The following is a 288,358-nucleotide window of genomic DNA, read 5'->3' as shown; positions in this document are numbered from 1 at the left end:
TCTGAAAACATACTAGGACTAACGATTGTCCGCGAACTAGTCAGCGCAGAAAAAGAAAGTAGGCATATGCCCGCTTGAATCATCTACCTTCCCGTTAAAATCAGATCGGCCATTTCAGAAATTACCCGGAAAAAACGGGGCCTCGGGGATTAACAGACATAAACAAAGAAAAATTTTTTTTCGTTATCAGCAACTCATACATCATGTATTAGACATTTTTTTTCTCGATATTCACACTCCAATTTTATTAATATGTATATTATACAGATATCATGTTTAGTGTAGTAGTAGATAGCCAATGACGGAGAATGTCTTTGCAACCTACGTTACGTTGATAAAAGTTTTAAAATGTTTACCGATCCCTCTGTGTCATACAATTCACTGTACTCAGACTCCAGATGTATGATAACCCACAGCGTGGTTGATATGATGATCTGAGGTATCGACGGCCCGCACCACAGCGTCCATAGCATGAACGAGAACGCACTCCTGAAATATTACAAGGAGCGTAAAAATCGCGGTAAACTGAACAATATATCTGTACATTTCGTATAAGTATGGGCTTATAGCCAACATTCGCACGGGTCCTTTTTTACACCATGTTCAAATACAACAAACGTTTTTCCATGTATCTGTTCATACGGAAACGGTTTTAAACGCGACGATTTTTTTGTGTTACAGCGTTTTTAGCACTGTGCGAAGGAAACAAGAGCGGTTTTAAAGCTTTCATCGCTTGAGAGCCGCCAATGACTAGTTTTAACGCGGCGTGTGAATGTGGGCTTAGATTTGATTAATTCAGTTAGTTACAACGTGTCATTTTGAAAAGGGAAAATGTAATACATGAAAGTCAGAACTTGAATTTTACCTTAAGCGGGAATTAAATTCAAGATTTTATACCATTAAGATTAATTTACTATAAGACAACTCTACAAGAACTTGCCTTACTTGCTTATTGGCCTTTATAAACTTCCTGTAAGCGTACGCCCAGTACCAGTATCGTATGGACATGTCCCAGCCTCGCATCGTGTCCTTCATCTTGGGTCCCAGGATCAACTTCTCGATCTCAAATGAATTCAACATTTGTACGTTGTACTCTTGTTCTGACGCAGCGTCTGGTGTTTTAGTGCTAAAACGTTTTCATTGTTATTTTCCTCTAATCATCTTATCGTCTTAACATAATTGTTTAAATTAAGAAAGTAATAAATTAGAAATGCAAAATTATATTACACATATCTTTTAAATCTTCTTTTGTTTTTGAGAAGGAAAGATAAAGTGTGGCTAAATGAGTACTTTTCACTAAAAAAACTTATTATTATTCATACAAGCCTATTTTAAATAACGGAATTTAAATTATTTAGTAATGCAACTAACATTAAATTGATAACACTATAATGTGTGGAAGGTCCGCTGCCAGGGAGAGGCGCGCACTTGACAGGGTACAGGCCGAAGCCGGACTCCGTGCAGACTGCTGTACCGAGCAGTGCTATCATCTCAGTGTTCAAGTAAAACATCAGCAGCAATGGTATGTTAAAGAGGTAGCGGTAGTCGGTTCCAAAGTGTGTGTAGAAACGATTCTCTTCGTACATCTAAACATATTTATAAATAAAAGGCTAATAAACTAACACACACAAACTCGTAAGCCAAGTGCGTGTTAAGACGTAGGTTTTACTCATCATTCAAGGCAAATTTTGATCTGTAAAAGTCTTAGACCAAATCTAGAAAATTCAATCCAATATAGGGGGAACGCATTCCTCAGAGGGTTCAGAAATAAAGAGTAAAGCTAGAAGGTTACAACAATGGCACGTGTTATCAATTACGTGAGTGTTAAATCTGGAGCGAAGCATCATGTATCCGACGGCGCACAGGATCGCTTTCTTAATTTTCTCCTCGGTGACTATTCTGCAATCGCCAACTGAACTGAAAGGTGCATTTAGGTGATCTTGAAATATTCTCCATCTATAATAAGTACCTAAAACAGATAAAAAAGTAGTTTCTAGTTAATTGTTCGCTGACAATACGCGAGAAATCTAATTACCGCGACCATCACGTTATTGTGCACACGTTGTAATGACCTTGTGTATTTTACTGTCTGGTACGGCCTTAAAATTCCTTAAGATCCATGTTATTTCAGAGATATTCCATGTTTTTTTAGAGAAGAACGCACTATTTAAGCTTCAAGAAGTGAAATGTTTTAATGTTTTGCGTCTATTGGCTGTTTTTTTTAGTGAAACTTGTCAATTAATGTGAATGATTCAAATATTTCCTTGTATAAGTTACGTACCTTTATGTATTCCAATGAAGTAATAAGCATAAGCTAGAATATCGACTGCCTCAGGTACCGGCATCACTTCAGCCTCGTTGGGGGTCGTTTCGCGGTAGTTTGATCTCGGCTTCTCAGGTATACTTAACTCACAAGCGAGTCCCACCAGTCTTAGCGCGATAATTTGAAATATCCCAATCATGTACGAATGAGACGGTACATTGTGATGTATGTACAAAAGATATGTCCATGAATATGCCAAACTTATTTGATGGACGTAACTGGAAAAATAATATTCTTAATTAGGTTATTTTTTTGTACCGATCTATTTACAATAGGTTTTGGTTTTATAAAACAACCTTAATAAATCTTGGTTTAAAGACATAATAGTCATTTGTTTGTACATGCTAGAGTAATGTAAAGGATGTTTCGCGACAATAAGCAATTAATGAAAGTACTTTTTGTACCAGTTAAAATGCTATGAAATGCATAACAAACAGCCCCCCCTGGAATTCTACACCAGAGCTATATTATTATAAAATAAAACTTACCGACGGTCACAGGACTTTAGTATCAAGACATTACCACAAACCATTATGAAAGTATGTAATATGTAGTGACCACAAATTAGAAATGCAACGAGCAATCCCAGACCAGCCCCATAGTTCCGTTTCATGTCAGTTTTGGCGATTTCTTTGTAATGAGAACCGAGAGATAGACATATTAAGAGAGATGAAAAATAAATTACGTCGTTAACATTCATGATTCTTTGATTTACAAATTAAATTATCCAAAAGTTTGTTTTTAATTACTTGATTCCTTGTTGTCAAGTTGTCATTTTAAAGTCATGTTTGTTTTTTATTCTGAATATGTATTTTTTCATTCACAGACAACAAATATTAAAAAATATAAATAACAGGAAAATCGTGTTCCCTAGCAGAATTTAATGCTGTGATATATGATATGGATAGGATCCCAAAAAAATGCACAGCCGTAAACTATGCCCTAACTAACATAGCGGATTAAAAATAAAACAACCAAATGATTAAATAAACAATTTACTACACATAATGTAGGTTGACAATAAAATATAACTAACAGATATATTAACATATAATTTGACATCTGATGCAGATTCAGTTGTATGCGTTAACTTAAAACATAAAGAGTAGCGAAATAGAAAACTTAAAGTTATTTTGTTTGCAGTGCGAGAATATTTTGTGTGAATAAAAAATATAATACCTTAAATGCATTACAATTACACGTCCAAACTATAAATAGCTAATGGTACATCGGAATGTTAAGAACAAATACGATTTCAGGTTAAATATTTGATGCAAATGATAAAAGCAAAGATGTTAGAAAATCGTATGAATTAATATTGATAAACTTTAATAAAATCATAGCTGAAATATTAAAGAATATCTTTAGTTGTAACGATTTTGGATGAGATTATTGTTTGATTTTCTTCGATTGCAAATCTGTTTTTAAAACTTCGCTCCTGTTGTTATGTGCGTAATAAAAATATTAATATTTAAACTATATCATTATTACTCAGACACGTTCCTGATAGAAAATTATAACATCAAGCAACTAAGCAACTTTTGTAAGAAAACTAGGTAAGCCTCGAACTTGTTACTACAAAGTGATTATCACAATACATATAGATTCAAACGTTATGGAAACTCGAAAGCTACGAGCGTACATCTGCAACAACTTAATAAACAGAGGTACGTCACTATACATGATGCCATATTGATATTTGTTTTTTTAGTTATAAGATAAAGTAAATATATTTGATAAAATAAGAGTAGCTAATTTAGGAGTAACATTTAGTTATGTGAGAAAAACTGTTTGAAATTTACGTATTTTAGCTTATTTGTAGTTGTCTATGGTTTATATTGAAATCCGTGTGGTTTGTACCTTTTTCTATTCTTTTTTTTTTTTTTTTTTTTTTGTGACTGAGTAGTCACTGTTTGCCTTGAGGAGGCATTTACAGTTTCACCGGGCTTGAGGTGGCCGGGCGCAGATGGCGCTTAGCCTAAACCTCGTTTAAGAGTAACTAGACTCGAGGGCTCCCTCAGGAGCCTCGGCTCGGGCTGTTACTTCGTTATTATTACCGGATTGGGTTTTTCTATTCATCTCGTAGATAGCTTATATAGAGTTCTATGTAGCTCGTGCGATATTCCGAGCCGCCATAAAGTTTGAATCGCACTGTACAATGATCTCATCAAACTAACCTATAATACTGCTGAAACTGTTAATTTAAAAGTTATATATTATTTTACATTTATCTTTTTTTTCTTAAATTCAACTTATCATTGTCCAGTGTTGTAAATTCAATTGACTAGCATCTAAATTAATATCCTAACAGATAAATATTATCAATCACACAATATCCAAATACCTAGCAAATGATAGGAATAATTACAACATCTAATACAGTTGATCGAATTTTCAACACTATCGATTTTGTAAAACTATCAACTAATTATCGATATTTTTAAATCGATTTCGGTTTAAAATTTGGCAGTATACAAACTAGCATCTTATGGGATTTATGTTACATTAATAGATAACTACATTGTTACATTAAAATCGATTAAAAAGTACATAAAAATACATACCTAATTAATATGTGAATTAGAAACATTGATAATGCTGCCATTGACAGTTCACACATACATATTTACATTAACTAAATTAACTTTTACATATAATTTATTTTGTCAACGAAAAACTTATGGAAATACGATTTAAGGCAATTAGTTAAGATTTGTATTTGTTAAGATGAGTTTTAATATTTAATATTTTAACAAAAAGCCGGTAAAACTGTTAAAGTAAGAAATTAGTGTTAACAAGTTATGTGAAGGAATGTTTAACACTTGACTTAAGAGAAATATTGTCATAAATATATCAGATAAAATATTATAAAATCGTAAAAATATACTAACTATATAGAACATTGAATATGTATATACATAGTATTGTACTTTTCAAATATCTTGTCGGCTCAAGGTAACCCTTCGCTGCATCCTAACACACCTAAAATTGTGTTCTGAGCAGAGACTCGAGTAAAGTTAACAGCCACCAAGATATATTAAAACTACAGTAGTTATTGCGATTTATTCCTTTACAACATACGAGGGGAGGTCCAAAAGTTCGCGGAATGGAGGGGATGGAGTGGGGATAGGGTAGCTCGCTTAGTGTCATACTAATTGGGCACTCATAATTAGTATATATATAACATTTCAACCCTATAGTGCCATTCGTTTACGAGTACTCGCCTGCTGAACAAGTCAATCCGGAAGCAAACTGCAACTATGGAGAAAATTGAACATCGCGCTGTGATAAAATTCCTTACCAAGCAAGGAAAAAACGTTCAAACCATTTTAAATGAAATGGAAGCCGTTTATGGAGATCAGTGCCCTGGTAAAACAATGGTTTATAAGTGGCATGGTCTTTTTAAACATGGTCGAGATTCAATTGAAGACGACTCTCGCTCTGGGCGGCCAGCTGACGCCACCACATCAGACATCGTCGAAAAAGTCGAAAAACTTGTACTCGAAGACACACGTTTGAAGAAGAAACAATTATCTGCATTTGTTGGAGTATCAGATACAACTATTTTGCGTATCCTACACGACCACCTGGGCATGACAAAAGTCAGTGCAAGATGGGTGCCGAGAATGCTCACGCCGCTTCAAAAACAGCAGCGCGTCGACGCGTCTAAGCACTTTTTGGAGTTGTGTGGAGACGAGCCCGTGCAGATTTTGGAGCGGATTGTTACTGGAGATGAAACATGGGTTCATCACTTTGAACCTGAGTCCAAACAGGAGTCCATGCAATGGCATAAAAAGGGTACACCACCTCCCAAAAAATTCAAGGTGTCAGAATCGGCGGGAAAGTTGATGGCCACTGTTTTTTGGGATTGTAAGGGAATATTACTCATTGATTATAAAGAAAAAGGTACCACTATAACCGGAGAATACTACGCACTCATATTAGAAAAGTTAAAGGAGTCAATTAAAGAAAAACGTCGAGGAAAATTGGCCAAGGGTGTGTTGCTTTTGCAAGACAACGCGCCGGTTCACAAGAGCCGAGTTGCCATGGCTGCTCTGCACACACATGGGTTCGAACCACTTGTTCACCCACCCTACAGTCCAGACCTGGCTCCTAGCGATTTTTATTTATTTCCAAATTTAAAAAAAGAGCTAAGGGGAAGGAAATTTTCCGACGATAATGAAGTGAAGGAGGCAATTTCGGCCCATTTTGAGGCCAAAGACAAAAAATATTTTTTCGATGGTTTAGAAAAATTAATTCATAGATCGAATAAATGTATTAGACTTAAGGGTGATTATATTGAAAAGGAAAAATAAATTTATTGTTATATTTCATTGACAACCCTTTCATTCCGCGAACTTTTGGACCTCCCCTCGTATATATTCGACTTCCTGATACACGTTTTTTTTAGTTCTATTAAAAAATCCAAGCATAGTACACTAGTAAACGTTAAGAACAAAGGTATACTCTGTTCCAATGGTTTAGGAGTGGGGAATACCCTCTTTCAGTACTCTCCTCTGTCGATTAAAGGTAGGCAACGTATCTGCAAATGCAAATATCTATGGAAAACGGTCACTTCGCTATTTCGGCGAATTTAAGTGACCAAATGCTCGTTTGCCAACTTTTGCTGTAAAAATCTAAGATCTAAAATTTGTAAACAAATGCCACACTTCACTTTTTGCTCTTCAATTCATAATATTTAAAAAAAACAAATTTAAATTAAAAAAAAAATATTTGTTTCTTCAAAATTACGATTTTTCAGATAAAAATTTAATAGTTTACGGCCTTGTACCAGTGACATTTTTTTTACAAACTAAATATTCCCTTCAACAGATTATATATAAAATACAATATTATTATTCTATGGCGATCTCTTAAAAGTATATTCAAAAGAACTGAATCTGCATCAGACAAAGACATTCATAAATAAAATTGCATTGTTACAAAAAAAAAAACATTCAAAAATTTCAGACATAGACACAGTATACTTTTTATGGAATATTTATTAAATTATAAAACCACGAGTAAAATGTACATTACATTAGAATAACATTAATTTTTTTTACTAAATATTGCATTTTTTACTATTGTTATCGATCTTCACATCTAAATGTTGTTTAAAAAATGTATTGCCTCTATTTAATGAAAAAGGAGTTTTTATTCATTAAATCTAATTATATTGTATCTATTTAAATAAATAACAAACTTAAACGAACGGCTGATATTAAATTCAACTCAACAAAGTTATATGAAAACAATTTAAGTACAGTACAATAAATATTAAGATCGACTCACTAAGAAATACGATTAAAGTCGCGGAGAGAGCCCAATGAAGTTACGTACCAATTACATAATGTGCAATAGTCGGGGTAGGGATGTTCCTTGCTTATCGATGTTACGTGCCAAAATATCGATATATCGATTGTAACATCGAGCATCACTATTTGGAGATACGACAGAAGTGCTATAACTTCTAATTAAGTTACATATCGATTAAGTCGAAGCATCTATAATTAAGTGTTAATATTAATCCAATTCGCATTAAAATTTTCAAAGATTTTTTTTCTAATATTTCATTTAATTTTAAATTAAATTATTTTTTTAACGCTTTTAGTAATTTTCGCGTGATCTATTGCACAAAACACATACTCTAGAATAATCTACTAGATTTATATATACTTTTTAATTGTTTACAATACTTACTACATAGTTAAATACAACATCCAGAACAATATGTTAATAATTAAAAAATCCAACCGTGCAAATAAACTAAGAGAAAATTATTTTACATTACATTAAACATTTGATCGATCCTATCACAATATATTTATAGGATAAAATGTCAAATATGTTCATTCCGGCTTTGATATTGATGCCTGTGCTCATATCATTTTTTATTTACAGAATTACCAACTCATAGTTCTCACTATCAATCTATTAAATGACAAAAATGTATCAAAAAGTAAAACCACATTCAAAAAAATAAATCAACAAAAAAAAATTTGATCGTTAACCAACATGACAAGAGATGTAATTACTTTACTTCATAGTAATATTAATGGATTTGTTCCTCTAACATTCTTAATTAGATTTAATCAGATTATTATTTTTTTTATATTAATTACATGAGCATAACTAAAGTAAAATTTGATATTGCTAACATTACACTACAATTACAAATGTGGCACTGTCATAAATATTTAAAAAAAAAAGTTTGATCTTAGATCCTTAACCTTTGAAATGTAGCAAACTTATCTTACCATTGTTTTTCTTTTCTCATTTACTCAGATTGCAAGGAAACTTCACTTTCACATTAGTATATCAATTGTCCAAACCACTATTAACCATATTTGCACAACTCTATGTATAGAACGACCACTATAACTTGACCTTCACTACCAACAGCAGAGCGCCGCGTAGCACTAATTTAAAGGAACTAAATATCCAGGGTTCACATTTACTTGACCTACGCACTCTACCGCTAACTCCTAACTCTACGGGACTCGATTACCGACATTCGAATAAACTGGCACTACGAAATACAAACGATTCTTCTCTCTATTGTAAGGCGTATGTACAAGTCGATAAACCGTGTCCCGTAAATATCAATGCTTGTAATACGCGTAGTATTATCATACAAACACGACGCGGAGTTAACCACACTACGTAGTAAACTACCAGTAGGTCTACGACTAGGCGGCGGTAGGGCGGGGCGAGTTAGGGATGGGGCGTGGCTACGCGGCGGGCGGGGCGTGGCGGGGCGTGGCGGGGCGTGGCGCTCTACTTGATGAGCTGTGCGGCGCTCTTGGAGCGTCGGAACATCTTGGCCCGCGGGGGCGCGGGCGGCTCGTGCTAGTTGCCGCCGTTGTGCGCGCGCGCAAGTCCGGCCGCCTCCTTGGCGTCGGTGCCGTAGATCTTGCCGGCCTTGCGCGCCATCGAGGCCAGCAGCTCTTGGGAGCACTTGTGCGCGGACCGCAGCGAGAGCGCCCACTCTTTCAGACCGATCTCATCCTATAAATTATAACATACATATCACCTTTACTTTTCCTGTTTCCCATATGTGAGTTCTATAAACACACTAGGACAGAATCAGTTGGCTTACAGTGTTAGTGAGTACTATCTTGGTGTCGTTGCGCGTGCGCAGCACGATGCACTGTTCGCCCTTGACGGACACGAGGTCTGCGGAGACGTCTTCCACGGTGTCGAGGAGGATCATCTCCGGCTTGGCGCTGTTCTCCAGGTGCAGCTCCAGCCGGTTGGGGTACAGTTTGGCGTACCGCGTCTGCCACGCGCTCGCGAATGGACCCCCTAATTTCTTTATATAGCCGTGCAGAATGCAATCAGATTCTGCAATTTAACAAAAAAAAGTTTTTATGTATTTCATTTCACCCTTCCCCTAACCTTCATAAATCTTGACTGGAAAAGATAGAGAAAATTCTGATCCCATAATTTATTACGCTCCCAAAATTACTGGAAATAAAACGAGGCCCAGAAATATAATTACTATGATGAACATGTTCTATACCACTACGATTTTTTTTAGTATGAAAACGAATTCGCCGGACGAGTCAATGGCACTGAACTTCAAAGCAGTAAAAATGATATATTAAACCTTTTTCATCAGCATCAAACTTCTGCTTCTGCTTGGACTTTTTCTTGTGCTCGTTCTTATCGGCCTCCTGATTGATGGTCTCGAACACCGTCTCCGCCACCTCCGCCTGCCAGCGCTCAGAGATCACCAGCGGGAAATCCTTGTACTGCATCTGGTCAGTTTCCGTCAACTGCAACACAAAACATGTCATTGAATTTTTATGAATTGCTCTAATCGATGTAGTTTTTTTATATGCAGACTGATATTTATTTCTCGTTATTGACGATAATTCCAAACAGTTACTGATCATTTTCTATTTGATACAACATTTTGACTTGAATATGTTCGCATTAAAATATTTCACATCACCTTAATACCCTTGGTGTCCTCCTCATCAAAGCTGCCGATATCGAAGGCGTCTGCCGCATTGACCTCGCCGCGAGGTGGGATCAGCGGCGGCGTGTACTTCTGGTGGTACACCTGCTGCCAGTCTATGCCCGCGAAGAACACGTGCTCCTTCAACTCGTCCGCGCTGCAACAACAACTAATAAGTTACACGTGCACGCACACACGTACGCACACTCGCACGCACGTACGCACACACGTACGTACGCACGCACGCACGCTTGTGCGTGCGTGCGTGCGTGCGTACGTGTGCTCTTTAACGTGCATGGTAACACAACGATGATAAATTAACAGCCATGCATGGTTATATAAGTAAATCATTTAGAACAATACTAATGAAGCACCCTGCTTCGCCCGGATCGCAATGAATATACGTCTTATATCTTTTCTGCATTCCAGTTATAATTTTTGACAAGTTTATCCTTCAATTTGCCATCTTTTAGTAAAAAATTAAAAACGAGCGGGCTCGGCCCGTGTTAATGTGTCATACTGGCTAACTTGTATTTATTTATTTAAATAACTTTATTTAAATAATATGGCTAACTTATAATTAGCCTTTAGTTATTAAATATTGTATATTGTCATCTAATTTAGTTGTTAGTTGTCCACATGAAAATAAGAAGATATTGTCCTCACCCCCTGCCCTTGCAGCCGAGACGCTTGCCGACGTCGCGCTGCAGCAGGCCCTCCAGCAGACTGCGCAGACTGGGGCTGAACGACTCCGGCAGCTCCACGTTCTGAAACATATTGTAATTCTATTGCAGAAATTATTCAATCCTCACAAATCACATTCTATTTTATACTAATTAATACATCTGATTGCAAATTGTCGTTAAACAAATTGGACGAGTACAGTCTTTAGACGCAAACTAGAAAATAATACAATCGCCCATGATTCAAATGTTATCAATATAGCCATAATAAGCTTATGTTAATTAGCATTATTAAAGCATTTAAATTATAGTTAAATCTACATTTTTGCTAATTCCAACTAAGTTTTCTAGCAATAAGGTCACAATCTTTCAGATGAAGTTTTATGTTACTTATAACATCTATGAATAGCGGATTAATCGTGGGTTTCTAAGACCAAAATACCCGTTTAAAAACATATTGTTATGGCTGTTTTGACAAAGATAATGAAAGGGATGACATGTTTTAATAGAGATTTTGGTCTCAGAAACGAACGGTAAAAGGTTCAACTATAATTCCTATATTAGTTGTATTGTGTATAATGTTTAATAATAAAAGCAAGTGTAAACTAAATAGTGTAGTCCATGCGCTAGTGTAAAGTGTATAGAAAGCAAGGATCTAGATATTTACCATTGTTAGGGTCATCCTGTCGATCTCGTGTTTGTCTTTATTCTTGTGCTGACGGAATGGAGAGTGGCCTTTGAGCAGCTTGTACAGCATGCAGCCGAAACTGAACCAGTCCGCTGAAGAGTCGTAACCAGTGCCCTTTGAGAGGACCTCCGGCGCCATGTAACCGTGCGTGCCTCTGAAATAGATATAGTACGTACTTAGGGTCCGTTCCTACAGACCGGTGCGAAAAGCAGAACAGATTTTTTTCGCAAATAAAATTTAGCTTTATACAATTGAAACAAAATCTAATTTTACTTACTTTTTTACACTTGCTCTTGATAACAAAATTTTTATTTGCGCTAATTTTAATTGCTCTACTCTCCGCCCCGTTCTATTTGGACGGACCCTTATGTGTACTTTGCTACCGTGAAACCATGGTATACCAAAAAATATAAGAAATATATTGCTAGTCCTCTGTGTCAAAAAATTTGCACATCAATAACCACGATCTATCTAAATAGTTATAAAAAAAAGGACAGATAACTAGAAAAAAAATTGGTTAATTTTTTTTTCATTCCGGAGGGGACATTCAGATTTAAAATATATTTTGATATATTTTTCGAATTTATATAACATACGTATTACGTATTGTTTTGTTTTAAAAGTTAACTTACACACTGGCGTGTGGCTTCTTCTTGGAGAAGTCGCAGGCGAGGCCCAGATCTGATATTCGCACGTGGCCGTGTTCGTCCAACAATATGTTGGCCGGTTTCAAATCCCTGTATACTATATGTCGTTTGTGCATATGTTCTAAACCTGTGAAGAGAAGGTAAACATTTTTTATTTGATAGTATACAATATATTTTTTTATTTCCTTTTATTTTACAAAAATGCAATAACGAAGTGTAGACTGCAAATCTATAAAGCCAAATGTAATCATTGAGAAGAAATATTTATAGGCGACAGAGTTACGACTATCCATTATTTTTCGATACTGTTCCAGATCGTAATAACATGCCGAAGTGAAATTGCAAATTGGAAATGGATATTGAATCTAGTAAAGCAATAGCCTTGACAAAGCTTTATGCTCCAATTTGTAAACTAATCAAGTTGCTGTGACGTCATTATTGTATTGAATAAACAATTCTAGTCCTAGGTCTTCATATTCAATATAAAGAAAGAAGAAATAATTCCTGCCATTTTCGTTCACTTTGTTAGTGACGAATTTCTTAAGATTATCTTAAATGAAGACTATTAGTTAGATTAGCATATGATTGAAAGACAAAAGGAGATTAGATTATTTATAAAATAATTATTGTAAGAATAATAAACTAGAAAATGGGTTTTGGTAATAAGGGGGCGTTCATAAAATACGTGAGACGTTTAAGGGGGGGGAGGGGGTCGAGTTAAATTTCACCTTATCTTACGTTGGCGAGAAGGGGGTCTCGGCAAATATCACGTAATTTTTTTTCTGAATGAAGCAAATAAAACATACTATTTTGGTCCATTTAAACCAGATTTTACATGCTTAAGATTTAATCTTAAGCGTACTCGTAATACGATTAAGATCATTCCTTAATTCGTTCTAAAAAAAATCTGAAATTTCAAAAAAACACCTCACGTAATTTATGAACGCCCCCTAATCGAAGTGTGGAAACGTCGGAAACAATATTGCATTTCAGATGATCATAACAATTATCAATGTAAACACGACTAAATCCAAACGAAAACATTCTGATCGTTTAAAGATATTGCATATAGATGCAGAATTAGATTTAGAATTAAAAAAACATAGAACAAGGGAAACCCCTTATAAATCAGATTAAAGCTGTGCAGCAAGTCTAAATGTTATTGATCGTACCACTTTGAAAAAAAAAAACTGTTTTGTTGGATGAATCACATTGAAAATAGACACAGAAGTAAGTCAGAAATATACGTCACAGCTGTACACGTGTTTAATCGCCTAATATCAAAGCAAAGCGAACAGATTTTACGAACCTCGAAGCGATAAAAGGTGTGGCAATAGTAAAAAATAGCCTAAATTTTGAAGTCTTCACTTTGGATCGGTTTAGATTTTTTTATTATTTTATGTAACATAATAGTCATTTAAATTTGGTATAGTTTAAGTTAGAACTTATTTTTCCGGAAACAATTTTCTTCCTGTTAATCTAATCAAAGAGCGACTGCAAAGACAATCTTCTCTCGAACTCGAGACTAATAAGGACTAAAAACCCAATGTAAAATGTAGTAACTAAAAACCCAGTGTAAAATCTTCTCCAAATAAAAGTATTGCTAATCTCATCAACTTTTTATTTAGTTTGGCAGTGGACCTAAATGATGCTATATTTTTTGCTCGGCACCCAATTCAGGGTAAATAATGCTCACCTAAAATGACTTCAGCGGCGTAAAACTTCATCTCAGCTTCATTGAAGACACCGTGCTGGGAGAGGTGATAATGTAGATCGCCTCCGTTCATCAGGTCGAGGATGAAGCACAGCTTGTCTGGTGTATGGAACGCGTACGTCATGCACACGATGAACGGACAGTCCACCTGGACAAAGATAATTTTTATAGTTTATGGCGGCTAACAACCAAACCAGCTGAATTCGCTAAAATAGCAAAGTCACCGGTGTTCATAGACATCCGCAATTGCAGATATGTACGTGCCTACTTTTGACCGTTTACTCATTATGGCTAGTGACGTCAATACTTAGGAATAAAAAGTACCATAATATCGAGTAATGACTTTAATTGATATCGATCTATTGATGAGTAATAATATGGATTGTTAGGTAACTATTTCAATTAGAACAAAAGAAGTCATGAAAAGTTTTCAAGTACATGACCTTATTATTGACCTTGATATTGCGAATATTTCTCTTAAATTTTAATAACTAATTAAATTAACTATATATGAAAACGTCACTGATTTCCACTACTGTATTTTTAAGTGTTTGCAGTGTCATACTGACTCACATACAAGTGTGTCAGTTAAAGACTTATTTTTAAGGTGCGGTGGGCCTAGCACGAATTGATATGGCACGAATGACAATTACTTTCGTATCATCACCGTCAATTATATCAAAATTAGTATGATATTTTTGGTGTATTTTACGCCCGATAGGGCTGCACAAATTTAAATACAAATTTTGTCGATGACAATGCGATGGCGATTGCCACAAATATTCGTGCTGGGTCCACGGTACGATTGTATGATACTGGTATCTAACTACGTAAGTAGTTATATACGTTACTAACGTCACTGACACCTATTTAATACCAAGATTGATTTTACAACACGCAAAACATATCCAACTTGTACTTTGGGAAATCCACAGAATCACTTCCCACCAACATGGGCCTTTACGAAGTAAAAAATAACGTGACGTAGGTACCTACAACACACATTATTTGAGTTTATAAAACTTTCTCAATTATCTTATTCCTAAACTATCTAAATTAACTATCGTATTTTACACACTTTTGGATCACACTCCAATTGTCGCGATTTAATATTGTTTTGTCCACTCACTGCTGCTTTTCAAAATATAGCTTAAAATGGTCGTTTTACGACTATTGCGCGTGTGTACATTCATAAAGTAAACAAAACACGAGCGAGCCCAACTTCCAACGGCACCGCATCGCGTGCCACGTTAATTTGGAAATCAATCCAGCAAAGTGACGCAAATTGAAATGAAACGGGAATGCAAAGCTACGAATATAGTCCCGAGCGAACGTCCGTCCAGTAACGAATTGCAAAATAGCATTTAATATTGCTTTAAACCGACGGTAATGGGCGGCGCGGCACGGCCACCGGAAATATTAACCGTGCGTGTGATGAACCAATCCTTTGTTTACGACCCCTTTCACTGATGGTCTTACCACCAGTCAAGACACAAGTCCGAGAAGACGACAAATTCGCTGTACAAAGAATCCTAAACGGTTCAGCAGTCGAATTCGAGAGTTGGATAGGATTATACTTAATGTCACATTTGGCGAGGGTATATCACCAATTCATAACAAACTCCTCTAGCCGGAGATGAAAAAGGAACAACAAAATTTAAAAAAAAAATTCTTCTTTAATAACTATACCAATCCTTTATGATCCTTATGGGTTTTGAAAGTTTTGCAAATAATAAGCTGTCAAAAATTACCAAATCATTATTAATTGATCTTTGCGAAGGGAAGTGATTCAAAAGGCAAAAGAAGGGACAGTCACCGTGTCGCACGGGAAGCATGACGTCACATGAGAGTGCGTCTGCAGCCTTTATATATTATATCAAGCAGCTTTACACGGCTTGCGTTACAATTGACTTAGTCACAATGTGACAGGCCATCGGTATATCGTATTACATATTGATCTGATCGTAATAGAGACCAACAAAATTGAATAAAACAGAATTACGATAGGTAGATAAAATAAGAGTTACGTCCATCATAAAATATTTAGAACACCATACATTATTCCAAGCTACATACAACTAAATTAGTCCATTCGGCGGAATCCTGTCTGGCTTGCCATTGTCACTCAATTAAATATTGAATATTGTACATAATATTCAACGCGCACTTTCCTTGCTAATGCCAAAATTTGGATGAATGGATGGATGATCGTTAGTTATCAGTAATTCCAGAACAGTTGAACGGATCAGAACGAAATTTGAAACAGAAATAGGTTACAACCTAGCAGTACAGTAATGATATAAATTTAGTTCCTGTGTAATATTTATAATACGAGTAAGAATACAGCATTGTTTAACACAGTTTAGAAAACGAAGCAACTGTATCATCTCCCGAATAAACGCGCTGCGTCAGTTATGAATCACGAATAAAAGTTATGACTCATAAAATTTCTCTCTAATGACATTACATTGTCTATACGACGCATCTGTCGTCACGCAAGAAAATAAAACTTTCACGATGGTAACCCTAACAAGAAAATCAGGGGTTACGAAACCTTAAACTGTTCAAATCTAACTATTACTATAGCGTAGTGTGATGAAATTTATGCATGCATTTACATGCGTATTAAAACGGTGTGTACTTTTAATAAATGCAAATAATTTTAGCATAATATTCAGCTTTTGTACTTGATTTTTTACAAGATTATACCGCACAAACACATTATTCATTAAAATTTATGCTTGTTATTATATGTGAATATTGACCGTGTATAAAAATATGTTTTTGTACACATGTTTTGGCAGTGAAAACTCAAGGTGAGGATTAACTGTATTTACTCTTCAAATAAAATTAGCTCAATATATAGAAAAACGCAAAAAAAACAACTAACACAAAATGTTTAATATTGCCAGAAAATACAGAAAAAATCTCTCTTAGAAAGTTGTAATTCGAAATAATCTTCTTCACATGTTACTAAGCCGTTCTACTTATCAAGTGAATAAGCAACAGTAAGTTAGTAGATAAAATAGTGAACAAATGAAACATGTGTGCTCCAAGCTGGGCTGAGCTCTGAGCGATATTGCGGTGACTTCGTACCCCGTCAGACTTGTCGGCGCCGCGTGGCCGCTCGTAAAACTGCCGTCCCACCAAACAGACAAATCTGTCTTATTTTTATGTAAGAAATCTCCGACCTAATAAATAATCGTCTTATATACGAATTTAAACATTGGTGAAAAAATGAATTGATATAAAGGTGCGAGATATGAAGGATTTGTTTCAACGAAGTGAATTTTGCAAAATTCCATGTTTCGTATTATTATTTTTTCTTTTTCAATAATTATACAAAAACAAACATTTCAGTTATAACAAGTAAATCCAGCAACATTTGAAATATATATTTTGAAACGAAAACTGATCCCTTCAAAATAAGAATTTGATAAAAGGAAATTGGTTTTATTTGTAAATTTAACTCTCACCAGATAAAATTAGAAATACCATAAACATAAGATGACACCAAATGTAAAAAAAATAATGTAAAGAAATGACCTATTCAAGCCATTTTCGTAAAGCGTCTTTGCGGTCAATGTATCTCATTCGTGTCAGGCTTAACATCCACATTCAAAGGTAAGTAAAAAAAGGTAAAAAAGGTAAAAAGAATGATATCAAAACGATGTGAGTAACTTGTGAAACCCTATTACTCATTCTTAGTCTTCAATCCGCTTACATGATTATCGGTTTTCCCTCAGATTTTGGTAATGGCGGACATTAAAAACATTGGCGTGGTACGAGAGCTGTTGGTACATGTAGAAACGTAATCGATGGCTCCTACGCGCTCTCATTCCGTTTAAAAATAGTTAACACGTTTATTAAATCGACAGGACGCCGCGCTATTCAATCGAAATGAGGTTTTAAATCAAACACCGCATTTATTTAAATGGAAAACAAACAGTGCAAGTTACAAAAAGTGAATATTTTTAAATGAATTTGCTTTTTCTTCTTACGTAACCTTTACTTAGTATTGAATCTTAAAAGACAAGAGCTTTGAAATATTCTAATAGTTACGAATGATAATGGTAAAGACGATATGAGATTTAGTGTAAGTTTCATCAAAGTAAAATCAAATTCAATCCTAATATTTGTATCATTTGGCTGACGATAAGTTACGGTGTCGTTATAATGGCATAAAGTATCGAAACGATCGACTTCCTAGCAACTAAACGTACGATGCAAAAATGAGGTCACGACAAAGGAAAATATTAATGTGAAAAGTCCACAATACATATTAAAGTGTGAGCGATAGTAGAGACAGTTTCGCGCAGTAAGAACTTCGGGGCGGTGGCCTTGTCGAACTTTAGGGAGACGTTTTATATCATCCAGAAATCGGGTTGTCAAATATTATTCTCGTGATAAATTCCCACGTCGCTCCGTGACACATTCTATATGGAAAAAACTTGCTTTTGTGCATTAAATTAGTGGATCGAGTTTACGGGGTAGATTGGACTAAATCTATGAATAAACATCTAAAGTTAGCTAGTCATTTGTTTTTTTATTATCGTTTGGCTTTAGTATTATATGTGAATGTGTTATCGTTTAAAACTGGCTTTGAACTTTTTGAGAAATCACGTCGGTTAAATGTATGTGCAAAGACAATACCATAGATGCATAGACACATAGGTTACCATCTATAGAAAAGCATAGAGTTTTAGATATGGATGAAGAAGACTTAGTTAAGAGAGATGTATGGATTGAATGAAAAATGCACGAACGGAATGAAGTCAAAGACATGGAAGAAGGTTAATAATGGGTGTCCATTCTAAAAACAAACAATCAACAATTAAAGTTATAATGTAATAAGAATATGAAAAATAAATGAGTAAAGGCAATCGTTCGATGGAAACAAAGTGCAGCGGAAGCTTGCTGAGCTACGACGACAAATTGAGGGCGAACCAATTCGTTTCACTCCAATTGGCCGGCTATCATTTATATGCCGATGCTGTATCGAGATGTATATGTACCTCTATATGTCGATGCCGCGTTACATTGTACCGAGAACCAATTAAAATTGTATTTTTTTTTGGTACTGGCATTTAAATTTTACTATTGGTATTTCCTCCATTACTTATTTTGAAAGCTTACATTTAATTGTAATTAAGTTGTTTTTAACCGGAATTTCCAACGTTTAGCCTCTATTAAGAATCAAGTGATTTAAAAATCATAATGTAAGATAAAATAGTTTTTATTGAACGTACAATCAATGTCAAAACTGACATTGTAAGTAGATTATATAATACGAAATGTCTGCAAGAAATTTGTAGCGACAATTGAATAGTAAAGGAACGAAATCCAATACAAGGTGATTACGAAAAGGGCCGCACAGTACAGACGCGTGATTCACTCTCAACCGTCGACTTGAGGGTAACAATAAACAGGCCGTTGATTGAGAACAAAGCTCATTTAATTGAAATAAACTATATCGGATAAGAATACACTTAGACGAATGCATGCCTTCATAATGCAGAAAACACAATAGATTTTTTACGTGTAAGGACATAAACTTAAAGGTGAAAGAATAATCAACTAAGGAAATAACCTTGATGTAAAGTTGATAGAAACTGAAATGTCGATAATAACACAAATATATAGGAAGACAAGGACAAATGAATCGTAAAAATCGACAGATGAAATTTCTTTTACGGCCTTCTTTTTGGAGATTTACTATTAATGAAAGTAATGAAAGAGTTATAGCAAATTTTGTGTACAATAAAATATATGATTTTCAGTATATGAACACTCCCTTCTATGTGAGACATTCTTAATAATATATAAATGATACTGTACATATACACAATCTTATTTATTTTTACAAAATGCTTCTATTAAAAAATATATATGTGATACATATACCTCAATTAAGAAATATACGCTTTGCTAACAACATCCTTTGTACATTAAATTCTATAATATTATTCATGTTATGTATTTTTATTCCGACACACTTCAACACATAACAAAAACGTGTGAATAAACATCAAAGCATGTAACGGTGTTTCATTCAAAATTTTCACGGAAACCTTCGTCGTCTGGAGCACGGTTCACCCCTGTATAAATTCCTTTACGTGCCGAGCACAAATAATGTTACGTCTCACAAAAGCGTGCCAAATATAAAGGAAAATACATTCAAGTAACTTATCAACAGCTATGGCCACCAATGACGTAACAAATACAAAACAGGGTAGTCAATCTCTCATTCAAAAGACTGTATTATGTTTATTAAAATAACCTACAATTTTCAGATGTTTATATTTTTATACTTGACCGGCGACATTTCAATTCGTACCAAAATGTTTGTATAAAACTTGTATTGCACGTCACATTATAATACTTTTAAAATTTATTTATGTATGACTTTCGAAATATAATCTTTGATATCTAAACATACATTTTTGGAGCATTTAATTATTACAGAAAAATGAGTAATACGTTTAGTGTGTGCTAATTATCCTTAGCATGTGAAATTATTAAATGCTAGTGGCAACCCTAAAATATTTGAGGCAAAGAGCACAACTGCGTAAGAGGCGACTTTTCTTCATTTAGTAGAGAAATGAAAGGAGCAACTCGTATCATCGGGAGCACAATTTCGTTTTGTATCGACTTCATAAACAAACGGTATATACGAGCACTTAGGTTGTATACGCGGTGAAAACATCCAATGTCGTTACTTATTCCTTCATTTCGTGGAAGAAATATATATTTTTTTACGGTATAATATGGAAAAGGAGCAAAGCCATATTAGCGAGGCGACCTTCGCCTTTAGATTTCCGCATTTGCAGATGCGTTGCCTACTTACAGTGGTAACTCCTTTCCATGCCCCTATGCCGTCAAAACCATGTCATCCTCCCATCCTTTCTTTAAAAGAAAAGGGTAGGAAGGGGAAGAGGACTCAAATACTAGACCACTGACAGAAGAAGTGCATAATAACCTCCTTCATGTTTAAAGTATTGCGAAACTAACCATTAATAAAACAATCAGATATCAACGAACGATAATCACATGGAGCAATCTGAACAAATAAATAACCGCTATCAGGCGGCCAACGCGGCCACTGATTACTGAACTAGTTAGTGAAGTTAACGAAAACAACAACAAAACAGACAGCGCCCGATCCAATATTTTCCTTTGCTGTAATAATAAAAGCAAAAATATCTGAAGGAAAACAAACTATATCAGAGTACCGATTGATTTACGAAAATGTGTTTTAACGGCATTTAGCCAGCGAATGGGAATTAGGAAGGCAAGGAAGGCGAATGATAGAAAGTTGGACACATCCAATAGCACCGCAGAAGTCATTGAAAAAGGCATATGTTCAATAGTGCAGTAGACCTATTGAATATAAAATTTAACCCCAAGAAATTAGAACAGACATTAAGATTAAATTGGTACCAATTTGGATAATATAGATCATGGTTTCTATATGGACATAGGAAAGATTAATTTATACCCTTGACATGTGTGTGCACTTGTGTAAGTGGATAGTGGCTCTGCTGGTGGGTGGATAATCCGCATGACGAGGTCATAGTCCCATCACCGGATATGGCAATACGATAAATGATTGTTTAATTTAATTACAATGATAAAATAAGCACATAATATGACGTACATCAAATGAAAAGTCATAAATGAATAGAAGAATTTATACATATCAATGTAGTATTATTTTTAACTATTCCAACTTAGCTTAGGTATAAGCTACGAGATATTTCGTAACAGTAGTCAATTACACATTAGTCACTATTTACTCGTTATATACATTAATAGACAATCAGGCATCCTAAAAGCCAATGCCCTCACTTCTAAAAAAACAGGTTGGTCATCATAAATCTCACTCACCCCAGTACTGACTAGCGACAGCATGATCCTCTCATTGAGAGCGAGCGTCTCGCCCTGCTTCATTTTAATGCGTTTCTTGTCGAGGCACTTCATCGCGTACATCTTGCCCGTGTCCGCCTTCCGGCAACCGTACACCTGTCACACGGTAACAAGAAATAATGACTCACCGGTCACTGTCCCTTTGGAATCTTTTACAATCTGTGTCAAGTGTGAATTGAGCCTTAGTTTTTTTGATGAGTAAAACTACAGTACCCGGTATGCCATATCAAATGCCGGAATAAACGGTTGCTTTTTACAAGTATTTAATCATTTTTTTCAAATTGGTCCTTTGGTAATATACATAAGGATTGTTACACACAGTAATTTGCCGTTTGTACTGACCTCACCGAAACCCCCTCGTCCGATGATCCTGTGTACACTGAAGTCGTTCATTGTGAGCTGAATGTTCAACTCCAAGTTCTTCCATTGGCAAAACCTCGTGTACTTATCGCTGTAACAATATTATTAATTTACATGAGAACTACGTATTACATAGACATCATTTGGTAATCTCAACAGATAACTAAAAGAGATTATAGAAAACAACTTTAATGTTGAAGGTTACCAAAAATATTATAAAAAAATTTACCTTTCCAAAAAGTTTTTAAACGGCTCTCCTCTTAAGTGTTGAAAAATTTCTTCGATATACGGCTGTAAAAGAAGATGACCTTAGTCTTCTAGAAAAAATAACACAGATAAATTAAAACTCACAAGCTCCTGGCAATACTCCAATTGTTTACTTTCTTCTTTTTAATGATAATAAGATCTGTAATTTTTCATCGAACGACTCGAAATAGTTACTTCAAAATTAGTTACATTACTTTTATACATCAAAGGGAAGGAAATATTCTATTCCAGAAGTTATAGCTTGTTTTAATCTTTTATCACTTTAACAAAACTTAAAGAATTCCGTTGCCTTTTGTGATAGAACACTGTTTCTTAAAAGGAAATCTGTCTTATCAAAGTCTAAAAAATTGACAGTAAGAAACTCTAGTAAAATTTCATACCTCAAATAAATTAGGTGGCACTTCGTGTTTCATTAAATATTTTTGTACGTGCGCTACACATTCTTTGGAATAATCCTGAAACAAACAAGACAATTAGTGTATTGCATCGTTAGTAAAATAATCGGCTACTTGATTAATACAGTAGTTAATAAATTAATGAATAAATAATGACAAAAGTATTACTACTAATCTATCACTTATTGACCGACGTCAATACTTAATGCTATTTCAAATTCAAAACCATTTGTTTATTTTAGATAAATGCTATAATAAACACCATCATTATCGTCGGCAACAAAAAATTAAACGCAAGATCGAAATAAATACGTCTTTTACTTGACATAATTCTTTTTTTTTTGCGTGTGCTTGCCTCGCTCTTTATTCTGTGAGAATTACCTGCAATATTTTAAAAGCTAAACTCAGAAAAACATAGATTGCGACCTATTTTGTGTTAACCTATATAAAAACCTATCTAACCTTTATAAAATTGTAATGAGATTTATTAAAAAAAAAACATTTAAAAACTGAATCGTTCCAAAATAAATCCATAGACAATAAATGGTGAGTCATATGTGTAAATAATTCGAATATACAGGTGATTTTTTGTTTGTTATGTTGTGTAGACATGCATTTAAAAAAAAAACGCGCTTGGAAAATATACAAACGAGATTTCATAATTTTAATATCATTAAATTACACACTTCATCTTATTTTTCCTTTGAAAATTAGTCTATATAAACATATGTAAATTAATGTGTCTTTGCGACAAGAAAATTTCTTAAACATACTTATTTACAAGTTTTTTCTTTAGTTAACTAATTATGTAGTTTACTGTGGATAAATACAACGTCATTTTTATATCTGTAAATAAGGAAAATAATTGCATTTTGTACTTTTATATTGTGTTCCATTGTAGCTTTAATCGTGGGTTTCCGAGTCCGAAATGTATTTATAAACATATCGTCATCCCTGTCATTATCTTTGACAAAATGGAGATAGCATTATGAAAGTCGAGAAGATTATTATGAAAAAAGGGGAAATATTATGTTTTTAACAGAGACTTAGTACCCAGAAATCCACGGTATTTTACATACCGAATTGATTTAAATAACACAAGGAATATTTTTTATTCCGCGATATAAAATTTATAATACGTTAATAAAACACAAAGAGAATGCATTTTAAATGATTATTAATTAGGCCACAGTACGGCGCTTATGTAGGTTATCTAACTAAAAACTTCTAGTTTAATATTTTATAACGAATACGTTGTTTGCACAAACTATGAGGGGAATTTGGTTACATAAATAATAAACTAAATTGAATTTCTTTTAAAAACAGATATTGTTGGGGCGGACAATAGCATGTTAATAAATTTATCGCTCATTAAAATTTAGAATGTAACCTTGAATTAAAAAAAGATAAACAGTAATTAATAAGGAAAGAGCATTATTCTATTTGTAGACATCGTCATTTTAATATGAATAAATTTGAAGATATATTTGGAAATGCGCACTGCAAAAAACAACGAATTAAAAACCGATAGTTACTTTTAAAATGATAATTCATATTATCTTTAAACAACCTGGAGTAGATAGATAATAAATGCAATCAACTTATCACCAATTAGTTAAAACCAAGTGTTTCATATCATCGTCTTCATTCATCATCAGACAAGGATTTATTGCATTTCATTTAAAAAAGGTTACATAACCTTAGTTTCACATATTTAATTTAGTATGGCTTATGAATCATTTCAACGTGTTCACGACACGTCACTCGTAACTTAATTCGTCGTTAGTGGATTAGATTGAAACAGACCTGATTTCTGCATCAATGAATAGTACAAATAAAAGAATATGGAGTAAAAAAAAATAAGTTTCACATCTAAACGTTTTATTAATAGGTTAGTAACTGCTAAAAGACTGATGCATATGCCATTAAGATTTGATTGTGAACAGTACGTCGAAGTCCGGTACTGCGGGCAACGTGCCAACTCAGTATCATTACACAGACGAATTTCATAAGAAACTCTCACGACAGACTGACATCTGTTTGATGACAGATCCACAGTTTAATTGCAACTTAAGTGCAGAAATATATCTGTTATCTTTTAATGCATCTGCGAAAGCCATTCATTTAGGGTGCATTGGCCGAAAGGTAAGATTTATGTTGAGAAGGGGAATGGCACTCGTTGCAATTTACCAACAAATTAAAAGCGCATACAAATTTGATGTTATCGCTCTTATTAATGTATGAAAACTGTTTAGATAATGAAACTATGTATATTGCCTCTTATTAATACGCTGTGATATACTTTGTTAAGTTTACCATTAACACAGGAAATATGTTAATCAGTGATCTAGCAGTTATCAGAATACAACTGATACACACTATTTTTAGGAAAAAAATATTTACATTATAGAGATGATGTCATCAAATTGCTAGAATAAAAAAATTAAAGAATCATCCGCATAATTATGAGTCAGATTCCGGGGATGAAGGAAATACTATGTTGCCATCAAAAGCATTCATTCGCGAAAGTTTATAGAAGAAAAATCTATTGTTACTCACGTGAGAATGCGCCAATAATTCCTTCATAATAAAATTGTCGTAAATGTCCCTCGCAATCCGCCGCCTCTCCTCCACGCATTCTTGTTTCTCGTACAACTTTATCTGTTAATAAAAGCACAATTTGTAATGTAAAAGTATATGTGTATTAGGACGTTTTCGGGAATAGATTATTTAGAATGAATATGTCTTTGCAGTACATTTATTTTAATGAATTGATACACTATGAGATTATGGAAAAAAGAATATAAAAATGAATATGACGATGTGTAATTTCATAAATATGTAAGATTTCTAATAGATTGCTTCTTACCTCTTCATAAAATTTTAATTGTGGCACCGGCTCCTCTGACGTTTGTTCGCAGAACTCCTTAAATAACAAATAACCTGAAACAATAAATGCCTCATTTGTTACAGATGCCCGTTATTATCTAGCTTAATTGTTATTTAAATTTATGAATAATCCAAAACAAAATTTATTTAAACACTCGGTTTCATTGCACAAATTTCACGTCTAATTCTAATCATGGAAACAATCAATAAGCTAACAAGTGTACTGTTAATGCTCGCTCTAAAGCGAAATCGACAGTTTTGACTACTGTTGAGGTTTAAAACGTCAAATATCCTCAGTTTTTTAGGTAAATCAAGGACTTTTAGTGTGAGAAGCCTAATCAAGCAATTTTCTCTGTTTATGTTTTTTTTATCAGGTGTAAACTTCACACCCGTAATAATATCAATTATAAGCGTGTAAAACTAGTACGTGCGCACGCAGATCCTTTATTTATGCCTTTTTTTGCTTCATTAAGTCGTAATTGGCCGACGCAAACATAATAAGTATATAATCAAATGACGATAAAAATGAAACAATTATACAGCTCGCATGAGCTAATTGCTTCTCGAAATAGTGTGTCAACAAATTTGTCACTCTTGTTCCAGTCGTCTTCATATCGATGTACAATTAATTACAAGCAATAAACCAATTTTGATAACGCCTGTATTTTTTTTAAATACGAATCGAACGTTGGAATAATAATACTAATTTTCTACATAATCATCTTGTCATTCATTGCATATTATTATGTTTATCACAGTAGATGTATTGCGATCCAAGTTAACAATGAGTGTTTTATTAAAACTACTGTATTTAAATCAATTGAAGTTGATAAGTTGTTGATTCTTAAGAAAAATATCATACTAATTTGAATCCTTAGTAATACCCGAAAATCGTGTATAAAAATATAACTTCAAAAGACTTTTACCGAGTAAAATTACAACGCAGACTTTCGACGAGATACCAAGACATTTCGTATTACAAACGTTTCCGAGTATTCTTAAGCCAAATAACGAACGGATGATTACAATAAAGTAAGTAGTAATTAGATATTTTATGCGGATATCTTGTGATTTAACTGAATAAATTAATTAACCAGACTTTACAAGACAATTTTTTTATAATTAAGAGGCATCCCGTGACAAAATGTACTTCTAAAAATTTCTCATACAAACATAGAATATGGCTAATATTATTTCTGAAACAAACTATTATTTTAATAATTATGAACTTAGCTGATATTTTTATTAAAAAAAGGACTGAATTCATTGTTATATACAAAGTTAATGAATACCAAAAATGAAGCGGCAAAAAGTATTGTGATTATTAACTTTTACGATAGAGTTGGTACAAAGTTGTAGCTACAAACGGATCGTAAAAAATAATTAAAAATAAGTTTTAATTAAGAGTACAGATTGCAATTTCAAAGCTCGCAGGCAGTGCTATCAGCTTACCGCACTGTATAAAGAGATTTAGTCGGAAAATCGCAGCCGCTACAACTTAATATATATTAATATGTACAAAACTAAATAAAATATAGCATCTAAACAAAAATTTTATAGTTGTTTTATTATAATATGACATATTGCAATTAGTTTAGGATCAGACCTACCGTCTATCTAGGCTGAATCATCTTTTAAATTTATTTTCATTTTTTTATTTTAAAGATTTTCAATATTATTTCGTTAACTATCATAAAAGATTCGTATCTATTCATAGTATTAACTGTAATTTAATGTTGCCAGCGTGGTCTATTGATATCATTAGTGTTGCCAAGGGCAACGAACAGGAACTTCGTAGAGCATTCACGGCTGTTTAGTGACGAGGCATAAAACTGTTTTCTTAGCAACTCAATCGACACTGTTTGTGTCTCATACGCTACCTTGAATGTTTGCGATCAAAGAGGAAAGAAAGTTGAATGTTACAAGCGACTACAGTAACTACACTAATACATAAATCTATTTTTATGTACATATACATCCTCAAATAGTAAAGTACTGCGTGTTATTTTGGTAAAACATGAAGTATTACATTATTATTTTGATAGATTAGATACAACAATATCAACACTATCAATCTCATGATCCAGAGGTTAGACAGAAATTACGTTACCATTTTTCACGGTCCTAGCAAACTTCCCTCACCTCTTCCACATTCTCCGCATTCTCGTCGGTTTCAGGTATCCTTAATCAGTTAGTACGTCACTAATTTGGTCGGTATAAGTCTTTTTAGAACTATTAATTACTTTCGAGACAAAAAATGCGATAAAAAGATACAAAACACCTTATACATTGCAGTTCTTTTAAAGAATTTGCACAGTAAATGGAGACATTTTAAATGAGTCATTTCACCGCAGTTAACAGAGTAGGTATTTCTACGCGACGTTAAGAGGTAAAGCGACGGGAATTATTCAGTGAGAGGGTACTCCGCCCCACCTACGTACAACGCTCAGCTTTTAGTCGTGCCCCGTCTAAAATTTGCAGGAAAAAACACGTCTCTAAAGAACAGCGTGTTTAAATTTTGTTCCTCCATTTATTTTAGTTAAACTAAGGAATGTTGTTGCGTATTACAAAAATAGTAAGTTTATTTTATGTGTAAGTGTATCAAGGATTTCTAAGACAAGTTGTTTGTTAAGTAAAGGTATTTCCATCATACTCTGACTCCTTTCGTAGGTATGCACTCCCGCCAGGTACTCGTCCGCGCGGAAAATAAAAAAAATATTAGTAGCCTATGTGTTCTCCCAGATTATGTTCTACATTCTACATCAATGCCAAACATCCATACATCCGTACATCTAAACTTTCGCATTTATAATATTAGTAAGATAGTAAGTAAGACAAACAAAACCATCCACATTGTAAATACACTAAATTTATTTTATCGTATAATCATATTAAATATCCTAATACATTTGTTTGCTAACAGCATTTTGATAGTGTAGTATAAAAGGCGTAATAACATAAATTTACTGATAATCAATATTATTACGCATATTGCAATAGCAATAAAATATTGATGTTATTAAATCTGACTTTAGTTTCGTTTAATCTTATAATCGTGTTACGGACAAATGATATGTTATATATATTAAAACCAAACTGTATATGTATATAATTCACTTACGTTTCATGGAAATTAAATGTTGTGTATTTACCAGAATTTTTATATAGAAGAAGGGGACAAACGAGCAGCGGACCGCCTGAAATTATTTGATCCGACGCCCATGGAGATCCGCAATGCCAGTGGAACCGCAGATGCGTTGCCGGCTTTTAAGAGAGGAGTACGCTCTTCGTCGTAACTGTTTGGAAATACCACTGAATACAGAGTATTTCACAACGAGGATGTGCGAGGTAAAAAGTTACGCGAAAACCTCGTCGTTGTGGAACGCCAGCCATCGAGATATAAAAATATAAAATCTAATCTAGATAACGTAAGTACAATAGTAGATCCAACTTAGTTATCAAGCCAAGCCATAATCTCCATTAATAATACAAACAATATTGATGTATTCAATACGATTAGCTCGTATTATATAAGCCATAGGATAATATGTTTCTTTCAAAGCAACTGAATACCTGATTAATATTTCTATTACAAGAAGACTATATAGTGTTCTTTAGAAAAGAGAATCTATTACGTTATTTATGACAAACCAATGCGACAAATCTATAATATTCAATTTATCAAATTCATAATTAATGGGATCAAGTTATAAAGAAAGTGATAGAAAAAATGCTTTGAACCTATCTTAGATCTTGTATAGTCTATTTGTGACAAAGTTATATTCCAATGGCCCAAGGAAATAGGGTTGTAAATTTTATTTTATTTCATTAAAATATTGAAATAACAGTAAACAGAGGAACGTAAAAACATGTGTTTATTCCGCTTTTACCCTTTTTCGGGTATTCTTTGAAAATTGCGAGATAATGTGAATTGATAGTGCAAAAGAAGTGAAGTTATTGTGTAATTGTGTGAGCAAATGTGTTTTACAGGTAATATTTAAGAGATAACTAGTTCTAAAACCAGAAGAACTTTAGTTACGTTTTTTTAAATATCGTATAAGGAGGCTACGCCGGAAGCCTTATTTTAGTCCTCTTTCCTACTCTTTTCTTATAAGGAAAGGATGAGAAGGGGGAGTGGAAGCACTAAAAGAGGATATTTCTCCTCTCCATGCATCCCCTTCTCCGTCAAATCCACATTCATGATGTCTGCAGAAGATTTCAAATCACAATAACAATGAGTACTATAGCCTGAAACAAGTTTAGTCGTACAAAATACATTGTACGTAAAAGTAGCAGCCCTCGAAGTGGGTTACAAACGCAATTTACGACGGTCCCACTTCAACTTGCAGTAAATAACTTTACGCCGGGAGTATTGGAGAACAAGCTTAACGCGTACTATAAGATACTAGATGTTTTCTATTGTGTTTATAGATTTACTTCGTACTATTTAAAGAAAATATTATTTCAAACATGGTGGTAAATTGTTCTTTCTACATTTTACTTCTACAACGAAAAGTTATATAATAAATTACTTCGCTAAATCAAGGTTATTCTGTAACGATATTGTGAAACAACTATTGCTGGAGCTGTACACAATGTAACAGTAACAATTTTTAACATTAATCTAGTACAAAAAATTGCAAAATAAAATGCAAATTAGAGTATTAATTATGAAGCTGTAGCTTGGATAAAGGCGTGGGAAAATTTGCACGCCAGCAAGTAGCTTTACACTGTACGAAAGCTCTTGACTTTTTATTTTCTATTCTGCAAAACTAAAATGTCTACTGTTAAAGTAAAGAATATTCTTTAAAATTTAATAAATCCTTAATTATTAAATATGTATATAAATACTATGCATGAATATAATCAGATCACACAGAACACAGGCGTGAAGTGGAAGCAATTCCGCGTTTCGTCTGATGAGTGTGGTACCGGAGGCCTAATTGTAGTCCTCTTTCCCTTCCCATCCTTTTCTTAATAGGATAGGATGGGAAGTGGATTTGGCGGAAGAGGGGACGCATAGGAAGGAGAAATATGCTATTTTTGTGCGTTCCCTTCTCCGTTAATTAAAGGTAGGCAACGCATCTGCATTCTCGGATGTCTATGGAAAACGGTCGCCTCGCTATTGCTGCGAATCCAAAGCAAAGCGCAGCGAAAAAGTTTGTATTATTTCCACCAATGCACTCTTTCCATAACTTTGACGATAAACGCATACATTGTGTCGGAGTTTGAATAGGTATGACCACTACGGTAACTTTACTTGATTGCAAACCTATACAATATAACTTTATCGATGCTGCTAGCGAACTTGTTACACATGATATCGAGAAACCGCAATGGTCAAGTTAAATGACCGTAAAGCGCTCATGCACGCAATTACTACTAAGATACCTATACTAAAGTTTGGTTGTTACATTTATAAACATCAACTGCCGCACTTAGTCTTTAAATGATTAATTTAGCAGTCTCTTAGTGTAGATATCTTGAACTAAATTAATACAAAGATAGGCTCTTATTATCATTTAGCGGCGGACTTTGACAGTAAGATAAAATAACTCTTACCAACAAGACTAACGCTTAGCATGTACTAACTGGTAGGTATAGATCTTTTCAGATATTTTGACGGCTGTTAATTTTGCGCGAGACGCTGCGCAGAACACAATTGTAGGTGTAACAGGGCGTAGCGGTATGCGAGGGGAGGTTTAAAAAGATTAATACTATGGTCAGCTGTCGTATCTAAGTAGGCAATCACGCCTTAGCCTAATAATCAACCGCCACATTTAACATGATGGTAAAAAAAGACAATATTTATTTTGCGAAATGATTTCCGTATCAAGTTTCTATTATTTTTGTCACCATCATTGTTCGTTAATGTCGGCTTCACTGAGCTTTAGTTTAATGCAAAAGTAAATTAAAAAGCTCTTTTATGACTAAACTGTTACGTTTCATATTACATTATCGTTTATAGAAAGGCAGATGAGAAAATAGACGAGTAAAGGAAATTATTGTTTCGCCAACATGATTAGAATTAATTGTCTACGGAGCGGTAATAATCTACGCCTTGCGTGAACACGGAGCGCTTCCGATGAGCTAAGGTACCCGCGCACTGATTAACTCAAACTACTAGACTGAATAATCAATTATTGAACGGTTTTTTTTTAAACCTTAAATCTAAAAACATAAAGTTTACAAAACAAAATTATGGTAAAAACTTTAGAAGTTCGCTGTATATCCTTATTAAACAAATAACAATTAGTTATACATTTCTATTACTACAAAATAATACGTTCACAAAACCTACGGCATTTTACCAGCTCATTAACAGTGTACATCTTTTTAATACTTAAATTTTTAATTTACAAGATTCATCCAGGTATTAAGAAAGTTAAGTAACCGTCGAAGAATAACACAATTGATCTTTTAGAATTTTTTTAAGTCAAAGACCTTTTCGAGTTTGCGTCTTGTGAAATAAAAAAGGCGACAGAATATATTAGATAAATAGTAGACATTAGACAATGTGATTACTTGTAACGTGCACCGTATACAAATCTTGTCACGTTGAAATAATCTGTGATATTCGTTTTTTTATAGTTGAAAGCATGCAACTTTATTCCTTTTATATAGGGGAGCGGGGGGCACGTTGTTACAGGGGTAAGAAGTTACACGCGTTTTTTACCGGGATTTTAAACTCTTTGATGGACATAATTGGACTCATTTGTTTTCTTATAATATCGTGCATTATATAAAAACAATCAGAGACCTGCTAAGCGCTGAGCTGCTAGGTTGTGTGCGTGTGTCCCGATTTCAACCAAGTAAGTAAAAAAATCCTTTACGAAATTTTTGATTCCTGATGACCACAGGTGGGCACAGTTAATCGAAAAGTTAACTTCGTTAATCGTTAATTCGTTAATTAAAAAATTAACTTCGTTAATCGTTAAAGCGTTAAATTCTCGAAAATTTAACGCAAGTTAAAGTTAATCGTTAACAGTTAACCATACCAAAACTATACATACTAATTTCACACTTATTGTGGCGACACTTGTTTAAAATAGTAATTTGACTATACATTCTATAACAAATTAGTATTGGAGACAAGTATGAATGCATTATAGTATATTTCATTACGAGTGCGGAAAGCCTGTCATTGCAAAGAGTTCCGACAAATGTCTACCCGAGCCGAGGCGCAGCCGAAGGTGAGGGTTGACAATTGGGACAAGTTGTAATGACAGTTCCGCACGTGTACTAAACAACTATTTTTAATATAGTTGCGAAAAAATGAAGCAATTTAATAGAATAATAAAAACACAATAAACACAATTAACTAAAATGTTTGAAAAATGGCGCCAACTATAAAACAAACAGAGATTGTTTTTGTTTTCTTCACCCATTCTGGGTAGGCAAAGGGAACTATGCCCAAACGGCCAAGTCTTCAGTAGATTATTTTTATTGATATGAAATGAAAATGAAATTTAATGAGATGAAATAAAATGAAACCTAACCTAATTCATTGAATCAAATCATTAAATCTGATATTGTAACAAATTAGGAACTTCTTTTTAGAAATATTTGCATGAATCATAAAACTTCAATGAATTTTTTTTTGTAAAAACTTCGTGGTTGGTTTTTTCTTTTTAATAGACATTATTTTGACAGTTGGGAAAGAGAACGCACGAGTTTGTAAAAGCTAAAGAAAAAGCACGAGTAAAAAATGGTTTTAATACAGTTGCTCAAAAAGGGATTGGAGGGTATTGCAGGGACGAAGAGCGTTCGGAATGTGGGCTATTACATACTCTTGTTTTATATACTCGTAATGAAATATACTATTTCGAACCTTCTTTTGATTTTGTCCTGTTGGTCACGTCTTTCCCGGACGCTCTGATGCATCACACTTGCCCGCGAACTTCACATATATCAATTATCAACTCGTTCGTTCACCATTCGAGTCGCTGACAGTCGCCCAACATAGTTGAACTTACGAGCGTGGCGTGGCACGTAATTTAAACAAAATGACAGCACGTCTCCAAGTTTATAATTTAACGATTAACGGACTTTTTTTAACGGAAGTTGAATTTAACGGAAGTTAACAAAAGCGTTAACACTTTTTGAAGTTAACTTAAAAGTTAATCCGTTAAGCAAAATGTTAACTTCGTTAATTAACGATTAACGGATTAACGAGTTAATGCCCAGCTCTGCTGATGACTATACTTTTCATTTTGTCAAAAATTTTAACCTTGAACGTTCATAATATATCTACCTTTAATTTACAATATTGTTTTATTCTACTATCGATATCCATTAATAATGACTTCAATTTATATTAAAAAACGTGCCATGGGGCAAGTAGTTACAATTGTTTGGGGTAAGTTGTTACTAACCGACACACCTGAAAAAGACTCATTAAAAAGAGAGTATGAAGAAAAACTGGCAAAGACCAAAAAAACGTGTGACAAAACTAAAGGAAAAGGCAAAGGTAAAGGAAAAGGAAAAGGCAAAGGTAAAGGAAAGTCCTCGAAAATGAGCGAAGAAGGAAAAGAAAAGGTGAAGAAAAAAATTTTGGTTTCCGATTCTGATACTGATGAATGGTTTTGTTTAGTGTGTAGCGAAAGTTATAGCACCTCGATAAAAGAAGATTGGGTAGAATGTTTAGAATGCAAAATGTGGGCCCATGTCAAATGTGTAACGGGAAATGTTTGCTCATTCATTTGCATTAATTGCAATTCTAATGAAGACTGATTTAATATTTGTGTGTGATATTGTTACCTACCTCTATAAAAATTACTATATATCTTTCTATAATATAAGTGCCTTAAAAATGTTAGAATCCAAAGTATTTTAGTATGCCAAAAGTTCATTAAAATAACTTATTAAGAAGTGGAAGTGAATAATTTAATTACTACAAGTTGTTATTTGCAGACTAAGTCTGTGTTTTTATATAAGATTTGAAAATGTTCCTGCCAAAGTGATTTTCTACCAAAAAAAACTTAAAAAATTACCATAATAGATATTATAATTACTCATAAATGTTAGAAGACTGTATAAAGTGATCTCTATTGTTTATATCGTTTTGAAATACTAATAAAAAAATATATATCACTGATGATTTTGTTCATTTATCTACCGTAACATCGTGCCCCGATGATGTAACAACTAGCCCCAATTCCGGGGTAAGATGTTACAATCTACTTGTTTAGTTAAATTCTCCATTGTGAAAAAATTACATAAATTTCAATAATTTTTCAGTCATATTTTCATAGCTAAATAGACATACTAACATTACAAGTTATCAAATGTATAATTTATTTGATAGCTTTTGTCATATTAACAATTATCTAAAAATTGTAACAACGTGCCCCCCGCTCCCCTACATCAACAGAAATAAAAAATATACCATACTTGTTACAAGACTATGTTAATCAAAATTAAACCTATATCAAAGGTTTACAAACAATTCAATAATATCTTGTGCCAACTGACAGCAGTATAAATGATGCTTATGCCACAATGCTATGATCGATCGATGTGAAGTCATAGCAACACAACGCTATACTAATACGTATGGTATCAAATATTCATAATTGTTTTCAGCTAAAATCCATGAGGGTTAGTGTGACATCGTATTCAGTATAATCTTGTTTGCGATACAAATCTCGACAAGAAAGTGACCCTCCTCCGAGAATCAGGCTTGTAATTATCTTAAGCCTGTAATCCAGACGCTTGCAACACAAGCTGCATTGCTTCTACTACATTTAAATTACATTAGTGTACCTACCCTTTGATAAAATAGATGGCATCATTAAGGGAATTGTTAATAATTACTACAAGTTTTTTTTAATATAAACGAGGCCATAAACATCCGCGTTGTCTACCTTTAATCGACGGAGGAGGAGACGCACAGTAAGAGATTATTACCCTAAAATTAGGCACGCACTCTCGTCAGTCGAAACGCGAATTACTTCCACTTCACACCTTTCTTCCGTGGGGTCATGTTATTACATCAGAGTAGTCGACCCATTTGTGCAACAGATGTTGCTGGCGTCTTAAAACTATTAATACTTTTCTTTTATTTTTACATCTCGATTGTTTTTAAACATTGATTAAATTTGCATTTTTTATATTTCATAAATTCATCAATTCAAATACAAACCAATAATGGAGGTTTATCATTCATATAATTCCTCTTTTAATTCATTTCAAACCTTTCATTCATTTGGGTGCTTTCATTCATTCGTCGTGTTCATTGACAAGAAATACGGAAATAGAGTGTTCAGGCATTTGATTACTTTTTCTTAACTTAGAAAACAAATATTTTTCAAGTTGAATTACTTAAAAATAGTTTGCTTTGTGCGTTTCCTCATTTTTAATGTTCGATGAATATTTGGATTATTGTTTGATTTTGATTTATTTCTTTACAGGGATCTTTTGATATCCAGTCTAAATAATGTATATCAACAAAATTAAAAAATTTCTTTTATGGTATTAATATTTCAAAGTAACAGATGCATAGACATATTAATTAATGTAAAAAGAACTATTTATTCCCTTTCAAATTAATGCCATCTGTCTGAACAGACAAATACATTAATCTCACAACTTGCAAAAGCCTTTTCTGTTACTTCATTCGAGTTTATTTCTTTCCTTCAATGGACTTTGGTGGTCATCACACAATTTTTCAATTTTAGACAATGGTAATTGATAACAAAGAAAAAGCATTAATGATTTAAGCTTTAATGTAAAAACAATTTCTAATCCCAAAAAAGACTAGAAATTCTTCGTAAATCTATGTAGAACTTACATTTTAAGCTCATTCATCTTGTCTTTTGCTTATAGTTTTAGATTTTATCAGCCCTTGGTACATATGTTTGTTGAAAGAGTGACTGACGATATTGATTTATTTGTAGTAATTTATAAAATTATTGCAATCTACGATAAATCCTCTGTCTTCAATGAAGTAGGTGTTCTTGCCGGAAAAAGTTCTTAAATAATTATTGTTGTTACAAAGCTCTTTTGTTCTGTAAAACTATTTTAGCCCATTCATATAATAAGGGAATCAAATAAAACCGACCACCCGCCCACACGCCAGTTGAAAGTTGCTAGCCACTCGGTCGAAATATTTTCCTACTCTAAACAATGTACTTTGAGTGGGACGCCTTGCACAATCCTTCACTTATAAAATGAGAGATTAGGATTAATTGTTTGACTAGTTGGCTAAAGAGGGTATTAAAACAGATTTTCACCACTCCGGGAAACCTTTTGAGTAGCACGATATTGTTTAACATTTATAATTTCTAAATTTAACTAGGTATTTTAGGTATTTCAGGATCGCTTTAAAATGATCATAACTGAAATCCTTAATACTATTTTCAGCAAGTTTTGAATAGGCATATATATTATTGTACAGATTTAAAACGCAGAAAATAATTTGAAATTTAACATTTGTTAATAAAGTGGTCATTCGTTATCATTTCCCAGGCCTTATCACACTTACGTGGGGTCGGCGCAAAAGGTTTTATAAACCTTAAAGTTTTCGCTTATTTTTTCACGGCCGGCCGCCTGCCTGTCGCCAACTCTACTTGGGAGGAATATACTAAAAATAAATATAATATAAACTAAATAATAATAGCTAAATAATTTAAAATGACTTCTAAAAATATACCAATAAACATGATTAATTAAACATTATTAAATAGAACAAAACTTTTGCACTATTTATTAGTTAGCTAGGCATTATATACTTTAGTGAAACCATTCTTTCTTACCACTATATTCTTTATCATCATCATATTAAAGTCTTCATTGGTACATAACATGAATAGAAGAAGCGCTTGTTAAATGTTATAAAAACATTAATATAGCATAACAGACATACATTTTATCATGTAACACTATCTACCAAACACGTGACGTTGATATTAGACTAACGATTAATAAAAACATATGACAGAGTACAGTACTAGGAAGTAACGTTATAATAGATCCATTAGTGTTTATGTGCTCTTATATGTAAACTGTACAATTTCCATTAAATCAGGTTTTGTCAGGTCGATTTTAACGTTTTGGATACGTTATAACGATATTATTACAGCACAGTTACGATTAGGGATGTCCAATTACAATAAACGAAGACCCTTAAAAACGACCAGTGACTTCTCAAGTACGTTTCGACAGTCGATGACTATAAAAACGACCAGCAATAACTTGTTTCACATCTTGTTTAACATCGATGTTTAACCCTTAACCGGAATAAGCATTATAATGATTTGGCAGCCCTAGTTAGGGTATGTTATATTAAACATCGTTAAAGTACATATTTGTAAGGAAGCAACGTGATGTTTATCGTCGATTTCGGCACCAACCAAAACATTTAAGTCACGTTACGATTAGCATACGTTAGGCGGTATAATATCTTGAGAAAATATTCATATATAAAAATAACATCATTTTCAAATTCTAGCGTATTGGTAATTTATAAAAAATACTACACGTCAATATTACCAAATGTAGAGATAAATAACATTTCTTTAAAACGAACACTCTTACCGTTGACTTCTGAGAACAAAATCTCTGTATAAAACATATCGATGTATGTCATTATTTTTGACAAAACACGAGATAGCAACATATTTTAAATCGGATTGGCTTCGAAAACTCACGGTTATTGATTTATAAATAACTTACCTAGGACTTGATTAAATATTTTGTCGAAATTTACTTCATTCTTTTTCTCCATGTATTTGTGCATGACGCTCCTTACACTGTAACAAAAATAATTGTGTTAACAATTTTTATAAAAGTAAAAACGAAAGTAAAATCCTTTTACAATGCCAGAATATATTCACAATCTATTACATGCTTAGTACGCAATGTAGAATTCGTTGATTCCAAGTAAATAAAAAAGCCAAGTTAAAATGTTTTATCGTTTTGTTTACTATGTGACAAACATCGAGACTTTTTATATCGAACATTCTGCGATATTTTTTACGATGTCTGAAAATTGAAAGCTAGTATGATACTTGTTTGTGATTTTTTTTCATAACTATTGTGATATTACTGACATTCTGACAAATGATTGCCAGTTTTATGAGAAAAAACCAAGTAAAGTGAAAGAGAAAAAGCAAAAAAATAGATCTAAATTTGTTATATCGAATCTTACTGGTACACTCAGTTAGCACATCGATAAATAGCTATATTGTAGTGTATAACAGTAGTGTACATTTCTCATAAAATTCATGGTAAATCTACACAAAGGGAACTTTAGTGATCAATTAATTAGTACTTGTCCTTATCCTTACTTATAAAAGCGAAAGTAACTCTGTCTCGCTCTCACGCCAAAATTACTGAACCGATTTAAATGAAATTTGGTACACAGATATTCTAGAGTTTAGAGCCTGAGAAGGGACATAGGCTACTTTTTATCGCAAAAAAGGGTCGTAAGGAGTTCAAAGTGGGGGTGGAAGGAAATTTCTATGGCAGTATCGTCATTGTTACGGTTAGAAGCTTGAAATTTATTTTTGAGGCTGGTAATTTGATAAAAATAAATATGACATTCAAAGTTCGTAAAAGTTTTACCATCAAGTGTGTAAAATAACATGTGGGAATAGGGGATGAAAGTTTGTATGGGAATACATAAGTAAGGTTTATGTGAATATTTTGTAAGTTTAATGTGTTTTGTTGTAATATTTTATAATTTAAAGTAAAATAATTAGCCTAAGTCATTAAAATGTTATAGAAGACAGTATTTAACGCGGATGAAGACGCGGGCACAGCTAGTTAGTGAAAAAGCTACTAAGCCTAAATGATAAAATACTTTAATATTTCTCCACATACGATATCTACAAAAATATTCACTTAAACATGGAAACAGACCAAAGTGTAGACTTTTATTTATATATTTACTTATAACGCCTCATTATTTGGAATGAAGCTTCCATAGGTATCCTGCAAGTATTTAATGGCTGTTTGTCTGACACTATTGACATTTACGGCAGAATGCTTTGAAATAGACGTTGATTAACAAAATGTTTTTCTAGATTTTCCATTTTTTTGTAATATTTTTTTTAATATATTAAGACCACGATCCTACCTAATGTTAAGTGATGATATGGTTGAAAGATGAACTCATTCAAATTAGACTTCTAAAAAAACTCGTACTTTTTTAAAATTAAATTCGATATTTTGGAAATCAGTTTGGGACAGTTTCTGATTTACATTAGTCTGTTAGATTCGTTGATGTACGATTTTATAATTTAAAAATCCTTACGCCCCAATGAGAAAATATATTTTTTAGTTCTAAAGGCACGTAAAAACATCTCAGGTTTGTTTTAAAGTAAACACACCATTATTTATAATACAAGGAAAGCAAAGAGTTAATTAATACTTTAGAAAAATTTCCTTTACGGAAAAATCTTTAGAAATTCCTGTATTAATTAAAACGTTCTTAAACCTCGCTATTTAAATATTAGAGTACCGTCAATAAAAGCTTTTATAACAATCTAAGAAACTGTATTTATGTTAAATTTTCGTCGTAATTTTTCATCGATTGATTTATAAAGAAAGGTCTTAAGATTAAATTCTTTCATATACTCCTAAAGCAAATTACCCTTACCAAAGTAAAATTTAAACGGTATAACAAGAAAGTTGAGTGGTATAAAAATCTTGAAGAGGTAGTTAAAAGTTTATTTTCATCAATGAGAACAAATTTTAAAAACATGAAAACGATTTTTTTTTAATAAAGCCAATTATTTTTACGTAAGCATTTTTTTTTTTTTTTTTATATTTAAAAAGTTAGCGCTTGACCACGATCTCACCCGATGAGGTGAAGATGTGGTCTAAAGATGGTACGCGCTAGCTTTGTAGATGCCTATTCACTCTACTCTTGAAGGCCCCCACATCGTACTTGGACGGAAAAACTGACGCCGGCAACTTATTCCAATCCTTAGCAGTACGCACAAGGAACGATGATTCAAACTTTTTCGTTCGAACGCGCGGCACGTCTACTGCATAAGGATGGATTCCAGCCGTATGTCTGAACGTCCGATGGTAGAAAGGTGCTGGTGGAATTATGTCGTGTAATTCCTGCGCACACTCCCCAAAATGCAGCCTGTAAAATACCGAGAGACTAGCCACTCTACGCCTGTGCTCAAGACTGATTAAATTTAGGTCTTGGTCACCGAACAACTTTTTGGCTCGCCTCTCCACTGAATCTAGTGCCGCGAGTTGGTACTTTGCTGCGCCTGCCCAGATATGACAGCAGTACTCCACACATGGCCGGATCTGTGCTTTGTACAGGGTCAAAAGCTGTCCCGGTGTAAAGTACCGCCGTACCTTTGAAAGGACTCCAAGTTTCCTTACAGCTACCTTCGCCTTAGACTCTATGAACTGTCCGAAGTTAAGATTCGACGAAATTTCGACGCCCAGTAACTGCAGACAGTTGGTGAATTCGAGGGACACATTCTGGAAAGTGGGAGCTAGGGTGAACTCGCTCTTTTTGGCGGTGAATACACACGCTTGTGTTTTGGCGGCGTTGAATCGCACAAGATTGGCCTGTCCCCAAGATGAGACTGCCTCGAGTGTGCGATTAGTACGCTCTACCATGGCCTCACGTTCAGACTGTACTTGATCTCGACTGGTCCGACCTACCGGTAGATATCTCTCTATAACTGTGCTGTCATCTGCATACCCAAAGATACCGGGAATGAGCAGGTCGTTAATATGCAGCAGAAAAAGAGTTGCAGAGAGAACGGAACCCTGAGGAACACCAGCATTAGTCGCCATAGTGTCAGACGAAGAACCGTCGACAACGACGCGAAGCGATCGCTCACTCAGGAAGTCCTTTATCCACTCTATCAGACCAGGGGATATACCGTAGGCTGGAAGCTTGCTTATAAGGGTGGCATGCCAAACCCTGTCAAAAGCCTTTGGGATGTCGAGAGAGACAGCAATGGCCTCCCCGTTCTTTTCTAGGGCCTCGCCAATTAGGTGAGTGGCATACACTAGAAGGTCTCCTGTCGACCGATTTCGGCGAAATCCGTATTGTCGGTCGCTGAGGAGATCATTCTGTTCTAGGTACGCGATGAGGCGGGAGTTCAATACACGTTCTATAATCTTACAGAGTATAGAAGTGATTGAGATGGGTCGATAATTTGCAGGGTCGGCACGACTGCCTTTTTTAGGCACGGGCTGCACATTAGCCAGCTTCCAGGATTTAGGCACTTTTCCAGCTTTGAACGAGAGGCGATACAAACGTGTCAGAATTGGAGACAACTCGGCATCGGACTATTCTGGAATAGCAAAAAAGCCAAGTCAAGTAAATAACATAAGCCACGCGGCCGCGGTAGCGACGAGGTAAAAGCGCCCAACAGAAACAAAGGCTTTAATTTAAATACAATGTCTATGAAACTCGGAAGCCAATTTAAATTCCATACGTTGTTTTATCTTATTTTTATTCACTTCCTGCAGTAAAGTTTTATAAGGGATTTTTCCCTAGCGTTATGCTAGCTCGGCTTTACAAATAATAATAATTATAACTCAACAATGATCAACAACACTCACGGACGTAACCAAAGGGGTAAGCAGAGTACGGACTTACATACTCGCGTTAAACGTCAGTTTATTTATCTACTAATAAGTAAAACATTTTCTATTTATCACAATTAAGTAATCACTTAATATAAGTTAGTTTATATTTTTAATTGAATATGTTCAAATATTTTTAATGTCCTTTAAAAACGAATGGTTTTAGTAAACAACATCTGTGCGGGATGAGCTTTGTGATGTCGCTAAATAAAATATTACAACACCCGTGTCACACTAACCACATGTAATATTCATAGCTTTTTGTATAATCAAGCAAAGTACAACAATGTAGGGCGCAACTTAGTCGAATGTGTATTACTCGTACATTTTTGAACTTGGTGTCTTACAATACTATTAAATCATAGATATACATTGTATTTTTATTTTGAAAAAAAAATGGTAATATTTTAATATCCACTATTGGACATAAGGTGTCGCACGCGACTCCGTCCGCGCGAAATTAAAGAAAAACTTAATAAATAGTAATTAGTAGCCTATGTGTTTTCCAGCCTATGTTCAATATCGGTGCCAAATTTCATCAAGATCCATTGAGTCGTTCCGGAGATACTTTCTAACAAACATCCATCGATCTAAACTTTCGCATTAATAATATTTAATAAAATTATTGGTCAATCGTCTGGATCTAACTCTTCAACTAGTCAAAAGAACTAACGTAAATATGGTCAAAATATCGTCGCCGCAAAGCTAAAAATAAATTACATACTTTGGTCAAAAATGAAACATTTTAAGCACTTCGCAATGCAAGTTTTCGAATACGAATACTTTACAAGTTCCACTATAAAGTCTAAGCAAAATTCGATGTTTGCGTCAAAATAAGTTTAAAATGGCGCACATCCACAAGAGTATTTGGTTCGGATTGAATATTCTTCGCATCGGGGACTTGAAATTCAAGAGACGTACAACTTCTACGGAATGTTATTTTATAAAGTCAGCTCCACACTGAATGTAAATGATATATTGATACCCGCCTTTGAGAAAGCATCTCGATATTCGATGAGGTTTCCAGTCACACAAGTTCCTAGTGCACGTCGCAAAACTTAATGGAAACAAAAATAGAATATGTAAAAGTTATCACAAACAGAGAAATTCAATAGTCTGGATCTACGAGTAGATCTTGGTATTTTGCTTTCGATTTTTGCTAACCTCAGATTGCAGATTGAACCTATTAGGTACACTATGACGACGTAACATTTTTAACTGTCATACCTACCTCTCTTTGTCTCTACATATCGTGGGTGCAAAATTGTTGATATAAAATTAGAAGCATAATTTATCATGTGTAAATAAATATTAAAAGAAATACGAAAGTCATACGGCTGTGGCGCCACGCCGACTGTATCATATCCTTCAACGAGTCGTGCATCAATAAATAAATTTTTGTTGCTATTACTAAAATACTACATACGCCCCATGATTTCAACCTCAATGGAATTTACAAGTACACAAACTATGATTAATATTGAATTAATAAATAACGTTACCCGTATTATTCTAATATACGAGGGGCTATAAGAATATTCGATAAATAGCATATTGTATACGCGGTGCTGAATCGAATGACAACACTTTCAGAATCTGACCAGTGTTTAGGCTACAAGAATTTACAATGGAACGTATATTACCTACGTACCCGTGAAAACATCACTCGTCGTCAAGCAATGTCGTATCAGTGTTAATGTGAGTGTAAGCATGCGGTTAGTTCTTACAAGAGATTAATCCCCAACAGTGGGGGACCGTGAGGAATCTATCCCCCGCTGCGATCACGATGCGATAGCGTTTGTCGGGACAGGATACTAAACATATAGTAAGTGTCACGTCTATTATATCTGTGCAATTCAACACACCAACACCGGTAGACAATTAGGTCGATTGTCGTGCGGATGTTTGTTTTTAATAACAGTCAAGGTACTGGCAGCAAGTTAAAAAAAAATAAGTGAATGGATTTACAGATTTAGAAGAATGTTTACAAAGTTACGAGAATTTTTCTTTATTTTTAGAATTCAATAACTTTCTCGTATAATAATGTATTTAACCAAAAAGCATACATGTATAGATATAATAAGCTATCGAAAGATTAGCTTATAAATGCTAAATTTTTGATTCATCATCCTCTTTCTCCCCTTTTAGCTTACTAATTTTCCATACATCTCTATCAGCAGTCATATCTGACTTTACTTTCTTTTTACACATGTCCTCAATCACACAATGCACCCATTTCTTTGTTCTTCCACTTCCCTTATGTCGACGCCCCCACCAAATAACACCGTAATAGAAAAAATCAAATTTTTCAGGAAAAGCAAAAAACCGTATTTCTTTAATAACTTCATCAATAATGATTGTATAAGAATCTTTTAGATACCAAAACAAAGCTAATTTTTATAGCTACATTGTTTTTAATTTTCATTTCATGTATTCCGGGTGTATTCTGTGCTATGAAGGAAAAATGATAGTACCAGAAATAAAAAAAAATCTGTTTCAATAATGACTTTTTATCTCTGTAATTAACATTAAGAAAAATATAAAAAAATCACAACATGTAATAGGACCTTTAGATGCTGAATTCGACAGAAAAGCAAGAACCGGGTAAGAGTGCATTACAGGATTATTTGATGGGGGCGTCAATGTCATCTTTATTAACCCTCATTACTAATTTAGTAGTTTCACTCTTAAAATATATTTCCTTATTTATTCATAATATTAAACATATTTAATTAATATACATAGTTATACCAGAAAACGGTTACATAATAGCTTTTATCCTTATATTCACAATTATTGAATAACATGAAGTTATAATTCTAAACTCACAGATTAAATTCCTATTTGATAGCATATTTTAAGGAACAAAGGCAGGAAGGCACAAGATGTGATATTAGGAATTTTTGACACAATTTATTCAAAGACTATCTTATGACATCACTTAAGTTCTTTTTGTCAGATAGGTCTATTTGGAAAGGCATGCGTTGGCACACACATTTTTCATTTTAAAATATTGTCATAAATGAAATACCAGAATGTTGTTTTAAACCACTTCATTTCCTTATTTATCTATTGTAAAGCAAAGCATCTTATCATTTTAGACAAAGTTTTTTAATGGAGTAATAACCATAAAAAACAATAGCTACATAATAAGACAGTGTTTCAAAATAGTGTGTGCTGCCAATTGTTCCTTATCAAAAGAGAAAGGAAACATCTTACCTAATTTATTACCTACCATAGGCAGTAAAACTATCTATTGATCACTAGTAGTGGGCAATCACATATTGTTGAATATTCCAACATAATAAAGATTTTTTTAATTTTAAATAAATATAACTTTATGCACTTCTTCACATGTCCATTCACACAATTTTCTTAAAATGAAGTACAAAGTTTTTGCTTCAGGTATTAATATAATTACAATATGCCTCTACAATCTTTTTAGTTGTATATTGTTTTAGTAATGGAATTAATTAATACTTAAAATATCTTATTGTTTATTTCTTTGTAATAAATGAAGAAATGTGCAAAGCAGTGCATCAGTTTATTTTATTTTAAATACATAGTTTGTAATTATGTGCATTTTTCATTAAAGAACAAATTAATTCAATATTAAAAAAATCTTTTGCTATAATCTCATTATTTGTTAACTATCTTTATTATCAGACATGCCAGTTGATTTTTCACTTTTACATTTTTAATTTTTTATATTTGTTTTCGTCACTTTCTACATTTAATGGGAAACGTTATAGAAGGGAACAAACTTCTAATAAGATCATCACTTGTAAACAAGTCTAGGTAGTGTTGAAGTGTAAACATTGACGTTATAATGAGGGGTCTCATACAGAAGGGCGGTATTACCTTGGATCTGGCAATATGATTTTTTTGCTTGCTCTTGCAGCAGGGGTGCATTTTGACTTCTCCATTGCCATCAAGTAGCTGACGTCGGCCAGCACTGCTTCGAGGTCCGCCATTTTGATACTAAATTATCTTCTTTACCAGAGAAATACGCGCCACTCGTTCACAACACAAACACGTTTTTAACACTGACTATACTTCTTCCAAATCAGTCATAACCTTCTTCACATGACGACTGCTCGCGGCTTTATTACACCATTTGTTGATGAAGATTGGGATAAATCCATTCTCATAATAATATAAATTGTACATAAGGGCACGCGGAGTAACTCTTAAGGAAAGTCATTTGAATTAATTACGAGATATAACTATTTCGCCTTTTTCATGAATATAAACACATTAGAAAAACACGATCATCAAAACGACCGACTAAATCCGCCATCACCCGACTACGATCCGTCCGTCACTTCACTTCATTGACTTTCATCACACAGAAAAACTCTTTGGGTAAATAATATTTTGAACACACAACACTAGAACTGGACTGGTACAGAATAAATCTTACAAATTATTTTTAAAAAGTCATAGCATATTAAACTTTTGTAAGGTATGAAATAGATAGTTAAAATGGAGAGAAAAATTGATCCTTACTTTCGTTTCTACAAATTCCTAAAAGAAATTGTAAATTATTTGTCTATTTCCACTTTGGTGTGGTCAAAGTTGGTCGACTTTGAATTGTTGATTGTGTAATTTGTAACACTTAATTTTATAATCATTTTTTTTTGTTTGTAATTTAAAAATAACCACGATCAGATCTAGATCAAAGTGGATATGTATACAAGATTTGACCACTAAAAAGTACATAAATTCATAACTCTGTGCACTAAAGACACTAAAGACAAGAAGTATGACAGTGACACTTGACAGCAGAATGACAGATTCTTGTTGATGTTAAAATGCTGTCATCTGTCAAGTGTGAATTAAACCGTGATTATGATATTTTGATAACATTATATCATTTTTAGTTATCAAACCTGTCGGTTGTGGTGCTACATGTTATAATAATACGTATAGTTTAATATATACTCTTTTGGCGCACGGCAACTGGTTTTATGTATGTATAAACGTAACAAACGTTTTCGGTTCCTTCCGTATGCAAAACGTGTTTAAAATCGTGACAAATTGAAATTCAAATGTCTCTTATAGTACAACATATTTTTTTGTAATGCAACGTGTAAATTGAAACAATGCAAATTGTGTAACAATTGTGTAGAATTGTGAAAATTCCAGGTTTGTCGGCGTAATGGAGTACTGTCCACCAAACGTGACCTTGTCTGAAATTTGGGTGGATCATGGCATATCACAATGTTTTATGGAAACGGTTTCAGCCGTTTTTATTGGAGGGTTTCTACTTGCATTTGGAACTTTCCAAATAGTTATGTATAAACGGTCAGTCTTGAAAATACTGTTTTAAAATTATAATCTGATTTACAAGCCATTGTTTTTTATCATGTGTAATGTGACTTTTCACCGTCAAAATACATGTAAAAAAAAACATTCTCATCACTTTCAATAGTTTTGAAAAAATACAATAGACTATATTTTTTTTGCACAAGTTCTCAATAGAACAATTCTGGTAAACTGATAACTATCAAAAGTATGTAAGGATGGTCTATACTAAACTTATGTTAAAAAATGGATCAGTTACATCAAAACAAAAATGACACTGACATGACCAAAAAATTTTTACACAGTACAAAATAAAGTGGGTTTTATTGCCTTTTCTCATAATAAGGGTATTTATTAATTTTCTTGATACTTCATATAATCAATGGCAGTTAATGGTTAATGATTCATTAAGGTTATGTTTTTTTTAAATAAGAGATCAATATAGATAAAGGCAATCCAAAAAATCAACATACACTTATTAGGTTAATATGTGCATTTTATTTTTCCTGTAACTTGACAAAAAACAAAAGTATATTTTTCTTTCAGATATGCCATGGAAGTGGTTGATATTAGACCATCAAAGTGGTTTGCTGTGCAGTTATTTTTCACTTTATTTATACCTGTTTTAGCTGTGATAAGATTCCTGTTACAGGCATTTGTTTTTAAAGGAGGACATATTTATGGTTATATGGTATGTAGTAGTAATTTTTTTTTATTCCCTTACAATATTTTAACCTTTCTTATTCCCCCCCCTTTATTTATTAAAATTATTTTGTCGGTTTCAGATTTTAGCATTAGTGGTGACCTTAGTTGTGTTTCCATTATCAGCTTATTTAGCAGTATTAGAACGAAGTTACCTGTTACCATCTCTACCTCCCAGGGCCCATGGATTTGTGCTTCTTATTTTTTGGGCTATGATATTTGTATCAGAAAACTTATCATTCTTGAATCTTAATAAGAAAGGATGGTGGTGGCATCTAAGAGAGTAAGTAATATTATATATATATAATTTTTGTAATATTTTTAAGTAGAAGATACATAATAAATCACTAATAAATAATTGATCCTTTTCTGGCCAGACCTCGACCCTAAGTGCTTATTTCCATTTACCTGCTAGCCATGCGACTATGGCTGCATGCTGTAGTCAGCAATGGCATTTGCGTCGATGGAAATACTACGTAATACACAAAAGTCAGTCACGCAGCTAACCGCTAAGTGGAAATGAGAACTAAGTGTTTTTATTTTTTTTTAGTCTACAAGATCGTCTTGAAATGTCTCTATTTGTGGGAAGATATGTTTCATGTATGATGATGTTTATTCTCGGAATGAAGGCTCCGGGCATTCAGCATCCATTTGAATATCTAGATAACGATAATGGTATTCAACGCAATATACCACCTAGGGTATGTACGGTATTTAAATAAAGATTATCAGAAAACGATTGCTCTTTGCATATAAAAATGGGAGGAAGCCTAACAGTGTTAAATATGGTTTATTGTGATATTTTTTAAATATTTTTTTTCGTATCCATTTTTGTTGTAAGAAAAAAATATCGCATCATCAGCGTTTTTACGTATGTCATATACGCTTTTACATTGTCCCTACAATGATTTATTTCGTAATTTTATAAATCATATGTTGAACAATATTCCTGATTAAGAACAGGCAATCAGTAGTAATGTGTCTGTTAAATAAATAAATTATGGAATGTTTGCATGCTTCAAACAAGATTGTATTTTTTACAATTTACATTATATGCACAAAAAAAGGGTACACTTAATTGAGACTTTACCATTTATTTTTTAAGTTAATTTACGCAGTTTAAAGTGTATTTTATTGTTCGTATTTCACGTTGTCGGTGTCATTTCCTTGCCATGTTTTGTTTAATTAAAGAAAAAAAATGAAAGCATTAAAATATAGGTCTTGAATAAATAATAAAAAAAAAAATATTTGCCTTTATTAAACAGGAATAAAAGTTACTCCTATTTTTTTAATTGAAATTCGTATTTAATTCTGTAATGATTCTATTATTATTACACTCTGTAATATCCATTTTTATAACAATAACATATTGAAACTTTTTGCTCAATAAAGACGAATCTTTAGAAGAAAAAAGAAACACAGATTATCTATCACAACTTATAGGTTAAGATGTCATGTCCTTATCAAAATTATATAATTGTAGCATCGGGTGAGAAAGATATTAAGAAGGTATTACTATGCTATCGAGATGTAGTGGATCGTACGATAAATGATTTACTATCCATACTCGCAGGACGACAACCGATCGACGTTCCGCAATGTATTCGGCAAACTGCGTACGCTTCTGCCGTTTCTGTGGCCGCGCAAATCTCTGCAGCTGCAGATCTACGTGATGATATGTATACTGGCGTTGGTTGCTGGACGAGCTATCAACCTTTATGTGCCCATTTATAACAAGAAAATAGGTATGTTACGCTTTTTTTTTGCTATAAGTTTATATTTGCTTATTACCTATTTAACGTTTTGTGCATTAATAATTGATCTGATTTTTAGTGTTGTAAATATATTCCCCGTTATCATACTTCTTTCTTGCACTAGATTCAGATAGTTACACATAATTGCTCGTCGAATTAAATAATCCGAGAACTACTGCCGAGCTGTCATTTAACGATCGCTTAGTTCCGTAGCGTAGGTTTAATTTGAGAAGCAGTAGTATAATCTTACTAATATTATAAATGCGAATGTTTAGATGGATGGATGGATGTTTGTTTAAAAGTTTCTCTGGAACTGCTCAACGATCTTGATGAAATTTAGCACAGATATAGAACATAGTCTGGAATAACTAAAGGCTACTTATTATTATTAAAAAACATAATAAGTAGCATAACATTTGTCCTATGTTTCTATAGAGATTATTTTTAATGATCAGTGCTAAGCATTTCATTGCCAGGAATATCTTGAACTTAATTATTTGGACTGTTGCGATAAAACACGGCACTTCGGATGAAAATATGTAATACGAATAACGAATTCTTTGTTATTACTTCTGATAATATTATCTGTTGCAATAAAATGGATAAGAAATTTAAAAAAATTACATACATACCGTAATACACAAGATAGTTATGCGAATAAAAGTGTAGGATAAATTGAGGCATTCAACCTGTAACCTACTTATCCTAGTTTCATCGCAATCTCGGAAAGAGAAATCTACTGTTTTAGAACTTCAACTAGGTCTATATGCATTGACCAGCGAGGTTATGAACATAGCCATGAGGCTAATATCGTAAAGTAATTAGTATGGATTAATTATGTGAAAGATGTGCGTAAGGCGGGGAGTAACTTCAAATTACAGCTATTGGAGATGTATAGAATTATATTCTGGGTCGACCCTCATAGACAGGAATAGAGCAAGAAGATTATTAATAACCTGGAAGTCTATTTTATATGTAAAAGTATCCCATTTTGTATTCCAGTGGATAGTTTGGCAGTGCCCCATTCGTACCGATGGGACCTGGTCGTGATATATGTTTTCTTCAAGTTCCTGCAAGGCGGAGGCACTGGAGGTATGGGATTCTTGAACAACCTCCGATCATTTCTATGGATCAAAGTGCAACAGTACACCACTAGAGAGCTGCAGGTAAGACTGATGTATCGTATTTTCTTATAGGATTAGTAGGAAGATGAGCAGCTAAGTTAAACTGCCTAGGTAGAGTCGCGCGACACTGTTGGGAATAGCAAAATAGTGAGGGAATAGAAAAGAACTTCGTTCCAAAAAAATCGAAGAATCCTAAGTGGGAAGCGCATTTAATTCTTTGACTGTTCCTACTAGAATGCATTGAATCCCGTACAGCAGCACGTCGAGTGACTGAGGTTGTACAGGAAATAAATGTTCACGACTGTATTTACCATTTTCACTGGCGCTATCACGTCTGATTTATTACGACAACGAACAAAAGAGTTCAATACATAATGGTCAACCACGATTTCGTTAGCGCGGAATTTAAAAAATATGAGCCTAAGGTATTCCCGAACACATAACATACCTTACTGTGAAAGTACCGTCAAAATCGGTACAATCCGTAACAGATAGACAAAAGCTTTAAAAATAGGTCTTTCGTTAAAAGTTATGCAAATATCGACGCTGGAAAGCATAAACGACCCCGAAAGTATGAGCTTTACAGGAGAGCCAAAAAATGATAACTCGTGAGCTGATACGCCTACAAGCATGCGGTATTTAGCAATGTTGTGTAGTTTGTGCTAACCTATAATAAAATCATTATCGTTTGATAGTGGTTGAAATTATTAACGTATGAAAAACATATTCGCGATTTCCAGGGTACAGCGTTTATGCTTTCCAGCGTCGATATATACATCATGTTCGCGATATATGAATATTTTTTTCTAAACTCCAATTTTATTCATTTTATAGATTATGTCACTTATTTGTAATTATCTTATCAGATTTTTTACATCTATTAAATCATGCAAATTTGCTAGTTCTGGCTTATCGTAATAGTACTTCTGTTTGTCATTACACCTAGTACATCGTTGTTACAAACATTGGCAGCCTTGACAAAGAGATGTTGTACAAATATTAACTATGTTTCCAATATATTCTATCTCTAAGTAGTTTGCGCGTTTTTTCATTTTCAAATTTCAAGAAAAAATAGGAATATAAAGCACTAAATTATTTATCGTTTTTCCGGCTTTTAAATCAACATTTGACTAACCTTTGACGCGATCACGCACATTTTTTTAATCTCCGTCATAATGCGCGTGATTGCAGTTACGTTTTGATAATAATTACAGACTGGACCGAATTAATATATCAAGATGTTCTTTCGATTAATATAACCAGCATGTTATTGTGTTTTGATATATTCAGTTTTAGCACATAGAACTATTAAAAATCTATAATCTTATACTTACTTATCTTACTTCTTATCCTACTAATTTTATAAATTTGAATGTTTAGATGGATGGATGGATGTTTATTTGAAAGTTTTTCCAGAATGGCTCAACGGATCTCGATGAAATTTGGCATACATGTAGATGATAGTCTGGAAGAACACATAGTCTACTTATTTCGTTTTTTTTTTTTAATTCAGGCAGTCAGTTCTTCATATTCTGGGAATAACCTAGTTTAAAAATGCAAAACCACTTTAGCTCAGTTATATTGTATAAAGGTTTATTTACTGGGTCACATGATATCTCATGTCGTATTTCCCTCCTTAAAACCACGAACATGTAATAAGAGATAAGTTCGTGTAATAAGAGATAAGTTACGTACTTAAGTAAAACTATGACAAAATAACTCTTATTAATTAAGGTTACATAATTCATTGAGTTTATTGATTAAATTGATACGTTGAATTATTGCATAAACATTTAAGATATAAAGTTGTTACAACGCCCACGGATATTACTGAACGTATTACTAAGCGTTATCAGAATATAAACAGTGGGTATGTTCTCTTATCGTTCCTGACATCGTCACGTAGTGGTCTCCTAAATTGGCAAAATTCCTTTGACCTACACGCGGTGATTGAAACAGTATTACGTACAGTATCACATGTTTATGGTTCATATAACTCTTTTCAAATATTTTGGCGGCCCAAGGTCATCGGCTATACCTGAAGTTGTGTTCTGCGCAACGAATCGCGTGAAGTTAAGAGCCGCCAAGGTATCTGAAAAACATTTATTGTCATCAGCTCACTATACGTCCCCACTGAGGGGCTCGGAGATTACCCCAAGTTAGGGGTGACTAGGCCATAGTCAACCACGCTGGCCAAGTGCGAGTTGGTTGACTTTACACATATCATAGAATTCCTTCTCAGATATATATGTTTTCCTTCACCGCAAGATCGTCGGATAAATGTACATATGTAAATCGAAAAACACATTGGTACATGTCGGGATTCGAATCCAGGGCCTGCAGATTGCAAGTCAAGTGCTTAACTCCTGAGCCACAGACGCTCTGAAAACATTATACCTAATAAAATTATTGACATCCATGACTGTTATCGAAAAGCAGAGATAACATATTGTCATTGGTACATTAATTACTACTTTAACACAACTTAGAATACAATATCCAGAACATACGCGAGGAGTTTAAACAATAACCGCGTTATTGTATTGTGCAAGGGAATTAATCAGCCATGTGCAATACGATTTATTGCGTTACATGAAGTTTACATTGATATGTTATTTATGAGAGAATAATTATATTAAAATAAAAGAGTTTTCGTAATTTTATCCTTATTATTAACTATTTATTAAAACTACTAAATACAAAAATTATCTTACATTAATTCAATTTGTTTAATTTATATAATTGAAATTTACTTAATGTAGTCTTAATGGAAATAATTTAATTTCAGCTAGAGCTTTTTAGACATCTTCACGATCTGCCACTGAAATGGCATTTATCTCGCAAGACTGGCGAAGTGCTGCGAGTGATGGACCGAGGCACGGATTCTATAGACAATCTCCTCTCCTACATACTGTTCTCTATAACACCAACGTTGGTCGATATTGTGGTCGCTGTTGTGTACTTCGTCACGCAGTTCAATGTCTGGTTCGGACTTATTGTATTCTCGACTATGGTACTTTATATTGGTACGTTATTTTTTTTTAACTTTAACATTTTGCTTAGAAATCATTATGGAACAAATTTTATAACACCAAGCAGGCAAATTTTAATTATTTGATAGTAGTTTTATTTGACTGAATGACTAATTTATATTGCTAATTTTTTTTCAGTTGCGACAATATTGGTGACGGAATGGCGTACGAAGTTCCAGCGACGGATGAACTTGGCAGATAATGAACAGAAAGCTCGCTCTGTTGACTCTCTACTGAATTACGAAACTGTCAAGTATTACGGTGCGGAAGGTTACGAGGTTGTGTCCTACAGAGAGGCCATTGTTAATTATCAAGTGAGTCATTTAATCTTGGGAATAGTTTTGATCCTAGTTTCATGATATTCGTTTTTGGCCCGGTTTGGTTAAAGTACCAAGATAGTTTGAAGTAAATAGAGTGTAGAAATAAAGAGTTAGTGTTTATATATAGGGTATCGTGTTAAGTATAACCAGATTTGTGTGTTTTTTTTCAGAGAGAAGAATTTAAATCCCTAATAACTTTAAACATGTTAAACACATTGCAAAACATTATAATTTGCGGAGGTTAGTTGTACATATTTTTAATTTTTAATTGATTAAATCGTGACTTTTTTTAGCATTTTTATTTCTGTTGGTATTAATTTAGTTCTAGGGTAACGAAAAGATATTTTCCAGGTCTATTGGCTGGATCGCTCTTGGCTGTGTATATGGTGGTCAAAACTTACGAATTGACGGTCGGTGACTACGTACTGTTCGCCTCTTATATTGTACAGTTATATGTACCTCTTAACTGGTTCGGCACTTATTATAGGTGAGTGAAAAAATTACGATCGTATAACTTACTAGAAGTCGCGACTTCTTCAGCTCAGAATTAAAAAAAGAAATAGCCTCAAATTTTCGACAATTTTCAGACGAAATTCCATCAAAATTCCGTCGTTTCAGTGATAACCTAGATCGAAACCTTGCGGACAGATAGCTACTCAAAAATACATCATGTATACGAAATATTATATTTTTTCTACATATTACATTAAATTAGAGTGTATGTATGTAATACCGAAAATAAATTCATATTTTGTGTGAAAAACCAATTTCTAGAATTTTTGTCTGTTTGTCTGTAAGCCCACGTTTGTTACTTGTGATCTCCGGAACGGCTGAATCGATTTTGACAGGACTTTATCAGGAAGTTAGCTGATGCACGTGAGCATGTTATTGGCTACCTTTTTTTCTGCGCTGACGAAGTCGTGGGCAACCGATTATCTTAAAGGTGAAACTTCGATATATATCTCTCTTCTTTTTAAGAAGAGGAAAAAATGACATTGAAGTGACAGTGATTGCAAATAATCGACTACATAAGAAGTAAAAAAAATACATACAAACATCTATATATATAAAAGAAAGTCTACACTATTTATAACCCAAGATCTGTCGAACTGATTTAGCTGAAAATTGATGGGGAGGTAGCTTAGAACTAGGAGACGGACATGGAACTTTTTTATCTTGTGTGCATTTTTTTTATTCCGCGCGGACGAAGTCGCGAGTAAAAGCTAGTACATAATATAATACATACGTGTGGTTTATCTCTGCCTCATTGTAGGAAATGAATTGATTTATTTTATTTAATTATGCTCACATATTGACACTATTAAATTGACAAATGACAATAATAACAATAACTTTAATTATGAACTAATTAGTTCTACAACTTTAATTGCTTTTTATCTTATTATTTTATATATTTAATGCAGATTAAATTACTTTTTTATTTCACCTTTTTTAATTAATCAAGGTTGTTAACTTGACATGATATTAAAGGTTTTATGATTAACACTTTTATAATTTTAATCGGTTAATGAATGAATCGATAGTGTTATGACCTCACAGTTGACATTTTAGTACTTCGTTGTAGTATTGTGAGTGTTGGCCGATAGCTGAACTCTATTACTTATCTAGATTTAGTTCTCTTTGTCATTCTATGCTTTTTTTGTATCTGGGATAGTATTTTGTACCTCTTTTTTTTGAGTATACGAGTTGTATTTACCATAAGCAGACTACACAATTTTCACTAAATTCCATAATATTACTGGATTTAATAAATATACCCTTATTTTATAAAATTTTCCAAAAATAGTGAAATGTGACGTTTCTCTGTTTACTTAATTTCGGCGTTGGATTTAAACGAGATATACGTCTCCTGATCGGTCTACTGATGTTGGTCCGTAGAGCTATACAAAAGAACTTCGTGGACATGGAGAACATGTTCGAGCTGATGCGCGTAGACTCTGACGTGTGCGACGCGCCGGGTGCGCCCGAGCTGGCCGTGCGGCGCGGCGGCGTCGAGTTCAAACACGTCAGCTTCGGCTACGGGCCCGAGCGTCTCGTGCTCAACAACGTCAGCTTCCGCGTCGCACCGGGATCTACTGTCGCACTGGTCTATTATGTTTTCACTATTGTTGCCATTTTTATTGTGTCTAACTTGCTTCTAATGCTTCCTCAACGATCCATCGACAATCAATCTTCTCATAACATACTCGAGTGTTCTCATGGTCAACAATTTTTACCATCGTAGCCATACTATTTTGCTTACTATTTTCTTGGGTTGCAAGGCTTGTTTTTTTTTTATATCGTTGGCTTGTGTTGCTCATTTATCATATTCTGATTAGTTCTCGTGTACCCAGCGCTAGTTATTTGTACTTTCGCTCATGTTTCCATCGTATACTCATCGTTGTTATTTTATTTTTACGTATTCCTTTTCATCTATATTAACAGTAATTTTGACGTCGCAGTCGCTTATTGCACCATTGATATAATATTGCACTGATCATTTATTATTTTTTTAATATTGTTGTCGTTATCTCAATTGCGCTTCTGCATCATCTTAGCTAGATATCTCGTCATAATAGTTTCATAGTTTCAGTTCCGTGATCAGGAAATAAAGTAACCATGCCGGAGGCTTAATTTTAATTCACGTTCCCTTCCCACCCTTTTTTTATAAGGAAAGGATGGGAAGGGGAAGTGGATTTGACGGAGGAGAGAACGCATAGGAAGAGAATATATCCTCTTTCTGTGCGTTCCCTCCTCTGACGAATAAAAGTAGACAAAGCATCTGCAATTGTGTTTGTCTATGGGCAGTGGTCGCTTTGCTATTTAGGCGGATTCAGGTGACCGCTTGCTCGTTTACCACCTTATGATATAAAAAACCCGTGAAATTTAATTGCTGCTGTATTAAATCATTGTATCTCAGTCTTTCAAATAGAACAGTGGAATACCACAATAAGAGCGTTTATGTCCTCAGGTAGGACCAAGTGGTGCTGGTAAATCGACAGTAATGCGGCTGCTGTTCCGCTTCTACGATGTGAACGAGGGCGCGGTGCTGGTGGACGGGCAGGATGTGCGCAGTGTGACGCAGGCCTCGCTGCGCAGGAACATCGGCGTCGTGCCCCAGGATACTGTGCTCTTTAACAACACTGTCAGGTAATATATGAAAATAATATCTAATATTAAATTTACATAATATAGCACTTTTAAATATGTTGTAAGGTGACGAGACCGCTGCCCATAGATATCCATTGCGGATGCTTTGCTTTTTTTTATTATTTTTTTTTTGCTTTTTAATCGTCTTTCATGTTTTTATCAATAGTAAATATTGTTCAGGTACAACATCCAGTACGGGCGACTAAACGCGCCGACCTCTGACGTGATAGCTGCCGCCAAGAATGCTGACATACACGACAGGATCCTGACGTTCCCGGACGCTTACGATACTCAGGTAATTCATTACTAGGTTGTTTTTTATTGACCCAGGAAGGTAAAAAAAGAAACAGATTTTTGAGCGTAAGTTTGTTTTTATGTATGTTTGTTTGTATGTATGAAAATTTTCACTTTCTGACTACCTGAGGTCTTAACGATGGAATCGATTTTAACGAGTGAGGTTTAATTTGATAATCTGCCCTTGAGTATGTCGGTTTTTTTGATTTTTTAAATTAAATACAAATACTTTTTTTTTGTATTCTTCTTTATACAAGTGTAACAATGAACAGGTTGGTGAGAGAGGGTTGCGGCTGAGCGGTGGCGAGAAGCAGAGGATAGCGATAGCGCGCACGCTGCTGAAGGACCCCGCCATAGTGTTGTTGGACGAGGCCACCTCTGCGCTCGACACCAACACAGAGAGGAACATACAGGTCGGTACAATATAAAGCTGTAATTATTTTTCGTTTAACATTATTTTTATGTATCATAAGGGAATTTGGCGTTATTAGACTTTTAAAGCGACAGGCGTTTTTTTCGTAAGCATTGAGTCTTTAGATGTGTCTACGAAGAAAAAGTTTTTTTCTTCTTTATTTCACCGTTAGAATTAACACTAACTTCTAAATAAATGATTTTTTTATTTGTTACCTAAAGAACTCAAAGCTACCATGGTACATTGGTTATTTTGTAAAAAGTGTCTTGTTGTAAGAAACAAGGCAATTTTTAGTGAGTAGTACACCGTGAACGCCCCTGACTGTACATGCATCTGTAACTTAGTTACGAAATTGCGATTATTGACGAGTGAAGTGTCTCGATTTGCATTTCTTTGTGGTGTCATAAAAGTACAGCCAGTCGGGGTTAATCGATTAAAATTAACTACTAGAATTTTGTGATATGGCAGGCTGCGCTGGCCCGCGTGTGCGCAAACCGGACGACACTGATCATAGCGCATCGCTTGTCCACCATCATACACGCTGACGAGATTCTCGTGCTAAGGGAGGGCGAGATCATCGAGAGGGGCAAGTGAGTACTTACATTTATATACGATATATAAGTTAGTGAAAATATGTCTCTTAAGTTGAAATTTTATTAATGATCCTTTGAAGTACCAGCGAATTTTTTTAACTTATATACCATAGATATAATTTTTTTAAAGTATGACTTTAAAAACATTCAAATTTCAACTGTATTCAAATTATAAATAATGTTCAATATTGCTAGCAGTAATTACCCATCACAGGGACATTACGAAAATATACAAATTGTTTTCAGTCACGAAGCGCTTTTAGCACAGAACGGTTTCTATGCCTCGATGTGGCAACAACAATTGGAAAATCGTAACTCTGAGGCAAACAATAACAATAACAATACCGAGGTCCCGCCAACACAGAATGCCTTGAGCATGTTCGGCCACGGACACGGCCATGGACACTAGATAGGCAATGTTTAGGGTTGTAATCCACTTGCACGTAGTTATCTTTATATCACAAGCTATTCGATGAATGAAAAATTAAAATCTTTTTTTAATGCACACTAAGTTTAAAAGAATCTTTCAGTAAATTAGTTTTCTAAGACTTTATATAGTTCTTGTAAATGTAGTTACAACATTGCATCTGTGATCAAAAATAATCGAAATAATAAATTTTGTAGACGGTAGTTCATTTTGGATTTTTTTTTTATATATTTGTAAATTAAGATTTGCATTAAATAGCATAATATATTAACGTATTTTTGAATATCTAAGCGCAACAAAAACAATAGTTACTGTAATAGATATAAAAATCCTGAGACATTTTAACATCTGAATCAAATGACATACATTTAATTAGTAAAAATAAAATAAAACTTGCCTTTTTGTACACTTAAAGTTCTTTATATTTTAAAAGTTCAATATTTTTCAATATTTTATTATTTGTATTTAAACAATGACAAACATTCTGACGAAATGTTTAAATGACAACGTTGAACATTTTGTGTATTTTTGCAAGTGGGTTACAACCCTAATAGTTTAAGGTGCAATTTTGTTAAGTAAATATTTCATAAAAGTAAATAAAAAAAACGTAGGAAATGTAATCGTTTCGAATATGTTTTCACAAAAGGAGCTCTTAGTATGTAAAAGGACATGACTGATTGGTTTTAAGCAGATATTTAGACACATAGATAGGTCGATACGAACAAATGTTGTGCCATAACAAAAAAAAAAAAAACAAAATTACGCGACTCAAAATGACACATTTCAGATACAACTCGAGCACAATAACGTGATATGTATACGCATCGTACTTTTATATGAATGATGTAAAACTTTTTTGTGCAGTATCTATGCCAGATTCCAATCCAAAGGCTTAACCAAAGACAAACTACAAATTACGCTGAAATTCGTAATTTTCAAAATATTTCTGTAAAACACTTTTTCTCACATAACTGTACACCATTAGCTATCCTCATTTTACAATATCGCTTCATTTTATTTCACAAAATGACAGTTAAATATCAATATGGCCGCCATGTATGGAAGTGGGAAGAAAAATGAAAGCTTTTTAAGTAGGTGGCACTAGCCAAGAGAGGGCTATCATCTGTTAGTTTTTATCATTCTAGCGATTTGAAATAAAATAAAAAAGTTTATTTAAATTGTATTCCTTTTTTTCATTTTTTGTTATAAGTAATTTATGAACTATCTAAAAGTTATTATGATTATAATCCACAGACTACTTTGTATTGTAGTATATAAAATAAATAGTTTTTTTGTATATCTGTGTTATTAATTAATTAAGAAACGGCTTAACTCACGTTTGATCGTCCGGTGACGGCACCGACTAGTTTCGAACCCATCGGGGGTCCATCTTCAGGGCGAGTGTTTAATCCGAAGAAACTAGTCGGTGCCGTCACCGGACGATCAAACGTGAGTTAAGCCGTTTCTTAATTAATTAATTATGATGTCTCACGAAAGTTTAAACAACTTAATATCTGTGTTATATTTAGTGATACTGTCACTCTTGATTATGCTGAAGTCTATAGTGAGAAAAAGGCAATGTTTCTCCCCATTGTAGTTTTTCTGTTTACTTAATTCATTCGAAACGGAGGATATGTTGACTCTATCTATGTGTTGAAATATTGTATAAAGGATTTTGGGCACATTTGATATAACATGTAAATACACTGCGAAACTCTAACAACCTATGCATAAGTTGACATTGTGATGATGTAACTATATTGTACCTATAGTAGTATTAATAATGTTGTGACGGAAAATTATATGTGTAATTCAGTGTTATTAAATAACGTTTATATTTATTTGTAGTTTTTTTTTTAAATCACCCATGTCTTAATATTATTTTATGTCATACGCCTTTGCATATGCAAAGTTTTCGAACCTACTCAGATCTGACTGATAAGAGCAATAAAAGAAAATAAAAATGTAATAACATTTATTAAAAAGGCAATACTAAAATTACAAAAATATAATTTTCAAAATTAAATGTTTTCGAATAAACGAGTTGAAAATTGATTTTATAAAACATCCTGAAATTAATAAGATAAAAAAAAATTATAAAAAATCTAACGCGCCTGGTAAATTCGCATGGATGTTGATGATTTTTTGCCTGGCAAGTGGCAAGACATGTCTCATACAAGACAAATATAAATCCTGGGATTTAGAGCTGAGCGCATATATATCTATGTCATATTGAAACTCAAACATTCTGAATGAAAAATTAAATATTTATACCAACCTTAGTTTCCTTCAAACTTTGTCGCATCATTTGATTTTTCTTCTGATACTGCGCCACAGATAACGAAGGTCTCTTTTTAGCGAATTCGATGCTACGGATAGAATTCTCCACAGTTTGTTCAATTTGACCCAAAGTTTTCACATAATCGGAGGAAACTTTTCGCACCATTTTCTTACCGTGCTGTATATTCATTACTCGGTCGAAAGATGCTGTTTCGATTTTATATGTTGGCTGAATGTATCTTTCTCTTTCATCTTCTTCCTTGTCCTCGAAATTGTTTGATAATGTCAGTAATATGTTCCCTTGTTTCGTCTCCGCCATTGGCCTAGAGTAAAACAGAAACTGTTGATTTTGACAATTTCGTGAAAAACGTAGCGAAAATCGGAGATAACATTATGTTTATGAAAGTGTGTTATGGCACGGGAAACTAAAGGTAATATACACAACTGGCTAGTTATTATTAAGACAATGTAATGATCCAAATATTCTCGAAGCTTTCTCGGAATTTTCGTGTTAGGCCCTCAGTTTTTAATCGGCTATTATTTTTTGCATGAGATTCAATATAGTTTATCCCCATTCCATTTTTAAGACGGTGTTACTAATTGCGACACTCGAGAGTCACTTTAACAAAGAGTCACTTAATGTAGATTAGTAATTCTAAATCTTTTCGAAGGGACTTCCTTAGTGACCATAAAATTAGACTATGGCAGGAAGTTTGAATTTTTGGATAAAAATTATACTTTTTACAAATATCTTAGCGACTTATGGTCATCTGCGGACTACACAGTGACTTCTCCCCGCATCCATGTAAGCGTTTACACCTAAAATTGTATTCGGCTGAACGACTCATATTATATTTCGAGCCGCCAATATATATGTGGGATCGTTATTGAAAAAATACATCAGTAAACTGCCAAGAAAACACTTTAATCTTTTTCAACTTATAACCGCTTTACAGAACATCTTTTCTCTTTAAATCAATCTGCCAAATGTCATCTGTCAGTCGTCATATAAAATAATTGAAATAAAACCTCCTTTTTCCACACGGCCATTCCTGCTCATTCATCTGCCTCAGATGAATCATCGTCTTCATGCCCAATCCAGGGCTTCATGAAGTCTGCAGAGCTTGTGGTGTTGATTGGTCCTTCTTCAATGCCAATCTTCTTCAAATTGTATCTCTCATTCCGGTTTTTCTTAGTAATTTCATAAGGTCCAAGAAATTTGGGGTACAGTTTGCTACCTTGGCTAAACTGAGTTTTCTTTATGGCTACTAAGTCACCAACATCGTATGACTGAGCTTCTCTTCTTTTCTTATTATAATTTCTGACATTTTCTTCTTGTATTTTCTTAATAGATTCTTTAGCTTTTTCTCTCAGGTCTTGTCTTTTCTCATTAAATTCTAAAATAGTTTCTTCTTCTATTAGTTTCGAAATTTCATCTTCATTATCTCTCATCTTCGTACCAAAAATTAGCTCAAATGGAGTAATTCCAATACTTCTTTGGTAAGTTTTATTCAAACAGCGTTGGACATGTTCATCTTCATTTTGTGCTTTCTTTAAGCGTGCGGTTGTCTCGGTAAGTATTAGACACACAGGATGGCGGCTGAGTGCATCGGCGTGCTTCATTCTCGTTGCCTGTCTGTGTTCAATCTCATAATCGTATTCTTCTAACAGCAACGCCCATCGTGCGACACGCGGAGGTAAGTCTTTTTTCTTTAAAGTCATAGAAAGCGCAGAGCAATCGGTAACTATCTTAAAGTGTATACCTTGTAAGTAGACACGAAACTTTTTAATAGCCTCTGCAATAGCCAGAATCTCCAGATAATAACTGTGATATTTCTTTTCCGCTGGTGTAGTCTTTTTGCTCATGTAATGAACAGGATGTAACAGATTGTCTTTAGGACTTCGTTGTAAGAGGACAGCTCCGTATCCGTCCGCGCTAGCGTCGGTGTGTACTTCTGTTTCTAGCTCGGGGTTGTAAATTTGTAAGACAGGTGAGCTGCAGAGTATGTCCTTGAGTCGCAAAAAAGCCTTTTCACATTCTTCATCAAAGTTAAATATTGCATCTTTTTTCAGTAAATCAGTCATTGGTTTGGCGATCAGGGAATAATTTCTTATAAATTTTCTGAAGTATCCGGTTAACCCTAAAAATGACTGTACGGCTTTGACATTTGCAGGTTTTCTGAATTTTGCTACTGCCTCAATCTTCACTTTAGATGGTCTCACTTCATTTTCTTTTATGATGTAACCTAAGTACTCTATTTCTTTTTTCATGAAGTGGCACTTCTTCCAGTTAAATTTTAAACCAAACTCTTCAGCTCTTCGTAAAACTTTTTCTATTTTGATGAGTCCTTCTTCTTCAGTAGTAGCTGGTAAAATAAAGTCGTCTAAATACGTTAGAACTGTGCCATCAGCAATCAGATCATGGAACACGTCGTTTATAAATCGTTGAAATACCGATGGTGCTGTACAGAGTCCGAAAGGCATTTTCATAAATTCGTACTGGCCTTGTGGTGTGACGAAAGAGGTATACTTTTGACTTTCTTTATGTACATCAACATGCAGAAATCCATTCTTCAAGTCAAGGGATGTAAAAACTTTAGCTTCTTTTAATTTGTCAATCTGGTCTTCGATCAGAGGTAGTGGAAATCTTTCTTTAATTATCTTCTTGTTAAGACCTCGGTAATCCATGCAGACTCTACTTGATCCGTCTTTCTTACCAGCCAACACAACAGCACATGCAAAATCAGATTTACTTGGTTTTATTATTTTATTCTGTAACCATTCCTTGATTTGTGTGTTAACAACTTCTGCTTCCAATGGTGATAAGCGTCGTGGGCTGTGGAATATTGGTGTTTCATCTGTTAATATTATTTTCAGTTTCACATTACTCTTCTTTACTTCATTCTTCGGGTTGTAGTCTTTAATCAACTTCTTAATTCGTTCTGCGTATCGTGAATCTTCAACGTCATAGTCTTCAATAGCACTTGAGGTCTCAATAGAAAGTGCAAAGAGTGGTATCTTCTTCATAAATACACCATCTGTGGTGAAATTGATTTCAAAATCTTTCAAAATCGGATTTCCTATTATTAGTTTTACCGGTATAGTATTTTCTTCAACTATGTGAAATTTGACATCAGCAAAACCTTCATCAATTTGTATTGTAGTCATAAAAGCTCCTTCTGTAAATATTTGTCTTCCAGCTATACCAGTTAAGCATATCGACGAATCGGCTTCACACTTCTGAACACCTTCTTTAATTTGTTCGAATTCATTTTTTGTGATAAGGTTTACATCGCTTCCAGTATCAATCAAAGACAACATTTCTACTCCGTTAATCTTCACTTTCTTATAAGGCATTTCATCTTCTTTTTGATCCTCCTGAATATTCAAAGTTTTCTTAGGCACTTTAGTGCATTCATTGCCTTTGTGACCAAATTCATTGCATCTGAAACATTTAATGCCCTTGGTACAAGTCGGGGCTTGATGGTCAAGGTCACCACAATTAAAACATCTTTTCACATTTGCGGTCTTCCGATATGGTATGTTCGTCTTGACTGGATTTGAGTTACTACTCGGCTTAGCATTATTTTTTTTTCTGAATTCGCTATAAATGTCTAGCTTCTTACGGAAATCTTTTATGTCGGATGCACCATATAAAATTACTTTATTTGTTTCGGTGTCCCGAATGCCGTCAATTACATATTCTATCAGAGCAGCGTCTTCAATTTTTCCATGTAATGCTATTTCTTTCATTGAGAGGAAGTATTGTTGAAAAGTTTCATCAGTCTTCATTTTACGAGCAGCAAGCGTCTTATGGATCATTGCACTATTTAATTTAGGGCCAAATTCTTCTTTTAGTAATTTCTTTAAGGTTGTATAGTCTTTAATTCTTCCCACAGATCTGAGAAATAATTTTGCAGTACCACCAAGTAGTCTCTTCGCATAGATTAATTTTTCGACTTTCGTCCATTTCATCAGATCAGCAGCGTCTTCAAATTCATCGAGAAATTCAGTTATCGGGTAAGTATCATCCCCAGTAAAAATTGTCATACACTTTTCCAAATCTTTGAAGGAAATATGCACTTCTAGTTCTTCATCCTCATCATTTTTAGTATAATCTTCGGTGTTATTTTTTTTAGGAGGCATCTTTTTAACTTTAGGTAAGGAAACCCGTCTTCGCTTTGTACAAAAAGATAATTTTCTTGGGCTCATAGAATAACGTAGTCGTCAAATTCGTAATCGTCGTTAGTCTTCAAATCTTTAAAATAACGAAAACATTATTTATTCGCGTCCCGAAGTCTTCAATGAATTATCTTGCCGCATCCCGAAGCATTCGCCTTATAAAAATATTTCATCAGCGGCCCGCAGCATTCGATACCGATTGAGCAAACAAAGGAATCGAGCGAGTGATTTGTATGTCGCGTGGTGCGTATGATTTCTTCTTCAAAACTCGACAATCCACTTCATATTTTAACAATGCGTTATCCCGGACGAGCCCCCAATTAAGTTGTGGGATCGTTATTGAAAAAATACATCAGTAAACTGCCAAGAAAACACTTTAATCTTTTTCAACTTATAACCGCTTTACAGAACATCTTTTCTCTTTAAATCAATCTGCCAAATGTCATCTGTCAGTCGTCATATAAAATAATTGAAATAAAACCTCCTTTTTCCACATATATGACAACCTCTATACCTATAATCTTTAAGAGTTGGTCCAATTTGATCCATAGTGGTGACGTCATTCATGAGTCGCGTGAGCACGGAGCGGCGTCGCACCTCGGAGTCAGAATCCGCGGCTTGCGCCGAGATGGCCGCCTCTTGGCGACTCGTCGACTTTACAGAGGACACCACCGTCGGAGCTATACGGACCTTCCTCAGGTCCAACGGTTGACCTGTTGGGCTGTTAGTGAAAACATTCTTTAAAGTCCAACAAAATAATGTATAGGCTTTTCTTAGCTAGTTTAAATGTGAATCACATTGCATTATTTGACTGTCTTCTTCTAATCTCACTAATGCTGCCTAGTTACCTGGTATTTTAACTCGGTCCAGTTGTAGTATAGCAAATGACCAGATACCTAATTCATTCCACCTTTTTTCCTCACTATTCAGCTGTTTATGTTATACATTAGCAAAAGCAATTTGCACCTAGCTGACTCCTCCTCTTCCTCTGGTAAAATTACACTATCTTTGCTTAAAATTGTTTTGTCGATGAGCTCCCTTCTGGGGTAGCCTGTGGGACGCCTTTGGATCCTCATTTGACCTTGAGGTAAATCGGGCACAATTATAGACACTTTTCTAAAAAAAAATACAAAAAAAATTAAAAAAACAAACAAGACGAATGGAATGATGCATTTTGGAATAACAGAAATGAAATACTTTTCCTGATTTTCCGATGGTCTATGATCCATCGCTGCTCTGAGAACAAAAGAAAATATTCATTTTTCAACTTTAGTCAATTTTGTTTTTTCTTTAAGTCTTAATTTTCGAAAATTTGTGATGTATTTTAATGTATGATAATTTTTAGATTTAAACAAGGTTGACTTACTTTGCTCTACCTTCTTTCAACCGACGTTCTATCGAACTTTCCCTGAAGTAAAAAAGTGTTAATTTATTTAGTTTAATTTTTAAACAAAAATTGTTTAAGATCCTGTATAAATCTATATATATAAAAGAAAGTCGTGTTAGTTACACTATTTATAACTCAAGAACGGCTGAATCGATTTGACTGAAAATTGGTGGGCAGGTAGCTTAGAACCAGGAAAAGGACATAGGATAATTTTTACCCCGTTTTCTATTTTTTATTCCGCGCGGACGGAGTCGCGGGCAAAAGCTAGTATTTATTTAAAACTAAAAAATAATAATAACATTTATAAGAAAAAATTACATTTTATGTAAATCAGAATTATTTAAATTTACTCAATTTGATTGACTTATTTGTAAAAATAAGACATTTATGGAAACACAATTTCAGTATTGGACAATTTACCTGAACCTTCTAAAATCGTCGTCAGAGATAATTTCAGATCTATAAAGTTGAAAAGAAAAATTATTGCAATAAGTATCTCATATTAAAATTAGTATCGTTAAAACCAAGTACAAACAATCTATGACCAGGACTACATTGTACCAATTATCACACACTGATTTAAAAATATTACTTTCTGGTGCCTTCGAATAGGTTTAATTTTCCGCCGCCTCTTGCGATTGCCCTTACTACATCACCGGCGAAACTCACACGGTCGACATTTAATCTAAAGAAATATAATAATTACTAAATTAATATTTTCAAATATTTTTGTTTATAAACATCAAAAGTAATTTAAATTTTACTTGATATATCTCCGGATTTCCTTTTCATCATCGGATTCCAGCGAGCTCACTATAAGGAAAAAGTATGAAATTGGTACTTGTTTGGATTTATAGTACAAGGCATTTGATTTGGCTCGTCGGGAACAAGTGTATACTTTTGCCCGATGTGCCAACTTAAGTAACGAAAGCAATAATCATCGTAAGGTATATTAATACGTGAAGCGAAAAATATATACACTCTCTGTACTTCTTCAGGCAGTAGCGCTCTAAATCAGCGCTGGCATACATCTGGTATAATATCACCACTATCTGGTGCCAGTGAGCTAGAACTGTTCATGCCACGCCAGCGCTACTATCCTACTGCACTGGCATAAGATAAACTAGGCTTTAAGGAAATTGCACGAAAATTTGACATAGTTAAAGTTAGAAGAAGTGCATATAGCTATTTTGGATCAAAAAAACTAATTATGAATTGTGTTTCTATCGGAGAACATTAGTACGCAAGTAAATACGAAAGCAAATTTTAATTATTATACTTGACATGTCTTCGGATTCACAAGGCTGGCCGAACTGAAAAATTTCCGAAGCATACGACACAACTTGCTGCTTGGCCGACTTCTTTGGTGTTTCTTTTAAAAGGTCCGATTCCAGACAATAATGGCCTTTAATAAATCTAGAATGATACATTATATTAATCGTACCATCTGTACGATTTGGGTACTGATAAACGTAAAAGAGGAAACCTTTTAGGCTGATTATGCAACCGTGACATTGGAAGAAAAAAAAGACGATTACAAACTAACTTCTTTACGTCGTGTGTAGAACCAATTTCTTCAGGATAAGGTACATCTGCTAACGGAAAGTAAAATAGTTGTTTCGGCCTTTCTATCGATGAGCTTGACTTTTGTGATTCCTCCTCCCCCACCTCTGTATTGTAGGGATTTGTCGACTCGTAGCCCTTCACAAAATAATCTTCCAATTCGTCGCTAAATGATTCAGTGTCAATATCTTTCGCTGACTGTCCTTTCTTTAGCTGTTTCTCTATGTCTTCTTTCCTACGTATGAATCTAAAAAATATTTAGTGTTCTACAATATATGCTTATTGTCTTTTTTCTTAATATTTTCACTTTGGCACTCGATTTGAATATTATGTTACCGATCTAACCTTTTCGTTTCTCGAACATTCGTACGATCTTCAGTTTCTCCTTCATCTTCTTTCAATTGTCGAGCAAGCGCTATGTCATCAAGTTCAATGTATAGCGTGTTGATTATAAACTGTAATAAATAGCAATATTTGAATAAAATTTAACATCTGTGAACTTGAGAAAATGAGAAAAACTTCCAGCGAACTCCCTTTTAATTATCATTAGAAGTCTAGACTTGGAACATGAATACCTAATTTCAATATGACTTATGAAGTTGTGGGTTTACTGTCACTGTGGTCTAGTAACATATAACTTACTTCGCGTAGAAAATCAGCGATTTCATAAGTATCTTCAATATGATTTTGGATATATTCATAAATGCCTTTACAAACAACCAGATCTTGACAATGTAGATTCAGAAGACCGGCTTGGCAAATAATAATTTTTAAGGTCGGACTCTCGTACCAAGTGGGCACGTTTTCAATCTTTTGTAATGTCTTTTCTCCGTCGATGAGTTGTCCGAACGCGACATATCTCTGATCCATCCACGGTGCAGGTTGTAGTAACACGAAGAATTGAGTTGAACAGTCTTTGTGCCTATAACAATTTTTTAAATACTGAATACTGTTTTTTTCAGCAACTATTCTCCTTCTTTTCAGCCACATAACGACCACTGCTGCGCATAGGCCTCTAGTTATCCAGGATACTCCCCCAACCTTGATGATCAGTCGCGCGGGAGGCCCGCCCCCGTTGCGTCGATCTGTCCATGGTCATCTATTACTTAGCCGTTATTGTGCTTGTTGTTATAAAACGTCATTAGGTAACCTCATCTAAGAGTTATTCATTTACCTGCCATCATTAGCCATACATAATACACCGCGTCTATCATGAGGTATTATAAAATTTTCGCAGTCTAAGTGGGTAGATTTCAAATTAAATCCACCGCACTGTATCCAACCATCCTTTACTATCCGATGTACAGGTGTACCGGAGTAACCTCCTCTCTTTGTTTTACACAAGCGCATGAAATTCTCGCATGTTCTTGGCACTATATCTGAATACAACTGTAATAAAATAAATCTGAGTCAAACTGAACGGCGCGTCCCTGCAGACTTTAGAATGAAGTTAGAAGAATTAGATTTTTTAATGATATTCATTTACATCAAAACGTGTAACACGTACGTTTACGGCAACTATTACGGTAAAGGTTATAGAAAATAATTACCATGAAAATCAAAGTGCCAGAGATGTCGTTATCCCCCTCGATGTAAAAGTGCATATAAACGAAAGGCCTCTGAAATATTACATTTAAACAACAACTGGTAGATATTAATGGGCGAAAGTATGATTTTGCATTTTACGGAAGACACCGAACTACCAATCAACGAATACCTAAAGTAAATAAGAGTTAAGTAAATGAGTATTTTGTACTTCCAGTAGCGGATTAAAGGTCCAGAGGGCCCTAGGCAATCCCTTTATCAGCGCCCCTGTACCGGCCATAAATGGCCATCATCTAATATATAAAATTCTCGTGTCACAGTTTTCGTTCCCGTACTCCTCCGAAACGGCTTGACCGATTCTCATGAAATTTTGTGAGCATATTCAGTAGGTCTGAGAATCGGCCAACATCTATTTTTCATTTTTTTTTTAACTGCGCGCGGACGGAGTCGCGGGCGACAGCTAGTGATACTATAAAATTTAACTTGTTGTTTTTGCAATTACGATGACGTTGTGAGCTCTCGCACCTCTTGTAACTACACGCCCCTAGGTACGTGCCTAGTTTGCTTTAAGGATAAATCCGCCTCTGTGTACTTCCACGATTAGTCTATGAGTCTTCCCTTTTCCTCAACTACAACACTCCAATGGGTAATGGTAACCTAATGTCACGCGAACCGTTAGGTCGCTTGTATGAATTTCTCTAAAAATTTAAAAGTAATTCTTGCTATTGTAACTTATTTTTGTAAAAGGTACTCTTATTAATATTCAAACCGCATACTCCAGTGTTGTCAACATATTTAGTAAATTCTGCAATTGCTTCTTTGTAGTAATCAGGGCGTATGTGGTAGCTGTACTTTGATTCGATCAATTCTTTTAACTCTTTTTCGCCCCCTATAAATTTTTTGTTTACAATAACTGCAACTTCGCTCGTTATGCAATAAGCCAGACCACCGTATTGTAACTTCAAATCGTTCCAAACTTGAGGCCATTCCACACTACTTACACCTGGCAATAAACAAATATACATAAGAAAAAAGTAAATTTTATGATCAGAATTATATATTCTGATGGGATATTATGACTGATGATGATCACAACAGTCTTTCATAGGGAACGGAACAAAAGATTCCGTTAGCTAATTGACCGGCGAATCTTTTAAATTAAGATAAACCGAGATAAAACGTATCTTAGTGCGGACTCCGTCATTAGAGATGGATGACTATCAAATTGAATTTAGTTATTTCTGTATACGAATTTCGATACCTCGTATTGCTGGAGCTTCGAAATCATTTTTTCTGTATTTGTAAAGTCCACTTACTAATTTTACACAGTAAATAAACTCTTTTGCAATCCTATTTCCGACTATCGTAAACTTTGTAGGAGCATTATATCGTTTCACTTCCGTCTTATCGTGTGGATTATATACCGAGTTATGACCATATTTGATGGAAGAAACAAACTGATCTTTGATTGTTGTTTGCCAAGGATGCTTAAAAAATCCTTTATGATTCTTCTGACTATCGAAGGTCATATTTAATTATTCGTTATTTGTCTCCCAATTATTTTCAATTTTTGATCGTAACTATGGAAACCAAAATATGTTGCATTATAAAAAACTAGCTGTCGCCCGAGACCGTCCGCGCCACTGATCTCTTTGTAGAGATCTTTGTAGAGGTCAGTGGTTCGCGCGGAATAAAAAAATATAAGGAGTCTATGTATTCTTTCAGATTGTTCTACATCTGTGCCAAATTTCATCAAGATCTGTTCCGGAGATACTTTCTAACAAACATACATCAATCCATTTAAACTTTCACGTTTACAATGTTAGTAAGATATTCACAATTTCTGTAAAAATATTGAATGAAAATATTGCAATTCATTGAAAAATATTTCCAATGCCTTAATAATTAAAAAAAAAATATTTGTTTGATTGAATATTACTTTTAGATTTTACTTATTTTTTGATAATCTTAGTTAAACCAGTCATGGATTTATTATGCCAAAACGTTCATAGAACCAATTTATGGATATACGGGAACCGGGTTTGCATCGTTTCCTGCACGTTTTTATTTATATTTTTCATACCCAAGCCGATTTATACTTATTTCACCACAGATTTATATTCTTAGTCTAAGCACCTATTCTTTAGCGTTTGTCAATGTCATTTGTCAGATTGTCACTTTCATCTGTCAATTGGTTTTGTCCACCCAATTATACCAAGTAAATAGTGCAATCAATATACTATGAATTGTAGTCGTCTCATTAGCAAGATACTTTTGGGATAAAGTAAACAATATTGGCATAAAATAAAATTCGATGATTTGTTTATTTACCGTGTGATATCACTAAATGTTGAACAGTGCTGCAAATATGGTAAATCCACCTCGGGCAATTAACGTGATCGTCCAACAGCTGCATTCTGCCCTTTCTTCAAAAAAACGAAGTGATGGTCAAGTTAATTCACTCATAGATGAATTCAACAACTTACCATTTACAAAAAATGAATGTGAATATTTTGCTATACATAGGGTGAGTAATTGTTTTATAGTTTTAGATTTAATTTTTTTGCAGATCATACATAAATTATTGATGTTGATAAAAAAAAATTACATGTGAATTTACTTTGTATAAAAATCATCTTTATGTTTGAACCCCATACTATATCTTACCAATTTAATTCATTTCAGAATATTGAGCCATTAACTAAACTGATTTGTGAAGAAATCATACCATGTAATGAAATCCTAACATCAAAAACTTCAAACTTACTACATAAGTTATTCAATAAGTCAAATCATGAGTTTTCTGAAGAACTATGGGAAACTGTAACAATGTGGCGTATTGAAAGCCTGCATTTGTGTTCAGGGAATATACTAACAGATGTTGTCTTCCATATGCATGACAGCTTACCAAAAAGGACATATCTTTTAGCAAAGGTATTATTAAAAGACTGATAACTATCTAATGTAATAAATGTTTTCCTTAAATATGTTCTAAAACCATTTTCTTTTTGTAGCATGCTGAATCCTTAATTGGTTCTGAGGGTTTGGTTATAAAAATTCTTAAAGACCATATAAGTAACCAAGAGAACTGTAATGTTGACAATGTCAAAACATCTGTACTACTAGTTAGGATAATATCATATCTAACAATGCATTTATTTCAAAATCCTAAGAAATATACAATAAATATAAATAAAGAAGTCATTGCTGGAACTCTTATGGAACTTCTCATGAATGGTGTGCCAAAGGAATGTGAATTTTTCTATAATATGGTAAGTTACTAATTGATACTATTCCTAATTGTTCAAAGTACAGTCAAAACCGTTTATGGCGACATCGTTTAGAACAACATACCGGTTAAATTGACCAAAATCAAAGGTCCTGGCTGAATGTTATATACATATCTTTCCTATTAATACCTGTCACCGGTTGTTACAACTATCGGTTTTTACGACTCAATATGAGTAGTCCCTTTGATGTCGTTATAACAGATTTTGACTGTATTTGTAAAAGTTTTCAGTCATCTTGTCTTGACAACTATTCTAAATAAAAAATATAGATGAAGCTTTTACTAAATTTAACAGAAATAGGCAAAGTAGGTATTAAATGAGTCCCTAGAGCAGGGATTCCCAAACTATTTTGGACAAGTGACCCCTTTTCTAAAATGAACTATTACCTCTGACCCCGATGGCTAAATTACGTACTTTTAAAATCAATTATTATTCATTCTGACATAGTTCTATAGAAGAAGACAGAGTGAGAATTAGCAACATATTAAGTTCGATATAGACCCCTTTGAGAATCCTTGCTCTAGACTAATTAATCTTCTCTTAATTTATGATGCTGATTTTCTGATAAATTCTACAATTGTGCTTCTAATCTTATAAATTATGATTTCAGGCACTGGAACCGGCTCTACAGACTTTATCTCATTTATTCTATCACAATCCAGATATAAATTTTTCACTATCAGATGCCATCAGCATAGCTCGTCATTTTATTCTTTATGGCTTGAGTATTAGAAGCACTAAACCTGAAAAATTAACACCAATAGAACATGCTGATGTTATAGAACCAGTGAAAATTTCCCCAAATGCAGGGAAGGTAAATAGACTTTTTACTTGATTACAAAGTATTAGCAATAACTGCATATATGTTTGCATATTTATGTAAACCTCGTAAGGAGAAAAAGTAAGGAGTTGAAGTAGTACATAACTTAAAAATATAAAATCAATGTATTGTGTTTTTTGTGTGTAAATATAATTATTTTTAATGTAAATTTCTAGAAACAAAAACTAAGAAAGCCAAGAAATAATGCTATAGAAAACTTGAAGAAAGAAACATCTGACCCCAATGTCATGAAGGATGTAGACCAATTTAGCAGCGACTCTGTTTATGAGCCAATAAATAAAAAATTCTTGGACCCACCGCAGTTTGTTGAATATACTGATACCTCTACCGACTTTAGTTTCGATTTGAAATACAGATCTGATGTGATTGATTTCAAAGCTATTATAAGACAATGTGCTGCAAAACTATTTTTGGTTATAATCAAGGTGAGCAATATCAATAATATTTATGAATTTATCACAGCTGTTGCCTGCAACTCCGTCTGTACGGAAAAAACTTAGTAGTCTATGTGTTCTTCCAGACTACATATACATCTATGCTAAATTTAATTGAGATTGGTTTAGTAATTTTGGATATACTTTCTTACAACATCCATTCATCCATACATCCATACATCCAAACATTCGCATTTATAATATTAGTAAGATATACAAAGTTATATATTCAATTTGTTAACCCCCCTCCTGTATAGACCTACTACATATAGGTATAACACAGTTGAAAAAATTTTGTTACACACATATGCAGTGGCTCTCGCTGTATAACTTTTTTACGAGAATATAAGGTTTTTGCTATTTTTTTTTTGTTGCTTTAATCAGGTTAAAGGTAAAAGAGAAATCTTTCCGTATTGGTATAAATTTATGCCCAATAATTCTGAACCACAACATTGGTTCAACACTGAAAATGGCAAGAAGTCATTAATCTTTTGCGCTCTTACTGATTCATCACCTAAAGGCAGGACCAGCGCTTTAGGGGTTGTATTGACATTGCTCTCCGGCTCAAGGCCATACTTAGCACAAGCTGAAACAAGGTAAGTTTTTTATTTATGCTTGGTATTTAAATACATTCAATGCCTTCAACTTGACTTGCGAGTTCACTTAAGTCAACATACTAAATTAGGAAAAAATGTAGTGACAACACCACGACCACACAGAAGACAGGCGTGAAGTGGAAGCAATTCTGCGTTTCGTCTGATGAGTGTGGTCCCGGAGGCCTAATTTTATTCCACGTTCCTTTCCCACCCTTTTCTTATAAGGAAAGGAAGAGAAGGGGAAGGGGATTAGACTTAGTGGGAGGAGACGCATAGGAAGAGATCCTCTTTCTATGCCTTCCCTTCTCTGTCGATTAAAGGTAGCATCTGCAATTGTGGTTGTCCATGGGCAGTGGTTGCTTTGCTACTTAGTCGTATTCAGGTGACCGCTTGCTCGTTTGCCACCTAATGATATAAGAAATAAATAGCAGGGTACATGGTACTTTGTCTATAAGGTATAAGCCTAGGCCATTATCAGTTTAGAAAATTATATATTTTATTAATATAGTTAAAAAATATTTCTTGCAGTACCAGAGTTAATGCATCAGTTGTCCCATTCCCTGTGACCTTGGGTTATATGTTAACATGTATACATATTGGGCTTATTAATATTTTGACAAGGGAGAAAAGCGAAAGCGTAGCTATAATGGCCTTAAAATGCACCGCCGCTTTGGCGCAGGCCACCCCTTACCATAAACTACAGCCGGGACTTATCGATGGCTTGATTAGATGCACAAAGAAGTTTATCAACCAAAAAGGTATGATTTAAAATTATATTCATGTTACACATAACACAAAACAGACTAAATTGGTAGACGCCAGTAACATCAGTTGAACAAATTAACCGGCTCTGAAATATCACGATTACATAAAAAATATGCGTAAATATTTTACTTCAGTATGAAAAGTAAAAATACAAATCTTATTTCATTGTAAATTTTTTTTATACGAATAGATGTCTAGATATTTCAAGACTTGTATTTGTATACAAATTTAGACTATTGTTGCCGGAATTGCAAAGAATACATCATACTTACTTTGGTCTTCCTCTATCCTTGTCGCCATCCACATTCAATCTCATTACTTTTTTGTTTATGTATTTTTTACTTATGTATCTAGTTAGTAGTCTAGTTCTAACTATAAAAATCTATCTCAAACTTTAATATTTTTCTAGATATAAATATTCAACTGGGTTCTTTAGTAGCAATTGGATCTATGATATCTGTGGATCCTAAAGTCGATGAGATACTGAGAGTTTTGAAAGATGATGAACCCGACGTTAAGCCGGAGAATCCAAAAAATATATGTGCCAATGAAGCTGAATGTGATGACTTTGAGGAATCATACCCAGATGAAGATGTAGTAGTAACCATAGAGAGACAAGCACATTTACTTAAAGAGAAGTACGAAAAATCTTTGCAAGTCACTAGTTGGGTTATTGTTGTATGTTTCAAAAATTTCGGCATCGTATTTCATAACAATCAAATAATGGTAAGATTTCTTTATTATATCACTATATAAATCTTACTAATATTATAAATGCGAATTTTTAGATGGATGAATGTTTGTTTAAAGGTATCTCAGGAACGGCTCAACGGATCTTGATGAAATTTGGCACGGTTGTAGAACATAGTCTAGATAGGCATAGACATAGGCTATTTATTAAGTTTTTTTTTTTCAATTCAACGCGGATGGTGACGCGGGTGACAGCTAGTAATAATATAGGTATACATTTTCAGTCATGTTTAACTAATTTTTTGTATGAAACTTTGGCACTGATTAAATTACTAAACTTTAAATTTACTTATTAAACTAGCTGTCGCCCGCAATTCCGTCTGTGCTGAATCAAAAATAAGTAGCTTATGTGTTCTTTTAGACTATGTTCTATATCTGTTCCAAATTTCATCAACATTCCTTGAGCTGTTCCGGAGATACCTTCAAACAAACATCCATCCATTTAAACATTCGCATTTATAATATTAGTAAGAAGTTAGATTCAGGAACCGAGTAGATTTATTATTCTGTCAAGCAAGTAAAGCTGAACTACGCAGCTAGTTTAATTACAAACTAATAAACATTTCCAGAATCGCTCACTGCCTCCAGTTCCAATAATACTGGAAACATTACAAGTACTATCAGCTATTGCTTTCCATTATTTAGGAGAGTTACTGAGACCTCATCTTGTCATGATGACTGAACTGTTGAGTGACATGTTGCGCATCAACCAGCCGGATTTGACACTACAGTGTGCCAAAACTATCAGTGTTATCGCTGATGGTATGCAAAAGTTAGGTTAGTAATTTCAAATTTTATTTTGAAAAAGAAAAATTACTTAATTCATGTTTCGTAGAGCGTTATTTCTTTCGTGCAAAGCACTCTCGTAAAGGAGTGAGTGTGAAGGTTAATAAAACTGAACTAATATTAACATTTTGTCGCTTTCTTAAAGTTGAAAAACATAATTTCTGCTGATTAGTAAAATTATAATTAAATTTTTGACCACAACTTTTTATATCAAAATGTGGCAAACGAGCAAACCTGAAGTCGCCTAAATAGCGAGGCAACCGTTGCCCATAGACATCTGCAAATTTAGATACATTGCTTACTTTTAATCGACAGAGAACGCACAAAAATAGAATATTTCCCTTCCTATGCTTCCCCTCTTATGCCAAATTCAATTTCCCTTCCTATCCTTTTCTAATAAGAAAAGGGTGGGAAGGGAGAGTGGGAAACCTTACTTAGGAAAATACTTTTTTAAATATGTATTTAATTTAAATGTAGAATAGTATTTATAAAGTCATATTGATTCAATATTATGATGTATTATTTATGTATGTATTAGAGCGCACTGAACACGCTCTATCAATAAAGGAGAGCCTGTGCGTGTGGGAGAAACTTCTCCATCCATTGTGCGGTGTGCTACAATCGCAGGAGAACCCCAACGCTAAGGCGGTCGTCTGCGACTGCATCGCTAACATCGGAGAGAAATGTTTCAAAGAGATGCTGGTAAATATATATTGTACAGTATATCTTACTAATATTATAAATGCGTATGTTTAGATGTATGGATGTATAGATGAATGTTTGTTTGAAGGTATCTCCAGAACGGTTTAACGGATGTCGATGAAATTTGGCACAGATGTAGAAAATACACATAGAACACAACTACTTATTAAGTTTTTTTTAAAATGCCGCGTGGACAGAGTCGTGGGTGACAGCTAGTTAATAATAAACTAAAGCAAAAATTGATTAAACAAACCTTCGATATGAAAAGTAGTAAACCAAGCAGTTCTTACGGGTGATAAAGGTATACCTCTTTTCAAATAAGTTTGAGCCTCAAATTGTGCAGTGCTCTTACCCCGCATCACTTTACACCCTACAACACCTAAAATTGTGTTCTGCTCAGCGACTCTTATGATCCGAGCCTGAGATATTAGAAAATCTCGATAAGAAAGGTGGAAAGTATGAAAAGAGTATTAAGCCGCATTCACATTTGCCTGACGTGTCGTGTCGTGATGCTTTCTGTCGTGATGGCTACTGTTCACATCTATGTGACGCGTTATGACGCATTTTTAATCAGTTCCGTTATAGCTCTCGGAGAGTTTACACATTCGCAATGTTTTTTCATGAATCATCCGATTCGGATTCAGATTATGAAGAAGATATGCAGTTATTGGCACTGGCAACACTTCTAATAAAACAAAAAAAGAGAAGAAGATATTGGATACATCCAGTAAATACAAAGAGATAGTTTAGTTTTAATAGATTGATCCTTATATTGTTTACATTTTGTATCATAAATCGCTTTATATTGTCGTACGTACTCGATCAGCTCGTCGTCCATACCTTCTGACGCGTCACAACACGACACGTGCGCGTGCACACTAGTCCGACCCGCTGTGTCGTGTCGCTGCGCCGTCCCCCGCACCTCACCCAACTGACGCGGACCGGGATCGCTACTGACGCGACACGACACAAGCCATCACGACACACTGCGTCAGAGAAGTGTGCACGCAACCATATTAATTGTATGAGACCGATACCTTTCTGACGCATCACGACACAACACGTCAGGCAAATGTGAACGCGGCTTTACGTACCTAATCATACGAAATAAAACATTAGTACCGTTGTTTTAGGCGACTTCAAAAAAAAGGAGGTTATCAATTCGACTGTATTTTTTTGTGTGTGTTACCGCGAAGCTCCGCCGCTGGTGCTCCGATTTTGATAAAAAATATTTTAATCGGAAGGTAGTGCTTGCAGATGGGTCCCATTTTATTGATTATTTTTTAAACTAGAAAACTAGTAGATTATGAGTTTAGCTTCAAAATGCGTTGCGAAAATTGAACTTTTTTGCTCTCATCACTTACGTAGGTTAAACTATAGGACCTACATAAAAATGATGTATGGAAGAATTGTAGCTCTTTAAACGTACTAACTAAAAGTCCACGATAGTATTTATCTATCTTTTATAGTTTTCTCACAATAACCATTTTTTTCTTTAGAAACATCAATTAATTTTATACCAGATAGCAAACTTGTCGAAAATCACCAGAAATCTGCAACAAGTTAAAATTGTGCCTACATTTAGTAAACTGTAAAATGGTCGTACAAAATAGGATATATTCCTTTCCATGGTCAAGCTTGTGATATTTCGTTTGTTCAGATTTTGTTATAAAGTGTACTGTTACAGCGGCCGCAACAGATGCTGTGCTGTGCGCTGCTGATGGGCTCGTGCTGTGACAGTCACCCCGCAGTACGCGCCGCCGCCGTGCGCGCACTCGCCATGGCCGTCATGTACCGCACGCTTAGAGAGGTGACAGTTATATACACTAGCAACATAAATTCATAATTTCATTTGACTTATATTTTGAAATTTTGAATATTAGCTACACATTTTCAGTTTTAACTGAACTGTCTTTTACAGCTTACTAGTCGTGTGGTCTTAGCTCGATTATTTTTGACAATCGTGTTAAAACTTATGTTTGTAGGCAACATTTTAGCTGTCTGTAATACTGTACTGTTCTCAGTTGAAACTGAATGTGTTTAAGCTTTAAGCGTCTCTTTCTGTTTGTAAATTGCAGGCATAAGTGAAAAAAGGGTACAAAAAGATCAATAGACTAAGAATCTATCCGAGGGCAGTATTTTAAAGTCGTTGTAATATTCCAGGATATATGTTTCGTGAGCGACTGCGCGGAGAATATCCTGCGTGCGCTGGAGGAGCCCACTCTGCAAGTGCGCACCAAGGCCGCCTGGGCCCTCGCCAATCTCAGCGACGCGCTCGTCCTCAACATGTGAGTGAACATGTTGCCACACGAAACATTCACATAACAACATAACTGAGAAAGAGAGAGAAGACGTGAAAGGGAGAGATCGAGAGAGAAAGAAGGAAAGAAACAAGTTTTTACTTCTTTCAGTGTCGTTAAGTCGTCACTATCTATATATATAAAAGAAAGTCGTGTTAGTTACACTATTTATAACTCAAGAACGGCTGAATCGATTTGACTGAAAATTGGTGGGCAGGTAGCTTAGAACCAGGAAAAGGACATAGGATAATTTTTACCCCGTTTTCTATTTTTTATTCCGCGCGGACGGAGTCGCGGGTAAAAGCTAGTTTGTTATAAATTAACTACTCCTAAAATAGCGGAATATGGTACATTAATCTTTTAATTTATATTTGAAGGGTGTTGTAAGAAATAAACTGAAATAATCTAGTACAAGTTATAAATATCCGATATGTTAGTGTCTAATAACAACCTAAGTAATAAATTTTTTAGTTCAATATTGTGCAACTTAATAAGCAATAGTAATCAAACATTGATAATAGTATCGTTAATACTTTGAGGAACTCGTTCAAATGTTGGTCGATTTTAATCGGCATTAGATGTGAAGTTATTGTGCGCGGGTAGTATATTAGACTATGCTACAGGGAGGTGCCGGAGCTGGACCGCATCAGTGACAACCTGCTGGTGCGTCTGATGGAGGCCAGTGTCGTCAGTGCCATAGATAATGATAAGGTCAGTGGACAAATTTCACGTTAATTGGTAAGAATGTGACAATATTTTCTTGACACGCTTAAGAAGTTGAAGGCATTTTAAATTTTACAGCAACAAATTATTGAACATGATACCCTAGGTAAATAATTAAATTTAAATTATTCTATGACAATTGTGAAATATAGTTCACTACAGTTATATTGTAAAACAAGACTAGCTAATATATTAGCTGTAGCCAGCGAAACCGTCCGCGCGGAATAATTAAATACATTAATAATTAATACATATAAATAATAAAATAATTAATACATAATAAGTAGCCTATGTGTTCTTCCAGACTATGTTTTACATCTGTGACAAATTTCATCAAGAGCCGTTCCGGAGATACCTTCAAACAAACATCCATCCATACATCTAAACATTCGCATTTAGTAAGATAGTTATGTGATAAAAATTGTTTAACAAGACATATTTTACAATATATGTCGTTATGACAAGTGTTCGACCGACATTCGACATTTCAGAAGAATGTTTCGAAGAAAAAAAAAGTCCTGTTATTATTTTAGGTGAAAATGAGTGCGATGCGAGCTATAGGCAATTTGTTGCGTATATTAACACGTGAAAACTTGGCGTACAATCCCACACTCAAGCCGTTGTTTGAGACCGGCATCAACCGGCTGCTGGGATGTGCCAACCACGTCGCCAGTATGAAAGTGCGCTGGAACGCTTGCTACGCACTTGGCAATGTATTGAAGAATGAATACCTCTTCATATGCTTTCAAGGATGGCAGGTGGGTAGTTTGAATGTCTATTGTCATCTGATTTCGCTAAAATGACAAATTAACGCTGACTATAAAATGCCAAGATAAAAAGTAGTATGTAAGAGGAACTTACATAGTTTTTGTTTAAATCAGGGAACTTTGGGAATCTTAACTTAAAGCATTGCTAATTATCACTCTGTCTTCTTCTATTGACCTAAGTCAGAGTTAATAATAATTGATCTTAAAAGTAGGTAATTTGGCTATGGGGGAAGAGGGTTCATTTTGGAAAAGGGGTCACTTGTCCAAAATAGTTTGGGGGTCCCTGGTTTAGATATTGGTGAGTTAAGTTACGTTTCGTAGAAACAACTTATTAAAGAATGCGTATCTATGATTAGTATTTAAAGTGAATTTTTTATGTAAACATAAAATATTTTATTGATTTTATTAACCAAGAATATAAGTAAAGTAATAGGTATTTATTTTTAAATATATCTAGACTAGGAAAATATAAGACCAAGATTTATGATAACTCAGGCGCAAGTACTCCCGGCGTTGTGTAATCTGGCGCAGACTTCGAAGAACATAAAGGTGCGTATAACTGCGGCGGTGGCGCTGCGGTCGTGTGCCCGGCGCTGGCAGGTGGGGGCGCTGCTGCCCCCTCTCTGGCGCAGTCTCTTAGAGGCACTCGACAGCGCCGCTCATCTCGACGACTTCTCTGAGTACAAGCACAAGGACAATCTCGCTGAACAGGTATACCTAATGGACAATAACGCTGAATTATATAAAAAAATAATTATTTGTCCTTATACAGACCGTGACCTTTCACAAAATGTCTGATCTTTTCCTTTTTGCGGAACACTGATTCTAAAATTTTTTTGACCCTTAGTTCGTTCTACGATTATTGTGTCACAGTGTCGGTTCCATCTGTTTAACTGTCAATCATGAAATTCCTTTCTGAAAGCACAAGAATTTACGGTTCACTCAAACCACAATCATCCTTTCTGGTCCTTCGAGCCGGATTTAATTTATAATTTAATTTTTTCCTTATTATTACAGTTATGTGTAACTATCGCACACATATGCTGCCTTCTGGAGCCATCCGATCTTGCCGACATTTTGGACCCACTCACTTATCACGGAGAGACAGCAAAGACGATGTTCGCTGAAGTCTACCACAAATTACTGCCTGAAGACATATCCTGTTTTAAATTACTGCAAGCCGCTAAATACGTGAACATGGATCTGGTGCCGCAAAATGAAATGCAAGCGCGGTCTTTGAATATATTGAAGAATATATTTTTATTAGAATTATAAATGACCATCGATAAAATGGGAAAAAATCTAGTTACCGTATGACTTTGATATTGTCTTACATTTCAACAATTTTTGTTACAGTTAGCCTATTCAAGATTAAATAGGCTCTATTCGATATTGTTGATAACAAAAGAAAGAGGTTGATATTTGCAGTCAAAGAACTAGACATTTGTATATATTTAACTTTCTAGCGAAGATTAATATACACAGTCCTTGTATTCAACTCGGACACGTAGATAACGGTCATTAAAGGCTATAAAATTAAGTAAAACACACAAATAACACTTCTTATGAGTTCATAATTTTCAAACTTTTTTTTTGTTCAATTTGTTTATTTCTAGGGATGTGTGAAATTTATAAGATTGTTATTTTGTTTACAATCCGTGCAAATTAACATGGGATGTGACGCTTATGACGTCACGCTTGCAATGGTATACTTTGTAATATATATTGTAGCCTGTTGTATCAAAGAGTATGAAATGTATGGCAATATGTAATACAAGTGTCATTGCAGTGAAAGTCTACGGTAAAAAAGTACATTGTGTAGTTATTAGATTGATATCGTAAATGTTGTTTAACCTTCAAATGTTCCGTCTTTAATAGATAATAGAAAGATATTTATTTTACTTTTTTTTTAATTGTGATGTTCATCAGTTATTTATTTTTTCCTTACAAAAATAAACTACGACTTATAAAATGTTTGCATTTTATTTGGTTTCTTTCAGGTTTTATTTCATTTGTTAACAAATTTCTTTCACTTTTTATTTTTATCCCTGGATATGGCTTGGAAACGGAAAGATTGAACTAATAAATATAGAAAAGTTGGAAATACTTAACAATTATTCCTATATTAATAGTAATGATAAACCAGTATTTTTTTGAGGGAGTAAGTAATCGAATGGAGTTCATATTACTAGAAAAGTATTATGACGTCACATAGCAAAATCTAAAATGGCGGATAGAATAAATACTCTATGAAGTGCTGCGATAAAAGTGAAAATTTTAAGTTATGTAAATAAAAAGGTCTTAGTTTTGTTTATATCTTAACGGACATGTTTGTTATAGATTTTTTGCTGTATGTTTTGTCAAATGTTGCTGACCCCGATGTTATCAAAATATATGCTAATAACAGGAAATAATTTGCAATTCGATGTTATTAAATTTTAAAATAAATTCATTCAAATTTTATTCATCAATTTAATCTCATATTATAATATTAATTAAAAGTAACATTTTACTGTAACTATTTATTATAGAGTATTAAAATAAATAAAGAAAAATGTTTGTTGTTTTAATTAATTTTTTTCCAACAGTGATGTACGACTGAACTTTGCCCCCGTTACAAAGTAGTGATACCATTCTTAAAATCATTAACAAAATAGTAACACTTTTATTTGGAGCATAACTAAATTTTCCTTTAAAAGATAAATTAGATCTGTTTACCATAATTGTTGAATTAGAACAACAAGAATTTGAACGTAACGTTTTTTAACCGCCTTATTTAATGAGAAAAAAAACACGAAATTATTTTTTAAGTGGCTTAAGTGGATCGAATTATTTAATGATAATTTTTTTCTACGTTCTATTTTATTTTATCACAGACAGGGGAAAGTTCAACGTTTTAATTGAAAGGAACTGGAAATAACCGGTTTAACTCAGTACGGAACGTGATGATGTTGTGGTTTCGTTCTTCGTATCTCACAATAAACTTAAACACGTATTACTTATTAATATAATAATAACATAATGAATGTACGATTGACCATGTTAAGTATGTGCTAAACTTTTACGCCTCAAGTATTATGCTATGTATTATGTATAAACCACGCCTGAGTTGCTTTAAACCTAAGCCAAAGTAAATTGATCTTTGATAAAATCATCACCGTACTGCTTTCGTTGCTAATAAAAAACAGACTTCTTTCTCATTCGCATTAAAAAAAAAAGACGACGAGATAACTCTTCGTAAAGGTTACCCCAAATTACCAAGATAGCTTGATTGCAAACTAGCCTAGCACGAATATTTGCGACAAGTGCCCTTGTATCGTCATCGTTTATTATGTCTAAATTGTATGAAATTTTTGGTGCACGCCCGCTAATTTGCTGCACAAATTTCCCTTACTAATATTTTAATATAAATTTTGTCGAGACACGATGGCGATGCTCACAAATATTCGAGCTAAGCTCACTTTTTATATCCTGATATGTTTAGGTATTTGTAATTCTAGTCAAAGAAAATTAACTTTAATTAGTTTTATCAAATTATTGAATCGTGACCAGATAGCGTCCAATTACTAGTGTTATAGAGGCCATTGACGTAAAGCCATAAAAGTTGACAAGTAATAAGGTCTCTGTGATTACTGCGAATGTTATGTCAACACAAGTGAATGTGTTGACATAACATTCGCAGCATATTTGACAATTTTAAATAATTTATATAACAATACGCCACTGGAACAAATAGTATTTACGAAAAGGAAACACTGCACTCCACAAATTAACAATAATTTTATGACTCGAAGATTTTTCGAGAAATATCCCAAATACATAACATGCACTAAATTTTACAGTATAACATTGGCTCGTAGACGGATTAAGTATCAAACCGGAGAATTTAGTTAGAGTATTTTTCTAAGAATTATTAAGTTATTAATCTGTGCTAATATACTCACACACTTCTTTATAACGCAGGAACTTCTTTATAACAGGAGCAATGACGGCATATTTTAAAATAATTATTTTTGTAACAAAGGCCTATACTTATTATACGCTTTAGGTTATAAATTTTCAAGTACTAAAACTTGTGCGAGAAAGGGACAAAAATTGCATGCCAATAGCAGTAAAGACGAATGATTGCCATGGTAACGGTAATTCTCAGCCAATGGCGAAGGCCTTCGTTGTCATTTTAACATTTGAATTTTGAACAAAATAAAGCTTTTCTGTGTAACAAAAAGGAATGGAATTTTATGCGAATTAAGCCGGACGGGAACAGCTTTAAATACTAGGAATTAGGTTAGGAACAGTTAAGAATACTAGGAATAAGGAATAACAAACAGTCATCACTTAAAAGCAGGTATTGTACCTATAGTTTAATTTTTGAGAAGTCTTCTTGATGGGAGCGACCGTGACACTGTTTACACCGCAAGTTGTAAACAAAGCTGTCACTAATTGTTTATGCGCTTTTGTTCTAGAAATTACTAGGATTGTTGCGATGTTACGTTTTAAGACGACCAATTATTTTTATGCGTATTATTAAGTAATTTTACTCGACCATGGACTGAATTAAATATACCACGTTTAGTATAAAAGTCTAACAAAAATTACTAACAATGGTTTAAAGACTTATAAATTCTTCATTGAAATAATAATTAATGTTTTTATTTTGCCAGTTAACTGATGTTTTTATCGATAGTATTTACCACTTTAATTTATTGTACAACTTAATTAGATAATTTTTTATTATCGGTGCACAGACCTATATTGTTTACATTAAATTTGCAGCATTGAGTTACTTTATTACATTAATGGCATGTTGCATAATTTAAGAACGATAAGGTAAACTGAATGCATCTCTGATACTGGCATCGAGTGGGGATTATGTTAAACAATCCTATAGGAACTTTTTTAGTTTTTTTCTACGTTATTTTAAATTTAACTATAAATAGAATGTAATAACAGTTTTTTATATTTGATAGTAAAGACTAGTAACTATTAGTTTAAAGATTGAAGGAGATTCCATTATAAAGCTAAGCAAAAAATGTAGATAATTTTAATTACGTTTGTAACAAGAACGTCTGCAAAGTAACTCGTTTGTTTACATTATATTTATAGTTAAAAACTGTGGAAACATAGATTTCTTATCAACAGTTGTTATTTTGAACTTTGATACTTATTTTTAATTTAACGGAATAAACTAACAGTAGAGTCACTTATATAATTACCACTAATTGCACTAAAAAACATATAAAAATCTGATTAAGTATGAATAAATGATGTATCATACAGAGTAAGGTTTTCTTGTCATTTATTGTAATATATTACTTTATCTTTTTACTTGTTAAATCTCGCGCTATAAATGATTTTCGTGCTTATTTTATCTCTTTATTGTATTTTCCTCCATCGCTAGGACTTTAAATGTTGGATACCTCTGACAAGAAGGTAACAAATTATTTATTTAATGACTTCCCCATTTGTACGAGAAAAAAATCGTAAAAAGCTTTAAACATTATTTATCAATGTATTCTTTTTATTGGATTTAAAGTTATAACATCTGAATTAATCGTTTGTCTCGCAGTTACTGTTACATAGTTTCATCAAAACATATAGATTTCATAGTTTTTTAACGCATATTTTTTTTTTTGCGAGAATTCAGTCAAAGGATTTAGCTTATAATAATGTCAAAGGTACCTTCTTATTACTTATGTATATACGATGTTAAGATTATGCAAGTTTATTGGTTGGTAGCAACTCTTATCTGTTTGATTATGGCGAACTATTATTACTATGAGTCAACATAAGTCAAGTGTAACTGCACGCGCCGACTGTACCACTGTTATTTAACTGAAGAATAAACATTGAACTTAACAGGAAATGTTTTATATTCCACGAGAAGTATTATCAAACATACTTGCAAACTTCTTTATGAACTGTCCCAGTTATTTAGTCTAGGAATATGAATAGCCAGTGTGGATTTTAATAAATAAATTTGTTTTATAAATTTATAGATAAGCCTTCATTCAATGACCAGTACATTTTTTTATATAAACTAAAACTACTATTTTATATAAAAAGAAACAAATAAAGAAGAAGAAAGAAAGAAAGAAAGTTTATTTATTAACACAAAAAAGATTAAATCAAAAAACATTAACCTCATACTAACATAAAATTACACATAATTAATCTGGATATTAAGTTACCATTTATGGTATTTAGGGTAATCTTGTGATGCCCACACTAGGCATAGCCTGTATCGTGGGCACCGATATTCATAAAATAAGCAATAATAAAGCAATAATAGTGTATACCTAAGTATATTTTCAGCTTCCAGTTGCATTTTCAGGTTGTTCTTTTATAAATACATAAGATTTAAATATGTAATCAAAGAGTTTTCCCTGTTGGTGCTGACAAAGAAAGTTAAAATTACTTATCGTCATTACTATCTATGTAAGAAACTACTTCTCTCCGACGAATTGTATTGTTGAGGCGTCACAGATTATTTGTAACTCTTCCTTTCCATATTCACTGAGTAACCAACAAAGTAGTCCCAGTACTAAAATGTAGACATCGGACATATTTTTGATACTTAGTAACAAAACGTAGTATGTACAACTTTGACTATATAATCTGGCGTCGCGTTTCTCCGTTTACCACAAGCGATGTGTAACCGTTTAGTTGTCATGCGCAATGTGGCGACTGTAGACTCCATTTCCTGTGTAAACAATAGCTTTGCTAACTCATTATTGAAAACCGATTCAACATAAAGTTTTGACACAGTATGCTTTGTTATGAATCTTATTAGAAGTAACATGCGGTATGTGCGTGATTGGAAACACAAAAAAATATCTAGAATTCGTCTATCGTAAATTAAACGTGACTATAAGAGAATTTTTAACTAAATATTATAGATTCGATTTGATGTCGTCGAATTGTGTTAATTAAATTACAGTGATATACCGACAGAATATTTGTAAAAAGATAAAATTACATATTCACATATGTTCTTGCTGAAAAGTACATTCATTCTACCTTCAAGAGAAACATCTCGCAATCTCAGGTAATCCTTAGCGTAGGTTTCCAAAGAACAAACATCCATACGAAGTTATAAAGTCAGTTTGAGATAGAAATTTATTTGTATACTATATGAACTAGCAGTCACCCGCGACTTTGTCTGCGTCGAATAAAATAATAGAAATAAAAAGTAGTCTATAATATACAACGGGTACATGCCAAAGTTCCATTAAAATCGGTGCAACCGTTCTTAAGATTACCCGGAACAAAAAGGGACTTGTCCGCAAAATACAGACAAAAATTAAAAAAATTGGATTAATTTCAGGAACGCAAACGCATCATGTACGATTGTGCATATGTTTTTTTTTTCGATATTGTAAGGAACAACTCCATTTTTATTTGAATATATAAGTTGATGATTTAGCCGCGGTAACCCATGCTTATGCTTAATGTGCCTGATGTTAAGAAAGAGGCCCTAAATAAATAATAAGTAATGTACAATTTTCTACTGTTTTGTTAAATTAAGCTGGTTTTTAATGCAATGATTTAAACGTAATATCTGATTTTCCAATATTAAATCTATAAGTGGTCCAATTCAATGCAATAGTGGTTTACATTTGTGTTATGTGGATATAATTTGTAAAACAAACATTTCTATATAAGTGCAAATGGAAAAATATACATCGAGGTGATTGATCTCTTTTTCCTTACGGATGTAAACAGCAATCAATATCTATCTATCCGCCTTGAAATAATGGATAAGTTAAACTTTTTGTTATATTGATTGTACATGGTATAAATAGATCAGTAAATTTTGTATGTTCGTGTTGTCTTAATACAGTACTTTTATATTTTTGTGTAGAATTGTTTTCATGTATTAATGTAAGTGCTGCGACACTAAATTCGTTAAGTTTAATCCGAGATGTGAATAATAATTTCAAGAACAAGTTTATGAAAAAACCGGGCAGTAAGAAATAAATACAGATAAATAATGGAATGACCAATTTATGGTCTTAAAAAGTATTCATTTCCATAATAATTCATCCAATTTCATCAGTTCAGCATTTTTAGTCCACGTTCGAAGGTGGATTTGACGGAGGAGGGGACGCATAGGAAGAGGATAAATCCTCTTTCTGTGAATCCCCTTCTCTGTCTATTAAAGGTAGATAACGCATCTGCAATTGCGGTTGTCTATGGGCAGCTGTCGCATTGCTTTATAGGCGGATTCAGTTGACCGCTTGCTCGTTTACCACATATGATATAAAAAAAAAGTTGCATGATTGGGTTTGTTCTAGAGATTTATATATGGTTTTATACAAGTTTTATTTGTTGCTAGATAAGTTCATTAACAGTGTAAATTATCACAGCTTAGGTAAAGTTGTTAGTTGCATTTAGTTTTTAAATCAAATATGATATTGTTATCATTTATTGAAACAATAAATTCTCAGACGTAGTCTGCTTTTTGCAGTTATGTTGATTAAACAACTTCCGAGAAACAGCAACTGTTGGTTCTATAAACTTGACATGCGATACCAAAGCAGTTAGTAATCGTACCTTTACATATGTGTGTGAAGCAAAATAATATACTGTATCAAATTATTTCTTGGAAACCTAACCGTATATTGGTTACTAATAATTTCCATGCAAACGTTACAGAAATTTCACTTTAGGGTATTATAGAAGAAAAATATAGTACAACAAATCAAAAAGATAAAATGACATCTGTTTGAAGCGAACGTTTTAGGTTTAAATATTTTAAGGCTTGTGGGTGTAATGTCGGCCTAATAAATACTATTCTGATCTTCGCATGAAGCCAGAATAGTATTTAAGTTAATTGATATTTGGTTTAGAAATAATTTAGATAATTAGATGTATATAATTTAGGAGAATTACGAAGAGCTACTGTAAAGGATGGCGGCGATGCAGCAAAATGAAACACAGGTTTTCAACATGGGTGCGCACAGTACGTTCGACGGACGACATTCGACTGCAAAGTGCCGTCCACCCTCCAAATACACTTTATTTTTTTAATTGAAAAACTACTAACAATTTTTACATCTACCTTGGTAATACTTAGTACGTTACAGATTACATTTAGTAGTTATGGAATTAATGTAAAATACAACAAAAAAAGAAATTAAACAAAATGAATCAGTAAGGTTAAATTACAAATAAAAACATTAAGACGGCTTTTAAATTCTATCGTCAACAGCTACGGTCGGACAAAGCTCATTTAATAAAATGTAAAAATAATGACCGATATAAACCTTTTTTAAATTAATTTTAGAAAATCTATTTTAACGACTCATTCTTATTATGTTTAAAATAATACTTTTAATTTCATTATTTGTCACTAAGTAAGTTAGTTATTGCAAAAACATACAAACCTTTTCAACACGTGCTACTAAAAGACACTGTTGAGATAAATTCGTTTAAATCTTTTGTACACTAACATTATCTTATCTACAATAGTTAGAAATCGGCACGCGCCGACTAATTATCATCTACGATATTACCAAGAACAATCTAATATAATGAATAATTAATTCTTAATTATATAGTTAATGTGTAATTAGATTAATGAAGGATTTAAGTAGTCATAATTTCCTGGACTTCAAATTTGTATGACGTCACATGTAATAATACTGTCACCTTCAAAATTACTTTTGAGATGGGATCTAAAGATTTAAACATAATTTATGATTTAATTTTAATAATTAAAAAATAAAGCCATAGCCTCTGTATTAGTTGACAATTTTCTTTTTTCATCAACAAGACAGTGATAATTATATGTATGCACCAAGCAAAATTTTTCCATATTTTCAACGTTATACGTACGGATCTTTAACAGAAGAACTGGATATTTTAAGTATTATTGGTCTTAACTAAATATTATGAGAGTTTCTCATAATTGTCTTTAATGCTAAGGGGCACCTAATCATTAATCGACTCGAGGTTTCGCCGCCTACTTACTTTATAATTACTTGTATTATTTAGATTTTTAGTTATAAATTAGATATTGGAATTATATTAAGTTGATATTTTCATAGTTTAAGATGCAGCGCCTTACCCCTGTATATTTAACCGTGCATCAAACGATCGGTATTCGGTATGTTGGTTGCGGAAAATCTTATTTTAACTCGCGGCGCTGAGACGCACATCGGCAGCGCTTGCATCACCGGTTTATTAATTTATTCCCGTTTCCAGAACTTTGCTCACGACTGTCTTGCAGCTTTCATTTTTCTTGCAAGATTCAATGATCAGGTTTTAAAAATTACTTTGAAAGAACTCCTCTACTTAAATGAATATAAAATCTAGAAATTAGGAAATGCTTTATCAAAAGAATTATTTAGGAAAAGCTTTTGGTACTATTTGCATGCCTGTATGTTCATCGAATACTTTAACTTAAAAATGACATTTTTGTAACAATACGAAATGGAGTCCGCATTTAATCGTTATCAGTAAAAAGGAACAACTGATAAAAGTTACCAAACACTGAAACTAGCGTTGACCTTATTCCGACGTAGGCTAGCGGAATTTTACTCATAATGTCCTCGCAAAGGCGCAAACTAAGTTACTTAGACTAAACGATGGCCGGTGGACACCCTCTGAACTTCGGTCTGAAACGAGGCCAGTGACGTCGGCCTCGAACCCCGACGTAGCCAACGTCTCGACGCATGCGTAACGTCGTTTCGATGTGTGGGTGCAGCACGCGGTCACTGCATGTCACTACTGACACCATGAATAGGTTGTAATATACAGGACTGATTTTTGTTGAAATTAAGAGTTTGATGAAGAGTGCCTCTGATATGATGGTTTAATTGCATACTATCATAAATGAAAAACTACTACATTATTTGGTTCAAATAGAAATTTCTGTAGTAGAAATTCATGTTTTCTTATTTTATCTGGTACAAATATTAACACAGTGTTGTGTAAAAATCAAATGGATTACAATCTTGAGAACTGTTTTCAAGTGTACAATTCTAAGCCGGATAATCTTTTACATAATCTTTTTTATATTTGAAATTTCATCCATTGCTCCAAAAACATTGTTGACAAACACGACACTTTGTGCTCATTTCGAAAGTTTGGCTTGTTATATTGAGAATATAAGTGAAGAGTCTCATAAAAAATAAATTATGGTCACTGTGTGCGCCCTACAACTATCTCGCTCAGTTTCCATATCGTCATCCCCTTCGTATGGCTGCCAGCAGACGGGGAGACCCGATTACTCAAGTTTAAAATACATTCAAAGTTGTGTGATCGTTCAGTTGTGTTCGAGTCGTCCTGCCGCACGTTACGTCTACGTTTGATTTCGTCTACGAAGCCGTCGCCGCATTTGTGACAACTTTTTGTATTGCAGAAATACCATCGACCATCACGACAATACCCGCTGACCAGCGAACAGTATCTTTTTATTATTACCAAGGTAAGCATATAAATGGTAAAAAAAAGTTTTCTACGAAATGCATGGTCAATCGACGCTATAGAATTAAGGAATTGATTACGATTATGTTCAAATTTGTTAATAATAAACTAGTTTCTATTGCAAAAGAATGTTCTGGCAAGTTACGAGTGAGCGCAGCAAATGGCCGACCGACATAAGTAAAACTGCAACCACGAGCGCTTTCTCTCTCGCCGTCGCATATTGCTCTAGAAGTCACGAACACTTTCGACTAATTTATCCTAACGGATGAATAAACGGGTTTATTGACGTTAAGAAATACTATGGATTTTGTAATTTAAGATAAAATTAACAAAATTTTCCTCCAAGCACTTTTATTCGTTGTCCTTATTCTTTACCGGGTTCTTTTTATGGAAATATCGAATAGGTACCTATAATTTACACGTTGATTTAATAATTTTATATTTTTTCTTCCTCGTCTGGGTTACACAAATCAACTACCTGTTTGAAGGGTGATCTTTTTTTGTTGGGATCTTCACTGGAATTATACCTGTTTTATTTTCAATACAGTACGGACGAGCCGTTGAAGAGACATATTCTGAATGTGGGATTGTGGAAGAATTTTTTGTTTATGTCAGTTTTAAAGTTATTGATACATTATCGTGTAGTAAGTTTTAACTATGCTTATATCTCTCACAAATCTAACAATACGTTTAATGAAAATCAGCTGTATAAACTTTAGTTCTGCTATGACGTGGCAATGTAAATGAATTTACGATTAAGCGCTAGCGGAATTTCTATTTCTGCCGTTATTTCCAGCGTTCGCAGTTCATTGAACAACCAATTGGTGAATAATTAACATTTGCTATTTTTTTCGTTTTAATTAAAGTTAATACAAGATCTATGTTTAATTTAATACCATGTATTTTATACGATGTATTAAAATAAACATATTTACTGAGTTATTTTGAATATAGACAAAATAAAAATGTTTACAAGTTTAATAATTTTTACCAATCCGAGTATTCGCATTCCTAAATTGGGGTCACCCTATTTCTTTAAAGTTCGGTTCATTTGCTATTCAGATGAGATACAACATTGAAATACACACATCAAAATAGTCTAAGCAACTCATACTATTTCAAGTTATTAATCAATGATTTTATCATTTTTTACCAAGTAGGTAATACTTATGTAAACTTTTTTGATCTATAGGACATACTGGCTGGTTGTGAAAAAAAATCGAGTATCATTTGTTTTTTTTTTTTCACAAATACAAAAGCGAATGCATTTATTCGAATTTTACAGCGTTTTCTTTGCTTATTAAAATTTAGTATTCGGTATCAATTTTAAGATTCAAACAATAATTAAAAAAAGTTTTGAACAAATTTGAATTTTGAGACATTATTTACGTTATGGAGCGACGTCATTTAAACGCAGATGAAATGCAGAGAGCTGTAGAGATGTTGCAAGCGGGAAGAACTCAATCTCAGGTATCTCGGTATTTTGGTATCAACAGAAGCGTTATTTGCCGTGTTCATCAGCGTTAAACTAACACGGGAGATCCTGCTGAGCAGCACCCAGGTCGAGGAAGGTGTACAACAACACGGCAAGATCGATACATACAACTGACTGAAAGACGCCAGCCGATGTTAACCGCCCGAGAGATAGGTTTGAGGCTACAAAATTCAAGTAGTGTTGTTGTTAGCTGCCAAACTGTGTGAAATCGATTGCATGAGTATGGCCTACGAGCACGACGGCCAATTAGGTGCCCACCGATACGTCACGGGAATCGCGCTCGTCGAAATGAATGGTTTAGGCAACACATTATATGGACCCGGAAACAATCTGATAAAATTTTATTTTGCGATGAGTCTCGATTTGGGTTCTAGCCTGATACTAGAAGGGTAAGAGTGTACCGTTGTCCTGGAAATACTGAAAGACTGAGGTGGCTTCAGGAAGTGCATCCATACAACGACTTAACAGTTATGGTATGGGCGGGTATTATGAAGAACATACGAACAGAGCTCGTTTTTGTAAATGGTAACATGAACGCTGTAAATTACGTTGAGGATGTTCTAAGACCTTATGTCCATCCATACGCACAAGCGCTTGGCTTCGATTTCACCTTGATGCATGACAATGCGCGTTCGCATACAGCTTTGCACACACGGGAGTACTTAGCAAGGGAAAACTTCCTGGTATTGCCTTGGCCTGCACTATCGCCAAACCTCAACCCCATCGAGCATGCACAGGACATGCTCCAGAGACGTGTTTTAAATGACTTGGATGGAGTGACAACAACCCAACAACTGATGGACTTACTAAAATTTCATTGGGAGCAATTACCGTAGGATCACATTAACAGTCTCATCGATTCTATGAATAATCGGTGCCAGCAAGTTCTCCATAACAGAGGAGACCACACTTTGTCTTAATTTATGCAATTTTTGTACAACCATTTAATTTTACTTTAAATTTAGTTGATTAGGCACCTTACTATGTACTACGTACAAACATTCCTTACTCGTAATTATTGGTTATTAAGATTGTTAAAAAGTAAATAAAAAAAAATTGTTGTTTAATATTAAAAAAGCATTAATAAATAATAAAAGTACGAAAATACTAAGGATTTAATGCGAAAACACATTGTAAAATTGAAATTTATATGTGTTGCTTAGACTTTTTTGATGTGTATATATTCACATGATACTGTCGACTTGAGACATATTTTATTTAGCTTGTCCTGTTTACTTTCTTTTTTTTTATTTCATTGCACAGAAGTTAGTTTGTATGAAATAATTGTTTATGCAATAAATTTTATAGATTAAACGGTTTTTTTGTAAATTTTACTACGCAACTGAAAGAAAGATTAATTTTAACGAAATATTTGATTCAAGTGAATTAACTTTCGTATTTATCAATGTGCCGCCTCATAGAGTTTGAATATTTTCTGTGCGTTTTATTACAAACCGTTATACAATGCATTTTGAAATTTATAGAAACGTAATGTACAATAAAAGTGATAACATTTTTAATAAATACAATACCAATTTTTATTGAACAAAATAGGTTTCCCTTATTATATTTATTTCAATTGTTTTAAACAAATTGATAAACTAATTAATACACAATAACATGAATGAATCCTATTGCGTCATATCAGGTTACTAAAGAGACTCAACAATCCTTGTTTTTTCGCAAACAATGACGCATGCGGGAAGGTTAAAATCGAGGTGATGAGATCTCGTATTGTAGCCGAGTCTTAAGTTATTGTGCACGCGTAGTTGATTAAACAGCAATCTTACTATCTTACAAATATTAAAAATGCGAATGATTAGATGGATGGATGAATTTGTTTGAAGGTATTCCAGGACGGCTCAACGTATCTTGATGAAATTTGGCACAAATGTAAAACATTGTCTGGAAGAACAAATAGGCGACTAAATACTTTATCAAGTTTTTTTTTAAATTCCGCGCGGATATAGCGTGAGACAACTAGTGGAATTTACATTAACAAATATCGATTATTGCTTATCATATTACCTAATAAGAATTTATTTTTTCTGAACAAACTTATAAGAACTACAGTACTAGCGAGTAACTAACCTTGGTTATGTGTGTTTTTGTGTAACTCTCGGCCGAATAAAAGCAACAGAATTTCTTCTTGCACAATATTTAAGTGACTAAAATGTGTTGATAGATAACAGACTGCCATTTTATGGGGTCATGGCTCACTTATCTCATCTTTCTTACATCAATGCACGACGGCTACGCGTGTTCTTCCCCTTATCGCACTATGTTTTCCCAAGGGCCGAGTGTTTTAAAAGATTTACAATCCACACAATACAAATCTGTATTTTGTCTTGCTTCAAAATTTAAATGAATAGAATTCGTATGGCAACATAATAAAATTACGTAGGCCGTATTCAAGTGTATGAGGCCTTACGTTACTATCCAATTTTTATCAATTTTTTGAGGGCTACAAATATCTCTACAAACTCTGCTGACCTTGTTCCAAATTTAAAGTAAAAAAAATCTTTTTCTTTTTAACAGGAAACTTGTATTAAATTATCAAGATGCTCGCAAACTCCGCAATGGAAATGCAAGTAGAGGAGACTCCGTTGGCTCTACGTCGCCTGTGGAATCTGACCCGCGCTCGTTTAGCCGGCACCACCACTACGATTGATGAACCAGAGTTAGTGGATAACCTACCTTATGCCCAGGTAAGTCCTATAAAAAAATTAATTATGGTATGACCTTATGTCTACATTCAGATAATTGTCCACTAATATCTAAAAACCTTTTTATTTAAGACCTAGATCAGAATGCCTTTAATGCTAACAGTGTCAGTGTTTTCGAAAATGAAAAATATTATCTAGAACTTAATTGACCAATTGACATATAAAATTCAATAACTTAAGTTAAGTTAAAAGTTGGTCTACTTTTACTTTTGCATTCCGAAAACATTTCCAAAATGTTATTTACTCGTTCAGATTAATTCATGACGTAATGTGAACAGAATTTATTAAATATAACCGAGGTCGTAATGGCCTCTGTGAATTTTGCCCTTCGAATATTTTCTGTACTGAATAAATGACAATAAAAATATTTTTTGCAACTGAAATATTTAAAGATTTTGTTTCTTGTCTGTGGTATTTATTTATTTCATTGCAAGTCAGTCAAGGTTTCATATTATTAAAACACATTTTTTGCTATAAACAACCGTCGAGTCGTAATAAGTTAGTGATAAGAAAAGCGTAAACTATGTTGTTACGATCAGGTTGTCACGTATTAATATTAAAAATTAGAATACTAAAAAAAATACTTTTGAAATGATTAAATACATTTTATCTAACTATGGGTTTCCACTGCCGAAACATTTGTATAAAAACAAATTTACATAGCTCTCATTCTTATTAACTAAAAAGAAACAGTAATTTCGACAGGGGTATTTCGTTTATCTTCAGAATATATAAAAAAAATGGAATCTTAGGATAATCAGTTCCATTTTACACAGGAGCCCGAGGAGAGACCGAAGGCTTTGTCAGCACCGAGTGACTACGAGAGTGATGGTGAAGAGGCTTTTTCGGAGTTAGAAATACCGGTAAGTGTTGTACAAAGCCATAACAATATTAAACATCAGGATATTAAAAAGTAAATACCATAATTAAGTTCATGTTTAAATTTGCTTTAAAAAAAATCTAGAACTTCTTTATACCATCGTAAAATGTAAATTATACCAAGGTACTATTGCTTCGATGGAATAATCAATAGAAAAAACAACGAACGGACTTTAATTAATGAAATTAAAATTGCTGGTTTATTTCTATTTCATTAATTTGTGAAGTCGTGTCACACCCCTAGTTGAACTCATTAAGTTATTGATAAACTTACGTCAGCCACTCGGCCCCCTGCGACCACAATAACATTATACATACAGATAAAACATAGTCGAGACGTTCTTATCAAACAATGTTTCATTGAATTTTGTTCGTTGTACAGCTTCAATGGAAGTAATTATTCAGTGGCCAATAACATCGTTTGGCTTCAGACTAATGACATGAAAATGTGATTGGGACATAAAAAAATATCTCGATACTAGTTTTACTTCGCACAATAGTAGTATTTAATTATGCTATTCCCAAGTGTACATATCTGAAAGTAAGTATATACTAAGATACTTTCCTTAATGACCATTAAAATATTGTCATTCAGTCAGCGTCAATAACTTTCCAAGGACAGACTACGCCTATTTCGTCTATTAACATATAATATTTACCACTAAATTTCAATAAAGAAACCTTGGTAAATTTATAAATTCATGTTCCCGATGTTTGTGTACGTGGGTGTGGTTATACTGTATTTCTGTTCATTGGGACCGTTTAACCGCTCTGCATGGAGCTATAAATAGTCGACGATCGATCTCCAGCACGGGCTTTGTACTTTCAGCGTCGCAGTCAAATCAATTTGTTTTGATTGTGAATTTGCGTCATTCTCGTTTCACTGATTTACACTGATTGAAATGATTCAATGTATATCTGTGCTTCTTTTTAATATCACATATCATTATTCTGTAGTATGTTCAAAAAATACTTGGTCTTATTAAAAGATTCGATTATTGATCATAGAGTAAATATAGATTATAATCTAACAATAGGTAAAAGAGCAATATTGTTTTTAGATGAGTAATACTACTACTAAAAGGAAATTGAAAGTAAATATGGTACAGCTGAATAGAAAGATGGCAAAAGACGAAACACAAAATTACATGTTGTGTCTCGCTTTTATCATATTGTGCTTTGTTTCTATAGAACTAAAATTATATAAACATAAGTATAGAGATATAGATTAGAATAACATTAAGACGATAATACATCTTTCTTGGCATGAAGTCTTAAAACAAAATGACACGGCTTGCAATGCCAAGGTGAGCTTACTGTATTCCATCCCGCAGCAGCCGCGAGTTCAGTTCATTGTTTATTGTTTGATTTATTTAAGTTTATAAAATGCTCGCGGCTATCTTTTATGAAGAAATTAAGTTATTTCCCTGTGATACAACAGAAGTAAGTTCAAGTATTAAGTCAGGCATAGCTTCTGCACACGAACCATAATAGTAAATTAAATATAATTGAATATTTAGCAAATGGTCTAATTGTGGTTTACGGTTATTTACGATGGATGCATCGAGTGATGTAAAGTGTCGTAACTATATTTTTCAAATATAAAAGTTTTTTTATATTGTAGGAAATCCCGGAGGTTCCATGCAAAGGTTACTGGACATCGAGTGTGTACGATAAAGAGGTTATATTGGACGCAAGCACCCTCGGCGATGTGCCCGCCGTGTACCGCGTGCCGCAACCCGCCCCCCACCAAATGCCTGTCATCGGAGTTTACATTGACCCTAGAGTCAGAACCGGATTCAGATATAAAATTAGACCAATGCAGGTGAGAAGAATATATGTTATTAATTAAATAAAAAAAAACTACACTGATCATTACGCATTTCAATTTGAAGAATTGTCGCATTTCTAAGTAACTAGAAGTGTTGATGATTGCAAATTGAATTTAACTCAGTATAGGCAATCTTCCACATTTCGTTGACTTTGTTTTGAAATTCTTGAATAATTGTTAGTTAAGATACCGACAATACGCGACAATTCTTCAGGAATGTTTAATTGTGGCTTTGTTCATCGATCAGTTGATATGCAATAAGTTCAAGCTTTTGTACCATGTTGTTACTCGTTCCGAGAAATGTAAGAAAAACTACGAAGATCCATATAGATCGGGGGCAAAATTTACCAAATGGACTGCGAAAGAAACGACTACGCTCACAATGATTTGTTAATTGATTTTGGACCTTAAGAATGTCAGCAATCTTTTAGCATACAATTCAGTCTCATTTTAATACAATTTTTGATACAATAAACTTTAGTTTCGTAACGGTGGTATTAAATTTTTGGTACAGAACATTTTCGTTTGATCCTTCTTTTCAGCTACCAAGAGGATGGTGAGTTTGTTTCCAAAATGATCATACAAAAATGTTCAAAATTTTGATTTTTCATAAGTTTTAATTTCATGCGTTAGTCTTAATATCAGTAGTACTTTTGCGGTAATTTTTTTGGCCACTGTTACTAATTTTCTTTAGTTTGCCTTTTTTTTCAAAATTTATTAACATTTGAAATTTTAAGTAAGGTTGTCATGGTAAATGTAATTTATTGAATCGTGAATGTGTTGTAAAATTACGTTACAATTTTACTGTTATGTTGATAGATGTAATATGTAAATAAGCTGTCGATATCCAGCTTTTGCAAATTCATGTTGTAAATTTAAATTTTATGTTGCAATACTACAAAAACAAAAAAAATGTAATGGCAACCTTACCAAAAAGTGCTAAAAGATGTTGAAATATCTTTCCATTTAATTTTTTTTAATTTCACTCAATTTTATGTGGTCCAAATTCAATTTGGCTACTTGGCTAGTCGGTTTCAGCAGGTCCCGGGCAATTCGGTCAATGTTAGGGAGTTAGTGAGTAGCAGTGTCCGTTGCTGACGTTTACAGAATGGGAAATATCATCAACGACCAACACTGTTGACTTGCGACTCTTTCGCCACTGGTTGTTTGCACTTGCCGTTGTAGGCGATGGTATGTGGATCGTCCAGTTTTTCAGAACCACGCCCCGTGCGGCGTTCACATACACAATGATTGTCCTTCGAGAAACCTCGCGGAGGCCCGACAGGTCGAAAGTGACATACTAGCCGCCAGCATGTTATGTCTATAATAGGTAAACCATAAGTATCATTCATAAGGGCACCAGCCATTTTTACATGTAAATTTTTTCATATAAAAATCCTCGAGTCTTTGAGTGGTTATTTTTTCATACATTTATCGTTCATACTTGTTAAAATAAAGTTCCACTGAAAAAAGCATAATTGTAAGCAACTCACTGGTGTCATAAATACCTTCTGCATTTGCACGTGAAAAATGGAAAAATAACTAACGTTTTTGACCTTTGCTTATTAATTATTTTAGTAAAATCTTTCTAAAATGGTGACCGAAAAATGAATTGTCTTTTTATAAAGTAAATTTTAAAATCTAACTTGTATGAGATGAGTATTTTTGTTTATTCTTCTGAATGGAACATGAATATTATTGTGTAAAATTTCAGGCTTTAGACGCTCCACCTCTATCAGTGAAGCCGAGGTACTTGTTTGACGGCAAGGCTCTGACGCTGCAATCGATTGGTCGCGGCTTTGCTCGCCGGCTGACATTCGAGCCGATCGATTCCACTCTTAATGACAACACCAACTACTTCTGGTCAGACTCGAGACCGGAGGGATTCCTGTTTGAGATCGAAGCCGTTTCCATTGGTGACAAATTTACTATTTACGACGCAAACCATGAACCACAAGGCATTCTGGAAGTTGTTCAACAACAGGTAATGTAGGAACAATTAGTTGGTAAAATACACATAAAAAATTGCTTTTGTTACAAGAATATAAATAATATTCTATTATTTAATTGCAGAAGAATCAAATAGAAATAAACCAGCTGATAGGTGCAGATGGCACGATTGAGAAGAAAGTGAAGATCAACACACTTTGTAAAGTTGAATGGTATGAAGATGATGGTGCTACTAAATTAGTACCGGTCACTGGAGTTGCTCTGCTCAAGAAAGGTCGTGGTAATGCCACAGTTGTAAGAGTCATCAATGTTGCCATTGGAATCAAACAATTGAAGAAAGGTTACGAACTGAAGCCCGGCATTCAATCTTCATCGAGAAGAGTTAAAGTCAATGGAGCTGAAATAAAAGATATTCCCTGCCAATACAGTATGGTGGGATTGGAAAGATACGAACTTCCAGTTATTGGTACGTTATTTAGAAATTAGATATTGTTATTTATTTATTTAGCAGAAAATTTATAGGCTATAGTATCTAAATTTTTACATTTGTTTTAGGTACCTATGTTGATCCCCGCATTATTCCTGGGTTCTCGTACCGCGTGCGTCCCGCCAACAGCCGTCGCCATCTCTTCGACGGCCGAAGCTTGATGCTGCAGTCTGTTGGTATGGGATATGGCAAGCGTATCACCTTTAAACCCGATACTCTTAACGCACCTGAGAATTACTTCTGGTCTGACTCTCACCCTGAGGGTATCGGCATGGAGCCCCGCGCGGTCCATCCTAACATGAAGTTCTCTATCACAGGAAATGGGGTAAGTGTGAATACTTTATATATAATTAGCAATTAATTTACATAATTTTCAACAAACAAAATTATCTTCACCACTACATACAGTTGGATGACTGCCAGTACTATAATAGAATTTTTAGCAGACTGGTGCATTGTCTAAATCTTTATTTGTTTACTAATGATGGATACAACGTCGTATTATAAATTAAGAATTTGGTACGAGGCCAAATGAATGTAAATGAATCGCATTTTCGCTAACCATACTTTTTAATTTTTTTTCTAGGGCCTTCTTGGCGAAGCGAGTGTGTTCCGGGCTGATCTACCACAAATCGAAAAGAAGACAGAATATGTGGACGTGCCGGGTAAGCGCGGGAAGGCGGTGGAGAAATATATCCAAGTGGACGTGACATGCCACGTGAAACTGGCCACCACTGGAGGAGGATCGGTAGACTCCGAGGTGCATCTGATGAAGGTGTCGGGAACGGCTCTCGTACGCAAAGACCCGGGGCAGCAGACAGCCAAGCTGATCAAGGTGTTCAACGTCGGCTTGGATTCACAACTGAACCTGCTGTTCGCACACTCACAGACGGAGCTCACCTTCCACCCCATCCCTTAAGCAGCCACGAGAACCGAATGGTATTGCAATACATGAGAAAGTGCAACTTGCGCTACTCAAACTGTATTGTGATATCAACAAAACCCACCTGGCGCGACTTAGGTTACGTCAATTCAAACTGGTTTGGTCACGAGTTTGCAACCGAAAAGAGGTCATTTATTGTCCCTTTTGCTGTTGGCAATTCGGTTGTAGATTCGTTGTTGCAGCGAAAGCGAAGCTATAGTATATGAGCTAAATAACATCAAGACGCTCTTGTCAAGTCCGGTATTAGGCTTTCGCTGGCAATGATTGCCGTTTAACATCTCTGGTTCTTAAAAAATATATCATTCTTTGTTTCTTTTATTGACAATTTTTTTAACATGTAACAGTACTCCAACAATCTTAAGAAAGATGAGAAAAATCTTTGTCATTTATTGTTTGTTTTAATAATAATTTTGTTATTACGGAGAGAGTAGAAAAGACTAGTGACTATGACCAATAGATACGTCAAAATTCAATCAACTACTCATTTTATACTAGCAAATAACTTACACTGGTGATAATTACTATCAAATATATTTTCTTTTCAATAAAATTAATTTAAATACATATCGTTTTTAGTTTTATTTCTGTGTTATAAATCCTTATAATAAAATGTGTAAAACAACAGTCTGTCTACCAATTTTTCTATAAGCTAAAACCTAGGAATATGTAATGATGTTTATTAATGCTGTTGTTACGCAAAAAAGAACTTTAACTGAATTGGTAATAAAAAAATTATCGATAATAAGAACGGAGTATAAACAACGAATATTCAATAAGACCCCTTGGACACCCTTTAAAAGACAAGCTAGACGCACAAAGCATAATAAGTGGTTAGGTTTTTTTACTAGAGTTTATGCTTTCATATATGTTAAAAATGATAGAAAGTTTAGTTGCCAATTTAGTAAACAGTTTACATACATATCTGTATGGCTTATGTCAAAAGCGATGAAATAGTTGACAAGCATCAAATAAAATCCTAAAAGTGTGCAAAAAGTAACTGAGAGTTTAAAATTAATATAATTGAAACAAAAAAGCTTGCTAGTCTAGATGTCTGTCTATGTACTAGAAAAGTTTAAAAATTATATTTTAAGATATTAATAGCAATAATTTGGGAAGACAGCCAGACACTTGAAGCTGCGTCATAGTGAAATGCGAGCGAAATCCATTTTCCACTTGCAATTTTTATTGCAGTATGTTTGAAATTTTTTTTAAAGATCTTCTTGTGTAATTGTTGGTAATTGTTCTTTGGAAAAAAATACTTCTTGAATTTAAAAAAGAATCACACAAATATAAAGACTGAATCCACCTATCGGGCTTTATTTAAAGCATTACAAATAATTCCTTTTGATTGAATGGCGAAATACACTGTTATTAATGTAGAGGGCACACTAAGCATTCAAAATATCGTAACTACGGAACAGAAAATCATTAATGCTATTTGAGTACAATGGTTCTCTACGATTTATTGTATTATTCTAGTATTTTTAAATCAGTGAATATGGGCATACAAAATGCTGCAATCTCAATTGTAAAAATACTGCAACTTAGGCGTGCGTATATCGCTTTCCATCACTAGATGGCGTTGAATTTCCTAGTATCGCATGTTTTATGAGTTCACTCGCCTCTACCGAGAGCGCGCGTTCGGATGTGCGTAGAGCAAACACGTTGTATCTGAATGTAGAGTCAACAGAAACGCGACGAAACTTTAGCGCCAATACTCAGCCGGCGAGCGGCAACCGCGCTGGGGGTCTCATCGCTTTGCGTTCCACATTATTTTATACTTTACGAAAATCGCGATGTACAAAAATATAACTGGTGGACAGTGAATTTATTTAACTACCCGATTTATAATACGAAAATTACGAACATTACGATGGCTTCGAAGGAATGTTGGTGTGTTTTATATTTGTGTATTTTACATAGTGCCTTCAGTTTCAACCTGGAGCCGAGGATTCCAGTGATAAAGTACGGCGAGAAAGGTTCTTATTTTGGATTTTCCGTCGCCGAGCATCTCACAATCAACAGCACGAGTGGCGATAAAACAAGCTGGTAAGTTATAAGTTTGTCTCCAAATATTTATTCTTAAAAACATAAGTCGCCTGACATCATTTGTGTGAAGGTCACCGGTACTGCCATGTGTTTGATATCGTGCGCTGATACGTTTCTTTGGATGTATAATGAAATATATTTATCGATAATTAAGTAGGCTATTATTATCGGAAGATATGAAGCTATCTATTGACTATTTTTTTATTACATAAATAACTAAACAACAAATTTAAATACAGTATTAGTTAAAATACATTGTAAGTTATTGTTCACCGGCGTATACTGAATGTCGGTATTGTTCACATTAACACATGACCTCTTGCAAGTGTTTACGCTGCGCCTGCGCCGGCAACTGCGCGTCTATTAGCTTAGTTTGAATGTAACTGTTTAGCTTGAGTTGAGGTTAGCAACATTTCGAGTTTCTTATCTGTCAAGAACTAGTGCGATTAATATAAGCCGTCTACCGGCTAGTTAGAGTTTAGCGTCTGAAACAGGATGTAGACAACGATCTTATCAGAATTTAGTATAATCATTCCTAAATTTTATCATTTTACACTTACAAAAATGTAATTGCCATACTCAGAGTCTAATGGTGCATTTGGTGTATATGTGGGTGTTATTCTAATGATTTTTATTTGGAAATCAGGTCAGTTTATGAAACCTTTTGAAATGTGCCAAGTGCATTGAGTGTATTTGGACTGCGTGCATTGCTCGCTGCCGCTGTGGTTACGACGTAGTTTTGACCTATATCGAATATCTTGTGCAACTAAATATAAATTTCTTACCATTTTTTTATTAATATGTAACGTATCGTCTATAAAACTACATGTCTATAATAAAAAATCCTGAAATAGTACAATTTAAGCCATCCTAAGATAAGCTCGACAGTAAATACAAGGGAGCCCTCAAGCAAAGTTACCCTTAAGAGGTTCAAGTTAAGCGCGCTTAACTCGCAGCTACCTTAAAAGTGGATACTTCAGTAATGCAAACAATTGCCGACTGCTACAAAAACAGAGTCGTTCTATGACCTCTTGTGAATACAATAGTAATAAAATAAAAAAAGGGTTCGTGCTAATTATTTTAGTTGCATTAATAAAAATCTGAGGTACAGGTGATAAAGGTTGCAAGAAACCAATGTTTGTAGATGATGATCATGGTAAAAGAGTATTGGTATAACTACTGTCCACGTCCAGAAGACAGTTTAAAGTAAAATAGGTGAAAAAAAACAACATTTTATTTAAAGAACCTGCTATATTTTTATTGCAACTGTACTTGAAACGTTATCAAACAGTCCTGAGCACTATTTCCAAGAGATTTATAGTGAGTCATACGTTATATTTACAACTGATATTTTGCAAAGGAAAATACAAGTAATAAAACTTGGATAATATCCAACGTATATTATTATATTCCATACTCTACAATGTATAAATATATACATATAAATAGAGACGAAAAATATCACTGAATGATTTATATTTGATAGTAATTTCTATGGTCTCATTTTTACCGTAAGACAATGAGCCTTACGTTCTTGTTTCATAACATCAACCATTTAAAAATTATTAAATATGTTTAGTTGTTTAAATTCCTACATCAATAGAGTCAAATCTTACAAAATATTTAATACTGTAAAACTGCGAGACTTTTCTTTCAACATTTCTTTAAAAATAATTCGCGAGTAGATATTACTACAGACAGGATCCAAGGAAATTCTAAATGGTGGTTTAAGTTGGTATGATAAGAAAATTCTAGATTTTTTTTATTTACATTCGATGTCCAAGTATACTGTTGCATTTTTTTAGAGTAAATAGTGTCAGATGTATCAAGTGTTCAATACCCAGGGCGTGGTATATCGTGATATGAAATTGATAACTTTGATAAATTAAATGGAATATGGATTTTTGATAACAGAGCGCGATTCTATCTTATAAATGAATATAATTATTTATCAGTGGTATTTTTATGGATGATTTTAATACGTTTGTGATGAAACTTGTTGACTGATTCTACCCTTCTTTTGAAATAAAATAGAAGACTCAATTCTTTTTTTAGTTCAGTTCCAATTTAATTTCATATAAAATGAAGGTAAATTTAAGGTCAAATAAAAGTTATTCAATATTATTTATTTGTATGTAGGAAGTGTATTTATAGAGTAAACGAAATACTCATCACCTTTTGTGTCGAAGTTAAACGCCATTTTAAAATTCACGTTATTGCATAATCTGTGTGTCCATATGAACGTGTGTTAACTTTTTTATTTCACACAATGTTTATCAACACGTACGTAAGTCACGTGGGCGTAGCGTTGCGGACATTTGCCCACAAATAAAGACATTTCTCATACTCTGACACGCACTCGTAAAAACTCTGTTTATACGTAACATTTTTATACCGTTTTAGATGTTAAAAAAAGTTATAGCTGTAAAAAATAGCACCCATATACAAGAAACACTTGCGACCATCGCCTGCGTATAATAAATTTTTAACACAAAATCTGACACCTTATTGTATGTGTTATTCGATTTGTTATTAAATTAATACCAATTCTTCGAATGTTACTCAATAAAAACTTTTTACGCATAAAATTTTTTATTTTTTTTAAAAAGGTATGACATGGAAGTTATTCAAATTGAAACTTTATATGCTTAAGGAAAAATTGCTTGAAATGTCCCTTGATAAGCTTCGTTACCGCAAAAAATTGTAACGCGTTTCGTCTTTGTTATTATTTCTGGTTTAATTGAACGCGTGCCATTAGCTCATATGAAGCGTAGTTATTTCCAATAATCCTATTTCGGTTTACGCTAGGGTTGGTCCCCTAGCGACCGATTCTCTCCAATTAAAATGTTCACACGTCATGCGCCGCGGGACTCTGGTGACTGGGGACTATTCTAGCGAATGACTTTAACACATCATTATGCGGGATAAGATTCAATGGACGTAAACAAGTCGGTTTAAACTATTTTCTTCAATGACTATAATTCTTTCGACGCTAGAACACGGTACTGAATTTTAAGAATGTTAAAATAATAAGGCATTGATTAATAATAAAAAAGGAAGTAAAAGCTATTATTTATAATTTCAGTTTACGATTGATTGATCAGTTAGCGTCATCTTTTAACTGAGGACCACTTTATTCAATAGACAATCATAACATTCTTACCGTAGAACTCCACTGCTGTGATACTTGTATTGCTACATATGGTTACAGTAATTTTCCTAGATAATAACCCTTTGTCACATTTTATATCTTCGTATTCCCAGTTAAAATTTTAAGTATAAAGTTTTATATAATAATATTTAACTAATATTTAACAATGACAAAATGACATATATGACATGTAATATGTAATAACTTCAAGTTGTTATGTTGCATAATATTATCCACGAGAAGTATTTCACGATATAATTCTATACCTAGTTATGTATATAATATAATTTATACATTATGAATCAACATACATAATTGCATATTAATTTATCGAACAAGCAATAACGTTCTTTAAATAATTGGTTACAATTTGCATTTGTTAGTACCTTAAGATCCCAGGCTATCCACCCACGTTGTCGTAGGTGCTTTGAACCCTGCTTGATACCCAGTAACCAGTCCTTAAATACAATACGACCAGATCAACTGGTAATTCAACACCAAAGCTATTTATTCAAATTAAACGCGGACAGTAGCAGGTCGCAATCACAGCCAATGATTACAAGTTAAACGCGTAAAGTTAATTTAGAAATTGTTTATCTCACTTAGGAATTTATATTGCCGACTAATTCTATTGTTGTATAATATCAAATAGATAATCGAATTATTGTATGATCTGAAACACTGAAATATGGAAGTAACAAAATTGTTCATATGGTTGAAATATTTACGTTTCTAAGTTCAAGGAAAAAAGGCATTCAAAGTTCAGCTGCATAGTTAATATATATAGCCTACATAGCAAATTCAATAACTTAATAAGAATTACTAATTCCATCCATCCATCCATTCAGCCTCGTAACGCCAGCAGTGGGCGGCCTAGGCCTTCCCCAAAGATCGCCACAATGATCGGTCCTGTGCAACCCACATCCAGTTACTAGAAAATTATTTTTAAAACAAGTATATTGGCACTGAAAGGTTAAGCTCAACTAGAAATAAATACGATTCCTCATATGTATTAACCTTTAAATTAAGTTTAAATTGGAAGTCAGCTCAGTGAAGAAGACAATGTACGCCTAACCGTAGGTTTTTGAGACCAAATCTCTGTATAAAACATTTCATTATCTCTCACAAGACAGATATGTTTTAAATAAAGATTTTGATCTTAGAGACCCACTATAAGCCGCTTAACTAGGCGGTTATTCAGCAAAGATCAGTGACGATTGCTATTATTAAGTACTGATAAAATACCGTTGTTTTTACGAGTACAATGAAACATAGTTCGAGTGTGGAATTCTGTGATCGTTAAAATTAATAATGTATGATGAGGCATCGCAGAGATCTCTCGCTTCACTGTTTTGTACAATTAAATATAATTGGCATAATCAAGCTCGCACGTTTCGGAAATTCCCTAGTGGAGATAGGAAATACATTCCGCTTACGTGGCCAATTACGTATCAAGCAAAAAAGCAAATAAAAACTGTACTCAAGAAGAAAAGCTATCGGAATTTTCTTCGCGCGTTAATGCACTAGAATGTTGGAATATTCGCACTTCAAATTAATTTTAGATAATTTTTCTATAACATTTATTACATAGATGCGTTTTAATTATATACTAATATGTTTAAATGTAAATTCTATGTATATGTTTCTGAATAAATTATCATATCTATGTAACCCAATTCGCACCACATCTGCCCCGTTTACACAACGATAGCGAATTGCCAGAGTTTAATCTTTTCATGTAATATTTTATTACGATATGATTATTTTATTGAAGTGGGGTTTGGCTGGACATACATAAAATAATCGACAGGCGTTCGATAAAGAAAAATATAACTTTTGGAATGTTTTGAGAACAATGAAATCTTTTTTATTAACATAGAGACAATTTTGGTACTGTCTTACTATATCTTGTATACGACTATCTCTATACATACAATTTTGATTTGTGTTTTATCACATAATTCCTATCCATCAAGTGCGGCTTCGTGTCTGAATTGTTCTCTTATTATTGCGATTTGCTTTTTTTTAATAAGAGAAGGGGGAAATTTTTAATTTTTTTTTACAACAATAAAAAGGATTCGATGTTAAAATTCCAGCAATCATGGAATCATTTAAGTAAACATATTCCCACAAGGTTCGACTAAGTTTGTATATAAATTAAAATTAAAACAAGAAATAAAATAAAAAATCGGCTCGTCGCACTCGCGTTCCGAACATCGTTCCTACTTTATTATGTTTTTTTGTGTGGTCTTTATGCTTTGGAGCGTTTCTTTTTGTTGTGGCCACGCCTTTTATGGAGCGCAGCCTTCGTTAGCAAGCACAAGGTCATCGTGGTTTTACTGACGACCAGTCTTTTATAGACGAGTCTGACAAAAAGATCACATGCTTGAAGAAATGACAACAGAAATCTTTTTATGTGTTGTAAGTTGCGGGTTTTATTAACGGAGAACCATTAAAGAACCCGTTATAAGATACTGTTATTTTTTTTTTTGCATTAAATGCCTAATGACGTGTTCGATTTCACATCGTAACCCTGTCTTATATGAACGAACTGATTGCGATAGTACTTCACATTTTCAAGCATAATTAAAACAATTTAAATAGGTATACATAATTCTTAAATTATTTTGTAGCTTATATACATGTAATTTAAGAATAGTATTATATAATTTAATGTGTTATATAATTTAATTCATTTATTAAACGATGGTAAAGCGTAGCAGTCTCGGCGCCCACGTTTAATACGGTCCGTTATCATGTCCAGATAAATAGTGATAATCCCGGTGATATCACATTTGACGCTCGCCCTCTGTTTGTTCACAGCTCGAGTGTGTCATGACGCACTTGCCTATCTCAGGTGACACTCAAAATGTGGGAGCACAACTTATTCTACATTCACAGTGATTCTTGGAACTAGTTTTGATCAAATAACGTAATTTAAAAAATCTGCTTTATGAAATTAAGGACTGTATTTTTTGGTATGATAATACAATGGTTTTATATTTGTTCACAAATATGGCATAGAAATTTAATACCAAACGATTTAAGTAGGTACGTAGTAGGGTAAAGGCGTAAACAATTTAAGTTCTGAAAAGTTTAAGATTCATGCTTTCGCTTTGTCTATTCGTGTAGACAACGTATATAACTACTTTATCATTTGAGGGCAGGGAATCCAGACACTTAGATAGTCGGAGATCGTATGATTGTAGCAATTTATGTAGGAGGTGCATTGTTACCGCTCGCTCACTTGTGTCATGAAACGTCTGTAGAGTTCCATTTAAAAGCGATTTAGCGAACCGATTCGGACGCGCTGTGATGTTTTCTCTTCAAATGAGTCGAGTTCCCAAGGCATTGTGGTTGCCGCCTTTTATGGCGGACCTTGATGTACAGGCGGATCACAAACATGATGGTTTATTTAATCGCCAAATGTTCTAAGTACGTGGTGATACTTACGGTTGAATTTATTAGGGTTGCATTCAAATTCATTCTTGGAAGCGGGATTCGTTTTTTAAATTTAGAATTTAATTTGCATTTTATATTTGACTTCAAATTTGGATATCTCTTAACGATTGCAATGTTTATAAGATGTGGAATAAAAATTCATGACATCATAAAACATAAAAAATAAAAAATAAATGCTATGTGTTGGATATCGATAGGTATAAGATTACAAATTTATTTTTATTTTTTAGGTTACTTACTGATTAATTCGACGAATTTTAATTTAATGGTGGTTTTGAAAAGGTAAACTATATTTCTTTTTCACCTCATTCCTTAAATGCGACTACAATCTATTGACTACAATGCTGTCACATCGTTTGGCGATAATAAATCGCTTTTATGGTTATAAAATGCAACTACCTGTGAAGATTGTCGTTCCCCGGGGCGCGCATTCCCTCTAATTGGACGTCTGCGCGCTCACCACATATGGCAGTGAACCACTGTCCACTCACCACTTTCGCTCCTCGATACGTTGCGAAAAAATATCGGAATGTATTTTGATTCATTACATTTATTTTGCCATAAAAGGCGATACGTACTTTCCATACGCTTTGTAATTAACGGCGATCTGTGCACTAATTAGGTATATGTTTTTTTATTGGATAATTTTATAGTTTACGTAATAAATATAATTTATCGAAATCGTTTATTTGTTTACTGTCTCAGTTTCATTGGTGACTTCACATATATCTTTAAGTTTTATCCTCAGATATGTGTGCAGGTTGCGTCATGATGTTTTCCTTTATCGCAAGAATGTCGGATAAATATATAAATCGAAACTCGAAAAACACGTTGATACATGATACATGATTCGAACCCAGGATCTGCAGATTGCAAGTGCTTAACCCCTGAGCTACCGACGCTCCTTAATTCCTTTCCTATTTATTTTTAATTATTGGCAAATTGGGCAAACTTAATTAAGCAATATTACTATATTATATTTACTTTAAGAGTATTTCTAGTACTTAATGCCGACGTAAATCGGTCGTCAATAAAGTTACAGATAAACAAGGGGCGGGCAACGTATATCAAGAAGTAATTGGGAATTCTCATATACTTTATGACGTACTTGTAAAAGACTATTAGTTAAGCAATGCCCTAATAGCAGTGCAATGGTCGCATTCGGTTACATCTTACTAATATTATAAATGTGAATGTTTAGATGGATGGATGAATGGATGTTTGAAGGCATCTCCAAAACGGCACAACGGATCATGATGAAATTTGGCATAGATGTAGAACTTTTGGCCTATAAGAACATATAGTTACACACACACACACTTACTTCGTTTTTTTTAATTCTGCGCGGACGGAGTCGCGGGGTACAACTAGTATACACATAAAAATAGTTTTTGTAGGGAACTCCGTTACTATTTTAAAGTGTTCGGTCACGTTGGTGCTCGTATTGATTGACCATTGTTCGAGAAACGAGCAAACGGTGGATTTGAAAAACTATGGGAAAGTCTTTTTATTGTGTTACTTGTGCGCTCGGCTTTACAAATTGACACATTGTGTTTCAACCTCAAGTTGGTACTTTCTAATGTTTTTTTTTTGCAGTTTTTGCAGTTGTGTAGCTGATTCACGTAAAACGAAGAACTTGTCTTTTTGAGAATAAATTCTTTAAACCTAAAGCTAAACCTTTATTTATTTTAAAAATCAAATTACTCTATATATTTTTATTTATTTACTGAAATGTAGGCGTAGGTAATCCAGGTTTTGAATATAAATTTCTTTTACGTAGGCAAAAGCATTACCATTCCTATTATTATGAACAATACATTTAATTTGGATCTTGTACTATCTGCATTGGAAATAAGGGTACAAAAGCGTCGCACTATCTGGAGAAGATCTAGTTGGTAAAGTGTAAAGGGCGTATCGTATGCATCAGGTAGTTAGAGCAAGTTATGTGCGTGCTATCGGCTCTCTATTGTGTTACCTCCCTTGTTATGGTAAATACCTGCCTTCGGGCAAACTGCTTAGCTTCAGTACAAGTGGTTAGCCGTGTCAAGTCTCGCTACTTAGTACTTTGTTATTTCATAGAAGTGTTAGTTAGACGAGTTGTTTAGTTGTTTTTTAAAAGAAATCACACAGGAACAAGTTAAAATTCTGAATTTAGTAATAATATGAATACTTAAATAAAGGGAATTCGAGTATTACTGTTTCAAAAATAATTTTCAAACCCGTTTCACCGATACGGTTATGAATGTTATTTTTTAAATTGTCGCAGTATTGTAAATATGTCATACCTAGTTTGTTTCATTGCATATTTTGGTCTATTCAGAATAGACGCATGTAAATGACAAAAGACCGGGATAAAACGCTGCAGCAGATATGTTTTCGACAATAACCGTGTTGAATGTTATTATATGGTAGTTTGAAGGAAGGTGTTTCTCGGAAATGTTAAGAGCAACAAAATGTCCGGAGGCACGTCATCAATACTTCCACTTGAGCAGGTAATTTCTTACCGCTCACCTTTTGATATTTAAGTTTAGATTTTTTAATCTTACTTTATTGTATTAAATATTTATTTTCACAATTGTATTGATAGTTCTAGAAAGCATTATTCAAGTCCTACAGATTATCTTGTTTTGATGTCTAATAGGAAGTAGAAGAATATTTAATTGCTGCGCACAACATTTCTGCGCAAATAATTTGTTGCGTATAAATTTACAGTAGATTAATTAAATTAATTAACAGATATGCCGTTACTTTTCTTTCGTATTATGTTGCCATGCAAATTAATTGCCTAACAAATAACCTTCCTATTTGTTATGAATTCAAAACAATCGAAGCGAAAAAGCTTTGGACGAAGCTTTTTCAGAGGGCGAGAAGGTCAAACGATAAACGTTGGTACAATCTTGACGTTGACAGCACAACCCTAAGGTCACTTACGGTCCGTCAAACTGGCGCGTCCAATTACACGTAATGACTTGTTGACGCTGATGGCGGTTGACTAACATGCTAAGTCATCCACTTCTAACAGTTGAATTACGAAAAGAATTTAAGTTATAAGTCTACACAGCTGGCTTAAATAAATATGTATTAGTTTTTATTGTATTGTAAGCCGGGCTTAACGGATCGGTTAACATAACACTTATATTTTTGAATAAGATATTATGTCGTTTTTAATATTTTTAGTTTATTCAACGTAGGAGGTAAAGTAAGAGTCAATGGATGTTTCACTACTATTTCTTTGGTCTATCAATAATTGCGAATTCATTGTAATTCTATATTAAAGAGATTATAAGTAAAAGGAGATTGACGCCTTCAGAATTATTACAGTTCGTTGCTGTTTAAACAATAAATTATTAGTCATTTCAGATTAAGTATTCATAGAATTATGATTCACCTCAAATCCTATGAGATGTAAATATTTTCCTTGGAATAATGTATGGAGCGGTATAAACGGAGTTCATTTAACGATTTTGATTGAATCATCAACATCAACGAGTTATTAATAATTTAGTAAATGTTATTAGGCTGTATTTAAAATGTATTGACGTTTTTATTGACAAAGTTTTGCTAACGTCTGTATTTTTTTAGTCATCATTATGGTGAAACATTAGCGTAACATTTTCAAAACATCATTCATCAATCTTGAGTTTTTGAGACCAAAATACAATATATGTTTTGTAATCTCTGTTATGTCAAAGATAATGACAAGGATGACGATTTGTTTTATACAGATATTTTAGTGTCGGAAACCGACGGTAATTCAATTAATTAATCTAATCAATTTATCACCGTCATTTTCTATCTTGCATCTTACTAAATGCGAATGTTTAGATGGATGGATGGAAGGATGTTAGTTTGAAGATATCTCCGAAACGGCTCAAGGGATCTTGATGAAATTTGGCACAGATATTGATCATAGTCTGGAAGAACACATTGGCTAAATATGAAGTATTTTTCTTAATTCCGCGCGTATGGAGTCGCGGAGGACAGCTCGTTTAAATATAACAATTCTTTCTTGATTTTTATTGCTTCTTGAATGCTGTACTGGTTTTAATCTAGTATCCTGCTCTTTTGTCTTATATAATAATAACGTGTGGGTTTTGTTGTTATGCATTTGTTTCGTAATTATTTGATTTAGTCACAATACGCACTTGTCTAGTGTAATTAATTCTCTTTACTCTATTTTATTCAGTCGAAGTAGTAGATGAATATTTAAAACTTTAGTACCATTCTCTTCACGTACGGTAAATGGGACCTTAAGCGCACGTCAGTCGTCACCGCTTGTCCTGTCTCTTCATTGAACATTCTTGATACTTGAAGTAAATGGCATTAGAGTTGTAAATTTATGTACCGTATTGGAAGGGCTTGATTGTCTGTCGTTTGTATGTATTGGTTTTCTATTTGAAACTCTCTGTACACGTAATACTATTGAGGCCAGCCATTATTTATAATTGTGGGACCTCTTTTCCATATTTCGGAAAGTCTCCAAATTTCAAGCAAGTTTTTGTGCAAAATTATTTATGTAAATTTCAAATATTATTGTACATGTGATAGTTATTTAAATATTGTTCATTTTGAAAATTTTTGATATTGGATTTTTAGTTGCACATAAGATGTATTTATTAAATTCATAGTTTATGGATATCCTGAGTTTTTCAAAGTAGTGTGGTCACCTTATTCCTGCGACCCGTGATCGTAATTGCAGATTGAAACGTCTGTATTATAGGTAACATTTGATACTGTTCGAGCACACAGAGGGCACACAGGGCCCGCTGACTCTGAGTGCTTTCATTGATGTTTGCTTACATTTAGACCGGGGATTACATTTCCGTAATCCGAGTAAACTTTCTAAAACGATACTGAGGTAATTTAAACGAACCGTGACTGTGTTTTGATCTTGAATAAATAAAATATTTTTAAATTTTACTTTGTGTATAACTTGGTCTGACATAAAACAGAAACTAGAAACAACTTGCAAGCAGTAATAAAGGCGAAGAAATCATACTATGTGAGATGGAAAATGATTGCATAAACAATAATCAAATATACATTAAAAATATTCTTTTTATTCAAAAAGTATGTATATTTAAAAACGTTTAAGTATTTAGAGTCTATTATAAAATGAACTGTTACATTATACTATATTATAGAAGTAGCAAGAAATGTCAAAACAGATTGATCTTGATAGACATTGAGGTTCCTTATTACGTACACTAGTAGTCATCTCGATAAGGAAAGTGGAAGGGCTCGATGTCTAATATAGCTCGACTGCTTTAAATTATTAGTCGTATTAAGGACAACCAGTGGTGCAGTAGTGGCATTGTAACTTGAGCGGATTATGTACAGTTAGGTGGCGCTAACGGTTGTCAATGCGAATCGCATGCGCTGCGGAATCATCTGTTTATGGTAAGATTAGTTGAAGCTTATTATAGAGGAAATGTTATTGGAGAGATGTCCTACAAATGTATAAGAAAAACAGTATTGAATTTAGTTATATTACGTATCCTGTTGCAAACATTCAACATTCGCATCTATATTTTGGAACAGCATGTCTTAAAGATTCTTAATTTTAATGAGATATATAAATCGTGTTAATTTATGACATGATGACCAACAATTTTGCTTTCATTCTATTTAAATTGTAAATACGTTTCCCTATTACTTAATGACCTACGTAAATATTAATATTAAAAAACTTCAAAAGTTAATATACTAATAGCAAAGATTTTACTTGCATGAAAATCTGTTCTTCGATCGTCAATATTAATATACAACATCTTAACTAAACTCGATACCTGTACAAGTTTTTCCAAGCCGCAGACTAGGTCTTAGGGCCCGTTACTCGGTCACTACATAGTCGAGCTTCCAATAGTTTTTTTCTTCGAAGAACGTTATACGTTTTACGTAACTGTGCTTCTAATGGCCGTCAGTTTTTCCGACGCCTGTATGTAGCACAGCTTCATAATTGATTGTAGTTAGCGGATAACATAAATACAGGTTGATGTCGTGTCGATAAATTGCACTTTTATAGGTTAACTGCAAGCTTTAGAATCTAGTCTATATTTATATACATACTATGTGGTTCTAAGTAAGTGAATTTCCATTCAATTGCGTGCATCTCAAGTAAATTGACTAGACAATATGGTTTTTACATTAAATTATTTATCATATTTATTTATATGATTCGTTTGATGGGGTGTTCAGAAATAGAAATAATTACAAGAGTAACAGATGAACATGAGATTCACTTCATCCTTGCTCAGACCAGATCTAAATATAAAGTTTCTACAACGTTAACTTTTTAATAAATCAATCCATAATATATTTTTTTTATTACTGTATAAGCATTGTTACGTCATCAAGCGCAGTTTTTTTATACACAGGTAGTATAATCTGCTTAAATCTCAGTTATTCAAGAGTTCAATTACGGAAATATTAACATTGCTTCGAGCTAAGTTGGGATCAAATACCAGCTGGATTACCGATTGGATTTAATTCAAGGTCAATAGAATATCGTGTTCGACCACCCAACTAGTTCAATACTAAACCAGTTAAAATAATTTTCACATTATAAAAAAATTTTACTCATAATATTAATATTATAAATGCGAAAGTTTAGATGGATGTTTGTTTGAAGTTATCTCCGGAACGGATCAACGCATCTTGACGAAATTGGGCATACATGTAGAACATAGTCTAGAAGAACACGTAGGCTACTTATTAAGTTTTCATTAATCCGCTCCGACGGAGTCGCGGGCGACAGTATAATATAATTTTGTTATAGATTTTATAATTAAGTCAAAATAAATATTATCTGTGCAGATTAAGGTTGCATTTAAATAGTTTTGCAAGGTCGTTTCAAATATAGAGTGCCGTCGGTTTCGAAACTAAATGACACGGCGTTTCATTAAATGAAATACGCAAAGTAAATGCAGTTTGTCACGAAACTCTATGTGTCTATTTATTTTTGCGAAATAGAAAATCTTTGGCTGCACGTAAATGGACCATGTTTTTTATATTTTTTAATTACCTTGTTACTATTATAACTTAACACAAAAATTGAACATTTTGAGGACAAGTTTGGAAATTAACCGTTGAAAAACTGTCGTTGTTAAAAACATCGTTGTCATATAACTTAAAATATAAGTTCCTAGCATATTTTTAAATCTAAAATAAAGTTTAAAAATGATTCAAGAAATTTAGGTATTTACATCCCAAAGACCTCCTTAAAATTATTATTACCGGGTCCTATATGTACTTGAAAAAACTCAATATACTTGTTATCTAATTATATATGTTCATATACTAGCTGTTGTCCGCGACTTCGTCTGCGCGGAATTAAAAAAAGAAACTTAGTAAATAGCCTATGTGTTCTTCCAGACTATGTTCTACATCTGTGTCAAATTTCATTAAGATTCGTTCAGTCGTTCCGAATATATCTTCTAACAAACATCCATCCATACAAACATTCGCATTTATAATATTAGTAAGATTGTTTGGAATAACACCAACGGTCATAATCAAATTAATAAAGTCTTAAACATTATGATTTCCTGTTTTTAGTGTTTGTTATTAGAAGTGATCTCACGCGAAACAAGTGGTTTCGTTTTAATCCGTTGAATCATACAGAGTTCAAAAATCTCATACGAGTCGTTATTAAACGGAATGTACCGCCAAAGGGTGACTGTTAGGGAACGAAGTGCATTTTTATTTGTCAAGGACTTCTAATTAAAAGAATTTTAAAATATAAGTTAGTTCCTTTATATAGCTTATGGTTGTGATAAGTTTTACGTTTTTTATTAATTATTATATTACTAATATTATAAATACAAAAGTTTAGATGGATGGATGTTCGTTAGAAGATATCTCCAAAACGGCGGCACGGATCCTAATGAAATTTGGCGTAGATGTAGAACATAGTCTGCGAGAACATATGAGTTATTCATTAAGTTTTTTATAATTCCACGCGGACCGAGTCGCGGGCGACAGCTAATTATTTATAAAAGAGGACATTTTCAATACGATTTATATTAAAAATACCAAAATTTGTTTAATACAAAAGTCTGAACTAATGTTGTAATGTTAATTTAAAAAAAAATGGAAAAATTTAAATTAATTTTCAACGAATCTAATTTTAATATCATTACTTTATATGCTTATTTATCTTGTGTTATTTGTAACAACTTTTTAATGTACAAATTATAGCGTGAATCATTCTAAAGTTCGTCGAACCGAATTCAATTACAGTAAAACGGAACTTGTTTGTATCAAAATCGTGCTTGTTTATACAAATGTGTGGTTTCGAACAAAATTATTGCTCATCTGTCGTCTTATCATTTATTTACTTCCTTATAATAATTGATGACGATTTTTCTATTTAAGATGTGTATTTATTTTTAAAAATATGTATCAGAGCTTTTAATGCTGTAATGCTTATGACTACGCATTAGTTGTTGTTAGCTTTATAAATGATGTGCCATTTTTTGCCGAAATACTTTATCAAGATGTCAGTTTCTTTATGTTCGGAAGAGTAATTATTCAATGTCGGAAAAGAAAACTAACTTTCCGTTTATATTTCATAATGTATGTGGAGATATTAGCATGTTCAGTCCAGGGTAGGACAGTGTCGTGTCGCAGATATTTAAATGCCGCCTTCCGCCAACTTGACAAGCAAGTTAATTGAAATGGAAGATGCAAATGGGCAAGTGTAGTAAGTTAATTTACATATATGCAGTCTTAGTCTATCCTGAGACTATGTCGAAGATTATTTGCATGTGAAAATAACTGCAGCCAAGCCGCTACCAATATGATTGTGACAGGTCATTTAACAGGTCGGCTCGCCCGGTGAAATACCACGACCACACAGATGATAGGCGTGAAATGAAAGTAATTTCGCGTTTAGTTTGATGTGTGTGCGTTCCTGACGCCTAATTGTACTCCTCTTTCCCTTCCCTTATTTTTCTTAAGAGAAGAGGATTGGAAGGGGAAGTGGATTTGGTGGAGGAGAGGTCGTATAGGAAGTGGGAATATTCTTTCTGTACGTTCCCTCATCCGTTGAGTAAAGGTAGGCAACGCATCTGCAACTGCATATGTCGTTGGCCACTTCTTCGATTGCCACCTTATAATGTAAAAAAATACTTCGATACTCTTACTTTTTTGTAAGAGTTAGTGTTCTTGTACTTGACACAGTTCGTCAACTCATATATGTCCCCATCAAGGGGCTCAAAGCTAAGACCCCCACGCTGGCCCAGTGCTAGTTGGTTGACTTGACACATATTTATCTTTCAATTTCGGATACCTTTGAAAATGTCGGAGTATGTGCAGTTGCATCAGATCTTCCTTTACCGTATATATTGACATTTTGAATAGTAAATGATAAATATTAAATGGAAACCGGTAGATATAAAACGGCTATGATTTAAATATTTTATTCGTAAATGGATCGTAGAATTTCCAGTCTAATACGAGCGTTAAAAATAACTATCTTGATAAATTGTTCTCATTCTTCATGTTTTATGAAGATATTTAATTTAATTTTATAGTTTATTATCTTTTTGTTGTGTATGTTTTTAACAACAGCTATGAGTAAGTGATGTCTGACTTTTGACCTAGTTAACTTTACTGTAAAACATTTTATTTTATAAGCAACATATGTCATAATCTTATACAACAATTGTTCCGTACACTTGAGGCCTATGATTCAACATTTAGTTTAGAATGTTGTTAAACAAACATATTTTCAACCGACTTAAAAAAAGTAGGTTGTTAGTTCGTCTGCATTTTTTAAATCGATACATCTATATCGGTGCACTCAAGCTGAGTCACTGTAACAATTTAAAAATAACATTTGTGACATCTAAAAGCTATCCTAAGTGCCCAATACTAGTCTAAATTTAACTCAGACGAAGTATCATATAACTTGTTTGCGACTAAAAACTTGTCCTGTAACTTGTAAACTAAAACTTATTGTTGACAACCCTAAATCAAATTGTTAAATTTTTGCCTTGTAATTTTTTTTGCGTAATTTCCAACTTTATCTATGTTGTTACTTGGATTACTCAAAAAGATATTCCTAGATAAATTAAACAGATTAGATGAAGCTAGATTAACTATAGATGCATATTTAAATGGAATGTTGGCGCCTTGCAGCGGCGCGGCGGAGTACTGTCGGTGGCAGGAATTTGCGTGGGTTAGGGCCCAGTTGTCAACGTGGCCTTTTTGTCTCCGAACTCGTTAGTTACAATGCGTTCCTTGTTTATCTACAAGATACATGGCTATTGCAATAAATGTACCACGGACTTTATTAATAATATTTTCATTTTATCTAATCTGGAAAAGATCTAATTTGTTAAGGAACAGTTAGATAAATGTAATATTAATAATTAAAATATTGTGTAATTTTGTGCAGAAATGTATGTTTGTCTTAGATGGAATAAAGTATTAAATATACAATTTACATATCGTAATAAACGTAAATTAACTAATTGCAAAACATTTGTTCATAAACGAAATTAATTATATTTTTTTACTAAATTTATTGTATGAATTAAGTCATATTTTCTCATACATATGAAGAAGATTTAGAATGTAAATGTTTCAGCTATCTTTTTGATTTATAAACAACTTTGCATCTCTAGTGTCGCGGTTAATATGCCCACGCATTGTTACGTCTGAGTCTCGCCACAATAACTGAGATGGGAAACCAGTTTTAACTGTATAATTATGTGCCATAAATCTACAATATCGATACTGCTCAAATGACACCGCTGTACATTACAAAACATCAATAATTTCTCTTGGTATGAGCGAATCGTGAAAATTTCTAAGATTTGTTGTGGTCTTGTTAAGTTGTCAGCAATCTTCTTAAGTTTTAAGCTTTCGTTCCAAAGATTGTCGGAATAGTTAAAAAAAATTACGGTGTCTTGAGACTACAAAAATACAGTTACTCATTATGAAAAATGCAAATTTTCCCTCACTTCTACGTTTCTTAAAAAGGCTAGCCGTCATTGTGCTTCAGTCTGCTCACCCCAGATGATTCAATATGATAACGCAATTACTTGATTTAACTTTAATATTATCGTCTTATATCGAATGATTAATAATACTCATACAGCGTTAATGAACGTTATATGCAAGTTATAACAGGTAAGTACGATATTGATGTAAAAGTTTAAATTGCGGATTGGAAAGTTGTTTTTGCCATAACAATATGATTGAGCGTAAGTGAAAGTAAACATTGGACATATATAGACGGTCATCTTCTTACTTTTATCGGTATGTGTTGATCCATCATGCTATCTGAACTTATGTTCGGATGTTCTGTGCTTATGTACATAGTTATGTATAAATGAACATCGGTACGCAGCAGTAGTAAAAATAAAAAAGCAGTTAATACTACAAATGTATAATACGTATATTTACTCGTTTATATCAGAATGTTCCGACAGTACTTTGGTAGGAATGTTTTCGCTATGAAACAAACGTTCGTACGTCGACATTCGACGTAACTTTATCGTCGACTTTACGATCGTTTCCTGAGATGATGCAAGCGTGGCCGTTAAATCTGCGCGCACCTTGCAGTTAATAACATAAATCTATTTTTCCTTATGAATGAAATGAGTACAACGCAAATAAAAATTAGAATTATTACCAGCAGTTTCTTTAGTACAGATTGCGCCAAGAGATTTTCATTTCTTTTTAATAATATCGCAATAACCTGCTATAAAATGTCTAAAGTAATTTTAATTATAATTTTTTTTTTCAGTGAATAATTACCAATACGAGAAAGAGCGGTTAAACATTTTATTATTTGTACCTTATTAGTAAAGCCACGTCGTCCAATTATGTATTAAACTTTGTAAAATGTTTGAATCTAACGAAGAAATCCTACAGCTTCTATAATCATTTTGATGAAGATAACGTCTAATGATACGGTTAAATTAAAATACCTAGTCGGTCGACGATTTCACATCACATCGAAAGAAACCTCAATCCTTTTATGGGGAACATAACGAGATGAATTCCCTCCCTGCAGAGAGATTGTGGCATTGTTTTTTTTCCCCAACAATCCGTGTTATTTTTGATGTGTAGCTAACACGACTCAGTTATTCATTCTATACGTGAACACCTCCCTAAATTACAACGTTCGACAAGGACCGGACTATTTCTGGTTTACAATGAACGCTCCGTTCATAAATACGTGCTTGTCGGAGATCTTTAATTAGTCTAAAAGCTTCGATAAAGCTATCTTAAAGTTCGTATAATGAAGTTGTGTTTAAATGTGGTTCAGATTGGACTTTAAGCTTGTAGCGTGAATGAGTATGGGTTTGTTTTCATTGTAGTTTCTACATTTTACCTTTATTACCTTCATTAGTTAAATAAAATATTTAACTTCCATGGCTGCTATCGATATTATTCGCTACCAGATCCTTGTTATGTTATCTAAACAATAAAAATAAGAACACTTTACGATCAAAACTTCAACAGTTCTTGACTGCAAGTTAAGTAATATCTTTAAAACTTTGTACGCATTGCAACAATAAAAATACCATTATGTTTAAGCGTAAAAGTTCCTACCCTCGAACACTTTCATTTCTAGTATACCCAATTCCAAAGTAGAAACTGCTGAACAAAGAGCTCATTAAGCCCGAATCTCCCCAATGTTTCCCCCAGTCGTGTTTGACTGGCGTAAAGTGGAACACAATGGCTTACAGTGGTCACCTAAAGTAAATTGTCTGGATAAGAACTGACTCAATACTTTTAATTACTTTCATTTCGAACCCTCAGCACCCTATATGCAATAAATTAAATAGAGTAGCGTTTGTCACTATTTGAATAGTTTTCGAATTGGTTTGAGTATCAAATTTATTGATTTTATTGCATTTCTTTGTTCCAGGTAAGAATCATTTGGACACATCAACAACAGATTCGAGTCCCTATAACCGTGGAAATAAATTTTCCAAAGCAATTACTAAGATTCGTTATGACTACTTGTAATATGACCCTACAGTCAATGTCACCTTTAACTGGAATTAGGAACCGAGAAGACATTAGTCTTTACTTTATTAGTACTAATTCTTCTGTAGCTGTAATTTTTACTAAGGAGACTATTTCATTAGGAAGTTCTCTCATTACACTTCAGGAAGAAGCTCACATTTAATATATATTTTTTAAATTCTTAATTCTAAATTTATTTTTGGCTTTATTAGAAATATACGAATGTTATTACGGCGTCAGTGTTTTAGTACGGGTGTATGTATGAATGTTATAGTCGTGCTTATGTATATTGAGTGGAACAAACTGAGCTTTGTTCCGCTTTGTTCAGTTCGTGAAACAGCCCGCTTTGTTGAAACCAACGCTCCACCTGGCTCCTTCAAATTAAAAGCATCAGTCGTTATTTGCGCGTTTACATTCTGATTTGTAAGATATACGTTTTTATTTATAGCCGAACTTTGGTTTGATTTATTAATGATAATTATTTTTTATAGTAATTTAAGTTCATTAATATTATAATTCCAATTTTGGCATTATACAAAATTAGTATCGGATACTGTTCTATTTTTTTTAATTACAGCGTAATTTAAATGTTAAGAAAAGTAGAACACATTAAATTTTGTGCAGCGTTTCTTGACTTACAAAGCCATTGTGCTTTTTATGTTTTCAATTATAATAGCTGGCATTTTACCGAAAAAGGATCCTTAAGAATAGTGAAGAATGGGAGTATAAATATCAACAATTGTGTTTTTATTACACCCATGTTTGAGTCGCCTTTTGTACTGCAGAACTGTTCACGTATGAAAATAGCTTTAATCAAGATAAAGGCTGCCTTTCGCCGACCTCCATAGCCGAATATCTAGTGTGTTTGGACGAGATGAAACATTTTCGCCGGCCCTCCCGCTTGTATTTACTCTCCTATCGAACCAGCGGATGTCATATTGCAAGATTGTCCACATGGTTCCCCATAACATAAGGATAAATAGAAACTGTAAGACGCAGTACCAACAGTACTTACAAATAGTAATCGGTTATAAACGATCTGCATAATATTGTCATTATTATTTATTTTCCAACTAAGAGAATGGTTCAATTTTCCGCGAGCAGATAATTGCGTGATTGATCAACGGATTTTGAATGGGTTATCTTCGATTCGAACTTTTTTCATTGTCATAGAGGTGCAATTTTTCGTTTAACACATAGTTGCTATGAATTGAAGCATTATGATATTCAGATATTAATTTTAATGCGATGTCTACAATAGCCAAACTGGAGCTATCGTATCATGAAGCATGGTCACCGTCGTATTGCTCTAGTTTCTGCAACACTGCGCATGTATTGAGAACACGCGGCGAGCACAGATTTATTTGGCCGCGTGCCGCGCGTCTAACGCCGGACACTGCGCTTAAATTGATACTCGAAAGCACACCATTAATACCAGGGCTGGCACTGAAATAGATTCGATTCATAATATATGTGCTGTTGTTTCGTTCACTACAGAAACTAAAATCTTTTCTAATTCTCCTTTAATTTGCATGCCTAATATGAACCTAGAAATATTGACCATTAATAAAGAAGCTTACGTTTTGAACAATTGAAACAGAGTGTGCTCATTGTTTGTCAAATAGGACTCGAACATTCAACTTTCCATCAATAAATTGGAAGGACAGTTGCATTGCTGGCATCGATTTAAAAGTTGTTGTTTCATTGGACGCACATTGATACTATAATTTAAGAAACAGGCTCCCCCAAGTTTATACAATACTCAACCAGTAGATAAATATCACCATTCGTATACAAAAACAATAAATAAATGGTTGCAATATAAACTAACGGATCTCGAAATACAATATATTCGGATTATATTTAAATAGCAAATTTTATTTTGAATGAAGAATTATTGAAATTAAAATATAATCTTTAGAACTGTATATTAGAATCCCAGACATAGAGATACGTTTTTAAGTCACGTTTTTATTTTTGTTTAACACGATATTCTACAGGTAGGGTTGCAGGTAACCAGTTTTGTTCTTTTTGTTTGTCTTTCCGAGTTCTCGGTAATCGATTAAGATTAAACCGATTTATCATGTTTCAAAGTGTTGAGTTCATTTTGTTAAGATTTTAAGATATTACAATAAACTTGTTACTTGAAACAATTCGACGAGTTACATTATGTTAAAGAAAATCTACTTTTTAAACTTATAAATGTAACCGCTTTTAGGATTAGAATTATTAACGTGAGTTCAGTAATTAATTATATTTAATGTTGCTAAAAATAAACTGAATAGGTCGATTGCAAATCTTACTGGTATAATACTATGTTCTGTGTCTATCATTACGTATGTTTAGTTTGTTTTCTTTTTCAAATGTGTTACATGGCTGTTATAATTTAACTTTAAAGTAGCGTCATTTCGTAATCCTTACCCACTGCCTCCGAATTCCTGTTTCACAAGACACCTTGTAATCGTGTAGTACGTTTCTTTCGTTCTCTTTATCTCATTCAATGTATTTGTTTACGAACATCGTGGCTACTACGTAAATTAACTGCGCGGATATATTGGTCTGCGCGGAGCAACACGCTTCGGAATGTTTATATTTGAATAGCAATTTGTTTTGTTTCCACAGCGGAATATAAAGTGTGTAAAGTGTAAAAGCGATTCTTTTATTACGAAATTCTTGAAAGATTATAAACATTGTAGATTTATTATTATTTATCTATCTGATGAACGGTTCAAATTTACACGTAGAGTTTTATATATTTTTTTAGTTTGATTATGTAATTTTATAATACCGTTATGCTCTTGAGGTTGTCGCTCGAAGACTAATTACTTTACAAATGACATATATTTTCGTAAGCACAATGTAATAGTATTGTAACTTAAAAAATGAATTCATTTAAATTTTGTACTGTGTATGTTCCTTCGCGATTACTGAATTATAATACTCATAAATCAGATTAAGACAATTCCCATGAACTAACTTATCCTAACTAATAATTCTGGTTAAAAAGTGGAACATTATTCGTGGTGTTTTTATCAAAAGGTTAATAAAGATGCGAGTGTTAATAACATTAGTCTGAAAGGTTAATCTATAACATAATGTAAACATTATACGGTAGCAGGTTTCAAACTCCACTGTGTGGTAAACCAGTTGTTGATAGATTCCGGACACTTATCGTTGGTTTCTGAAACTAAAATCCAAGTATAAAACATCATTCCTTTCATTATCTTTCATTTTAGCCTCAGAAACCAACGATTAGAACCATTTTGAAAATATAATTTACTAATGTTAATTAAAATCTCCTTCGTTATATTAAGACTGATTGAATCTTTAGATAATTAAGAGAATGGAATCAAAGTTAATATTAGTGACGTTTTGTATTGAATTCAATATTTATTCGAGAGTGTTCGTATTAACAAAATTTACCAATGAAATTCATATAAATTTGGATTTATAGACAATAGCCAATTGTTGATGTTATTTACAATTGTTCGTAAAACTGACATTCAAATATATTGTTCTTGTTTAGTTGCGAGGGTGGATTGATTACCCTCTTTGTTGTAATCGCGACAGTTGTGGAAAACAGGATTAATGAATCTACAGCGATATATCGCAATTTAATTTACAAAATTAAGAGATTATATACGCCTGTCATTTATATTTCACATACAATATTTTTATTAGTTTTCTTTTATAATATATTAAAAGGTTAGATTTGACATTGTTTCCTTGAAAACATAGTGTTTCCTTAGTTTTTCAGTTATCACTATGTTTTTTTATGAATATTTTGGCAGCTAAAATCTACCATTATAGCAGAGTAAATAAATCAACAAAGCCATCGGGCGTCGCTGTCTAGGGCTACCGGGCGATACGTTTCTGCGGCGTCATTGCGTCGTGTTTAATTTCACTTAGCGATCGTTTCTTGTCATTCTGTCCCAGATACAAAGGAAAGCGGGCCCTGGCCCATTATCTATTCCGTTACATTGTTATTCTTAGTCATGCATATTTGACAATTTTTTGATGGTTATAAAAATGTTAATCAATTCGATGGATGCGGGCGTGAACATACGCTTTTGAATGCAACATTATATTAATTTTTGCTATCTTTGATAGATTGATATTGATCGTTAGGCTTTGTAGTGAATTAATCCATATATTCTAGGTCTGAATAAAGACATTAAGGCAAAAAATTAGCACGTTATCATCAGTTTAGATTTTTTGCGTATAAAAATAAAACTATTTAAGTTAAATAAATTAAGAAAGTGGATATAGTGTTAATGCTTACATTAGCAAAATTCTATTTAGGCTTCTCTCATTGCCAGAACTCTTCCTGATTATTCTAGAACTAAGTCAAGCCGGTATGGCTTGTACGTTGTATTTGCACATGATGTACCAGGAGTGCACAAATATAAGGAAAATGACTTGTTATGATAGTACCTAACAAGTAGCTGCAGGTTCCAAATGCAATCACAATGTATTTGTAAGTGAACGTAAACATCTCGTATTCGTGCCTATAGACTGCTGAATGAACGCGCAGTGACAGATGTGGCAGACGCAAGTAGGCTATCTCGCCATTTCGCAGATACGGCGCGTCTCTCAAACTCGTGTAGCTTGAGTGGGATAAACGCAACAATGTTATATGTTAGTCATTTTATAAAACAGTTATGAGACATCAATTAAAGCTTAATTGAATAAGGATTGAATTTGATTTAAACTCAAGATGTTATTGCTTTTTATGACACTAATACAAAAGTAAGATGTATCGAATTCTTATAAAATGTTTAATCCGTGACAAACATCGGTTGTAAATATATATTCCGCTGTCACTAAACTATGATAGTCTTACTAAAATTATAAATGAGAAGTTTGTATATATGTATGGATATTTATTAGAAGGCATCTTCAGACCTGCTCAACGAATCTCGATAAAAAATGGCATAAATGCAAATCATAGTTTGGAAGAACACATTTTCTACTAATTAGGTTTTTTTTTTAATTACGCGCGTACGGAATTGCGGGCGACTGCTAGAAAATTATAAGTATTAAATGCGAATGTTTAGATGGATGTTTGGTTGAAGATATCAAAAGAACTGCTCATTGGATATTTATAAAAATTTGGCACAGATATAGAAAATCATCTGGAAGAACAGATAATAATAAAAGCTAGTTAAAATACAATTTCATGTGACAATGTAAGAAATGTTTTACGTATTTGAACTTTCGGTATTAACTGATATTATTATATTCAGACAAGACAGTTATACGAATAATGGTATCGAATAATAAATCAATAGTTCGATAAGACATCATATACTTATATATCTTTGTTGATATGTAACGAGAGTGAGCAGTAGTGTTGGCTGCGGAAATGTTTCGATGGCAGGGATTTTACGACTTTTATTGTAGGGTTGCTCGATGGGATAATATAAAAATATTACGTATAGGTAATTTCAAATTAAATTTTATAATGGAAAGGGTTTATGACCTATGTTATTTATGTAATAGATTGATGATGTTCGAACTAGTGATCTTTATGAATTTAAATGGCGTTTAATATAATTATGATTATAAACAATCGAAAATGGCAAGACCTTAATTCGATTAAGGCTGACTTGTCAATTTCTTTGTATTTAACCTTTAGGAATAAAATTATATCATTTTTGGTAGCTTGCTATCCTTATTCACTACAGGTTAAGGTTGCATGTGTAAGAACTTATCTAAACCTTCAACAAATATTTTTTTGGACTGCAGTTTTTTGACAGCCCTATTCTCTAGCGGAGACCACTTCCCGGTGGATATTTAGGAGCGGCAGTAAACTAAACAACAATGCACCGTACCACTTAATGCTTGCTTCAGACCACCTCTAAAGACGCTATAATTTACACTACAAATTCTGATATCGATTTAAATAACATCTTTTAATATTTTATTACAATTTGTTTACGCTACCTTTATGTTTAAATATCTATTACTCGAAAAGTAAGGTTCTAAAAGAAAACACGTTTGCAATTTTAAAAATTGTTGTCGCCGGTAGAATTCTATACTAGAATTTATTAAGCATATTTAATGATATGTGTTTTAGAAATGATGGAATTTGTTTTACTTATCTTATATTTTCGGTGTCAATGGGTGACAATGATATAACCAAAACAGCTGAAAGCCATCAATATTCAGTAACGGCGGCGAACATCCGACGGTCGTTTGATTGACGCTCGCGATATTCCTCGCCAATATGAACGTTGACGTGACCGGATGGCTACCACTTGCCTACAACTGGTACCCGGCTTGTCCTTTCCCTGCTACTTCAATAGACAGACATAGTTACCTTGCATTTTTTCATATGACAAATGCTTCCAAAGTAATGTGTGTTATTTGAGCTTTTCCTAAGAATAATTTTTATTCATTTTTAGACAGATCTCTACATTTTGCATGGTTTCTTTTTAGAAGTAACATAATTTCTAGCTTACGGTATAATAGTTAAGTTAAATTTATCCAACTGACAGGCACAATAACCTAGTGTAATATAAAAAGATGACATAGTTTTTAAAAGAATTAATCTTGTCAGTATTCGATGACATCAGACTATCCATGTTAATAACAGATGCGTTAATACTTCCTATTTCGTAGCACATGTTGATGTTGCCTAATCTATATGACTTTATAAGTCTTGACTCTTGACTGATTTATCGAATGACGCATCCACAATTTCCGGACTGAGTTGTCACGTTTCAAATAGAACTGTGCGAAGACTTACTATCCGATTTATGCAAATCTTTAAATTGCCTGTATCAACATCGAGATCACTACTTCGATAATGTTTTTAATATTTAGCGGAAAGAAGACTTGCTATTAAATATTTTATTGCTCTTAAAATTCTTTTTTTGTTTTTCTATAAACTAGCAAATGGGTTTATTACTAATTTACTCGTCGATATTCGCATCTTTGATACTTTTGAGAGCGTAATTGCAGAAAGGATTGTATGAAGTGGAAAGGCAGAGACAGAAAGACACAATCCAGTAATATTAAAAATGTTTTTATTTCACACGAATATTTTATGCGGTCCTGGTACTATCTCAATCGATCCAACCTATTTTTGTACAAGCTTAAACTTCAATGCGTACAAAGTATTGTCAAGTGTTTTGTATCCTTGGCATGTGTCCTAGCGGCCTGTCCCACGCCATGTTCCATAGCGATATTAATTAAGAGCTCTATTGGGGTCAGCTGGTAATTATGGGCCGCGCTAATGTCAGATAAAGCGGATATTAAGTGTAGCAAAGAACAGGTTCTGTGGACTAGCTTACAAGAAGCTGTAATTTCTAGTCTAAGATTATTGAGTTAACCCACTTTGGCGTTTGAAGAAGTTGATCATTATGACAGTCCACAATATTTTTTAACTATTTCATGTTTGTTTACGTATAGACATAAAAGCAAATTGATATTGGCTACACCATAACAAATATCTTGTCCGTAATGTTAAATATCGTTACGCAATTCTTTGTGATTGTACTTAATGGATTTAAAAAATCAATGATCATATTTTTTTGTTTCAGGTGAGTGCTTTGGACATATTGCGACTGAATGGACTCATACCGCCCTTTAGTGTGTAAGACTTTTAACTCAAATACATACATAAATATATTATGTTATACATAAAATAATTATGTTTATTTAAATCCTAATAGAAACAACCTTCGCTTATTTTATGACCCTATAACTTACTCTCAATTTAAATAAGCCTCGTAAAGTTGACACATAAACTTAACTCTTTCATTTCTTATGACGCTCACAAGTGTTTAAGTAAAATAAACGATGGCGCATTTTTATTGCATCGGGACTATAAAGTAAAATATTAATTATTTTATTTTAATTTCAACTAAATCTAGTAGGGAATCAACATACCAGCTACCTATTAAGTAACAAAATTAAAATGCTTTTATCTCATAAACTAGAATTGTATCAAATCAACGTTTAAGTAATTATTGAAATTTTAGGCCTTGAAAGGGTATTAACGTTGTAAAAATAAATATCCACTAAACCGGTAAAAACGATTAAAACCCCTCCGTAAGAAATGAAACTCACATTAATTTTATATCTACATTCTTTAATGTTAACATAATGTAATGAAGTCTTAATGTAAGTGTTCATTACAGCGATGATTGTCCTTTTTTAAAGGCACTTGGGTGTGACTGAAAGGCTTGGTTGTGGCAGAACACGCAACCTTCCGACATGTATTCATGCTTACGAACGAAAAAGGGCATGCATTCTAAAATGCATTTTTCCATTTTACTAATTGTCTGGCACCTTGATAATAAAAATCTAAGGTTTTTTAACTAGGAACAATTTAAGTTGTGTTTTTTTTATCTCTTTCATGTTGATGAGAGCGTAATCGTGATTTAAATAGTGGAAGCTAATGTTAACTCGAGATTTGATTTCCATAACTTACAATTAACTCTGCAAAATATTATCAACACTACATTTGAATATAATTTTACTACCTTATTTACTGTAATTAAGAGGACTACTTCTGTATACTAAAACACGATTGTATTGTACATAACAACTAAAACACTATAAAGTAAATAAATAAAAATTGTTTTTAACTTCATCGTGTAAATTTATACAATTTTAACTTTTATAATATAATATAGTCTGTGTTCTACATATATTCAAACAAAAAATATAAAAGCGAGCCTCTTGCATTTGTGACGGTTCTCCCCCAACTCGAGTAGGATGATCGGTCTTGAAATTCCCTTGCTTTTTGTTTGGAATGTCGGCGGGATTTAGTCAAGGTTGTCAAACTATGGCTTCATGACTATAACATATTCGAAGTACGTGAATGTAATAATATACTGAACACCATACTATATTTCTAGTAAAAATATTAATTTAAAAAATATATCGAAATAGTAATTAAATTTGAGTACACCGTATTTATTTTCATGAGCTTTTAAAAGGACTTGACAAAAAAGTACCTACTATTTTTATTACAATAAACGTTAATAAATAGTTGTTAATGAGAAAGTTTAATATTATAATTTTAATCATTTAAAAATAGCCTACAATATACCGCATGTTTCAGCTACCTTCTCATCAAAGTCCTATAAAAATCAGTTCCAAGGCCGTTTCGAATATTACCTGGAACGATTTAAATGATATTAAATGCAGACTTGCGGACAGACAGACAAAAAGTTTTCGTTATATAATTATAACACAACACAAACACATTAATGTTCACATAATATGTTTTTCATATATTGCAAACAGACACATCAATTTTATTAATTGTATGGATTGCATATCAGCGTCTCAAATTCCTGCATCCGGTGAGATAAAAATAAACTTAAACGATAGAGACGTAGACGATTTACTTCCGTCAGAGATAAGATAAAGTTTGAATAAATATTATAAGATGTTACTAATTCTTGAAGATCGCCCAGCTGTGTTTTTTTGTGGTTTTAGTATTACGAATATCGTAAGGATATACATAATACGTGCTTGATTTCAGAAACAATAGTAATAAAATATGATATTAGTTTATATACTTTATATTTAAATGATATTAATAAAGTCGTTTTTTTTCTATTAATTTAATTATGGGTACAGGATTTTGCGGTATTCCAACTTATCTATAAAATTGCATTGAAGTAACATCTCGTACATCTGTTGGGTTAGAAAAAAGTTACGGATGTTCTAGTTAATTCATGTAATACTTATTGATGTTGAGTATAACAGGATACAGCTGTCTTACGAGACCTGTTACTAATGAAATAAACATTTTAGTACTTCGCGGCACTGGCCGCGAACTTGGTGCATTAAACTTTTAAATTAAGCTTCTTCTCAAAGAAATTCTCCAATGTCATTTGTTTTACGTTTAACAAATGGCTTTTGTGAATGGTCTGCGTTTCCGTTTCATGCATCTTACTTGGATACATTTCAGAATGAATTTTTTATTACCAGTTTGCTGAGATCATTAATAACGGAGAATAAAATTAAGCAGCATTCATGCTGACCACTGAGTTGTGGAATATTGACTTTTCAAGCGAGATGTTTCTGTTTCACTTGTATTATATACTAATTTTGTATTATATATCTTCAAGAATTGAAATAAATAAAGTTAAAAAAATCGATGTTTTAATTCGAATAGCGCAACATAAACTTTTTGCATTTCATTAATCCTCTGAGTCAGGTCTGTAGGAAAAAAATAGAATTTTTATCGAATAAAGTTACTTTAGGTTAAAAATTGTTGAGAGATAAAAGAAAAAAAAAACGTCCGACGAAAGAGGTGCCCTGCAGAGATTTTAAGGCGATATTTTGAGGATGACATTGAAGTCAGGACCGGTTTTTTGACGATCCAGAAAAATACCAAGCACTTTCCTCGACTAACTTGGGCTTAAGATGTATAATATTTATTAGATAAAAAAATGTAAAAGTACAGTTATACTCTTTTACAGTAGATCCCGCGTAATGTCTACTTAACGTTGCCATTAGCAATTTAGTATACATACTTATAGTGATGTTGGCATGCTAACATGCTTAGTTGGTTGAAGCTGGCATGTGCTGTGGATCATCGAAGCGGGTACAATGACCCTTTATAATAATTGCTTAATAGATAGCGAAGAGATACCGTGTAAACAATTTTGTTACGCAATTTGCATATAAATTTGCAATATATAAATACAGTTATTAACGGTTTAGTAATAACATCTAATAAGGTTGAAAGCGTCTAATAAGGTGGATATTGTACAAGTTCAAGAATTTATTTTTGTCCATATTACCAAAGCCATAAGATTAAAAACATGGAAATTAATTGTTTTATACAAAATATTTTTGATTACCTTGTTTATTATTGTTTTACGTGAGATATAAAATACAGAGGTAATTAATGTAGTACATAAACAGTATTGGTTTAGATTGACTTATCTACACAGGTGTTTAAACATCGTCTAGACAAGTCCCGCGGGTGTTTTGCTAATAACACCATTGTCTTTCGCAGGACAATAGAGTAAATTAATTAAAATCGACTGCTGTACTTTGATAACGTTGTAAAAGGCGTTTGTTGTTAGATGCCAGGTTTGTTTATCGAATTTAAATTCAAAATCGTAAGTTTAAAATCGATTTCTTGGTTTAGTTTTTTTTAGTAATAAGTATCAGTGATTTAAAACACTGTCTGTAATATATTTACTTTTATTTTAACATATATTCTTTTCATTGTATTAAAATAAACTTGTAATTTTCCATACGATGAGGATTCAAGGATTGTTGTAATCAATAGACTATATAGCCACATGTGGGTTGCTTGTGATAAACACATACTGTTGATTTGGTTGACGACATTTATTTTTTATACACGCTACAATGACGTCAATGATGTCATATGTCCAACACTCTTCAGACTTAGACTAAATAGTTGATTTTTATTTACGCTGCGACTTTGTGACATAGTTGAATATTGTGTCTTTAATAGATTAGTTGGCTCACTTACAAAGAAACGTACGGAAAGAATACTTTTCAATGTAGAAAAATAAATATTTTAAATTAAAAATCGCCACGTCGTCACTAAATATGTTACAATGAAGGTGTTCAAATTTGATAGGTTCCGCAGCCAAACAATAAATTATTGGGAGCAGCGAGCCGCGAAATGGGATTCGATTGCGTCGGCGCAGACCGGCATTGAAGGATGTACATTCGGCTGCACTGATAGCTTGACCACTAAAGTCAAAACAAATTGAAACTACGTACAGAAGAATTGCTGGCGCGTTGTTCTTCTTCTAAAAGGAATAAAAAGAGCTAATAGGAATAATCTTCATTGAAGTAATTATTATTAATAACACTGTGGTCCTTCTCGTTTTATTAACGTTACTATTGGGTGGTTCCCAATCGTACCACTAGGGTTTTATTTTTTTAACTTGGGCTGATTTACTGACTACGGTAAACACCCTTCCTGTTGATCTTATTTCATGAAGTTCTAATGATTTTTTAATAATTCAATAGAAAACGCCAAAAAACAAACGTATTCGAATTTTTTGATCTATGTTGATCGTTAATATGTCGGATATAAATAGGATCATAGTATAAAGTTAGTAAAAACGTTTAAAAATTAAACTATTATAGAAGTGAATGTACTTCACGCACGAGCGCCGATGGTTTTTGGAATTTAAAACGAACAAAAGACATAATTTTAATTCGGTTCAGTACAAAATTTAGCCATTCATTGGTCTGTATACATGAAAATACAAATATTTATATTAGTTACTATGTAAAGCAAGTTTTAGTAACCTTGTATTTCACATGTTAAGGAAATTATGTTCACGAGTGCAAATTATCATTTTTTGCTGATAACTTACGCTCACTTAAATTCTATTAATTAGAAAACTTAATTTTAAATATTTTCTGATTAAAAGAAAAGAATTGTGGTATTTTATAATAAAAAAATTGTATGTTAAACACAACATTGTTTGAAGATACAATATAACTAACGTTTTCTATACGCCGAAGACCGTTGGAAAATACAAGTCCAATAAATCAGATATCGATCTATGGAGCCCTGCTATTATATTCATTGAATATCAATGCCATATTTAGTATTCGTGCTGTGTTCTTATTGCGCACGGACAGATGTGTACAAAATCATAGCCTATAAATGGACAAATTTGCGATTTCTTTAAATCATAACATATTGCAATTAATTTTACTAATTGTTCCTTTGTCATATAATCTTTTATTTGTACTTCATTATAGTAAATAGTAACTCCATAATTGTACAGCGTATGTTTTTAAAAGGTACAATAATGTTGAAAGCTACCTTTAGACATATATATTTTTTATTACATAATTAGCTTCATCACATAAATCTTACTAATTTTGTTTATATAAAGTTTTGGTGTTTCCGTTTGTTGCTTTGTTATATTTACTTGTATGATGTGTACACCTATAATTTGGATAAAGTTATTCAGTTTTTAATTTGCTTTTGTTATATTAGTTATTGTGCATGTGTTATAATTTACCTGTTGGTGTATCTACATAAATAAATAAATAGCTTGATGTCTAGACATCAAACAAATTTGTAGCGCTTATATATCTGAACAAATCTTCAACGGCTTGTTATATAAAACGATACTTCTACTCTGTCACAAAGAGTTACATTTAACGAACTCTTAAAGCACCTTAAGTCGCAGCTTATTTGAGAGGAAAATATCTCAGTACTTTCGGGTTCGACAATGGAACACCACAGATAACGTAAAAATTGTTTAGCATTTTCAAGCGAAATAAAACTGTATTGTAACTAAGTTCAGTTCATTTTGCATTATTTTATAATTTGACTGTTGTTTGTTTTGACTGCGAATTTAACCGATCGTAAGTTTTATGAGCGTTTCGAGGAGGTTGTTGGCCCCGTGACGTCATCGTCTGAAACTACTGAGACGTTCGGCTTCAGATAAATTATTTGAACTGAAGCAATTCATTTTGTAACATAAATATGCATGAAGTCGATTTGGGAAAATAGATTTTCGTGGAGCGAGAAAAGAGATTTATTGTATTCTATTACTTCTTTATGAGTCTTTATTCACTGGTATTGGATTTTATTTATGCTATAGGTATTCGATAGATATACTATTGGTAATGAACTTGTTATTGTTGCCAGATAGTGTTTCTGCATAGTTTCAAACCTAATAAAATTTAGCAGTTCACATTAATGTTACATTTGTATTGGTTTTCGAAAAGGTTAAAAAATGTACAAAACGAAAATTTTAATGTAAAAACTGGAATACCTACATCACAGAGTAGTTCATTCTCAGTCACTCGTGACTTTTTTTTTATAGAAATTTTATTAAGTAATAATAATACATTTCCCACGCTCACTTACATCAATCCGTCTTCTAAATATTTATAATAAGAGTTTAAAATAAACAAACAGTTCTTTTCCTTAGTACCTTGGCCGATCATTTGTAACTCTACACTGGGTCCCTTATAAACAACGTCTTTCATCCTGCCCGCGTTATTACCGCCTCGATTATACCACGGTTGTTGCCATAAAAAATAAACTACCTCATAAGTACCCTACCCGTATCTATCAGTTCCCCACGCAAATAAAAAAATATATTACGGAACGGATATTTAGGTAGCGGTAACTGAGCTACATTTATTGTAGATGCTACCGAAATTTGACACCGGTTATGCGTTTTGAATTTCCGTCATAATTTGAACCATCGTAAATGTTTAATGTTATTCTATCAATGGATGGGATGGCACAGTGGGGTGCGTGTAAGGATTCAAATCTCTAATTTGAATTGCACTTTTGACAAGCTATATACTATCGTACACAAGATATTTCCTTTGTCACGTTTATGTAAAATCCAAATCCAAAATGTGTTCAAGAGGGGAATAGAAAAGACATTTTATTTACCTGTTCATGTTGCCATTGGGACAAAAATAAGTAAAATGAGCTTTTTAGTAAGGACTAATTTTAATCGTTATATATAAAGTAAAATACTCCTGTACATAATTCCTTTCATAGTGCCACTAGAGAATATATAGATGAAAGTTTAAAAAAATCCGTACTTCATCAAGTAGTGTAAATACGAATGTGATGTCGCTGTAAGCATATAAATATCAGTGTTTTTAAACATTTCTATGCAAAGTTATTCAATTCATCGCGAACGTAGATCATAAAAATGTATGTTTTTGATTGTAACTGTTGTAAAACACGACGCCGACCGGACATATCAGATGCTCGGACAACAAAGACTGTTTAAAAACAATTTACGTTCAAAACACGACGGTACAATGTTTACACTGGCCCCGCTAGCCGATACAATCTCGCTATAACCCTACAATTATTATATTTAAATCAATTACTGTAATTACGTTTGTAGAACTATCGGCTCGTAGGCGTCTCATCTCGGCCCACTATAATTAATGTTGGTATGATAAGCGGTAAAACACTTTAGATTAAAGCAGAAGGGCTTATTATTTTAACGGGTCAGTTCTTTATTTTAGAACGCTACTCAATCAACTGTCATAATGACGCTTAAGTTTCACTTTACGAATTTAAATCAATATCATTCGCTTTGTTAACTTGTGTAATAGTTTGATTTGACACAATGACACCTTTGTCCACAGTTTTTATTATTTCTATTCATAATTATACAACTGTGGTATTATAAAAATCTACTCAAGCTTCTTCTAGTCTTAAAGCTTTAAAGTCTTTGTGGTGCTAGTTCGAATTTGTATTAAAAACAGAGGACCTATCACGAAATTTGCGATAAAGTATTCCTATAGACAACGACAAAGTTTGTATTAGATTAATACAGCAAAGTACACTGACAAATCTTATGTAATTTTTGTCGATGTCGACACTTTCTCGTAAAATTTCGTGTTAGACTCACTAATCAAGCTAGAACAATTCCTTGCTTTAATGACCAAGTAAACTGGAACGGAAATCAATGATCGAATGCACTCAATTACACTGAGACAAAACTCTATTTTGAGAGATGTGTTCCAGTTTTGTTTTAATTTATTACTCTTTACTATCGGGGCAATAATAAACGTTATTTGTGTTCCATAATTAATGTAGGGACAGTGCTGGAGGCGGTTGATATCATAGTTCAAAAGAAATAAGACGCAGAGTAGAGTCCTGCTGTGTACGTCATGTTCCCAAGCGGTGTTTATCTCTTGAATGGACAGACATACGTTTGCGTTCCGGGAAACATCGTGTGTACCATTGTTTATTATGTAATCTTAATCATTAATAATTACGATACATGTTACTTGCATCGCTTAGAGATGTTTTACTTGTCTTACACATTTTTTAAATGTTTTATCTACCTATCGTAAATGTTGATACCGTTTCTTGTTTTTGCCTGTCTTAAGATCTACGGAGGTTTTAATCCACAACAGTAAAGTTATGAAAAAAAAATATTCACAGCTATTCAAGAAGAACTTTTAACTCATCGAGTAAATTTATTTAGAAATTTTATTGTTTCTATTTTGTTTTACAACTGACTTTAAAAATAAAAAAGTGAGAAATTAATTTTATATTTAAGTTGAAGTTACAAATACTGAATACATTACTCAATTTAAGCCATGTTTGATACTTAAATCCGAACTAACGATATAGTATTTTAATAGTTGGTCTTTTAAGGCAGATATTTTCTGCTTTCAAGTGGTAAGATCAAATAATTTTAAGGAACGGAGATTAAATCTATTTAAGGTGTTAGGGCTATCTCAAGTGGGTGTTTTAAAGTGGTACAACCGCTACCACACGTCGAGTGCTTCCGAACTCGTGCGGTAACTAATGCATATTTTGGCTACTTTTAGATACTTTAAAAAACGTTTATCTTTGTTTTATGCTTTATTACATTTTTATCGCTTGTAATAAATTGTGTATGGAAATAATTGAAATTCTAATTATAATTTAAATATAAAAAATTAGGTGTAGTAAAACTTTTTGGTCTTGACTTTTTTAAGACTTTTGCGACATTAAAAAAAACTTATATAATTTGTTGATATTTTTATTCAAGACTATCCATTGGAGCTATAACTAATTTTTACGCCTCTGCAAGATAATTGTAGTAAGAATTGAAACAAAGTGCGAAATCTTATTTTTAACGACAAAGTGTGTGGATGTGTGTTTGAAACCTGTAAATTTCGCTTTCCGTGAATGTATGTAACATTTTTTATACTCCTTTCTGATTCAGCTTCCGCAACAGACATGATAATTCGCCTATTATTGAAGCAAATCCCTCTTAGGGTTGGCATAAATCTGCTATTAAGAGGTTTACGACTCCTTTTACATGTTGAATCCCTTCCCTCCGTTTCTGTTACGTTTTTAACGATATAGTAAAGAATTCTGCAGTCACGTATGTCCCATGAAAAAGTATAAATCACGTATTTTATACCCATATAGAGAGACATATAAACTAGAGAGATCATTAAACGTATCGACTGGATAAATTACAGTCATGAAGTGTGTCATCATTTTCAAAAATTATGAAGAAACATAGAATGAGACAGACATTTTAACGCTACATTCAGTATTTACGTGTTATAAAAGCAAGTCATCATTTCTCGTTTCACATTTTTTATTTTATTTGTTTCGGATAATCCGAGGGGCGATGGTTATCGGCCACCCACTTCGCTATCTAGACTGTTTCCGCGTTCGTTTAATGAAATAAACAAATTCATTGTGTACTGTTGTGATTAGAAACGTCCGTTTGTTTTTCACGCCGTTTCCGTGCATACTTTCATTTTATTATTAGTATAATAAGTAGTGAACTTACCACGTATATTTTACATTTATATCTTACTATTAACTGTTTGAACGAAGTAACGTATCCATCAATGTTATGGTGAAAGACACATCTGCGTCATGCCATTTTCTGTGCCAGAGGCTTTATTTTAGTCCTCCATCGAACTCTCTTTCTCATTCTTTCCTTATATGAAATTATTATTATATGAAAAATATGGGAAAGAGAGTTGGATTTGACAGAGGAAGGGACGCATGGGAATGAATTATATCCTTTTTCTGTAACGTTGTCACCTTTGTCGATTAAAGGTTTGCGACGCATCTGCAAATGCTGATGTCTGTGGCCAGTGGTGACTATTTGGCAAATTTAGGTGGCCACATGCACGTTTGTCACGGTATACTACAAAAAAACATTTTAAGTTTAGAATACTACCTAATGAGAAATAGGTTATTTGTTCAGATTTAATAAAAACATTACAAGTTTTTAAAAATCTTTCATCAATAGAAATAACATCCTGCTTGTCTTTCAAAACGTTTGCAATTCCAATTAACAAAGTGTCTTAGTTTGTGTATTTAGTTGCGATGGTTAAAATAACTATGCATTAACTAAAATTAATAATACAAAGGAACGCCGTAAATCAACACGAGTACTGTAAAGAGGCATCACTCATTCCACGTTCGATGTGGTCACCATTAACGCGGTTGATGCTGGCGTCACAAAACTCCTTGAGAATACAAATCTGAGTCGTGTCACATACACGGTGTCCACACGGCTCTAATATTCCCGGATAAATATTTCTACTTAAATAAATTTATGCTATATCATTACCTAAAGTTAACTACATACGGTCGAAAAGTGTACATTTAACAGAAATAAAAAAATAATAGATTACGTTTTTCGCTTCGTTTTTATTTCAATGTAAATGTAAAATGTCCTTTACATTGAAATAATGCAATACATGTACTGATGTATTGTACAAAAAACCTTTAACGGCTACTGACCTTAACCAATTTACATTGTAGGAATTTTTAAACGTCTTTGCGTCAAACATAAATATGTAATAGATAATAAGACATGTTTAATTAAATAAATTGTTTGATTAAAATGTTTGTATTATATTGTAAGGACTAGTTAGTTATAATAATAAGTGATTTTAGTAGGATTAAGTAACGGTAATCTTTTAAACGGATTTTCAACATATCGAATCCTTATAATTATTACCAACATTTTAATTTTTTTGTTCTTAATACGATGTCCCGATAATTATAACAAAATCCTGGCTCCCGCTTTTCACACACCACACGGACCCCATGTGACGCGCCGCTTCCTTTTGTGTGACTCACGAGCTCTAGTAATGAGAGTAATTGCTTCTTTTCTCACATCGTGATTCAGTTATTGATGAAACAGTGAGACGACCACTCTACACTTTATGCTCTCCCAAATTGATCTGAATCAACAATGTGATTGTTTTATGCCGACACTTAAGCCAATCTCGTTAAACATGCCGTTTAAAAGTTGAAAGAGATATATTTAAGGTTATGAAAGAATATACATGATGTTGATTCATTCATCAGTCGTCAGAAACAAATAACCTATCATCATCAGCTCACTATACGTCCCCACCGAGGCTCGCAGCCTACCCTAAGTTAGGGCTGACCAGGTCATAGTCAACCACGCCGGCCCAGTGCGGGTTGGTTGACTTCACACATATCTTTGAATTACTTCTCAGATATGTGCAGGTTGCATACGATGTTTTCCTTCACTGTAAGAACGTCGGATAAATGTACATATGTAATTCGAAAGTCGAAAAACACATTGGTACAGGGCGGGATTCGAACCCAGGACCTGTAAATTGCAAGTCAATAAGTAGTGATGCAACGGATGTCTGTTTCCGTTTCCGCAAGTGCGGAAGTTCCGCGTGCTTTTCAACATCCGTTTCTGCTTCTGTTTCCGCAACTTTTATAACGGAGATAAAACGGAACTTTACGACGGCTGAGATATCCAAATGCGCGGCGCGAGACGGGCAGTCCGTGCGCGGCCTTTCGGCACTTGTCGCATTTGTTTGTTTACGTACTATTTTGTGAATTTAAGCGCGTAATATTTTCTGCTGCTGTTTGAAACAATCAGTTTCTCTTGCTGGAGTAAACTGTCTAGTTGTTGTCCATATAAAATTTGACAACTGGCAAAATGTGACTATTTCATACTTACGAGTTATTAAATTAATGTACTTTTGAATAAGTGATAACCATGTAATATATCATCATTATATAGTTAGAAATATATTTGTCGTTTGTCAACACGAGGGGTTTGGCGAACTTTAATTTGTAAATAGTGTAATTTTGTTTCCTGAAAATAAATTAAAAAAAAACGCGTTTTTTAACTTATTGCAGCGCAGTAAAAATACATACATTGAAGGCTAAAGGACACCGATATCCAATGCCTTAATAAATTAAAAACGAATACAAACTGTTTTTACCGAAACAAATATTTTTGTAAATATGTTTTTTATTATTATTTTTTACACTTCTGTTTCCGCATTCGTTTCCGTTTCCGTTTCTGCTAAAATTTATTTTTGACATCTGTTTCCGTTTCTGGTTCCGGTAAGACACTTCCGTTGCATCACTATCAATAAGCTATCGGTGTAGGCTTAATTCTTTTAAGGTTTTCGGGTGTAATGTCGGTCGAATAAACACTATTCTGACTTACCCGTCTATGGACGAGGCCGGGATGATGTTTAAGTTGACTGACATATGTTTAAGAAATAATTTACATTTGATATGTTAGTAATTGAAAGGCTTATGTGGCGGTATGGTCGCATTGCGACAAAGCCACTTTAATAATGAAATAAAAATATGGAGAAATGTTGCAGTCAAATGTTGAACGGTGGAAGAACAATTGATGCTGATTTTTATTAGCCGTCAATGACATATTTATTCTTACGATTGATATGTTTATCGATCGCTGCGATTTGATGGCGCTATGATAAATCGCGAAGCAATCGCAATGCATCATAGCGCCATCAATTGATTGAGAGACACTTAATACTCAGAGACGCTTTAACTTTATTAAGTTATCATTACATAATTACATCAATTATTAAGTGTTTGGTTTATTTTTTAAATTGTTCATGAACAGTGACGTAAAATAGTAATTGTGGGGTCGGCACACAAGGTTTTATAAACCTTGAAGTTTTGGCTTAAGTTTTTACGGCCGGCCGCCTGAATCACCACCAATCCTACTTGGAAGGAAAAAATAAGCAATACAATTAGATATAATAGACATTTAGTTTTATTTTCAACATATATTTGTAAATAATAATGTGTAAGTGAATAAGAACCGTAAGTTAAGGCCGCATATATGCTTTAAAGTCAAGGGGCGAAGATAAACATCTGTAAGCTACGTGTAGATAATGACTGCGGCCGTAAGCAGGGACAGAGGTCGCAGGGCAGGCGGCCCGCGCTGCCGTATGTCGCGACCTGCCTACTGGTAAACTAGTGATGTCCATTGCATGAAAACCGGTACCTTTTTAAATTAATCTGGTTTAAAAACGAACTGCATCTATTCAATACCATGTTCCTAGATAATTATTCATTAATAAAATATAATAAATTTGCATATTTTTCTTTCCTAATTAAACCTATGCTTCAGTAAAGTTTAGATCATAAGTGCATTAACATTTATCTATTAAATACAACATTTATATAGAACCTTATCACTTAGCTAAAAATGCTGGTTAAAAATAGATAAAACCAAATCGTACAATACCAGTGGCACATTACTATATACCAGTTTTATGATTAAAACGGAATTGATTCAACCGAGAGCCGAGTGAAGACGTGATTATGTCATTAGCCTCCAATTTTGATAAGGGATTCGGATAGCGTCTTTTATTGAACTTAATCAACCGTCTAATTATGAAACAAAATTCTAAATAGTTCAAAGTACCAAAAAAGTTCAAAGAAAAATTTATTCTAGTCGATTGATTTAAGATGCTTTGTTCTACAACAGGTTGTATAGTTATTGATTTTATTATCTTTGTAAAATGTTTCGGGAGTTTTCGAAAATATTTTCGATTTTAAGAAACATTTAAAGCGAGCTTCTTTAGACTTCGTTTGTAGTCTAGCAACTATCCATTATAAGATAATTATAAATATTTCTTAAAATATAAATAATATCAAAATATATTCTATGTATTAACATAATAAGTAGGTCACATAAAAGTCCCCCACACAATAATGTTTATGTTTAAAGTTATTAATAGTTACCGCCATCATAAATTATACGGCAGTGAAGTTTAGTGAAAAATTAAAGTGTAATATAGTATAATGTTAAATTACACAATATACTGTAAGAAAAAAATATCATAATAATTAATAATAGTTGTCGACAAACAGTTAGTGATACACGTCCCATAATATACCTAAACATTAACAATAAATGGTTATATTTTAAGTTTATAGTAACATAAGTATTAAGTTATAGCACGGACATTATATTAAATTGTCATTAATTATATAACTGTATTGTTTATTTGGTGTCAGAATGGTGTCAAGTTTGTTTCCGCAAAAACTGGGTTACACTGACTAATGATCACTAGATTGTTTTTACTGGATTGACAAGATAACTGGCACACACATAATTCTTGAGTAATATGTTATTACTAATAAAAACAATTGACATAGTTACTATCAAATGCATCCATTAACCTTTAAGTCTATTTGATATTACGGGTTATTACAATCGGTACTTTCACGAAATAATAGCTATAATAAACTTTATCGATTTAAGCTTTTGTTAGAAATGCAATTGTCGTAATATTGTAACGACCATACTATAATTATTTATTGGTAATATTCGTAAGATATGAATTGTGCAGAATATAACGCCACTTATCATTATCTAACTGATGTATTGTTCTAGATAAATAAATATAAAAGGTATAACAATTTTTATAATATTGTAAAAGAATTTGTTTAATTAATGTACTAGGAACTAAGATGTTTTTAAAGTCTCTTATAAGTCATTGACTAGGAAAGGGTGTAACAATTATGATCCCGTCCAGTAAGGAAATTATCTACCGATGTTTTAAAATACAAAACATTATATGAGTAAAAGTGATGTATGTTAAAAACATTAAATGGGTCGCTTTCCTATAATATAACCGATTGAATCATCTTATGCTGTCATATCTAATAATCAGTTTGGCACGTGCCATTTTTAGCTAAATATTAGCCTCGCAAGGCGTCACGATTGTATGCAAATCGTCGTACAATGTACCGTGAAGTGTCGCATGCATGCAAATTTAGGTGTCACTATGATATGAATTAATAATTATTGTTTGTATTACGAGGAATTAATTTATTATGCATGTTTAATGTATTTGGCTCTACTAATTAACAGTGGTGTTCTTTTAGAAGGTAGTTTTTTTAGTCGATACGACCAAGAGCTTCTTTTCTTCTTGCTATTTACCATAAATTTCTTCATAAGTTCAGAAATAGGGAAGTGTTTAATTAATATTTAAAAGCACACCTAAAGTGTTTTTAATTTCTTTTAATTTGAAATTTAGATGTATATGTTCAATATCATAGATGCTTCCATGTTCTTTGTTGGGTGTTTAAATGTGTTTAAAGGTTTTTATTTATTTACTTTCGGATTATCCGTTTTTATAAGATGTATACTCATAGCATCAAAGTACCATCTCTGCACCAACTGTCGATTACAAAACGCGTCCGCCCACATCCGAATATCGAATCGACTTCGCTATCGAAAAATAGAAAGTCATGATTCAAGAAGGGCCCGCTTTCCAGCCTTTATCTAGGTTAACGCAATCTTTCGTTGATACAACTTAGCTGTAAATATACATGTTCAAACATTCGTGAGTTTACGACCGAGATATGGTGAAAATGTCGGCTCGCTGGGGAATATATTAATAGGAAAATTGTATGGCCAAGAACGATGTACCGTGTGCCAATTGAAATTAGGGCGCAGCTAACGTTGGTGGCAATTTACGATTTCGAGTATGTGGTAACGCGACTATAAAGTTCTAAACGATCAAGTTATTACATCAATAATATTTCCATATACATTTGAAATGTATTGAATTTACAGTCTTCATCACAAACCTATACTATATAGCATGAGTGTGATAATAACATAATATAAAATTAGATGTTTATGATTAAAAGAATGAAATCAATGCTAAAGGATCGCAATAATATTTTATAAACATATTAATAATTTTAATTTCCATTGAAGCATGAAATTTTAAGAGATAACGGCTGAATCGATTTGACTGAAAATTGGTGAGCAGGTAGCTTAGAACCAGGAAACGGACATAGAATAATTTTTACCCCGTTTTCTATTTTTTATTCCGCGTGGACGGAGTCACGGGTAAAAGTTAGTTTAAAATAATTAGCTTTCAAATACGATTTAAGTGTCAGCAGAAACATTTAGTTGTACTGCAGACGTTGCAACATAACATCAAAGTGAAGTAATGTAGCCCACGCATTAGCTTTGTTTACATCCTTGCCCTGCCCTACCCAGTCCACTCTCTTCTTGAACAATGCCCGGCTAATTTTATAAACAAAACATGTTGTTTTTGCGACTACAATATATTCACGTTGTTGCTATTACAAGTTTAAATTAAATTAACAGTTAAAACTAATCTTCTGGCATATTTAAATAAAGCAAGAATAAAAAAATTGGTTTTGTGTAAACTAAATGTAGATTAAATTCGATCTTCTTAACTCTTTTCTCAAGTTTCATTTTATTTATTCTTTTATGTCGTTCCTTGCATCACCTTAGTGCGTACGCTCGCCTCCTGCTTACCATAACAATAGCGGGTACCTGTAGAAGACACGGCTGTAACCATCCTCTATAATTTATGGATATTACCGTGAACAAAAACACATGACAAAGGTGTCTACTCGAAATTAAGTAGATGGGTCGAATCTTGTTCCCCATTGTCTATGAGTGAGCATCCTAATCGTAAACACCAACCCTAGCCGCTATTGTTGTAACTACAATACATTTGACAATTTATATTGACTACATACTTGAATAGAACTATTAAAAAAGCAATTTATTTAGCAACTTGTAATTTTTAAATTCTTTCATTGTTTACCGTTACAAATTAATATTAGATAATAGATTATTAATTAATTTAACAGTTCTAATATCGCAATCATGTTGCTGTAATAGACTTCAAATAGAACATAGTCCTTATAGTCAAAGAAAAAGTATGTGTATATCAAATGTAACCGTAAGCTTACACAGCCGAAAGACACGCACGAAAACATATTGTTATCTCAGTTTTTATCACATATAATGTTAAAGATGACTATGTGGTTAACAAATTCTTCGACAGGAGGAACTCACTTAACTTTTTCACCGATATATATCTGTAGTGCCGCACGCACTCGTTACGGCGCCGCCACAAGTTATGCTGCGCGCCCGGCTTTCTTTGTCGCCAGATAATGCGACCGCCGCTTGCTAATTGGATACAATTTATTGCTCGGCCTTTGGAAACCGCTAGCCTCTGTTTATTTGAATTATTTACGTTGTCCTACACAATGTTGGAGACACATCTGTAGCAAGAATTTAGAAAGCAACGCATTGTGTCGATTACGTCTTTTATAACAACAAAAGATAGCTGTCGTATCTCTTATAAGCAAGGTTTATTAGGAAGATTATTTTGTCTTTGCTTTTCAGACTATTACATGGGTCTATTTCATATAAATTGCTAGTGTTTGAAAGTCATTCAACCTTGCAGTGTTTGTTTGTCCGTGGGTTGAATTTATCTTTGAAAGGTTCATTGTTTTACAGCACTGTTCTCTCCGTCTACAGAATTTTAACAGTCCTTAATCGCAGCGCTAGTAGCACATACTTTTGCTAATGAACATTCTTATATGGAAGTAATTAGTGACAGAGAATACTCAAGGGTTAATATCCAGCCAGTTTTATTCGAAGCATGTATTGTTACGTCCAGTTCGCGTCCAATCAGTTTAAATTTCTCCGTACAAGGAGCTAGGGTCCGCTCTGGTATTATTAAGGATCATTACGTTAGCCGTCTAAGCCTGTATGTCATAAAATTTACATTTCAGACGTCGTTTTTCATTTAAATGTGAAATAAAATTTCTAGATTAATTGTATAAAAAGGGATTATTTGTGGTTTATTACTTTAGAATGTTATCTAATAACTAGTCATCAGCGCATAGTGTTTTTATAAATGTTTCCGAGGCTCCTTGTAAAATCGACAATGCTGTTAGTATAATGTTCGCATTTCTTCCGAATAAACTGCTAAACAAAGGTCGTCGTTGTGGTCCAGTGACCCAATTCTCACGTGATGGGGCCATTGGACTGTTGGCAATCGCTCTCCGCTCATTCACTCAATTGCCTCTTCCTGTTCATGGCTCGCGACAAAGTGACTAGTCAAGGTCAGCTATATGTAATAATCACATTCCAACCCGTTGATTGACCGGCATTTATTTAGTGACGTATTGTCGTTATACGTAGGTTTAATATGCTAAGTAAATTCAAGTTAAAGGGTTATACTTTATTTTACACAAATTGCGTGTATTTGTATCACTAGATTAAGGCAAACCAGGAAATACTAAGAAGTAAGAGAATACGATTGCATTAATTAAAATTGATAACACTTTAAATTAACGTAAAAGTCTAAAAAGCATGAATTCGGGTCAATAACCTCTCATTTGATTACATGTAATATTCTACTCACATAATAATTCGGAAGATTATGACAAGTTATATTTTTATTAACATGTGTGAATCGTACGTACTAAGAAATGATATCAAACATTATGCAGTACACGCTGACCTGAATCCCGTATTGCCGAGAGTAATTCCAAAATAGACTTCCGACGAGGGTCGTTGCTTTTGTGTATTTTTGTCACAACGTTCCGGCTGCCGTTGGGAATTATTTATCTTTATTTATATTAATGTAAACACTTTCATCGCAACAGAACATTTATTTTTGTATGTTGATTTATTAATTTTAGAGTACACGGTTATTTATACGAATGCTGCAGAGTTAATTAATTTAAAACATGCTTTGGATGCCTTCGAAATTTATTATAGTAAAATCCATGGCGCAGCTCACAATTAAAAATTATGTTCAACGAAAATGAGTTCCTTTTTCTATTTTAGTACAATCTAGCATTTTTTAATCTTATATATAAAATTCTCGTGTCACAATGTTCGTTCCCGTCCTCCTCCGAAACGGCTTAACCGATTCTCATGAAATTTTGTGAGCATATTGAGTAGGTCTGAGAATCGGCCAACATCTATTTATCTATTAAGGTTTTTTTGCTGCACGCGGACGGAGTCGCGGGCGACAGCTAGTATTTGATAAAATTATACAGTTTTGAAGCATAGAAAAAACTGTACAGACATACACTCCGTTGGATAAATTTGTACAAATTAAGCTATTGACACCGTATGCGAAACAATTACCACACGACCTCTGGAATTTGTACTTTGAGCCAGGCATAATTTAACTTATTAACTTAAATTGCCACAATAAACATGGAGCGCTGTCGTATTGACACTCACTGATCGCTGCTGTCGGAGGCGGCGTGAGAAAGGCCCGACTTACGTCAATATTGACCCTGGGGTACGCATATTTAGAATCTCAATACGGGTTAGTTTACTAGCAAATGAGATACTTTAATTTTCAGAAGAAATTGTAGGCACTCTTAAACACATTAAATAATTATATTTGAATGAAATAAATGACATTAGAATTCATCATTTTATGTATATACTGAGTAAAGAAAATTTGCGTATGCAATTTAATGAAAACCATTTCAGGAAAATTTGCCTAAAATCCCGCAACATCAGAGAAACTGCAGATTCGAAGTTTAAAATAATTTAATATCGAATGCATGAATTTTGCATATCATATTCTAGGCATCGCTCTTCTTTACAATATCAATTTACAATGTAGCTCGACATTGCAATATAGAAGGTATAATTGGTCCAGAGTTAGACTTGGTCGCCCACACGTTGAAGTCCGATATCTGACTAACGCATACCAGCTATTATTTACTCCCGACCAGAGAAACAGGTTTGCGTTAATCTGCAAGGAGCTGGCCCCTCGCTGCGTGCACTTCACGGGGACCTTGTTTGATTTATATTTCTTAGTATCGCGTGAATCTTAGATTTATAAGGGCCATTTGTTACATAGACTAGTTGCATTGTCCAGAAATGCGTAGGCCAACTGTGCTATTTCCTGGTTGAGGATTATTTGAAGAACTAGTCTTTGTTACAGTGATAGTAACTAGACAGGAAATTTTAAATGAATACTGATTTTTAAAACGGAAAGTTTTGTTTGAATTAAAAAAAAATATTGGCAATAAATTACCGGAAATGCTAAAAGTATAGTAATTAAGACTAGCGACCCCTAGACTACTACCCCTATAATTGGCTGATGGTCTTACGTTATTCATTTAGATAAATGATCTTTTCTACATTTCATAGTTGTAAAAATAAGTAATAGGCAGGCACAGATATTTTTACAAGCTTTTATTTAGTTTCACCTATTCTGATGTTGATCATCAAATCGTGCAAAATAAATTTGATCCACCTCCCGATTACTGATTGAACTGAAATTTTGCATACACGTGTAATAGGTTACAAAGCAATATTATAATGGCATGTTGCTGAGCTGATGGTGGAGCTGGAAGGTGACCATAGCATCTTCTCAATGAAACAACACAACCTAATCTAGTTTGGGCTCGTTTGAATCGTCTTGACAAAAGTTCGTCTTTTTAAAATTTTTGGTTCTTTTAACTAACAAAAACATAATCAAAGTCTTGTTTTTAAATATTCTTTTAATTGTTAATATTGTAACATTGATAAATGGAACGCTTTATTTAATGAATAAAAACTTCGAATTCATTGCTCTTTTTGTTTCAACTCTTAATTAACGCATTAAGAAAAAAAAAATAGTTGGTTTCGTGTGAAATCTTCGCTTAACGAAGCTGCGGCGGCTGTGGGCTGCAATGTGCGACTATTTTTTAACATGTCGAGATTTCTGAGAATACATTAATTAACCTCGTCTTTAAAAAGAGAGAATCATCACGTTTACTGCCGTCTTTGTAGACGTTTTTACGTATCATTCTACTTTACTTGTGTATTATTTAACTTGAGATGTAGCTGAATGGTTGAGATTTTATAGGGCTGGAGATGAGGTTTTAATTTATTTTTTTAAATTAGTTATCTTATTCAGGATTTTGCGTATATTACAACAAAATATAAATACGTGTAAATCGAAATTATGTTAAAACTAAATCGTTTGCAGCGAAAATCAAAACAGACTTACATTGTGTACAGAAGGGAATTGTAAATAAGAGAATTTTGATTCAATTTAATTTATATTAATTTTTAGAACACTACAGTGCCAGAAACATTAAGCTTTTTTCAAGAACGCATTAAGACCTTTTCTTTTTAAGAAAAGTAGATTCGTGATCTTCGTGTAGTGAGCTATTAAGTGGTGAAGATTGTTCAAACAATCGGCGACTCGAAAGCTTTGACCCGCGGTGACCGTTGGAAAGTTGATTTATCATTCGAACATACGCGGCAGCAACTCATTGCCAATATTTGTTAAGAAAGTTATGTGTAATTTAGCAATTGACATTAATAGTTACTTCGTTGTTTAGAATAGTAATTGCAATTACAATATTTTTTTTTATAAAAATCAAGAACTCTTAGTTAATAAACATATTTAAAGTTACCTAGTGTCTAAATACTAACTTAAATAATTTTATACATGAACTAAAAGACATTTCAACTTGAATTTTGAATTTTTTTTTAACTTTCAATAACTATATTTCCAGAACTTTCAAGCTCCTGAACTAGAAGTCTTATTTCAGTTTTAGAAGTTATGAGTTTATTTACGTTGTTTCATATGTATGTGACGAAGCGACCGTTTGTAAACATGATTGTGACAAAGGGGCGGGCAGCGTTGTGAGGCACAAGCAAGTCACGAACTGACCACTATCTCGGCACACTGCTAATGAGCGATCGCGTAGCCTGATATCTAGGGTTGCCATCTCTGTGGTTATTGTTAATTCAAAAGATAATTTCTGCTTTATTAGATGCTACAATACCTTCATTGACGTAATGATGTTAATTAATATGGAGCACATTATTTTCTTTTGCGGTCTCTACGATTGTTAGACATACTATGGATTATATAGTATGGCGATAGAAAGGTGAAAACACAAGGTGAGACTTTGTGTTTTAAGACTGCTTAACAAACTAATTACTGTTAGAGACAAAAATCAACACTGTGCCGGTGTATCGGCGCAGCACTAGACATGTCAAATATCAACGCTTACGTCGCCTCACTACAGCTATCTGACACTTGGTTTTGGGTAACTTTAGCGCGCAATACGCTCGAGGTGATCTTGACTAATACTTCTGTAAAATTACCTTGATTAGCTATGTTATTCCTTCATTACTTCATGATAAGATCATTTGTGACAACCCTAATAGCGCAGCTTCTAATGAACTTATTTTATGTTACAAGATATGAGTAAGTAAAGGTAAGGCGATACATTAAATGCAAAATAGTAGAGCAAAAATCGACAACTGTTTCAAATACCGATTACATGTTTTTGTTCATTTGTGTTCCCGTCGCTCAATTGCCACCTTCTTTTAAAAAAAAAAAAATTTTTTTTCGTGAGTGTCAACCCTATCGCTACAGAGCAACTTGCATCTGCGTGCTTTACTGTCTCCACGTGTATTTACGGCAGATTTTATTTTTAAAAGCAATAATGCTGACAAGATGGTAATTTAAGATTCGAACGAGACGAAAAACGATGTAAAAAGATTTAACGTATATCGTCGTTAGACTGTCTTTTAAAATAAAGTTATTTACTCATTTCGCCCTTTCTTATGATTATTTACTGAGTTAATTTGTTGATACTATTTATTTTGGTTAAGTTTGTAAAATTATTAGATATAAATAAAACATTAAACGTTACTGTTTCATTGCTGTTAATTTGAAATTTTAGTGATTGGAACTTTTATGAAACTTTCTTTGAAATGATTACTTGAAAGAAAAAAATACTTTGAACGGCAACGTATTATTCGAAGGGAAGAAGAGGGTAATAAGCATCTGGCAGACTGCATAATATTTAGCGTCAGGTATCATAAACTAGACATCGGTTTAACGAGAACCTTTCATCTTAAATGCGGTGTTTCGTCATCTGTTGTGAGCCATGTAACTGCACCCACTCAATCACATCGGCACTAGTAATAAATTCTAAATGTCACAGAAGATGATGCGTTTTGAATCCATTACCTCAACCCATTCGTGATTCACTATTCAATATTATACCCTTAGGATAATACAATTATGGTATACTTTCAATTGATGCAATGTTATAATGATTTCTATTATCACATTGTGTTAGAACAAAACCTCCAGTGACAAGAGTACTAGCGAGAGGTCACGATTTCATCATTTGTGGCACGATTAATTAAATGGGTCTATGGGCGTTGTGAAATTTACATTACAACGCAAAAATAGAACAAGTTTTGTTTTTCCTGCTTTAAATTTACAGATAATAAATTCATGTGTAAAGAATTATAGAATATAAATGGTATAATTTCATCTTTGACAAATTTAGAAATTGTATTAGATAAGTAAAATTGATTTATGAAAATAGATATTCAAATTTTCTTTCAACGTCAAATTTACATTAAAACTTATTTCCATACAATTTGCGCCACACAGGTAGCGGTGTCGTCTTTCTGGGAAAAGCTCGTATGATATTGCAATTTCATTGCCAACATGCTCGTTTCTCTGTCGAAGAATTTCACCAACTGATTTAATACGTAATTTTAATATTAAGTTAATGAGTTTTAATTAAATTTATTGCTTTAAAATTACATTTGTATGCTGATGGCAAAAGAGTTCTCATTCCATCCCTTATTCGATTATCAATAACGATATCTTCTTCCCTTAAAAGTGTAGTGCATTTAAATAATATGAGGCTATATTATTAATTTAAATTAACGTGGGAATTGCTGAACCATTCTTAATTTAGTTAGAGCTAGAAAAATTCTATAATTATGATTTTATATTGATTATGTTTTAATTATTGTGTACGTTTTTTATAACTTTATTCGTCCCTTTTACGATTTTAAAGAAGAATATAACATCAACTTCGAGTTGTTCCGATTTGTTATCGATAAATTCAAAAAACCGATAATATCCGTTTATGTTCTTGTTTGTCTCTTTCAAGTTTTATAGGGATGTGTTTATGTGCGTTTACAATAACGTGGGGGACAATGGCCGGGGTTTGCGGTGGACCACCGGCCGAGACATGGCTTTCCTTCCTTTTAGATTTTTTTTAACCGAAACATTTACGTTTACGGTAATGACATAAATTTAGGGGCGGTTTTATGGCTGTTAAAGGTTAACACCAAGAGGAAATTACTTTTAGATGTCAGCAGTTTGTGAAAAATGGACTTAATTTTATATATTTATTATCTACCGCAATAGGAAAGCTAAATAATAGTCTTTAGTAAAGACTAAAATTGACAGAGTCGGGATAGTAGATAGGAACCTATAAAAAAATATTTTCTTCCATAAAAAATAATTGAAGGTATAATTTTATTGATAAAAATATATTTTAGATGTAAAATTTCCACCAGGAGAAAAATAATAACAACTATATCTCAGAGTATTATGTCGCCCCACAAACCGCATCGTCACCTCTAGTGTTTCTCTTAATCGTGTCTTAAGATTTTGTTTTTGAATCTTCGAAATATTGAATATTTGTCACTTAAAACTTCTAAATGAAAAGGCAAACGGTAAAGTTTTAAAGTTACATCTTTAACAGTTTTGAGACCGACCTTTCTAAAAACTATCATTCGAGTAGCGTAACTCTGATTTACTAAAACTTAAGAAGTAAGATTTGTACAATGTACCGTACACTGTTTCCACTGTACTATCCTGTACTAGCCTGTGGAAACACGTATACTTTCCGTACGTGTAGGAATCCCATTCACTGCTACCGCGCACCGCACCCGCACGCTCGGTACCGCTTTGATCTTTACAATTCATTTAATGGTATCTTTGGTTGATAATACCCATTTTACTATCGAGGTATTGGTCAATCTTTCTTGTACTTGAGACGTAATTATTATTACTTTCAAAACTAGAATTGATCTGATTATTGAATTGACTGTAGTTATTTTGTTTTCTCAAAAACTGAACTCTATTATGAACAAAAAACTTGACCAATTTCCAAGTAAAAAGTATTACTTAGTATGTAAAAACTATTGCAGTAATTTTTCTGGTTTACTACCAAGTTTTGGAGAATTTGGATTAATTGTAAGTGGTCGAGGATTCAACATCCTTGTTAAAAAGTCAATTAGCTAAATAACATAAGGATTAGTTTCTTCGCAAGGGCTTTTAACGATAAGCAGTGTATAAAATAAATCACCTCGCTACTAAACCTGCCGAATCTTTATGTGCCAACAAAACGTTAACAAGTCGGGCCAAAATGGACGGAATGCATTTTTATTGTGAACGTTATCTAAATGGTAGTGCAATGTTGTGCGATATCGTTGAAGTATGGAGAGTGATAAATTTGTGTGAATTTATTGGTTTAAGGCGCGGCCGACGATGCGGTGTGGGAGCGTCAGTCCATCGTCCGTTGGTTGTTTGCGTTTCCTCGCTTAATGGAAGGATCCAGTTACCTTTCGCAAAGACATTATGTTAAATTGTTGTTCGAAACTGTTTGTTTTTATTAGACTTGCCTGAATGATTTACACGATGCACGAAATGATGCCATTTCAGTAAAAAATGCATGATTATGTTCCTAAACTTAACTATTGGTTTGTTTTATGAAATAACTTTATTCTTTAATTTGTTGACGTTATAGACCTAATCCGCAATGATTATATTATATAATATAATTATATTATGATTATATTTTTTGTGGTTTTACCTTCTTTTAATAAAGTAAAACTTCATGTCAGAATTAACTTCTCTCACTTGGACCATTGTAGTGGAAACTGTTTCTCAGGTTAGTTAAAATTATCGATATATTAATAGCATAAGTATACCCTTTGTATTTTGTACACATAGTATTATTTAGTAAACGATCTATCAGGTAACAATAGTAATTTGTTTCAGTCAGGGCCTCCATACGCTGTCATAAACAAGCGCGTAGGCGCAGTCAGTACCCCAATGGGGGCAAGATCGATACGTTGATGTGGGCGCTACACCGTTGCACTTTAACGAACCCTTTGTATCGTAAATTGCCCATGAGGGCCTGACCGATTGCCTTTTGCATTTATAAAAATTAAGCCCACTCCCACGCGTCGCTTCATGGAGATTAAGAGATATCTATCGAGATTGCCTGATTAATGCTTCGAAATATCAATTGACGTTGTCTGTTTATGACGGAACTTAAATAACTAATGTAAGTGACTGTATTTGTAACGAAATATTAAAATAAATTAAATTCAAGTATTCGACAAAAATATTTTTAGGTTTTTTGGTGACTTTTATCATAAAGTAAGGAACAAGAGCATAAGCGCCTTCTACGAAAATTTCTTGCGCAACGCTTAGATAAAAACTGTCGCAACATCAAGCAAAAACAATGAACTCCTAATTATAACTGTGTTCGTGCTTTCTTTATTGTTATTGAAAAGGTCACCGACCTCTATGTGTGGGCGTCTAATAAATGATACAAAAGAATATACTTAACGATGTACTTTTGTAACTTAAAAAGTAACAGCCCTAATAAACGCATTACTCTAACAACAGAGAAAAAAAACTGTTTTTGTGGTATTATTCTAGAAAGAAGTACAAATCGTATCAGTTTGATTTTTGACAGATCGACCAAGTCCCAGCAGACCGAAGACCGCAATATTTCACAATTGCAATTTCATACATTTTCTATCAGAATAATAATACTTAAACTATCCATAAGATCTCAATCCGAAATCTATTAATCGAATATCAATATCTTGCATTGGTTATTCGTTTTGGGTAAATCGAATGATCGAGCACGTGCCATAATCAATTCGTTACTATATGATAGATTGGTCGCTGTGGTCGCAACAAGAAATAAGAGAAATAAATGATATTTTGTATCTGGTTTGTCATTTGGTACAATTGAAATAAAATTTCTGCCTTATACTGTTTAGTTCACTTTATACCGTAGTACAACCTATAATATAAACCAATCACGCATGACTTAATCGGAATAGATAATATTAGGTCCTTACATATGAAATTGGCGTTTTGTATGGGAGGAACAAAAAGTCGAATATTTTTTAATATAATATATTTAATTAATCAAAGTATGAACCATTATTTTCTATGCACTTTTGCCATCTCATAGGTAGTTCATTGATCCCTTTACTAAAAAAATCAGTCGGACGGGAATCAATAAAATCTTTGAAGGCGATTTGGACTGCCCCATCGGAGTTGAATTTTTTCCCTTGCAAGAAGTTATCCAAATTTCGAAAAAAATGGTAATCTGTTGGAGCAAGGTCCGGGGAGTACGGAGGATGTCTTAGACTTTCCAATTGAAGCTCTTCTAATTTAGTAGCCGTCTGTTACGCAGTGTGTGGTCTAGCGTTGTCGTGAAGCAGCAGTGGCGTGGAGCGATTGACCAGCCTAGGTTGTTTAGCCGCTAGCTTTTCCATCATGGTTTGCAATTGCTGACAATAGACATCAGCCGTAATAGTCTGGCCAGATTTGAGAAAACTGTAATGAACAATACCGGCACTAGTCCACCAAACGCTTACATGTAACTTTTTTGGGGTTAATTTTCGCTTGGGGCAGGATTTGGCTGGCTGGCCAGGATCCAACCATTGCGCTGAGCGCTTCCGATTATCGTAAAGAACCCATTTTTCATCACAGGTAATGATTCGGTTTAAAATACCTTCATTATTGTGCCGGTTTAGTAATGTAACGCAACAGTCGACGCGCGTTTGCCGGTTTGCTTCAGTCAATTCGTGAGGTACCCACCTTTCAAGCTTTTTAATCTTCCCAATTTGCTTCAAGTGAATTAAAACAGTTTTATCACTAACATCGCAGCCTGCAGCTAACTCGGACGTGGTTTGCGATGGATCCGCTTCCACAATAGCCTTCAACTCTTCATTATCAACTTGAGTCTCAGGCCGTCCACGGGGCTTGTTCTGCAGATCGAAATTTCCAGAACGAAAACGTTGGAACCAAAAACGAACTGTGTTTTCTTTTGCAACACGACCGCCATACACATCATTCACCCTTCGAGTCGTTTCCGCAGCACTAGTGCCACGGCGGAACTCGTACTCGTAAATAATGCGATATTTTAAGTTTTCCATTTTGTAAAATGAGTGACGCAAACAGAAAAAAACAGAAGAAAAAAAACAAATGAATGACGGTCATCGAACCACAAATACATGAGTCTATAGCTATACAAATTTGAATTTGGAATTCCTTACCAAAGAGGAGAAATTCGTGATTAAAGTGGCCAGTACGAAAAACGCCAATTTCATATGTAAGGACCTAATATAATTTGCGATGGTTTCCCAACTTTAATCTCCGTACATAATTTTTTTTTATTTATTAATTAATTATTACAAAAGAGGGCAATAGCTAGTATTGAAATAAATCCATCCATTTTCTTACTTAATTATATTACTCATTCATACCATTTTATTGCACGTTTTGTTTGGAACGTATAATTTAATCTAAGTCATTAAACGACCCCGCATATAAATTAAATTGGTTGTATATTTTGTGGAAATACCCACATGGTATCAAAGCCGCGGAATTCCTGGACATATTAACATAAAACGTGTTTTCATTTAATTAATTTAACTACCCTCATAAAGTTTATAATAATTAATTGATATAAATTAGCTAATGATGATTCGCGACTTCAAATGGTGAGTGTATTTTGGTTACGTTACTAAAGAATTTTGAGATATGAATAACTTCAAAATTATTTACATTGTCCATCATCATCATCATCCACTTATGTGGGGTTGGAGCACAGCGTTTTATAAAGTTAAATTATAATTAAAATTTATAAATATATAAATAAATAAATACTCTCTCTCTTATATACACCAATATTTATATATGTATAAGGTCTATTACTATAAAATTGATAAGTTGTAAATGTGTTATATATATGCTGTGGTTGTGCTTGAAGAAATAAATAAATATTTCAATTAGAAGGAATGAAAATACAAATATATATTTGACAGTGTAACAAATATTCTTTCCTATTTTTGGGTAATATAATGACGAATAATATAAAGTATGGCATTAAATTCATATTCCGTATGATGATATATTACTTTAATATATGATAATAGGGATCGTGTCCGTCATACAAATTTGGTGAATGAGGCTAGATTAGTTTGGTGGAGCCAACAGTATGATTAGAGGCCGACATTACGACGTAATGAAGCGGCCGACGCAACGATATCCGGCTCATTACATCTCATTGTGGAACTTGTCTGTTTGTCATGCTTTATTATACTATTAATTTCCTTCGACTTCTTCTGCATGACTTATTATATTTACTTAAATAGAATTGGTCCAGGTAGTTACAAAAATTTTTCGGGGAAAAAATACAGCACAATAGAACGGAAATACAGACAATATGCCAATCTTATTATTATTATTATTACATTTTATATGCTACGTAATGTATTAGGGTCCGTTCAGACAGTTACGTCATACGTTTTAACTGCTACAACGTTGAAAAAAATTAAACCTTGTTTTAATCGTATAAAGATTAATTTTATTTACGATAAAAATCTGCTCTGCTCTTCGACCCGGTCTGTGTGAGTGGACCCTTAGATGTTCAGTTTTTGAAGTGAATGTAGCTTTAATAATATAAACCTTTTATTTCAGGTTACTAGTCGGAGCGCCTCTGGGTCAAAACCTTCAGCCGAACACGACAAGGTCGGGGGCGCTATGGAGGTGTCGACTGACCCCTGCCTTAGGGGATTGCGAACAAATCATAACGGACGGAAAGAGTGAGTTAGACTGCAGTAGTAAAATAAGTTACACGATCATATATCATTGATCTCATTAGGAGCTCATTAGGTTATGTGTCATCTCATTCGACCTCTACTGATAACCATATCAGAAGCATTGTTCTGCGTCTGTTTATGAATGTAAATATTTATACTCTGCATACAATATTCTTAAAACTATTGCGAATTATATTTAAAGATTATCGTAGTTATCGAAATGTATCTATTTTCATATGTAGTACTTAGTTAAAGTAGAATGTAGATCACTTAAATATACTATAGATAGGTTGGAAAACACTTTAGTTTCAAATGTGTGGACACATAGAATAAAACACAATGTTACTAAATATAGGCACACAAATAGAATTAGCGTTTACACTGTTCGTAGGTGCAAGAAGCTGGAACATAATGTGATACTTCGAATATTATAGAGTAGTTGTTTTAATATTTAATTAAAATGTTGTCTTTTGTCGGTGGTGCCCCAAACAGCGAAGTACGGCAAGATAGACAAGAGTAAGTGAGCTGTGGTCTCAATCCCTTTTGTATTTAATCATTATGCTCCCGACTAATAATAACTAATCGCTGTTTTTTTTTTATTTTTTAATACTTTTTTTTTTGATTTTACTAATAGCCCCAAATATGCAAGTTCCAGCCGAACATCAAATTACAACGCATGCGTTAACTAACTTATTTTGATTAAACGTAGAAATATCACATCACAAGTATTAAAGACTCAATTTCAATAACATAGAGCAGTGAATAATCGAAAAAATTACGCGACATAATTTCAGTGATGCTCTGTTCGTAGCTGCTCTGTTGGAAATGAATCTTGAATGCAATTGTATGAATCAACACTAACCGCTTGCAAAAACACCCACTCACAGGCTTTAGCTGAGCACTTGAAGCAATTAATATTATTATTATTTTAATACATAAAATGTAAGGAATTAGATATGCAATTGTACAAGCAATCAAATTACATTAATTGCAGCAACTATACGTAGATTTGTAAACGTCGTTTAGCCAAACAAATATTTGTAGATTTAGTAAATTAAATAGAAATTACATAGAAAATCGCGCAGAATTGCTTTTAAATTAGTTTCTATAATATAGATTAAATTTAACACAAATTAAAAATCATTCGTGGTGACTGGCAACTTTAACGAATAACCGTTTAACAAACACGACATAAAATTTAAAAAAAACTAAAATTTGCATTTTTGATACAAACAAATTATGTAAATCGAAACAACCAAATTATATCTGGTATTGATAATTAATCTCGTCTAACAATTAGCCAATCAAAAATTAGCGTAACGCTGGGCCGAATAACAGTTAGTCATACTTACAATATTTTAAAAAAGTAAAATTAATTTGGTGTTTATTTGGTGAATTAACGTATCGGCCATCGATTAATTTTTATCAGTATCAGCTCTAAATTAACAACTAGTAGTCTTCGATAACGTATATTAACATGAGACCACACTTAAGTGATTGTACACTGTTCTTAATGTTCGTTTTCAGGATGCGGTAATCTGTCACCACCTTTTTGATTTAGTTTGTCACAGTAAAAAATAGGTTATTTTTTAAATAAAATATGTTTATGCATGTATCATTTCTATGATGGTAGTTTTACATTCGCACGGTGTTTGCGTAATGTGAAAATGGATTTTTGATCATTTTGCAAGAGTACATTAATTACGCTATGCCGAAAATCATTTTTATCTTGCATCATCCACGCCTACTGCAGTGCTTTGCATTTGCCGAAGTACCACATCGGTATGATTGGGAATGAACTTATAAAAAAAAGCAACTAATTTATGGGTACAATCGGTATTCATGTCATATTCTTATTTGCTTATTATTTTGAAAATTACGAATCTATTTGGATTTATACACATCGATTTTTTTGGGTTTAAATTTAACTATGTGATTAAAAATTATTTCTTTGTTAATTTATTTGTGTCTAATTTCAATCTTTGAAAGCTTTTTAATTGTGTTTTTATCAAAACATAAAATGTATTTATTGAGAAAATTGAATTAATTTGCAGCTATTATTTCGCCGAGTTAACCAAAATTTAAGTTGCTTGAATGTCTGGTGCTATATTTATTGTTTTATGAATATATTTTAATCGATGTGTACAATGTTTAGCGTTGGACTCTTATACACTAACTGCGCCCTATGAGGATGAGATCAAAGACGGGCAGTGGCTGGGAGTCTCCGTCCGGAGCCAGGGACCCGGCAGGAAGGCTGTTGTATGTGCACACAGGTAAACACTTGTAAATAACGAAGTTCAAAAGTTCAGAATCGATTTCTATTCGAATCGAAAACGAGGTATTTATTCGTTGAAATGCGGGTGTGTGGGAACGGCATGATTCAACTACTGGCGGCAATGTTTACTAAAATGCGCTTGAACTGAATTTCCACGTTCATATGGAAATTGTCAGTGAAAATTGCACTACGAAGAAATATTCAGTATTGTGGTAGCAAAAAGATTGATGCACTTCTAGTACTTGTGGGTTCAATTTGCAGCAAAAATTGTAAATTCTTCGTCATATGATTTTTTGTTGTTTTTTAAACAAACTCCTATTTTTTCTTGTTATAAAAAGTCACACTGTGTTTTTAAATACAGAAATATTCACATATTTGTTGACTTTTTTTAGATACATTCGGAAGTCCGGTGAGTCGCAGTTTGGACAAGGCCTATGCTACACTTTGAGCAACGATCTTCAACTCTTGGATTCTTGGGAGCCGTGCCGAGGCCGATCAGTGATTAAGTAAATATTTTTTATCATAGCATAAGACGCAATTGACCAAACATTAAAAAAAACTTTTTACTTGCAGAATGCCCTAATAAAAAAAATAATATTTATTTAGTACCTTACCATTATTGTTATTTTTTTTTTATTCAGAGAGCACGAGGAATTCGGATTCTGCCAAGTAGGAACTAGTAGTTCTCTATTGGAAGACGATACTCTTCTGATAGGCAGTCCCGGGCCCTACACGTGGAGAGGGACAATCTTCACACACGATACTAATGACGATCTACTGGAGAGAGACATGTCTTTCTACATGGCGCCAGTTGAAGACGGCTTGAGTCCTGTAGAAAAGTATAGTTACCTTGGTAAGTTAACGTCCATAGAGAAATAAATACAGCTTTAAAAAATGTTATAATAAGCAAATTATTTCTACTTATTTATGTCTAAGCACAAAAATCTTTTTTTTTTTTTGATGGAAAGACAGCCATAGATTAGAAAATAAAATAATTACAATCTAATCTAACACCTATTACGTTACAAAATAGAAATTTTACTAAATATTTTCTTACTATCTTATTTCAGGTATGTCAGTGACAGGCGCAGGTTTCTTCAACTCAGTGCCATCGTATGCAGCGGGGGCGCCCCGAGCCCGCGGCACCGGACAAGTGGTCATCTTCAGCAAACGAGTTATAAAAGACTGGGGTCGCACCGACATCGATATACTGGAGTATAACCTGACACTGAATGGGGAACAGTTCGGATCCAGTTTCGGTTACGAAGTCGCCTCTGCTGATGTTAATGGAGATGGGTAGGTTTTTTTTGCAACAGAAATATTAGGTTACAAGTAAAATAAAATATGTACTTAAGTAAAGAGTACGGGATTTTTCATAACATTGTTTCACCGAGAAATTCTATGGTAAAAATTATAGTGGACGTAAAATATAAGGCCGTCGTATTTTCAAACATGCGACCTGATTCTCTATATATTGCTGGTCTACATTTTTGATAACTTTCATCTATATAAGTCTTGTTTAATTGCTTCTCCAATTGACGCATGGCTTAGTAGTTTTAATGAAACCATAATTTTAATACAAAATGTATTTTGAATTTATTAATAAACTAGTTGTCGCCGGCGACTCTGACCGCAGAATTAAAGAAAATAAAATGTAGCCTATGTGTTCTCCAAGACGATGATGTACATCTATGTCAAATTTCGTCAAGATCGGTTGAGCCGTTCCCGAGATAACTTCATACAAACATCCATCCATCCATCCATCCCAACATACTCCCAAAATATTTGTAATATTAACACTGAAAATAAAATTTCCAGGTTACCAGATCTTTTAGTCGGAGCGCCGTTTTATTTTTCAAGAGACTCTGGTGGTGCTGTGTATCTGTATCTGAACAATAAGTACAGTCTACGTCAAGAGTACGATGTTAAGATAACTGGTAAACCGGAGTCACAATTCGGTATCGCCATCGCGAATGCTGGAGATCTGAACAAGGATGGTTGCGAAGATATAGCTGTAGGCAGCCCATACGAAGGGAATGGAGTTGTGTACATACATTTGGGTGATAGGAAGAAAGGTTTACATACGAAACCAGACCAAGTGATAGAAGCAGAATCACTCCCGAGGGTTATGAAGACATTTGGTTATTCACTTTCTGGTGGCGTCGATTTAGATGCGAACGGTTACCCCGATCTGCTAGTTGGCGCTTACGAAAATGTAATAAGATATTTTTGTTACATATTATATATGTAAACAGTAGTAAATAATTTTTCTCTAATTTAGGTTGAAGGAAATCGAGTTTACTCAATACTTTTTCATATATTTACAGAGCAGCATCGCATTACTTCGAAGTAGACCGATTATCGATATTAAAACATCGATAAAACCATCGAATACGATTATAAACATCGATCCATCGAAACAAGGATGTACTAAGGACCCAACTTCTAACTACACTTGCTTTCATTTTGAAGCTTGTTGTATTATAAAATCTCTAGTAAAATCTACGCAAGCTATTACACATGAGCTCAGTTACGTAATCGAAGCGGAAACCTTCTCTGGCGGGAGGAAATATTCCAGAGTATTATTGGATTCTGAGAAAACTAATATTGTAAACAAGACACTACGATTGGGAAAGGACGTCGAAGTTTGTAGGCAACATATCGCATACTTGAAGAATAACACAAGAGACATACAGACGCCTATTAAGGTAAAGAAATTGATTTTGTATTAAAACATCTCGTTTTGTACCATGACACTTTTTATAATGAACTACAGAGTTTAGAAGATATTTTGATTAACTTATTTTTCCTTTTGTTGTTTTTGTTATAAAGTTATCACGTTCAATTAATAATTAGCAAAGTTACTATCCTATAACACGTTTATGTATTTTTTAGTGTAAAGATTTAGTAGATTATAGCGAAAAAAATTATGAAAGATAATAAATTAAATATCGTCTGGTATTTCCAGTTCCTGGTTACGTACAAGCTGGTGAACGTAGAGCCAGTGTTCTCAACGGTGAAGGCGCTACCCAACATCGACGACTTCCCCGTGCTGAACGCGACCGCCGTCACCGCCTTCAGTGCCAATTTCCTTAACGACTGCGGGACTGATGGTATTTGTATCAGTGAGCTGCGCGTCGTCCCTGTACTGCTGCTGCCTAAATGTAAGTTTGTGTTTTTTTCTGTATATTTTTCATAAATTGGTAGTGTCTTTGGTGAATCGTTCTCAGTTGTTTTGAATATGTAAAAGTTCTTGAAAATGTTCAAGATTTGTAATTTCGCATCGACTGATGATATAGCGAGGTAGTATCTTGGACTTTAAAAACCTACTCAAAGGAGAGTTTAGAAAATAAGAAATCATGAGATCATCATCATCAGATCATGTACCATTATCTTACATATACAGTATTTACTAACCCATTGGTAAACCTCCCTATATTTAATCGATAACTCTGTTTACATTTCAGCTGAAGATGGAAATTCATATGCACTAACTTTGGGCCAAGAGGAAGAAATAAAATTGTCAATATCTATCGACAATTTGGGAGAATCGGCGTACGAGGGGCAGCTGTTTGTGCAGCATCACCCAAGCTTGCATTACATCGCCGCTAACATATCCGTGAGTATTTCTAACATTTAATTTGTGATTAGAAGTGAAAGATCCAAAAAATAACTTAACTCAAAAAGCTAACTTCATGAAAATTATTTTATGTAGCTAAGACTAGAGGATATGTTATAATTTTCTAGGACAAGCATATGATATGTTCGAGCGTAAACAAGACGATAGTATCGTGTATGCTGGAGAATCCATTCAAGAAGCAGCCGGAGGGCGCCGCGCCGGTCATCATGAGGTTCGATGCGAGGGCTCTGGAGGATAATGAGGCGACCATCTCGTTCACTGTGTGGGCTAACTCAACCTCCAAGGAGCGGTACCCAGGAAAGAAGCCCGCTAAAGTTGAAGCATTGATTATAAAGAATGCAGAACTTTTGATCAAAGGGTAAATCTTGTACTGTAATTTCTAGTTGGAATTCTAAAACGTTATAATTAAGAGACGTTTCGTTAAGTGGAATATGATAGTATTCACAATTTGTTGTGCTTTCTGATTCAAATTATTCTTACAGGTTTGATTTTAATTTTCAGTCTGTCAGCGTTTACATTTGTAATACATGGGCATTTGTCCAAAAGGATTTTAGCTTAAATTAGCTTTTATGTGGTTGTTCGATACACCATGGTTTAATGTAATTACTTGTATTTGTTCTTAAAACCAAAAATCATTCAAAAATATAATCGTAATGATTTAGTAATGGATATATTTAATTGTAATTGTAGCGTGGCGCGGCCGGAGCAGGTGTTCTACGGCGGCGAGGTGAAAGGGGAATCTGCCATGACTTACTTCGACGACATCGGCACGCGCGTAGTCCACACATATCAAGTAAATAAATTTTTATAATAATACGAACGAATAGCATTCATAATCCGTCGGTATTATGAATACTCATAATAACCATCAGTATGTAAACTTCGTCGTAATTCTTATCGAATTCAAAACACAATATGATATTCTGAACATTATTTTTCTATGCTTAACAAAGTTTGTTTTACCATGCGTTTTCACTGACGAAACTCTGTATTTGCAAACAGAATGAGAGAGATGACAATTTTTTGCACATTTAATTCAGCAATTGAAAACCATGACTAGAATGATTTTGTTCTAATATGTTGAACGTTTCAATGGCAGATATTCAACGAAGGTCCGCTGCGAGTTTCGTCGCTGCAGGTGGTAATATCGTGGCCGCACCAAGTGGCGGCGGAGGGACCGCAGGGCAAATGGCTCCTCTACCCCGAAGACTTGCCCACTGTCGATGGTGACGCTGGTAAGTTACCATCATTCATTTATAAAGTGCAGCAGTAGATTTTCGAATGTTTCTTCGTCATTCATAAATGTTTTTATTATAAATTGTTGCAGTAACATAAAATATTTTTACAGACCAAAACAACGGAGAATGTTTCCTATCTGACGGTGAAATAAATCCATTAAAACTGACAATGCGACCAGGCAGCACGGAACCACTGTTAGAGAATCTGGAAATGGACCCATTCCTCACCACAGGAAAACTTAGCGTCAGTTCCAGTGAAAAATTCAACAAAGAATACAACAGAACTCGAAAAGTTATCGAATACTCAGCAGCATCAGAGAACAAAGTGAGGAGAAAGAGAGAAAATGATGTGGTAAAAGCGGAAGCTTACACCGATAAAGATGGACACAGAAAACATGTTGTCAATATGGTAAGAGTAACTAAATTATCTTTTCTCTAAATTGTTGTTTTATAAAGCTTGTTCCGGTTAGAGGACTGTCTCTGTCGCACATTTATAATAATAATAATAACCTTTATTCAAATAGTTACATATTGTTTAATAGTTATATTTCTGTATTGTAATTGTACTGTAAGAAATAAGCAGGCTACGCAGTGAAAATCATCGTAAAAGTACTATCGCGTAATGGCGTTGCAAATTGGATACGTCTGGCAATTGCCTTTTATTAGAAAAATAAAATTAATTTGATACCAAATCCACAAAATTAAATTAACCAAATAACATTACAGAACTGTCAAAAGAAGACAGCGAAATGCATTCAATTCCACTGCATCATCTACGGTCTGCGTCGCATGCAAGCAAGTACGATTACAGTACGCGCTAGGCTGTGGAACGCCACGTTGGTAGAGGACTACCCTCGTGTCAGCCATGTGAACATCGCCTCTAGCGCCGCACTACGTATACCAGAGCACTACAACATACATCAGAGCAAGCACCACGATGACGTTGCCACGGTAACTATTACATTTAAACCTATATACATCTTTAATTCTCAGAACAAGGCGAAGATCCGAATCCTAATCATAGTTGTTTAATTGCTTATTCTATTTTAAAAATATTTAACAGACTTATGTTAAATTTATGGTATTAAAAAGCTGGATAGCCAAAAACATTCAGGGGACAACATTTTCAACTTTACTAGATACATAAAGAATATGAGCATTACGTTATTGATATATTCCCACGTTTACTGACATGAATTTAGAAAACTTAGCTTCCAAACTGTAAGTTAATAAAAAAAAAACTTGTTTCTAGGTTGAAACCGTTGCATATCCAGATTTGAAGATAAGCGAGCCCTCAGAAGTGCCTTTATGGGTGATCATTGTGTCAGTGATAGTTGGACTAATTGTGTTAATTTTGTTGATAATCGCCTTGTGGAAGTTGGGCTTCTTCAAGAGGAGTCGACCGGACCCGACTTTGTCCGGGAACTTGGAGAAAAACAACCACGAGTCCAGTCCATTCATCGGTCGAGATAGGAACAGCATTCGATAGCTATGTGACTTGAGAGTTACTTGTGAATATTGTACTGGAACTTTATAGTTCATCTGTGGAACTTATAAGTACAATTGTTTTATATAAAACAGTGTACATATTGAATGTGTTCGTCGTTGACTTTATTTATATATGACGTGTATGTAAGGTTATATAATTTATAAATATCATTTGACTGTGATGTCTTCGTAGAGGAAAATGCGTGTTTGTGATGTTAAAGACGCTGGTATTGTTTTGTTGATGTTTGCACGAACACTAAAATTATAATAAAATATATTGTTTTATGACCAAGATTTAAATACATAGTCATACATAGAAGTTTCTATGCACATGATAATACGTGTATGGGGTAATTTTTTTATGCTGCAATTCTAAAAAAGTAATTTTACAAAAAAAAAAAAACAATCTCAGTAAATCAACCAGTATTGTAAGATCCATAAAAATACCATAGATTCTAAATAGACTGCGACATTTTGCGCCAGTAACAAAGGTCATAACAGATATTTTAGCGATTATCAAATACTAGCTGTCCTAAAAGCTAGCTGAGATACCTTCAAACAAACATCCATCCATCCATCTAAACATTAGTAAGATGAAAACTTAAGACAAGTGTTATTTCTATGTATTTAAATCTTCGTGTTATTTTAATTGCATTTCTTTAGTGTTTAATGAAAAATATATTTGTTTATATATTCGATTGAATATGTATTCTTTTGTAAATACTTACTTGCCCTAATTATTATTTATTAAGTAGTGTTAGTGTATATTTAAAGTCGACTAGATTTTTTACTAGTCAAATAATTGTTATACCTGTGTAAGTCTTAAGGAGTAATCCTAGTGAAAAAATACGGTCACAAAGTAATAATAATAATTGTATTATTTTTTTAATGTTCTACTTAAATTATGACCGTATATTTTGCGTACTTAAACCTGAAATAGCTACTGACTGTGACTTTTAAATATGATTTTATTTTTATAAATGACAATTAAAAATCTAAGCCTACAAAAAACAAAAACAGATACTTTAAGATGTTAGTGTGCTTACATTCAGTATTTAAAATTCATCAGACTATTTTAGTACTTTAATAATTTCAAAATAGCTATTATCCATCGAAACATTTTTTTTCGTAATTCCAATCAATTTACATTTTGTATTTAAATGGATATTTTAAGATGTGTAAATATATAGATTATTAAGATTTTATACTAAAATTCGTCTTTGTTGGTGACTTAATATATGGCTTCCACATTTTTCTACATGACTTAAGTAAGCATTGCCTTATGTACTTGACTTTACATTATGTATTTTATAATGTAATTCGAACATCTATTTATAAAACTGGTTGTGACTAGTTCTGTTTTAACAATCTATGTCTCTCTTATTACAAATTATACATTGTACGTACAATCAGTGTATGAAAATAATAAAAGGTGCCATTTACTTTCTGGTTTTATTTACACTTTTTTACCTATATAATGTTTATCAATATTTATTAACAGTGAGCTTTCACTGTCAAAGCTCCTTTATATTATTTTTCAAGGAGAATAAAAGACTATAAAAACAGCGGGCATGGAAATCTACATTTAGCAGGTTTTTTTTATATTACAAGGTGCCACATGAATTCGCCGAAATGACGAAGCGACCTCTGCCCATAGACATTTGCAATTGCAGATGCGTTGCCTACCCTCAATCGACGAAGGAGGAGACGCACAAAAAGAAAATATTTAACCTTCCTATGCATCACCTCCTTCATCAAATCCAACTGCCTTTCCCATTATCAATACATAGTATAAAACAAAGTCGCTTTCGCTGTATGTCCGTATGTATGCTTAGATCTTTAAAACTACGCAACGGATTTTTTTTAATAGATAGAGTGATTCTTAAGGAAGGTTTGTATGTATAATAAATGCATAATATAGTAGAGAAACACTGATAAATTTAAAGTTTTCTAATGTGATGTCGTAAATAAGCACGTTTTTTTGCGCTTATATTGCAAACGCTGGCTGAACCCTACGAGATAGACCAAAATAATGTACTACAGTATTGTTCACCTTAAAAAGTTCAACAAAAAAGTCCGCGATGGTATATGTCTATCTCTTAGGGATAACCCAGCATAACCATTTTTATTCTTTTACGAAGTGATTTTAAACAATACAGCATTAATCCTTATCCATTTAAGTACCTTAAATAAATTGTGCATTTATTCTGTAGTAGGTATATTTTGCATTGCACCCGTGCGAAGCCGGGGCGGGTCGCTAGTTTCCTTATAAGAAAAGGGGTCTTTTGTTGTTTTTAATAAAAGTATAATTGTATAGTAAGTGTAAAGTATAATACGGTGTAGTGACACGAAGTTATATAATATTAAAGGTTTCCGTGTACAAAGATAAGATCCGGTACTGTTAACACGAGGACTTGGTAAACACGATCGTGCAAAGTTTCCCGTTTTAATTCTTCAAATAACATTATAAATTTATTAAAAGATTAAAAAATGTTGGAATATAATTAAAAACCCTTGTAAAATAATTTTGGTTAAAAACATTATATTCACGATTCCAATAAGTTACTTATTCTCAGTGTGGCATTTGGGATCCCTGACACGAATATTTCGAAAATATCCGTCTGAGATAAATTATATAAAACGGTATGGAAAAAACACAGATATTTGTAACTTATTTATTGATAATCTATTTTTTTGGAACAATACTAAGTAGTAAAATCTTACTTCTAACATCTTTTGTGATAATATAATGTGATATTTAAAAAAAATATATTAGATTATATTATTATTATCATAAAAGTTGGCGAAATACAAAATTGACATTTTTTTCATAAAGGATAAAAATGTTATATATTTATTATATCAAAATACTATAATGTTAATACTATAACAATAAAGCTTTGTAAAGACTAGGAGAAGATGATATTCTTCAGAGTATCCCTAGTATGGTGGATCAAAGCTCAGTGATTTACTTGACATCTGAAAACAAACACATAGAGTCTTAATATATGAGTAGACATCCACAAAACTAGATTAATTGCACATGCGTTGCCATTGTTGTTTGAGAAAAAAAAATCTTTCGCTTCTTGAAGATCGTATTGGTAAAAAAAAATTGTGTAGTTTTAACCAAACGGTTTTAGTGATCCTCTGCTATGTAAAAAAAATGTTCTTTTTTTCAATTTCGCACGGACGTAGTCGCAGGCTACAGCTAGTTTGATAAAAAATTGCATTAAAAGTCGTAGTTTGTTAGCTATTTCAAAGCAAGTTCACGGTCACGTTAGAGATGTAAATCGTGTGATAGCACGTGTGGGCGAGCACGAGTCACACGTGAAATGTGACCAATACAAGGACAGATTATAAGAACTATTTCCTGTGTTATTATATGCTATTTTCGACTAAAGTAAAATAGAATAAAATACCTAAGAATTAAATGTTCCTAAAAATAAAATGTCTGAGTAATGTAAACAAGCAAATTTGTGACTTACATCCTTTTTCACTGTCGACCAACAAAAAGTACAGAGTGGACTGTTTTTGCAATTGAACTCATTTCTCTGGAGACAAGGTTGTTCCATTACACCTGTGGATACAAAAACATAAAATACTATCCGAAACAAACATGATCCTTCGAAATAAGACAAGTATTCATAGACTAATCTAACAAACGAACTAAAAAAAATAGTCATTCATGAATGAATGAATGACTATTTTTTTATTAAGCAGTGGAACCGATGTTAAGAAACCAACGCCCATAACATCCGTAACATCAGAGGAACGCCAGATACATTGCTGGTCTAAAAATCTACATATTAAAAAGCTATCCTTACCAGTATACAGTTGGTTGTCAAGATGCGTGATGTAACTGCCGGCAAGGCGCAGTATCTCAATCTTGCTGAGCTTGCGATCCGGTGGCTCCGTCGGTATTAGAAGCCGCAACGCATTGAACGCCATATTCACGCTGCTTGGAAATCAGAAATGATATTTTGATAACTATTATAAGACATATAAATAATAGAATAGTAAATTAGCAGAAAATCTGAAGATTTTTAGGAGAGGTGAAAAACACTAAAAGTTATTTTGTTCAAAACACGAGTTACGACATTATGTGTAGGATCCGTCGAAATGTAGCCAATGTATCTGTCTAAAAAGTAGGGTTTCTGAGACAATAAAGCCCTTTTAAAACATAATGTTATCACTGTTTTATCCAAACATATTAACAGGCATGACGATATCTTTTATACAGAGCATTTGGTAATTTTTGTTTATATTAAAATAAAAAATAATGTGTACTAACTTTTGCGTCCTGTCCCTCTCTCGTGCATTCGCTTGGCACCTCTGCTTCGTATTTGGCACTGATTCCACTGAATCATATGAAACCGAGTGCGTTACATTCTTTTCCCAGCCGTTTTCGATGTACCTACAGTTTAGAAAATTATCCATGTAAACGGAGATTTTTTCAATTTGATGCGCGGCTGTCAGTATGAACGTAAGATGCGTACTAAAGCTCATGCGTGTTGTAGGTCCACTAATAAGTGTCCCGATGGATATCGCTCATGAAGGAGTCATTTAGGAAGAACAGCGCGCGCCATACCCCGGCTCTTAACCGATAATTGTATAAACAGATGGCTCCCGTTCCCGCTTCAACAGGGACGCATTCGGTTTTATTAATTTTAAAATTTAAATATCAATTTTTTTTTAATACGCGATATGGTAAAATAAGTTAAAACATGTGATCGTAATGAACTTATTTTTTTATTTTACTACAGATTTTGAGAGTGTTTGCTTACTTACAATGGCTGTTTCTGTAAAATTTACACTTTTCGAGGTACACTTTTCACATCAGAAAAACATATATAGTATGAATTTAAAAAAATAATAATACGTAAAATGTAGGAAAATCCGACCCTGTTATGGCGAATGACTGAGTTGTCATCAAGAATGTAAAACGCGGATTGCCCTCCTTGTCTCTGTTAGTTTAGTCTAACTACAGCAATAAATATTTTTAATGTCCTCAATGATTTCTCCACGAACGTGACTCAACAAATGTCTATTGAATAATATTTTTGTTTTCCATTTTGTGAACAGATGATTTATAAAATTAATTCTTTTGTATTTGAAATTTGTACACTAAGTTATTCTTAATTAAAACTTATAATAACATCTAAATTTTGCGTGTTATAACAAACATAACAAAAAGAAATAATTTTCTCAGTGGACGGAGTCAGTAGAAACTACATAAATAGGCACGTAGGCATGACGTGACGTGGGTGGACCTCCCACAATATCAGTGGTTGTTAAGGTTGCGGCAATTCTTTCATCTCTGTATCGCATTTCGCGTGGCAACTATTGTAGTGGTACACTTGCGAATGTCAGTCTCAACATATCTTTACTTCAATAAACTTTACATGCAAGATAAAAAATAAACATTAAATTAAAATATTGTTAGCTACCAGCTCCTTCTTCCTTCGATTAAAATAGGTAGACAAAAAAAGTCTTAACTATTGTTTGTTTGTTTGTTTGAATCGTTATCTATTTTTTTAATTGTTTTTAAAATCTATTCAGCGTGTAAGTATAAATTATATTGCGTGCAATGCGTGTAGATTATTAAGTTTAGAGGTATCTTAAATATTTTATTCTAATAAATACACAGGGTCCAAAATAATAGTACACCCTACATTGGTAATATTAAAGTGCGTACACTACTTACAAAGTTAATTGCTTCACGTTGCTCGAGGGATGTAAGTCGTGGGAACTTGCTTTAATTGGTTAAATTATAACCGACACTTCCAACGCAAAGACATTTGTGTTCATTCAAAAAGTTAACGAGGTTTCGCGAGAAAAAATAATATAACGACTCATAGAGATTTGTCTGTGTTTATTTTAACATCTCTGCGGGATTTAAAACAGATGTAACATATTGTATGTTGAGGAAGTTGTTTAACATTGACAATTATTTTTATTAATTGAGCACTGTTCACACAATAACTGAAATCAGGTCTTAATTCTTTATCTTAAATGATGTCATCTAATAAAGATGATAAATTTTATTATCATTCTAACAATGAATTATAAAATAAAAATCTGCTGCAAATGTTTGTTCGCAAAAATCAATTTTAAATTTAAATTTCAAGTAAAGTAAATGATAACTATTAAGAAAAATTCAACGTCTTAACTGAATTCAAAATACCCAGTAATTAATACTTCCTTTAGTCATCACAAGCAGAAAATTACCCGGAATATGCAAAACTAATTCAAGAAAAAAGAAATTCAGTAAACCTAAAGATAAGTAAACTTAACTTAAGTTTCATCCACTGCTATTTAAACTTAATTAATTAGCCGTTTCATTGTTTATAGATTTTAATTTTAACTAACTACTTACTTAATATACTTATTTTGGAAAATGTAGGTACATGTAGAATTTTCTATTAACAGTTTTTATTAAATATACGTATTTTACATTATTAAGCATTATTAGAATAAATAATATTCAAGTCTATCGGATGAGACCTCACACAATAGTGTATTACTCGAAACCACATCGAATCATAATAATATGCTCAAAATTGCGAAGATGCTCAGACGTGAGTTGGTTTTGCATGCAACGTCACGGCCCCCCCTACCAATGGTAGCCAACCGGCGCGCCCGCACCACGGCCGAGACTTTCTCCTCCACGTTAGAGCTACATCGTCGAGTCGCGGACCAAAACGCGCGCGAAGCGATCGTATTTAACGACATCCATCGTGATACTTCCGCGTACACTTTCGCCCCGTAAACACACGCGGACGTTTCTTGTTTCCCAAACGTTTCTGATTCAACATCCTGCGTTCGATTAGTTGTGATTGAATCATTCAGTGTGTGAATGATGCTCGAATAATAGGAGGTAAGTGAAACCTTTCTAGTGGCCGGTGTTAAACGATGACATTCGATGATAAGGTGGGCGAAGTGATCTGGTGAACGCAAGGACGACACCACGCTAGCCCCCACGGACGACTACAAATATACTGACTAACCATATCATTCCAAACGCACCTTACTCAACTTTATTATATTATACTTGCTTTGTTTGTTTAACTTGTTCTTATCAGACTTTCTTTCATTCTAATTTCATTTCTACCTCAAAATTATACTATCATTTATGAACTTGTGATAATTACGATACGAAAGTATTCGACGCAACTTAACCTAGCTTTACATCTAACACTAAGGTATGTTTGAAATGATCATTAGCTGTTAGAGTAGGTATAGTTAAAATAAAGAATTAAGTCTTTTTTACTTTTAATTTCCTATTGCATCATCAAAACATAAAGATAATCTTATTACAGCACTTAAATGTTTCGACCTGTTTTTTCATATTTAAAAACAAAATAATATTTAAATTAATGCTCTGAAACAAGCTGCAAAGAAATGCTTGAGCAAAAGTATCTGCAGTCACTTAATTAGTTCTCTAGTGAATACTATAAATTTTCTTGTCTCAAAAATAGATAACAAAAGAATATTTTGATATAAATCATTTGTATATGTTTATTCATAGACTTTCCAAAGAATTTGATATTAAAATTTAATACATTTCTATTTAGTTATGTAACATCGATCATAAAACATAATATGCTAATAAATTCTTAGTAGTTCTTCTTTCATTCTTGTAATAGTTCTACAATAGTCAATGTTAGTCATTTTAAGATATCACTAAGCGAAATCGTAACTTATAAAGTCGCTGTTACTATTCTTGGGTGGGAAATCTTTGCAGGTTACAGTTTATCTCTTATCACTCAATTTTCAGACTGACCTATTGCCCATGAGAGCACCCATTTCCTATAAGAGTATGCTTAGATTGATAAAATTTATCTTTTTCTTCTCTTTCTACTTTTAATGTCGAAAAACCAAGGGATACGTTCAGAGAATATACTTAATGAAAATTCTCTCCCTGCCTACAGCACCGGGTCGAGGCGTCGAGACATAACCAAATAATATAAAGGTGTTACAACAATATCTGATTGGTGGAATGTTAATACTGAGTTCATCAACTCTTTTCATGTAGGAATAGGCCTTTTGTATTTACAATGCATTTTATTGAAGGAGATAACGTCTCGTTCTTAGCATATCCTTCGTGTGTAACAAATAAAAATGACATAATCGTATTAACCCATATATTTACCATGTGAAAATTAGGAACTTCTATATGTGTAACGTTTTCGTAGATGGAGGGATAATTCATGATTCATTGAGGATCTCCGTTGACATCCTGCCAATGACCTATTACAATGGCTTCTTGTCTCGAGGCGGTTTAGCCACATAACTCACGGCACCGTTATATCATACTGTATTTGAAGATTATTTTACTGCTGTGACGTCATAAAACATTTTTAATGTAGTTAACCGTATTTTCTCTTTAAAATGTATATGAAAATGTCTACTTCATATTTTTCATTGCTACCCTAAACATACGTCCATTAAATCATTTTTATTAATGTGTCATATGAAATTTTGTAGAATTAAATAAAGGGGAAAACAATTTAAGAATGCAAAAAAAAGTATGCGTCATTTACTTTGGGAGAAATCGACAATTTTACTCAATCAAATAATTCATTATCATTACGATCTCAAGGTACACATATTCAGAGCAATTATTGACAAAATAAAGGTACAATCGAGCAAAAAAGTGTTGTTATAAATTTAAATCTCAACGATGTTTATTAAACAATTTTTCATAATGTAACATCATTTTAACTAGTACTTATATTTAAATCTAATAAAAGTTTATACAAACATTATACGGTTGTAATTCCCAATGACTCACTTATTAAGAAAATAGTTTCTTTGTTCAGGAGAGAAGTTAACTTTGTAAGTTTTCTACGTATAAAAGTGCGTACTTATAAAGGCTGTGTAAAAATATTTTTAAAATTCTATTTTTATGAAAATAGAATTTTAAAAATATTTTTTGGTGAAAGATTTTTAACAAAACTATATGTAGTTTTATTAAAAATCTTTCACCATTGGAAATTTTCTTAATTGTTTTAACGCATCTGCAGTTCTTCTAGTGTTGCGAATGTCAATGGGCGTCGATGATCACCTTTGTGTTCCCGCCGGTCGTTTGCCCCCTTCTATTATAAAAAAAACATGACCTATATTTTTTTATTATATCTGAATATTGAAAACTAGCGTCGTCAGGCCTAAGTTAGTTTCAAATAACGTAATATCAGCCAGTTATCAACTTCACACGCGCAAGCTTGTGCAAACAAAGGTGCGAATCGCAGCGATTACACGCAACGAAGGTCATGTCATGTACCATCAAATTCATGTTTGACAGAAACTTAAGTTACTGACAAACTTGCCATTTAATGGTTAATAGAGTTGGTTAGTGTAGGCACAAGAAATCTACATTAAGGTTTATGAAACCGTTTAACGGCCTCTTATCCAGCAATTAAAGTTCAAAGTAAAAAGAATGACAGGGCTTTTGCTCTAAAACTATGCTAATTTAAGACTAAAATTGCTTAGTATTGTTCGAAAGATGAAGGATTGATAAAGAAACACATTAACCTCTTTTTAGCTGCTACATATATTAAATAAAAAAGAACATATTTCAGTCACTGGAAATTCACTCTCTATTTTTTGTAAGATACCAGGAATTGTTTACTTAATTACGAATAAACTATAGATTTCTTGTAAATATGCTTAAGAAGTAGCTGTAAATACATTTATAGAACATAATTGATCTTAAGGCTAATGGATGTTCATAAGCCTGTGATCATACATTTTATTGTTAACACGTTAACTGCGGATTGAGGCAGAACAGGCCCAAAGCGTGACTTCTCGCTGGTGCGGCAGTCAAAATCGGGTTGTTTCGCTCTGTGCGGGAGGCTACTAAATCAGTATTTCTATGAGTACGACAGAGTCAAATATATAGAAATGTTTTTCTTGCGATATCTAGCCCAATGGCGTAATTAGATAAAAATGAGGTCCTACAGGCCCCAAACGCACTGAAAAGAAATTAATTACGCCTAGTGCGGATTGAGGTCAAATCTATCTCAAAATTTGTAGGCCTCATGGCCGCACTGCACGAAGCGCGGGCGGCGCGGGCGCCGCGGATCCTAGCTTAGTGTTGTGGAAAGTTTCGATAACGTTTCGAGTTTCGAGGGCGTTTTGGCAGGATTTATTAAAGATTGAGCGTAGAACTTTATTTTAAAATCCTTAAAGTTTTAAACCAATAATACCAAATAAGTCAGATGAAGTACTAATCTGAATTATTTGAAAATGTTTACTGGAGTTATAAGAAACTATGTTGACCTCGGTAAAAATTTTACTTATACCATACAAAACCTAAATTACTGCAACTTTGAATTTTAAGGGGGTGGCCTGTGTCTATGTTGAACCAAAAGTGCATAAATCGGACACAGAATGTATTTACGAGCCAGAAACACAACACTAATAGCCAAGCTACTATTAAATAGCACGATTAATACGTCTTATACTTAATATAATATTCGCACGCACGCACGCACGCACATTCACCACTAACAATACTCAATTATCATCATTATTTTGTTTTGCACATGGGTGTTGCCTTAAAATGTGTGCTCAGTTGTGGATTATTCTTCACTGTTATTTTAAGCAAGTCACAGTTCCATTCGAAGTTTAGTCCATAGTGGCAATTTTTACCATTGTGTGCTGATCATCGTTTTTGTACAGAGAACGTTAAATGTTTTTGCTGATTATTCGCTGAGACGAGAGCAAAAGCTTGCTCTCGTCACACCATGACTAAAATCCAATATTTCAATAACAAAAATCCCCTTTGCAATTTTGCCCTTTTTTAAGTGTGGATTGTTTTGCTAATGCTGCAGCATGTACCTATTACTCATATATTTTAATGTTATATTTATATTTCTGGTTTACAATTCCAGATTCCTTAATAGTAGGAAGTCTTATCTTCTTTTGGAAAGTTCGAGTTGTTTCTTCGGTGGCCACGGCTGCTATACTGAAATTAGTAAGACTAGGTACATACATACATACACACAGACCCACACTCTCACATATGTACTACGCGGTAACGTAAACGCAAACAAGACATATATTAGTATGTTATGCTACTAGGTAGCAAAGTTGATTATTGCGTGCGAGGTGGCATTGTTCAAAGGCGACCTCTACAAGAAAACCGAGCGACCAACAATCATCATGCTCCCTCATACGATGTTTTTCAACACACTTGTGAGTAAAAAAAACAAAAAGTAAACGCAAAAACACTTACGAAATCCAAAATAAACAACAAGACTCAAATTAAAAAAAAAGGAAATTTCCTTTCCTTTCAGGTATAGTAAAATAACTACGCGCTAGGGCATAATTTGTACCATATATGCCTAAAATCGATGAACGGATAAGTACACGCACAGACAAAGCCACGCACACACACACACAAACACACACACAGACACACGCGCACGCACAAACACACACACACACGCACGCACACACACAAGAGATCTAAAATATATATTTTATTTCAAGATTTCCTATCGGCAGATGTGCTGATCATTTGTTCCAAAGAGGTGGTCAAAGAAAGCGCTGCGTAGGTTGCTACGAAAAATTAAGATTGACATTGAATGGCACGCAAGCTGCTAAGAAAACTAAAAAAATTGTGACTTTTTGTGTCCAGTGTGACAAATCTTTTTGTTTACCATGTTTTAATGAAAAACATTTTCAGTGATTAATACTCAATAAACATTTATCGTAACTACAACTCTCTTTTAATCCCATCACTAGTCGAGGCATTAATTGACCTTCCTTTCAGTGCGATTTGAGGCAGAACCGATGACAAATTTTTAATTTTACATTTTTCATTAACGAAACGTCCTAACTCCAGGCGAAGCTAGATTCATATTATGCACATATTTAAGTTCATAAGAGTGAAGTTTCAAGCAAATATCGTCTAATTTGGACTTTTTAAAAATGTTTTTCGAAAACATAATTTTGTGAGGCAGGAGAGGCCTCAATAGCACTGGAAAAATGTTCAACTTTGCCACGAACAGACCTCAAACGCACTGGCTGAAAGTTCCGCCAAAATGGCCTCGCAGCTAACGTGTTAAAGCGTATTATCTTAGACGGCACGCTACGAAGACACCAGTTTGGTAAGACGGCCTTGTCTGATAGTTTTATGGGTCACAACCATGCACCGCTTGCCTAAGCGCAATTATATATGACCGGTCATTATTTTATCTTATGAATTCGAAACTTATCGGTAATATCTTGAGAAATACAATCGTAATATTAGGCTCCTTCAATAAGGGAGCATACTCTTTCTATTATATCCTTTGATGTTGCAAATTTTCATTGGCGATGATCATTTATTTTGTAAAAAAAGTTATACCCGATTTATAAGGCACAATAGTACAAATTGTAGGGAGTAATATAAAAGACTTTCATGAATTGTACATTAAAAAAAATTACAAAGAAATGTTGAGTATAATTTTAAATAGATTTTCTCTCAATAATTGGTCTAATTTTACAAGTATATGTACTATGTAGCAATCACTTCGAATTGTTTGAATAAGATAATACCTACAACAAAGTAAGTGGTCGTTTTTGCCACGCACCGTTTGCGATACAAGTCGTACAACTCAATGTCTTAATTCGCAACACTAACAATCACCGGCGGACTTATTTGGAACTTTTACAACTGTATGAGCAATTAAATATATTATAATTAAATGTCACTAAATATAAAAACACTGTCTTTTGCAAATACTTTAATTGGTATTACTTTTACCCTGCAAAAAATTTATTCGACGTTAAATGAGGTTGTTAACTGAATTGTAGAGTTCTGTTTGTGTTTTATATATTCGACGATGATGAAAGATTTAAAAAATAAAATGGCAAACGAGCGAGCGGCCTGATATTGCTAAAATCACGTAATAATCGTTGCCCATAGATAAGTTAGATGATTGCAGATGCGTTAGCTACCTTTGAAGGACAAATACGAGCAAGAATAATTAGTGCATAAAACATTAGAGATACGTATGCTTACGTAAGCAATCAAAACATTTAAATATGTAAACTATTATTATCGTTCATGTATTTGTGTAGGTGTGATAAGTCATCTCGGCACGTACGAGGGCAGAGATTGCGTGCTACGGCGGGCTGGGTGCCGCGAGTGCCGTCGAGAGCCACATTGCACAACGTTACATGTGGGCCAAGCGCCAAGCGCGATCGAACATCTTTCCCTACCTCAAATTTGTGATTTTGATTCACAAAACAATAAAACCTAGTATAAGAAATCACGTTTCTGATTTTTTTCGCATATTTGTAACAAAAATATTTCAAACAGTATACTATAATGACAATTATCCAAATTGACGATAAGCAGAGAAGAAGCGATACATAGTTTGTCTATAATAATATTTTAAAGGGAAAAGATTTGATTTTTTGTTTGTATGGCTCCGAAACAACAGAACTAATTTGAAAAAATCTTTTACTGGTAGGAAGCCACAATGTCCTGGGGTGACATAGGCTAGATTTATTTCAATCGGAAGTTGCGGGCAACTTCCAGTCGCATATAAAATAATTATTTACTACATTTTAGGTATTAATAAAATATCATTTAAAATCATAATGCTATATCATAATGCTCATTGTGACCCACTTTTACGAGCGGATTACTTGTCTGCAGACACGTATTGCAAACTACAAACTACAATCAAAATTTATTGCAATGTATTTATACGCCAAGATTAAAATCATATCATATCATTTATATTATAAAAACTGCCTGATATGTTATTTGTAACTTAATGTTAGATTTAACTAACATATTAACATGATTTAACTCGCACAAATACCAAGGGATATAGTTTCTTTTATTCAGCTGACACTTCTACTGCTTGATGTTTTATTCATATTTGCTAGTACATTTATTCTAGACATTTGATCAATATCACTTCTTGATATTACGGTTTTAAAACAAAAAGTACACAAGTTTACAATAGAATATAAATTATAATCAATGCGAAAGTTTTCATGGATGGATGTTTGTTATCACGTAGGTAACTTTAGAACGACTAAACGAATCTGTATGAAATTAGTAATTGGGATAGATTGGGATACAGCCTAACATAATACATAGATAAGTCTTTTTTATATATTTCGCTAGTTAAATTCTATAAACAAATCCATTTACCTTAATGTCAAATCTAAATAAAATGAAAGTGCAACAAGAACAACTAAGAGGTATATACCAAGAGTCATGGCCTAGCGATACATTGTAACAATCTTCGAAGAGCTGATTGTAAAACAAACTAAAGTAACCTCAAACACTTGTAACTCTGAAGGTCTAAATATTGTAAATACAAGTTGACATGATTCGCTTAAGGCATTCGACGAATATGGCATGATCTTGCCCGTCGCTGCAACACGTCCATTTGATATAATGCCATCCAAACTTTAAGATGGCTTGGGATCGCACAAGACACTACTCTGAACACAATTTAATATATCGACGCGCACAGGTGGGCACAGTTAATCGAAAAGTTAACTTCGTTAATCGTTAAAGCGTTAATTAAAAAATTAACTTCGTTAATCGTTAAAGCGTTCAATTCTCGAAAATTTAACGCAAGTTAAAGTTAATCGTTAACAGTTAACCATGCAAAAAATTATACATACTAATTTCACACTTTTGTGGCGACACTTGTTTAAAATAGTAATTTGACTATATATTCTATAACACATTAGTATTAGAGACAAGTATGAATGCATTATAGTATATTTCATTACGAGTGCGGAAAGCCTGTCACTGCAAAGAGTTAGGACAAATGTCTACCCGAGCCGAGGCGCAGCTGAAGGTGAGGGTTGACAGTTGGAACAAGTTCTAATGACAGTTCCGCACGTGCACTGAACAACTATTTTTAATACAGTTGCGAAAAAATGAAGCAATTTAATAGAATAATAAAAACACAATAAACTCAACTTACTAAAATGTTTGAAAAATGGCGCCAACCGTAAAAGAATACAAACAGAGATTTTTTTTGGTTTTCTTCACCCATTCTGGGTAGGCAAGGGGAACTATGCCCAAACGGCCGAGTCTTCAGTACATTATTTTTATTGATATGAAATGAAAATGAAATTTAATGAGATGAAATAAAATGAAACCTAACCTAATTCATTCAATAAAATCATTAAATCTGATATTGTAACAAATTAGGAGCTTCTTTTTAGCAATATTTGCATGAATCATAAAAACTTCAATGATTTTTTTTGTATAAACTTCGTGGTTGGTTTTTTCTTTTTAATAGAAATTATTTTGACAGTTGGGAAAGAGAACGCACGAGTTTGGAAAAGCTAAAGAAAAAGCACGAGTTAAAAGTGTTTTAATACAGTTGCTCAAAAAGGGATTGGAGGGTATTGCAGGGACGAAGAGCATTCGGAATGTGGGCTATTACATACTCTTGCTTTTATATACTCGTAATGAAATATACTATTTCGAACCTTCTTTTGATTTTGTCCTGTTGTTCACGTCTTTCCCGGACGCTCTGATGCATCACACTTGCACGCAAACTTCACATATATCAATTATCAACGCGTTCGTTTACCATTCGAGTCGCCGACAGTCGCCCGTCATAGCTGAACTTACGAGCGTGGCGTGGCGCGTAATTAAAACAAAATGACAGCACGTCTTCAAGTCTCTAATTTAACGATTAACGGACTTTTATTAACGGAAGTTGAGTTTAACGGAAGTTAACAAAAGCGTTAACACTTTTTGAAGTTAACTTAAAAGTTAATCCGTTAAGCAAAATGTTAACTTCGTTAATTAACGATTAACGGATTAACGAGTTAATGCCCAGCTCTGTCGACGCGTTTTCATACAGGTATTCGGAGGCGAAGCACAACCGTGTATATGCTTTCGTCTAAATATAGTACACCGCCTTAGCATGAGTCTACAAAGACATGCGCTCACAGCTAACCACAAGCCAACATAAAGTTTGACTCTTATAATACTAAATTTATTGCAAGGTATTTAAAACTTTATATTGAGCGGTGTATCACTTGCACTAAGTCGAACGGCAATGTGTGTGGAATGAATTCACTAATGCTGCAAGATACCTGAATTGCAAAAGGTTTTGCTTTTATTTGAATCATAAGAAACTTTTAATATTATTTAATAAATTATTAATAAGCAGCATAATGCTACAATATATTTTCGTATTGTTAGGATAGTAATTATTATATTATATTATATATTAGTATATTATAATATATATTAGTATTTTTACGTTATTTAAAAGTGTTTCATGACTTATTTTAGTTCTTTCCCCTTCTAATACCTATTCTATCTATATCTATACTTTTAATAAAATTGAAATGTCTGCATGTAACACCGAAAAAATAATCATATTACGTGCATATGATATTATTTGATTTGTTCATAATGAAAATAGAATTTTTAAAACTTTTGTATGTATGTCTGTCTGCAAATCCGTGTTTGTTCCGGGTAATTTCTGAGGCTATTTTTTTTTAATTCTTATTTTCTGCTGACAAAATCGCGGGCAACAGTTGTTTAATAAGGAAGAATAAAATGGATAATTTTAAATGTAATCATTAATCCAAAGTTTCCCCAACTTACTCGATCCTAAATGTTAGAATGACTCAGTATTGTGTAAACGTGTAAAGTTTGATGTTTTCTTAATTGTAATAACTAAGTTCTTAACTTGTATTTCCTTATTTAATAATCAAATAAGTCATGTTGGTCTTGAGTATTCATGAAGCGTTGTCTTTTATAAGCCGTTTACGCACCGACACATACATTAGTGATGCAACAGGGAAATAAAAACTATGCAAACTTGTAATATGCGTACAAGTTATTAAACTAAATTATAATTATACACCTAGGAATGGATTTACAAATAATGTCTCTTACTATAATAATAATAATAATAAAGCCTTTTTATTTCCACATCTAAAATAAGCTATTTACAAGAGTAGTATTTTCTTAGTATTGTTAGTGTTTTGCTTATATTTATATTAGTATAGTTAGATTCATACATTTAGATATGGACCCCACTTTGGGTGAAGGCCTCCTCCATCTTTTTCCAATCAGTTCTGTTTCTACCTAAGGTTATCCAGTTTCTTCCTACTTTATCTTTTATATCATCAGACCACCGTTTATTTGGCCTACCTACATTTCTTTTTCCAAGTGGTCCTTTCCATCTTGTTGCTTGTATGGTCCATCGTGAGTCGGTGAAGCGTGATATGTGTCCTGCCCATTGCCATTTTAACTTGAGTGCTTGTCTTAGAGCATCGGTTATTTTTGTTCTTTGCCTAATATTTTTTTTCGCTGGATATTTTTTGTATTTTTCTTTTAGTATTCACTATATTTTAAGTATTCTCAGCATAAGTCTCTTACTAATGTCCCTTAAATAATAATGCCGAATATGCATCGATAATTAATATAGACACAATCTAAACAAGTAGTTGAAAAATTATTTTATAATAATACATTTTTATTAACTTACATTTTATAAAAAGTTAATGCAGAGGACAAAATGCTTTATTCAAGATCATACATTGTAAAAAAATTCGCCATACCATACATCAGTTGATTGACCTTGCGAGTACACTTGAATTATATTCACTCAAGTACAGTTATTGAAGGTTTTTGCTCATTTCGCACAAAGTAAATCAAGTTGAAGTTCATTGTAACGAGACCTTAGTGAAATGTAATTACGCTACTTTTCAAACATTACCTTAATAAAAATAATTAATTTGAAAAAAAAAAACATAGTTTATATTTGTACTTTGCAATCGATAGTTAATCGATTTAGCAAGTGCACCAATCCTTTTACCACAAAGGTTAAATAGCGGCGAACATAGCAATAGCTTCAAATTGTATGTTTAATATTGTTTGATGCAAACTAATTTATTCTTTTATTTCAGATTTCCAAAAATCAAGATGGCTGCCAGTTGGCGCCCGTGGTCGAAAATGCATTGTGTTATACTCCTCTTCGCCATTACTCTGTGTTCTTGTGATCCTGGTAAGTTGAAACAAACATAAAAATATATTATCCTGATTCTTATCTCTCTGTATGTCCGTTCCATTGTGACATGTAGCCAATACTTATCATGTATTCGATTGGTGTTGTTCGCAGAAATGTTATAAGGGTACAGTCAGTTGGTTGATATTTTAAATTATTTTCTATACAAATAGAATAGTAACACTTGCTACCATGTCGTAAAAGGCAAGTTGGTAGCACACCCACTGCGCTGAAGGCAAACAAAACCTCACTTACATCCGAGCGATGTGCATTCTAACGATCAAACCTAGCTTAACCTCTATCATGTTATATTAATGTTACAACTAAAATTTCAATATCATAAGGTCAAACAAGGTCAATTTCGACAAGTGATTTGTTTTTCTACTAAGTCAATATTGAAAGTCGTACAATAGTGTGAAATTAATAAAAAGAAAATTATTATCACAGATTAATCAATTGAAATGTTTAAATTGAATATTTTGTAAACCAAATTAAAAAACAAATCTCTACATTTGGTGGTAAACATTTGATATATGCACTACAGATTTATAAACAAACAGATCTTAATAGGAACTTAACAAATAGGATCCGCTTGTGTAATTTTGCCTTTAATGTCAAAGTCCTTCGGTAACGGATGATACAGCTCCGGATTCTTTTGTTCAAACTGTACCATTCTTCTTGTACACGACACATTGATGTGATATCATGTAGCTTCCAAGAACAAATAATAAAATTAACATAAAAAAAGCTACTAAGTAACGATAGCAAAAAATTGTACCCCAAAGCAAAGCGTACTAAAGTATTCGGATACCGCAAATTAAGGATGTTAATCCTACAAATCTGCTACAATTTGAAAGATGGCAAAAGTTCTGTAGATCTGAGTAAACAGCTTCTTTAGTTACGAAGGTTATTGTGAAGTACTAGATTTTACACGTTTTGTGGTAATTATTTCTTTCAGCTAAGGACTATTATAAAAAAGATTTTAATAAATTTTTACCTTTTTTATAGAACTACCAGAAAGTTACATAGTGATTTGTAAGCTCGCTCAAAGTCATAAAAAACTTCTTTCAGCCAAAAGACCACTATCAAGTATTATATAGATAGAATCATAAAGTGGATCATGTCGTTTCGAACATTAACACTTGAACTTGCTACTGTGACGTCAGGATCTTGACATTTTATGCGTGCGCGCCGTAATGGAGTCACGAAATTCTTTGCAGAATTTCTTTGCAACCTTCACGATAGTTCGGCTTCCGGTAGGTCAAGGTCTTAGTTAATACATTAACTTAATAGCATTTTGTCACTATTTAACTTGTACAAGACTTTAAATTAAGTTTTTTGTAGATTTCGATTAGAAATTTGTGCAAAATTTCATCGCAATCAATTATTATCAGAAAACTTTTATTTGCAAATATATATGTATTGTAAGATATTTGATGCAAAAGTATTTTAAAAGAATTAAACTAACAGCGAAATAATGAATTTAACTCTACTTCATAATAATCCTCGCTGTAGTATAAACTCAAACCGAACGTGAATAAACAAAAATGTCAGACGTTCCGCAATGACGGATGGAAAGAGACTGCCTCGAGCAGCAGCGCATGTGTCCTTATAAAACCTTTTGTGAGACTACCCTCAACAGTCCTAACAGTATAATATTAACTGAGTTACATTAAGTTAGGATTAAGTAATTTTAAATCTTAAAATTATTTGCACTTTACTTTTTTATAAGTTACTCTTATAAAGATTATTATATAGCTTGTGCTACTTATATATTGCTATTCTTTTAAGGCAAATTAATATTTGTTCTTCATTTAATTGTCCAAAATAGTTTTGCGTTATCGAACACGTTTGTATCATCGACCTTAAGTTTCGCAAGTACGCTAAAAGTTTTTATACAATCTTGCATATCCGTACATTAGCAAGGAAGGTTATTAGTGCTTTATCAGTATACCAATGCATTACGATAAGTATTTATGAAAAAAAAACAGGTCAGATAAATAAAAGTAATCCTCTCAATGTAATAAATATTTACAATTTTCTTTTTATATTTATAACTAATTTGTTAGACAATTCAAAAACAATTAAAATAATGGAAATACTTTATCATTAACCTTAATAGTATTTAAGTAACTTTAGTAACTTAGGTAGTAAGTTAAGAACTGTGTAGTAACGGAAACTGTTAATTACTTCCTTTTTAAGATCTTACCGACTTAAGCCTTGGGCAAAATAGTATTACTATTTGCATGTAAGGCATTAAATTATTTTTTGATGAGTTTTTTTTAATTAACACCTATCCGGCCGCAAAAAAATAATTACCAACTTTACGGCGCGATGCTTTTGTATAAAATAATATCTTGGACTTTACGTACGTTTATACCATTTACCTTAAATATAACTTTTCACTAAGACCCTTTGTAACTTATATTATTAGTGTTTTTACATATCGTAAAAATATTGTGGAATATGTAATTTAGTATAAATGTATGTTATACTAGCTGTCGCCCGCGACTCCGTCAGCGCGGAATTAAAAAAATCTTAATTAGTAGCCTATGTGTTCTTCCAGATTATGTTCTACATCTATGTCAAATTTCAGCGAGATCTATGCGGCTGTTCTGAGAATATCTTCTAACAAACATCCATCCATCCAAACATTCGCCTTTATAATATTAAAAAGATTTATCAACCTCTCAATGTGCATCCGGGACATTTTTTGACATTTAAATGTCAATTCTCAGCTGACTTCCTGAGATCGAAGCCTAGGATTAAACGCTTCCTGGATTTTAGCATAAAATTTCCTACTTGTATTTTACATTGCATTCGCACGATCTACTTGCTACTTGATATTTAATGACCTTGCATATATACCTTTTACGATTCGAACGATGAACATTAACGTGATGTAATTTAGATTAGTAAACAATTATAAAAGACATCACTTGTATAAGTAAAAAAATAAAAAATATTAAAAAAAAAAAACAAAAGACTAAAGAAAGTTTTTTAATATTATAATACTTCATATTTCCAATAGTACTCTTGTTACCATCCTTGTCGGACAGTACTTAAATATATTTTGATCAGCATCATTACATTTATAAGTAATAAAAATTGATTAGAAACATACATACGTATAAGGAGTTACAAATACGATGTTTGTCATAATTTGGCAAATAGAAAACACTAGTCCCATGTTCTCTAAGAATCATCATAATTGATATTGCTTACTAACATCTAATCCGTTCTGATAACAATTCTCCAAACATTCAGTGGCCAGTAAAAATGTTTAATAGTACGTATATGTACGTGCGTTCAAGTCGCGTAGCATATGTCGCGAGAGAAAGCAGACGAAGGTCGCCATTGTGTGGCCTCCGCTGACCACGTAGATATTTGGACGATGACTCTTATGACGTTTGCCACGATTTGGATATCGCGTGTTTTTAGAAATTCCTAGAAATAACAATATTGGGTCATTGGAATAAATATCAAAGAGTATTTAAAATTTTTAGTATTAACTCGTAGTACCCATCAATGTTAAAATGAAAAAACTTCAATTTAACTGGTAACGTTATTAGTAAACATGATCTTACTCAACTGATAATTTTAACGTAAAATAAATGTCAATTATGGTTTCCTATAACTAATTATACTAATGAAGTTGTTGCTACCAACAAATTAATAACTTCCTTGTCATATAAACATTAGCAGATGCGTTGCGATGAGATCTCCGTTTTACGCATGTCTGTACCATTATCTTACATCATTATAACTTACCATAAGTTTCCACTGATAAAATACTTGTATAAAAACATGTCATTATCTTTGTTTGTTCAAATGTAGTTAGAGAAATAACAGTATATTTTTGTACATGTGCTTCGGTAGTTCGTGGAAACGCACGTTAATATTTGCATAAATCGTTAGCAATAAGCTGAGTGAGACCTTTTAATCGATTTGTGCAAAATTTAATATTATGTATGTAAGATCGTAATTTGTTATTCATAACAAATGGCAACATAGCAACATGGCAACCATCAAATTATGAGAGTTACGACTATTATATCCTTCAAAATAAATATATTATGAACCCATATACTATTATGTGAAAAAAAAAGCTAACCCTGTTAAGATCATGCCTCTTTTTAAAGATATGATCTCATTTGCTATAAGAAGATAATAAAAAAGATGCTTCTTTTTCTCAAGAACTCATTTGCCCTGCTGACTGTACCGGATTTAGTTTTTATACGCGGATACGGTCAGAAAAAACTAACTTCACATCAATCACCGGCATAAAACACACGTCAATTTGAATAGTTCTCATTCAGAAAACCCCTAATCTTCTTTTTGTAATGTTAAGTATTACAATTAGCGCCACTTTGCGAGCTATTATAGTAATTTGCATATCATGCGTCTTATTTTCTTATACTTCAGCTTGACTAAGATCACGAATCTTTTAACCAACTTCACTATACTTTTTACCTAACATTAAATGTAGATTAAAATATATGAATAGATTGGATTTAGTTAAAAAAATATCTTAGTACAGTTACCGTTATAGTATGTACGTTAAAAAATGTATGCATAAATTACTCGTACAGTTATAGCTGTCGACTACTATTGATAGATATGTCGATAAACTTTGAATAATATCGATTGATAGTTTCCAAAGTGGAGCGCGTCGGATGCACGCCTATTGCCGTTCGCCGTCACTGTCACTGCTGTCAAAGAAGTTCTGACAGCTGCGCCTGTAACAACCTTTACTATTACAATTATATAAATCAATATCTTGATCGAACGTCGAATCGTTGACCTAGAATTTATTTTATCTAGCTTATGTCAACTGACAACAAGTTTTATTTACAGTTAACTTTGAGTTAGTTTTAGGTAAGTTTTCATGCAATCATGCCCGTACTACTCTAATATCTTATCATCTCCTTGACCTTATCCACTCACGTGAGGTCGGCGGATAAGGTTTTATTAATTTTATGGCTTTATTTTCACGGCTGGCCATATGCCTGTCGTCAACCCTAGTTGGGAGGAATATTGTAACTCCTGTCTTGAAATAATAATATTAATTTACTACCTATGTCACCTTTAAGTCAATGAATAAAATAAATAAATAAATACAGAGTATAAATATGTATGTATTACAAATGTAGGACAAATCGCATTCAGTGTCTTAATCATTTGGGTCAATAATAAACAGATTATAAACAACGTAAAACATTTACACGGCAATAATTATTAAAGTAATATTGCCGAGAAAAAACAAGTGCAATATGAAACAGATTTAAAGTACACCGGCGTGCAATTGCTGCAGGTGCAGATATTACTGTATCATGTATGTTTCATGACCAATTACATTCACCTTCACTTAAGTATAAAATGTCAACATTAATATATGTACTAGTTACTGTTTTCTTACATTTAATACATATTTAGTTTTCTGAAATTAAAAAAAATGTATAGGAGTAAGTAATTTGTCATTCTTAACATTGTTTACTTTTCATAGACGTTATTTAAAAACAATTAACATTACAACAACATATAATAAACTAAATCGGCGTAAAAGTTATATTTCAGAATGCAGAATAAAATTAATATATAACTTTATAAATTTTATAATAATCTTACTTATATTATAAATGCGATCTTGCTGAAATTTGGCATAGATATAAAACATAGACTGAAAGAACACATAGGCTACTAATTAAATTGTTTTTAATCTACACGGACAGAGTAGCGGACGAAAGCTATTATATAATAGTTCCAGCCAAAATTATTAAATATTTTTCGTACAGATTGTAAATGCAATGCATCTAGATTTTAGATCAAGCTTAAACTCAAACGAAAAGTAACTTGCTATGTTAAAGGGTAATTTATTTTCATCTCACGTAAGAGGTTAATTGTATACGCTTTGGAATCTTGTCTCGGTTTGCCAGCTTTTTACGATTAAACTTATTGACTGGATCACATATTTCTGATAAACATTAATTAGATACACCATTTTAAATAAAATTTGAAAACAAATTATCTTTATACTGTTTTAAACAAATAAAATGAACAGTAACAAAATATTAAAGCTAATATTAATGTTTAGTTTATTATTTGGTAATCTTATGTTGTAATTAGTAACACAATATTTTTAAAATTACAAATAATAGGTATATAATCAGAAGTAAAAATACTGAAAAACTTTATATTATTACCTAATATCAAACGTCTACACATCGCTGAAATGCCAACGAACAGCATAAATATTTTATATAAAATATGTTATTGTGTTTGATATGATATGTGAAATGATTTTTTTTTGTTTGTTTCAGAAATATATTATGAAAAACAGCGCTACGATGGTTGGTACAACAACAGAGCTTACCCCGACTGGGGTTCCGTCGGTACGTATTTTAACTAACTGCTATTTGAATTGTGTTTAGTATCTTAAAGTCTACATTTTGATGTTGAACATATTTTTTATAGATTTTTGTATACTGTCACAGTTTGACTATATACATTTTACATAATGGGATGTACTGACAAGTTTCTTTACCTCTGTTTTAAAATATGCTCATCAAATTCTTACGATTGCAACACATTAATAAATAATATTGCAATAGGCCACTATTTTTTATCTGTTCCTATTGTTATGCTGGTATTCAGAACTAATATCAATAAAGTATATGATTTATCTGTATGGCCTCGTTGTAATAGTTCTGTGGAGTCACTACTAGCGCAAGTATTAATTTTTTTTTACGTCAAGATTGAATTCAAATTATTCGTTTTGATCAATAAATTGATTTAATTGCACGAAAATACTTGTATAATTTTAGAAATACTGGAATGAAATGAAAATTTTACTCAGATTCTGCTTTTAAAGTAAAGTATTTTCTCGGGAGATCCAACTTTAAAATGACAATTTTAATTAAGGGTTCGTTACTTTCAGTCATATCTGAGTTCTTTTCTGATCTGGTTGCTACGCCATCTATAACGTAAATTGTATAAATAACGTTAAGATAATAATATTCATAACGGTATAATTGCATAAAACATAGGCCGACCTAAGAAAACGCAAATGGAATCTTACTGTGAGACTCATCAACATATAAATAATGAATTAAATTAAATTACAAAGTCTTTTGATGACATTCAAATGGAATTAGTCATTTATGACTTTGACTGTTATTTTTAAGTAAAACAAGTAAACAAAACGCCCATATAAAAGACTTCAACGCTTAAAAGTTGTTTCAAAAAGCTATTCTTTTACTGCAAAGTTTAATAAAAATATTTAATTTTTCTAAGATAAAAATAATTACATTAATTATTTCTGTTATAGCTACATGCAATAATCTTTGCTGCAAAAGATTAGAATTTATTAAACGCATACTAAATAATAATATGTCATGTCCTACCATCGTATATTTGTTTACTTTTTTATGAAGGATAGCGATTGCGTGACGAAGGATAATTAAATAGTATTATAACATTCAAATATGAAAAATTCCTATTTAATCGTGCAAAATGAATTAAACAAAAACAAGCATAAATTAGTCTACATATCAATGAACTGTATTTGTTTTCAAATCGCGTCTCAATGCTACAATAATACATTCTCAGTTATTGCATTTTTTTTAATAATTTTATTATTAATCGTTAAATTCATTGTCTGTATAATTATCTATTAAATTTAACATACATATTTACTTACTTTTTTATTTGGATCAACCAATTCAGTTTTTTTTCTGCTTTTAATTTCTTTATAATGTAGTCTTTTACTAAAACCGCAACCAACTATTATTTTTATTTTTTATTCTTAAACTGTCATGAATATTGTATTGCAAATATGGTTAACTACTGAATAAGCATGTGTACGCATGGTTTACCAGAAAAAACGTTACTTTTAATTAAATAGAAAGCCGAGTCGATTAGAGGCTACGTCACGGTCACTAGTGATACCAGAGTACTTGAATAAAGACTTGTTTAATTTGTCATTCGTCTTGTGTTACTGATGGCTATCAAGGTAAATAGACGCATTGGCATGTTCTGTACGTAGGTTAATGTCTAGCAGCGGCGTGCGGACAAAAACTAATTAATGACTTCGTGTGAACCATTGATTTTCCCGCATGTGTACAGGTCACGTTTATTGAATTTATTTTGGTCGACTGCTATCATTACTGGAACTAAAGCTTAGACAAATTAACATTTGTATTGCTTACATCAATGGTTTCCCAATGAATGGTGTTCTGCAAGATTACTAAGTACAATGATATACGGTGCGATATGAATTGTACACCAGTATTGTTGAAATAGCAGACTTAATTATGTTTACTTTTTTATAAAGTAACTTATTTTAAACATTCGTTAGGGGCTACAAATAAACTTTCTTTACGAATATATTGTAAATGGATTTCAACATTTTTTTTAAATAACTGATAATATTATAACTGATCATTTCAATCATTTCAGATCAGATATTGCAGGTAGGTAGGTTTTTCTTTCATTAAACTTTAATTTAAAGTTACGTAACATATGTAAATCGACTTCATTACAATTTTAAATATATTATTTGTTTAATCTTAAGACCATGAACGTTTAAGTTAACCAAAACAACAAAATGCAACTTACGTTCACATTGCGTAAGCTATCTCTGCATCGATATTCATATGTTTCTGTTACTGATAAATGTTTCTTATTCACAACATAAACAAACTCACTGTTTATTATTAAGTTGTGAAACATGTACGTTATGTGTTCTATAATTATTGTGATATATGTGGCTGCTGTCGAATATCTCAGCTGAGTATTGCTCAAATACAAGCAAACTATGGTGGTCTAATAATGGATATTATGTTAACAAATATATGCTTAGTTATTACTTTAAGGTTTATTTTATATTCTTTAGTCAACGCATTAATGTTGTGTCTCGTCAGTTTAAGTTACAATATATTATTAACAATTAAGAATTTAAAGTATTTTTTTAAATGGTTGATGTATATAACCGATATTTTGCAGATGGTCAGTTTTTCTTATACTTCCGAGCATTAATATGCTTAAATGTAACTTAAAATATATTAAATATCATTAAAGTCAATATTCATCTAGAGGTCGTATAGGTTAGTTTTTAAAACCAATTAAAAATAGATAAACATGCAATGAATACGTTTAAATGTTTTTTTTAATTATTGATATTTGGTATATTTGAATATTTATTTATCAACACATTATGTAGTTCGTAAGCATTTGGTTATCTAACTGTGATAATTTATTAGGAATAAATTTTTGAGATTAGCACGTCATTTATAACTTTGACAAGTTACCACGACTTGAGCCTGCGGCGATGTAAATACGGACAAACTAATTGATATTACAACATATTATAAAGTGATTTCATAATTTATATGACATATTCAAATGGACGAAAATTACAAGCGATTTTTTCGTGCGTAATTCTTAATTACAAAATAAAGATTTAAAATAGCATTATTGTGGTTTTCCTCCATTTAAGCGTCAAAAAAAAGAATCTATTTTAATTACGAAAGATATGTATTAGCAAAATTATTTTCAGCGTCTGTCATTTTATTACTTTGTAATTTTAGAGACCCTTTCACGACTTTACCATTTTCGATTTCTTGTGAATTATTTATCTGGGTCGGTGTAGTAGGTTTAAAAGTACGTTATCTGTCAACTGTAATTGGAATAACGTTTTATTGGTGTAGTGTATTTAACTATACACACTTCTATATCTGTTAATCTTCGATAAAATACAGACAAAATAAGCGTTTTATTTTTCGATACGATAAATGTCAATATTGTTCTCAGACAGTAGACTAACACGAAAAACTCCAGCTTCGTACGCGGATGGTGTATACATGATGGCAGGAGCAGACAGGCCAGGAGCTAGAACTCTGTCCAAGTTATTCATGCGCGGTCAAGACGGATTACCATCATTGTCAAACAGGACGGCCTTGCTGGCGTTCTTTGGTGAGTTATAAAACTAAAAAACTACTTAAACCTGATCCTAATTCGCAGCTCAATCGACATATCTGATAACTAAAGAAACAGAAGTGAAATTAGTAAGCACCAATCCATCAAATTAAAAACTAAATTTTAATCACTTCGTATTGAAATTAAAAAAAAATCACGTATAAACAAAAATATAACATATTTCCCCTTGTGTCTCCTTTTTCACATATTTTCCATCAACAGGACAGGTAGTGACTGGTGAGATAGTAATGGCGTCAGAATCTGGCTGCCCTATCGAGCACCATCGCATCCCGGTGGACAAGTGCGACCACATGTATGACCCGGAGTGTCAGGGCGCTAAACACATGCCCTTCCTCCGTGCTGCGTACGACAGACAGACTGGGCAGAGTCCTAACAGTCCTCGCGAACAGGTAAGATCACACATTTCATATAGCTTTGCCTAATTAGTTTATTGTTTTCCAACTATCTCATAAGGGTAATGTGTGTCAATTCCATTGTGATCGTATTGTAGCCTAAACGATTAAACTGATTCTTACGATTACTGTGTCATTCGATTCATATTCGAGTCACTAGAGTTTATTTTACTAAAAAAAAATGTTTTTCGATGTGCTCATAGCTTTGTGTTTTGTGTCGGATGAGTGTACGACATATTTGTATAACAGATTCGAACTTTTATATTTTGCAGATTATCAGGATATGGTTAGGATCGTATTTCAATTAGTTAGTATGCATATGTTTGTAACCTGTCAAGAATATTTATCAACAAACTCTATAATATACGAGTACATATCTAAAATGTAAAATACTTTACAGAATTCGACGTAAACTGTGCTAGTTAACCTACCTACCTCGAATGTTACTGATTCGACGATTATTTACCAATTTTAGATAATTTATAGTATACATACATTGACGCTAGATACATCAATTGCCGTCTCTGTTCAGTGAAGGATAAATTCTATGCAATAAAGATTAATGTCTGTGTGTAACCCAGATCGCATCGTAGCTTATGCGCAAAACTAAACTTCGTTTCATTCAAATACAACCTTTAAGATTATATTTTAATTTAATAAATTAAATTTAATAAATTCAGGAGGGTCATTAAAAGGTGATCATGAAATCGAAATTCGCTTTTTGATATTCAAAAAAAAAACAAAACCTTTTTTTTTAAACATAAAATACAAAATGTTTCGTGCATAAGTTAGGTAATCTTTAGTGACATTCAAATTTCGTCTTTATTTACATAAACAAAAAACATATTTCACAATAAACCTTTACGAAAAGCGCATGAAAATAACAAATATGTATACGTTGTTGCAGATCAACCAGATAACATCATGGATCGACGGCAGTTTCGTGTACAGTACTAGCGAGGCATGGGTGAATGCAATGAGGTCATTTCAGGTGCCACCAGCAGCCACGCCTGCCTCTTTATGTACATTTCTATGCGTTTACATATCTTATTATCACATATCGTGATATGTCACATATCTTTCTATCATTTACATCAGTAATAGTAAACACGAACGCCTTCTGAAATGTCCTAATTCTCAACACTATTTGTCTCAATACACTAATTATTACTATTACATAATACTAAACTATTTTCGTGTTTAAAGTACTATAATAAACAAAAAAAAATATAGGTAAAGAGCTAGATTTCATATCGTAAATAAATTGCAGTTCGGTCACAATTCTACCCGATATTAAGTAAACAATACAAACGAAATATCAAACGTACCGGATCAATATTAGCCTATTCAGTCTACTCTAAAAAGTATCTACACAATTGAGGATAAACTGATTCTGGCTGTACCAAAATTTGTTTACTCATAATAAACCAAAACACAAGCTTATCATCAAAACATTAAAATCGTGTACATCCTGTATAAAACGTATTTTCATTGTGTAACTGAATATAATTGCACTTATAGAACGGAAGCCTGGCGAGCGACGGCGGTATGCCGCTGCGTAACACGAAGCGAGTTCCGCTCTTCAACAACCCTGTACCCCATTACATGCGCATGCTCAGCCCTGAGAGACTGTTTTGTGAGTTATATCATATGAACTATACAATTATAACATTTATACGACGTTCCAAATGAAGAAGCAAACTTTGTAAACAAATACACTTCAACTTACCCCTTTTCGACATTTATTAATAATTTTAATGACTCTATATTTTACAGATACAAAATAAAATTCAAATTAATTATCTAATACTGAGTTGTAATCAAATTTTTGAACGGTTCAATTTACAATTTAAATGTTTGCTGATTTAATTGATTTCCGATTACGTCGAGATCTAGGTTGTATATTTGAACTGTAGTGATTTGCTGAGCATAATTAATCCTTCTTCATTTTTTATTTTACTTAAAACAAATGCGAATACAAAGAGATTTAAAAATATTATACAGACTTTTATATATTGCACGAATCTAATTTCGTCGACCACATGACAACTTAATAGAAAAGCAATCATAAATAAATTTCTTCTGTATAAGAATTTGCTAAATGTTCATATTCTTTTGAACCCTAAAATCAATCGAATAAGATTTATTTTTCCATGAACAGTATTAGGAGATCCTCGGACTAACCAGAACCCGGCACTGGTGACGTTTGGTATTCTGTTGTTACGCTGGCACAACGTTGTGGCGGCGCGCGTTCACAAACAACACCCCGATTGGGATGACGAGCAACTGTTCCAACGAGCGCGACGCATTGTCATAGCAAGTTTACAGGTAATGCAGCTAATTTAAATGGTAATTAATATAGCTACGTAACGTAGACCGCGAACAGACTTTTCAAATTATAAGGTTAACAGATAAAAGTAGCAGTAATAATAAATAACGGTATCAAAGTATCATAAAACTGCTAGTATCATTACTTATAGAAATGTTCTTTCAAAACACCAAATCAATATTTTTCCTCCTTTCTATTTGTAAACGTTCGGATGATTACAGACATAATTATTTATATTGCATCATCAGTATCGTCAAAATCATACACATCTTGTTAATATAAGGCTTTCTAAGCATTTATTCTTGTTTATATTGACCAAGACGATTCAAACGAATAACTACATAATTACTTTTACCTTCTTTTTTTGAAGTCGTTTATTCATTTATGAAAACAGAATGCTCTAGGTGTCATCTTCATGTAAATTGTTTCATCAACAGAACATTATTCTATACGAATACGTGCCAGCATTCCTCGGGGTACCTATTCCTCCATACGAAGGCTACCGGGCAGAGATAGCTCCTGGTGTAACGCATGCGTTCGCAGTGGCTGCATTTCGCTTCGGCCATACTTTGGTACCTCCTGCCATATTGCTGCGAGACAGAAACTGTAGGTACAGCAGAGCGCCTGGCGGTCATGATGCCATCAGATTGTGTCAAACTTGGTGGGATGGAAATGTAAGTATTCTTCATGCATTAACATGTAGTAAATTATTGTTAATCTTTGAAATTTTGTTCTATCAAGATTCTGAATTTTGATAAAACTATAAGTAGTAAAAAAATCGAAACACAGAGACAAACGATATCGGTTTTTGGACTTCCGTAAATAACGACAGTTAAAGAAATAAAATCGTAAATGTCTACAAAGAGCTCAATGTAAAAAACGTCATTCCTTCAAAAGTAATTTAATAACGCTATTATTACTGACCTACTTAGATAAAACATAATTGTTCTAGGATGTGATGTCGCAAGTGCCCATAGAGGAAGTACTAATGGGTATGGCTACCCAGTTGTCTGAAAGAGAAGATGCGTTGCTATGCTCTGATGTAAGAGACAATCTATTTGGTCCTATGGAATTTTCTAGACGCGACCTTGGAGCACTTAACATCATGAGAGGCAGAGATAACGGTTTACCGGATTACAACACTGCAAGGTATTTAAGTAACTTACTCTTTCAATTTCATGTCACATTAATTTGTACACCCAATTTTTTTTTAAATTACCTTCATGTCAATAAATTACGTGTTTAATTTTTCAGAACATACTTCGGACTACAAAAAATAAAGACTTTTAACGAAATTAATCCAGATTTATTTGACAATAATCCAGATTTACTGCAAAGATTAGTTCAAGCTTATGACGGAAAGCTTGATAATATTGATGTTTATATAGGTACGTCAATTTTCATTTCAAACATAAAGTCTAAAACAAAGAGTTAATGAGAACAAGAGACTTAATGAAGTTTAAGTTTACTTTTTTCTTTTTCATGCATAATATAATTGCGCACAAAACAAAATATACCTTATTCCTAATGGCAGAACGAAATACTTTACACTTTAAATGCTAGATTTTTTATACATAAAAGAAAACTTTTTAATAAATAACCGTTTACATTACAGGAGGCATGCTTGAATCGACCGGTCATCCAGGCGATTTGTTTAGAGCAATAATTATAGACCAATTCACCAGGATAAGAGACGGTGATAGATTTTGGTTCGAAAATTATAAAAATGGGTAAGAACTTAATAAAACTCCTACGTATAAGCTTAAAGGAAACTAAGATCTGATATACTTCTTTTGTTTTCAGGATATTTACACCTGATGAGATAGAGGAACTTCGTCGTATTACATTGTGGGATATTATAGTGAACAGTACAGCTGTTGGTCCCAATGACATCCAACGTGACGTGTTCCATTGGAACAAGGGAGATCCCTGTCCACAGCCCTACCAACTGAATGCTTCTAAACTACCACCTTGCAAATATTTGAAAGGTTACGATTATTTTGAGGTAAGTGCCACCATGTAATAGTTTTTAGCTGTTGCTATTTGATTTAAATAAAAACCTTAACAAACTAAACTTATTCGACATACGAGGCTATTAAATTTAACCAAGTTTGCATGAAAAATTCTAATTTCGAACTCCTAATACGTTTACATTATTAAAAATCGCCTTATAGAGGTGTAAACCGATCTAACCTGCTTATAAATTGCTCATTTAATCATGACTTATAAAGGTATACCGCAAGTTGGCGTTGACTCATTCTATATATTAAATTTGCACAGGGCAACGAGTTCGCATACATCTATACTTGTCTTGCGCTGGTATTTGTGCCAATACTGTGCGCGGGCGCCGGCTACGGAGTTGTTAAGCTACAAAATAGTCGACGACGCCGACTCAAGATACAACAAGAACATCTAAAGAATGCTCAATACAAAGGTTTTTACGCAACACCTATAGATAAGACGTTCTTAATGAACCTAAAACAATATCAAATTGCCATTGTCAAATTTATCTATTACCTTCGTATTGAATGAAAATATGTTCCATAAATGTACGAAGAGTCCAAGTTCGTGAACAGATATAATCGTTGCGGAAGTCCGTAAAAAAGTGAATTAAGTTCGTATCTTAAGAATAACATTCAAAGCTTAAAAAAATATAATTCAGGTTCAGTGGACAAAATGGTATGCCGCGAGTGGGTGCATGCATCGTACAAGCGCCTAGTGAAGCTGCGGTTAGGTCCTGAACCAGCCATACACGTGACCGACCGAAAGGGAGACAAGCTGCGCACCGTGCCGCTAGACAACGCCGACCAGCTCACCATACTTGAGAGTCAGGTAATCTACAGCTAACGAGAACATAATACTTGACTAATAATAAGAATTAAGGGAGATGGCTATAACAGTAAATAGATGCACTTGGTGGCTAGCCACACAATTCTAACAACGTGCGGCTGTCTTTGTGAAAATATGTTACACACTCAAATTCGTGTAATGGTCACTTAAAAATCCTAACTTAATCGACCCTAAGTGACTCTCTTCGTTCATACCTTATTAGTAATATACATTGTTTTTATTCCATATGGTTGCAGGAGGGTCACGGCAACAAACGCCCGCTGGTGCTGGTTCGTGCGCCGCGCGAACACGACCTCGTGCTGGAGATGGACTCGACCGCGTCGCGCCGCAAGTTCCTCCTCAAGCTCGACACATTCCTAGCACAGCATAAAAAGGCCATGAATCTGACACAGGTTAGTAAGCATTCTTTTGATATTATAAGTACTGATGTAATGTTTCAAGAAATTTTCAACACTTATTAACCGAGAAAACGGTCATGCTACCGCCAATTTATGATCCTAGGGCGTAGCGCGTGGACTTCGATTTCCTGTGCTTATTACTCTTTGAGAAGGATTTTTTTGTAGTAAAGATTTTTTTTAACTTATTTGTAGTGTTTATTTTTTTCTTTAATTGCGTAGGGACACCGAGATCAAATATTAGCATCAGCTGAAACAAGAGAAAGAAGACAACGCAAGTTGGAGCACTTCTTTAGAGAGGCTTATGCTATCACCTTTGGCCTAGCCCCGGGTGAGAAGAGGCGGCGCTCAGAAGATGCTGATCCCGAAGTAATTCATTACTTTTAAATCAATATCGATTTTTTTTTCAACATTTCTCTCATTATTTTGTGTTATTTTCAGTCTATTGTGATGAGGACTTCGCTATCTAAAAGTGAATTCGCGAGCGCTCTCGGAATGAAAGCTGATGCAGTCTTTGTTAAGAAAATGTTTAACATTGTTGACAAAGATGGTGATGGACGAATATCATTCCAGGTATTGTTTCTATGTTTCATTTGTAAGATCTTTATTTTGACTTTTCTACGAAACAACGTATATTTATTTTCTAGTCATGGACTATGGTTTTGCGTGTACTATTTCTTGACAACGATATTATCTATAAGTAACATTTGAAAATACGAGTATATTACTATTTAATAAATTTGACAGGAATTCTTGGACACAGTAGTGCTATTCTCGCGTGGCGCGACAGAAGACAAGCTTCGTATAATATTCGACATGTGTGACAACGATCGCAATGGAGTCATCGATAAGGGCGAGCTGAGTGAGATGCTACGCTCACTAGTCGAGATCGCCCGTACCACTTCTCTACGAGATGAACATGTTACTGAACTGATCGATGGAATGTTTTCCGTAAGTGTATATTGCAATCTCTTCCATAATTAAAAAAAGTAGAGACAAAAATGTTTTAACAGAATTGTTAAGGTAATGGAATTTTATGGTTCCGCAATTTAAATCGTAGGATGTCCTTAAAAAAAATTATAAAAATATTTATCGACTGCCTCATTTAAAATTGACAAAACGTACATTGCTTTGGTCGAATTGAATTTAGTGGAGGCTCAAAAACTTCAATTTTCTTTGAAAAAATTCTTATAAGTATGTTTTACACACCTCCGTATGTTATAATTTTTTCTCATTATAGGATGCTGGCCTTCAACACAAAGAGCATCTCACGTACTCCGATTTTAAAGTAATGATGAAAGAATACAAAGGTGAATTCGTTGCTATTGGACTGGACTGTAAGGGAGCGAAGCAAAACTTTTTAGATACATCTACTAATGTAGCCCGAATGACCAGCTTCCATATTGAACCATCTATGGAACAGTCTAGGTAAGAAAATTAAGCTTATTAATAACTAGCTATGGCCCGCAACTCCGTGTGCGTGGAATTAAAAAAAAAACATAATAAGTGCCTATGTGTTCTTCCAGACTATTATCTACATGTATGCTAAATTTCATCAAGATCGGATGAGCCGTTCCAGAGATACTTTCAAACAAACATCCATCCATCCATCCACCCATCCATCCAAACATAGCATTTAAATATTAGTAATATGTCTAATAAACATATTAGATAAAGATTGAATTTACAATGTGTTTATCAAAGTGTTATTAATTGATGAATGTGACATAAACGATAGTGTCATAAATTAATTACAACAAATATAAAAATGTCATGAAGTAAAATAAATTGACTTACTTATACTTTTTTTTCAGGCATTGGTTGCTTCTAAAATGGGACTATCTAACTACATTCTTGGAAGAGAACAGGCAGAACATCTTTTATCTGTTTGTGTTCTACGTGGTGACGATTGGTCTTTTCGTCGAGAGATTTGCACATTACTCGTTCATGTCGGAGCATTTGGATCTGAGACACATCATGGGAGTCGGTATCGCGATAACCAGAGGATCCGCGGCGTCGCTTTCCTTCTGCTATAGTCTTCTTCTCCTCACTATGTCTAGAAACCTCTTGACTAAATTAAAGGTGAATATCAATAGAGCTTTATCACAATTTAATCCATTCATTTTCCTCATTATTATAAATATGAACAAAGCTATTCTAATGCTTTAATTTTCTAGGAATTCAGCATACAACAGTACATACCGCTTGACTCCAGCATACAATTCCATAAGATCGTGGCTTGCACCGCTCTGTTCTTCTCTCTTCTACATACGGCTGGCCACATGGTCAACTTCTATCATGTATCCACACAACCCATTGAAAACCTCAAATGTATGACTAAAGAAGTTCACTTCACCTCCGATTTCCGACCTGGTATTACTTATTGGGTGTTCCAAACAATAACAGGTTGGTATTAATTTCTAAAAATATAGTATAATAAAAGTTACGATGGTTAAAAGTTAAACATGAAGACCTTTAAACTCAAATATTGTAAGCAAATACTCCACAAAACTATTAAAAAATATGTAGGCACATTTTCCGCCTTCAACCTATTGATGAAAAACATGAAATCTGTCTAATCATTTGCCTTTCATTCCAGGTATAACTGGTGTACTCCTCTTCATCATAATGTGTATAATATTCGTGTTCGCGCACCCTGTGATCCGCAAAAGGGCGTACCCTTGGTTCTGGCGCGCGCACTCCCTGTACATCGCGCTGTACGCATTATGTCTTGTACACGGGCTCGCGCGCCTCACCGGAGCACCACGCTTCTGGATATTCTTCCTTGGTCCCGCCATCATCTATACTTTGGACAAGGTATTGAAATTGCTCAAAGTACACATTAACCAGAATTATTTGCGGAGGGCCGCATACTGTGGAAGGCCAATGGATCTAATGACAGTCAAAGTCAAATGAAGATGCTTATGATTTTGGTGTAACTTTTGAGGTCTTAAAACCAAAAGTGGGATAAATGTATAAGTAACTAGCTGTCGCCCGCGACTCCGTCCGCGCGCAGTTAAAAAATTGGGGGGGGGTTATGAAAAATAGATGTTAGCCGATTCTCAGACCTACTGAATATGCTCACAAAATTTCATGAGAATCGGTCAAGCCGTTTCGGAGGAGTACGGTGACGAAAACTGTGACACGAGAATTTTATATATTAGATTTATTGCAGGTCGTTTCACTGCGGACAGAATATTTAGCGTTAGACGTCCTGGAAACTGAAATGTTACCATCTGATGTCATCAAAATAAAATTCTACAGGCCGCCTAATCTTAAATATTTGTCAGGTAATTTCTTCGACGTCCTTAATTAGTTATTTTCATTTCATTTTTAGTTATTTTCAATTACTTTCTGTTATTTGCTAATGTTGAATGGAGTATAATTTATTTTACTTATTCTACACATTAAATATTTATTGTTTTTCTATAGGTCAGTGGGTACGGCTCTCTTGCACCGCATTTAAAAAAGAAGAGTACCACTCTTTCACCCTAACATCTGCACCGCATGAGAACTTCTTGTCGTGTCATATAAAAGCACAAGGACCATGGACGTGGAAACTGAGAAATTATTTCGACCCTTGTAACTACAACCCTGAAACACAACCAAAAATAAGGTAAAAAATACTTGTATTCCTGAGGTCTGGTGATTATGCCACTACTGTGTGTTGACTTGAGTCAGCTTGTTCTGGTTTTGACAGACCATGCCTTTTAGAGAAAATTTTATAGAAACTTGATAATTGACGTTTGTGTTTAGAATCCAAGGGCCATTCGGCGGCGGCAACCAGGATTGGTACAAGTTCGAAGTGGCTGTGATGGTGGGCGGTGGTATCGGCGTCACTCCTTACGCCTCCATCCTCAACGATCTGGTCTTCGGCACATCTACTAACAGATACTCCGGAGTGGCTTGTAAAAAGGTATGGTAACTTTCAAATTTACCACATTTAAATACATAAAAAATCATGATGCTTCCTATTTTCATTGATGTGATGATGTCATTATTCACAAAGTTAGAGATTCGACAAAACTTAACTTTACACTTTATCGAATGATTTGATTGGAAACGAATCTTTCTGATTTACAAAGCTACAATTCTGTAAAATTTTCTTAAGTTCTGTTTAATATTTTTCCAAAACTCATCTATCTTAACGAACATTTACTACATTACTATTCTTCATGTTTTTCTTCTTTCATTCTATCAAAACAACATGACAATTTCTATGCGTTACGAGGTCATTCTTTGTGTCCTTAGGTGTACTTCCTGTGGATCTGTCCGTCGCACAAACACTTCGAGTGGTTCATCGATGTGCTGCGTGACGTGGAACGTAAAGACGTTACCAACGTACTCGAGATACACATCTTTATCACGCAGTTTTTCCACAAGTTCGATTTGAGGACAACCATGCTGGTATATTCAACTAAAAGTTTTTGTTTTATTAAGAACTGGATCTTTATTGATATACTTATGATACAAAAAAAACAGTTTTTCATGACTACTAAAAGTACACCAAGAATTTGTAGGGTATTCGACTAAGGAACTTTAAGAACTTTAGGACTAATAATTAAACTAGAGTATTTTATATTTGCAGTACATTTGCGAGAATCACTTCCAGCGCCTGTCGCGTACGTCGATGTTCACAGGCCTAAAGGCGGTCAATCACTTCGGCAGGCCCGATATGTCCTCCTTCCTTAAGTTCGTACAAAAGAAACACAGTTATGTAAGTATATTTTTCACCACGTGTTGTCCAAATGAAATGTCCAATTTTAAAGAGCGAGATAATTTTCAAATTGTATTTTTGCCCAAGGGTCAAGTGATAAATAGTAAGTAGGGATACTATTTTGCTTGTGTTTTGTTTAAGGTGTCCAAAATCGGTGTATTTTCATGCGGTCCCCGGCCGCTCACGAAGTCGATAATGTCAGCGTGCGAGCAGGTCAATCGCACGCGTCGCCTGCCATACTTTATACATCACTTCGAAAACTTCGGATAAAATATTCTTGATACTTGCTACGGTGACTGCCAGCTATAGCATACAGACATGAATATGAGATTTTGTAATTGAATACCATCCAAGTAAACAAATATAAGTTAAAAAAATGACTAATTTATTACTACCGGTGTTCTAGTTTTTATGAAAAAATATTTTTGAAAGATAACATTAAAGTTCAATAGATATGCGTTTCAGAAAAGCTATAAAAAATTTAATTTATGATTGTTTTAAAAATCTTGTATTCATGATAGTTAAGCAAAGTCAAACTGCCTTTAAGCAACTAAAAATCTATTTTTTATTTATTTTTCGTAACCGCTTTTAGTTGATATTAAGTTTTTTTTTCAAAAAAATTAGTTAATTTATTTATTGAAATTGTTTGCTCTTGTAGCTAAGAAATGATTTAGTACAAATAAAAAAAAATTACATTATAATGTACAAAAACTTTTTATTTAAAAATTAAAATCAATTTTATTAAATACAAAATAATCAAAATCTAAATACTGTATTGAAATGTAAATAATGTAAATGAAAATAAATTAGATATCGACTAATATATAATTAAACGATTTTTTACAATGAATTTATTATAATGTAAATAAATATAATTTAAAATAAATTTATTAAGTATATAAAAAGCTCTTTTATTATCTTCCTTTTAACAAATAAAGGTCATTAATTCATATAATACTACTAAGTAAAACAAATAGTTCAACGCCTAATCGTCTTTCATGTACTATTTTTTTCTAAATCACTTTTCCTTTTAACCATTTGATGAAAATATTCGTCGCATTTATTATCATAAAAATACACATTAACACACTAATTATCTCTAAGTCAAATTTTAGAAAACGCATTCCTAATATTCTCGTAACGCATTCCTTTACAATTACTTTCAAACCTTCAAATTCAAACTTGAATTATATATGGTCGTTGATTCGAGAATACTTAAATACAAACAAGTGGCATTAGTTAGCCTTGTCTCAGCTTAGCTACAAACGCGTAGTTAAGTTTTGCTAAACTTATCACACCTTGACTTTACTCGACTTGAATTTAATTGAAATTTTACATATAAATCTTACTCTATACTTTAATATTAAATCGAAAACGGTAATAAATTACGGGAAATATTGTATTTGGATATATAATTATTTAGCTGAGTAATTATAAAAAGAATAACTAATCAAAGAATAATTGTAGTTTTTACATATAAATTTTATCAAATAACTTTGCACTTTTATAACATGAATATTTGAATAATTCTAAATGATCAATATTTGAATGAAGTATAAAATAAGTACATAATACATAAGTACTTTATACATTATTAAACGTAAGGATAACTATATAAGTTAAAAAAAACTTAACGATTTGCTCCCTTTTTTGCAACAATAGTAATTTCTCAGTAGAGTTATAAAAACAAAATTATAATTAATCAGTAATTATCACAACTCAGCTCAGCACGTGATAATTCAAATAAATCACATGATTCGTTCTGCAGAAAATTTTAGACTGTACATTGTTGTTTTTTTTTATAACAACAAAGTGAATAGAATTGTTATTACATCGTGAGTAAGGTCCGTGCGGAGGAGAACGTGATCGTCGAATCAGTCGTCCGGTAATTAAGGCCGCAGACGAAGTGCATTTAATGTTATCATATTGCACTCAAACAAATCGCTCTCGATTTACACTTAGCTTGCAAAACTGCGTCACGCCTCACATGACCTTACTGTTTACCTACCTGTTGGCTTACTGTTTCAGAATATTAATATAAATTGAATATAAAAATATGAATAACTTTTATTCTTTCTGAAATTCACACTAATATTTTAAAGAGGAAAGATACGTATTTTTGTACATTTGTAATGAATAAACTAAAAAAAACACTGAACCGATATCAAAAATTCTATCAATGGGTTGTTAGCTGTAAAGTTAGTTGATTAAAAAAATCTTTAGGATATAGGCTTTCTCGTTACTTATCAACATGTAAATATGTATATGTAAGAAAGTTTTGTTAATTACACTATTTTTAACTCAATAAAGGCTGAACAGTTTTGGCTGAAAATTGGTGGGAAGGTAGCTTAGAAGCAGGAGAAGGACATGCTTTTTATACCGTTTCCTTTTCTTAATTCGACGGAGTCTCGGAAAAAAGCTAGTATATGATAAAAAATCCCTGAACTGATGTATGACACAACATTCGCAGTTGACGCGAAGTCTTAATACCTACACATTCAAAAGAACTACTATGACATTATGCTACAAAAATAGGTAACTACTCCTCTGTCTCTAATGTTTTGACTTTATAACATCACAATGACATGTTCGATAAACACAATAGATGTTTTGACTTCACTTTATACAACTTCTCTCGTTTTGTTCAACAAACTTTGTAAATTGTGTGTTGCAAAAATTTCGTTTCATTGATATTTCATTTCTACTTGTCATAATCTGAATCACAACTGATTCGCCTTTTTACTTTTTTATTGTTGAAAATACAGCGATGTTGAAAAAATATTAAGCAATTTTAGCTTAATAAAATTACTATATTCTAATTTGTAGTATATTTTATGTATTAAAACTTCGGCCTGCCTGCAAATTAATAACCATTATTTACAGGCATTTGAGTAAAATTACATAACACCTTTATATAAACGTCTTAAAGTTATGAAAATATTGTTGTGTATTACACTGCAAGTTTACAAGGCATTAACTCTTAACGATCCAATTCAGATGTATAGATGCAAGATGTCTACATACACACTTACGACATCGGTATAGAATAAGATGAGCATATGAACTACTTTTCCTAAATAATTGTTTTATGACGTAGGCGTCGTTTTGATGTTACCTAGTGACATTAAAAAAAACTGGCCAAGTGTGAGTTGGACATGCGCGCCGAGGGTTCCGTATATCCCACGTTTCCATTATCTGTGCCATAAGACGTTACTTCGTACCAAATTTAAAGATTCTGACGTCACAGGTAGTAGTAGTTTTTGATTCTTTTGCTATTGTCGAAAATTTGCGGCATAAATGGCTGTATCTTTTGATTGCGTTGGCTTAGAAGTTTTTTTTTCACAGCTGCAAGGGAAAATAGACCTGAGTATTTGATATTCCAGCTTGATACCTCCAGGCTTTCCTCAATAAAAGGATTCGAGTTCCGTTTTTTTTCCTTTCGATGTACGGAATCCAAATAGATCAGTTTAGCATTAAAAAGCTATTATATGTATAGATATGTTGTAAGATATTGGCAAGATGTTCTAGATTTCAATGAAAGTTTCTAGTTCAATGTAATAATTGCTTTATTACTTATTTAAAATGTTCGATCGTCTATTATGAATAATAAATAATGCACTTTAAATTTTAGTGTACATAGTAAAAGAGATCCATCTCTAACTCATAATAAACTAAATCTGTACTTTAAATCTGATAGAACTTTCAGCGTACAACAAAAATTTGATACAATACAATAACCACATATAAAATGCCTACTTCCTATGCGTAGTGCGTACTACACCTAGCGTGTAGTTTAAATAATTTACATCAGTAAAACTAAGAGTTCATCATTTACATATCACGGAGGTTTTAATTATCATTCAAAATCATCAACGATCAGTGACGCATCATAAAATTTAACGCTCTGTATATTTCATGTTATATAAATCATTTAGTAATAGTAGTAGTATTTCGACTAAATCGTGATACCTCGGCGACTAAGAAGTTAAGATAAATTTATTTCTTCACCTCCTCTACAATCCTTTCAAATTTAGAACTCAATTTATAAACAAACAAATAAATATATTTTACATTTAAAAAAATAACTTAATCTTCAATTATTTTATGAAAAGTTGTAGTCTTGAATATTTAGCTCATTGTACAGGTACTAAGGAAAAAAGTTAAACACATAATGGCTTTTAGCCGGTTCTTTGGACCGCAATATTGCAAGACCATCTTCCTAACTGAAGACCTTAGATTCCCTCAGTAATATATTCATTAGTTTTACTCAATATACATTGAATACATTGAAATATAATATAATATTATAGTAAAAGTTACATAACGACGCGAATTTTTGTTATAAACATAATAATTAAGGTTATACAATACGTTACAACAAAGTAATTAAAACATAATTAATTTTTCAATCGAATGCAAATCGTTCGCAAACGGTGTTAGATTAAAACGATTGCATAAATTTCCATCAATTTAGAAATTGTGGAGCTAATAACATAAGACTACTCGGATTGTGACGTCAACTTCCTCAATGCTTCGTCTCCAAACGCTAACATTCAGATGTTATTGTATTCGATGTCGATGTATGGCCGCCCGCCGACGCTGCGCAATTGTGTGAGAATGGGAACAATTGCGACTCTTAAAATAGCTGACCGCGAATTTTTTTTCTAATAATTTTGCTTCATTCCTTTCACGTAATCATTAAAAAGTGTCTTGTTATTACTTGCACTACTGGTGGGCTGGAATTAAATATTTAATCAGAATCATGCGACTGACATTGTTTACTTTCCCCAATTTCACGCAAATACATTAAATATTAGTGTAATTTCGTTTCCATACTAGATTTACCGCCTTTTTTATCAGCTTTAGCATAAATTGAAATTTTCCAACCTATAGCAATTATCAGTCGAACATTATCTTGTGATAAAGTTTGTCTATACCTCAAGATAGTGCATACCATAAGGCTCAAACACACGGTTAGTTTGACATGCTATTGCTTTGTTATTTAATAAAAGAAAGCTATAAGCGTTGCATTGCAATGTTCCGTGCTGTTCGCCGCGGTGCATTCTTTGCACTTCTTTAATATGATCAAACGGTTAGTGATACTTACGGGTAAATACTTTTAACACGCTTAAATTGATTATATATTATTAATAATTAACATAGCAAAGTTTTAAAGAAAATGAAATATTTATTACTAAATATTGTATAATTTGTTTCGATTGGTAAACAAATTTTAATTTTTTTTAAACTTATATATCAACGAGACAAATGATAATTTTAAACTTATCTATTTAAATATTGCATAATGAAACCAGTTTGAAAATAAATTGCTTCAAATTTTAAACAATCCTGTGATCATAACTTTTATTTAGCTTTTACCTTATAATTACACTACCTTACAGCCAATGCAATAGCTGTCTAGATAATCAATTAAAATCATGTAAAATACAAATAAAAAATCTAAACTCGCAGCTAATCATCAAGAAAGCTGGCGAAACGTAAAGAGTGAAAGAAAGAAATGACTATTCGTCCCATTCTCGCGCGCTTTCATTCCGCGGAGGTTCAGAGTGCGTTGCAAGGAACGAGGTTAGTTTGCAGTGTTCACGCGACCGCTGCGCTCTTTGCCGGCGACCCCCGGATTCCCTCACTAAATGTTTCCTTGTGATTGTGTTGTGTTGTGACTGTTAGCCCTACCTAAGTCAAGGGCTTCATTATAATCGCTGCAGGTGAATAAATTAAATTAAATTATCGCTATCGGCATCTCAAAAAATAATGTTCACTGTTATTGCTAATTTACCACATGACATAATGTATTCATAATACGTATATGCTAAATAATATTTTGAAAATCTTTTACATACACTCGAAAAGACCTAGTTATTTTTTTTAGGTTTCGCAACATGTTAACATAACTTAAATACGCGTTGATGTCTTTTATAAGGAACATAACAAATAGAGTAATTCTTGATATTAAAAACACTTAATAGCCACCACTTGTTTCAATATACACGTAACATTTAACTTGTCAATGCTGTCGGCAAATATGACATCATGCTACGTAACTAGAAAACTTCATACATTTCTAAATGACAGTGAAGTACTTAATGACAACATTTCTATGCATTATTTTATGTATTATAATATGTAAATATGTACTTATAACTATAATATACAATTAAGAAATTGGTAAAGTAACTTGGTAACATTCTATCGTAAGTGTCAGGTACCAACCAGGTGATAATAAATACCACTTATTGACTGTGATCATTTGAATTATAGAAATCTGTAGCGCGCTTACACGCTAGACACCTTTTAAACTTTGAACTACGCGTTCGGAATAAAAATTACTTAGTAAAAATGACTATTTTAAAATTATGTGTACTCTATCACCTTGATATGATTACCTTGATAAGATTACCAGGCAAAAGAACCCTAAACTATTTTTACATTTTTTATAATTAAAATCTGCACTGCAAAATAACAGCCACGTCGTTTCACTAGATCATAATAATTTGTACATGGTATATATAAAGCATCATATAAATTAGCGTGTAATAGATATATTGCTAGCTATAGTATGTTATATAACGTACGACACAAAGCTGATAATAACTAACTTATTATTCGGCATTGTGTCAAACGGCCGATAGTTCACACATTACGGCAATACTCGGGGGAATTACAAAATAGATGATTTGCAACCGTCACTAATATGCCGATCGATTCGCAAGACTAATTTCAGTAACTCAGTAACAACTCACGGGTTGATCTTATGCAAATAGTTCACGAACGCAATTACATCTTCCGATTCGCATTTTAATTTATCGCTTATCAAATTTCTGGTTTAAACTCATTTTTACCAATTCGCAAAACAAAGCATTTACTTAGTTATGCACTATTCGAGGTTTAACTTTGTAATTAATATACAGTAAGAAACATGTTAATAGGAAATGCTTCCTTGTATGGCTTAATTATTTATACAAGTCCGAATGTAGCCAAAAACTTCAAATCTTCTACACTATCTCCCAAATTTTAACTTTGACCTCTTAGGGTTGAATTTGGGTCATATATAATCATCTTATATAGTTTTTTAATCGGTATGTAGGTACGTGCCTTTTGTCCGTTGAAAATATTATTTTTCCTCTTACACTCCGAAAGAAGTTTCAAGTATTCGCAGTACAACTCTATAGAAACAAATATGTCATCGGTATATTGTGAGTATAGTATCTGAAATTAAGTTGTGAATGTTAATCTAATAGTTTTCCTAACACAAACCCTTCGAATTGCTACCATTTAGCAATAGATTCGGAAACATTGTTCTAATATTGGACTGGTTCCGCGGCACGCATTACAACATAGCACAGCTGTGCCTACGTTCTTGACATTTGCATAAAATGTCCACTTGCTATCCTTATCGTTAATCTTACATTAATCAGGCTCTCTCTTTCTCCCCCTTATGACTTTAACATAAGTAATCCAATATTTTTAAACAAGATAAGGAAGAAACCTATAAAATAACTCTATTTGTTTCTTAAATGCAAGACAACTCTCATACTAATTTTGTAAAACATAGGACCTATATGTAATAATATAATAAAATTTGGAAGCTTAAAAAAATCTGAAATTAATAATAGCTTAGTTTTTAATCGATAAAATAACATTATCACATTTACAATCATTATAACTGGCTGGATAAAGAAACCAATAAACAAACAAAGAAGGTTTCTTTACAATCAAACTAATGGATCTGTACACGGAGTCGTTTGTCTCGATTACAAATCTTAATTAATTTTATTCGCTCTATTGTTTATGATTAAATTAATGAAGGCAAGCGCGCTAGTGCAACACGTTCTAACCCACATCACAAGCTTTATAACACAATGTCTATTTCTTCTCACGTACTTTAAAGCTATACTCTGTAACAAGTAACTGATAACCTTTTATGTTACTATAATGTATTTTAATTTTAGTGTTATTTTTTTTATATTACAAGAAGGCAAACAAAACTGCCACGAACATTGCGCTTAGACATCCGCAATTGAAGATGCGTCGCCTTATCTTTAAGCAACGGACTGTTAGGTCTACGGGTTGTTAATATGATAAGCTATGTATCATTAGTTGGTTAATACTTCAAGACCGTGTAATGAGTAAAGTCTATTTAAGATAATAAACCTGACTGTATACTATGACTCTTACGACGGTTTAGAAAAAAAAAATCCAAATTACTATCTATCTTTACTTTGTAAAGAAATAAACGTCACACCCTAGAAAGCCTCTAAGACATTATTTTTAGTTTTTATCGTAAATGTCAGATAAAGTATTGCAAAATACACCTTCATGCAATAGGTATTTTCGAGAGCCAGCTGTACAGTTGTATCGAACTGTCTTTTTGTACGTACATACATAAATATGCAAAGTACAGTCAGGTCAAAGATTAATCGTTTAACTGTATTATTTTATTTATTTGACAATGTGGTGGCCAACGAGGACTTACGCTAGTAATGTTGGTAGTTGTTAAATTTCGGGCAAGGCCGTCTCAGATTGATGTTTGTCTGTTGCGCAAGCTATGTACTACGTAGTTACCAGACGTCGCCTCTCGTTTGCGTTATAATTTTCCTTATATTTACTTTTATGTGTTAACTCAGTCGTCCTTCGTACCGTTAGCTTTGCGAGTTGACACTTGAAAAATAATCAGTAATACTTGTTTCGCAATTATGAAAACTTCTAAAGAAGTGCCATGAATTTATGGTAATATTTTAAGCTGTATTTAATTAACCTCGTAAATGCAATCATCTTTGAATAAGTTGACCTGTTTCAAGAAGGGACAAATATTTGTAAGCTAAATTAATGGAGTACAATCATCATCATCATCATCAGCTCACTATACGTCCACACTGAGGGGCTCGGAGCCTACCCTACGTTTAGGGTGACTAGGCCATAGTCAACCACGCTGGTCCAGTGCGGTTTGGCTGACTTCACAAATATTTTTGAATTTCTTCTTACGATGTTTTCCTTCGCCATAAGAACGGTGGATGAAATGTACCTATGTAAATTTAAAATCGAAAAGCACATTAGTAATCCGCAGGATTCAAGCCCAGAACCTGCAGATTGCAAGTCAAGTGCTTAAGCTCTGAGCCACCGACGCTACCTCAAGTACAAACTAAGCATTTATTTTTTGTTTACTTCAAGTCGTGTGTTGCGCAAATATATTAAGTAATCTTTTTATCCTACAAAACCTGATAAGAAAAATAAATTCAGTGGTAGTGCTGCAACTTCTGTTTCACCTCGATCGGTGCGACAACTATAATATCCACTCCAGTGAACTTCAGAAGATTAAGTGTTCGCAAGTTCATACATCTTAATAACATACACAATGACGCGAATACATGATAGTATTTGCAGATAATTTTAAAATTATAAGTAGCGAGACAACCAAAGTATAAATTTGTTATATTAATAATATCATAATTAAAAATAAATCTCATAACAATAGATCGCATGTCAACAATCATCGAACATCCATTAGCATTAAATCTAATTGCAAGTGGTACGTGTTGCGTAGTGCTGCCGCCGGCGCCTCGACTCCCCCGAGCTTAAGATGAAGGTCATTGTGCAATTGAACACAGACCTCATGTACACAAACTATTATCTGTATGATTTACTACCTCTTTGATATTTAAATTTTCATACAAATAACAAGTTAATCCGATTATTCAGTCTATAAGAGGTCCACTTTGCAACCAATCGTTACTTTAAGTGATTGTATGATAACCTGTAGTGTCTTTTGTGTTTCGAGTGTTTATTGAGAGCACCAAAATTATTGAAAAGATATGTAAATGTCAGGAGTTCGAACAAATAATAGAGTCGGATTTTTTGTATATGACAGACAGAAGAAGACAATTTCAGAAATGATTCTTACAATTTACGTAATTTTAAATGATTTTTGTCAATATGATAGCTCTCCATTATGACATCATCCACCAAAACACAGATTGAAGCAAAGATTAATTAGAAAATTAGACTGCCAAATAATAATCCAAGTAATCAAGAAAAAAAGACAAGTGAAGCGAATGCATTGCAAGCCTGTGAACACTTTCCCGTCCGAGCGTTATCGTATTGAGAAATTTGCAATATCATTAAATTCTCGTGGCGTTCGAATTGTAAAGAGCTACAGATTCCTTCGTATTGAATACACGTACCGATGTCTTGGCAACTGCAAGTCGCAACATTTCACGACTACAGCCGATGCGACGTACGAATATCTTAGGTTAATGCTTCTAGAATATTCCACGACAAGTTACGATGTCGAAAGCCATACACGAACTTAATAAAACAGTAGATTATAAAAATTACCTAGTCTTTACTTTAATAAATCCTCTCCAAACACGATAATTTTCCACAAAAGAGAAAAAAGGAAATTAATAGTAGTAATAGTATGTCTATTTTTATGATCAAATACTCTTAACAGTAATGCCTAATGTGTAAGAACCGTTCAACACTAAACATCTTTGGCTGATGATAATTTATTCAGATAAAAATATCAATCTCAGGTAAACTGTAAATAAACATTTTATTCCAAATTCTTATTATTTCTATTTTAAAACAAGCAATAAAACAATGCCACTAATATTTTTATCAAATGTTTTTAAACCATTTCAACATTATAATAATATGAAACAATGGTCTATACTTATCTATTAGGTTATCAAGTTATTAAGCTACTTATCGGTTTTAGTTACGGAAAGCATTTTATTACGACATGCTTAGATCAAGTCTGGCACGAACAGGCCCAGACCTGTACGATTAGAGCCCCTTCACATTAAAAGTATGTGCTGACTTGTGAACTTTACTTAAATATACATAGGTTATACCCATCAGGTACATGTTATAATGAATAGTGTGGACAGGAACATGATTTCATAATTTTAGAAATATGAGGTTAATATATTAGAAAATATCTGATTTATAGATAACAATAATTACATATTGCCAATAATGAAAGTATAATTCTATAAGCTTACAATCTTACTACACTGTAATAAAATCATTAGCATGTTTCCTCTGTCAAAACACTTATATACAAACGTATTCGAAAAACAAAGATTTTTTTGTGTCGAAACTCACAATTATGTCGACTTAGCATTTACAAATCTAGTAACAGTATCTTAGATGTGAACGCACCTTTACAATCAACTATAACTAGATTTGTAATTAGATAGCTTTTAAGCTTTCAAAATTGTGGAGCAATTGTGAAGGATAATGGTGTCCTTGATAAAATAGACTGAAGTGTACATTATATACCAATCTATCCTAATTGTATCTCAAATTATACGGTAGAGTCCCGGCTTATTACAACATTGCTTTAAAATTACCAAATGCAAAACATAAAATTAATAATAACAGGAAAAGCCTATATTTGATGATTTCATACAAAATCACGCGTTAAGTGCTATCGCAATAATGATATTTGAGATTCCGGAGAGTCGGAGTGCATAAGACGTAAATCAACTGTACTTTGCTATTATTTAAAAGTTTTTTTCACTTCATGATAATTGCATAATACAACGAAGGAGTCTACATTAGAAGAGGTGTTAAAGACTTTTAAATTGCGTCATTGTTTTCTTATGCATTTGCATTTATTTACATTTAAAATTAATTTAACATTCGCCTCAAACACTACAAAGACTGGTCATAATAGAATTTCTTGAGCTTGAGCTTCAGCCTTTCTTTATAATGTAATTAATTTAAATATATTTTTTCAGATCGCAATCGGAGCGTGAAGAAAGAAAGGCAGTCGTTTAAAAAGTGATTTGTATACAACATTTTTATTAATTACGTAAATAAACTATGAGTGTGAGTTGTGAAATGAACAGTGAAAATCATTCGCTCTAACGAAGCGCGTGGAAATGAAAAGAGAAAAGTACAAGATAACTACGGAAATCCGGTAAGCATTTATTTCGTATTTTTTCATAACTATTATTGAAGCAGCCATCAATAAAGGTATTTGGGAAAGTATTCTTGCTGAAATAATGAATTCAGATTTACTTACAAAAAGACAATATTAAAGCAGAGCTAAATCATTCAGAACAGTTCGTTAGTTCCAAATATTTGGCCTTCGTTTGATTGCGTAATTCTGTGAAACATGATAAAACAAAAACTGCATAGAACCTCATGAATGGCGGCAAAGGTACTTGTTACAATGAACGGAAACGTATAAACAAGTGTTGTAATAAAAAAAAATATCGTCACAATAGACATGTGGGAGCAGATGCGTTGTTTATATCCAAACAATCCTTCCTAAACGTATACTTTTATTATTTGCGTTTGAAAAAAAAAGCGTCGTATTTTGTTTTATAAAGTCTAATGTTATATCAGATAAAAATTCTTCTTAACATTTATTTTCGTGCCACTGTTAAACAATGAACGACGAATTTCCGTATGTGTCAAATATATTATTTGTTCGCAAATGTTCATCGAATTTATAATATTTTGTTATAAACAAGGTCAAACACCGACGTAAAGTTTTTACTTCCGCCAAATAAATTTATACAAAAAAAGTGATTTTCAATAAGCAACTACATATGTTACATTCCATATGTGCGTGACGTAAAAAAGATTAACCTACAAATATAAAAGTTATGACTAATAGGGCCGTTGTGGGGCTATTGTACCACTTATTGATGACCATTTCGCCGTAACAGCATTGTATTACGATGGCATGCTATGACGTAAAGTGTGGCAAGTAACGTAGCGCAGAGAAAGTGGAAATAGAAATACCGGAGTTATAGGTAAAAAAAAAAAAACATTTTTTACTTTTACGCTGAGATATGTAAAGGGTTAACCGATACCGGAATTTTTTATCGGTAAATTGTTCTTGATCTAGCTTTATAAGACCGCCAAAATTGTTTTGCAATTAAAAACAAGCTGGAAATATACAGCTCAGGTTGTAAATATATTTACAGTCGTATAATCTATATATTACATGTTCACGTTCTAGATAACGTTTCCGTTTCTTGTTATACTGTTCCGGTTCATATGATAATAATTAAGTCCAGTTTATACTTGTATTTCCGGTTTATACCAACACCGGATCTGGTAACACTAAATGTAAATGTGTTGCGAACTCTTTGTTTTTAGATATTAAATGTAAACATAAGGAATATTACATTCCCGATAAGAATAAGAACACAAACCATTTTGGTTCTATAAACACATTATTAAAATAAACGAAATATTGTTTCAATTTAAAAAATGAATAGAATTTTAATAAAACATTATTTTATTAAACTAATCTACGTAGATTTTTGGATCATTTATAATTTTAACAATAACTAATTATAATATTAAACAAATGAAACGATGCCTTTTTAATAATTAATTCGTTTGAATTGAAGATTGACAAATGTGGTAAAGAACTAATTTAATGACAACAGTAAAGACCTATAGCTTCAGGCATTTAGTAAAAGCGCGCTAAAAACGTGAGGTCGTTGGTATTTTATAATGTCATGTGTTGGAAAGTCCAATTAAGAAATGTCATATTCGGTAAAACATCCGTACGTCATGACACATTATAAATGTTCATACATCACCGAGCCCTTTGTAATGTTATACCTTTGCGTCAGATATTGAATGAAAGTTGACTTTCTACAAAAATAATGTCGTTATATTCATACCTTTGCACGTCAAAAACTATAGATATTTTGTCTGTCAGAAAGCCACCAAGATCAAAAACACTGCTAAATATTAAGTGTACACTAATGTCAAGGTTTGTTGAAACGTTGGCATATTTTAAATGCCATATATTGATAGTGTTTCTAGAATGATCTTATTTTTTATCTAAACATGTTTTTTTGACTGTAATATTTTCAATAAATGTATAAGGAACATCTTGCACATGTATTTGTTTTTTTTTTTTTTGGATTGTTATATAATTTTATAATAATAGACATTCTATATTAATTTAATCTTCTTTGTTTAGAGAAAGTAACAAAAATAAAGATCGAAGTTAGGCTAGTGGGAGGTTGTAAAGATCCTTGTGATAAACCAACTTACTGTGTAGATAATACAATGACAATGGTTTAATGTTATAATCTACACAGACGTACGCCTTGACGCGAGCTGGTGCGTCGGCCCCGACCGCGTTCCTCGGATCTACCTATACATCACCTTAATGCCCACCCACTTGTACTGTTCTCATGTAGGAAACATTCAATTACATTACCTTTAGAACTACAATTCTGCTTTCTTGAACTTGTGGCTTAATTCACAGCATTTTGTTGTACAAACATTTGTACTACCAGTTCATCTGTAGGCTAAGCTCTTTTAACAAACCTTACAATCATTTTCTGTTACAAAACAGAATACAATATTATCTTGTTGTTACAAGAGTCTTATAAAAGGAAATGTTGTCACCAGATAAAACGATTTATAGCCATTGATTGTAAAATGTAGATACTCGTGCTAAATTACACAAGCGAGGATATGTTAAAAGAAAGCTGTGTCAACGTGTCAATGCGGGCGCACAACAATATGACACAGTGTTGCGAACATAACTTTGCGAGATTACACGCATGTTTGCAATCGTTGCCTAACACAAAGCCATTAATTGACGATTCACCATACAATAAATACCAATAAGTTTTGTGAAACGCACCATTTGCTTTTAATTATTGACGCTTTCCGCTTTCTAATTATTATAATCAATTAAATCGGAAATACTTAGATGTCAATAAAAAAGGTACCTTATATTTTAAAGGGGGCCTTCAAAAGTAGAGTGAGTAGGCTTTTACTAAGCTAGTGCGTACTATCTTTAGATCGCATCAGCACTTAATATCAGATGGGATCCTGGTCGAGCGTTAGCTTGATCAATATAAAAAAATATGGCTGAACAACTGTACTTTATTTAAATTTTTTTTTACAAAATTTGAGAACACTTCTTCGAAGCCTTTATGTGGAGACCAAATATTAGTTTACTTTCAAATTTCTACGCCCCTGCAGTAGAATTCCCCTTAAGGAAGCCCTTATACAACACCAAAAAAATTTGAAATTTAAGTATTTACTATTGCATAAGCACAAGGCTGGTCACATAATTTCTATTACACAATTGTCTACGAACAATGTTCCTAAAATTTTTCACATTTGATGCAAGAGATAAAGTATAAATATTACATACATGTTGAATTTATCATTCGAATGTCAGTGCCTCTGAGGCAGTCATTGACACACAAGTTTTTGGTGTGGAGGTCACTAGCGGAAGTAATTTTAATTAGACACACAGACATACAAACATTGGCACCTTTATAAAAGTATTATTCACATCGTCTACGAACAAGGCATTGTTAAAATTTATTGATATTTGTATATATATTTAAAAAAACCAAACGGCTTAAAAAGAACATTGAATTACATTGCAATTTCGTGTGGAAAGTTGAACATTGGTCATTCCAAAATCATCTCGAAATAAACATATGTTTATAAACATACCATCTTCTTCTTCTTCAGTCCTTGACCTTATCCCATTTACTTGGGGTCGGCCTTCCTCGTTTTCGTTCTCCAATTAGCACGATCTTGCGCTTCGTCTGGTGATAAAAGAGCACTTTTCAGGTCTTTTTGAACCGTCGTCAACCATGTGGCGGGTGGTCGTCCACGTGTACGTTTCGTCGTAGGCATATTTAGGGCAAGCTTTATCATATGATCGTCTGGGCGGCGTTGGATGTGGCCGAACCACCGCAGACGTTTTTCTTTTAGTTTCTCAGTTATGGGCGCCACTTTAAAACTTCCTCTTATGTACTCATTTCGGATTTTGTCTAGCAGTGTGACATCCGCTGACCAGCGTAGCATGCGCATTTCTGTAGAGTGCAGCTTATTAAGATGGTGTTTATTTGTAGCCCAACATTCTGAACCATACATAATAGCGGGTCTAATTGCTGTTTTATACAGATGTCCTTTAACCTTAAGAGGCATTTTTCTATCGCACATTACGCCTGTGAGCTGTCTCCACTTCATCCATCCCGTTGTTGTTCTATGAGTAACATCTTTTTCGATTTTACCGTCATTGCTAATTATTGAGCCGAGGTATTTGAATTGTGTCACTTTAGGTATATGTGCACTTCCTATTGAGATCTTAATATTATCTGGGTCTGTGACATTGTCGAAAATGCAGGACATATGTTCTGTCTTGTTTCTACTGATTCTGAGCCCATTAGTCTCTAGCGCCTCTATCCAGTTGTTAAAATCTCTCTGGACTTCATGTTCGCTGTCCGAGATCAAAACAACGTCATCTGCATACAGGATGTTCCAAGGCAGTGGCTTTTGGCATGATTTAGTCAGGTGATCCATTGTCGTATTGAATAGTAGCGGACTGAGTGTGGAGCCTTGGTGTACGCCTACTCCAATTTCAAACAGTCCACCTCTACCTGCCGGACTTACGACTTGTGTTGTGACCGCTTTGTACATGTCCTGTATGAGATTTATGTAGTGCTCCGGAACCAATTGATGTCTGAGTGCTTCCCAGACTAAGTCACGAGGGACATGATCGAATGCTTTTTCTAGGTCTATGAAAACCATGTGTAAGTTACTCTTGTTGGTTTTAGCTTTTTCTAGCAAGATCCGAACCGTCTGTATCGCATCTGAAGTGCACTTTTTCGCTACGAATCCGCATTGATTTGGAGTTAGTGATATGATTTGTTTCAACCTGTTGTTTAGGATTCGTTCCCAGATTTTTAGTGTATGTGACATTAGTTTTATGGCCCTATAATTTCCGCATTCTCTAACATCGCCCTTCCCCTTATAAAACGGTATGAGGTAACTGTTACGCCAGGGATCTGGTATAGGCTCTCCTTGTATTATTTTATTAAACAAGATGTACAACCAAACTACTCCCTGATTTCCCAAGGACTTCCAGACTTCTGCTGGTATTTCATCTGGCCCTGGTGCTTTATTGTTTTTCATTTGATGTACAGCTCTTTTGATCTCTTCTGGGGTGACATTCGAAGGTGGCCCTAACACCGGTTTTGGCCTACAGTACTCGGTGTTTCGAGGATGGGAGACATTAAGAAGATGTTTGTAATATTCTGTCCACCTGTTTTTTATGGCTTCGTCATCCGTCAATAATTTACTATGTGTGTCATTTACGTACTTTACGCTTGTTATGTCTTTTGTACTGTTGTGGCGTGTTTTAGCTATTTTATGTATTTCTGACTCTGTTTTGGCCGACTCTAATCTGCTGTAAAAGTCAGAATTTGTTTCGGCCATTGCCACTGCAACAAGTTTCTTCGTGTGCTTTTTAGCGGTTTTGTACTTGTCGAGATCACCCGCGTCGCCACTCGACTGCCACACTTTAAATGCCTCTTTTTTTGCGGTAACAGCCGTTTTTATAGTTTGGTTCCACCACTCTGTTTCTTTGCTGGATCCCCGTTTGCTTCTTGTTCGTCCAAAGAGTTTTTCGGCTTTGCCTATGCAGATTTTCTCAAAGTTTAGCCACATTTCATTTGTCGTCATGTTTGTAGTGTCCATGGAACTTAGGTTTTCAGCTAGTTCCTTCGTGAACTGTTTCCCTATTTGTTCTTTTAATGATGTCCATTTAATTTTTGGTACTAAATTTCGATTAGTTCTAATGGGTTTCGGAAGTTTATATACAGCGATCAAAATCCTGTGTTGAGTAGTGAGTGATTCCCCAGGTATAACCTTACAGTCTCTGTAGAGTCCCAAATGTTTTCGTCTTGCTAAGATAAAATCAATCTGAGTTGCATTTCCTCCGCTTTTGTAGGTGATGAGGTGGGTGTCCCTCTTTTTAAAGAAGGTATTTATGATGGCTAGGTCAAACGTAGAAGCAAAGTCCATAATGGTTTCTCCTTCGCTATTTCGTCCGCCATAGCTGAATCCACCATGCCATCTTATCTCATTTGGGTTGTTCTTTCCAATGTGACCATTCAAATCTCCACCTAGGTGAATTGTTTCTTCTATCGGGATGCTTTGCAGAAGATTTTGTAGATCCTCCCAGAAGTTTTCTTTTTCATAAGTCGATGTACCCGCTTGTGGTGCATACGCTGATATAATATTGAAACACGGTTGTTTCTCGAAGGCTAGTTTTACTAAAATAAGTCTGTCACTTACACGTTCTGTTTTTATAAGTCTCTGTGTTAAATTTTGCGATAGTATAATTCCAACGCCATTTTTGTTGGCGGTCGTTCCGTTGTAAATAAGCTTGAACCCATTGCCTATCTGTCTTGATTTCGCACCCTTCCACCTGGTCTCTTGAACACAGCAAACATCTATTTTTCTTCTTTTAAGGACGTCACCAAGTTCGGCACTACGGCCCGTCATGGATCCAATATTCCAGGTTGCCAATCGCAATGATGTGCTTGTGTTGTTTTGACCGTCGCTTACGGGGTACGCCCTAGTATTTGACTTGCCACGACCGTCGCTTGAGGGGTACGCCCTAGCATTTGTGCTCATTCTCTTGTGTTGTGCTTTCATGATTTCAAAAACGGGGAAAAATTTAGCGGCTATGTTGTTTTACGGCCGGTTGCCACCTGACGCCAAGATACTTGTCCATCTCACTAGGACTATGAGCGCTGCCGTTGGGTCACTGGGACCTCTTCCGCCACCGGCTCGTATTACACCGTCGTACCTAACAGTGTAACTCCAACACGACCCGACACCCCAAAAATGTGAGGTTGGCTCAGTGTTAGGTATGCCTCTTCCGCCTGCTCCGCCGTACCGATGGATGCCATCCCCGCCTTCGCAGCCGTTGAGGACTTCACCCGTAACCCTGGGCAAGGGTTCCACGCTATACCCCGTGGCACTGGGTCCCTATCTATACTTCGCCACCAGCCCATTCCGGCCTACTAGAATGGATGGTGCCCACCCCCGCGACGAGGACGCGACAGACAGGAATTACTTCAGTGGAGAATAGCAGAAGATGTCTCTAATCCCCCTGAAGCCGGGTTAATGGACTCGTATTCTGCCCGAGCCCAAGGCGTTTATAAACATACCATATGTAATATAAATAAATAACGAAGAAATAAATAAACTTTTTATTGCCATTAAAAAGTACATAGTGATAAACACAGATACATTTTGATGACAAAACGAAGTGGCCCAGCTTAGCCGACACCAGTCCAAATGTGGTGACAAACTTTCAGCCATCTACAACATATTAACTTATTATTTAATTATACAAAACTGTATTTTTATTATTTAACTTTTATACTGAACTTTATACTGACTTTTTATCTTTTATACTGAAATCACAATGGAATGCTCATACCTATCTTATTAATATTATAAATTAGTTTATAGTTTAGAGGGATAGATGGATGGATATATGTTTCTAACAAAGTATCTCTGAAACGGCTGCATAAATCTCGCTGAAATTCAGCATAGATGTAGAACATAGCCGGGAAGAACACATAGGCTACTAAGTTTTTTTAATTCCACGTGGACATAGTCACGAGCAAAAACTAGTAACAAAGAAGAGTTTTGCTAAAGTAGTTATAACGAACATATCCATAATGACATAATAATCAGACATTGTTCTTAAACGCAGCTGCCGGATTCGGTAAATCGTCGAGACATCGGTTTCCAAATTTCAGCGGAACGCAAACAGGGAGAAACTTGTCGTTGCGTAACATCGCCTTCGCACATGCAATTGTTACTAGCACTTTCTTTGGTTAGACGCATGACTAAACCTTAGCTTGTCGGCGCTTTGTCCACAATATTATCTTACCTAATCTTAATACGATTTGAAGTTGTCGCGAGTTTATTTGCGGTTACCATTATTATAAATAATGTTTAGGAAATATCTAGGAATCACGTGAGTACTCGAATGTTTACTAATATATTTTCTTAAGATTTATGTTTGTAGAAATAGTAACTTTAGAATACATTACTCAGTTCCTACAGTGGTGGCCAAATAACAGTGCATATTCTTAAATTAATAAAGATGTTATTTCGAAATAAAGAAAGTAAGAAAAGAAATTAAATTCTTCGATGTTTATCGACTATGATAAAACTTGAAATTAGTTTCATATAAAAATTTATTGTACATAAATAGATAAAACTAATTTATCTTGAAGAATAGAGTAAGCGCAAGTACAAAAAAAGATTAAGAAAATTCCACAGCGGTAAGTGGTAAATCGTGTTGCAATGACGTCATTTATCGTGACCGACACCGCGGTGACGGATCGCACATCGATACCAACACTTCGCTAGCTATTCAAAAATGTAAGGTGTTATCACACGTGACTATGCGGATATAGAACACTACATACTACACTACTACATTTACAATATAGTTTACACACTACTTACACTTGGAAGTGGTTTTATTTATAATAATATATAAGATATCTGTTATCATATCATCATCATATCTTAAATGTCTGTTATCAAAGTCACCTTCAAATTCCTTAAATGAAATTTGCGCTCTACGTTAGAATTTATAATCTACTTAAGGCTGGAAATGTGAAATTGTATTAAGAGAAGAAATACATAAATTTCACGTGGGAACACTCAACGAATATGTCAACTGGATGATAACAACATGCCTTATAAGCAGAGCCATGGGTGGAAGATGATATCTTTAAGATTCAAAAGAATAAACTATGAAATTGTTACTGTTTGTAATTTACTTAGTCGTTAGTAGTACGTCTAAATAGCCAGGTGTACGGAAGCGTCTCGTTTTCCTGTCCATTACGATGATGTGAGGTCGGCATGAGGCCGCGAGAGTCAGCTTCAAGGCGAGCACTAGGACCACTTACCCGTTCCGCTCGACGACATTGTTCGTATTCATTACATTTACGAAAAGGAAATAACTACCATTAGACATTCCAAAACATATCTACAGTCGTCGACCATGGTCCCTTTAAGATAATAAAAACTTGACATTTTTATAAGTAATACATTGTGTATACTTCATATTTTATAATTAATAATTAAGATTTCATTGTTATATTTAATTAATTCTCCCATAAACACAGAAACTCAAAAGTAAATAATATGACTAAAATAAGTCCGTATAATTAGAACCCATTATTGCTAATGCAATAGGATTAATTGGCTAGAGTTGTATCAAGTGGCCAAGAATTAAATACAATTTAATGCAGAAAGCAGAAAGTCGTGCAGAAAGTCGTATACTGCAATAAATACTGCTTATAAAATATCATCATCATCAGCTCACTATACATCCCTACTAAAGAGCTTGGAGCCTACTCTAAGTTAGGGTCGACTAGGCCATAGTCAACCACGCTGGCCTAGTCTGGTTGGTTGACTTCACACTCTTCGAATTTCTTCGCAGATATGAGCAGGTTGCATAACGATGTTTTCCTTCGTCGTAAGAATGTCGAATAAATGTAAATCGTAAAAACCATTGGTATGTGATAGGGTTCGAACCCAGGACCTGCATTACAAGTCAAGTGCTTAGCCCCTGAGACAATATAAAATATCGCAGTCGGAAATGTTACAAAGGTGTAATCGACTCAAGTGATATTTTAATGGAAAGTTACTTTTTTCTTATTATGCACGTAATTATTACGATTGTAATAAAATCGGGTCAAGTTCCAGTAGTTGTTTTCGACTTCAAGCCGTCATGAAAATAACAACTGGTTATTTAAATTCTGATATGTTTCGTGATACAAAAAGGATTGTATGATAATAACCTTGAATAGTGTCTTCTTTGATATTTATTTTTTTATTGTCCTTATATTTATTTAATACTAGCTGTCGCCCACGACTCCATCCGCGCAAAATTAAAAAACTTTATAATCAGACTATGTTCAATATCTGTGTTAACTTTCATCTAGATCCGTTGAGCCGTTCCGTAGATACCTTCAAAAAAACGTCCATCCATCTATCTAAACATTCGCATTTATAATATAAGTAAGATAGCTGTTGTCCCAGACACCGTCCACACGGAATAACAAAAAAACTTTATTAGTTGTCTATGTGTTCTTATTGACTTTGTTCTACATCTATGTCACATTTCATCGAGATCCATTGAGCAGTTCTAGATGTACCTTCAAACACCCATCCATCCATCTAAACATTCGCATTTATAATATTAGTATGATACAGGTATATCTGTGCTGTATATCTAAAAAGGTTTACATTTTCGATATATTATGCACATTATACATGGTTTCATTACCAATTCAATACTATATTAACATTCACTATCTTCAAAAACTTTTCAAGTTTTACAATAAATACATAAATGGTTTACATTCTATCGTCTTCTATCTAGAATCTACAATATACAGAATAGAATACAATACACAGGTTATTAATCGTAAATATTGTAAGACAAGATTTTTTTTTCTACTTTACAATTTTATAATTTAAAATTTCACGGATACAGCTCTTCGTTTAAGCATAACGTTATTTAAAAATCATTAAATTAATTAAAAATTATTTTTACAAATCAAATTAATTAAGTTTCATTTCAATTAAATTTCTAAATTATAAAACGTACTTAATATATGTCAACGTTATTAAATTAAATTTTTTCATGAAAAAAAAATAATTTTTAATTTAATTTAAATGTAATTATAATTTTAACGTAAAATTCCTGTTCCTACATGACATCATTAGAACGTAACAGCCTTCGAGCTGCCCCGTAATTATTTAACAATTTCATAAGCATTTGACGTTATAAAGGTAATATGCCTCTAAGCTTTAATACTATCCGCAAGGTGAATTCGTAAATACATATACTTGTACATAGAAGATATTATAATTGACCTTAATAACTGATGCTTTTAAATTCCATGAGTGTAAAACAAAATAATGATTTAAGCCGTACACCAAGTTTATTAAACGAATCTCCACCGTAAAATTCTGAATTTAAGTTTATTCCAAGTAGCCAAAACAAATTTTAAAAATAAAATGTGTTCACATAATTTTTTGTGTCTGTAAAATAGTCTATTAAGTTTAACATTAAGCCATTTAACATTAAAAAAACTTACTTCATTTGTTTCCTAAATATCATATAAGTAGTGAACCTTGCGCTAATTTTTAAACCTAATTTTAATTTAAACAAAAACTGTTCATTATACAGGCTGTTAACAAAGTATTTAGAGCGTCAAAGAGTAATTAAAATGTTAAACCATTAAACCTGTAGGCTAATTGTTTTTTAAAAGTAAAAAATTTAATTAAATACACTTTACTACTTACCTTCACACGACATAAGATAATCTTAAACACCTTTACAACTATATCGTCTGCATAAAAACACAACAGACATTTGGTTACTTGACTATTCATTTCAAGTTTATTCTTTAATCCAAGTTAAGTACCTCAATGATTTAGAAACTCATGCGGGATTTTTATTACTTGTGGTTTATAAAAAAATAACTATAGTACAAAACTTAAGATGCTCCAAAAACCCAATGCTCAAGAGTGGACTGACAGGCTGATTATAATGATGAATTTTGTATTACAAATGGCCTGTTCCGAAAATTATGTAAAGTTGTTGCAAAAGTTTTATCTTAAAATCTTTTTTTTTTATAAGAGAAGGGGGCAAACGAGCAGCGGGATCACCAAGGTGTTCATCGACGCCCATGGACATCTGCAATACCAGAGGAATCGCAGATGCTAATATAATAAATGCGAAAGTTTAAATAGATCGATGAATGAATGGAAGGATGGATGGATGTTTGTTTGAAGGTATCTACGGAACGGTTCAACGGATCTTGATGGAAATTAGCATAGATATAGAACATGCTCTAGAAGAACACATAGGCTACTTATTACGTTTTGTTAATTCCGCGTGGACGAAGTCGCGGGCGAAAGCTAGTCGTTTATAAATTTACGTTTATTTGAATTCATATTAATACACACTATACATACATATCACGACGACACATTTTAAGGCACTTCAATTCCTTACAATCGATATGAAATAATGTTAAGAGGAATCAACCAACTACGAAATCTATCACTTGATTTTGGCACTCGTATAACTGGAGTTATCTAGCATACCATGTGAGAATATGGATGTATTTCATTGGGGAAATGTGTACGCATACGAGTAGTATATATCAATGGCCACTGACTGTTGTTAACGTATTGTGAGATTTCACAATCAGCCTCGGCTGCGGTGACTCAGCGAGTATTTAGCGATCACAACTCACCCACCGATGTCCTTAAATTGACACTTCATTTAAATGTAATCATGAACAACATGTAGTAGATTAGCAATAGATAAATAGATAGAGCAATGTTATTTTCTATAGCACTGTATCCAGAGCTGGGCATTAACTCGTTAATCCGTTAATCGTTAATTAACGAAGTTAACATTTTCCTTAACGGATTAACTTTTAAGTTAAATTCAAAAAGTGTTAACGCTCTTGTTAACTTCCGTTAAATTTCACTTCCGTTAATTTAGTCCGTTAATTGTAACAATAGACACTTATTGACGTGTTGTCATTTTATTTAAATTATGCATCAAGCTACATTCGTAAGTTCGGCTATGTTCGGGGACCGTCGGCGAGTCGAATGGTGACCGAGAACGAGAGTGAACGAGAACGAGCGAGTGTGATGCATGTTATACAATACACCAAGCGGCCGGGAAAGACGTGATCAAAAGAGTACCGCAGAATCCTTGTTAGAAAATAGTGACGACTTAACCAAACTTACCTCTATCAAATATTGCGAAGTTTAGGCGCTAGACACCTTCAAAGTTTTTTAATTATTTCACATTTACACAAATATCTCGAAAAGTCTATATTACATTTTATTCACATTAAAACTGGTTTTCATTTATTTAACATCACTTTTTTTTAGAACATGATTTTGTTATAAAACCAACATAAGGTACGAAAGTACTTTATTCTAAATACAATAATTGTACACTTATATATATAGATAAACACTGCGTTGAATTGCAATCAAAATAATCAAGTGTGCATAACTCTTCAACGTCGTAACTAAATTACAACTAAACTTTGTTGGCGACGAATATGTTTATTTTAATATTGAAGTTTAAAGACAGCAAAAAATATAAAAAAAAATCGTTTATGGTTCATTTGAAAAAGCGTACAAATAGGATTTTTTTGTCATTGCGTAGATAAGAAACAAACAATGAAAAATAAATTTAAAAACACGAAAGACGAAATGTGCACGCAATAAACATTCCTCAAAAACAAAAGGGATTAAGGTGTTTATTACCGTCGTTTGTTTTTTTTGGGGCTTCTTCATAGTCAACGAAAAATAATTTTGCATTTTAAAAATATGAACAAAGGATTAAGTGGACAGCCCGCACACAGAATGCGATAACGAACTCGATGGATTTATGGCCCCAACCCTTCTAATGGTCGGGGATGCACGTGCGCTGCACAAAGACAATAGCGAAGATAATTTGTTTGTTTACAAAAAAAAAGTATACGATAAAACGAGAAAGAATGAGGAAAAAGATAAAATAATTATGTTAGTGAAATAATGTTAAATTGTGTTATACTAAAATTAATATATGAAATGTCGTCGGCACAAGTGACCTTTACAATAACATAAAAAACAATCTCAAACAAAAAGCACTGAAAAGTAACAAAATAATGTCATGAAAACCCTCTAAACTCTAAAGAAAGTTCTCTTCTTTCTTGTAACATTTATTGTATAATTATTGTTATTTCGCAGTCGGTGTCGGCCGAAGTAAATAGGTGACATTTTATATTTGAGATGTATTAAACATACTTACGTTTATGTCTCTTCTTACTGCATTTTATTTGAGATTGATATTCTTTTGAATATTACCATAATACGAGTATGTCTCACTGTTTAATAGAAAACTTGTGTTGTCTAAATTTAGTTAGTTCTCTAATTCCGTGAAGTTGGATGGTCGATAAAAAAATGACTGAAAAGGTCAATTGTCCATCATTGTCAGTGAAGTATATAAGTGTGTGTAACTAGTGCATGCTATGTCATTAATATCGTACAGGCAGTAGTACATCACCCCAATCGTCAAAATTTTATTTGAGTATATTATATAACTAAACTATAGATAGGATTAGCGCTCGCCCGAGATTTCGTAAGCGCAGTAAAAAAATAGCCTAAGTTCTATAGAAAGTCTTGACAAAATCAGTCCATATGATTCGGAGATTATTCGTATGGCCATTTCCCGCTTGCGCCCTATATTCGTAATATAAACCAAAATTAACTTTAACTGTTAACTTTAACTTGCGTTAAATTTTCTTAAATTAAACGCTTTAACGATTAACGAAGTTAAATTTTTATTTAACGAATTAACGATTAACGAAGTTAACTTTTTGATTAACTGTGCCCACCTATGACTGTATCAAATTAACTTTACAAAGCGACTATTTGTAACATAATTCGGAACATATATAATGTCATCAATGGGTATAAGAAAACTATTCTTTCCACATTACTTAAAATTTAATGTACTATAATTTTAATTTGTAAAACTTCAGAAAGATTTAAATTGCATCCTAAGCATATTTCTATTTATAAAAGAATACAAAAAAAATGTTCACGTACCCTTAAAAAAGTCATGTCAACAGTCGTTTTTAAATCTCTTAAACTCATCCGTACGTGTTGGAAATTGTAAAAATCTCTTTGAATCGACCGCGATAACAAATCAACACTTTTACAAGAAGTACACAGCGTCATTTTTTAATCTTGATCTTTGATGTTTGAGAGGCTTTTCTCAGAATATTGTAAGTTTAATATACTTTTACAAAGTTAAAATTCATGAATACAAACTTTGTTTCATATCTTAAACCCATTAAATTCTCTTTTATTAAAGATATCATATATCTTTATCACAAGACCTGGATTTTCCAGATGATGAACCAGGATTTATTCAACGTAACAACAAACAATAAAGCTTTTTATTACTCACTTGCCCTCCATATCTTCGCATCCTGTGGAAAAACCCGAAGCTAAACGCTGAATATGCACGAATGATAGCAATTAATTTACAATCCAAATACCACTTGCTTTTTTATTTATTAAAATTACAAATTATATAAACTATAAATGTTAACGATCTAATTAAAAAATCTGTTACAACTGTCACATTTGACAGTTCCGTTTAAAAACAAGAGGTATTTAAAAAAAATCGAATTGCGCTAAAACTACGACTACTTGCATACATAAGCATGTATTTATCGTTGACGATATAGTTTTTTTATTCAGATGAAATCTACTTACTACCTAGCTTAGCTTTTCTTCGTAACATTAGACCTCTCTTACTAATATTTAATTATTATTTATGTTTTCTATTTTCTATCGGAATTGATAGGTGTCGCAATCATTAACTTTCTACAACTTTAACACAAAGATATTATGATTTTCGCTTTATTTTTGTATTGTTTTTTATTTCTTTGTTTAAATCAAGTATGTAATCAAAATTAACGCTTACTTAACTGCCAAGATTTGATATATTTAAATTTTTCTTTAAATATGTAAGATAATGTAACATTTATCACTTCTGTGTGTTTAAGGTCACGGATTTTGTATTAGTTGGTTTGAGTTCATTTAAACCTCTTAATGTACAGTGTGACCTTTCGTTAGTTCTTTTTACACGCATGTAATAGTTAAGTTTATAATGATGTTAGTTATTTTCAAAACAATGTTGCCTGTCGTAGTTTATGTTTTTTATAACTTAAACATTTAAGTATTATGCAGAGGTTTTACGCTTTAAGATATTGGGAATTCTTGTTAAATTTGTTTTAATACAAATCTCATCGTAAAGCGAATCAATTTTCAAAAATATTATGACAAAAATTATTTTCTTATCAACATTATTGAAATAATTAGTTTTTTAGAGTAGAAATTTAATACTTTCAAAACTTTAACGTTGCGTTGGTGAGAAGATCTCCTGTAAACATTTTTTAACTTGCGAAGAACATTTCACTATGTGTTTAATTCATTGCGTAAAAAAATGTCTTTTGATTGACATACACCTACTGAAGTTATTCGGTACATGATTATGACAATAAATAAATGACAAGTGACAATCAATTTGATATTCGAGATGCGTTGAAATTTCTTTTAAGCATATTGTATTCTTTAACATTATTGATGGACGTATAATTCCAACCTCTCCGCGCTCGAGGCATTGTTTTTAAAGTAGGTTAGGTTTAGCTTTCAAATAAAATGTCTATAATACAAGACATACTTCTGCTACTGTGTATAATTTATAATTATTACAAAATGTTATCAGATAAACGATCGAAGTTTAATAGTATTCGAAAGGTTTATTAGTAACAATTTTAGTGAGTACCAAATAATAGTTTGTCATAGTAAAATTGTCATACAAGTAGTAAATGAATATGTACTAACAATTACTAACATAGATTAATTTGCACTCTATCAAAAGAGACATTACCCATTCATATGTTAAATGTCAATATTTAATTATTTCGTAGCATCGCAGCTATTTCGTAAAGATGAAGTAAAAGTAGGAAGCAAGACTTAATATTACATTTATAAATCATTAGATGCCTGCGACATGGTCTTCGTGGAAGTAGAACTTAAAAAAACTCTCCTCTCTCCACTCGACTCTCCACTGCTCAGTCCTCCAGATCGATTTCATTCGTCATTTTAGTTGTAACTCCCTTATTAATCATGTCAATGGGTACTAAATTACCAAGTATTATTAAATAGCTGGATGAGTACTACCACAGATAATACATTATCCCAGTACTGCCAACCAATGGAACTAAAAATGGTAGGTGTTAAGTGGAACTGGTATATTTGACTATTTATAGTTCGTATACTAGAGTGTATTTCCTCGAACCGTGAGATAATATCTATAAAAATTGGGGTTTCAAGTTGTCTCAATATTCACCTACTTTCAAACAATACATGCAGTGACACGGTTGTTTTAACTGATCACTATCAGATGATTGTCAGTGAACACATATCTTAACAATTGCGTCAACCATGTGTTGTGATTATGAGGACATACTCTCAATGATTTTTTTAAAATTGCATATGAATTACGATTGTCAAATAGTTCATATTTAAATCCGGAAACACCACTTACATATATCCTCAATGGCTTGTAGGTACACCTTATCTGATATCTTATCACTGGATCGATGTTTTGCTTTGTTGAATATTTAGCTTGCAATGATGATTAAAGTTGTATATTATTAAGGTCACACCTGTCAAATAAATTACGCGTTATTTACTCGGAAATGTCACATTTAATTCGTCGTTTTTGTTTGTATCTGTAACTGCCTAACATACAATTTTCAAGATTCATCGCAATCGGTTCTTTACCTCTCACATTAAAGTCAAAAATAATGTTAACATAGTTGTTGCACCTTGAATAAGAATCCTATCGACTAATATGAAATCGTGTGCCGAGATTAAACGATAATATCCACAACCGCTCAATTAGTTGAAAATCTCACGACGACCTTCTGATTAAAAGGAAGTGACTATAGATTAATATTTTACGCTTGGCTCAGTCTGACCGCAGTAACATTAAATAGAAAGGTCATCGAGTTAATATGTTATGTGTGTGGCGCGGAACTTCCGACATATACAATACTTTATTAACATCCACTTAAACACGTATAAACAAATATAAGTTTTGAACATAAAAATAGTAGAATAAAAAAGTAAAGTAATGTATTCATTTAACTTTTATTATTATTTATGAGATAATATTGTAAATAAACCATATGTTAATTATTTCAATGAAAACCCTATACTTATACAAAAACAGTCGAGAAAAACATGCATTTATTTGACATCCTTATGTATTATACTTACAAAGTTATCATTATTTTGCTTTTTGCTTACAACCTTTACATCCGGCTCCATTTTTTACTTCGCGCACGTCAATTCGTGACCATCGGTGTTACTTTAACTTAAACTTTTATTTAACCACAAGTGCGCCTTAACCCATGAGCTACCGACGCTCTTGATTTTGACTTTGTTTCTATTATCTACTATCATCCGCGACTCTTAAAAAAACGTAATATGTGTTGTTGTGCTTATGTGTTCTTCCAGACTATATTCTACATCTGTGCCAAATTTCATCAAGATCCATTGAGCCATTTCGGAGATACCTTCAAACAAACATCCATCCATCTATCCATTCATCCATCTATCCATTCATCCAAACATTTGCATTTATAATATAAGCAAGATAACATATTATGTCATAGTTTTAATTCCAATTTAATATTATTCTTTTGATGTACAAGTTAGTCATTTTTGTTTTTCAATTACGAATTATCTAACTTACTACTTAAGTTGTTTAAACATTGTTGTTTCTGTCTCTGATATAATAAAAACTATAAAAAATTCTGTATCCTTAGTACAATATTTTAAAATGAAAGAAGATAAGACAAGATAATTTCGTAGAACACAAACTTCATGCTGTTAATCATGTTCTTCTAAACGATTTAAAATTTCATCACGACAAAATGTTGTGCGCGTGTGCTCGCATGTAGTCCTGGAACGTGCAGTCCCGCACGCGGACCTCACGCGCTTACATTATGTATTCTTAGATGCCACAAACATCTAGAAATTGGCTTTCATTTTTCTTTCTATTAGTCATCATAAAATTATCTCACTCTATATTTTAATAAACACTACTGACATAGTTACAACCTCCAAGAAATAGTAGAAGCGTTTATTAAAACGAAAAGCGAACGCCGAATTTGCTTCACAAAAGATTCAATATGACAATGAGCTTAGCTGCTAAATTAATTGCTGAAAAAATTTCATGCCAGATATATATCATTTCGACCAATGCACTTTAGCGGATTGTCCTTTCGGACAACGGTCGTATCAATGTTTTATTAATCGATTAAAATAAGTTTATACTTGTGTACCGGAGACGAGGCAAACGAGTGTTGCCAGTGAGCGACAAAGGCATAGCCAGATAAGCCGCGGTACGTGAGTCGCGGCCGCAGGAACCTTGAGCGTACATAAACCGAGAATCGACAGCAGAGCTCCTTCCCGCCATATAATAAAGCGCTCAGTCCGCCCCAAGCCTTTGCCGAAACAACACGTTTGTTATAATCCTTGATCCTAAACCGACAAACGAACAATGAATCCCGAACGATCACTTAACTAACTCACAGTGTCCGATAATGAAGTGAAATAAACATATAACATAGTGTTTGTGATGTATTGTGCTAACGACAGTGTCATATTAGGAGTTAATTGAAACAAATTAAAAGGTAGGTAGCTTTTTAAAAATTCTATGCTAATCTTAACAGAACTACATATTTTGTCATTGCTATGAAACCAGATTTTTAATATAAGTAAGTGTAAGATTTTATTATTGGTTCAAGGTAGGCAAAGACTTGTGTTAATTATAATAAAATAAAAAAAACAGTTTAATTGCATGCAAAAAAACAAAGTATACAAATTCATATTACAAAAACTTTAGTCACGATGTCCAATTGAGTGGAAAAATATATTTTTAATGTAAATCAAATACCAAACATCACTAACCTATTTTTTTTTATTTAACATATTTGAATTAACTATGAAGACTTCTGCTATACATCTAAAAATACATATTTAAAGTTTAATATTCTCTTAAGCAACAATAATAAAAAATTGAGGGTAAACGAAAAAAAATTCTACACAACTTATGAATGTTATTTTGGAGAAACCTTCAAAACGTTTGTATAATTGAGAAAACCAATGGACAGTTGTTTTGGAAAACTAGGTTACAAACAAAAGCACTATTTAACACACTTGTTATACGATCTAGTTAAATACTGACCTTTATTTGCAAAACTATTTATATGTTACTGATATTTCCTTCTTATATGTGTAACAGCCTTATTTTCTGCGTTTAAAATTATCCTTGTTAATATCATACCTCCCCTTCTCATAGTTTTAAATATTTTCAAGAAACTATGAATATTATTCTAGTGATCAAAGGTCACCAAATCACCCTATGAGTAATTCGAACCCTATCTCATTTTAATGACTTTATTCACACGTTTATGTGAAAAATCACATAACTAATTAATTGAGAAACATGAAAATTACTAAATGACAATAATAATTTACAAGGTTTTTGTTAAGAAGTGCTTAGATTAATTTACAAATAGAATCAAAACATTTAACTTCAAAAATGAGATAGTGTCGAAAAGAAATTGAAGGTAGCAACGAATATCATAAACAAGTGCTAAAGTCTGTTAACAGTGTTGCCATATTTATTGACACGCTATTTCCTCACAGTGCAAAAACATTGTGTAACTGCCGGGTACGTCGGACGACGCCGGAAATCAAATATTTTCAATGCCAATCGTTTTATATGGAATTGAACCTTCGATTTGCGTAAACGAATTTGATGAAATATTTCACGTCATTTCATAACATTTTATACTATTTCAAATGTTTTCATAATGTTAAGTTACTATATTATAACCATTACAGGTCACAAACAAAAATGCTATGCTCGTTAAATTGATATAATTTTACCTGTGTGTCAGGTGCCTTATATTATGTACGACATCACAATGACCAAAATAAAAACAAAAAATGCATCTTTTTCGCCGTATCTATGTATCTTTCCCTATAAAGCTGCATATACACCTTCATTATTAACTGCAGTTATAATTGAACAGTTGGACTGTACAGATAAAATTTTCATGTATTAGGAAAACTAGGAACTGAGAGTTTAACCGAGTGTTAAAATTTCGACTATTTCAGTTAAAACTGAATGCTAGTAGGCTTAAGTCAGACCTTAATTGCCGATCGAGGCAAGTATTTGATTCAATTACCAAATAAATATAATTTCCTAATGCTTCTACAGACATACAAACGTGTTGTTTTTATTATATTTATTGGTAAAATAAAATGTGTTTCAAATAAATTACCTCATCGATTAAATCTAAACATGACTAGTTACTATATATTGTTAAAATATTATAAGTCAATATTACCTTAGAAATCCACTGCTTTGTAGTCTCTGTTTTGTTAAAGAGAACTAAAGCGATGATAAAAATGCATTGATACAAGTTTCACAACAGTGGAATTCTTCGGTTACTAGTACTACTCGTATAAAACTTTAACACACATTGTAAAATTCATTAAAAGGGATTATAGCAAGAAGTGAAAATACGAGAAAAGGAAATTTTGAAGTTTGAGATATTATTTTAAAGTAGTGTGAAAGTATTTGTAACATCAATAGTTGGCTCAACATGTCTGCAAGGAATACAATCAATCTTCTTTAGTCACACATTATCGCAATACTGTTCTTTGATGCGCACACAATAACTGCATCTTACCAACACTTATAATCTTTGTCAACTCATAATGAAATATCAAAACGTTATAGGAGTACATCAAAAAATGTGCCTTTATTGTTGAACGGTCCAACATTATTACCATACTCCTTTATTTCTTTTCAATTAGTCGCTAGGTGGAAAATGGTTATCAGTACCTCTCGTGGGAGGCTTACCTTTCTTTAATCTTACTAATATTAAAAATGCGAACGTTTGGATGGATGGATGGATGGATGTTTGTGTAAACGGCTCAACGGATCTTGATGAAATTTGGCACAGACGTAGAACATAGGCTGGAAGAAGACATAGGCTATTTACAGAGCTGGGCATTAACTCGTTAATCCGTTAATCGTTAATTAACGAAGTTAACATTTTGCTTAACGGATTAACTTTTAAGTTAACTTCAAAAAGTGTTAACGCTTTTGTTAACTTCCGTTAAACTCAACTTCCGTTAATAAAAGTCCGTTAATCGTTAAATTAGAAACTTGGAGACGTGTTGTCATTTTGTTTAAATTACGCGCCATTTCACGCTCGTAAGTTCAGCTATGTTGGGCGACTGTCGGCGACTCGAATGGTGAACGAACGAGTTGATAATTGATATAATATGTGAAGTTCGCGTGCAAGTGTGATGCATCAGAGCGTCCGGGAAAGACATGACCAACAGAAAAAGAAGGTTCGAAATAGTATATTTCATTACGAGTATATAAAAGCACGAGTATGTAATAGCCCATATTCCGAACGCTCTTCGTCCCTGCAATACGCCACTCTTTGAGCAACTGTATTAAAACACTTTTTACTCGTGCTTTTTCTTTAGCTGTTCCAAACTCGTGCGTTCTCTTTCCCAACTGTCAAAATAATGTCTATTAAAAAGTAAAAAACAATCGCGAAGTTTTTACAAAAAAATAAATCATTGAAGTTTTTATGATTCATGCAAATATTTCTAAAAAAGAAGCTCCTAATTTGTTACAATATCAGATTTAATGATTTGATTCAATGAATTAGGTTCGGTTTCATTTTATTTAATCTCATTAAATTTCATTTTCATTTCATATTGATAAAAATAATCTACTGAAGACTTGGTTGTTTGAGCATAGTTCCCTTTGCCTTCCCAGAATGGGTGAAGAAAACAAAAAAAATCTCTGTTTGTATTCTTTTACGGTTGGCGCCATTTTCAAACATTTTAGTTAGTTGAGTTTATTGTGTTTTTAATATTCTATTAAATTGTTTCATTTTTCGCAACTATATTAAAAATAGTTGTTTACTACACGTGCGGAACTGTCATTACAACTTATTCCAACTGTCAACCCTCACCTTCGGCTGAGCCTCGGCTCAGGTAGACATTTGTCGGAACTCTTTGCAATGACAGGCTTTCCGCACTCGTAATGAAATATACTATAATGCATTCATACTTGTCTCTACTACTAATGTGTTACAGAATGTATAGTCAAATTACTATTTTAAACAAGTGTCGCCACGATAAGTGTGAAATTAGTATGTACAATTTTGGTATGGTTAACTGTTAACGATTAACTTTAACTTGCGTTAAATTTTCGAGAATTTAACGCTTTAACGATTAACGAAGTTAATTTTTTAATTAACGAATTAACGATTAACGAAGTTAAATTTTCGATTAACTGTGCCCACCTGTGGCTATTTATTATTTGTTTTTTAATTCCGCTCAGACGGAGTGGCGGGCGACAGCTAGTGCTTTATTAGTTTGAGTAAAATCAGCCAACATTATTAAAATATAGAACCTAGAACAGTATTTCACGCGGACGAAGTCGCGGGAACAGCTAGTGTATTATAATATTGAGGTGACAATTAAAAAATGTATAAAAATCGATAAAGTTACATAATATGTACCTCTATTCAGTTGTCAAACGCTACACAATTTTAGAACAACAGATAATTAAATGTCCAGGGATTTTACGTCTAAGTTTTTCCCATTAAGAAACGACTACATACTTCGATATGCGTCCTCAATTATTTATTCACTAAAGCATAACCGGCTATTTCTAGATGAACTTTAGTTCTATTGGTTAAATATTAAGTATTGATTACAGTATATTCGCCAGTTTATTTACATATCGTTACAATGCAAAAACGTCGCACCCGTAACATTTATTTTGATATATACATTTATTTACATTTAATTTGATAAAATGAATACAATATTTATAGAAATAATATTTTTGTATTAAATATTTAAAGATTTCCGGATAGTATGCATAGAAATTATACGATGTAATGGCCGCGACTCTACCTGTAAAAATTTTTTTTTTTTTAATAATATGTTGACAATAATATATGTACATAACTATCTCGCCAAACCACTTACGTAGTTTTTAGGCGTCGCACCTTCTTAATCATCAATCAAATGTTTGTATATTTGTCTACTCTACGATCCTAAGCCACTAAACCTATACTTAACTATGCTATTTTAGGTGCCAGAGAAGACTTGTGCTCTTAAAACGTAGAAAATAAACTAAAAGTATATTCGGTTTTAATGAAAATTTTTACTTGCAATATACTTTGAATATGAGATATGAAAATAAATTTAACATTTCTTTTATCACGCGGATTTGGCTAGCAGCTAGTTGATTATAAAAATGTAAAAAAAAAACAAATTAAGAACGGCTTAACTCACGTATGATCGTCCGATGACGGCACCGACTATTTTCGGACCCGTCGGGGGTCCATCTTTCGTTCCGATCGCGTCTTGCACTAGTTTATATCTTACGAAATTTTAAACAATTCTTTAAAAAGTGTTTGAGATTCAAAAGATGACTAATACCTTGTTAATTTGATGTTATAATCACAATGAAGTTAAGCAAACTCATCTTTCTACATATCTTTTCTGTTAATTCATATGTAAAAACTAGTTATGCAATATTGTTGATTCACAAAACACAATAACAATGTAGGAGTAATTCTAACTCGTTACTTAACCTCAACAAGTAGATCAGAGTCAGCAATAAAAAGATGTAATTAACGTTGTAACATTGCCTTAATTTTATTTCCGACGACCGCACATTTGGTGTACGAAAAATCTTGACGTAGCTTTCAAAAAGTATCCGTGGAATTCATAAAAGGTATGTTTGGTATGTATAAAAAAACTTATTAATTACACTATGTGTTCTTCCAGACCATGATCTACATGTATACCAAATTTCATTGAGATCCGTTGAGCCGTTCGGGAAATACCATCAAACATCCATCCATCCATCTAAACATTCGCACCTATAATATTAGTATGAAGTATGATTCATTATAATATTCATGAATATTCCAGTTATTATGCAAAAAATAAAAAATAAAAAACTAAATTGTGCAAAAGACGTAATATTACACACATTATTGTTAATAATTTTATTTAGTGTAATAAAAAGGAAATATTAACACGTAGTGTAATACATTTACCTAGATATAAACGAAATAGAATGTATAAAGTACCAATTACTTTTCTAAACGTGAGATAGAGTGAAAATGGTGGAATTTTATACTCACTATTTTTTTTATAACTCAATATTGCAAAACTCGAGCTTAGCCAATAGAAAAGATGTAAACAATATTAACCGGTAATAATAAAAAAATGTTATTAAATAAGTGAAAAATTTCGTCGTACATTCGTTAGTTTTGGTAGTTGAAATCATTTCTGATCTACAAAGTAGGTATTTTTGTAGGCTTCGCGCACCTTTCTAACAAATTTGTAATACTAAAAAAAATATGAATTAAGAAAACGAAGAACGAACAAAGAATTAAGCAAAATCTCTTTTCTACGATTAGGCCAGTGCGATTTTTATGCAAAATGCATTTAATATCTTCGAGTAACTATCTACCAGTATATGACATCTACATCACGATTCCATCATGTAACCATAACACAAACAAACGTGTATGCAATGTCTTACATACAAATAATTAATTTTACGTAACAATTCACTGCGCTAATAAATAAAAAGATGATTGTTTCATCTAAAAAATATGATTCCTTCCTGTGTCCATAGCTAAAACATTAAGAACAAAACGTGTATGAACATAAAACAAATTTAAAAAAAAACCCCGTTTTCTAAAAAAAAAAAAATTTACATATAAACTCAAAAACTAAGAAGTAATGGTCTGTCTTTTAAGTTTATTCCAGCTGAATATAAATTCACATTACATAAACTAGCGTTCGCTTTATGTGTACACAATACTTCCATGAAGCCTAAAATAAATATTTGCTATCATTAATTTTAATTAAATTTCGTAGAATAGATTTATTTTGATCGTCGCTTTATTAAATAGGTTATCCAAAATGCTTTATTTAAAAACAAATGAATAAAATATAAAACAAAATAATATTATAACCTAAAATAATTTATAATTTATAATATTTACTAAAAGTAAAAAACAAAATAAGAAAAAAAAATTACATCGTGGTTTTATACTTAACAGCATTATAAATCTCATTTAAACGTACAACAATAATATATATTTCTCAACCCAAATCGCACGTTTCAGGAAACGTTTCGCCACTCAACTATACGTGCTTTCTAAGTTTGGTTGACAAGAAAATATTAATAGAAATTGGAAATAACTATTTATTAACATAAGTATTATTAACACAACAAAATATACACTAAAATCTCTAAATGTATACTTTTAAAAATACCTTTAATCAGAACAAAATGTCGCAAACAATCAGAGATTACTTGCTTGATTAATATTGAATGGCACTATATCAATATTATAACAACTTATATCTTCCTTTACATATTAAAGATTCAATTTTCATATAAAAATCATCACAGTATAGTTTTAGCTAGCTAGCCTAGTAATTTAGGTAAACAATATGCCAAACTTCAAACCGGTCCTTTTGATGATTACATATATATGTTATTTCGAGCAGCGCACTTTTATTCACTAATTCCATAGAACATTACAAAAACATCAAAACTTTTTACTGTCATTATGTCCGTAATTGTAAAATACATATCTATTACAGAGGTCATTAACCTTAAACTTTCATACTTGATATCATCCCACTACGATTTTAAAATGTAATGAAACAAACAATAAAAAAAAATCTTTAAAACAATTCCTATGTTTATTTTTTAAATTTTAGTTAAAGTTCTGGAGTAGTTAAACAAAATTGTTATTACCGATACTTTGTGACGGCGACCATTTTAAAATTTTTCATAGTGCACTATACTCTCCTAATCAAGCCATTTTATTTGATGCCTATGTTTGGGTTCATGCCGAAATTGCATTTTGTGGCAGTGGACATCTTGTATTTATAAGGAACTAATATATTTAATAAATGCATTATCAGGAATACCATTTGAATGTCAGTGTGAAATTTGCTGTGTACCAAATTTCTGAATATACTGACAAAGGGAAGTCAGTCTAATTTAGCTTACAAGATTTGTACAATAAAATAAATAAATAAACTAACAAAGTCGATGAGAAAGTAGGAATTGAAGAATTACGTTTTTCTTGAGTTCTCTCAAAGAGTTCGTCTTCTTCTTAAAGACCTTTCAAACCGTGGACTTTTAAATGCGGCTCTTTTCTATGTAAACTACATATCAGATCAGATTCAAAGTATGTCAACATGTTACTCCATAACGGTACGTTGAGTTATATATTATCGTATTTTCACATCGATTAACATTGCTGTTTCTCACGACGATTTGACATCTCTTTAAGCTCTCGCCATTGCTAATGCTTAAATGTTAATTTCATAGAATGAAGAATTCCGTACAAAAAAACTTGTCCTAAGTATTATATAAATTAAGAGAGATAAATATAATTAAGAGATCTCACGAATTTTTTGAAGCCAAATATTCTTGGGACAAAAACATGACAGTAACTCATTTTACTTCTTACTACATCTTATGAAAAAAAATTACAAAATGTAACCTTTACACTTTAACAAGACAATATTGATTATCAAGTCAAAATACCAGCAATATAAAGTGAATTAAAGGCGAATCAGAGGCGAAATTCAATCAATTTACAATGTCCTTAAAAAATAATACAAAATACTATACAGTTTATTAACTTCTTCACATTATAAGCCATTAAAATACAGTGGTAATAAAGCTATTCACGTCTGTTAACGAAAGACATCCATTTCCCACGTTAGGCGCAGCGAAGCACAGCAAATAAGTAACTAGGCAAGTGAGACCAGAATATTAATTACAAGTTAGGACGTTATCTGTTCGCGCGGGGCACAATTCACTTGGTTCTCAATGCGCCTATCTAATCCGAGTATCTCATTACTGGGCCTTGGCTCGAATGTCTGAACGAGTGTGTGGCTGTGTGTTGTTTTTATGCCGGCCTGTCATCCGAGAAGGTTGCGACGGACGAAGCACATTCAATGCAAACTAGTTACGACGTTAAGAACTAATGACGCTGCCTTAATGCACATGGTTAACGACGGTGACGACGCTTCATACTTATACTCGTATACTTCGATGTGTTTCCAGGTGCCATTGTGCTTTTAAGTCTTTTAGTTTGGAGCATTATTTAATACGCTTTAATATGAAGTAAAATAAATACTTAGTTCATAACTTAGATATCTAAGGAAACAAAAAATATCTGAAACAGTGCATAAAATTTCTAAAATACTATATAAACCTATATTTGCAGGAAATTTTACCTCCAGTCATTAAATGCTAGAAGAAGAACTAATGAAAAACAATTACTAACCTCAATACTATTTCGTCATTAGTTTCACTGGCCACAAAAACAAAATTGATCCGCGAAACAAAAGGTCGTTGGTTTGAAACCACTCTATTATTGTCACTAATCATCCAATACTTTCAACGTGAATTTGCTAATTTTAGAAAGTTTTGATAAACGTCGCAATAGCATTAAAAATACTAATTCATTGAAATTTCTACAGATAATCTTCATGTACAATACATGACTCTTAATTAGCATTTTTATAACATAAACAAACTATGGCCTAGTCACCCCTAACTTGGGGTAGGCTCCGAGCCCCTCAGTGGGGACGAATAGTGAGCTGATGATGAAACAAACTTATGATAAACACAACAAAAATTGTCTACATAGAAACGCTCACTCACAAATGTAGTAAAACAAACCGGAAACATGTACTATGTATAATAGTTTTTTATTTAATTTACACTAAAATCATTCCTATTTATTAGATTAGTATTTTACGTATAGCTCGTTTAAATAATTCATGCTGAATACAGCATTAACCAACAAGCAAAGCAAAATTTATCTAGTTGTCATAATCACTACATATCGCATATTTAATTAAAAAACGAGATTTATTACTGTCCATATAAAAACAATACACGACCTGTTATAGATTATTGACAAAAACGTTTGAAAAAAAAAATAAAGAATGTATAAAAGTAATAAAAACCGTATAACAAATGCTTGTATCACATTTCGTGATCTAATGGAGTTGAACTATTAACAAGGTCAAGTTCTGACTCGATCGGAACTTACGTAAGAGCCGGCCCTCATCAAGTGTGCCGCTTAAATAACTCCCTTCATAATAAATAACTTCATATCACTAATCCGGCAAGTTTCCTTATAAATATCGTAATAAATAGCGATTGAATGTACTACAAACGAGTTTTAATATCTTGTATTAATCCTTACTTGATTGTATACTAGTTTGAACGTTGGTCTTTTCATTTAGAAGTCGTAGTGGCTATTCCGTTATTTAAAGTTTAAATTTTAACTTTCAAATGTTATCTACTGGACGTTCAGACATACGGCTGGAATCCATCCTTATGCAGTAGACGTGCCGCGCGTTCGAACGAAAAAGTTTGAATCATCGTTCCTTGTGCGTACTGCTAAGGATTGGAATAAGTTGCCGGCGTCAGTTTTTCCGTCCAAGTACGATGTGGGGGCCTTCAAGAGTAGAGTGAATAGGCATCTACAAAGCTAGCGCGTACCATCTTTAGACCACATCTTCACCTCATCGGGTGAGATCGTGGTCAAGCGCTAACTTTTTAAATATAAAAAAAAAAAAAAAAAAAAATACTAAACTATATAAAATAACGATTTCAATTCTTAACAAAGACACTTAAAGTGCAAATATTCTATTTCAATTTTAATATGCATTTAAAATTAAAATTAAAATGTTGTCTCCTATAATATTTAAAACTGAATAGAACAAAATTAACAATTTAGCAAGAGCTATGCATTGTCTATAAACATTAATCAATAACTATGAGCGTAATGACACTTGCCCTCAAGACCACCGAAAGGTCAGCGGTAGTGAAGTTAAACAAATGTTGTTAGGAAATGAACAAGGCCAAACCGTCTACCAAAACTACTGATTGTAAACAGTATGACTAGACAAAATGTAAAAATAAATATTTTGCCCTTTAGTATAACTAAAATTTGGTAAGTAAATTATTAGCGACTAATCTTTGGTAAAATAATTTTGGTCTCAAAAACCGACGATAAATAGTAAAATAACATTTATGAACATATTTTTAACATTGACCGTAAAGTAACATGTTATTAGATATAAGCTCCACTGCTTTGATTTAGTTCCATCTTATATAGTATTATAAAAAAGAATAAGTCACAAGATTTTAATAAGCTATCATAAAACGGAGTAACTTACTTCATTCAACGTATATTATGACGTTAAAATGTACTTTACAACAATTATTTTAATGAGTTCTCTCTAATACGTGCGTAGCTTCTGTCGGCAACAAGGCCATTGTGTTAAGGATGTACTGGTCTCTAAACCGGAGGTGAGTGACATTACCTTGTCAATTGACGTTAACAATTTTCATCACGTACTTGAAATATTACATCTCATTTACGTAGCTCCTAACTTACTTTATATATTATAGCAATTGACATTTCGATTCCGATTTCCAAAATTTAGTTTAGCAAAACCGGGAACCGAACTGTGAAAAAATTATTCAAATCGGTTCAGTAGTTTCAGAGCCTATTTAATGCAAACAAACAAACAATCAAATCTTACTTCCTTATAATATTAACATGAAAATTGTAGCCCCACAGTTATAACACATGAATTAAGTATTTTTTAAACATTCTTCTATAGAAGCAAGAGATGCAAAATCATTAAGAACCATTATTAAAATTATGTTTAGATATAGTGTTACATTCCTTGATGGACAAAAGATACGTTTTGTAGCAAAGGTATAAACATATGTATGTAAAAACTATATAACTTTATATTTACTCATAAACTACAAAGATTTGCATATTAATTATTGAATTTGTTAGAGAATTGTGACAGGCCTTAAACAAATATAAACTCATCGTAACTCCACTAATAATATTGTATTTAAATCTTCATTTAATAATAATATCTGGTCAACGAAACATAGATAAAAAATATTAATATTGTATTATACAATAACTCAGCCTTCACACAACTTGTTGGCCTGGTAACCTTAATATGAACTGACAATATAACAAATAAAATATATTTAAGTTACAATAAGTATTCGTGCACATGACCTGTAACAATATATTTTATGTTATTTGATAATTTGACCTTCAATGTCTTGAAATTATAATTACGATTGTGTTATTGTTCTTTGTGCATGACCAAATCTATAATATCATAAAGTTAGTGCTAGAAAATCAGTACATAATCGACATGTTATTACTTAGCACCTCCATCAGTAACTTTTTCGTATTTATTTATTGTCATACGTTACTAATTTTACAATTGATTGTGTATTTTGATATTATAAGTACATAAAGAAATATTACATGCTATATTTTGCATTGAAAATAATAAATAAAGTATTTGCGTAAAGCTAAACCAAAGTACACTCTATACTTAGACCATAATTTATCTAAAATAAATTGTATTAACCATATTCTATATTTTATTTAAATAATTTTACAACCATTAACCATGACATTACAACATTCTAAATCAAATACGTACGTATTATAAGCAAATATTTAAACGTACAAGGTAACAGTAGATGTTGCAATACAATTAATAATGAAACTCATGCAACTTAAATAATATGTAAACTTTTAAAGTACTTACTTATTTACAATTTAAATATCCATCGTTTAATATTGAATAAGAAACTAATTGTAAAGTTGTAATTCAATACAACGTCTAGCAATTAATATGTCTGTGAGGGTTTAAATTGATACTCTTTATCCTGTTTATGATCCATAACGGCCGTGGCATCTACACCGCCCTTGCTATCACCGATGGCAGTCCAAGGCCTACGAGCCTCGCCTCACAAATGTTGTTCCTTCACCAACTCCCGACCTTTTCCGCCAGCGAACGATTTCCGGGTAAAGGTGTTCTAAATATAAAAGAACATTCGACTATTTTAAACAATATTTACATTTTAGGTGAAAGGATGGTATAGAAGTTTGGAATTGTAATATTACGCGTAAAAAACACTCATTTACAAAAAAAAATTATGATAAAGATGAAGTATAAATTTTTGTATATAATAGACAAGTATATGTTGCGAAAAACCTTACACATATATTTATAATATAGTTTTAGATTTAACATCAATCTATATAGAGTCGTTAGTATCAGAGTCACAAAAACATTTTAAAAACCAATCATATATTTTATAATTAAGAAATATTATTCCTCATCGTCAAACATCTTATTATTCGAGTCACGTTAAAGGCCGTCAGTTTTTCCTCGAATCAATTATATTTATTACCATCTCAATGACCGATCGAATTTCCGTATTAGTACAATGCCCTATGATTTGCTTTCCTCCAATCGAAGCAAATCGAAGAATCATCATTTCAATTCAGCTTTAAAAAAAAAACAACTTTACATCCAAAATGTTTTAACTTTTCCTTGCACTCTACTGTTACTTAACTTTTGCGTTAAATAAACTAACTATATTTTATGCATTTTAAATGATATTAATTACGGAACAAGGCAGAAAGTAAATATATTCTTTAAGTTAATTTATTCTTCCGGTGTTCGATATAAAGCCGAGCACAGAATATGGATACCGAGTTCCGAGTTCCGTTCGAATAATATATAACTATGTCAAGATCTTTTAACCGTGAACGTAAAGGCCAACATTATTTTTTGCTGACTCGAACTTCAATTGAAGCAAGTTTATTTTTATACAATTGTATAATAGTGTTGCTATTTTAATGTATACTCCAGCTATGTTTAATGTACCGTTTATCTATTCACTGTAACACCTGGTAATGATGTCATAAGTATAAATTAATTAAACGCTCCTGAATATTTTAACATTCCTTTGTTTCAATTCTAATTAATTCTTGTCATGATCTTAACTAAGGACTGATGTTAGTCGAATATTTCCTTGTATCGTCTTCTTACTTGAAATATAAAAACGAATGTTTAACGACTGAAAACGATAAACGTTAAAGCATAAAGATATCTTTATTCACCTTTAGACTTGAAATTATCTGAAGTTAAGTTATTCTATTAAGTTATTATTCTATCAAAACCCACTATTGCCAAAGATCCCCATAAACAAATGCATGTCTGCCTATTCGTCTTCATCAAGAGTAAACTTTCTATACATATATTGATTTCGTGGGTCGTATTCCTGATCGTTTAGGCTAACACAATGTGCTAATTGCATCACATTAATAACACTGTTCCTTTCACAAAACAAATAAAACGCGCATCTCACTTAATCTGCCACCGGTTGCGTTATATTCGAATTGCGTTCACAATCTCTGCATCGAGAACGCAGTTTGTTATGATTTAATTATCTGTTGGTTGGAGCCATAGAGCGGCAAAATACTGCATCCGTTTCCCGAAGGCGAATGCAACTGGGCCATTTCGTAAGCTAGACATTCCACAGCGTCGCGGTCCTCTTAACCAGTTACTTTAAACGTACGCATTCAAGGCATTATTTCTTTGTTTTAAATGAGTAACTTGGTAAAATTTAATTAAATGTATGTTCGTTAATTTAATTATTTTACTTGCAGAATATTTTTTCATCATATATTTTTTAATCTCTGGCTTTTTAATGGTAATAATTTACAACTATATGTAATGCAGATATATTTGTTAACAATAATGCAATCAACTAATTATTTAATAAATATCTCTATGTTGCAGGCTGGGCGAGAGATGAAGGGGTGGTTCGATGCTTTCCGCGAGGAAGGCGGACCGACCCTATACGCGTACCACAACCGCACGGCAGTGGCAGCTGACGTGCCCGCGTTGGCTCTTCTCATCGCCGCGCTTACGCTCTACCTCGCATTCCTCGCCGTCTTCCCCGGCATCAGGAAAGAGGTAAGGAACCAAGTTCACTGCCACCGACTCATCTGACAAATTCACTTTAAAAAATCGTAGTGGCAAGGGACGTGTTGGCACTCCACCCTATTTTATTTACATTTAAACTATAACTGATTTATACGTTCACATCAGCAATAATCACAAAATAATCCTCTGTTTTTAAAGTCAATTATAAACAACGTATAATAAACAACAAAAAGTTTTCTAAAAGAATTTTTATAATTAATAAAATTAAAAGTAAAAATTTTTATAACAAAATTTAATTTTCCGTTTAGAGCCGACGAGGCGGCTGGCAGTCTGTGAGTAGTAAATATTAGGTCCTTACATATGAAATTGGCGTTTTGTATGGGAGGAACAAAAAGTCGAATATTTTTTAATATAATATATTTAATTAATCAAAGTATGAACCATTATTTTCTATGCACTTTTGCCATCTCATAGGTAGTTCATTGATCCCTTTACTAAAAAAACCAGTCGGACGGGAATCAATAAAATCTTTGAAGACGATTTGGACTGCCCCATCGGAGTTGAATTTTTTCCCTTGCAAGAAATTATCCAAATTTCGAAAAAAATGGTAATCTGTTGGAGCAAGGTCCGGGGCGTACGGAGGATGTCTTAGACTTTCCAATTGAAGCTCTTCTAATTTAGTAGCCGTCTGTTGCGCAGTGTGTGGTCTAGCGTTGTCGTGAAGCAGCAGTGGCGTGGAGCGATTGACCAGCCTAGGTTGTTTAGCCGCTAGCTTTTCCATCATGGTTTGCAATTGCTGACAATAGACATCAGCCGTAATAGTCTGGCCAGATTTGAGAAAACTTTAATGAACAATACCGGCACTAGCCACCAAACGCTTACAAGTAACTTTTTTGGGGTTAATTTTCGCTTGGGGCAGGATTTGGCTGGCTGGCCAGGATCCAACCATTGCGCTGAGCGCTTCCGATTATCGTAAAGAACCCATTTTTCATCACAGGTAATGATTCGGTTTAAAATACCTTCATTATTGTGCCGGTTTAGTAATGTAACGCAACAGTCGACTCGCGTTTGCCGGTTTGCTTCAGTCAATTCGTGAGGTACCCACCTTTCAAGCTTTTTAATCTTCCCAATTTGCTTCAAGTGAATTAAAACAGTTTTATCACTAACATCGCAGCCTGCAGCTAACTCGGACGTGGTTTGCGATGGATCCGCTTCCACAATAGCCTTCAACTATTCATTATCAACTTGAGTCTCAGGCCGTCCACGGGGCTTGTTCTGCAGATCGAAATTTCCAGAACGAAAACGTTGGAACCAAAAACGAACTGTGTTTTCTTTTGCAACACGACCGCCATACACATCATTCACCCTTCGAGTCGTTTCCGCAGCACTAGTGCCACGGCGGAACTCGTACTCGTAAATAATGCGATATTTTAAGTTTTCCATTTTTTAAAATGAGTGACGCAAACAGAAAAAAACAGAAGAAAAAAAACAAATGAATGACGGTCATCGAACCACAAATACATGAGTCTATAGCTGTACAAATTTGAATTTGGAATTCCTTACCAAAGAGGAGAAATTCGTGATTAAAGTGGCCAGTACGAAAAACGCCAATTTCATATGTAAGGACCTAATATTAGTAATTAGTGGTATTTTTAAAAATATTTTAATCTCTAGTATGCACCAAATCAAAAAGTTTATTAAAAGGAAATCTATCAAATCAATCTGTACTCGTTGTATAATTCTATTTGTAGAATTTACAAAAGATAAATTTTAAACTATGGTCTTCGTAATATAAGTTATAATCAATTAATAGACCTCTGATATTATTTTATGGTGTTTTTAACATTCTTGGTGTATGACAAAACAATCGTAGTAAATATTTTGTCGGTCATGTGTGACTCAAGCGCGACGTGAGTCATTCATTCATGTGCTATCAATAAAGGTCAAGAAATGTGTGAAATGTCTTGCACTTTATAGAAATACTTGCAAACTATGTGTCAATTTGTGACCTATCACCATCCAATGTATGAACTAATAACCTTTGCTACCTAATTTCCATTTGTTTAAAAAATCTGCAAATGCCAAATTCATTTCTTTTTGTAATTACTTTAAAATACTAGGCATATGTTTAAAATTTCTTTTACATTTCTAATTATTTTGTTTTTGTTTCAGAGATTTTCCACGTTCACCATAGTCACGCTCAGCCTATTTGTAGGCACCGTTATACTTGGTAAGTGTTTATAATTAAGTGTTTCGCTGCCGCTTAATCCATTCCTGTACTTTTTTATGGTCAATTTGCATCCAAGTAATAATAATATTACGAGCATATGTTTATGCAATGTTAGCATAAGTAGTTATTATTAATGGTATAATATGCTTTTTACACTAATAATTGCACTTGCGTGTATGCATGTGTGTAATTTTTCAACATGTAAACCATTTATTTGTTGTTTGATTAGGAAATTAATAATTCCAGTTTGCAAGCACGGCTCGTCATGGCACGTGGCAGGAACTCGAGTGGCACGAGCCGCCTACCGCGCCTTTTCCGCGGAGCGCCTCGACTGCTGGCTCGCCATACACGTTGGCCTGGGACACGTTAATGTTACCCTCAACGGTAATTGCAGCATCCTTCATACATCTACTCCTATTTGTCAAATAACGAAATAAATAATAAGGCCGGCAATGCATCTGCGATTCCTCTCGTTTGTCCCCTTCACTTATATAAAAAAAAACCTTGAGAGGTGTCAAGGGACACCCGGATGGAACGAAGCTCCTTTCGATTAATTAGTGAAGGAACCAATGTTTATTCTATGAATAAAAAACTTAAGTCTTCACAAGAAGTACATTTTATTTCTATGAATTTTCGTTATATATTGTCACGTCGTTGCCATGGTGAAGTAGACGTTAAAAGTGTCGTGACAACTTTTCGTAAGAATTTTTTCCGTCTAGCCCCCTTTCACAACGCGCGATAAGGAACTTCGTTCCAAAAAAAAATAATATGACATATAATTCGATTTCAGCATTATCATGGGGTAACACCACAACTGGTGACCCTGGCGTGGATTACAACGAACAATTCCGGTGGGAGGAAGCCGGCGCCATTCAGGAGTGGTACCGAAAGGGGCTGGTGCGCGGTCTACCGTACCCCCTGCTCTCTGTAGCGGAACACTTCGCAGCAGAGCACGATGGCTTCGAATGGGGCGCCAAGTATCGTGCCGCCGGGTACACAACATCGACCTTACTTTGGTAAGAAAGTGTACCGGGTATACTACGATTCTTTGTGAAGAACGGGATGCAATAACATAATCAGTTGATTGCTTCTGTTCAGGACGGCGTTGGCGCTATGGCTGCTGATGAATCTACTGTTGGTGGTAGTGCCGAGGTACGGGGCATACGCTATGACGTCAGTGGGCGTGACGCTGTGCGCCGCCGCTGGAGGCTACTGGGCGTGCCTGCCACATGTTCCTCTCGTCGTTAGGCTCGATGGCTCCATGCTGTTTTTCTCACTCGGATGGTGTTTCTATCTAGTACTGATTGCAGGCAAGTAATATTTTTTTATTTGTGTGGATCTACTAGTTTTTCCCCCGACTCCGAAGTCCGTTCAGAATAATAAAATAAAAACAGAAAGAAAATATACTATATGCTATTCGAAACTATGTTCTATGTCTGTGCCAAATTTCAATAAAATATGTTGCACCATTGCAGCGTTGTCGAGTAAATATGTAAACAAAATAAATGTATTCCGCGGGAATCGCGGAATCACAGGCGCAGTGCCTGGCCTGCCTGCATTGCCTGCCTGCCACGCATTTCTGGAATCACAGGTAGCATGTGTTCTTCCAGAGAATATTTTACATCTAGACCAAATTTCATCCGAATTGCAGCCGTTCTGGAGATACCTTGAAACAAAGATCCTTCCAGCCGTCCAACCATCCAAACATTTGCATTAATTATATTAGTAAAATAAGGGTGAAAGAAGTAAAATAGTTTTTTTTTAATAATCCGTAGGCTGCTTATGTTTGGTGGTGGGTCTGGTGATAGCCACCCTAGACCTGGTGTGGCCGCACCGGTTCTCCACGGTCCTGGAGGTGGACTACGACACGCCGTACGACCGACATGTGCTCATCGTCGACAGCCGGCAGCGTGCACGACCGCAGGCGCAAGCCTCGCTGCCCAGTAGGATACTTAGGTAACTATTACGTCGATATTGTGTTGCTAGCCAAATAATCCGATTACAGCTGGTAAAGCGAATCAACATATTTTATATCTAATATCCTTAAATTAAATCTTGACTGTCGTCATGTCGGGATATTCGGCTACCCAACTAATTTAAATAAACTGCATGAGTAGCAAAGTAATTTTGATAGCATCTAATGTTAATTAAAATAGTGTTCCACCATTTTCTAGGTTCAGTTTGATGATTATAAATATTGTGATAAAATAATTTTAGGAGGTTATCATCGAAAACCCGTGACTCTGAGCGCCAGGTATCGATGTCGATAGTGAACGAAAGCGGCGAGCGCGGGCGCGGGCTGGGGCGCGACAACCCCGCCTACCAGCACGAACGCAAGCCCAACTCGCCCTGGCGCTACCCACTCTTCAGGAGGCAGATCGACAGGTAAACCGTGCGATAAATATTAAACTAATCTCTTTGTGGCGAAGCTCAATAGGATGAAATCAATAAGATTATCACATATGAGATAGTGACAAAAGGTGTTAATGATATCTGTAAGTAGTCTAAGAGCCTAAGTAGTTGGTTTAAATTACTTTTTGGCAAAAATATCGATATAACTAACCAATTCGCCGATTTTTTCAGGGTTGACTCCGCGTCGAGCTTGGGTTCAAGTATAAACGGTAATAGTTCCGGTATCAAGATGTCACCGCTGCCGGGCAGCCCGCCTACTCCTTCCCTTCCAATATCTCCCCACAGGTATAATAGCTTTGCTGTTGTATATATAACATTCTAGAACTTTCGTTTCGATTTTAATTTCGACATTATCTTGCAGGTATCGACCGCAACTGCCGGCAACCGAACGGGTCAAAGACATGTGGTGATAGACAATGAAAAATTTAGTATTAAATTGACTTTAAAAAAGATTCCTGACCGACCTTGTGATTACATTAACTATTGTAAATATGTAAATTATTAGTTGATATTTTAAATTATAATTGCGCGTATCCAGTGTCATAAGTACGCGATGTTTATCGTTTAAACTAGCGAGTTTTATGTAAATTTTATAAATAGTGAATAGACATCGACACAGACAGTGAATGCTTTGTGCCATGCATTATACAGAATAATATTGACTTGCGTCATCGCATAATGACACACCCTGTACTTATAGTTCTTATACTTTACTTATGTGTAATCGACTTTATTTTTATTGACCGTCTCCAACTTGGAGGAAAATAACCATATCTTCTTTACACATTCATATTTAGATTTAAGGACGTTACGCCTTTAGCATAACAGTTTCTGTGTGCATTTACAGCAATTTTTTTATGAAATATGTATTAAAGTTATCAATTTTGTCGTCAATAATGCAATAAAATGCTGCTTAAAATTTTTGACTTATATAATTTTCAACATATAATATTATTTTACTAAGAAACATAATACCTAGATAGTGGAAATAGTGCTCAAAATAATTTTTGAAATAAATAATAAGACAATTCGCTATATGAATTTACACTGAAGTCAATTAGGATATAAATTAGATAAGTTATTTATTATTGTTCCACAGACACATGTACTATTACATAAATCCTAATTTGATATAATTATTAAAACGATTTTGATAAAAAGACAAAAATAAATGAAGGAAAAGAATTCTCTGTCGCTTTCATTAATTGACTAACCAATATTATTGATTGGTGTATTCAGCATTTAATTAACATCATCAACAAAGCACCGAATTATTTATAATATGCATTTGTGTACATAGAGTACGAATTCTTTATTTAGAGTATTCGTAATACGTAAAAATGTACGTGACTATATTTATTTGTAAAAATCTGATTCAATATTGTAAAAATGCTTTTACAAAAGTGAACTTGAACCTATGTATTGGTAGATTAAATGTAAAAAAGTGAGAATAGGTCGAGGTTATTTATTGTGATCGAATAGAAACAAATTTAAAGAAAGCAGTTGTTTTATTTGCCAAATAACATTACAAAAAAAACTTTGAAAATAAATTTCATCAAAAACAAACTCAAAACCTATAATACCGTTAAGATTTGACAACATGTTCCAAATTTAACTGGCAAAGAAAAGCGTTCCAGTTCACGTAACCCTCCTTAATAACCATTTCTTGTTCCGCCCAAAATTTGCACTAAAAATTTTAAAACGGATTAATCAAACATATGAAAATCAAGTTTTTTCCACCATCACAAATACATTTTTAACATTGTTTGAGTTTAAAACATTGTTTAAATTTTTTACCGTCATGAAACAATGAAATGTAAGAAAAAAAGAACGGAGCCGTCTTCGTCGTGGAGCATATTTAACTTCGTAATGTACAGTGCCGTCTTTAGGATCAACGAGGCTATGGGCCAAGGTACTGGCTGGGGCCTATGTTAGGGATGGAAAATCCTTAAATTTTAACTTTATCATTTTTCAGTTTACAATAACGCAATAGGCTAAATCGTAACCCCGTCTCTTAACACCCCACATATGAGAGTTCAATAAATAAATTTTTTGAATCTAAAAAATTTGTTGTTGTATATCGAAAATTTTCAGAATTGTGGGGCCCCTGCCTACCTCGGGGCCTCGGGCCAGGGCCCTGCGGGCCCTGCCTTAAAGACGGCACTGGTAATGTATGTCTCGATCAACCTTTATGGCTGGTATTGTAACTAAGAAATTATAATACGAATAGAATCTTTAACTCACCTCAACATCTTTCAAAGGTGGGGCATGGCGTACTTCTTTTGCAAACTCAGCGTCGCTCAAATTAACCACGGGTCGTGTTTGAAAGTCAAGGAATTTCATCAAATCTTCATAAAAAATATTACAATTCTCATCTTTACTCAGCCTGTTATATTTTTGAAACAAAAATTATTTAGTTTATTGTACATCAAAAAATAATAATATAACTTGAATATTTTCAAGCAGCAAATATTTATCTTCAAGGTTGTATGCGTTACGCAAAACCAAAAGTTAATAAATATAGAGTTTTTAGCTTAACAATAACGATAATTAGTAAGATACGGCAAAAATATTGACTCACATTTCCAACATACACTCCATAAGGTCTGTGTTGATGGGCAGCCGATGGGCGAGTAAGAGTTGCCTCATGCGAGACAAGGATAGAGTTCCGAGACCCAACTCATCAGCGTGTAGTAGACCTTCCCGGAGTCTGTCCCGGTCGTCCCACAGACCACGTGTCAACTCTGTAAATACTAAAGATCTGTAATAGTAACAAAACATTGGTTAATAAAGAGACTGCAAACATAAAAAAGAAAATTTTCAAATTACTTTGTGAATTGTATTTTATGGTTATTGAGGAATGTATAGCGAAATACAAGAAATTAGCCAATTACTATTTGTTCACCCTACCTTATCATCTCTCGTCGACGACTTTCCTCTTTACCTGGATCGCCACGGAAATGTCTAATAATTGTAATGAATTCGTGTTCTGTCATTTTTTCGCACATAATTTCCTTTAATGCCTGTCTGCAAACGATAATTATATAAATTAAAAAAGAATAAAAATATTATTTTAATAACCTTAAAAACACAAAAATATGCAAGTAACTTTCCATAACATGAATATGAAATTAAACCGCAGAAAGTTTACAAAATCAAAAAGTAGAGGTACTTACTTGAAACATTTCACAGACATTAACTCTTTCTTATGTGGCACCACGGCTTCCATATACTTGGCGACAAAGTTCTTGTAGCCGTTTTCTTCAGACACCAAAGCTCGTCTTATTTTGTCCATTATTAATGCAATGTTAGCCATAGGATACTGCAAATACCAAAGTTCACACAAATTTAAAAGTCGTAATTCATAAATTATATTGGGATATACAGGATATCTTATGATACTTTTTGGCATTAACAAGGGGCAATTATGAGCAATTGTACTATAGTTTTTTTTTTCTACAATTTCTGTCAACAGACCTCATTAGCATGAAGTTCCATGTACCGCAAGGCGTACTCATCAGCGGCAATAAGTCGGAACCGATGTTTGTTAATGACCAGCTCGTTGCCGATCCACATGTCCTTGTCCGTGTAGGCTGGGGGCTCTTTGGACACGAAAAAGTCCACGTCAGGCAAATACATCTTGTTACGACGAAAGAATTTGCCGCCCTATAGACGAGATGAATACAGCAGTTAGAAAAGGCAATTTTGGCACTAGAAGTCAGTTCACCTTAGGTAATATCTCAAAATGTTTATTTTAGTAAGAAGTTTGACGTCCAAAAATATAAATGATGCATATGTTTGTTTGCTAAATTACTAAGCATTGAACCATACCATAAATCCAGAATTTCTTTCGCCTAGTTCATACACGGATATCGTATCATCGCATAAATAGTAAAGCACAATAAAATATCTTCTACCGTCTACAGAATTGTCATTGATGAGACGCGCAGCAAAACGTAGGATATGAGAATCGAAGCCAACTCTGAAATACATTTATTATATAAATAGAGGTATTTTAAAAAACCTTCCACTTTTTACAAAATTTCGGAGACGTACTCAGCAGATTTATCACAACATACATACCTAAATGTTCAGAAATAATTAAGCTGTGAATAGGTATTGACGTTGAGGATTCTGCTTTATACCAACCTGTCCTTATGTAAAAATTTAATGAAGTCTCGATGTGGTGCTTTAGGTTCTACAGTACGGCAGTTCTCTGCGGAATCCTCGTAGGATCCGTAGCCATTCCATGGCGGTAATTTTCTTTCCGCCATATTAGAACTGAGGCATACGCCGTGGTCTTCGGGCGTAGGTAATGGATTGAAGTTATCTGCAAAAATTAGAAATTTATAAGTAAGGGGTTCTCTCGTTAACCTAGGTGACAGTAAGCTCTTCACATATTCAGATATCGTTGCCAACTTTTCTATTTATACTTACCAAATCCATAAGTAACTCGATAATATTCTTTTGTGAAGGGATCGCAGTCGGTAAGTACCACTTTCCTTCCAAACACATTGAGCACCGCTCCTACACTGAGATCAGCGGGGGAATAAGATGGATGTTTAGGCCCTCCAGTCATCTCCACGTGCGGTGGAATTTTCTAGAAGACATTTTTTTAAAGACGTATGATAAAAAAAATGTTGATTTAATACAAGTCTAGTGAATTTAATGTTTCGAAACCTACTAACAGTTGCTTAAGATCCATATTATTTTGAAAATAAAGTTTATCATCTTACTCTAGGTAAACGCATTCTTTTCAAGAACATCGGCGCAGCTTCAACGCCAGAATTGGGTGGTAACTTTTCTTTAATCTCCATAGTGTCATCTGCTAAGAAATAGTGTATTTCTAAATGATGGACTGTCCCAAACTGTGTGTCTCGGTCGTCCCAGTATCCATAGAATCTAAGAGAAAGTCACATTGTTACTAACTTTGTTCAGTTCAATATCAAAATATTTTTAGCATTACTTGGTTTTGTTAACAAATTAGTCCGCGTGGAATAAAAAAAAACTTAGTAAGCTAATGCTCCAGACAGTAATATATCTTTGTACCAAATGTTCATTCAATTCCGTTTTAGTATCCAAACATTAGAATTCATAATATTAGTAAGATACCATAACTGCATACCGTAAAACTTCTCTATCGTGGTCTAAAAATTGTCTAAAAGGTCTATGCTTCGGCGGCTTCCCAGAAGAAGGTGTTCTCTGTAATAACCAAATATTCAATGTGGCTTTGTATACGTATTAAATAGCATTTTATAATAATTAAAATTATCAATCTTACATCCAAACTATCAGGCCATGGAATAGGATCCGGTACATTGATTCCGAGACGATTGAGGAAATTTCTTGTAAAGTGATCACAATTTATAATCTATAAGAAAATAAAAGTTTCAATAAATTGGATAACATTGTCCATGTTTGATAATAAAAGACAAAACGTATTTTAGACCTAAGTACTCGAAATATAAGTTACAATAGTATAACAGCATTAGTTTAAATATCAACTGATTACAATAAAGTAATTTAATTGATGTAAAAATTACCTTAATTATTTTACCGTAAAACGTAACTTCCCTCCCAATATTCAAATCAAGGACATCATAGTACAAATCGTAACTATGCGGGAGTCGAATTCTTTGCCGTCTTATTAATGTTCCTGAAATTTAATAAGTATATAAAATAAATCGCACGAATTAAAAAAAATTAAGTACTAAATTGTGCAAAAGATAGTTTAAGTTACAGTACCTTGTGAAAATCCACTGTTATCTGTTCTAGGTTCAATTACTTTAATCGTACCGTCTTCGAGAAAAAAGAAGATATCCAATTTATGCAATACACGTGCAGCGGAGCGCATTTCGTGAAGACTTTGTTGATAATATCCTTGAAATCTGAGTATCTGGAAATGGACTAAGAGTTCAACTATTGCATTCAGTGTCTTTTAATTGTTACTTAAACTATCCCTAAATGTAAATACATTCCAATCACTATAAAACAAAAAAATGACGAGAATGCTTATCATTGAGATACTAAGAACCTTTATAGTATAGAAGGGAAAATGGTAAATATTTTTATATATTTTATGAGCAAAGCAACAATCTTTTAGTGACATACATAATACGACATGGTCTCCATTACATTTTTATTAAATCATAAAGAGCACATACATGTTTGTCGTACATTATCCATGTGGGTAGCTCCGGGGCCTGCTTGCGAGCATAGAAAGAAGGTACGCGATTCGTGTCCGCCGCTTTATCAACCAACATATTGACTTTGTCGACACTCGTAAAAATTGGACGGACGCCAAAACTCTTCTTTCCAATCTATAAAAACACAAAAAATACATCTTTATAAGTGAGCACTAAGCGTAAGGAAGAAGAAAGACCATAATACATGTAGATCTAAATTTAAGAATATTACTTACGAGCGTATTGCTTCCATATCCTGGTAATAGAGGTAATCTCGGGTTACGTATAGCCATGGTTATACTTGTATTTAGCAATAAAATATCATTACAAAACAAGTGTATAAATTAGAAAGTTTTATCTATACATTTGTTGTCAACGCAATACCGTTGTTCGTAACTATAGCAACGTATTTTTTTGTTTACAATACTTTTTTTCCTTTTATGTTGTTTAAAAGAGGTCAACGATCCCAAGAAGATTATTGCCTGACCGTTGTTAATGATAGTGAAGAATTTTAATTTTCATTTCACACAATTTATTTGCACAGCACTAAGCATAGTTTTTTGTAAATCAGTTTTTCGTAGAATCAGTATAGAAATTACAAAAGTAAGTAGGACAACAAACAATATGATAAGTAGATATAGGTATGTAGGCTACGATGCTACATATATGTTAAACTGATTTTTATAAATACAAAAAAATTAAAGGTTTTATGCAGGGTTAAATAATAAGGTTGTAAATTAGCCGCAGGCGAGAAGCGGGCAGCGTATCTGGACCCATCTCGTCTGCGTGCACTATACCTTCCTTAATTCTGTCTCTGTCGTCCCCCAGACCACGCGTCAGGTCCGAAAATATTAGAGACCTACAATAAAACAGAAATCATTGCATAAAATAATCTCATAAGTTGAACTTCTTGAATTAAGATATAAACCTAAACTTACTTTGTTGAAATCACAAAGTACAAAGCAATCAGATTTATTTAATGCCTTACCTTAACATTTCTCGTCGCGGATTTTCTTTTTTACCTGGATCGCCACGGAAATGTCTGTTGTCTGTTTTTTGTTCTCTGTTCTCTCTCCTCTATTCTCTGTTCTGTTCTCTGTTCTTTTCTCTATTCTGTTCTCTGTTCTGTTCTTAGTTCTGTTCTTTACTCTGTTTTGTTCTTTGTTCTGGTCTGTTCTGTTCTTTATTCTGTTCTTTGTTCTGTTCTTTGTTCTGTTCTGTTCTGTTCTTTGTTCTGTTCTTTGTTCTGTTTTGTTCTTTGTTCTGTTCTTTATTCTGTTTTGTTCTTTGTTCTGTTCTTTATTCTGTTCTTTATTCTGTTCTGTTCTCTGTTCTGTTCTCTGTTCTGTTCTCTGTTCTGTTCTCCGTTCTGTTCTCTCTTCTCTGTTTTATTTTTTGTATGAAGATATCTCAGGAACGGCTCAACAGATCATAAAATTTTGCACAGATGTAAATCATAGTATGAAAGAACATATAAGCTACTAGTAAGTTTTTTTGTCTCCTGCCAATTAAGGATTAAAAAAAATCAAAAGTACTTTTAAAAATAAATGATTTCTGAAGACTTTTAACTCAGTTGGCCTGATTAGGAATGTCCCGGTTGGTAATTACTGCCAACACTAACCGACGACGAAACGACACGAACATATCAGATAAGGCACGAATAAACAACAAAATAATTAGACCTACTATTGACTGCGCCGTTAGGATAAAACAATGAATATAAAAGATTTCAACGCGTCTTCCACTGGTATCGCTCACCATGTGAAATGGTATTATGCCTACAATCCATGTCGTCCTAGGTACAGTAAGGACTCGTCGCGGTGTTCCACTTACAGAAAAATTGTCTTGCTCCATGCAAAGAGACAAACTGAAGTAGCGGTTCTTATAAAATAACCAATAAGGCAGCAGAGAGTTGCGCAAACGACCGCGTAAAAACTATTAGTCGTTTACTACTGACCGGCCTTTCTTCTTACAGAAACATATAGAAACATACATACAGCGAGATACTGACAGTGACAGATTGCCCGATAGTACCTGTTCTAGACTTTTTTTCGAATATCATATTCATCCTGCGTCTACTGACTATTATTAGAAATATACCCGTATAAACATACCCGCGAAATATACCCATTTTGTTAATCGGGCAAACAATCTTCGCAAATCTGTAAAGAGAATTTTGTACAGCAGAGTTTGTAAAAATTTAAAATAATACGTACAAGAGTATTTCGCCCATATCCGGGTACTTGAGGTAGTCTGGGATTACGAATAGTCATGACTATGCTCGTGTAAAATATTTTAACACTATAATATGCTTAAAAAACAACAATTATTGCCTAAAATTATGGTCAACGGCAGAATATCTTATTCGTTTCTATGACAACGTAGACGTTGTGAATTGAGTTGGGTCTGTGTTATCGTGAAGCTTGTTTAACTTATACTCTGTTAACCATATATGTCACTGTCATCTTAACCTTAGGCTTGATTAGCTGTCAAATTGTGATAACGTCAAAACATCGTGTGATGAATTTACGATTGTTTTATTTATGTTTTAAGTTGTAAAGTATTATAAACACACCAAAATGATAGATATTGAAAGCAAAATAAATTCTTTCTTTATTTTCAATTCCACTTTTGGTCCTAAAGAAGGCGAAGTATGTAGTGAGAATCGATTGCAATCATATAACTATTTCTTACTAATTATTTCGTTTTTAACAAAACCTAAAATAACCTTCATAATAATATTTTTAGGAATTGAAAAGGATATTATTTTTCCATCCCAGTCAAATCAGTGCTGATGCAAGAAAAATACAGGTTGGTTTGTGCGAAGCAGTTGTTAAATTTATGTCGTAAGTATACTTTTGAGGTGTATTTATTATTTTTAAACATTTATAAAGGTAATATAATAACGATTTCTTTTTATTAAAGAACATTTTCATCGGAACCATGTGAAGCACTACAAACACAGACAAAAAGGTACATTTTTTTCCAGCCAGAGAAAAACTATTGGATGGTATTGGTAAGAAAAGCTTTATTCATTAACATGAATAAAAGAAAATAAAAGTTACGTATAAAATTAATTTATCTTCTAGGTGGTAAGAATACCATATGCAACAAAAGCACTATCATCAATTGGTGAAAAAAAAGGAGAAATGGTGAATATTCTTACATTCTAGCTCTATTTGTTGATATTATATTAAGAGCCATGTAACTGTTTTACTATTGGTAGGCTAGTATGTTATATATCTTTATTTAATGAATGTAAATATTACCATTATTTTAGATTCAACCATCAATTATGCAAAATCTACTTGTAACTGCTTACAAGATGTTTAGAATGTTTGTAGGCTTGTTCACAGATGTACCTGCAGATATGATATACACAAAATGCCAACAGTTTTTTACTCCTGTAAGTGTTCAATATTCACTTCGTTAATGAACTTTAAAAATAAATATCAGATGTTTTATTTATTTGGGTGTTTGCTACTAGTCCGATTGGTCTACCAATCAATTGAGCCAATTGGAATCTTCCTTATCATTTGACCAATTGAATACATGGAATCTAAAAGATCAATGGGAATGTTTTTTGATTTTATAGACTAAATTTACCTAGTGGGGAATGTATCCCATTTTACTGACCATCTTAACAATCAAGCAGCCCAATGGGATTTTTTTATTTAATTGGTAGGTCGATGAACCCAAGGGGCAGCACCCATTTAGTTTTATTTGTTGTAAATATTGTTTACATTTATTTTACAGTACATACTTTCAAGATGTATAACAAATGATGTGACAAATATTATACAAGGCATTAACTATCTGCCACTTGAAAAGAATTCATTCCTTAAGATTGTTTGTTTTATTGATCTTTTGGAAATCAACTTTCAAGACTTCAAATGCATTGGATTTATCTACAATGAACAACTTATTTGGTATGTATGAGAAACTTTCATCTTATACATTTGTGTGTCATCTTATAAATGTGGGGAAAAACTCAAAGCAGTATTATTTTTTCTAAACAGAATATAGGTTTTCTTTTTTCATTGGTCATTTACTTACATGTGTTTTAGACTGTATGTATGATTTCTTTATCTTACTAATATTATAAATTCAAATGATTTAGATGGAATGATGTTTGTTTGAAGGTATCTCCAGAACGGCTGTATGGATCTCGATGAAATATAATATATATGTAGAACATAGTCTGGAAGAATACATAGCCTACTAATTATTTTTTTTACTAAGTTGCGGGCAAAAATTGCTTGATTTATAGAAACAAGATGATGTTATATAATTTTATAAAATTAACTTTAATTTGTTCAGGAATGGACTTTCAACAGATGATATGCTGACCTTATACCAGTATTTAGTACAAAGTTTACTTCCAAAACAAGTGGAGAAAGAGATTCAAGGTGGTGCAGTGACTGCTGCACAAAGACATGGTCGCTTCATCACACCCAGTGATGGAATTCATACAGATGAAGACATTGATAAACTTATAAAAGTATACCTCAAACTAGAAGATGATACAGAAACTAAACAGTATTATTTAATTATTTATAGAACTCTGAGTGCTACAATTTGTTTAACAGTCAATGGTATGTATTATTACTTTGTTTATACAAGTCACACTATTTTGTATATGAATAGAACCTGTACATATAACTTTTAATAATACATACTTTAATTCCAGGACATACTCTCACATTTTATCTCTTAAATTTGTAACATTCCTTCTAATTTCAGCCGACAAGACATTGGAATTAGAAACATTGAAGACTCTTGATGCTTTCATTGGACCCCAACTGTATTCCATTGCATCAACAATAAGTGAACAATGCACTTTACATGCTTTACAAAATGCTCAGCTTGCTAATGCAGAAAATAAGTTTTTGTATTTCAATAGAATAAATTTGGCTTTCAAATCTTCAGTAAGTATTTAAAAATGTTGACTGATGAAATACTTGTTTAAAAGCTTGATATCATCCCTCACATTCTCACTGAATATAAAAAAGAGACAACATGTTTCAATACGAGTGTTGCAGTAGTGGAATTTCACAGCATTACAAAAAAACGTACTGGCTTGGAACTTATGTGAAAATTAATATATATTTATCCTAAATCTATAAAATATAGTATTAGTATGAAATTGTTTATTTTAGGTGCCAATAAACTCTTTGAGTCCATCAACAGCTATCAAACCAGAAGTATTGAATATTATAGCAGGAATACATTCAGATAGAAAAAGGTAACTTATTGAATATGAACAAATTGGACTATAAATATGAATAACATAGAAAAAAGTGTAAAGATATTTAACCATTTGATTAATTTTAAATGTGATTCTATTCATATTCTTCCTGAAAGTGTCATAGAATTATTTCTTGCCTTTTCTTGTCTCTAACTGTAATTCGTTTTCAGTCTGGGTAATCATGGTGAAATTATAATCAAAACATTAGATGAATATTGGATTACTGGAAAATCATCAAATGAAAGGGAATTTTATGTTATTATTCAAAAGAAAAATGCTAATGTAATTGAAATCGCAGGTAAATGCAGATAACTGCTATAAGGATGTATATGAATTTTAATGAATTAACAGAAAATTGCCAAGTTTAATTTTTTTATTACAGAGGAAGTAAAACAAGTATGTGAAGGACAAATGAAAGGAATTTTCTTTTATCCTATGTAAGGATATTTAGGCATATGATGAAGAAAAAACAAATCAATCTACTAAGTATTTTATTTATTGTTACATTTGATTATATTTGTCTACATATATTTGAAGAATTAAACGATGCAATTGTTAAGAACATTGAACTTTTTTCCAACTCTATGCTAATCCATTGATGTCTTACTTTCTTTATTTCTGAACTTGGTATACGATTTTACAATCAAATCTTTATTTTCATAGCCCCAAGAAAGTAGAACTAGTGAAAAACATATACCTCCTACAGCTATATGAGTTAACATTGAATGAGACAATATTCTATATTCAGAAACTTTACAAACACTACCGGCAATACATAGAGTCAACAAAAAATATTTGCCTACATACAAACCTTTTAATGGTTTGTAACCAGTATCTTTATACTTATCATTGATAAAATGAATACTATGCACAATTCTAGCAAACATATTGATACAATTAGACACTATAAAACCAACAGGACCAAAGAAATATGTCAATGCATAAGATAATACAAGGAAAGTTATAGAAAAAAATACCATCAAATAATTGTAACTGTTAAGTTGTGCACTAGTCATTGTTGCAAAACAATAACATTCTGTTATACCATTTACAGCTAACAAAACTATAGCTAAACAATGACTTTTGAGTAATTGGACAGGCAATCCACTCTCAACAAAGGCTTCCCCACCATACAATAATAATAAAGTTTTTGAATAACTCTGTCCAAACACAAGAACAAGCAACCCAATAGAACTGACAATCTTACACACTTGTGACAGGACAGTGCATGATTCTTGGATCTTGTATTGGTCTTGTTTGTCAATTGGCAACTCCCTCTTGACCATTTGAGTGAAATAGAAGTAGCTACTATCCTCTATAGGTCTGAAAACAAATCTGGCAGCCAGACTACCGAGATTGTTTACCACATCATAAGTAGCTTGTTCTTTAAATGTCATCACAGGGCTTACAGACATAACATACTTCTCCCCTTCTGTTAACAGCTGCTTGACCACACCTTGTTTAGCAAAACTAATAGTCAGGGTATTTAACTTCCTATTTAACAAAGAATTTAATGAACCTTCATACTTTGGAAAGAAATCTTTCAAAGATGTAAATGTAAAATCATCCATATTATCAAACAATCTATTCACAACTTTTTCTGGAACTAATTTACTTTTAAGTGCTCCTTTGGCATATAGAGGTTTATTCCTAATGTACCAATAGAAGAATACATAATAACTTAAAACTATAACTCCAATACTGCCAACTTGTGCTACAGAGAAGGCAATAAGTGCCATTGATCTATCATACACAATTATGGATACAAACAATAATGTCCTTACAAGTATATGCACAGAATCAAGGATTACTTTAAGTTTCACAAAACAATACAATTGTGCAACAAGGGCCATATTAGCTGAACACAGCTCCAAAATACAGGAGAATGCAACAGACCAACAACCAAATACATACTGAGAAGCATATTCCGGTTGACCTAACGGCAAAATATTTACCCATATGTACACAAAACCAATTGATAAAACACAACTTATGGGCACTGATAACCAAATCTGATTCATAATATGGCTCCAACTAAACTCATCCTTTTGACCTAAACAAGCTCTGTGGAATGGTTCCCTACTGAGAAACAATATTGTACTCTCCAGTAGCAGTAGTCTAACATTCATTATCCCAAGCACTTCATGCCCCACATTCCTAATCACCCAGGCATTAGTCACGAAGGTGATACAGCGAAACAAAATTTGAAGAATTATATTGAAAGATGCATTTTCGAGGCTACTCATCAACAAATTGCGCCCCATGTTTGTTTTTTCTACCGTTACTTCACACAGCGATCGCGTTTCCTTCACCGGTGTTGTTTTGTATAAGCCGCTTGATTACATATATTTTCTTGTTTGACATACATATCACATACCAATGGTCGTCATACGTGATGGAAATTTTTTTGAAATTTTCATTTGGCCCAAACGCCAGTGGATCAACACTGCAAGAAAATTAATTAAGGTTTTAGGTAATGAGGTCATTTCTTATTGTAGTATAAGTATTGAGTATTAATAAAGCGAGTGCACTTACGTGTTTGAAAGACTGATAAGATCGATTATTATTGTAGCGATGCGTTCGTCATTTTCTAGTTCACCTCCAGATTCAAGGACGGCGCCATCCTCCGTCAATATTAAATATCCGATTTGGTCTGGAATTTTTTCCATTATGACTGAAATGTTTTTATGCGTAATATGACAATAAAATACTTATCAGGATCAACCAGGACCAGAACCAACCAACCGTATAAATTTTATAGATTCTATTGCACACATATGTATTTTCTTCACACATACAATAGGGTTGGGCGTTGATTCAATGAGCTATTTGTATTAACCGTTGATTACTCTTAAACGCATCAAGGTTTAATCGTTGACAGTCTTTTCTTTAACTAGAATTCAACACAAATTTATGTAGGTATCACTGTGGGCATAACACGAAACACGATTATTTGCGACAACGACAAGCGTCATCGTCAATTGTGTCAAAATAAGTATTAGATTTTTTCCGCCAGTCTATGGATCTTTGTTTAATTAACGTTTGATTAGATAATTTACGAAAACAACTTGTTTTTCGTCTAGTTGAAATAAGGAAATTAACTGTTTTGTTTCGTTGACGCCAAAACCGTTAACACCACATCCCTAAAAAACAACGCCAAAGAGAACGTAGGGGAGCTCAGACAGATACCGCCCATTTTATGGATTGAGACACAAAATTCCTTTTTGATTATCTCTGCTAAATATTAAAATAAGTGAAAGAAAGATTATTTTAAACTTTATTTAAATTATATAAATAAAATATGAATCAGCGGCGAACGGAGAGCTAGCTCATACAGAAGAATTTTTAATACAAATGTTGCCTGACATTCAATACCGTCGAGCGATATATTAATAATCTGTCTTTTTTGTAATTTATATTCTGTGCGACTTTATTGATCTTTCGTGAAATTGTGAATTGCAAATGTCAGTGTAAAATGATTTTGTGAGTTTTTATTTGTGTCTGCTTATCTTATTTGAATAGACATACTAAACATTATTTAATCTTACCCGTTTATCTATATACCTTTTTTGTTAAGACAGGACGCTTTTTTCTTCTCTAATCAGGTACGATCATTATTTTGCTTGTACTAGTGTACTAGTGTTAGTCACAAATATAATATTGATTACTCAATATGTTAAAAGTAATTGGTACAAATGTTGTTTAGACAAAAATGAATACGCAATTGAAAATTAAATATCCAATAAAATTTCCCACAGCTGAACCGTTTAACTTAAACATTATACCACTTACGCTTACTACGTATTTGACAAAACGACGAATTGGCGTATAAGGTCAAATTATTTTCTTTACGTATTTTCGTCTTTTTAGCAACCAAATTAATAAATTTCTCCAGATTTATAAAACAAATGCCTCAAAAACACAGTTGACTGCACCTGCTGCTTTGATATTAATATAAAGTACATAAAATAGAGTGTTACTGAAAATCAATAAATTGTAGAATCGTGACATATAACCTACCTATATACCTAAGGTATCTTCGCATTACCTTGCTATGACTTCATAGCTTTTACATATATTACATCTCTTGGGTTTCTAGAAAGAAATATCACAAAGTTTGATCTGCTAACTTTACCATCTCTAGAATAAGAAATATGATTTAGAGGTGACAAAACAAACTTGTATGTAACATTAAGTAGCTTCTATAACAAGTTAATGTAAAATTGCAATTACAAGTCCTCATCAATCTTGTGTATTCTATAAAAAAAAACAATTTTATTTCAATTGAGAATTAATTTACTGGAGAAGAACAATATTCCTTAACTCTATTCATCTCCTCCATCTTTAAATACTCATTCCATCATTCCAAAAGACTAGGTACCACAACACCGATGTATGAGACATACAAGTGACTATAGACATACTAGATACTACAGATTACTTCTTCGTAGAATACTTCTACTTGACAACTATTTTTTTTATATTATGAGATATGAGATAAAATAACAAAATGACCTCTGCCTATAGATATTTGCATTAATTTAAAAGTTTGATGATGTATTGCCTACTCTAAGTAAACAGATGAGGGAAAGAGAGTATTTCCTCTTCCTATGAATTTACTTTCCTTCCCATCCTTTTCTTAATAGAAAAGGGAAAGGGAGATAATAACTACTGATGTTATCTCCTTATGTACAATAAATGTATTTGGCCCCAATACTATAGTTCAATTCAAATACATTTATTATTTCATGTGTGACAAAATGAATTACACATAAAGTTATTTATTAAGGATAACCTCATTATAATATGACACTTGATAGATGTATTGAAGTAAACATTACCTATTGTTTTATATTTTCATTCATGTGAATCATATTGATAAATAAATTGCTTATGCATATTTGAATATTGTAAATGGAGGTATATAACACACATTCCAGTATTTGCTACAAGGAATTCATAACAAGAAGGGGAAAGAAATTCTTTTTTACCTTATTGGTAGTGTTCACATGAAGTCACAATTTTTTCTATATCGATAGTAACTGACCACAGTTAAATAGTGATAGATAGATTTTATTATTTAAACTAATATTACAAATCAAAGCTGCCAACTGTTTTAAATTTGTCATTATGAAGTGAATGACAATGCATCTGCGATTCCTCTGGTATTGCAGATGTCCATGGCGTCGATGAACACCTTGGTGTTCCCGCTGCTTGTTTGCCCCCTTCTCTTATATATAAAAAAATGTTCATAAATTATTATTTGTACAAAAAATTAAGCAAGTGAAACATTTTCCTTATCACATCATTTATGACTGTATGTAATTGTATTCGAATATCTTAATATGAATATAATCCTTTATTGCTTTATTTTAGAAGTCACTAAAATGCTACGTCTCCGTCCCAAGTTGGGAAGTGACCGCAACAATGAATGGCGTTGTTGCTTCTGTCTGCATGTGCGCACCGGTACCATCTTGCTTGGTACATGGCATCTGGTGAGTTATATATGCAATCATACATAATATTGTGATAAATATTTAAACTGTTGACAAGTTGCTGGACAGTTGTTACGTTGTGATTAGGTAGGTAATTTGCCTTATATATCCCTCATCAGGTTTCATAATCTTATCCCAGAATAAACAATTATTGAGAAATTTTAGGTAATGTTTTGGATGTCTAAAAATATCAGATATTCATGACTATTTAATTCCAGATGCTACATTTGGTAGCTTTGGGATTCCTGGCGGCAATCGTGCGCGATCCCCGTCTGCTTGAGGAGCTAGAGCGTGACTCGGCGCCTGCGGACTGGGGCGAGTTGGGTGCGGCCATGCCCACTCCGCTCTCCAACATCGAACCGCCGCCCAGCCCCTACCCGCAGCACGGCTCCCAGCCCCGCGACTATAGCTTGATTTACAGTAAGTTGCAGTAGTCGACTTTATAACCGACGCAAATTTTTGAGTAACATAGCAGTCTTTGATAGTTTTCATACCATTGATAAGATGTATATATGTTAAATAACATTTATCATTCAGTGCCACCAATTTCCCTTTATTATGAAAAAAAATCATCAAATAGCTGCATGGATCATGTTAATACATATTTTTTTGTCTTAGATGATGTGGATCTTGGTGCACTGGTTACCCTGTGTACCCTGGTGATCACCCTCTTCCTGATCTATGGAGCTTCCCGAGGCAAGCCAGTCCACCTGCTTCCCTTCTTCTGCCTTCAAATATTCGACTTTGCTATCACTGTGTAAGTATGGCTTGTATTATGTGTTTGTAACAGACTGTGAACTTCATCATTTTTCAATTTAATGACAGTTTTAAATTGAGTCAAATAATTTAAGTAAAATTGGTTAGTGATATATTGTACTTGATGAAAAACAAGTTTACTTGACACATTTACATGATAACAAAAATACAAGTTTAGTTGGCAACATTAATCTTTCCGATATGTATTTTTTATTAAATACTAGCTTTTACCCGCGACTCCGTCCGCGCGAAAAAAAAATTGAAAACGGGGTAAAAATTATCCTATGTCCTTTTCCTGGTTCTAAGCTACCTGCCTACCAATTTTCAGTCAAATCGATTCAGCCGTTCTTGAGTTATAAATGGTGTAACTAACACAACTTTCTTTTATATATATAGATATATAGATTTTGTATTGTCTTGTCTTGTCCTACATTAGTGTTGTGTTCCATTGTGATAGCATGACGGCGACTGGTTACCTGTGCCACTTGCGCTCCATCCACCACCTGATCGCTGAGACGAAGCGTGTGCCATGGCGCGCACAGCTGCTGCAGCTCTCCACACCCACTCTCACGCTTATCGTACTCGGCGCCATACTGCTCGCTATTCTCATCAAGGTAACATTCTCTTTGTTTTCTGGATTTGGTGGATTTGATAGAGGAGGAGATGCATAGGAAGGTTAAATATTCTCTTTTTGTGCCTCTCCTCCTTCGTCGATTGGGGGTAGGCAACACATTTGCAATTACGGATGTCTATGGGCAGCGATCTCTTCGCCATTTCGGCGAATTCATGTGACCCCTTGCTCGTTTGCCACCTTGTAATATATAAAAAATACAGGGTTTGTATTGTATACAGTTGTACTGCCTGCGCGTGGTGTGGCGCTGCTTCAAGTACCTGTCGATGATGTCGATCCCCGCGCTGAGCCCGTTCGTGATCTCCAGCGAGGCGGCGAGCCCGGGCCCTGTGCCCTACGCGCCCGCGCCCTACTCCAGCCTGTTGCCCGACTACGAGGAAGCCGTCAAGCAAACCCCCCCGCCCTCCTACCGTGCCGCCACGCTCATGGCTGTCGTCGACCCTAATGTGGCCACTGTATGTACAAAAGTAAAATTGTTGAATTTTTTTTATTTGTATCTAATCAACTTTATGGTGGTACCACCACACCAATAGCGCATTAAAACTCATCAATTTTTTATAATTAGTATTAATTGTATTCTATCCAGGTCATCGATCCTTCTAGAAGAACGACGCTAGTAGAAACAGATAGAAAGTAAAAAGCAGTGATTTTTGATGATTTATAATTAAGCAGTATGATTTTGTATGACAGGCTGAAGTATCCGCCGCCCCGCCCCCCGCAGCCCCCGCAGTCCCCGCAGCCCCTGCAGCCCCCGCACAGACCTCCACTGACACAGTCGTGATGCTGCCGCAGCAGGGGGCACACGTGCGCGTCTGAATCTCTTCACTAACATTTACATACGGCAATTGCCATTATCTAATTGTTCGAGTAGAAAAAAAAAAACAAAAAAAAATAATACATGTTCTTTAATTTATTGAGATAAGGCATTTCAATGGAATTCACTTGTTAATCTAAAATTATCACGAATCTTTCTAATTAATTAAGAAATGCTTTATATTTTAGGTTTGTTTTTGTTACATTTAAATTTTAGTTACTATTTTATTTGGAAATATGTAAAGGGTAATATAAAAATAAATAGTCTATTATTACACTATACAAACACTATATACATTTTTTAATTTCTTATTACATAAAAACGGGATATAGCTTCTAAGTAAAAAAAATCGTTTGTTTTTTTTTTTTGTTGATTTTTACATTTTTTTTATTTAATTGAATATCAAGGGTAGACTGTATTTGATGTATCGTGATATATATTGGATTTTAATTACTAGGATTTAGGTATAAATTTTATATTTGCTTACATTTCTGGTTTCGCTCAAAATATCATCTTCACTGTGCCATCAAATTTATCATTTTATTTTCCTTGGTAATTTTTTTTTATTTTATTTTATATAATCAATAAATAAAAAATGCTTTTTAATATAACATTCCATATAAATTTTATTTTTGCAAAATTCTTATTTGTTTAATGCTCCGTCCTAATATTTTTTTTTAATATCAAATCATCAATTTTAACATAGTTGAGTAGAACTGAAGTATTTAATCAAAAGCTGAATAATATTTAATAAACTATTTTTAACAGAATATTTATTCGAAGTATTATTAAAAAAAATATTTTTACAATTCATTATTTGAGAAAAAAATAAAAATATGTTTTTTTCGATTGCTATTTAACGATATTTCTTACAAATATTGTGTTTTTATAAATCTTACTTGTTTTTTTTTTAATAATTACGATATTTTTTTTTATATTAATCGTTGGTAATAATTTTTTTTATTCATGACATAAATAATATCTGTAATTGTTTAGCAAATAAAGTTGAACTTTTTACTACGGAATATAAATGAACTTTCTCTCTCTATTTTCTTTATATTTTAAAGTCGCGATTACAATCATGTTTAATATCATGTTCTTGGTAGAGTCGTAAAATATAACCATAAAATATGTTAATATTTCGTAACCAATACATGATAAATAATTATTTATAAAGCGCTTATTATTGCGTACATTGTAAAAACGACTCTGTCACTTTCATATTTCTATGGCTCCTACGAATAAGGGCTACAAATTGACATCTTTACAGGAGAAACTCTCAAAGTTTCAACCCTATAATAAAATAGACCACATAGACCATTTTATTTCAGCAAAAAATAACATTTACAATTGTAAATGTGTATTTTAATATGGTAGCTTTTAACACAAAAAAGTAAAAAATAATTATTTTATTACTTTTGCCCTTATACATAGGACCCATCGATTTCTTATGTTATTATTTATATTTGTTGTTTACTAACTTTTTACTAGTATATGGTTGAGGTCAGAGTGGGGGGAAAATTATTTTTTAATAAATTTGATGTAAATCACTTAGCATTATCAAGCCATTAAATGGTAAGTTAACACGTTCAGTACCGAGTACGCCTGGCGTGTCAACTTTCTTAAAAATTGTAGTAGCATGCAAAGTGTTATCGGGACTTTTTTTTCATTTCTTCACGAAAGTCGTATGCCACGTCTTATTTTGATGTTGAGATATATTTTTGCTATATCTATTGACAATTTTCTCTCTTATAGTACAATTATATTAATTTTATTTACTCGTGGCCTAAATTGTATAAAAAAACCATTATTTTTTTGCTCTTACTATGTACTTATGGACCATTGCGATGGTTAATTAAAAAATTTTCACTATTAAAAAAAACTTAAATTATCGTGTAGTAAAGATGTGCGGCATTATAGTACGTTAGATAGTACGAAGCACTACTAGCTGAACTGTATGTCTATTAACAACCATATTAAATTATTGATGTTAATGTAAACTGTAATTAAATCATAAAATAAAATGCAAAAAAAAAACTACTGTGGGTTTTATTTTTTTATATTTTAAAGTCATCTACCTTGTCTATTATTGTCTTCCGACAACTAACATTTTATTGTAGAGAAGATGCAGCAAACGTAAATAGAATTTATTTGACATCAATACGTAAGTCGAGATCCACGTAAAATTTCTGAATTTGTATTCAGAAGTTATCTCGCATGTTCTACTTTGGGATTGTTAAACAATTACAGCATTAATACTTTAATTCCATTGCTTACATTTACTGCCAGAGGCACGTTTTAACAAAAGACTATGGTTTAATCGAAGTGATAGCGTTCCACTGAACACTTGTAGTTTAATAAATACCTAAGAATTAACATTAAAGCAACAACAAAGAGCGTCCTAAGTAGTCCTAAGACGAAATACACTCAAAGAAATTTAAAGTGTTATGCAGAAATGGTAAGTGCGAAATTTCTCCCAATGATAATAATTCAATAGAAATATTTTCTTTTGGATATTGCCGGTCATTTACTCTTCTCATTACACGGATCCTAGTTTTTTGTACAAGTAGTGAAATAATGTAGTGTAGTGGCGTACAGAAATTAGAAAACATACAAATTCGAATTGTATCGAATGGTTGAAACTGCGGCTTTCTAAAGGTCAAGCCGGCGCAGTTAATTTACAAACAATGCACCAGACTCGATGGTGATGCGGCTATCGGTCGAATCGGGACCCGAGACCGGAGCGTTGCGCGCGCCCTCTATTTATATCGACGACTCCGCCCCCGCGGTTCGCGCACGCGCTATGCAATCGCACCGACGAAAGTGAAAATTGCACATCACGGTGTCGCCGGGCGCCGGACGGTACCACGTCGCCATAAGGGAGCTAATTAGCACCGGCGTACTCGGACCGTACACGGCGGCCAGCACGCCGCGACGATGGGCGACGGCACCGCGGCGGCCGGACACGTTGCGGCACCACTGCGACAGACGCCGGCCGGGCGCGCACCGGCGCCGCGCTCGTGACGTTCCTCCTGCATCGCACGGAGTGCGCTACTAACATGGCATCCACGATGCAGCTCGAGTTCACCCAGGCGATGACCGACTTCAAGACCATGTTTCCGGACATGGACGACGACGTGATAGAGGCGGTGCTGCGCTCCAACCAGGGCGCGGTGGACGCCACTATCGACCAGTTGCTGGCCATGAGCACCGACAACCAGAACGAGAGGCTGCGGCTCGAGATGGAGCGCGTTGAGGGTGGTTCGCCACGCCGTAAGACTCTCCTCACGTCCGCAACCAAGGGGAACGTCGTTGTAAACGGTTACAACAGTAACCATGCAGCTTCTATGTAAGTCTTATTCCCCTTCGTTTAAAATATTTAGCATTGAATGGCAAGTCTTTTAGAAGAACGAAATTTTAACTTATAGTGTAGTTACTTTGTATTATAGTGTAGAAAAATCAAAAGTTTTTATTAGCTCTAATAAAACATCCATTACAAAAAACATAAATAAAGCAAAAGGCAAAACGAATGCCGCCATATTACGTTAACGATATTAATCTCATGGGGTTTCAAACTAGCAAACAAAACGATTGATCGTGTTGGTTCAGCAGCAGTTTGCCGAGCTGCTGACGTCATAGCTACTGCCTGCCGGCGAATGCCGACGTACCAAGAATTAGTGATGCAACGGATGTCTGTTTCCGTTTCCGCAAGTGCGGAAGTTCCGCACGCTTTTCAACATCCGTTTCTGCTTCTGTTTCCGCATCTTTTATAACGGAGATAAAACGGAACTTTACGACCCGGAACCCACTCGGATCCGAGTGGTCAGCAGTGAATGTATTTATAAATAAATATATTTGTAAAATGGTTTTAATATTTAAAAGCCTCCGTTTGTCAACACGTATTTTAACTTATTGCAGCACATTAAAAATACATACATTGAAGGCTAAAAGACACCGATATCCAATGCCTTAATAAATTAAAAACGAATACAAACTGTTTTTACCAAAAAAATATATATATGTATTTGTAAATCTTTTTTTTTTCATATTATTTACACTTCTGTTTCCGCATCCGTTTCCGTTTCCGTTTCTGCTAAAATTTATTTTTGACATCTGTTTCCGTTTCTGGTTCCGCTAAGACACTTCCGTTGCATCACTACCAAGAATACAAACGTACATATAATATAAAGCCAGATATCCGATGTTTAGTCTCAACATTGTTTGTATAATTTGTTTACTAATATATTTTGTAACACTTAACTTTTTAAAGCTAAAAGTGGATCTCACCAACACTCTTGAAATTACTAAAAAGTCTCTTCTATGCTATAATTTGATTAAGTGTGACATGTCATCTCAGTTCGATTCTTAAACAAAACCATTACTCGTTTCAACGTTTATTAACTGCCGCATCGCTCTAATGATCGTAGGTTTCTCATGATATTGGTAATTTCCATGACATTTTTATACCCTTTCATACCTTAGAACGCCGCGCCGTTTCAAGTGTTGGGTAATAGATGTGTGAACTGCTTGGACCTTAGGCACGATCGAAAAAAAATCTTTTGTATAAGCCAAATACGATAAGAAATAACAAAAAGCGACCATGAATGTGTGTCATTGTCAATTGTGAAACATGAGTAAAAAGTTGTTACAATAATGTAAATACAATATCGATTACGAAACTGAAATAATATCGTCTGGTGTTCTTTAATACGAATACCAAATACCTTATGATTTTTACATTGGTTCGGTCGAAACCGTTATGAACACTAGTTATAAATTCTATCGAAAGAATTGGTCCAATGCTGCTTACCAGTATTTAATTTTAATTGTAGGTTCCCATTGCACTGGTATATTCACATATGCTGTGGTCTCTGGTTTTTTTTCAAAGAGAATGTAAGGGAAGATAGGTACCTAAGTAAGTAATAAAAATAAGTATCAATGCAGTGATGTTCTGAATATAAATCTAGATTTATATATGTACAAACATAAGTACAAAAACAACACCAACACGAGTCAAACATATGTAGTATAAAGGTTAATGCGCACTGCTCCACTGCTTTTCCACCCGGAACCGCCTCGCCTCGTGATCTCCGCGACGTTCACTCACCAGTCTCGCCGCCGCTTATTAAGTGGAGATAAAGATATAAAATTGTAAGGGACAATGACAGCGCTTTGCTAACAATTGCGTATCTTTATCCCGCCTCCATCGGCGACGTCGAGGCGGCGACGGGTGGTTGCCGCGGCGATCGCGAAGTGGGGCTGTGCCTAGCGGGCAAGGAGTTGACTAGTTGGCGTTAATCCTAATTATTGACTATTAATATTTATATCTATGTACTAAATTACGTTTACTGTAAATAAACTATAAAAATCAATAGTATAGTGTGCAGTAAACATTCAGTGGACATGAGACTGAAAATAGATGACTATTTTACTGTTGCTTTCCGCATTCTGAATATAATACTGTGCGGGCTTTCAGACATGTTTTAACAATAAATAATTATTTATTAAAACGTTCAAAGCGTACAAAATTTGCAAAGAACATTTATGAACACGTAAACATAACTTATTGATTTATTCCGCATTGTCTTCTTATTCCCTAATAACCTTAAATATTGATTATATTTGTTTTTCTTCCTATAATAATTGTATATTGTTAGCTTAATAACTCTTATTCACATAATTTGACGAGACGTTTGTCGTCAAAATCCGTTGGGTTTCATTTACATTTTGACTGTCTGGGAATCTAATACGTTGCTATTATGTTGTACGGTCACATTCACTGAGCTATCATAGGGTAATAAATCACAAACCTAATTAATTCGGTAACGAGGTTACTATATATTTACTCAGAATAATTAACTGTGGGTTTCTGGGCACAAAATCTTTGTTTAAAACGTATATGACGATATGTTTTATCCAAAGATATTGGTCTCAGAAACCATAAAATAAATGTCGCATAGTTTTAAAATTAAGATGCATGCTTACATGGTATACTTTAGTAAATGAAAACTCCTCAGTCGGAATGTAGGCGCTCAAAGTAATTATAGTCTCATTTAACCGCGTGGGAAAAGTTCCAAGTTTAAAGAAATAAATTAACATAATTTGATGTAAACTAAATTTATATTATGTACTTTTAAATGAACTGATTCTAAGATGGCATTCCTAGAAATAAACTAAGCTTTATTAAATTAGTAAAGATAGTTAAAATCTATCGAATCATAGACCTTAAAATATTTATTTACGTTTTGATGTAGTTCTTATTTACAGAGACGTGAATGACGAGAGTATACCACTAGCAATACGGAGACAATGGGTGCCGAAGTTAATTGGTGCATTACCGCCATCGTTCCTTAGAATTCCTCAAGTAAAAGATGCGAGAGTAGACTTAAGTTTGGATATGGATGACGACAAAATTGCAGCGTTCCTACAGAACGAAGAGTTCATGGCTGAGCTGCGGTGGAATCAGGAGTTTATAGCGGCATTGGACAGCGAACAAGGACATAAAACCAAATGTCACGATGATGAAGCAGCGTTCAAGGAGAGACTAAAAACTATGGGAAAACGTAAGTTTGAAGTCCGACGATTGTCGTAAATGTTAGCTTTTTTCTAAAGATCGTATTTGCAAAGTGCAAATAAATAAAGTAATAAAATATATTTATGCCTTCAAAATTAATTCTTAAATAGAAGATAACACTTCTCAATTGTTAATTTAAATTCACACAGTCACAATGTTTAATACAATGGTTACGTAAATTAATACTTATATTAGAACTTATTACATTTCACACGCGGCTGAATCCTAAGGTAGAGAAATTCATTATAGTCGGAAAGGTACTTCTTGTTTATTAACTACCAAGTACCTCTATCCACTACTATCCAAGATGCTACAAATCTCGTAATTTCCTTAGTATTCCGTTCCAAAGGTACGAACAAACAAGTGAAGTACGTACCACATGGCGGCGGCGGCTCCAACCAAGTGTAAACATACGCATTGCTGTAAACACGCCCACACCAAGAATGCTATCCATCATGTTTAGTGAAACATTAGTACGGAACAGGTTCAATTTAACCAGTATCAAATTTTAGTGTCATTTTTAAGCTACTCGCATACACTTTGGATGCTGCGGTAACAACTTAAATACCCCTAGAGTCGTATTATATTGAAGTTTTGGTTTTCACTAAAGCTTATGCTATGGTTAACTCACGGTTCACGGTATGGTCTTTATTGTAACTTTGTGATGGGATAAAACTGTCACTATTTATTTAATTTGTCTAGTTTATTTCTTGGAGACGGTGTTAATATATATCGCGAAAATAATCTCGATTTTTAACGTCATTAATAATTGTGTACTTACGTTACAGTATCTCGCAAGAAGTTCGCGCAACTGTCTAGAATGTTTACACGCGGTGGTCCGCGGCGAAGCGGCAGTTCCCGCTCAGTGCCGCGGGGCCCTCCGGACTCCTTGCTGCTAGAGGAAGAACACAGCGATGACGAAGAACGTCCCCAGAACAATATTTAACCTACAACTAGACTGATTAGGTGTGTTTTGTGATAAACCAAAGTTTGATAATAAAGACACAATTCTAACATTTCGTTATCTTGTTTAGCCTGAAGGAAAATGCTTCGAACTAATTTAGCGTCATAAAAATATAGGTTAGATAAGTGATGGAACGTGACGTATCGGAACATTGAAAGGGTACGAGAAACCTCTCGGACGGTTCTTTCTTTCAAGTATCTTGTACAATTTAATGAATAAGTTTATCCATTTACTATAATTTTATACTTATGTAACTAGATATGAGACACATTTTAATGTAATTGTATTGTAACTACTATTGTTACATAAAGGTCACGCTTTGCTAAGAAACGCGTTAAAGTTGCCGATATAGATTTCATCACATGATAGACTTAGAACAATTGGCCTTTTAGGAAAGTTCACAAGGTAAAAGACTGGGATTGTTAGGACGTTACGGTTACGATGTCATTGTTTGTGATTGTGGGATCGTTTTATATGTCAGGCCATACATTCGCCATTATGTTATGTAATAATATTAAAATGATGTAAATAGAATTGTTGTACATTAGATAATAAACTTTAGTTTTTTATAAGACAGTTGAAAAGCGCTTTTGTAAGTGGTAAATTTTGTAGTACATAATGCAAAATGGAATGGAAAAGGGAGATATTAATCAAAATTTCGTTATGTACGCAACGCTTACCTTTTTAAGTCATGTCTCTCCAATATTAACCCACACCTTCATCTATACATAAGTCGAAATTCCAGTAAATGTGTTTTGTGTATTCCAACTTTAATTTTGTCAATTTATATAAAAAGAAATCTCGTGCATATAAATCGATTGCGAAATAGTTTTATATTCTATGCATGAGTAGTGTTAAAAACAATAAAATTTCCAAACATATCTTTTATCATATATATGTTAACATTTTGTTGCTTACAAAATACATAATTATAAAAAAGAAGAAATAAACATTACAAAATTAATTTTATTCTATTACAAAAAAAAAATGGATTTAATTAATTTAATTATTTATACAAAATTAAAGATAATTATATTTCAAAGTTATTCGTATTATTTTGTAAAAAAAAAAACATGTGAAATGTGTTACGTGATTGAATATTCTTGTGCAATATAAAACAGGAACAAAATAAAAAAAAACTATGCAGTCCTTTAGTA

At 33.3% G+C, this 288,358-nt stretch overlaps 16 protein-coding genes and 1 long non-coding RNA gene across 28 annotated transcripts in view; 9 read left to right on the top strand and 8 right to left on the bottom strand.

Moving 5' to 3' along the window:
- LOC106717884 (lysophospholipid acyltransferase 7) overlaps nt 1-3,102 on the bottom strand; it is a 3,511-nt gene extending 409 nt beyond the window's left edge. Inside the window, exons 1-6 of the mRNA XM_045680690.1 lie at nt 2,812-3,102; nt 2,282-2,541; nt 1,818-1,969; nt 1,372-1,586; nt 941-1,126; nt 357-489 (exon numbers count right to left, since the gene is read on the bottom strand). Of these exons, the coding sequence (XP_045536646.1) occupies nt 357-489; nt 941-1,126; nt 1,372-1,586; nt 1,818-1,969; nt 2,282-2,541; nt 2,812-3,023 (1,158 nt within the window). The 5' untranslated portion in view covers nt 3,024-3,102. The remainder of the gene's footprint in view (nt 1-356; nt 490-940; nt 1,127-1,371; nt 1,587-1,817; nt 1,970-2,281; nt 2,542-2,811) is intronic.
- Nucleotides 3,103-8,485: 5,383 nt separating this feature from the next.
- Nucleotides 8,486-46,759, bottom strand: LOC106717955 (G protein-coupled receptor kinase 1). Of its 2 annotated transcripts, none has more exons than XM_014511939.2 (16): nt 46,292-46,759; nt 38,534-38,610; nt 25,839-25,912; nt 25,529-25,630; nt 22,955-23,029; nt 22,537-22,598; nt 22,290-22,398; nt 21,909-22,043; nt 14,004-14,169; nt 12,293-12,434; nt 11,640-11,814; nt 10,956-11,074; nt 10,284-10,446; nt 9,936-10,104; nt 9,426-9,670; nt 8,486-9,334 (listed from the first exon to the last, which is right to left on the bottom strand). In XM_014511939.2, the coding sequence occupies exons 1-16, from the start codon at nt 46,402-46,404 to the stop codon at nt 9,176-9,178; spliced, it is 2,085 nt and encodes a 694-aa protein (XP_014367425.2). In that variant the 5' UTR covers nt 46,405-46,759; the 3' UTR covers nt 8,486-9,175. The 2 variants fall into 2 exon arrangements, with proteins under 2 accessions (XP_014367425.2, XP_014367426.2); XM_014511940.2 differs by having other exon boundaries at nt 10,956-11,056.
- A 494-nt stretch (nt 46,760-47,253) lies between these two features.
- Nucleotides 47,254-59,694, top strand: LOC106717806 (ATP-binding cassette sub-family B member 6). 2 transcript variants are annotated; one of them, XM_014511724.2, is made up of 17 exons: nt 47,254-47,402; nt 47,579-47,737; nt 48,284-48,428; nt 48,523-48,722; nt 48,990-49,140; nt 50,013-50,184; nt 51,196-51,359; nt 54,106-54,343; nt 54,488-54,663; nt 54,840-54,909; nt 55,021-55,156; nt 56,569-56,776; nt 57,641-57,819; nt 58,000-58,114; nt 58,386-58,526; nt 58,994-59,115; nt 59,365-59,694. In XM_014511724.2, coding segments are annotated over exons 1-17 (2,541 nt in total). In that variant the 5' UTR covers nt 47,254-47,400; the 3' UTR covers nt 59,528-59,694. The 2 variants fall into 2 exon arrangements, with proteins under 2 accessions (XP_014367210.2, XP_045536404.1); XM_045680448.1 differs by having other exon boundaries at nt 47,254-47,737.
- Nucleotides 59,695-61,797: 2,103 nt separating this feature from the next.
- LOC106717719 lies at nt 61,798-72,031 on the bottom strand. Its single transcript, XM_045680688.1, has 15 exons — nt 71,764-72,031; nt 71,279-71,505; nt 70,508-70,576; nt 70,132-70,346; nt 69,600-69,879; nt 69,303-69,412; nt 68,941-69,204; nt 68,674-68,810; nt 68,159-68,207; nt 67,987-68,079; nt 67,815-67,853; nt 67,205-67,243; nt 66,974-67,123; nt 66,522-66,728; nt 61,798-62,148 (listed from the first exon to the last, which is right to left on the bottom strand). The coding sequence occupies exons 1-15, from the start codon at nt 72,029-72,031 to the stop codon at nt 61,806-61,808; spliced, it is 2,490 nt and encodes an 829-aa protein (XP_045536644.1). The 3' UTR covers nt 61,798-61,805.
- LOC123721572 lies at nt 67,021-67,416 on the bottom strand. Its single transcript, XR_006756264.1, has 3 exons — nt 67,374-67,416; nt 67,205-67,243; nt 67,021-67,123 (listed from the first exon to the last, which is right to left on the bottom strand). It is a non-coding gene; the product is annotated as an uncharacterized LOC123721572 (long non-coding RNA).
- Nucleotides 72,032-72,688: 657 nt separating the features above from the next.
- On the top strand, nt 72,689-83,843 carry LOC106717720 (HEAT repeat-containing protein 6). Its single transcript, XM_045680429.1, has 16 exons — nt 72,689-73,029; nt 73,188-73,436; nt 73,517-73,774; nt 74,403-74,606; nt 74,789-75,058; nt 75,452-75,663; nt 76,192-76,421; nt 76,838-77,154; nt 77,748-77,955; nt 78,503-78,666; nt 80,354-80,476; nt 80,830-80,954; nt 81,590-81,677; nt 82,223-82,447; nt 82,952-83,167; nt 83,474-83,843. Exons 1-16 carry the CDS (start codon nt 72,850-72,852, stop codon nt 83,729-83,731), a joined length of 3,327 nt encoding a protein of 1,108 aa, XP_045536385.1. The 5' UTR covers nt 72,689-72,849; the 3' UTR covers nt 83,732-83,843.
- Nucleotides 83,844-93,698: 9,855 nt separating this feature from the next.
- On the top strand, nt 93,699-104,724 carry LOC106717915. Of its 2 annotated transcripts, XM_014511874.2 has the most exons (8): nt 93,699-93,887; nt 97,920-98,089; nt 98,884-98,970; nt 100,611-100,811; nt 102,532-102,801; nt 102,891-103,233; nt 103,323-103,579; nt 103,841-104,724. In XM_014511874.2, exons 2-8 carry the CDS (start codon nt 97,943-97,945, stop codon nt 104,171-104,173), a joined length of 1,638 nt encoding a protein of 545 aa, XP_014367360.2. In that variant the 5' UTR covers nt 93,699-93,887; nt 97,920-97,942; the 3' UTR covers nt 104,174-104,724. The 2 variants fall into 2 exon arrangements, with proteins under 2 accessions (XP_014367360.2, XP_014367361.2); XM_014511875.2 differs by lacking the exons at nt 93,699-93,887; nt 97,920-98,089; nt 98,884-98,970 and adding an exon at nt 100,252-100,429.
- Nucleotides 104,725-105,829: 1,105 nt separating this feature from the next.
- LOC106717933 (integrin alpha-PS1) lies at nt 105,830-172,771 on the top strand. 2 transcript variants are annotated; one of them, XM_014511901.2, is made up of 17 exons: nt 105,830-106,246; nt 162,996-163,120; nt 163,610-163,633; nt 165,273-165,390; nt 165,785-165,898; nt 166,034-166,245; nt 166,463-166,688; nt 167,211-167,607; nt 167,720-168,100; nt 168,361-168,556; nt 168,860-169,011; nt 169,140-169,390; nt 169,723-169,825; nt 170,132-170,267; nt 170,381-170,679; nt 170,997-171,221; nt 171,523-172,771. In XM_014511901.2, the coding sequence occupies exons 1-17, from the start codon at nt 106,071-106,073 to the stop codon at nt 171,757-171,759; spliced, it is 3,372 nt and encodes a 1,123-aa protein (XP_014367387.2). In that variant the 5' UTR covers nt 105,830-106,070; the 3' UTR covers nt 171,760-172,771. The 2 variants fall into 2 exon arrangements, with proteins under 2 accessions (XP_014367387.2, XP_014367388.2); XM_014511902.2 differs by lacking the exon at nt 163,610-163,633.
- A 1,927-nt stretch (nt 172,772-174,698) lies between these two features.
- LOC106717886 (basic helix-loop-helix transcription factor scleraxis) lies at nt 174,699-176,292 on the bottom strand. The gene is made up of 4 exons (XM_014511825.2): nt 176,050-176,292; nt 175,583-175,716; nt 175,244-175,335; nt 174,699-174,737 (listed from the first exon to the last, which is right to left on the bottom strand). The coding sequence occupies exons 1-4, from the start codon at nt 176,262-176,264 to the stop codon at nt 174,699-174,701; spliced, it is 480 nt and encodes a 159-aa protein (XP_014367311.2). The 5' UTR covers nt 176,265-176,292.
- A 2,155-nt stretch (nt 176,293-178,447) lies between these two features.
- Nucleotides 178,448-210,836, top strand: LOC106717948 (dual oxidase). 3 transcript variants are annotated; one of them, XM_045680546.1, is made up of 29 exons: nt 178,448-178,635; nt 189,669-189,766; nt 196,087-196,158; nt 199,577-199,738; nt 199,964-200,151; nt 201,062-201,145; nt 201,676-201,790; nt 202,316-202,482; nt 202,921-203,157; nt 203,436-203,632; nt 203,738-203,871; nt 204,099-204,213; nt 204,287-204,488; nt 204,764-204,917; nt 205,146-205,315; nt 205,570-205,725; nt 205,951-206,097; nt 206,170-206,301; nt 206,476-206,679; nt 206,969-207,156; nt 207,543-207,810; nt 207,906-208,134; nt 208,328-208,545; nt 208,904-209,018; nt 209,161-209,344; nt 209,485-209,644; nt 209,980-210,135; nt 210,317-210,445; nt 210,587-210,836. In XM_045680546.1, exons 2-29 carry the CDS (start codon nt 189,685-189,687, stop codon nt 210,713-210,715), a joined length of 4,494 nt encoding a protein of 1,497 aa, XP_045536502.1. In that variant the 5' UTR covers nt 178,448-178,635; nt 189,669-189,684; the 3' UTR covers nt 210,716-210,836. The 3 variants fall into 3 exon arrangements, with proteins under 3 accessions (XP_045536502.1, XP_045536503.1, XP_014367407.2); XM_045680547.1 differs by lacking the exons at nt 178,448-178,635; nt 189,669-189,766; nt 196,087-196,158; nt 199,577-199,738 and having other exon boundaries at nt 200,073-200,151; nt 201,062-201,135; XM_014511921.2 differs by lacking the exons at nt 178,448-178,635; nt 189,669-189,766; nt 196,087-196,158; nt 199,577-199,738; nt 199,964-200,151 and having other exon boundaries at nt 201,121-201,176.
- Nucleotides 210,837-222,213: 11,377 nt separating this feature from the next.
- LOC106717808 (dual oxidase maturation factor 2) lies at nt 222,214-261,444 on the top strand. Of its 3 annotated transcripts, none has more exons than XM_014511728.2 (11): nt 222,214-222,389; nt 255,746-255,922; nt 256,201-256,224; nt 258,065-258,122; nt 258,369-258,506; nt 258,913-259,138; nt 259,221-259,432; nt 259,898-260,078; nt 260,340-260,507; nt 260,706-260,819; nt 260,896-261,444. In XM_014511728.2, the coding sequence occupies exons 2-11, from the start codon at nt 255,758-255,760 to the stop codon at nt 260,942-260,944; spliced, it is 1,335 nt and encodes a 444-aa protein (XP_014367214.1). In that variant the 5' UTR covers nt 222,214-222,389; nt 255,746-255,757; the 3' UTR covers nt 260,945-261,444. The 3 variants fall into 3 exon arrangements, with proteins under 3 accessions (XP_014367214.1, XP_014367213.1, XP_014367215.1); XM_014511727.2 differs by lacking the exon at nt 222,214-222,389 and adding an exon at nt 241,290-241,611; XM_014511729.2 differs by lacking the exons at nt 222,214-222,389; nt 256,201-256,224 and adding an exon at nt 241,290-241,611.
- Nucleotides 261,445-262,103: 659 nt separating this feature from the next.
- Nucleotides 262,104-267,201, bottom strand: LOC106717722 (EF-hand domain-containing family member C2). Of its 2 annotated transcripts, XM_014511635.2 has the most exons (16): nt 266,956-267,201; nt 266,699-266,854; nt 266,280-266,430; nt 266,078-266,190; nt 265,816-265,905; nt 265,660-265,736; nt 265,271-265,436; nt 264,972-265,134; nt 264,684-264,864; nt 264,366-264,516; nt 264,012-264,200; nt 263,711-263,856; nt 263,445-263,561; nt 263,116-263,295; nt 262,779-262,920; nt 262,104-262,221 (listed from the first exon to the last, which is right to left on the bottom strand). In XM_014511635.2, the coding sequence occupies exons 1-16, from the start codon at nt 267,010-267,012 to the stop codon at nt 262,120-262,122; spliced, it is 2,181 nt and encodes a 726-aa protein (XP_014367121.2). In that variant the 5' UTR covers nt 267,013-267,201; the 3' UTR covers nt 262,104-262,119. The 2 variants fall into 2 exon arrangements, with proteins under 2 accessions (XP_014367121.2, XP_045536600.1); XM_045680644.1 differs by lacking the exons at nt 262,104-262,221; nt 262,779-262,920 and having other exon boundaries at nt 263,145-263,278.
- A 1,890-nt stretch (nt 267,202-269,091) lies between these two features.
- On the top strand, nt 269,092-272,442 carry LOC106717938 (vacuolar fusion protein CCZ1 homolog). Of its 2 annotated transcripts, none has more exons than XM_014511907.2 (11): nt 269,092-269,370; nt 269,468-269,565; nt 269,645-269,735; nt 269,809-269,871; nt 270,000-270,125; nt 270,476-270,648; nt 271,040-271,314; nt 271,463-271,647; nt 271,879-271,964; nt 272,138-272,265; nt 272,350-272,441. In XM_014511907.2, exons 1-11 carry the CDS (start codon nt 269,299-269,301, stop codon nt 272,406-272,408), a joined length of 1,356 nt encoding a protein of 451 aa, XP_014367393.2. In that variant the 5' UTR covers nt 269,092-269,298; the 3' UTR covers nt 272,409-272,441. The 2 variants fall into 2 exon arrangements, with proteins under 2 accessions (XP_014367393.2, XP_014367394.2); XM_014511908.2 differs by having other exon boundaries at nt 269,297-269,377; nt 272,350-272,442.
- A 28-nt stretch (nt 272,443-272,470) lies between these two features.
- Nucleotides 272,471-274,231, bottom strand: LOC106717937 (protein RFT1 homolog). Its single transcript, XM_014511906.2, has one exon. It carries the CDS (start codon nt 274,229-274,231, stop codon nt 272,555-272,557), a length of 1,677 nt encoding a protein of 558 aa, XP_014367392.2. The 3' UTR covers nt 272,471-272,554.
- Nucleotides 274,174-274,759, bottom strand: LOC106717940 (ragulator complex protein LAMTOR4 homolog). Its single transcript, XM_014511909.2, has 2 exons — nt 274,503-274,759; nt 274,174-274,413 (listed from the first exon to the last, which is right to left on the bottom strand). The coding sequence occupies exons 1-2, from the start codon at nt 274,634-274,636 to the stop codon at nt 274,254-274,256; spliced, it is 294 nt and encodes a 97-aa protein (XP_014367395.1). The 5' UTR covers nt 274,637-274,759; the 3' UTR covers nt 274,174-274,253.
- Nucleotides 274,760-275,402: 643 nt separating this feature from the next.
- On the top strand, nt 275,403-279,825 carry LOC106717845 (tetraspanning orphan receptor). 2 transcript variants are annotated; one of them, XM_014511773.2, is made up of 7 exons: nt 275,403-275,450; nt 277,344-277,462; nt 277,681-277,882; nt 278,081-278,219; nt 278,676-278,832; nt 279,071-279,304; nt 279,540-279,825. In XM_014511773.2, the coding sequence occupies exons 2-7, from the start codon at nt 277,355-277,357 to the stop codon at nt 279,663-279,665; spliced, it is 966 nt and encodes a 321-aa protein (XP_014367259.2). In that variant the 5' UTR covers nt 275,403-275,450; nt 277,344-277,354; the 3' UTR covers nt 279,666-279,825. The 2 variants fall into 2 exon arrangements, with proteins under 2 accessions (XP_014367259.2, XP_045536596.1); XM_045680640.1 differs by having other exon boundaries at nt 275,416-275,572; nt 279,540-279,824.
- A 2,341-nt stretch (nt 279,826-282,166) lies between these two features.
- On the top strand, nt 282,167-288,009 carry LOC106717817 (CUE domain-containing protein 1). The gene is made up of 3 exons (XM_014511739.2): nt 282,167-283,012; nt 285,931-286,226; nt 287,026-288,009. The coding sequence occupies exons 1-3, from the start codon at nt 282,723-282,725 to the stop codon at nt 287,181-287,183; spliced, it is 744 nt and encodes a 247-aa protein (XP_014367225.2). The 5' UTR covers nt 282,167-282,722; the 3' UTR covers nt 287,184-288,009.
- The last annotated feature ends 349 nt before the right edge of the window (nt 288,010-288,358 follow it).

This window comes from Papilio machaon, chromosome 13 (assembly GCF_912999745.1).
Source record: "Papilio machaon chromosome 13, ilPapMach1.1, whole genome shotgun sequence".
NCBI lineage: Eukaryota > Metazoa > Arthropoda > Insecta > Lepidoptera > Papilionidae > Papilio > Papilio machaon.
Note: the sequence above shows the minus strand (reverse complement) of the source record. Positions and strands in the feature narration are given on the sequence as shown.

What these genes read in the sequence shown, in the direction of transcription:
- LOC106717955 (XM_014511939.2), bottom strand. Translation starts at nt 46,404, where the DNA reads ATGGCGGACCTCGAAGCAGTGCTGGCCGACGTCAGCTACTTGATGGCA. An exon ending in CGCCGCTGAAGTCATTTTAG is followed by an intron (nt 12,435 to 14,003) that starts GTGAGCATTATT and finishes TTCTCTTCACAG; the next exon opens with GTTTAGAACATATGCACAAA. An exon ending in GTTTGATGCTGATGAAAAAG is followed by an intron (nt 9,671 to 9,935) that starts GTTTAATATATC and finishes GTTAAATTGCAG; the next exon opens with AATCTGATTGCATTCTGCAC.
- LOC106717806 (XM_014511724.2), top strand. An exon ending in TGGTGGTGGCATCTAAGAGA is followed by an intron (nt 48,723 to 48,989) that starts GTAAGTAATATT and finishes ATTTTTTTTTAG; the next exon opens with TCTACAAGATCGTCTTGAAA. An exon ending in CATTTATAACAAGAAAATAG is followed by an intron (nt 50,185 to 51,195) that starts GTATGTTACGCT and finishes TTTGTATTCCAG; the next exon opens with TGGATAGTTTGGCAGTGCCC.
- LOC106717719 (XM_045680688.1), bottom strand. Translation starts at nt 72,031, where the DNA reads ATGACCTTCGATAGTCAGAAGAATCATAAAGGATTTTTTAAGCATCCT. An exon ending in AATATGTTGACAACACTGGA is followed by an intron (nt 70,577 to 71,278) that starts GTATGCGGTTTG and finishes GTAATATTTCAG; the next exon opens with AGGCCTTTCGTTTATATGCA. An exon ending in TCTACACACGACGTAAAGAA is followed by an intron (nt 68,811 to 68,940) that starts GTTAGTTTGTAA and finishes GTATCATTCTAG; the next exon opens with ATTTATTAAAGGCCATTATT.
- LOC106717720 (XM_045680429.1), top strand. Translation starts at nt 72,850, where the DNA reads ATGTTGAACAGTGCTGCAAATATGGTAAATCCACCTCGGGCAATTAAC. An exon ending in GAAGTTTATCAACCAAAAAG is followed by an intron (nt 76,422 to 76,837) that starts GTATGATTTAAA and finishes ATATTTTTCTAG; the next exon opens with ATATAAATATTCAACTGGGT. An exon ending in TGATGGTATGCAAAAGTTAG is followed by an intron (nt 77,956 to 78,502) that starts GTTAGTAATTTC and finishes TGTATGTATTAG; the next exon opens with AGCGCACTGAACACGCTCTA.
- LOC106717915 (XM_014511874.2), top strand. Translation starts at nt 97,943, where the DNA reads ATGCTCGCAAACTCCGCAATGGAAATGCAAGTAGAGGAGACTCCGTTG. An exon ending in TTTCGGAGTTAGAAATACCG is followed by an intron (nt 98,971 to 100,610) that starts GTAAGTGTTGTA and finishes TTTATATTGTAG; the next exon opens with GAAATCCCGGAGGTTCCATG. An exon ending in ATAAAATTAGACCAATGCAG is followed by an intron (nt 100,812 to 102,531) that starts GTGAGAAGAATA and finishes GTAAAATTTCAG; the next exon opens with GCTTTAGACGCTCCACCTCT.
- LOC106717933 (XM_014511901.2), top strand. Translation starts at nt 106,071, where the DNA reads ATGGCTTCGAAGGAATGTTGGTGTGTTTTATATTTGTGTATTTTACAT. An exon ending in GCTGATGTTAATGGAGATGG is followed by an intron (nt 166,689 to 167,210) that starts GTAGGTTTTTTT and finishes TAAAATTTCCAG; the next exon opens with GTTACCAGATCTTTTAGTCG. An exon ending in ACATCGCCGCTAACATATCC is followed by an intron (nt 169,012 to 169,139) that starts GTGAGTATTTCT and finishes ATAATTTTCTAG; the next exon opens with GACAAGCATATGATATGTTC.
- LOC106717886 (XM_014511825.2), bottom strand. Translation starts at nt 176,264, where the DNA reads ATGAGCTTTAGTACGCATCTTACGTTCATACTGACAGCCGCGCATCAA. An exon ending in TGACAACCAACTGTATACTG is followed by an intron (nt 175,336 to 175,582) that starts GTAAGGATAGCT and finishes TTGTATCCACAG; the next exon opens with GTGTAATGGAACAACCTTGT. An exon ending in GGTCGACAGTGAAAAAGGAT is followed by an intron (nt 174,738 to 175,243) that starts GTAAGTCACAAA and finishes GTTTGTTTTCAG; the next exon opens with ATGTCAAGTAAATCACTGAG.
- LOC106717948 (XM_045680546.1), top strand. Translation starts at nt 189,685, where the DNA reads ATGGCTGCCAGTTGGCGCCCGTGGTCGAAAATGCATTGTGTTATACTC. An exon ending in CCGGATTACAACACTGCAAG is followed by an intron (nt 203,633 to 203,737) that starts GTATTTAAGTAA and finishes TTAATTTTTCAG; the next exon opens with AACATACTTCGGACTACAAA. An exon ending in TGATCGATGGAATGTTTTCC is followed by an intron (nt 206,680 to 206,968) that starts GTAAGTGTATAT and finishes TTCTCATTATAG; the next exon opens with GATGCTGGCCTTCAACACAA.
- LOC106717808 (XM_014511728.2), top strand. Translation starts at nt 255,758, where the DNA reads ATGAAGGGGTGGTTCGATGCTTTCCGCGAGGAAGGCGGACCGACCCTA. An exon ending in CTATCTAGTACTGATTGCAG is followed by an intron (nt 259,433 to 259,897) that starts GCAAGTAATATT and finishes AATAATCCGTAG; the next exon opens with GCTGCTTATGTTTGGTGGTG. An exon ending in CTGCCCAGTAGGATACTTAG is followed by an intron (nt 260,079 to 260,339) that starts GTAACTATTACG and finishes AAATAATTTTAG; the next exon opens with GAGGTTATCATCGAAAACCC.
- LOC106717722 (XM_014511635.2), bottom strand. Translation starts at nt 267,012, where the DNA reads ATGGCTATACGTAACCCGAGATTACCTCTATTACCAGGATATGGAAGC. An exon ending in AAATTTTTACATAAGGACAG is followed by an intron (nt 264,517 to 264,683) that starts GTTGGTATAAAG and finishes AATGTATTTCAG; the next exon opens with AGTTGGCTTCGATTCTCATA. An exon ending in CACCTTTGAAAGATGTTGAG is followed by an intron (nt 262,222 to 262,778) that starts GTGAGTTAAAGA and finishes TAAAATTTTTAG; the next exon opens with TGCAAATTTTGGGCGGAACA.
- LOC106717938 (XM_014511907.2), top strand. Translation starts at nt 269,299, where the DNA reads ATGATAGATATTGAAAGCAAAATAAATTCTTTCTTTATTTTCAATTCC. An exon ending in TACAATGAACAACTTATTTG is followed by an intron (nt 270,649 to 271,039) that starts GTATGTATGAGA and finishes TAATTTGTTCAG; the next exon opens with GAATGGACTTTCAACAGATG. An exon ending in TAATGTAATTGAAATCGCAG is followed by an intron (nt 272,266 to 272,349) that starts GTAAATGCAGAT and finishes TTTTTATTACAG; the next exon opens with AGGAAGTAAAACAAGTATGT.
- LOC106717937 (XM_014511906.2), bottom strand. Translation starts at nt 274,231, where the DNA reads ATGGGGCGCAATTTGTTGATGAGTAGCCTCGAAAATGCATCTTTCAAT.
- LOC106717940 (XM_014511909.2), bottom strand. Translation starts at nt 274,636, where the DNA reads ATGGAAAAAATTCCAGACCAAATCGGATATTTAATATTGACGGAGGAT. An exon ending in CTTATCAGTCTTTCAAACAC is followed by an intron (nt 274,414 to 274,502) that starts GTAAGTGCACTC and finishes ATTTTCTTGCAG; the next exon opens with TGTTGATCCACTGGCGTTTG.
- LOC106717845 (XM_014511773.2), top strand. Translation starts at nt 277,355, where the DNA reads ATGCTACGTCTCCGTCCCAAGTTGGGAAGTGACCGCAACAATGAATGG. An exon ending in TTCGACTTTGCTATCACTGT is followed by an intron (nt 278,220 to 278,675) that starts GTAAGTATGGCT and finishes CCATTGTGATAG; the next exon opens with CATGACGGCGACTGGTTACC. An exon ending in TGCTCGCTATTCTCATCAAG is followed by an intron (nt 278,833 to 279,070) that starts GTAACATTCTCT and finishes TATTGTATACAG; the next exon opens with TTGTACTGCCTGCGCGTGGT.
- LOC106717817 (XM_014511739.2), top strand. Translation starts at nt 282,723, where the DNA reads ATGGCATCCACGATGCAGCTCGAGTTCACCCAGGCGATGACCGACTTC. An exon ending in AGTAACCATGCAGCTTCTAT is followed by an intron (nt 283,013 to 285,930) that starts GTAAGTCTTATT and finishes TCTTATTTACAG; the next exon opens with AGACGTGAATGACGAGAGTA. An exon ending in ACTAAAAACTATGGGAAAAC is followed by an intron (nt 286,227 to 287,025) that starts GTAAGTTTGAAG and finishes CTTACGTTACAG; the next exon opens with TATCTCGCAAGAAGTTCGCG.